A 262,594-nucleotide genomic window follows, 5' to 3' on the forward strand; every position below is an offset into this window, starting at 1 on the left:
AGGAGGGGGAGATGCTGGAGGTGGTAGTGTGGCCCTACCTGGCTGGCACAAGGTGACCAGCTCCTGGTGACCAGTGAAGCTTCTTTGCCGTGCTGGATCACTGCAAGGACGCGGTTGTGCTTACACGGCTGCATGTCACCTCACCGAGGTCACGGAGCTGCCTGTCCTTTCTTTTCAGAGGATTGGGCTGGATTGTTTTATTTTTTTTTCCCCAGCATTCCCGGTGTTTGCAAACACACAGCCCTCAGGGCTCCCACTGTGTACCCACCCAGCCAGACTCAGAGTTGCTCAGCCCCCTGCCACCCTGTTGTGCATCCTGCCAGGGCCCAGGGGGGGTGGGGTTCATGTGAGCAACCCAAAATCACTGCCCACAGATAAGATTTGGGGCTGGGATGCAGACGCTGCCTCCACAAACGCCATGGTACCGGCACCCAGGTGTGAGCAGCATCAGCAGGAAATAAGAGGAGGGGGTGAGCCAACGCTGCTGGGTGCTGTGCTGACTCCGCTCGCAGAAAACTACCGATGCAACAAATATTTGGCCTTTGGCCTTGCAGCTGGAGCGCCGGGGAGCGGGGCAGCACCGCGCCTGCACAGTGGGGACCGCGGCAGCCCCTGCTCGCAGCCGGAGGCGGGCTGCTGCAGCTCGCAGCCCCGGCGCTGGGTGCCGAGCACGGGGACACATAAGAGCTCTGGGAAATGTAGTCCTGCTGCGTCACCTGCCCTGGGTGCTGCTGGGCACGGCACGGCTGCATGTGGGCCACCGGGGCTGGGGCATCTCCCACATCCTTCAGGATCCTTGCACCCAGCAGGGTTGTGACAGACCCTGATGTGCTCCCCTATCCTGTTTCCTACGGGGACGGTATTTGTCAGGGGCTGGCCCCCTCGAAAGCAGGGAGCTGGGGAATAGGAAGGGAAGCAGCAGGTTGGGAGATCTGCTGGGCGATGTGCAGAGTGTGGGCAGAGGGCACAGGAGGAGGAGAGGACACCTGGGACCGCGAGGTTGTGCTCACCGGCTGGGAGGAAGCACCCAGGGAGCTGTTTGAATCGGGCGATGCTCCCCTGTCCTGCGCACCCTGGGTCTGCACCTCCAGGCTGGAAAAGCCTCCTGTGCTGCCACAGCCTCCCAGGACCTCTCCCCACAGCAGCCCCAGCACGCAGGGCAGGGGGGAGGCGTTTGCGGAGCCCTGAGCCTTCTCCCCGAGAAGGGCAAAGAGGACACAGTCCCCCAGCCCCGCTCCTCTCCCCTGCAGCTCCACAGGGGAGCTAAAGCACGGCCAGTGAGCCTCTCCTGCTCTTCTAGCCGGGGCTTGAGGGGCTTAATTTGGGCTTTGCAGCAGGCTCAGCCCAGCCAGGCTTTGCACTGGAGGGCACCTGATGGCACCACGGGAGGGCTGGTGGCCCCGGGGACGCGGGCTCACCACCGCTGTGCCAGGCAGGAACAGATCGGGGTGGAAATGGCACAGCGGAGTTACCAGCACTGATGAGAGAAGGGACCATAAATCCTGCAGCAACAATTTCCACAGTCAGGGCTGTCTCCGGGGCTTTCATTTATTCGTTACAGCTTAATTGGATGTGAACTCAGCCACTTGTAAGCAGCAGGAGCCCGGAACAGGCTGCGGTCCTGTGAGCTTCTCTCTGTAAGATGCCTCTCCAGGCCTCCCCATCTCTGCCTTGGCCCTGCTGGGGCTGCTGCTCACATGTGCTGGAGGGAAGGGCAGGGATGGGGAGGCCTGGCTGGCTTTGCTCCTCCGAGCAGCTCCCTCCTCCACCGAGGGGGCTGCTCCCACTGCAAAGAAATCAAAAGCTCGGCTCCCCTGCCCTAGGTTGTCCTCCCCTCCTGGGATAAGGAATAAAACCTTGCGTTTGCTGTACCTGGAGCCAAGCACCGGCCAAAAACACCATGCTGGGGGACACCCCATGGGGCCGCGCTCCCAGCAGGGACGGCAGCAGCGGAGCAGAGCCCAGGGGGGGCTGGGGCAGGCAGCCGGGTGCAGGGCGCGTGGAACAGAGCACGGGCAGCCCGGCTGCATGAAGGACCGTGCAAAGCACCCACGGAGCAGGGAAAAAAGGAGCAGCAAGGAGGAGGAAAACGGGGAGACATCGGGGAGCCCAGGAAAGGGAGAAAAGCAGCGGGGTGCGGGGGGGCACGGGGCGTTTCGGCTGCGCTCCCCGCTGCCGGGCAGGGCTCTGCGCGCAGGGAGAGCCGAGACCCCGGCACCCAGCGCCTCCCCCCGAGCCCATCGGGCTGCCAGAAGGCAGCGGGGCCCCTGGCGGCGGCCGGCAAGGAGTTAAGGGGCTGAACCCGCCCCGTCTCCGCCCCGCCGGTGCCTGCGCTCGGGGCGGCGGAGGCGCAGCGCCGGGCCGCGGCGGGGGTCGGGGCTCCGCCGCCGGGCCATGAGCACCGCGCACCCCGCCGGCACCTCGCCCCCGCCGCTTTCAGCGCCGGGCCGAGCCGTGCCGGGCCGAACCGGGCCGGGCCGAGCCGGGCCGGGCGGCGGCGGAGGAGGAGGAGGAAGAAGAGGCGGTGGAGGAGGCGGCGGAGCCCCCCCAGCGCCGTGCCCCGGGGGGACGTGAATGGCGCTGGGGGTGCTCGGCGGGGCCGAAATGGAGTGGGAGAAGCTGCCGCGGAGGCCCGGGCTGGCACCGAGGGGGGAACGAGCCGAGGAAGGCGAGGGGGAGGCGGCGGGGCCGTGGCCGGGCTGCGGGAGGCTGCGGCCCTCCTCGTACCGGGCGCTGCGCAGCGCCGTCTCCACCCTGGCGCGCATCGACGATTTCTACTGCGAGAAGATCGGGGCCGGATTCTTCTCCGAGGTCTTCAAGGTGGGCGCAGCCGCCCCCCGCCCCCCCCCTCCCCCCCATGGGGATCTGCGGGAAGGGCTCCGGGGGTCCTCGGTACCACCGCGGTGGGGGTTTGGGGGGGGTCCGTGGGGATGCTCGGGGAGCCCCGCGGCCGCCGGTGCTGTTGTTGCTCCGTCGGAGGGAGAAGGGGAGCGGCGGATCTGATCCCCAACGGGGTTACCGGGGGGGGGGGGGGGGGAGCACACAGCCCCCGGGGGGGTGACAGCCCCCGGAGCCCGCTGTGGGGTCCGGGTGTGCCGGTGGCAGGAGGTGCAGCCGCTCCGGGGTGACCCTGGTGGGGTTTACGGGCAGCCCACAGAGGGTGAGCGGGGTGGGGAGAGCGGGGTGGTGCTGCAGAGCCCCCCCCCCGGTGTCACCCCGCGGCTCCCTCCGTGCCCTCCGATGCTCGGGGTGGGTGGGCGAGGGCTGCCGGAGTGGGGATGCTCTGCGTGTGGCCGTGCCCGGGGTTGGGGTCCCGGTGGCGTCACCCACCCGCTGTCACCACCCTGCCGAGGGGCGGTGCGTGCACGTGTTGTTTTTGTCCTCGGCGTCGCTGCAGAACGCAGGGCGAGTGCCGCCCTCACGCTTCCAGCGGCTTCGAGAGCTGCTCTGCCCGGCCGGGACCCCCGCTGCCGTCGCTGAGATCCCGCCTGGGGGAGAAACAGCCCCCGGGACCCCTCCTTCCACGAGGCCGTGGCCTCCCTGCTGGCCGGGCTCCTGCTATCGATCCCTGGCTGGCAGCGCGTGGCGGCACCTGGGAGCAGGGGGGGGAGGCATTTAATAATGCCAGGCGTGGATGCGGCTCTTTAATAATGGATGCTGCCCTGTCTCTGCCAGGCCACGGTGTCTCCTTGCTTGCCGTCCCCGCTCCCCTTGTCCCCCCCCGGGAGCTGCGGTGTGCTCCTCGTGCTCCAGCACCGCTTGCCCTGCTGGTGCCGTGCCCACCGAGGGGCTGGGGGCCAGAGCGGGCAGGGGCAAGAGGAGGCCAGATGGAGCTTTGTGCTGCGCGGTGGGTTGGGGCCAAGATCTCAGCAGGACGGTGGGGCAGGCCCGGCCTCCGAGCTTGGGGTTTGGGGCTGGCGAGGCTCGCGAGGAGGATGCAGCTTGGCAGGGCAGCGCGGGGCCCCTTTTCCTCCCACCTCCCTTGTTCCTGCAGCGCTTTCCATGGCCGTGGGTGCTCGAGGCTCCTTCCTCTGAGCGGCCACGGCGTCCTGCCTCATTCCAGCCGTGGTGGGTGGGTGGGTGAGTGAGGGGGGACGAGGAGGGGACCTGAACCTCAGTCCCCGTGCCCTGGCACACTGCTGGCAGCGGGCGCAGGCACGGCTGTCTAACGGCGTTCCCGGGATCACCCCCGGTGCAGCCAGGGCCCGAGCACATCTCTCGGAGAGGCCGCACAGGGCAGGCGGGAGCACCGGTGATGGAAAGCTGCCCTTGTCCCCAGGGGCTGCTCCCTGACAGGCCGAAGCTGGGCCTGTTTTCTCTCCCCATGTGCCGGTTCCCTTCGCCTTCCCCGTGTGATTTCGGAGGCACCAGGCCCACCCGTTCTCTGGGGTGCGCGGACGTTGCAGCGAGCCGCCTCTCCACCTCTCCAATAGACGGAGCAGACTGAGCCCGGCGTGTTTGTGCCAGACATTTTCTCCAGCCCTTAAACCGCCGTTGCATCTCATCCCCGGATCCCGTGCTCGCTTCTCCACGTGCCGTCCACAGCAGGCGTGGGGGCTGCGGGCAGCATCCGGGCTTCACCCCCCCAGGGCTGTGCCTGGACATCGCCAGGCGCTGGCTGCGGGACGCAGCCCTGTGCCGTGCCTCGACCTCGCACGAGGGCTGCGGCACGGCGCCCGCCTGCCCGTCTCCGCCGGCGTTCCCAGCCAACCTTTGAGATTTGCTGTTTACTCCCGAACCACCGGCGCAGCTAATGACACGCTCGCTCTTATCTGGTGCCCTTCGTCGGCGGACCTTGCCTTGTTTCACAAAGCAGGGTGGAGCGGCATGGCACAGGCGGCACCGATGGGGAAACCGGGGCAGGCGGGGAGGAAGCAAATTCACAAAGGCCAGCCCAGGAGCAGCCGTTTGTTTTTCCTTGAACGATCCTCCTTTCCCGCGTGATGAGCAGCTTTTCCAGTCCCGCCCGGTGAAAGACCTGTTGCGCTGCTGGGATCCCTGCGAACTCAGGCACAGCCGCCCTGGGGTTGCCCGCAGCATCGTGTGTGTGCGCTCCTTCTGCCCTCGGCACCATCCCACACAGCTCCCTGGGGAGCAGGGGTGCAGGATAGTGCCCCTGTGGGACTGTGCTGGGCTGGGACGCGGGGAGGAGCGCTGAGCTGGGGGCGGTGGGTACCGAGCCCCCCCAGGGGCTTCGCCCAGCGTCTAGACAGCAGCGCCAGCTGCGGGGAGGGCCCAGGCCGTCTGCTCGCTCTGATTAGCATGCTCTTTAAATAAGACTCTAATTTCCGCTGTTAAAAGAGCCCGGATCCCTTGTGCCCAGGCTGGGGCCGCAGCCAGCCCCGTCCCTTCCCCCCAGCCACGGCAGCAGATGGGATGGGGATGGGGATGCGGGTCGGGTGGGGTGACCCCCGTCGGGCGCACGATGTGGGGGCTCTGCAAGGTGCTGGGGGGCTTTAACAGGGGGCGAGGGTTGGCTCCCGAGTGGGGGACAGAGGGCTGCTGCCTCCCCCGGCGCCCGGCTGAGCTCAGCTCCGGGGAATGTGCTGGGATTCCTGGGCGCAAGGCCAGAGCGTGGAGAGGCGAGGGGGGACCCGTGCTGCCCGGGGGGGGCTCTGCTGCCCACTCCCTTTGATGCTGGCATTCGGGAGGGTCGGGAAGGGGATGGAAAACCCCTCAGCGTGGGCCTGCGTCGCCTGGGGTCGTGGCTTGCTGCGTCTAGGGGCTGCCACTGCTTCCGGAGGGCATCCGAGGTGCTGGGGTGGTGCCAGCCCCTGGTGGCGATGGGTGAAGGGGCCAGTGCATGTGGGAAGCCACCTGCCTCACCAGGGGACCGTCACCCCTTCCCCTGTGTGACCAGGGGTTGTCCTCCGGCCGTGCAGCGGGCAGGACAGACGTCAGGACAGCTTGTGAGTGTGCTCAGGGTGCTGGGTGGCCCCGTGGCCTCACGGATGGGGCTGTGCCGGGACCCTCCTGCCCCTGGGCGCAGAGCGGCAGGGCTGGTGGACTCCCTGGGAGAGGTCCCACGGCAGAGGGGGGTCCCCAGAGCTTCCCTCCCGCAGGATCCTCCAGGATTACATTAGACACCACCTGGGCCTGACCTCGGTTGTTGCAGTGGCAGGAGGTTTATTAGCAAGGAGCTGGGGGCCGTGGGCACAACCCGGCCACGTGGAGCGAGCCAGCACCCCCCAGGGGATGCTCCCCGCTGCTGCTGGCCTGCACCCGGCCCTTCCCACGGCGCACGGCCACCGAGGAGCGCCACGGAGCATGCCACCAGGCATCCCCATCGCAGCCGTGTGGCACCCCCGTGCCTTGGAGCCCCGTGGGGCCGAGCAGGGTGCCGGCACTGGTGCCAAGCTGTAGCAACCCAGCCGGTCCCCCCAGCCCCGTGCCACGTGGGAGGGCAGCGCCGCCGCCGGGATGTGCCGGGCACCGGTGCCCAGCACCGGGGATCTTGTGGGGCTCCCATCCCCGTCTGTGCAGCACGTGCCTGGGGAGCCCCTGTTGTTTTGCAGTCGCTGCCTGTGTTTTGACATGGTCGGGGGGGGGGCACGTGGGGAAGGCCAGGGGCTGGCACCGGCACAGCGGCTGCAACCAGCATCGACTAAAAAGGAGAAGAGCGGCGAGCTGACGGCAGCGCCGAGGAATGCCTGCACCGCCGTGCGCGGCTCCCCGCGTGCCGGGGGGGGGGGGGCAGCTGGGACCAGCAGGGTGCTCCCCCCTCCCAGCAGCTGCTACCGGGGTCCTGTCTTGACTCCTGTCCCCACCATCCTCCCCAGCCCGGTGCTGCCCTCTGCCCAGGGCTGGGGACCCCGTGCCCGTTTCCTCGCCCCACCACGCAGGGTGGGGGGCCTGGGGGTGTCCGTGCTTGGCCGCCTTCCCGGCTGCTGTTCCTGGCGGGGGGCCAGCCCCCGGCTCGTGTGACAGCATCGGGCTGGGGACGGCTAAATATACGGCCTCGGCCAAGCGTCGTGCCCCGCAGGGCTGATTTGGGCAGGATGCATCCCCTCTGCCCTCACGCCCCCCCCCAACCACCAGCGGATTGGGGTCTGGCTGGGCTTGCGGTGCTGAGCCGAAAAAGCCAGCCTGTGCTGCCCCCCCAGACTGTGCCCCAATCCTGCACCCCTGGGGCTGGGCTCGTGGCTCGCAGGAGCTGCCATCGTATCTCCGGGGGTCTGGCCATGTGTTGGGGGGATCTCAACCAGTGGGGTGTCCCAGGGAGGGTGGGGTTGTGTATCACGGGCTTTGGGGTGCTGCTGGGCTGGGAGAGCACCCCCATATCGCTATCGGTCCCTGGGGTGCTCCGCGTATGGGGTGCTGAGCCCCAACCTTTGGTGCTGAGCCCCCCTCTCGTGCCCCCCTGCAGGTGCGGCACCGCCAGTCCGGGCAGATCATGGTGCTGAAGATGAACAAGCTGACGAGCAACCGGGGCAACATGCTGCGGGAGGTGCAGCTGATGAACCGCCTCTCGCACCCCAACATCCTCAGGTGGGTCCCGCTCCCCGGAGCCTGGGGGGGGGAGGGTTGGGGCTGCTGCTGGGGCTGGGCGAGCTCCTGGGGCTGGCGTCCCGTCCGTCTGTCCCCCCGGTGCCACCCTCAGCCCTTCTTTGTCCTGCAGGTTCATGGGGGTGTGCGTGCACCAGGGGCAGCTGCACGCGCTGACAGAGGTGAGAGCGGGACGGCGGCTGCGAGTGTGGGGGGCATTCCGTGGGGAGGGGGTGAAAGCGTCCGTGGGGACACTTCCTTGGCACATGGCACGTGTCCTGGGGAGGTGGCTGTGCCGTGGGGTGGGAGGAGAGGTGGGACCCCGGTGTACGGGGTGGAGAGGGGGGTGCAGCAAGGCGGCGTCTGTCCCACCAGTACATCAACGGCGGCAACCTGGAGCAGCTGCTGGACAGCCCCGTGCCCCTCTCCTGGTCCACGCGCATCCAGCTGGCCCTCGACATCGCCCGCGGGCTGCGCTACCTGCACTCCAAGGGCATCTTCCACCGTGACCTCACCTCCAAGGTACGGGCCGTCCCGCTGCCCTTGCCTCCCCGTTCCCAGCGAGGTGGTGCCTGGGGCACCCCGGCCACGGGGGCTGGCGAGGTGAGGGCCGGTGGTGTGACGGGGTCCCCCTGTCCCCCCAGAACTGCCTGGTGCGCTGCGAGGCCAGCGGCTACACGGCTGTGGTGGGCGACTTCGGCTTGGCGGAGAAGATCCCCACCTACAGGTGCGCGGACGACGTCCGTCTGTCTGTCCCCATCGTCGGAGCAAGGGGATCCAGCTCGCTGGGAGCAGGAGATGGGGAGGGATGGATTTTGGGGTCCAGCTGGAAGGGCAGGGATGGGGGCGGTGGGGTGACCCCCCCCCCCCGGTGCTGGGGACCCATGGGGCAGGATCTGGGGATGGAGAAGGGTGTGATGGCGAAGTGTGGGCTGCCTGCTGGCGGGATGAGTCAGGGGGTGCGTGGAGGAGGGCTGGTGCAGGAAGGGAGAGGGAGGTTTGGGGGGACGGGCAGGGGGACAGGGCCCCTGACGTCCTGCTGTGTCCCCCAGCGAGGGCAGCGAGAAGGAGCCGCTGGCCGTGGTGGGCTCCCCGTACTGGATGGCGCCCGAGGTGCTGCGAGGGGAGATCTACAACGAGAAGGTGATGCCGCGCGGGGCCGGCTTCGGAGTTTGCAGCCCTGGGGTCAGCTGGGCACGCGGAGGGGCACGGAGGGATGGGAACGGGCGTCCCTGGGGTGCCGAGGTGGCGGGGACCTGGTGCTGCTCCGCAGGAAGGGCTCACGGGAGCAGGGACACATCGCCTCGGGCTGCGGGACCCCCCCGTGACTCCCCTCTCTCTACAGGCTGATGTGTTCGCCTACGGCATCATCCTGTGCGAGACCATCGCTCGCGTCCCCGCGGACCCCGACTACCTGCCCCGCACCGAGGTGACTCGCTGGGATGGGGAGCGAGGGTGACACGTGGTGGGACCGGGGCTGGGGACACGTCACCAAACGAGGGGGGACCAACATGCGCAGAGCAGAGCCCCCTGCCCCTGGCAGGGGCTATGGGGAGCCGCCCCACATCTCGGGGTGGGGGTACCGCATCCCCAATATCTCCTGGCAGCAAGAGGGATGCTCTCTGCCCGTGGCCTGTCCTCGGAGCACAGGGTCAGCCCAGGCAGGAGGGTGGGTGCCTTCGGATAGGGAGCAGGAGGGATTTGTGTCCCAGCACCCTGCAGCCTTCCCCTGGCTTGGGTGACCCCAGGGTCCCCCCTTCTTTTACGCAGCCAGGGCGCGTTGCCCCATAGCACCTGGCCTCACTCTTCCCCATCTCCCCCACACAGGATTTTGGCCTGGACGTCACCGCTTTCCGCACCATGGTGGGAATCGACTGCCCGGCCGCCTTCCTCCAGCTGGCTTTCCACTGCTGCAGCGTGAGTCCCTGCCGCGGGGATGCCCAAATCCCGGCGTCCCATCGGGGATCCCCTTCCCTGCCCTCTGGAGCCGCTTCCAGGCGGTGCACCCCACGGGTATGGGGGGGGGACGGACACAGACCTCACCAGGGACCCATCCTGCCCGCAGATGGAGCCGACCTCCCGCCCCTCGTTCCTGGAAATCACACAGTGCCTGGAAGGCGTCCTGCAGCACCAGCTGGGCGTGGAGGGCGCTGGGGCCACCCTCTTCAGCATCAGGGACAGCCTGCCCGCGCCCAGCACGGCGCCCGCGCTCAACGGTACGTGGGTGTCCCAAGGGGTGGGGGGTGCCCCTTTACCACCCCACCAGCTACTGGGGAGCAGGCTGGGGTAAGAGGAGGTCTGCAGGATGCAGCCCCGCTCCTCACCACCTGGGCTGCTCCCTGTTTTGCCCTACGGTGCCAGGGGGCACCCAGGGCGCCGGTGACCCCCCTGTCCTGCACCCCTGCCCAGGGGTGGCCGGGAGGGCATCCAGCCGTGCCGAGCAGTCGCCCCTGCGCGAGCTGGGGACGCAGCTCCTGCAGCCGGACCAGCGCCTGTCCCGCAGCCAGTCCGACGTGTTCCCCCCCAAATCGCCCACCCCGCCGCGGCCGCCCGAGCCCTGCGTCGGGGCCAGGACCAAGGAGACGCCGCCGCGCGTCAACCCCTTCTCCCAGCGCGAGGACCTGAAGGGGGGCAAGATCAAGCTCTTCGACACGCCCAGCAAGTCGGTCATCTCGCTCACCTTCGACCTGCCCCCCCCGGCCCCGCTGCAGCTCGGCACCCCCGTGACGCCCGAGCCGGCCGTGGAGGTGCAGTGTGACTTCTCGGCGCCCGCCGCGGCCCCACGCAAGTGCCACTCGCTGCCCGCCTCCCCCGAGCTGCCCCGCCGTGGGGGTCTGGAGCTGGGTGTGGGATCCCCAGCACGGCCCCCCAGCCCGAAGCGGGGCCGGGAGGATGCTGAGGAGCCGGGAAATGGGGTCCGTGCCTCCCCCCCCAGCCCCGCAGCGGAGGAGAGGATGGACTGCGGCCCCGACAGCCCCGAGCCGCTGCGGGTCCCCGCTCCGGCACCCGCCACCAGCAACTTCATCCGCACGGCGGCCTCGGGCGCCCGGCCCTGGCACCCGGAGCCGAGGGCGCCCAACGGGCTGCTCTTCAACAACAACCACGTGGTGGTCAGCAAGCCGCTGGCCTGGGGCAGCGGGCTGGAGCGAGGCTTCTCCGAGCTCAGCATCCCCTGCGCCGCCGCGGCGCTGGAGCGGACGGAGCGCGCGGCCATGCTGCCCGGGCACGGCCCCGGCGCCGTGCTGGAGCAGGACGAGGTGCTGCCCTGCCCCGGCTGCTGCTTGGGGCCTTTCAGCTTCAGCTTCGCCTCCGTTTGCCACCGGCCCGCGCCCAGCCCTCCCCGCTACCAGAACCTCAACTGTGAGGCCAAGAGCCTCCTCTGCCACGACCGCGGCCGCCTCCAGAAAGCCCCGGGGCCGATGCTGGCGGAGCCCAGCCTGAAGCTGCCGGAGGCGCAGTCCTAGTGCTGGGGACCGTGGCTGCGGCCAGGGGCCCCTGGGACCCCCCCCCCAACCCCCCCCAGCACATGGGGTGGCTCTGGGAGCCTGGGGTGTTGTGTCCCCCTCCCCGAGTCTGTCCTCGCGCTCGCCCGGTGCCTGGTGGCCGCGACAGCGCTGCCGAGGTGCCCGTCCCGCTGGGATCGGCCTCGGGGAGCTGTGGGGAGCCCCGAGGTGGGCTGGGTCCTTGCGGGGGTCCTGGTGGGGCTGGGCTGAAGTGCAATAACACCGCTGCTCCTGGCAGCAGGGCTGGTTCCCCGCAGGGCTCAAGCCGTGGCTGCGGGAACCCCCTGTCCCCACGGGCTCGCCCCTTGGTGGGCTCTCGCAGCCCCCTGGGATGGGGGGTGAGCAGATTTTGGGGGGGGGGGGGGGGTTGGGAGGGGACAGAGCGGTCGCGTGTGTATGTGTGTGTAGGAGGGACTCTGGGGATTTTTGGGGGTGTTCCTGCTGCTTCCCCACAAGGGTGGGGAGCATTCGTGGTCCCCCACACAGCAGAGGCACCGTGGTGTGCAGAGGGGCGATGCCGGAGGGGTGCAGTGTGCGGGTGGGGGGTGCCAGCGCTTGGCGCTGAGCCCCCTGGCACACGGGGCCCCCTCCTGCCCCGCCACCACACCAGTGTCGGGGGGGGACACATCCGTGTCACGTCCCCCCAGCGGAGGGCAGCCTGCGCCCCCCAGCACCTCCCGGGTGGCCGGGAGGACACGGGGGGGAGAGCCGGCTTTCCTCCCTCCCGCACAATGCACTGGTGAATGCAGAACTCTTGTGTTTTTTTTTTTTTTTATTATTATTAATAATAATAATTGCTAGTAATATATACCCAGCTTATTTAAAGTGTTCAATAAAAACTGAATGTCCCAGCGAGCCGGGCTGCCGCTTGTGTCTCTGGGGTGCGCTGAGCGGGGTGGGGAGCCCGGACCCCGAGGGTGACAGGGACGTGGTCTGGCCGTGTCCCCTGGGGGCTGGCAGGACGAGTCAGCCCTGGCTGAGTGTCCCCAAAGTGGCTGCCTCAGTTGGGGCAGCTTTGGTGAAATTTCGGTTTCTGGTTTGGGATCGTTGGGTTGGTGCCCCGGAGTCTGTTTCGGGGTGGTAAAGGCAGAGGCAATCGGCAGACAAGCTCTTTATTTGCTACAAAGTGGGCTCAGCCAGTGGACAAGACAGAGGAGTGACACGTGCACCTCCAAAACGCCCGCCTGTAACAGCCCTGTGCTCTTCAAACAGAGTGATTTACATACCAATTAATTGGCTATAAATGGCACGCACGGCCCGATAATAAACTGAGAGCATCTTTGCCTGGTTGAACATGACTTCCTCTGCTCTTGCCAGGCTGAGCGTAAATCAGGGCCATGTTGCACGTGTAGCAGCTATTTAAATCCCCGGTGACTTGTCTCGTGTCCATCCACTGCGAGCGCTGGCGCTGCTTTTGCTATCAAAACGGTGCGATCCCAAAGGTCACTGCTCTACTCCCTAATTAGCAGGAAAAATCCTAAATGCCAGTGCTGGTGGTGGCTCCATCCTTGGGCTCCGTGGCTTGCCATGGGCTGCCTGAAAGCTGCGGCCATCCTAAAAGCCTAGAAGTGGGGTGGGCACCGTGGCGGAGGCAGGTGCCGCCGTGCTATCCCCTGCTCCAGCCTCAGGGCTGGGGCTACTGCACGGCGGCGGCGCTGGCCACGGGGGCTCGCTCGTGGGGGCATGGGGCTGGCGTTTGGGGACGCGCTGCCCAGCTCTAGCACCTCGTTTGGGGTCAGTGCAGGGCTCTGCAGCACGGGAGGGGGCTGATGCGCGTGGGGCAGGCTCCGTCGCGGGGTGCAGCAGGGCTGAAGCAGAGGGGTGCGGGTTCTGCGAGGGAAGGCAGAGGGGGATGTGCTCAGCGGCTGGCTCCCAGGGACGGGGTTTCCCCCCGTTTTTCCCCATTTGCCTCCCCTCCTCACAAACCCCAGTGGGGCTGAGCTCACCGTGGCCAGCAGCCACCACCCATCACACAAAAGGGGAGCTCGGCCCCGCCGCCTTCTCACAGATCCAGAGGTGCAGGTCATCCGGAGCCTCGCACGGCGCCGGCTTGATGTTCCCGCGGCTGATTACGGCACAGGACCCGTTCAGCTTCGACTGCCACGGCCTGGATGGACAAACACCACGTCGGGGCTACCGTGGCCCCATCCGGCCCCTGCTGAGCCTGCCGATGGCCAGCAACAGCAGCATTTTGGGGCGGCGGGGAAAGCCCGGTGCTCCCCGAGGATGCAACGGGCAGGGGCCGGGCACCCGGCCAGACGGAGCCGTTCCTCCCCACCGGTTTCAGACACCGCAGGAGGAAGCGGTGGTGAGACGCACGTGGCGGGGAGGAGCCCCGGACCCCCGCGGGCGGGAAGCTCTTGATTTCCCCTCGAGGATGACCGAGGAGGCATGTGGGAGATACGGGTGGTGCTCAAATGCTTTGTCTCGATCCCAAATAAAGCCTGCGGTTCCTTTTGTCCCCTCTCGCTGCCTCCTGCTTGCATGAGACCTCCCCCCCCCCCCCCCCCACCAGGGCTTGGCTTTCGCTCTGCACGGGGTCCCAGCATCTCAGCACACGGCTGGGTATCGGTGTGAATTAGCCTGTTTCCCAAGGCCTCGCTGCAGGAGGAGGGGTCCGGGCAGGGGGTGTTAGCCCGGCCGTGCCGTGGTTACCTGTCGTAAAGCGAGCCGTCCACCCAGAACCAGGCGTCCGTGATCCCGTCGCTGTCTGGCTCCCCTTCCTCCAGCCAGCCGTAGTCGTACCAGGGGAAGCTGGTCTTCTGCAGCCCGATCCAGTACACGGTGTCCGCGTTCTTCAGGAAGCTCTGGGGAAGGAGCAAAGGGGTCTTTTTGTGCCTTTTCCGTGGTGTTTGGAGGCTGCGAGTCCTTCATCTCCCCACCAAAGCTGACCAGCCCTGGTGCCCCGCTCCGACCCCGTGCCGTCCGATGCCCCTGGAGTGCCCCAGCCCTTGGCCCCCGCTCCGTACCGGCACGGTCCAGCGACTCCAGGACTTGGTGATCAGGAGCTGAGAGTATTTATTCTCACACTCCGTTCTGCTGTCCTCCCACGTCTTCTTCTCCGACGAGACGAAGAGGCACTTGCCGCGGTAGAGCAGCCAGCCCGAGGGGCAGCAGTCTGGGGACGGGGGGCTCCGCTCAGGCGCCTGCCAGGCTGCAGATGCTCGGGGGGTGGGGGGCACCACATCCCCCAAAACCCAGCATCCGTGCCTCGATGCTGAGGCCACCCAGAGGTGCTGGGGCTGTTCCATGACCGTACCTATAGCCGTGCAGGAGCGCAGGAGGGTCACGGTGCTCTCGCTGGTGTTGAGCCTCCCCTGCACGTCCTGCAGCTCCCTCTCGGCACCAGCCAGGGCCCCCGAGACGCGCGCCAGCTCGGCCTCCTGCCTGCCCAGCTCCAGCAGGCTGCTGTTGCCCTCTCGCCACGCTCGCTGCAGCTCCGCGCGCGCCTGCGCCAGCTCCCGGCGCGCCTGCTCCAGGCTCTGCTCCCACGCCCGCGTCTCCTGCGAGAAGCGGCCGCGCTCGGCCGCCTGCTCCAGGGACGTGTCCCGCAGCTCACGGGTCGCCTGCCAGTCTGGGGACGATTCAGGGAGAGGTGGGACGCGGGGATGGGACAGCAAGGGTGTGGGGGTGTCAGGGCAGGGAGGTGTCCCCGCTGGGTGGGAAGGGATGGGGGAGGCAGGGAAGCATGGAGCTGGCAGGGGAGGGCAGGGGCAGGAGAGGGAAAGGAGAACAAGAAAATTGTTGAGGGAGATGCCCAGGATGCGAGAGGGACATTGGCCAGCTTGGGGCAGACAGGGCGGGGGGACCCACAGACACATACACGGTCTGATATCTGCCTGGGGCACCCAACCCGTCCCATCTCCCCTGTCCCCATGCCTCAGTACGACCCCATCCCCACTCACAACAGGCCCCCAGGACCACGGCAGCCACCAGCAGCAGCAGGCAGGTGACCAGCAGCCCCGCAGAGACGCAGCACCGCCGGGAGCAGGGCCCTGCAAGACACGAGGAGCCGCGAGCATCACCCACCGCCACCGCCCGCCTCCCCGGGCCAGCCCCGCGGTGGCAGCAGGGTGGCACAGGCGGCACGGCGTGGGCGCCTCATCTCTCCGAGGGGAGATGGAGAGCACCCTGAAGCACCACCCACTGCCCACAGCAGGGCCTCCCTGGGTGCCCTGTCCCCGTTTGGGCTCTCACCTGGGCTTTCCAGGGTCCCTTCCGCAGCCGGCCCCGTGGGCGCCGGCCCCGATGCCATGTTCTCGTAGGGGCTCTCGGCCTCGTCCATGCCAAGGGCTGCGGGAGGAAGGCAGGGGGCATGGAGACGACGGAGCTGGGCACAGCACAGGGCAATGCGGGGGTCCCGCAGCTCTCACCTGCCTCCAGCGCCTGGCTGGCCGTGCCGCGGCCCCCCGGCCCCTTGGCAAAGCGCAGGTCGGCGTAGAGCACGCTCTGTGCCATGCGGGAAGGTGCTGGGCAAGTCCCGATCCCTGCTGGCTCCCACCCGGCTCTGTGGGGTGGCCCCGCTGCCTGGCGGTCGCCCGTCTCGGGGTGCAAAGGAGAAGTGAGGCCGGCGCTCGCAGAAGCAGAAGTTGGCTGCGAGCTGTGGCAGATGGGACCAGCGAGGCACGGCCGCGGGGACCGGCCCCCTCCCCACGGCCCCAGCACCGCCAGCACGTCCCCTCCCACGCCCCGAGAGCTGTCACGGTCCCCTGGGTGCACGGCGGTGTGGGGCTGAGCCCTGGGGCTCGGCGGGCTGAGGGAGACCCAAATACCCTGAGCGGGACCGAGTGAGGCAAGCGCACCCCCAGGCAGGGGGTCTGAGCATCACAGGGGTGGAAGTGTTCGCCCTGATGGCACCTGAAGGGGGCTCCGGGTGGCACCTTGAGCTCCTGCACCTCATCACACCCCAGGGGCTCCTGGGGAGGGCTGGGACCCCAGTGTCCCTCCAGCCACCCCCAGGGCATTTGTGATGGGCATTTGTGCCAGGACATTTGTCCCAGGTCCCTCCAGCACGGCCACTTGCTCTCCTGTTCCCACCAGCCAATTTCTCCATGTCCCAGCCCTGAAGGGTCACGGTACAAGGCACCCGTTGCTGTCCCCATGTCCCCAGCCCCTGGGGGCACTTCTTCCCAGTGCTCCTTGGCAAATCCCACTCGGCCAGCGTTGTGTCCCCCCCGGTCACCACGTGCCCCGCAGGACGTGCTCCATCTCCTTGCTGAAGGCTGGGGGGAAGCTGCTGCAGCTTTGGCTCTGCAGACTCCTCCTTGGCCCCTCTGAAGCTGGCTGTGACTCTCCTCATTCCCTGGAGGAGAGCACTCTGAAGTATGGAGAGGTGGATGTCAGGACAGAGAAGGAGTAAGAGGAGGCTCTCCCCAAGCACCAGGAATTTGGGCCCACCTCTGCTCTGCCCGTGCCCCCAAAAACCACTGCCCGAGAGCCGCTGTGCACCCAGGGGACCGTGACGGCTCTCGGGGCGTGGGAGGGGACGTGCTGGCGGTGCCGGGGCCACGGCAGGGGGCCGGTCCCTGCGGCCGTGCCTCGCTGGTCCCATCTGCCACATCTCGCAGCCAACTTCTGCTTCTGCGAGCGCCGGCCTCACTTCTCCTTTGTGGCAGCAGAGGACCCGAGGTGCCGCGGGTGCCGCATGGCGCACAGCGTGCTCTACGCCGACCTGCGCTTCGCCAAGGGGCCGTGGGGCCGCGGCACGGCCAGCAGGGCGCTGGGGGAAGGTGGGAGCCGCGGGACCCCCACATTGCCCCATGCCGGACCCCTGCCCACTGCCCCCTGCCTTCCTCCCACAGCCCCCAACATGGACGAGGCCGACAGCCCCTACGAGAACGTGGCACCGGGGCCGGCGCCCATGGGGACAGCTGGGGAAGGGACCCGGCACAGCCCAGGTGAGTGCCCGCATGGGGACGGGATGGGGACGGGGGTCTCCGGGGGGCGCCGGGGTCCCCTCCGCGCCTCAGCACCGTGGGTGACACCACGGCCGCTCGTGTCTTGCAGGGCGCTGCTCCCGGCGGCGTTGCATCCCCGCGGGGCTGCTGGCAGCCAGCCTGCTGCTGCTGGTGGCCCTGGTGGCCCTGGGGACCTGCTGTGAGTGGGGACGGGCACGGCAGGGGCGGGGGGCTCCGGGCAGGGGCTGGGGTCTGGGGGGATCCCGGGGCTGGGGGCTGGGGGCAGCGCTGCCCCTCTCTGGGTGCCCTGCGGTGTGCCTGGCTGGAACGGCTTCCCAGTGCCTCCATCTGCTTCCCAGTGCCCTCCCAGCACCTTCCCGGTGTCTTCCCAGTGCCTCCATCTGCTTCCCAGTGCCCTCCCAGCACCTTCCCGGTGTCTTCCCAGTGCCTCCATCTGCTTCCCAGTGCCCTCCCAGCACCTTCCCGGTGTCTTCCCAGTACCTCCATCTGCTTTCCAGTGCCTTCCCAGTGCCTTCCCAGTGCTCTCCCATCTCCCTCCCGTTACCTCCCATCCCTTCCCACTAATTCCGTTCCCTTCCATCACCGCTTCCCAGTGCCTCCCATTTGCTCCCCATTTCTTCCCATCTCTTCCCACTGTTCCCCATTGCCTCCCCATTGCCTCCCACCGATTCCCATTGCCTCCCAATTGAAGTCCCACTCCCTTCCATTGCCTCCCCTTCATTCATAGCACCTCCCATTGCCCCCCAATCGCATTCCCACTCGCCCTCCTTGCCTTCCTATTGCCTCCCATTGATTTTGAATTTACTTCCCAGCAACTCTCACCGCCTTCCCAATGCCTCCCATCGCCTCCCTATTGCCTCCCATTGGCTCTCCACCACCTCCCACTGCTTTCCAAGTGATTTCCCACTTCCTCCCATCACCTCCCATCACCTCCCATCACCTCCCATCACCTCCCAGTGCCTTCCCATTGTCTCCCCACTGCCTCCCTGCCTTGGGGGTGCCCTGACACCCCCACACCCGGCCCTGCCCCGCATCCCACCTCTCCCTGAATCGTCCCCAGACTGGCAGGCGACCCGTGAGCTGCGGGACACGTCCCTGGAGCAGGCGGCCGAGCGCGGCCGCTTCTCGCAGGAGACGCGGGCGTGGGAGCAGAGCCTGGAGCAGGCGCGCCGGGAGCTGGCGCAGGCACGCGCGGAGCTGCAGCGAGCGTGGCGAGAGGGCAACAGCAGCCTGCTGGAGCTGGGCAGGCAGGAGGCCGAGCTGGCGCACATCTCGGGGGCCCTGGCCGGCACCGAGAGGGAGCTGCAGGACGTGCAGGGGCGGCTCGAGGCCGGCGAGCGTGCGGCCAGCAGCCTGCGCGCCTGCCTGGACGCAGGTAGGGCCACGGGGCGGCGGGCACGGGGCGGCGCGGCCGGGGGCTGGTGAGTGCCTGAGCGGTGCCCCCGTCCCCAGACTGCTGCCCCCCCGGCTGGCTGCTCTACCACGGCAAGTGCCTCTTCGTCTCGTCGGAGAAGAAGAGCTGGTGGCAAAGCCGGAGCGACTGCGAGGCGAGATCCTCCCAGCTGCTGGTGCACGGCGAGCGGCAGGCATGGGCGCTGCCGGTACGGGGGGGCTGTGCTGGGGAGGGGGTGTCCCCGCTGCCTGCCGCCCCCAGCCCCGTGCCCGTCCTGCTGCAGCACGGCCCCGGCTCTGCCAGGCGCGGGGCAGGCCCTGACGGCCTCTCTCCCACAGACTTTCCTGCACACAGGCGGCACCAAGTACTGGGTGGAGGAGGAGGTTTCCAGCGCTACCGGGTTGGTCGTGCGGCAGGACAGCGTGCTGTATGACACGTAAATACAGCCATCCCTGGCACGGGCACCAGGCCCTCAGGTTTCCCGGTTAACCATGCCCAGGAGGTGCCGCTCCGCCCCACGAGAGCCTCCTTGGAAGGATGCCCCAAAGCACCTCAGGCACAGCACGTTTGTGGTTTGCCGTGCCTATTCCCCAAGCGGGGATGCGCATCCCGGGGGCACACGAAGCACCAAGTGCCCAGAGCCTGGCAAAACCTCCTCTGCTTGGCTCCCGGAGGGGTTTTGCCAATTCCAGCAGCCATGGGAAGAGATGGTTTTGGTGGGGACACTGCCCCTGCCCCTCTGAACCGCGCCTTCCCTCCTAGGCACGCTTACACTGACAAGTGCTCGCTGTCAGCGGCCAAGGGCATCGAGAGGCTGGCGTGCAGGAGGCTCCACCAGTGGATCTGCGAGCAGCCCCCGAGGCTGAGCAGCATGTCCAAGGCCCTCACATCTCTCCTGGACGAGGAGTGACCGTGCTGCCACCCCCCTCTCCGTCACAGGACGCGGGGACAGGAGCCGGGGGTGCCCCCAGAAACACTCCCCCCACCGTGCACACATTGCCCCCGCCGCATGGCAAAGCGCTGGGAAGACGGGCTGGGAGAGCTGTCTGTATTTTAAAGCAAGGCTTATGGAATATAGACCTTATTCCCCTCTCTCTCACGCATGCACGCACTCGTACCACCCTGCTCCAGCCCCTCAGACTCACGCTTGTGTCCCCATGTGCCCTGGCCAGCCTCCCGTCACAGTCCCTGGGGAAGGTGCAGCGTCATCCTGAGAAACAGCCGGGAAGCCCCGAGATGTCGGGGGAAATGGGGGTGCAGAGGGGGGGCCCTGAGGCCATGAGGGGAAAATGGGGGAGCCCTGAGGCCATGGGAGGAAACGGAGGTGCGGTGAGGATCCTGGGAGGGATGGGGGAGGATTGGGAACATGAGGGAAGAAAGGGGAGAGCTCTGACACTTGGGGGGGAAGATCTCAAAGACCGTGGTGGGACCAGCGAGGGGGGACAGTCTGGGGGACAACGTGGGAGCCGGGAGACAGCGCTGACCCTCCCTGCTCGCTCCGCGGTTTTGGGAAAAGGCAGCTCCAGAGAGGTGGTGGAGGTGAGGACCACTTTGGACCTGGACCTAGGCAGCTCCTGAGAGAGGAGAGGCATGGAAGGATGCTGGTGGAGCCGGGCCACAGCCTGGTGAGGCTGGAAGAGATGAGCTGTGAGGTGCCCCTCGAGCTCAGCTCCATGGGAAATGAGGACTTGCTGTGTCTGTGCGTGTCCGGCTGGTCCTGGGCAGCCCAGGGGCTTCCCCCGAGCTCCAGCCACCACAGCACCACAGTGCCCTTGGGATCTGCCACCGCAAGGAGTCCTGCACAGCCCCCTGCTTGTGGGTCCCCTGGGCCCATCCAGCACGGCCGCCTGCTCTCCTGTTCCCACCAGCCAATTTCTCGGTGCCCCAGCCCTGAAGGGTCATGGTGAAAGGCCCCCGTTGCTGTCCCCGTGTCCCCAGCCCAGTGCTCCCCATGGTGGCAGGCAGGCAGGCTGGGCAGGTGCCACCTCTCCTTGGCAAATCCCAAGTCATCGACAGCCAGCCACGGAGCAGGCGATAAAGCAAAGGGACTCCCCAAGGGGGGATCAGGTTGGGGACACCAATGTCACCATCACAGCCAGGTTCAGAAGGTGCGAGAGGTGCCTGCCATGCAGCAGGTGAGAGCAGGGCTTGCCACGTGCTCATTGAGAGCCAGGAAAGGAGGGGAGGGGGGTTGTGAGCATCAACCAGCAGGAGTGAGACTCAGAAAGCCAGGCTCTTCTCCACAAGTCATCCTTTACATGCCCAACACCTTCGTTCCCAACCAACGTCCCCAGAGAGAGGGGGTGTCAGGGTCACCCCCCAGCCAGGAGAGGAGAGAAGATCTCGGACAGGTTGCTCAGCTTCGGGGGCTGCTCGCAGATCCAGTGCTGAGCCCAGTAGCAGGATGTGCGCTCTACTTTCCCAGAGCCCACCAGTGCGCATTCAAAAGGCCACTTGTACCTAGAAGGGAAGGAGCACGTGAGAGGGGACAGGGTGGCACGTGCCACCGTGTCCCCAGCCCGCTGCCAGCCCCAGGCAGGCCAGGGCAGCCCCTGCCCGAGCATCAGTCCCCAGGCTGGCCCATCAGGGTGAGGTGCAATGGGGCAGCTTGGCCAACTCACTTCCCAAGCTGCTCCTCCACCCACGCAGGATTTTTCGTCCTCGGCTCGACATAGTACTTGGTGCTGCCTTCGAGCAGGAAAGGCTGCGGGAGAGAGGCCGTCAGGGCCTGCCCCACGCCCGGCAGAGCCGGGGCCGTGCTGCAGCACGACAGGCACGGGGCTGGGGGCGGCAGGCAGCGGGGACACCCCCTCCCAAGCGCAGCCCCCCCGTACCGGCAGCGCCCATGCCTGCCGCTCGCCGTGCACCAGCAGCTGGGAGGATCTTGCCTCGCAGTCGCTCCGGCTTTGCCACCAGCTCTTCTTCTCCGACGAGACGAAGAGGCACTTGCCGTTGTAGAGCAGCCAGCCCGGGGGGCAGCAGTCTGGGGACGGAGGCACCGCTCAGGCGCTCACCAGCCCCCGGCCGCGCCGCCCTGTGCACGCCGCCCCGCGGCCCTACCTGCGTCCAGGCAGGCGCGCAGGCTGCTGGCCGCACGCTCGCCGGCCTCGAGCCGCCCCTGCACGTCCTGCAGCTCCCTCTCGGTGCCGGCCAGGGCCCCCGAGACGCGCGCCAGCTCGGCCTCCTGCCTGCCCAGCTCCAGCAGGCTGCTGTTGCCCTCTCGCCACGCTCGCTGCAGCTCCGCGCGCGCCTGCGCCAGCTCCCGGCGCGCCTGCTCCAGGCTCTGCTCCCACGCCCGCGCCTCCTGCGAGAAGCGGCCGCGCTCGGCCGCCTGCTCCAGGGACGTGTCCCGCAGCTCACGGGTCGCCTGCCAGTCTGGGGATGATTCAGGGAGAGGTGGGACGCGGGGCATGGCCGGGTGTGCGGGTGTCAGGGCACCCCCAAGGCAGTGGAGGGGAAGGGAGGCAGTGGGGAGACAATGGGAAGGCACTGGGAGGTGATGGGAGGTGATGGGGAGTGATGGGAGGTGATGGGAGACAATGGGAGACAATGGGAGACAATGGGAGGAAGTGGGAAATCACTTGGAAGGCAGTGGGAGGTGGTGGAGAGCCAATGGGAGGTGATGGGAGGCTGTGGGTGTACAACTGGGAGGCAATGGGAGGTGGCAGGAATGAAGGGGCGGCAATGGGAGGGAGTGGGACTTCAATTGGGAGGCAACGGGAATCAGTGGGAGGCCATGGGGAGGCCGTGAGGGGTGGTGGGAAGGCAATGGGAAAAAATGGGGAACAGTGAGAAGAGATGGGAAGCAACGGGGAGCAAATGGGAGGCACTGGGAAGTGATGGGAAGTGATGGAAGGGAAGGAAATCAGTGGGAAGGGATGAGAGGTACTGGGAAGACACCGGGAAGGCACTGGGAAGGCACTGGAAAGCAGATGGAGGCACTGGGAAGCGCCCCAGCCAGGCACAGCGTGGGGCTCCCAGCAAGGGGCAGCGCCGCCCCCAAACCCCAGCCCCGGGATCCCCCTGGTCCCCAGTCCCTGCCCAGAGCCCCCCGCCCCCGCCGTGCCCGTCCCCACTCACAGCAGGTCCCCAGGGCCACCAGGGCCACCAGCAGCAGCAGGCTGGCTGCCAGCAGCCCCGTGGGGATGCAGCGCCGCCGGGAGCAGCGCCCTGCAAGACACAAGCGGCCGTGGTGTCACCCACGGTGCCGAGGCGCGGAGGGGACCCCGGCGCCCCCCGGAGACCCCCATCCCCATCCTGTCCCCGTGCGGGCGCTCACCTGGGCTGTGCCGGGTCCCTTCCCCAGCCGGCCCCGCGGGTGCCGGCCCCGGTGCCACGTTCTCGTAGGGGCTGTCGGCCTCGTCCATGTTGGGGGCTGTGGGAGGAAGGCAGGGGGCAGTGGGCAGGGGTCCGGCACAGGGCAATGCGGGGGTCCCACGGCTCCCACCTTCCCCCAGCGCCCCGCTGGCCGTGCCGCAGCCCCACGGCCCCTTGGCGAAGCGCAGGTCGGCGTAGAGCACGCTGTGCGCCATGCGGCACCCGCGGCACCTCGGGTCCTCTGCTGCCCGCCGTCAGGTGACGGCTTCTGGCCCGGGGCACGTCAAGTGGAGGAACTTCTTGATTTGTAGGAAAGCAGAAGTAATCACTTCATTTGCAAGATGCGGTTTTTATTTCACGGGCAGGACTGTTCCGGGAGGGGAAAACAGCTCCGCTCCATCCCACGCAGTGCGCTCTGCCCCATGCAGCACCATTTACGCACAGCACTGGGCGCGTTTGGGCCACCCCGGGCCACCCGGAGCCCTGGCCACAGCCAGAGCATTCTCCCCCCAGTGTCCCCTTCCCCATCCCACCACCCGCTCAGTGGTCAGGCAGAAATGAGGAGGGGGCTGCACCTGCCTCCCGTGCTGGGGACACACCCGGGGATGTCCATGTGGAGCTGTCAGCATGGGGCACCTCCCACCCAAGAAAGACAAACCCCGGGCAGCCCGAAGCCCCGAGCAGACACACTGCACCCACGCAGAAGCTGCTCCACGTGCCCACCAGGCCATGGGGACACTCGGGTCGATGCTGGCTCTGCCCCCCAACCCTTAACCCCCACCCCCCCACTCCAAATCCAGCCACAGCGTGAGTGCCAGAGTTTATTGGCAACGCGCAGAGATGCCAGGGGGAGGGACGCAGAGGGGTCAGGAGACAGCACCCCGGGGTGCCCGTGCTTGGGTCAGGCAGGGCTGTAGGAGCACCCAGGCTGTCCCCTCGGTCCTAGGGCCCCACGCAGGTGTAGGTGGTGTTCCCCCAGAGGAAGGCGGGGATGGAGGACCGGAGCCACTGCAGGGTGACCGCGCTCTTCTCGCAGACCCAGCCGTGGGCTTCTCCGCACGAGCCGGCCGAGAGCCCCGAGCCGGACACCCTGCCGCAGGCCACGTAGGAGCTGCTGGAACGCTGGAGGGGGAGGCGCCTGCAGGGGAGAGCGGGGTGAGGGGGGGGCTCAGTGGGGTGCGAGGGGCTGGCCCACCCCCAGCTCCTCCAGAGGGGGAGCAGAGGCCGTGGGGGTGCTGGGGGGCAGAGCTCGCCCTCCCCGTGGAGCATTGCCCCTGGCAGCCTCCTCTTGGTGAGGAAGTGAGCTGTGATCCCTGCGCACCCAGCCCCTGCCTGCTTTGGAAATCCTCTTTTTGGATCCCAGGAACCTCCTGAAGTGGCTCAGCACCAAATGCACCTTGCCGGGAACTCAGTTTTGGGGGACCCCGCCCCCCGGCCCTCACCCAGCCCTTGCTCGTCCCCAAGCAGGGCGCAGGCACTGGGGACGTGTCCCTGTTATCTTCCCTTCCCTAAAACGCCCCCGTGCTGCTTTGGGAAGCGGAGGGATGGCCAAGAGGGCGATCGTGTCCCTGCCTGCAGGCTGGCTGTCCCCCTGTCACCTCCCGGAGCCCTGGTTTTGGGCTTTCAGCCGTGCTGGCTGGAGACAAGCTGCGAGGCTCACCCCTTCAGCAGGGTGCCGTCCAGCCACTTCCACTCAAACCTGGAGCTGTCCCGCTTCAGCCCCACGTGGAAGACGTCCAGATGGGTCACGCGTGCCAGGAAAGCCTAGAGCAGGAGGGAACAAGCGTGAGCTCCCCGGGGACACCCAGCCACGCAGGGGGCTGCACGGTTCGGGCACAGCATCGCCAGCTCCCGGTTGGGTTTTGGGCATGGGGGCTGGAGCTGGGGAGCTGAAATGATGCTGGTGGTGACTGGGGAACCACTGGGGGACCCTGAGGTGGTGATCAGCGTGACACGATGACCACGGGGGTGGGGGGGGGGGGGGTCAGGGTGGCTGGGGAGGGCGGGCGGACTCACCAGGGTGCTGTTGGCTCGGACGGTGACCAGCTGCGCCCCCCTGGAGCAGCAGTCGTCTTTGCTCTGCTCCCAGCTCTTCTTGGCAGAGGAGAAGTAGTAGCAGCGCCCCGCGTCCCCAATCCATCCGGCCGGGCAGAACTGGCAGCTCTCTGCACACCAGAAGCAAGATCCTGCAGGGCTGGCCGGGACGGGGCTGTCCCCAGCCCCCGGCACCGCGGTGACAGGGGGCAGCCGGGGTGCCACCAGGGCAGGGAGCCCAGGAACCTGCCTGGAAGCTCTCCTACCTCGCAAAGACTGCTGCACATAGCGGAGGCTCTCCTCCTCTCTCTGGGCACAGCTCGCCTGCTGGGCTAAATCTACAGAAGAAAGGCACGGGAGCGTCCCCCACCAGGGGCCGGTAGCACCCAGGGGGTGCCATCCCCCTCCCTCGGTGCCGTGCCAGCCCAGCTGGACAAAGCCCTCGCCGTCTGTGCCCAGCACATGGCAGGTTTCTGCCTTTTGGCCGCAGCGTCACGTCCTGTCTGCACGCCATGGCCAGCTGATGGAGCGGGGTGCCCCGGCGCCGTCCTCGAGCCCACGCTTTCCCCTCTCCCTCCTCTTCGGCGCTCCAGCCGGCCAGGCAAGGGGTGTTTTATTTTTACTCACCACTTTTCCCACTCGCCCCACAGCCCAGAAAGCTGCGGCACCGTCAGCCCCAAGCGGGAGGGTCCCCAGCTCGGGGGCTGGATGGATGGGGGCGCACAAGGGGGTACTCACAGTGGAAGCTCAAGCCGACGAGGACGATTTGCACCAGCAGGAGCAGCAGGGACAAGACACCCAGGCTGAGGGCTGCCCAGTGCCAGGGCAGCCTCACGGGCTGCGGAGGAGCTGAGAGAGGGAATTACCCCACGTCCTGGGGGCTTGAGGTCGGGGGCAGAACCCCCAAATCAGCAAAGGTCTGTGAGCCCCAAGCAGGGGGCGTGGGGGTCCCCAGGCTCCCCAGGGACAGCAGAGCAGTGGTGTGAGCCGGAGCAGTGACACTGGGGGGGATGATGGGGGGGGTGCCAATGCAGCTGGGGTGCAGTGCTTGTGTCCCCCCCTGCTCCGAGAGCAGCTGCATGGGCAAGGAGGGAGCAGGGCTGGGGGGCACGGCCCTGCAGAGGGGCTGCTGGATTTTGGGGGGCAGGCAGGGATGGGGGGGGGGGAACAGCGGGGTGCAGCGTGCCGTTACCTGGTACGGGGGGCAAGCGCAGATCTGCATACGTGACCCCCTCTTCCATCCTTCCCTCGGTCTCTGGCCACGTACCCCGCAGGTAGGGGGGAGCAGCAACCCCCTCCCGGCCCCCTCTGGCAGCCGAGTGTAACACGAAATGGAAAGCGTCACTTCCCGGAGGGGTCCCCAGGGACACCAGCTGGGTCACAGCCCTGGGGGGCCCCAGCAGCGGCGCCACACGGGGAGAAGGGGAACCCCAGACAGGCGGGACCCCCGGCACGGGGGCACCCCTTGCCCCCCGGTGCCGGCCGCTGTCTCTGGCGTGTATCGGGGCCGCGTCGAGGCTGATCCCATATCAAGGGGACCCCAGCACTGTCGGGGCACAGGGGACCGTCCCCATGTCCCCAGCCTCCGCATGCTGTCGAGCAGCAGGGCGGCGGGCTGTGCACGCACAGAGGTGGTTCCTGCCACCTCTTTTGCATGGGGCTGCAGCTGCATCGCAGCCCTGGAAAGCCGGGGGGCTGGGGCGCTCCGTCCCCTCCCCGCGCCCTGAGGGCCGCCCTGATGGGCACCCCTGCTGTGCCCTCAGGGCTGGGGGGGGGCAGCATCCTGCAGGCCCCCCCAGGGGATGCTCATCCCATCCCGCCGCCGGGCAGGGCAGGCACGGCCAGGACTACGTTTCCCAGCGGCAACTCCAGCGGCTGCACATGCTCCTTGCGGCTCACGGCTGCTCCCAGCAGCTCCCGGTGCAGCTCCCGGTGCAGCTCCCGGTGGTCCCCGGTGGTCCCCGGTGCAGCTCCCGGTGCAGCTCCTGGTGGTCCCCAGTGCTCCCCAGTGCAGCTCCTGGTGGTCCCCGGTGCTCCCCGGTGCAGCTCCCGGTGCAGCTCCCGGCGTAGCTCCCGGCCATCCCCGCTGCAGCCCCCGGTGCAGCCCCATCGCGGGCGCAGGGGGCTCCCTGGGGAGCGCGCAGCCGACCCCCAGGGCCGAGCCCTGCCCGGCACCCACCCTCCCGGACCCCCCCCCCCACCAGCCGCCCCGCAGCATGCCCCGCGGGCGAGCCTGGACGCAGGCGGAGGTCAGCAGCCTCCTGGCGCTGGTGGGAGGCTCAGGGGAGGCCGCCCTGCTGATGGCCTCCACGTCGCGGCCCAACGAGGCGCTGTGGCAGGAGATCTCCCGGGGGCTGGCGGCGGCCGGCTACGGCCGCAGCGTGGCCCAGTGCCGCTCCAAGTGGAAGGCGCTGAAGCAGGCTTTCCACTCGGAGCGGGAGACGCGCCGCCGTGCCGGGCGGCACTCGCCGCGCCTGCCCCCGCACTACCGCGCCATGAAGAGCATCTGGAAGGCGGCCGGGCGGCCCGTTTTCGGAGAGCGGCGGCTGCCCGGTGGGTGCCAGGGCTGGGCGGGCTCCCCGGCGTCTCACGGGGTCCGTAGCTCCCCGGTTTGAGCTTTTTCCTCCCCTCGCAGAGCTGGTGAAGCCGCCCCCCCGGAGGCGCAGGTCGCTGGCCGCACGCTCGCCGACCTCGCCGGCACCGCCAGGTACCCGCGGGATGGGGCAGCCAGAGAGGGGCTTGTCCTGGGTGAGGGGTGTCCTGCACCCCGCGGGGCCCCCTTGCTGACGCTGTTCTCTGCCCGCTGCACCCCAGCTGCTGCAGAGACCCCCGCTGTGCTGCTGGCACCGCTGCTGCAGCACCCAAAGGACGAGCCGGAGAGCCGTAAGTACTGTCCTGCCCCGCCGCGCCGGGCTGCACGGCCACCGCTACAGCTCAAGCCTGTGCCAGCATGCTGGGATGGGGGGGTCGAAGGGGTCGGGGGGCCCCGCCGTGGTGTGTTCCCCTTGGGATGCTCGCGGATGGGGTTTGGGGAACTTCTCCACCCCCCCCCCCCCAAGTTTGGCTCCAAACCAACCCCGCAGCGTGAGGGTTTGGGGCCGGCTGGGGTGGGGCAGGAGGGGGGGTCCGTGGCTCGGAGCCGGCCTCGGGGCACGGCAGGCCGCAGAGCTTCGGAGGAGCTGGGACTGGGTGTGAGGGCCGGAGCCGGGAGCGTCCCCGTCCTGCAGCGCACCCGGACGGTGCCGAGGCAATGCAGGATACGTCCCCGGGCCCGGCCTGTGCGGGCAGGTGAAGGGAGCGGGTGCTGTTCCCCGAGCCTGCTGGCTCACCGGCAGGGATCGGGGCCGCGGGGCGGAACAGGAGAAACACCTCCCCAAAAACAGGAGCAGAGAAGGGCCCGGCGCCGGGGAAGCCCCGGCTGCTGCTTCATCCCCCCCCCCGGCCCCGCTGGCGCTGGGGAGCGAACCCCGGCGTCCCGGCCAGCGTCCGCACCGGGTAATTACGTTGTCTCCCTAAATTCCCCCTGCAGTTTCAAGTGGATGTGGGATTCTCCTTCACTTCCAGTCCTAATCTGTTGCGTAGCCTGGCCGCGCGCCGCTACGCAGCTGCTGCCTTCCAGCCCGGAGGTGGCTGCATTGCAGTGGTGGGTGAGTGACTCCTGCTTTTGTTCCTAGCTCGTGAGGCGCTTTGAGGCCCCGCAGGGCGCTGGGGAGCTGTGGCTAGGGCACGCCGGGCTGGCCGGGGCAGCGAGGCAGACCCCGGGCTGATGCCGTCCCCCCGGCGGGTGCCGTCAGACCCCGCGTCTCCTCTCTGCTCTCTCCCTGCAGCCCGCGGGGACCGCGTCGCTGGAGCATCGCCTGACCCCGCGGCCGCCCCACGTAAGGCTTTCCTTGACCTGATTTCCCCCTCTCAGCCCCGTGAGCAGGCTCCGACCCGCTTCTCATTGCAGGTACCAGCTGCTGCATCCCTCTCCATCCCCTCCCGGGTGAGTACTGTGCCCCGGCTGCCGAGCTCGTGTCCCCGCGGGGCCGGAGCCACCCCCCGGTGACCGCTGCTCTCCCGCAGGCTGCCACGGCGCCCTGAAAGAGGAGAGCGCCGAGCTGAAGGCAGGTGAGTCTGCGCCCTCTCCCCTGCACAGGGCAGCGGGGACGGGCTGAGCAGGGGGCTCCGGGAGCCCGCTGCGCCCTCCATGCCAACCCCCGGCCGCAGGTTTTCCTGGTGAGACGTCCCCGGGGATGGGAAGAGGAAACCGAGCGCTGCCGGCGGCCACCGCAGCCCCCGGCTCCCCCGGGACGGCCGCTGCGAGCGAGCAGGCGGTGGGCGAAGAGGCAGCAGACACGAGCCTGCAAGGTGGGTCCCCGCCGATCCCCCCCCCCCCCCCCCGCCTTGGGCATGTTGGTGAGGGGGGGGCTGCCCCTGACCCCCGCTGTCGCTGCAGGCGGCGGCGTGGCGGGCTTGCTGCAGAGCGTGCAGCAGCTGCTGGTGCAGATCCTGCAGACGTCGCGGCAGCAGCAGGCGCTGCTGGAGAGCCTGGCCAGCGACACCGTCTCCCACCTCCACCTCCTCTCCCACAGCCTGGTGCAGGTGGGCGAGACCCTGCACCAGCTCCTGCTCCGGCCCCAAGCCCCCCACGGCCACTACACCCCCCACATCCCCCTTTTCGAGGGTGGCCCCCAGGTCCCGCTGCTCCCCGGGCTCCCCTGCGACAAGGAGGAGCCCCGGGTGTCCCCCGACGCCGGCTGCGCCCCGCCGTGAGGGCGCGCACCCCTGCAGCCGAGGATATTTTAGAAGTTTATAGAAGAGACAGATTTTAATAACATTAAAAATAGCTTTTGTACCAGCAGCGCCGATCAACCAGTTCTTTTGCTTGAACGTCCCGGGGGGGGACCTTCCCCTTCTCGCTTTCGAAATGAGCGGAAGGGGAACTGGGCTATTTACAGCCCCCCAGGAACTCCCCGGCCGCCCCCCGCGCCCCCCGCTCAGCCCTCTGCAGCCGGTGGCCGCGCGGGGCGAGTGACACCGGGCAGCCGTGGGTGGCATTGGGCCACCTCTCCCCGGCACCTGCTGGCCCAGCTCCCAGCCCAGCCTCTGTCTGGGAAAGCACCGGCACCGTGCCTCGTCCCACGCCGGCTCCATGGGGGGGGCACAGCTCCCATGGGGGCACAAAGACCCTTCCCGGTGCTGCCCGGTGCCATGGGGGCGGTGGGGGGCAGCGTGGGGTGCTGTAAGAGGGTGGGGGGGGGCAGTGGGAGGCAGCAGCATGGGGTACGGTGAGCTGGGGGTGGGCTGGGAATGCAGGGGGGGGTCACAGGTGAGGCATGCAGGGTGATGCAGAGGGGTACAGGGGGGCAATGGGGGGCAATGGGGCTGCAGAGGGGAGCAATAGGGCCACAGTGTCATTGCAATGGGACCACAGCGGAGCCACAATGGGGTTACGGTGGGGTTGCAATGGGGCCACAGCAGGGCTACAATGGTGTTGCAATGGGGTAGTAATGGGGCCACAATGGGGCTGCAATGGGGTTGCAATGGGGCCACAGTGGGGGTAGCAATGGGGCCGCAGTGGGGTTGCAATGGGGCCTCAATGGGGCTGCAATGGAGCCACAATGGGGTTGCAATGGGGCCGCAATGGGGTTGCAGCGGGTTTGCAGTGGGGCTGCAATGGAACCACAGTGAGGTTTCAACAGGGTTGCAACAGGGCCTCAATGGGGCCGCAGTGGGGTTGCAGTGGGGCCACAGTGGGGCTACAATGGGACTGCAATGGGGCCACAATGGGGTTGCAGGGGGGTTGCAATGGGGCCGCAATGGGGTTGCAATGGGGTTTCAGTAGGGTGGCAATGGGGTTGCAATGGGGCCACAGCAGGGTTGCAATAGGGCTGCAATGGACTTTCAATGGGGCTGCAACGGTCTTTCAATGGGGCCACAATGGGGTTGCAATTGGGTTGCAGTGGGATTGCAATGGGGCCACAATGGGGTTGCTATGGGGTTGCAATGGGGTTTTGATAGGGTTGCAATAGGGCCGCAATGGGGCTGCAAGGGGGCCACAATGGGGTTGCAATGGGTCCGCAATGGGGTTGCAATGGGTCCGCAATGGGGTCTCAATGGGTCTCAATGGGGCCGCAATGGGGCCGCAGGAGCAGCAGCCCAGCACCCATCAGCCAGGCGGGCAGCCGGGGCTGTGCCGGGGCGGAGTGACAGCTCGGCAGCCAATAGGAGATCAGTATGGACTGGGGGGCGTGGTCTCCCTGAGGCCCGTCCCGCCTCCAGGGCGGCGCAGCCAATCAGACAGCGGGAGGGGCGGGGCGAGTGCCGCGCGGAGGGGGTCCCCGCTGACGTCAGCGGAGGGGATTCCCCGCGCGGCGGCGTGGGGGAGGGGGGGCTGCGGGGGGCGTTTTGGTGTCAGAAAGCCCGGATTTGGGTCTGCCGGGGGAGCCGGCACTGCGGGGGGGGGGGGGGCCGGAGGGGGCCCTGTCCGGGGGCTGACGGAGGGACTGGGGCGTCCTCACCCCTCGCTGCCTGCCCTTAATTAATGAGGCGCCTCCATCGGTTATAATTAACTAATAATTAGCCATAATTAGCCCCAGATTTTGGGGTGATAATTTCCGAGCAGGGAAATTATTGTTATTTTTATTGTTGTTGTTCTGTTGTTTTGTTGTTGTTGTTGTTGTCGTTATTATCATCATCATCATTATTATTATTATACCCGTGGCAGGGGATGCAAAGGCTGGCACAGCCCCAGGCACAGCACCGATGCCCATCCCCGTGCCCGTCCCCGGGGGGTCTCGAAGCCCCCCCCCCCCCCCCCCCCCCCCCACCCTGAGCCATTTCGGGTACCGGTTGCCATGGGGATGCCGGAGGCACCTGGCTGCCATGGGGACACCGTTACCACGGCGACGGGGCAGAGGCAGGGATGGAGAGCACCAGAAGGATGCTCCTATGGGGGGAGGGGGGGGTCCCAGTCGTGGGGACCCCAAGTCCGTGATGGGGGGGGAAGGCAGAGTCCAGCCCCTAGAGCATCCCCATGGGAGTGGGGCTGGAGATGCTGGGAAGGGGGCGGGGGGAGTCCCCGGGGGTGCTGGTGGTACCCAGGGGATGCGCAGGGCTGGCTGGGACCCCCTCGGCTGCTGCTTGGCCCCGCGCCCTCCTGCTCGGCCCGTCCTTGAGCCCAGAGAGCGCAGCCGCAGGATTAATTAATTAAACGAGGGAGCGCTGAGCGGCTGCCCTCTGTTATTGTAGGGTCTACACGAACCCCCCCCCCCAGGCAGCAGCACGCGACGACCTCTCCTTGACATCGCGGTGCCCGCTGACACTGCCGGGGAGACGCGGCTGGACGTGGTGAAGTGAGCAACGATTTTAATTAAAAATTAATCCTTAACCAGCCTGGCCAACGCGGGAAGGGCTGGAGGATGATATCCTGGATGGCTGCCGTCAGTCCCCGGGGCCCTTTGAGCAGCCCTCACGGCTCGACAGGGCTCGCTGGCCCCAGCAGGGCTGCAGCCTCGCCATCCTATCCCCATCATCCCCTCCAGATGCCCCCCCCGCCCCGCGCAGCCCCCGGCTGGGGCCTGGCTCCCGGGGAGCAGGTTTAATTAGATCCCAATCCTATTATTAGGGAGCTGCCCGCCCGCCCGCAGCTGGTAATCCCGTTAGGCACCCCGTAAATCCCAGCGCGCCGGGCTCCATCCCCAGGGTACGGCTCACGGTGGTGGGGGGAAGGAGGGGCTGGAGCAGCAGCCCCAGGAGCTGCTCCGCTGCCAGCACCACCCTGGCCGTCACACAGCCCTTGGGGACCCCCAAGCGTCCCCCTCAAGCAGCTGGGAGGGGTGGGGGGTTGTCCCAATGCATGCAGTGCCCCCCTCCCAGTGCCTCGGTGGCACCAGCAGGGATGTCACCGCTCCGGGCTGAGGACAGCCACGTGCGGGGTGCCAGGAGGGGCAGCTCCGGGGTGGCGAAAAGGGGACCGCCGGCAGGCTGCAGCCACACGGAGTCCTGGCGCCCCGGTGCCGCCCCCCCCGCCCCCGGCCCGAGTCCGCTCCGCCGGCGGCATCAGCTGGTGCAGATGCTGTTGATGGAGGCGACGGCGGGGTCGACGAGCCCCAGCTCCTCCTGCTCGTTGACGCAGAGCTGGTACCCGCAGCCCTTGCGGCGGGGCAGCGGCCCCAGGCGCCCGGCGGGCTTGGCGCGGGGCGGCAGCAGGAAGCCGACGCTGCCGGCGATGAGCAGGTGCCAGATGCTGTGGATGTAGAAGTAGTTCTCCTCCGTCTCCACGAAGGCGTAGAGCAGCACGGCGGCCGCCGCGATCAGCGCCCCGGGGCACAGGTAGAAAGCCCAGCGCTTCCAGGTGGGCGGGTAGCAGTGGCGGCGGCGGATGGTGCGAGCCGTCTGCGTGGGGACAGCAAGGCATTGAGGGGGCTGGCGACACCCCGAGGTGGCAGCCGTGTCCCCACCATCCCCTGAGGGACCCTCAGTGGGGACGGGGACGCGCCCCGAGGTCCTCACCCAAGCGATGGCCATGATGCCCAAGGCGAAGAGGCTGGGTCCCAGCAGGTTCCAGAGCCCGTGGCGGTCCATCTGCAGGGCCATGGAGAGCAGCATGGCCCCCAGCAGGTACAGCACCTGTGGGGAGGCCGGGGGGCGTCAGGCTGGTCCCTCACCCACCAGGGGACCCGTCCCCATCCCCGCACTCGCCTGCTTGACCACGGGCTGGAGCCGTGCCATGGCGATGACGGTGACCCAGACGGACATGAGGGAGCCCAGGAAATCGCAGAACTGCAGCACGTCGTAGTCCATGATGCAGAACACCACGATGCCCGGCTGGTCGCAGGCGTGGTAAAACTGGGGCCGGCGGTGAGGCGGGGGGGGGAGATAAAAGGAGGTGAGAGCCACCCCGCACGGCCCCGGCCCCTCGCCCACGCCCCTCTTCGCCCCCCGACTCACGGTGGAGAAGAACATGGTGAAGATGTAGACGGCGGCTTCCAGGAGGTAGTGGCTGCGCACAGCGATGGCCACGGGAGGCACGAACATGACGTTGCTGAGGCAGAGCAGCAGCGTGGAGAGGAGCTGGAAGCCGTAGGAGAACGCCTCGGTGTTGTCCGTGCAGCCCCAGCCGTTCCAGCCTGCGGCCGGGAGAGCGGCCATCACCCTGCAGCACCCACGGGGGCAGCGGGGAAACCCCATCCAGCGCCCACTGGGGGAGCCGGGCAGGGGGACTACGGGGTTATCTCACCGGCTTTGCACTCGCAGGCGGCGTACAGGTAGTTGTTGGTGCGCAGCAGCTTGCACTGCCCGTAGATGCCGCAGTCGTTGATGCAGGGCGAGAGGTAGGCGCGCAGGTAGACCTCGGCCGTCACGTTGGTGCAGGGCTCGAACCTGCCCCGCGGGGGGACGGGGTCAGCAGGCACCCGCCGTGCCCCCGGGGCAGCTCCCCCCTCCGCCGCCTCCACGCCCCCACGCAGCCCAGGCGTGCGCCGCGTGCATGAGGAAGGCGCGCGGCACCGTTTGCTCGCGCAAACGCCAACCCCGGGTGCGCCCACGGCACCGCCGGCGCCCCCCAAGCCCCACGGGGACGCCCGCGTGGCGGGGCTGGGAGCAGAGCCGCAGACCTGGGGGGGGTCCCACGGGGCGCCGAGCAGAGCCGGGGCGTGGTGCGGGCACCCCCAGGCGCGCACGAGCCCTTCCCAAGGCCGTGCAAAGGGGACCCTCACCCAGCTCCATCCCCCTGCGCCCACCCGGCACCCGCGCGGAGGGCTCCTACCCGTGCTCCGTGGCGCAGAGGGAGCGCAGGCTGAGGTACCAGCTGCCCGTCTGCGGGTAGGGGATGCGCAGGCGGCCGAGGCTGGCCGTGGCGTTGACGGAGAGCAGGAAGCCTGCCAGGGACTCTGCCGGCAGGGACAGCACCGGTGAGGGGCGAGTGGGGCGCAGCGGGGTGCGGACCCCCCCACCCGTGGCACGCAGCAGGAGGGAGGGGGGCTGCCCAGCCTACCCGTCTCGCAGGTGACCGAGGCGTTGTCACCGGAGGCCAGCGGCACCTCGTGGTTCAGGCAGCCGAACACCGTCGCGTTCTCACCACGCAGGGAGCTCTGGTGGCAGAGGGGACGCGGCCCTAAGCCAGCTGGGGATGTCCCCTGCTGCGACAGCACCCTACCCCGACACCCACAACACCCGGCCCACCACCACGCACCCTAACCCACCGCTCCCAAACCACGCCCGTGACCCGGGAGCACCCCAAACCCCGTCCCTCGCCCCGCTGCCCCCCTGTCCCCGGCCCCAGCACCTCACCACGTTGAGCCGCAGCTCCAGGTTGAGCACCCCGCCGCTGTCCAGCACCGGCAGCAGGTTGATGACAAAGACGGCGGGGCGGTCGGGCGGCACCGACACGTTGGGCCCGAAGAAGATGTAGAAGTGGACGGAGAAGGTGTCCAGCTCGTTGCGCAGCGTGGGGCGGACGGGCCAGCAGCGCTCGCCGGCGGCGGAGGCGGCGGTGGGGGCGGCGGCCAGCGGGCGCTTGGTGCCGTTGGGGCTCGCGGGAGGGGGGCTGTCCCCCAGCGCCAGCCCGCCCGCAGAGCCGAAGGAGTGGGGCATGTTCATGGAGGCGCTGGAGGGCAGGAAGGGCGGCCGGGACAGGCTGGGGCGGGAGCAGTCTGGGGGGAAGAGACATCAGCCCCGGCACCGCACAGATCCCCTCTGCCTCCCACCGCAACTCCCTGCGTGCGTCCTGGTGCCTGACGGTGTCCCAGCGCATCCCGGTGTCACCGTGCATCCCGGTGTCCCAGCGCATCCCAGAGCATGCCAGCACCTCCCAAAGTGTCCCAGGCATCCCTGCACCTCCCAGCATCCCAGAGCATCCCAGTATCACAGAGCATCTCATCACCTCCCAGAGTATCCAAGCATCTCTGCACTATCCTGCAACTCCCAGCATCTCCCAGTGTCCCAGCATCTCCCAGTATCCCAGAGCATCCCAGTGTCCCAGCACCTCCTAGCATATCTCTGCACCTCCTAGCATATTGCAGCACCTCCCAATGTCCCAGAGCATCCCAGTATCCCAAAGCATCCCAGTGTCCCAAAGCATCCCTGCACCTCCCAGCACTTCCCAGCATCCCAGAGCATCGCAGTCCCCCCAGAGCATCCCAGCATCTGTGCCCCAGCACCTCACAGCATCCCAGAGCATCCCAGTGTCCCAAAGCATCCCAGCACCTCCCTGCATTCCCATGTCCCAGCACCTCCTGGCATCCCAAAGCACTTCCGAACGTCCCAGACCATCCCAGTGTCCTAAAGCATCCCAGCACCTCCTAACGCATCTCTGCACCTCCCAGCACCTCCCAGTATCACAATGTCCCAGCACCTCACAGCATCCCAAAGCAACCCAGTGTCCCAGCGCATCCCTGCACCTCTCAGCACCTCCCAGCACCTCACCGTCCCAGCACATCCCAGCGCCCCAAATCATCCAGCAGAGCTGGCTCTCCCCCTGCACCCAGACCCCGCAAGCATCCTTCACCAGCCCCCCAAATCAACGCCAAGGCCGGGTCCCCTCACCCGTGAGCTGCACGATGACCTGGAAGGAGACGGCACCCGGCGCCCCGGGGTGCCTCTCCACCAGCACGTAGTACCAGTGCTGCCAGAAGGGCAGGTCCAGCGCCAGCTGGCAGGGCGCGTGCTCCCGGCAGTCCAGCGCCGTGGAGTTGTGCAGCGGGGGGGCCTTGGCCCGCACCCGCAGCCACAGGGGGCAGCCCTCGGCCCCCCGGCACCGCAGCACCTCCACCAGCACGCGCGACGTGTAGCTGGGCACGAACACCCTGCGGGGGCGCCCGCCTCAGCCCCTGCCCCTCGGCGCGCGGAGAGGGGCTGGGGGAGGCAAGGCAGAGGGATGGGGGGCCCTCGGGAACCCAACCGCCCCCCAAAGAGGCTGCCCCCTCCTCGGCAGACCCCCGTCGTGCTCACTTGTAGAGGCAGGAGCGGTTGTGGGGGCCCATGCTCTGCTCGGAGGCGTAGCCGGGGTACAGCACGGCGATGTTGACCAGGCGCTGCACGATGAGCTGCGGCTGGAAGAGGTACTGGCACTCCTCGTAGAGACCCTGCGCCAGCCGGGCAGTCAGCACGGGGGCTGGGGGGGGGCCCAGCAGGGAATTGGGGTGCTGCCCGCCCCGGTACCCCCCTTCCAGAGACGCCCAGGACCCCTGCCAGGCGGTGTGGCAGCCCCCCCGTGCCCCACGTGCCGCCAGCCCCAAAGGCCAGCCTGACCCCGTGCCCCTCAATTCCCATCCCGCCCCAAAGCCCCGCACCTTGACGGAGATCTTCCCCTCATCTTTGGGCAGGTGGGCAGCCAAAAACCAGTCCCCGGGCAGGGGGCTGGTGACATTGAACACCCCCGTGGTGCGGTTGGGCAGCGTCCAGGTGAGGGTCAGCGCGAAGGAGCCGGGGACGGCCGTGTCCCTGGGGAAGTGCGTGCGCAGCGGGTTGATGACGGAGGGAGCCCCCGAGCGGAAATACCTGCAGGGGGCACGGCGATTAGCGGGGTCCAGGTTCGGGGTGGTGGCACGGGGACATGCCGAGGGACATGGCGGGGAGGTGCCCGCCAGCAGGGACGTGCTGAGCACTCACACGGTGATGCTACGGTCCGGGCAGTGGTCCCCGAAGGTGCCGCCCTGCTCCTTGAAGGTGATGAGGTTCCAGACGGCGATGACCGTGTCCTCGGGGATGTGGAAGTGGAAGAGCTCGATGCTGGCAAAGGAGCGGAAGGGGCTGAGCTTGCGCGGCGTGCGGGTGAAGTAGTCGGTCACGAAGAGCCCGTCTGCGGGGGAGACCCGAGGGGCTCTCAGTGGGGCTGGGGGGCCCCTCCCAGCCCAGGCCCACCCCACAAACTCCGAACGTGCCCCCAGAGCGTCAGTCCAGAGGCAGGAGCCCGGGGCTGTGCCATCTGACCTGTCCCCGGGGCTGGTGGCAGCTGTGCTCCGTGCCCTCCGTGCAGGGAGGTATCGGAGAGCAGCGCGCTCCCCGCACAGCCCCCCGGCTCTGCCCCGCTCGGCGGGGGAGGAACGGTGCACATATGCGTGCACATATGCACACGGGGGTGCTGCCTGCGCGCACGGCGAGGCGGAGGTGTGCACACCCACGCGTGGCTGCGCACAGCACCGCGGCCGTGCCAGACACTTCCCGCGGTCCTGCCCAAACGTCCGGCGCCCTGGGGATTGCCAGGAGCCTTGGCAGCAGAGGGGAGGCACACCCCTGGTGCGATGGAAACAAGGGAGATCCGAGCTCCAGACAGGAGCTGTAACTTCACCCTGCCGCTGGGACGCCCGCCCAGCGCCCGCCTGGGGACCCCAGGCCTTATTCCCCAGGGATGCACCGAGGACGGGATGCGCGTCGCTGCAAGCTGCCAGCAGAGGGGATGCCAGCAGACAACTGGCTGCGAGCAGCCCAGAGGGCTCGTCCAGCTGGGAACTGGGAGAGCGGAGAAGAAGGGCTGCTTTGTACAGCCTGTGCCTGGCCGGGGGCGCGCGCGTGTGTGTTTGTGCTGCGTGTGTGCAGCCCCAGCAGGCTGAGCCCCGACACGCATCTGCTCCCTCTCCTGGAACAAAGGCAGCTCCCCCTCCCCTTCGCCGGGCACGAAATGCCCGTCTGTGTGCGAGGGCACCCGACCCCAAATCCTCCACCACGAACCCCCGAGCCTCTCCACGGCACCCCCGGGGGACCGGAGCTCCGCGCCGGGGGGGGTCCCCTGGGAGAAGGAGATCTCCAGGAGGGGTCCCCGTGCCCACTCCCCCGGGACGAAGTGTGGGGGGGGAACTGGAGGCCAGGACGGAGCCCCCGTGCTGTGGGAGCCCCGAGGCCGGATGCGCAGCCCCGGGGCTCAGCACCGCGGACAGCGCCCGCGGCCGGGGCTCAGCACCGGGGACAGCGCCCGCGGCCCCAAAGCGCCCCCGCCCCACACCTCGGGACCCCCTTCCCCTAAATCACCGCCCCACAGCCAGGCACCGCCGTGCCCCGCAGCGCGCTCCCTCCCCGCGCAGCCCCGCCGGCGCCCCCGGAGCCCTCCATCCCCGCCGCCCCGCACCGCACGCACGCAGCCCCGCGCCCCCCCCGCTCCTCGCGGACCCCGACCCTACCGACCACCACCCCTCGCGTGTCCCACCCCGCGGCACCCCCCCGCTCCGTGCCGGCCCTACGCGCGTCCCCCTAGGGGGGGTTCTCCCCCCATTCCCCGCCCTGCCCCATTGCGCGGACACCCCGCAGCGCCCCCCCCGCCCCCGTGCGCGCCCCCGAGACCCCCCGCGCGCCCCACGGCAGGCGGGCGCCGTGCCCCACGCCCCCCCCCCTCCGCTCCCCCCGCGGGGCAGCCCCCTGCCCACGCACCTCGCACCCCCCATAGGGCCACCATACCCCCCCACAGGAACACCGTTACCCCCCCATAGGATCGCCGCACACCCCTATAGGGGACGCACCCCCGTTAGAGGGCCGTGCCCCCCATTATAGGGTCGTGCCCCCCCATAGGGGACCCGTGACCCCCCCCGGCCCCGGGGCGCTCACCGGCGGGCGGCGGCAGGAGGAGGACGAGGAGGAGGAGGAGGAAGAGGAGGAGGAGGAGCAGCGGCGGCGGCCGCAGCGGGGGGCGGACGAGGGGGTCCCGGCGCCCCCTTCCCGCGCCGCCCCGCCGCCCCATGCCGCCCCGCCGCCGCCAGACCCGACGCGCGCCCGCGAGAATGACGTCACCCGGCGCGCCACGCCCCGGCCACGCCCCCTCCCCGAGCGGCCATTGGCTGGGCCGCGCGTCGATCGCCGCCCCCCGCGCCTCGGGCGCTGATTGGTGCGGCGGCGGCGGGGGGGGCGGGGAGATCCCGGCGGCGCGCGCGCGCGCGCGCTCGGGCCGCGTGCGGGGCGGGGCGGGGCGGCGGGAACCGGGAGTGGGATCGGGGTCGGGACAGGGACCGGGACCGGGATAGAGTTCGGCACCGGGACCGGGGTCGGGGTTGGGACCGGGACCGGCACCGGGAGCCCCCCGGACGGGGAACCTCTAGGACCGGGCACCCCTCTACCGCCCTCCCCCGGTACCGGGAATCCCCCCCCGGTACCGGGCACCTCCGGTACCGGGCACCCCCCGGACCACCCACCTCGGTACCGCCTTCTCCCCGTACCGGGAACTTCCGGTACCGGCCACCCCCCGGTCCGCCCCCCCCCCTCCCCCGGTACCCGGCACACCCCCCCGGTACCGGGTACCCCCCCGCTGCGGTGCCGCCATGGAGTTCCCCGCCGCGCTCTTCCCCACCTACTTCAGCTGCGGCCCCCCAAGGGACGAGGCCGGCCCCGCGCCGGCTGCCGGCTGGGGGGAGCACGGGCAGGTGCTGGAGGCCGGGACCGGGCAGGTGAGAGGGGACCGGGGACCGGGGGGTGACCGGGGATGGGGGTACCGGTGCCGCCCTCGCCTCCCTGCCTCTGTCCCCGTACAGGTGCAGCCGCCGTTCGTGCCCCGCCGCAGCCGGCAGGGCGAGAGCTGGGAGCCCTGCGAAGCCGCCGCCGTGCCCCTGCTGCCGCCCAACGACAGTGAGGACCTGGGGGGGGGGGGGGTCTGTGGGGCGCCCCCAGCCCCAGGCACTGAGCCGCGTGCTGGCACCTGGGCAGCCGTCGCTGCCGGCGTCCCGTCCCCGCGGTACCAGCCGTGCCCTGCTCTGTGCCCCGCAGGCTGCTGGATGCCGCCTCTGGTCCCCCAGGACATCCTGTACCGCGGTGTCCTGCGCAGGAAGCTGCAGGCAGGGAGGTCTGGAGGCGCGCTGGACTTCACCAAGCAGGTACCGCCGAGGAGCTGGGGCAGAGCCTTGGCGGGGACCGTGGCGTCCCCGCGCGTCCTGACCCTGCCTTTCCCCCCCCGCGCAGCTGGGCCACTTCTTCGTGGATCACCCAGAGGACGCCTTCGGCTCCCTGGGGCAGCTGCTGCACAAGAACTTCCACCTGGGTGACTCCAAGCTGAGGGTCGGTGCCTTTCTTTTTTTGGGGGGAGGGGGGTTGGGGGCTCCATCAGCTGTCCCCCAGCCGCAGTCCTGACTCTCTCATCCCCGCAGAGACACTCTCGGGACACCACCATCCGCATGACGGCCCTGGTGGAGGACCTCAACCGGCTGGAGGCCAGGCGGTGAGTGCTCCCCGGGGACAGGGAATGGCGGGGGGGGGGGGGGGCTCCTGCAGGACCCCCCCCACGATGCCGGCTGTCCCCGCAGCGGCTGCCCGCGGCGTCACTTCGTCCCCCGCCTGCGCTGGTTCTCCCACCTGTGCCGCGACTGGCTCTTTGAGGTGCCGCTGGGGCTGCTGGCCGACTGCGTACACGAGGAGCTGCTGCTGCAGTGGGCCGGCCTGCTCTTCGACGACAGCTCCACCGGGGGGGCGCTGGCCTGGCTGCCCCCCCAGGAGGCGAGCGGGCGCGCGGGACGCCTGGTCTACCCTGGCGGGATGGCCATGAACCACCTCTGTATCCTTACCCGTGGGGGAAAACGGGGGGGTGTCCCCTGGGGAAGTGTGTGTGTGGGGGGGGGGGGTGTGGCAGTGCCCTTAGCCGGCCCCCCCCCCAGATTTCCAGGACGTGGTGCTGGAGGAGCAGCCCCGCGCCCGAGGCGCGCCGGCGCAGTTTGAGCTCAACGGGCGCATCCGGCAAGTGGGTGCCGCACGGGTGGATGGAGAAGGTGAGCGAGCCCCAGAACCCGCACCCTGGGGTGACAGCGTGGGGACCCTGCTCTCTCACCTGCCACCTCCTATGTCTGTCCCCCCCCCCCCCCCCCCCCCAGATTTTGTAGGCGTCCGCTCTGACTACCACTGCGGAGTTTGGAGGGTGCCGGGCAGGGCAGGCGCTGCCCCCAGCCCGCTGCAGGTCATCCGCACCGACGTGCCGGCCTCCTGCCTCACCGTCAGGTGGGTGCCGGGGAAACCGAGCTCCTGGGGGGGGCCCTGCTGCCACCACAGACCCCCCCCCCAGTCCCCACGGTGATGCCGTCCCCCTGCCCCACAGCCCACACCTCCCCGGGGAGCTGTCCGTCTGCACCCAGAGCGGAGCCGTCTACCTCTGGAGCGTCGAGACGGGGTGAGGCGGGGCGCTGCGGGCTGGACCCTCTGGTTTTGGGGTGCTGGGAGGCGGGGTGACCCCACCGCGGGGGACCCCTCTGCCCACCGGTGGTGCCCCTTTCTCCTTGCAGGCTGCAGCGGCTCCGCCACGACCCCCAGACCCTGTTTTTCCGGGACCACTCGCCCTGGCGCTGGAGCGACTTCACCGCCCACCCGCGGGTGCTGAGCTGCGCCGACCGCACCGGCATCCAGTGCCTGGACGCCCGGGTGAGCGCGGGGCGGGGGCGTGGGGTCGGTGAGGGGGGGGGTCCAGCACCCTGGGGTGCTGATGACGCCCCGCTCTGCCGCCGCAGGCCCCCGCCAGCTGCCACTTCGACTTCTTCAAGGTGGGCGAGGAAGCCGGGTGCCAGCAGGGCGAGCGCGTGGTGCTGCCCATGTACCTGGGCAGGGCTCACCCCTGCCAGCACCTCGTCGCCACCCAGGTGAGTGCCCCCACGGCTGGGGGGCACAGCCCTGGACCCCCCCACACCCCTTTAACGCTGCCGATAAGGGGCGTCAAGGCGGGGGAGCCCTGCTGAGCTGTGCCCCCCCCCCCAGTTCGCCGTGTACCTGATGGACGAGCGCCTGCCGCTGGTGCCCGTGCTGAAGTGGGCGCACATGATGAAGGCCCCCCCTCTTTTCTCCCACGTGGCGCCGGGGGGGCCCGGCAGGAGCCACAAGGTGCTGCTGGGCGCCTCCCGCACGCAGGAGCTGCTGCTGCTGCAGTACACGGGTGAGAGAGAGCGGGCACGGGGCTGACCGCGGGCACTGCGCCCACCTCCTGCCCTCCGTGCCACCTCACGGGGGCGATTTTCGGCGCCTCGTTTTGCAGGGGGCGGCCGGTCGGCCTGCCAGCTGGTGGGGCCACCGCAGAGGCTGCACAGCATCGCCGGCTGCCTGCCTCACCTCCCCGCGCAGCTCCCACACCGGCACTACCTGCTGCGGCAGCGCCTCGGCGCCCCCGCCGCCGGTGAGCATCCCCCGGGGAGCGCATGGGTCCTGGGGCGGCAGGGGCGGGATGCGGCCGCCGGGTTGCCGCAGGTGGCGATGCCGTGTCTGTCCCCGCAGGGCTGGCCGCCGTGCAGCACCAGCAGGGCCGGCAGGAGGCCCTGGTGGTCTTCCAGCTCTCCGAGGCCGGGGACGTCTTCTACCAGGCGCTGAGGCGCGAGGCGGCGCCAGCACCCGCTCCCCGCCGGGAGGAAGAGGAGGCGACGGCGGCCCCGGGCTCTTCCCCGCTGTTTGGCAGCGAGGAGGAGGCGCAGCAGGAGGATGAAGGCGAGCAGACCTTCTACCTGTCCAACCTGGAGGTGATAATCAATGACGAGGAGGAGGAGGAAGAGGAGGCGGTGGGCACGCCGGTGGCCACGGAGGAAGCCGAGCACCCCGCGGAGCCCCGCGCCAGCCCCCAGCCCCCCCCAGCCGTGCCCAGCCCGGCCGCTGCCCTGCGGTACCGCCGCTGGCTGCGGGCCCTGCTGCGGGTTTGGGGGGGCTCCCCACGGCACGCCTGCCCCCCGGGGCCCCCCACCATCAGCAAGCGGCGCCTCTTCACCCGCAAGGAGCTGGCGGCGCCGGCGGAGCCCAGCGCCCTGCACCGCCAGCTGCGGCAGCGGCTGCGCCAGGCCATGCGCCTCGGGGAGCGCATCCAGCCCTGGGACGCGGCCCCCGAGCCCCCCGGCCCCCCGCCGCCACCACCCCCCGAGCCCGACGCCCTGAGCGCCCGGCTGACGGCGGCCTGGGGGGGCGAGTGGGGGTCCGGGGGCGCGGGCAGCAGCCTGGCGCAGAGGCGGCAGGCGCTGCGGGAGCGGCGGCGGCGGCAGAAGGCGTCGCGGGCTCACCGCAGCCTCTCGGCCAGCTTCACCTCCTCCATCACCTACCAGTCCGAGCTGTCCGAGCTCAGCGACGTGGGACCCCCGCGCTCACCCCCCCCGGCCACCCCCCAGGAGGTGGCGGGGGGCTCCCCGACGGCCGCCCCCTCCCCGACAGCCCCCGTGGAGCCCATGCTGTCGTCGCAGGAGCTGCGCGCCCGGGGGATCCCCAAGGAGCGGCGGCGCACGCTGCGGGACTACCTGTCGGTGTGGGCGGAGGGGCCCCAGGACCCCCCCGAGCCCCCCAGCACCCCGAGGGCGCCGCTCTGCATCCCCTCCTCCCAGAGCCAGCTCTCCTCCGCCTCGCAGCCCCCCCGCCGCAAGCGCCCGCGCATGGGCTTCTGAGGGGGCGGGATAATAAATAAATAAACCCGGAATGGCGCAGCCCTGGATCTGTGGGGTTTTTTTTTGGGGGGGGGGGGGGGGGGGCACCCACGCGTGACCGTGGATGGGGTGGGGGGGCCGCCCCCAGCGCCCACCCGCGGGTGTGGGGCCGAGTAGGGGAGCAATGCGCGCTGCACGGATCCGGCTGGGTGCCCGCAGCGCGCCCCGCGTGGGCGTCCCCCCCTCCCACCCCGGACACGCGTGGGCGCAGGGGAAGGGGCGCGGGCGCTTTAAGGCGCGGGGGGGGGCGTGGCGGAAGCCGGGGGGAGGGGAGGGGAGGGGCGAGGACGCGGACGCGCGCGCCATGGCGGCGGCGGTGCTCGCGCGTGGGTGGGCGCGCGCCTGGGTGGCGGGGGCGCGCCTGGGGCAGGTGGGCACGCGTGGGGAGGGGGGAGCGTGGGACAAAGGGGGAGGAAAGGGGGGCGGGGGTGGGGTAAGGGGAGGGGGGGAGGGTCCTGCGCCCGCTTCCCCACCCGTGCAAAGTCCACGAGTGGGCGTGCACACACACACACACAGCCCCCTCCCCTGCAGCGTGGGGACCCACGCGTGTCCCCCACCTCGCCAGCTTCCCCCCCTCGACCACCCCCATGCCCGCCCCCTGTTGCCCCCCGCATGTCCCTGTGTCCCCCCCCCCCCCACCATGTGTCCAAGCCCTCGGGTGTCCCCGTGTCCCCCCCCCCCACGCGTGCCCGGTTGTCACGCCGCCCCCCCCCCCCCCCCGTGTGCCCCCAGCGCCCCCGCAGCGGGCAGGACGGGGAGGTGGGCAAGGCGCAGCGGGCGGCCGCCGGGGCGGGCACGGAGCCCACCATCTTCAGCAGGATCATCGCCCGCACCGTGCCGGCCACCATCCTCTACGAGGACGACAAGGTAAGGGGGCAGCGGGGACACGCGGGCCCCCCCCCCCGTGGGCCGGTCCCCACGGGGGAGAGTGGGGTCTCACGGGGCTGCACCCCCTCCCCGCAGTGCCTGGCCTTCCGCGACGTGGCCCCGCAGGCGCCCGTCCACTTCTTGGTGATCCCCAAGCGCCCCATCCCGCGGCTGAGCTGCGTGGAACCCCAGGACGCCCAGGTGAGTGGGGGTTTGGGGACACGTGTGGGGACAAGGGACACGCGGGGCTGAGCCTCCTGCCCCCTCCCTGCAGCTCCTGGGGCACCTGATGGTGGTGGCGGCGCGCACGGCGAAGGCGGAGGGGCTGGAGGACGGATACCGGCTGGGTGAGTCGGGGGGTGTCCCCTCCCCTGTGTCACCTCCCTGCTGCCACCCCACGGGTGACACCACCCCCCCTCTGACCCCCGTCCCTCTCCCGGCAGTGATCAACGACGGGAAGCACGGCGCCCAGTCCGTCTACCACCTGCACCTCCACGTGCTGGGGGGGCGGCAGATGGGCTGGCCCCCCGGCTGAAGCCCCCCCGGGTCACCCCCCCAATAAAGCTGCTCGGGTACCCGCAGTGGCTTGCTTGGCTCTGTTTTTTGGGCACGGCCCCGGTGCGCTCAGGGGGTGGTGAAGGCTGTGCTGCCTCTTATCTCAGCCTCCACACGGGCGGGCCTCCACTGTGAGATCCTCCCCGTGCGCACCGCAGAGCCCCCGTGCACACACCAGTGTGCAAAGAGTTGCACTGCACACCCCAGGCCCCGCTGTGCGTGCACCACTGTGCAAAATGCTGCATTGCACACCCCAGATCCCCTCTGCCAGCACCACTGTGCAAAATGTTGTGTTGCACACCCAAGGCCCCACTGTACGTGCACAATGCACGATGAATTGGACACCCCAGTCCCCCCCATACATGCACCACTGTGCAAACTCTTGCGTTGCACACCCCAGCCCCCCCGGTGCATGCACCACCGTGCAGGACACATTGCCCTGCACACCGCAGGCCTCCCTGCGTGTGCACCGCAAGGCACAACACATCGCGTTGCACACCGTAGAGCCCCCCGTGCATGCACTACTGTGCAAAACACCACGTTGTACACTCTGTACCCCTCTGTGCGTGCACCACTGTGCACAACACGTTGCATTGCATGCCTCAGGGACCCCCCCGTGCATGCACCACCGTGCCGGACACATCACATCGCACGCCCCAGAACCCCTGCATGCGCAACACACGCACGCAGCGCCGTACCCACGCGGTGGCACCAGGCCACACGGCCACGTGCAGGGCAGCAGCGGGGCCACGGCCGGGCGTCCGTCGGCTCCCTGCCCCGTGCCTCCTGCTCCGGCCGCTGCTAAATTTAGTGTGGGGCCGGCGCTGGCGCAGCGCGCAGCCCACCTGGCACCGCGGCGCGGCCGCCTGGGCCCCCGCCAGGCGCGCAGGGACCGCAGCCGCCGGGGATAATGTGGGGTCTGTTCGGCCGGGTGTCGCTGCCGGCTGCTCTTGGGGCCCGGCTGGGGGGCTCACGGGGGTGTGTGTGTGTGGGGGGGTCCCTGCTCTCTGCAGACCCCTGCTCCTGAGCACCCCGTTAGTGGGGGCTCCCCCCCCCCCCCAAGTGACTGGCCAAAAGCTGCACTGGACCGTGCAAAACGGGGGGGGGGGGGGAGGAAGGGGGAATAAGGGGGGTCACCAGCATTGTCCTGGGGGGGCTCCCTAAAAAGTGTGCAGGCTACATTAGCATTGTGTCTCCCCCCACCCCGTGCCGGGGCGGGCGAGGGGCCCAGGGTTGTTTTCGTTCCCTAGCCAAGGACTATCGCAAATGACGCAAGTTCCCCAAAGAGAATGGGGGGGGGGGGGGGAGGAGGGGGGTGGATGTGTCAGCGGCACGCTGCGCCCAGATGTGCTCCAGCTCCCGCTGCCGGGCCCCAAGCACAGGGCTCCCCGCGGGGTGCGAGGGGGCCGCTGCTGGCCCGGAGCAGAGGCACGTCCCCGGGGGGCGGGGGCGGGGGCAGACACCGAGGCTAAGGGCACGGCGCGGGGGCCTCCCTGCTCACCCCCAACCCCAGGCACGTGTGCGTGCCCCCCCCCCGCCGCTCCTCTCCCCGCAGCTGCTCGGCAGATGGGCTCGCAGCAGCCGCAGCCCTGGGCCCCTCCGCAGGGCTGCCGACACGGACGGCCCCGGCTTCCCCGCCCCGACGGCTTGGCCCGGAGCCGAGCTCCCGGGGCGGGGCCGTCCCCGCTGGGCCGCGGGGGTGAGACGCGAGGCCGGCCAGGATAAACAGAGGCCCCAGCGCCGGCAGCGCGGTGGCCCGGCCGGCGCACACCGCAGAGCGCTGCAATAACAGCCCGGGGGCCGCCGCCGTCAAAGGGCCCTTCTTCTGCACGGCGCCCGTCGAGGCTGGCGGGGGGGGCGGAGAGCGGGGCTGGCGTCCTGCAGGCTCGTGGGGGGGGGGGGGGGGCAGAACGGGCCCTGCCCTGCCTATCCCGGGCCGCCACCGCCCGCCCCGAGGCGCGCAGCGGGCGCACGCCGCCCCCCGGCCGCCCCCTGGGGGCTCCGGCACCGCACGTGGACGGAGCGCGCGCGCGCGCCGCTGGCCACGCCCCCTAACCGCGCCCCTTTACCCCTCCGGCCACGCCCCCTTGCCCATCTCCCGCCACCTCGCCCCACTCTGTCCCCGCCCCCCCCAGGCTCTCCGCCAATGGGAGGCCCCCCCGCGCTCGGCTCCGCCAATCAGCTGGCGCGGACGGCGTCTGCCGTCCCCATGGAGACGGAGCGGGGCGCGGGAGAGGAGCCCCCGGGCCCGGCCATGGAGCCCGGAGCGCGGCGGGGGACGGAGACCCCGCGGGGGTGGGCACCGGGGGGGTGCTGGGGAGGGGTCCCCGGGTCACCTGGGGCTGGGGTCACCAAGGGGGCAGGGGTCACCGGGGGGGCACCAGGGGACACGACCCCGCTGCCTGTCCCCAGTGTCTCCGTCTGTCCCCGTGTGCGCAGGGTGGCTCTGACCGGCCGCGTGCCCCCAGGGCATGGGGGGGATACCGGGGACGTGGCCCCCCCGTGCACGGTGAGGATCCGGCGGGATGTGCTGCTGCCCGTGGTGGGCCCGTGCCGTGGGGACACGGCCGAGGAGCCCCCCGGGGTGGTGGTGGATGGGGGCGAGGAGCACCAGGAGATGCTGGACACAGGTGAGGAGCACCAGGAGGAGCTGGTGGCCACGGCCGAGGAGATCCCGAAGGTGTTGGCCATGGCCAAGGAGCCCCCCGAGGCGCCGGCCCCGATGCCCGTGGAGGAGCCAAGGCAGGTCGTGCCCCGCGGGAGCTGCTTGATCCACAACTGGCAGGAGGAGGTAACCCCTCAGACCCGGCCGGGGGGGGGCTCTGAGCCCCCCGGTCTTCAAATAGGTGCGGAACGGGCAGGGGACAGCGTGTGCTTAGGGACTGCTGGTGGGGCTAAATGCACCTGGGGGGCTCGGGGAGGGGTCGGTGCCCACCAGGGGAGGTGCTGGAGCTACGCCGTGTCCCCAGAGAGCCACTAACGACCTGGACCGGGTGCTGGCGCCGGAGACGGGCAGCGAGGGCTTCGTCCACCGGCACGGCCACCGCGGGCTGCTGGCCCGCCAGCCACCAGCCCAGCCGCCCCCCAGCACCACCTCCAAGCACGCCTTCCGCCCGCCCCACAGCATCCCGATGCTGGCAAGAGGTGGGGCCGGGGGTCCCCACCCCAAAAATAATAACGGGGGAGCGAGGTGCCGAGGGGCATGCCGCGGTGCTGAGGGTGCCGCCTCCCCGCAGGGCAGCGGGAGGCCATGCTGGAGCTGATGCTCTACCAGAAGTACAGGTGAGCCTGCCCCTCCCCAACCCCAACCGCGGTCCCTGTGCTTGGGGACCCCAAAATTGGGCAGCAGGGGGGGGGGGTCCCGCAGGCAGGAGCTGCTGGAGGAGACATGCCCACCCCGTGCGCCCATGGAGAGGCTCTCCACCACGCACCGGGATTTCCAGGCGGGGGGCTTACAGCCCACGCCGCTGCCCACCACCCAGGTACCCACCCCACACCTCGCACCCCACGAGGGGTCTCCGAGCACGCCGCCCCCCCTCCCCGGCTGACATCGGGGCTCCCCTTTTCCGCCGCAGCCCCACAACTACCACACGGAGCAGCCCCGCAGCTTCTGGCTGGAGCAAGCCCGCAGCGTGCCCGTGAGTACCCGCAACCCGCCCTGCCCGCGGGGACAGCACCCCCTGCTCACGGGGGTCCCCGCGTCCCTCCCCTCCAGGGCGTCACCTGCATCCGCACCGGGGACAGCCCCTTTCGGAGGAATGCCGCCTTCTCCACCCCCATCACCGAGTACCTGGAGCAGCCCCTGCCCCACGTCGCCGAACGCTACGGGGTGCGGCCGAGCAAGCAATAAAGAGCAGGCGGTGTCCCTGTGCTGCCACCCAAGGGTGTCCCTGCCACGGCTGTCCTCAGGGCAGGCTGTGGGACGGGGGACCCCGATAGCCTACCCACCGCCACCCCCAACTACGGCACGTCCCCAGGGATGTGTCCTCTCCCCGTGCCCGCGGTGGGTGACGCGTGTCCCCGTCCCCGTCCCCGGGTGGGATCTGGGCACAACCAGCACCAAGCTCGGAGCCCCCCAAAGCAGACAGCGGCGCTGGGGGCAGTTTGTATTTCAACAAAATAGTCTGCGCGGACGCCTATATTTACACCTGGGGAGGGGGTATTTACAGGACCCGGGGGGGGGGGAGGGCTATGTACAGGGGGAGAGGGGGAGGCACGGGTGGGAGCAGCAGGGTCTGAGCCTGCCCTGCTCCCTTTGCCCCCCCCCCGGGGAGGGGGTGACACGGGCGCAACGAGGGGCTGAGTACTGAAAAGAGAAGGCAAAGTGCCCTGCGGGGCAGCCAGGCCCCAGGGGGCGGCTCAGAGCCCGCCGAGCCGAGGGGTTTTGGGGGGTGGAGGTGGGGATCGGGACCCCGAGAGGCTTTGGGGAGGGGGGTGTTGGGGGTCGAGGCCGGTCCGCCCGCTCCGTGGGGCAGCGGGAGGCTCGGGAAGGCTTTGCTGGTGCTGATGGGGGGGGTGACAGGCAGTGCCGTGGCCGCTGCGCCCCGCACGCCCCAAACCTGCTCCGGTGCGCCCCGGGGGCACGGGGGGGCTGGGGGCTGCGCCGGGCTCAGACGACTTTGGGGTCTTTCCTCTCGCCCAGCAGCCAGTAGGTCCGCATCTTCCCCTTGCCCTGGGGGTGGAGGGCAGTGGTCAGACCCCCCCCCACAGACCCCAGCCCGGGGGGGCGGGGGGGGGGGTTGTAGGGGTGGCTGGCACCCGGCACCCTCACCTTCATCTCCACGTCTCCGCGCAGCTCCAGCTCGAAGCAGCCGAACTCATCCAGGACTTCTTTGGTAGTGGAGGAGACGTGGATCTTCAGGGCTGGGGGTGCGAGAGCGGGGGGGGAAATAAGGCCGTGGCCGGGGTAGCAGCAGGATGGGACCCACGGTGCTCACCCCCAAGGCCAGGCACTGCCGTCCCCGCGGCTCACCCTGCCCGTTGGACTCCATGCGGGACGCCGTGTTCACCGTGTCCCCGAAGAGGCAGTACCGCGGCATCTTCAGCCCCACCACTCCTGCGCACACGGGGCCTGGGGAGGGGGGGGGACAGGGGACACGCTCAGGCCGGGACGGGGCGGTATGGGGCGGGGGGGGGGGGGGCACGCGGACAGCGTCCGGCAGGCTCACCGGTGTGGATGCCGATGCGTAGGCGCAGCTGGTCGTTGGGCCGGTGGCGGATCTTGAAGGTTTTGACGGCCTCCAGCAGGGCCAGTGCCATGCGGACGATCTCGTGGGCGTGCAGCTTGCCGTTGCGCACCGGCAGCCCCGACACCACCATGTAGGCGTCCCCGATGGTCTCCACCTGCGCGGCACCGGGGACACGGTGAGCTCGGCTCACCCTCGCTGCCCCCGCCGCGCCCCCCACCCCCCCGGCCCCGTGCCCCTCACCTTGTACACGTCGAAGTTGTCGATGATGGCGTCGAAGCAGGTGTAGAGGTCGTTCAGCAGCGTCACAACCTGCAAGGAGCAGGGATTTGGCTCCAGCCCCGGGGATGGCGCTGGTGGTGGTGATGGGACACACACACACACACACACACACACAAACCCCCCGGCCCGCCCCCGCCCCTGCTCCCCACCTGCATGGGGGTGCTCTCGGCCGACAGCGCGGTGAAGCCCACGATGTCGCTGAAGTAGATGGTGACGCTGTCGAAAGCCTCGGCTCGCACCGTCTCGCCGCGCTTCAGCTGCTCCGCCACGGAGCTGCCGGGGGAAGAGGGGACAGTGGGTGCCGGGGGGCCGCCGGCACGATGGGTATCCCCTCCCCAAAATCCCACAGCCTGTCCTCCCCGCTCCCCCTTGCCAACAGCGGCACAGGGAGCCGGCGGGCACCCCCCGGCCCCACGACGAGCGCTCCAGCCCCGCATCAGGCACCCCGGCCCCACGGAGGGCACCCCGGCCCCATCTCGCCCCCGCTCACTGGGGCAGGATCTGGTACAGCAGGTTCTCCGCCTTGCGCTTCTCCTCCAGGTAGGCTTGCGTGCGCTCCTCCACCAGCTTCTCCAGGTTGTTGGCGTACTGCTCCATGCGCGACAGCAGGTTGTCCAGGATGCTGGTGCTGCCCTCCCTGCAGGGACACGGAGGCCGGCGGTGGGGACACGCACGCACACCCCGTGGGACCCCCTGCCCGACCCCAGGCTCTGCCAGCACCCACTTGTTGAATCTGCGGATGAAGATCTTGATCTGCCCGAAGTCGGGGCGCTCGGCCGGCTCCTGCGCCCAGCAGCGCTCCATCAGCACCGCCAGCTCCTCGCTGTGCACCCCGATGTCGATGGAGGGGCGGAAGAAGGGCTTCTGGCTGTTGCGCACCTTCTGCACGATCTCTGCCCGGGGAGCAGGGGCTGATGAGCACGAATCCCCCCAAAAACCCACCCCACCCCATAACCCGCCCCGGCCCCCCAAACCTTTGGGGCTCAGGTCCATGCCCTCGATGTAGAAGGGGCCGTTGCGCAGGGCGATCTCCTGCACGATGATGCCGAAGCTGTAGACGTCAGCTTTCTGCATGCCCTGCGGGGGCAGCCGGCCCTTCTGCAGCAGCTCCGGGGCCGTCCACAGCTTCTCTGGTGGGACACGGCCACGGGATGGTGAGGCAGGGCCACGCCGTGCCCCCGCCACCCGCATCCCCCGTCCCCTGCGGCGGGCGCTCACTGGCGTAGAGGGCGTGCGTGTCCTCGCCGTCGCAGGGCGATCGGAAGCTGGCCAGCCCGTAGTCGGTGATCTTCAGCACGAAGCGGCTGTCCACCACGCAGTTGGAGGACTTGAGGCTGCCGTGGTGCCCGATGATGCTGTTGTGCAGGAAGGCCATTCCCTGGGGGGGACAGAGAGGCGGACGCGGTGAGGTTGGCACCCTCCTCCCTCCCCGGCATCCCCCTCGTCCCAGCCGTGCGCCCGGCTCGGGTACCTTGACGATGTCGTTGATGAGCGAGTAGCGAAACATCCAGTCCAGGTTGATGCTCTCGTTCTCCAGGATGTCCTGGGGGAGGCAACACGCCGAGCGCCGGGACGGTGGCACCGGCACCACCCTCACAGGGTCCCCATGGCCACCCCATCCCCGAAATCGGAGCCCCCCCCCCCCCCTTCCCCAGCTCACCCGACCCCCACCCCGTGTCCTCCCCCCTCGCCCCGCTACCTGCAGGCTGCCCCGCGGGCAGTACTCGGTGACGATGCAGATGTTGGGGGGGTCGATGCACGCCCCGATGAAGCGCGTCAGGTGGTTGAACTGGATGTCCCGCATCTGGGGAGGGGGGAACGGGCAGCGTCTGGATGCAGGGCACCCCCGGACACGGCCCCGCTCCCCTGGGTACCACCCACCGTGGCCACAAAGCCGCAGGGACCCCCATTCATCCCCCAGCTGGGGGTGCCCCCCAGCGGTCCCCCAGCCCCGCCGTCCCCCGGAAGGGGACCCCGCGCCCCCCCATCGGGGTGCCCACCCCACACCTACGTGTTTCAGCTCGAAGAGCACCTGGCGCGTCAGCTCGATGCGCTTCTTGTTGACGTGCTTGATGGCCACCACGTTGCCCTTGGGGGCAAGGGAGAGAGAGCTCAGCGCCCGCCGGGAGGATTTGGGGAGGGGAGCGAGGTGCCAGCGTCACACCAGGGGTGTCACCAAGGGGGGGCTCGGGTGGTGTTGGTGCTCGGACTGACCTTGAAGTGCCCGGTGTTGGCGAAGATCTGGTACTTGCCGTGGGTGGTCATCAGGGAGCCGTAGCTGGAGCCACGCTGCGGGGAGGGAGGGTTAGGGACGGGGGCCCCAAGGAGGGGTGACAGGCACCCACGGAGCTGTGCGGGGACAGCCAGGGGTGTGCAGGGGGTGGCGGGGGACAGGTTGTGGTGCGTAGGGCCAGCACCAGGTCCGCACGCTCCGTAGCAGGGGCTATAGGACGAGGTACGGTGCGCTACGGGGCACGGATAGGGGATGCGTAGGGGACGGATGGCTGCAGATGATGGGTGCAACGTGGCTGTGGTTTTGTAGGGGATGGAGCGCCATGCAGGGGCAGGACGGGGCGGGGGGGGACAGGGACAGGACAGGGCCAGCGTCACGGGGGCTGGTGGCTCTCACCAGGGACAGGGTGAGCCGGCTGCCCGCTCCCTTGTGGTACCGCTCGGCGCTCCCGAAGTGCAGCTCGTCCCAGCGGATCCTCCACAGCATGCTGGCCAGCTCCTTCTCCAGCATCAGCTTCCTGGAAGGGACACACACACACACACGGGGTGGGGGGGGTGTCAGGATCCTGCCCCCCAGCACCCAGGCACGGCCCCCCCAGCCCCGACCCACCTGAAGATGAGGAAGCTGGAGATGCCGAACATGACGAAGGTGAGGCCGGTGCCCAAAGCCACGATGGCCAGCGTGGAGAGGGGGGCTGCAGTGGAATGGGGGGGGGGGACACTGTTAGCACATCTTTTGGGGAGCCCATAGCCCCCCAGGGAAGGACACTGGGCACCCAGGGACCCCCAGGATGCCAGCAGCAGGGGGGGGCATGCACCCACTTTTATCGCAGGAGGGGTCATCCACGTCGAAGACGCAGGGCGGGTTGTCCAAGGGGGGGGCCCCCTTCACCCAGCGGATGGGACGGCCCAGCCAGCGGATCTGCTTCTCCGCGCCCGAGTAGTGTCCCACCACCTGGGCAGAGAGACCTGAGCATGGAAACCCCCTCAGCCGCCCCCTCCCCCAGCCCCCTGCAGGACCCCCGGTGCCGCCCCCCACCTCGTACTGCCCGCTCTCGGGGTCGCTCATGGCCCACAGGTTGAAGTCGGTGTCCCGGTCGTTGTTGCCGTCCATGCTCACCAGCCCCGTCACCCCTGCGGGGACAAGAGAGACCCCGGTGGGCGGGATGGGGACCGCGGGACCCGAGCCCCCAGACCCACTGCCAAACCCCCCCCCCCCCCAGCAGCTACCCTGGAACTTGCGGTCCCGCATCTTCTCGATGAGGTGGGTGGCGTTCTTCTTGGAGCCGCCCTCCCGCAGGGTCTCGTTCAGCACCATGGCGTACAGCAGCACCCCGTCGTAGAAGCACCCCGCCACCAGGTTCATCTGCCAGGAGGGACCTCAGCGCAGCACGCACCCCCCCGCCACCCCACAGCCCTGCACCGGGGCCCTGCATGCCTCCATATACCCACTACCCCACACAGGGGTCATGCAAACCCCCTGCAATCCCATAACCATGCACCAGGGCCATGCAAACCTCCCTAGCCCCAAAACCCCAAACCACAGGGCCATGACCACCTCTGCAAACCCATAACCCCAAACTGGGGCCATGCACACTCCTGCAGCCCCATAACGCAACACCCGGGCCATGCACACCCCTACAGCCCCACAGCCCCACACTGGGGCCATGCAAACCCCTACAGCCCTATAACCCAACGGTGGTGCCACGCACATCTCCATAGCCTCATAACCCCACACCAGGGCCATGCAAATCTCTTTAAACCCATAACCATGTACCGGGGCCACACAAACCCCTACAGCCCCATAACCCCACATCGGGGCCATGCGAACCCCTTCAATCCCATAACCGTGCACCAGGGCCATGCACACCCCTGAAAATCCACAACCCCGCAGCAGGGCCACGCACACACCCTGCCGGGATGGCAGCGCACCGCACGTGGCTGCTCCCACAGCCACCCCACAGCCCCATAGGGACGGTGCCCCCACCCCAGCCCCCGGCAGGCGGCGGGACGCGCTCACCAGGGAGTAGTTGAGCTGCACCCCGAATTTCTGCTTGGCTCGCAGGATGAGCTGCGTTTGGAAGTGCTGGTACTCGGGGTTCTGGGGCTCGTAGTAGGTGATCACCAGCACGGTCTGCAGGACGGCACAGCGCCCCGTGTCACGCACGGGGGCCACGCTGGGCACGTCCCCGTCCCCATCCCCATACGGAGGCGCAGCTCACCTGGAAAGCCTCGCGCAGCCCCGAATCCTGTCCCGGGCCCTGCTGCCAGGGCTTGAAGGCATCGCGGGCAGAGTCCCCCCGCAGGCTCTCCCCGAAAACGTCCACGTAGAAGAAGACGTAGTCGCCGTTGGTCAGGTTCTCGCGCTGCGCCAGCTGCATGATCCGGCGCAGCATCTCCGGCGGCCCGCAGAGGTACACCACTGCGGGGGCACAGGGCGTCAGGGGGGCACCGCTCCCTGCCCCACGCTGACCTCATCACGGGACATCCCTTGCCCGCCCTGACCCGCCTGTGCCACGTCGGGCACCCCGGAGAAAAAGGGGAGCTCCCACAATTACCGGTTGCCCCTGTGCACCCCACCCCGGGGACGCCACCGTCCCGGCTCTGGGGGCTGCACCGGCTGTGGGTAGGGGAAAAACGGGTCCGGGAGAGGCGGCGAGGCTGTGCCCCGGAGGCCGTCAGCCTCTGCCCGGAGGCCGCTGGGGAATCCATGCCGAGGAAAAGGACAAAAACATGTTTGGGTTTGCGGTCGGTCGTGCGGCAGGAATGTGCAGGTTCCCAGATTCCAGCACCTTCGGCGGGCCGCGGCATTAATTGGAAACAGAGCATCTGCTGCCGCGACCCGGGCGGCAAGGGGGTGCCCGGGCCCCGTCCTCACACCCCTCCGACCACAGCCCCGCTGCCAGGGGCTCCGACGGCCCCGCCGGGATGTCCGAGCGGGTGACACGTGGGGCTGGCCGCGGGCATCGTGTCCGTGGGGCTGGCTGACCCACGGGCTGCGCCGGAGAGTGTCCGAAACCCCCCCGAGCGGGGGCCCTCCTCACCCTCATGGAGGGCCAGAGCGGAGGCTCCTGCCACTGCCTCCTCCCTCCCCCCGGAAAACCAGGGCCCCCGCTCCAGCCAGCCTGGCTGGGAACCCGGGATTGAGCAACGGGGGAGGAGGCGGCGGGCGCCGGAGGAATGTCACGCTCAGACGCTGGCCCCGGCGCACGGCCCTCCCGCCCCGGCCCCATCGCGGGCACCAGGGGAGGGCTCGGGGGCAGTGGGGGCAAAATAATAATAATAATAATTAAAAAAAATAAAAACACACACAAAAGAAGAAAAAAACCACGGGGAACGCGGTGGGGTGGGGGAAAACGGAGGTGATGAGCGCGTTGGGATCGGTGCTGGTGGCAGGGGGGCCGCGACAGCTGGTGGCAGATGGTGGCACAGCCCCACGGCGGTGACAGACGCCCGCCCGGTCAAAGGGCAGGGGGGCGAGGGGGGCACACGGCACCCGAGTGGCTCCCGGTGTGGGACGCGGGGCTAACGCAGGGCTGGCGGCGTCAGGGGAAGGTGCCCGGGCCCCCTCCTCCTGCCCGCCCGTTCCCCCAGGCGGAGGACCTGCGCTCCGCGGGCAGATGCTCCGGTAATTCCCTGCGCCGCGGCTCTAATTATATCAGCGCTCTCGCAAGCGGCAGCAGGGACGTGGGCCCCTGCACGTCGCCCAGGCCCCTGCCAGAGGGACGATGGCAAGCACCGGGCGGCCGCACGCAGGCGCGGGGCAGGTGCGTGGCGGCCCCGCTCTCGAAGGACCCCGCTCCTCGGGGCTGTGAGCCTCACGGGTGAGGAGCTCCAGCGGGACGCGTGTGGCTGTCCCCAGGCTCTCCAAAGCCACGCTTGGGAGATGGGAGCTGACACCCTGCGGTGGCACCGAGGTCCTAGGGATGTGGGGTCCCTCGCCAGGGCAGCCCCAGGGGACCCCCATCCTTGCCCACGCCTGGCGTCCTCCACCTCGATGCACACCGGGGCGATCTAGGGCCGCATTCAGCCTTTCTCCCCGCGTGGTGCCTCGTCCCAACCCCACTCAAAGCCCCCCATCCTCAGCCCCGAAGCCCCAGGGCGCTGAGCTCCCCGGGCCGCGTCCCCCGCTGCCCCATCTGGCTCCGCTGGTCCCGGCTCGATGTCCTCCTTAATGACACAGCATCTCAGCATCCATTAAGGAGCCGCGCGGAGCGGCTGCCTCCAGGATCGATACACCCCGCTCATCAATAATGGAAGAGCGAGAGTCAGGCTGCCCTTGCTCTCCAGCTGCCTCCGTAAGCCCCTCCATTTCCTCCCGGCCCGATATAGCCGCTCTCCCGAGGCGACAAATTGATTTATACTCCCCCCCCCACGGCACCACGGTGGGGCCGTCCCCAGCCCCCTCCCCATCCATTCCCCACGGTCACATCCAGGGACCGGCACGGGGCAGGGGGCTGCAACCTCCCCCCTGAGCACGGCACGGCCACCTCGGCGTGCCGGCACCGGAGCCACCGCCAGCGCCGCCCGACAGCCGGCCACGTCCACACCGTCACCCTCCGCCTCCCCGCGGTGCCCGGGTCCAGCCTGCCCCTGGGGACACCCCGACCCCGCTGGCGCCCGGGCTTGCGCCGGAGAGGGCAGCGTGGCCCGAGCCACAGCGCGCCACCAGGGCGCCCCCGTGTCCCTCTGCCCGCTCCCGTGCCACCCATCCCACCGAGGGGCGGGGGTCCTGCATGGGGTGAGGGGGGTGGGGGGCTGCGAGCGGGGGTCCCGCGGCTGGGGGGGGCTTCCACGGGGTCCTGCTGCCCCCTCAGCCCTGCTGTGACCATGTGCGCTCACCCTTCACCGTGCCCTATACCCACGGCGCGCTTTGCCCACGCTGCACCGTGCCCCACAGGGGTCACACTGCGTCCCCTGCCCCTCGCCGTGCCCCACAGAGGTCCCACTGTGGCCCCCCCCCGCTGTGCCCCACATGGTCCTACTGCCTGCTCGTCCCCTTGCTGTGCCCCACACGGGTCCCACTGTGCCCCCAGCCCCATGCCATGCCCCACATGGGTTGCACTTTGCCCACTCCTCACCGCACCCCACATGGGTCCCGCTGCGCCCCCACCCCTTTGCTGTGCCCTGTATGTGTCCCACTGTGACCCTGTCCCCTTGCTGCGCCCCACAAGGGTCCCGCTGCTCCCCTGGTCCCTCGCTGTGCCCCACAGAGGTCACACTGTGTCCCTGCCACCTTGCTGTGCCCCTCACAGTTCCCACCGTGCCCACACATTGCTGTGCCCCCCACAGGTCCCACTGTCCCCCCCACCCCCTTGCTGTGCCCCACAGAGCTCCCGCTGCGCCCCCCTGCCCTTGCAGTGCCGCATACTGGTCCCACTGTGCCCACCCCTCGCTGTGCACCCCACAGGACCCACTGTGTCCCCATCCCCTTGCTGTGCCCCCCGCAGGTCCCACCGTGCCCACCCCTTGCCGTGCCCCCCCCACGGGTCCCGCTGCGCCCCCATCCCCTCGCTGCGCCCCACACACATCCCACCGTGCCCACCCCTCACCGTGCCCCCCCACGGGTCCCGCCGCGCCCCCATCCCCTCCCCACGCCCCACGCTCACCCCACCGCTCCCCCTGCCCCTCTCCGCGCCCCACGGGACGTTTTTACTCCCCCCGCACCCCACGCGCCCCGCCACGCCACGCACCGCGCCCGCTGGCCTTGATGAAGTGGATGGCGGTGTCGGCGCCGCCCTCGTCGGGGGAGTAGATGTGGTGGCGGACGGTGAGGTTGCTGCCGTCCTGCAGCTCCTGGAAGACGCCCTCGATGGTGAAGTAGTAGGGCCGGTCGTCGGTCTTGCGGTCCACGTAGAGCAGGGCGGCGCGGGAGCTCCAGTTGAAGTGGGCGTGCAGGTGGGAGACGAAGGCGCCCAGCTTGGGGGCCGAGGGCCCGGTGCGCACGGTGGTGCGGTAGTGCTCGCGCTTCTCGCTGAAGCCCACCGCCACCGCCCCGGCCGTGATGAGGGGCAGCCGCCAGTGCGAGGCGAAGCGGCCCACCGAGGCGGCGGGGTAGACGCACCCCGGCCCGAAGAGCACGTCGGGGTCGTGGTACAGCTTCAGGTCCACGGCTTTGAGCGGCGCCACGTACTCGGAGCACGCGCCCCCCAGCTCCGAGCTCATGAACTCGACGCGCACCGAGAAGGGCCGCGGCAGCAGCGGCGGCTCCCCACGCTGCAGCGCCTCCAGCGCCAGGCTCAGCGCCGGTTCCACGCGCGGCCAGGCCCACGCGTAGCTCACGTTGCGCTCCGGCAGCACCACGGCCACCGTCAGGTTGGCGACCGCCCCGTCGGGGGACGCCGCCGCCGCCGCCGCTGCTCGCCGCCCCCCGCCGCCGCCGCCGCCGCCGCCGCCGCCGCTGCCCCCCGCCGCCGCCAGCAGCGCCGCCAGCACCAGCGGCAGCCCCGGAGCCATGGGCCCCGCCGGCTCCTCCGCCCGCGGATCCTGCGCCCGCCGCCGCCGCCGCCGCCGCCTGCGCCTCCCCCGGGCGGGGCCGCCCCGGACCGGGCAGCGCCCCCCCGGACCGCCCCGTCCCGCCCCCGGAGCCGCCGCCGCCGCCACCGCCCGCCCCCACGGGGAGAGGGGAGAGGGAGGAGGGGGCGGCCCCGCCGTCGGGGAGGGGGCTGGAGCAGGGGGGGCTGAGGAAAGAGGGGGTGTCCGGGTTGGGGCGGGGGGCTGCGGGGTGGGGGTGTTGGGGAAGGGGTGTGCTGGCTCCGGGGGGCTCCAGCAAGAGGGGATTTGGGGGAGAGGGTGTACAGTGGGAGGGGGTTGGGGAGGGGGTGCCCCGGCTCCGGAGGTCTTCAGCATGAGGGGGTTTTGGGGAAGGGGTGTACAGACTCCGGGGGTCCCCAGTGTGAGGGGGTTGGGGAGGGAGTGCCCCGGCTCCGGAGGTCTTCAGCATGAGGGGATTTGGGGGGAGGGGGGTACAGGCTCCGGGGGTCTCAAGCACGAGGGGATTTGGGGGAGAGGGTGTACAGGCTCCGGGAGTCTCCAACGTGGGGGGATTGGGGAGGGGGTGCCCTGGCTCCGGAGGTCTTCAGCATGAGGGGATTTGGGGGGAGGGGGGTACAGGCTCCGGGGGTCTCAAGCACGAGGGGATTTGGGGGAGAGGGTGTACAGGCTCCGGGAGTCTCCGATGTGGGTGGATTGGGGAGGGGGTGCCCAGGCTCTGGGGGTCTCCAGCGTGGAGGTGCCCAGGTTGCAGGGGTCCCCATAGCAGGGGCGCTGGCAAAGGGGTGTCCAGGTTCCGGGGGTCTCCAGCGTGAGGGGATTTGGGGGAAAGGGTGTCCAGGCTCCGGGCGTCTCCAACATGTGGGGATTGGGGAGGGGCTGTCCAGCATGAGGGGACTGGGGAGGGGATGCCCAAGTTCTGGGGGTCCCCGTCATGGGGGGGATTGAGGACGGGGTGCCTGTGTTCTGGGGGTCTCCAGCACACAGAGATTTTGGGGAAGGGGTGTCCAGGCTCTGAGGCTCTCCAACGTGGGGGGATTGGGGAGGGGGTGTCTAGGCTCTGGGGCTCTCCTGCATGAGGGGATTTTGGGGAAGGGGTGCCCAGGCTGTGGGTGTCCCCAGCACGAGGGGATTTGGGGAGCTGAGGGAAGGAGTGTCCAGGCTCCGGGGGCCCCCAGCATGAAGGGACTGGGGAGGGGATGCCCGAGTTCTGGGGGTCCCCAGAGTGGGGGCGTTGGGGAAGAGGTGCCCCAGCTCCGGGGGTCTCCAGCACGAGGGGATTTTGAGGAAGGGGTGTCCAGGCTCCGGGGGTTTCCAGTATGTGGGTGCCCAGGCTGTGGGGTCCCCAGCTTGGGGGGTCCTGGGGGTGCCCAGATCTCTGTGTCCCCTTGGGGTGGTCCCTGTGGATTCGGGGCGCAGGATCCCACCGGGGCTCTCGGGGGGGTGGGGGGGCGAGCGGTGGCTGCGGGGCAGGGACAGGCGGGGCAGGGGGCGGCCAGGGGGGCGGTGGGGCCCCCGCAGGGGGCAGCGTGCCCGCCCCGCATTCCTCGCATTCCCGGCCCGCCCGCGGTCCCGTGGGGCGGGCGGGCAGCGGGAGCCCCGTCCGCCCCCAACACGCAGCCCCCCCACCCGTGCCTGCCCCACGCGGGGGGACATAGAAGGGGTTGGGACCCGGTGCCGAGCTTCGGGGTCCCAGACCCCTCCAGGATTTGGGGTAAAAAGGGGGGGGGACGAAGCGCGGAGCCGCGGGCGCGGCACCCCCGCTCGTCCCGCCGGTGCCACCCCGCAGGTGTCCCCGCGATGAGTGACACGTCCTCGGCCAGCCGGGGGATTGGGTTGCCGGGTATAAATAGCCGCGGGGCGGCGAAACCCGAGCGGGAGCATCCGAAACCTGGCCAAAAATCCACCCCCCCCCACCCCCGGCACCTTCCCGGAGCGCCCCGTGCTGGCGTCTGTGGGCCGCCAGAGGGGGCCCGGGGACCGGCTCCTGCGCCCAGGGCGCACGGAGCTCCCACGGGTGACACCGCAAAGGGGCAGCAGGGGACGGGTACCCTCGCGTGGAGCCGGTCACCCGTGGGCTCCGTGCCCCGCCAGCCCCCACGGGCACGTGGGGACGGTGCCCAGGCGGATTTTTGGGTGTTTGTGCCTCGCCTTCCCCTCGGAACTTCGCATCCCGGACCCGGAGAGTTTGTGCCAAAATGTTCCCGTGGGGCATGCTGCCAAAACTGTGCCCCAGGTGTCCCAACGGGGAGGGCTTGTCCTTGTCACCCCGCTTCCCCCACCACCCCTGGAGCGCAGAAAATATATTAAAAAAAAAATAAAATAAATGTTTTTTCCGCCTCCTGGAGCTGGCGGGCTGCAGAGCCCTGCCAAGCGCCTTCACCTCTGCACCGAGAGCGGGGCCAGAAACCTGTCAGCCCCGGGAGGTGGCTGTGAAAGGCACGCCAGGCACCGGCAGTGGGTGCCTCCGGGACCGCCGGCTCCACCGGGCTGGGTGGAGGAGCTGCACCGGGAGCCACCACGCCGGGGACACGCGGTGCCGCGGCACGGGGACCTCTGGAGATACAGCGTGATGAGGGTGGAGGGGACGCGGCTTTGGGTTCCCCATCTGCTCCCCATCAGCTCCAAAGGCCACCCGGTCCCTGCTGGGTGAGGAACATCTCCAGAAGTTTGGGGTGGCTTTGGCCAGGAGGTCACGGGCCACGGCGTCAGCGGGGCTGGGCGCCGGCACGCGGGGCGACCTCTGCGTTTATGGGCTTCGTGCGCTGCAGTTGTCAGGGTAACCCGGAGGACTCGTTGTTTGTGTTTGGGTTTGGCGTGCCAACAGCGGAAAAAATGGAGCAGAAGCGAATATTTTAAAGGGAAAAACGTGGGTAATGCGGCAGCTCTGCTGCTCCTCGGGTTCAGGGCAGGTTCAGGGCCACCATGCCCCAGAGCCAAGGAGGGGCCCTACGGGTGTGGGGTTGTGAGGGGGGTTGTGGCTGGAGAAGGGACGTGTGGAGCAGTGGGGCTGTGGTTCTGCTGCTGAAGAAAGGCCAGCAAATGTCTGCGGGAGTCACCCAGGACCTGAAAAGCCCCAGCGTCCCCTGCAGGTGTCCCCTTCCCTGCACCCTGCTGAACTGGTGGTGCCACCAGCCCCGGTGGTGCCACCTCCTGTGGTGGCACCGACAACCTTGTTGGTGCCATCAGCCTCATGGTGGCACCTGAACCAGTGGTGCCACCAGCCTCACTGCTGTCACCGGACTCAGTGTTACTACCAGCTCCATTGGTGCCATCAGCCCCAGTGGTGCCACCACTCTCGACGATGCTACCAGATTCATTAGAGCCACCAGTCCCACTGGTGCCATGTGCTGCGGTGGTGCCGCTAACTGTGAGGCCACCATCCTCATTGGAGCCACCAGCCTCTGTGGTGTCATCAACCTCACTAGTGCCACCAACCCTGTTGGTGCCACCAGCCTTGATGGTGCTATCAGCCTCATTGGTGCCACCAACCCTGGTGGTACTACCAGCCCCATTGGTGTCACCTGCCCTAGTGGTGCCACCAGCCCCAGTGGTGCTACCAGCCTCATTGGTGCCATCAGATTCAGTGGTGTCACTAGATTCAGTGGTCCTACCAACCCCACTGGTGCCACCATACTCAGTGGTGCTTCCAGCATCATTGGTGCCACCAGCCCCATTGATGCCGCCAGCCTTGTTGATGCTGTGTTAGTGCCACCAGCTTCAGTGGGGTGACCAGCTTCATTGGTGCCACCAGCCTCAGTGGTGCCATCAGCCCTGCTGGTGCCACCAGCCTCAGTGGTGCCACCAGCCCAAGTGGTGCCACCCACCCCATTGGTGTCACCAGACTCAGTGATGCTACCAGCTCCACTGGTACCGCTAGTCCCAGTGCGCCACCAGGCTCATTGGTGCCACCAACCTTATTGATGCCATCAGCCCTGTTGGTGCCACCTGCTGTGGCGGCACCACCAGCCTTGTTGGTGCCACCAGCTTCATTGGTGCCATCAGCCCAAGTGGTGTCACCCGTCTCATTGGTGTCACCACAAAATGGTGCCACCAGCTCCATCGGTGCCACCAGCTCCATGGGTGCCACCAGCCCCAGAGGTCCTGCTGTGCTGCCCCTGTCCCAGCACCACTTTCTCTGCCACGTGCGCCCGCCCTCGCCTTGGCCCCAGGCCTGGCAGGCTCGTGGCACTTTCTTGGACAGCGCGGCTCCTGCGGGGCCTGGGACCGATCTCCCAGGGTTATTTCTGACTCACAGGGCAGGAAGCGTTCAGGGGTTTAAGCCGAGATGAATAATGTGCTCATTTCCTTGTGCCGACTACAAAGCACCTGCTCCGGGGGATTTATGGAGTGCCGGTCTCTCGCGCCCGCGGCACCGCTGCCCGCCCGGATGTTTTTATTTTCCCGGGATGGCCGCCGGGTGCCAAGGCCTGTTTTCCTAAACACCCCGCGCCCTCCCGTCACGTTTCCCGTGAGAGGAGGCCGAGGGCAGCGGTGCCAGCGGCGAGGGTGGGGGGGACACCTGGAGTAACCCCCGGTGCCAAAGCCTGGCCCGAGGCAGGGCAGGGAGCAGGGTGCCTGCGGGTGCCGCTGGGAGCACCGCAGGAGCCACGGGAGGTGCTGGAGCCCTGCCGGGAGCGGTGGCACCGGGGTGCAGGAGGCACGGCAGGGCAGTGGGGGGAGGGCTGGGCCCCTCTGCGGGCAGGCAGGTGGTGTGACATGGGGAGGTGGCACGGAGCAGCCACCGGTGGGACAAACAGGCTGGGGAGGGCACGGGAGAGGGTCACAGAGCCATTAGGGTTGGAAAAGACCTCCAGGATCATCTGGTCCAACCACCCCCCTACCCCACTGTCACCCACTAAGCCCTGTCCCTAAGCACCACGTCCAACCTCTCCTTGAACACCCCCAGGGATGGTGACTCCACCACCGCCCAGGGCAACCCGTCCCAACGCCTGACTGCTCTTTCTGAGCAGAAATGTCTCCTCATTTCCAACCTGAACCTCCCCTGGCTCAACCTGAGGCCATTCCCTCTAGTCCTATCGCTAGTTACCTGTGAGAAGAGGCCGACCCCCAGCTCCCCACAGCTTCCTTTCAGGCAGTTGCAGAGAGCCACAAGCTCTGCCCTGAGCCTCCTCTTCTCCAGACCAAACAACCCCAGTGCCCTCAGCCGCTCCTCACAGGACTTGTGCTCCAGGCCCTTCACCAGCTTCACAGCCCTTCTCTGGACACGCTCCAGGGCCTCGATGTCCTTCTTGTAGCGAGGGGCCCAAAACTGAACACAGCACTCGAGGTGCGGCCTCACCAGAGCAGACTATGGGGGCCGATCACCTCATCCAGCTGGGAACCAGAGTGCAGGGGGACAACAGGGTTGTTGTGACCAAAGTGCAGGACGCGACTCTTAGCCATGTTGAGCCTCCTCCCACTGGCCTCTGCCCATCGATCCGACATGCCCAGGTCCCTCTGCAGGGCCTTCCTACCCTCTGGCAGATGAACACTTCCCTCCAACTTGGTGTCATCTGCAAGCTTACTGAGGGTGCACTCAATTCCCTCGTCCAAGTCACCTATAGAAATATTAAAGAGGATGGGTCCCAACACCGACCCCTTGGGAACACCACTGGTGACCGGTCACCAGCTGAATTTCACTCCTTTCACCACTACTCAGGCCTGATCCCCCTGATTGTCCTGCAGATGCTGTGTGATTGCATTCACGATGACCTGTTCCATCACCATTCCCGGCACCGAGGTCAGGCTGACGGGCCTGGTGTTCCCCAGGTCCTCCTTACGACCCTTCTTACAGGTGGGCGCCACATTAGCAAGTCTCCATTCATCTGGGACCTCTCTGGTTGACGATGGCTGCTGGTAGATGACGGAGAGTGGCCCAGCAATCACAAGTGCCAATTCCCTCAGCACCCTAGGGGATGGAGAGGGAGAGGGGTGGAGCATTGTCAGAGAGACGGAGCGTGTTGGAAAAGGGTGGAGCATGATGGATGGGGAAGCATGGAGCATGGTGGAAAAGGATGGACCATCAGGATGAGAAATGGAGCGTGACGGAGAGGGATGGGCCGTGATGGAGGGTGATGGAGCATGTTGGAGAGGAATGGACCACAGTGGGGAAGGATGGAGAGTAATGGAAGGGGATGGACCATGCTGGAGAGGAATAAACCATGAAAGTAAGGAATGGAGCACGGTAGAGAGGAATGGAGCATGTTGGAGAGGGATGGACCACAGTGGGGAAGGATGGAGAGTGATGGGAAGGGAAGGACCATGCTGGAGAGGGATGGACAATGAGGGCAAGGAATGCAGCATGCTGAAGAGAGATGGAGCACGATGGAGAGGGATGGACCATGAAGGCAAGGAACGGAGCATGATAGAGAGGAACGGACCATGATGGAGAGAGATGGGCCATGATATAGAGGGATGGAGCATGATGGAGAGCATTGGAGTATGATGGAGACAGATGGAGCATGAGGGCAAGCAAGGAAGTGTGAGCCCTAAAAGTGCAAGAGGGCCGTGGAGCCCAAGGGAGCACGGGGCAGTGCCAGGGAGCATGGGAGCCCGCCAAGCAGCGTTTACAGAGCCCGGACCCCGCCACCCAGGAGGCTGGGCACAGTGCGGGGTGTCCCGGGCAGCAGAGCCCAGCCCGACGGCTAACAGGACATCCAGTTTTCCATCATGCCCCCTCCGCGTTGTCCTCTTTCTGGAGCACAGCCGCAGCTGCCTTCACCCTGCGGGGTGGCTCCGAGCCGTGTGACAGCAGCTCGGTGGCGCAGAAGCGGGCTCTGCTGATGCCCTGGGGTCCCCTTCAGGTGCCGGGGGCACGGGGACAGGTCATCGGGCACGGCTCAGAGCCGGCATCTCCCCGGCACCCTGCCCTGCGCCCTGGGACTGGGCTGACGCTGACCCAGCTCGGCCCAGCGATTAGTCGTGTTGTTTCTATTTTATTTTATTTTTTTAATTTTTGCTGTTTAGAGAGAAAATAAAGTGCTTGTGGGGAGCAGGAGCCAAGCTCCCCAGTGCCTAAAACAGCAATCGCAGCACTTCCTTGGATTTATGGTGTTTGCTTTCACAATGCCAGCCGGGATCCTGTTTGCTTCCTGCTCTGCAGCTGCAGCCTGAGCTGAAGGCTCAGGAGATTCAGGTTTTATAACACTCCTGGATCCTGCCGATGGCAACTTGTCCATCAGCTCTTATTACCCACGCACCTCCTGCGGGGCCGGGGGGAAGGGGGAGCATCGCCACCCCATCCTGGCACCCCCCTGCCCGTCCGTGGGTCCCGTCCCCAGCACCAGGAGCTGCGGGCAGGGGGACGAGCAGCAGCTCTGCGAGGAGCCCGGAGGCACCGTGCCCTGCTTGGGACGCAGCCAGCTGCCCTTGGGTGATGCTGAGACACGGATGCAGCCTCCTCACGAAGGGTCCTGGGGTGCTGGGGGCTGGTGGCTGCCCACCTGGACACCGGTGCTCCAGGGATGCTCCGGCCGCAGCATCCCCGGCGCCCGCGCTGCAGCCCTCGCGCCCTGAATCCCTCTGCAGGCGATGCTCTCCGAGCTGCAAGCCCCCGGCCGCCCCACAGCCGCCCTCTCCCCGGATTTTCGGCGTCCCTCTGGAAGCCCGGGCAAACCACCGGGGCCTCCAAATTAAAAACACCGCTTTTGTTTAACGTTTTCTCTGCTCGGCGATGAAACGAAGATGGATTAGTTCATTGTGGCTGTGAGCGTGCCAGACTCCTTTTTCCAAACACACAATAGGAATATTCACTCACCGCCCCGGCGACGGGGACTTTTATCCTCCTTATATAGTAACAACTCCGCTCCAGAGGGTGATTTTCATTTGTTACTGATGCGCTTCGTCGTCCCGGCCCACAGCCCACGGCCCGTAGGTTATTCGCGGGTACCCCGAGCCGCTCTGATTTATCACCAGCCTTTCCCAGCCGGTCACACGCGCTGCCCTCTGCCTCCCCGTGTTTTTTCCCCTGCGGTTTTTCCCCACTCTCTTTGGACGCACAAGTTTTTCTGCCTCCTGTTCAGCCAGGGCAGTGCTTTAAGGGAGGCAGCCCCCTCCCAGCTCCCCGCGTCCGCTGAGAAAGCTCTGGGTGACATCTGGGGACGGGGACACGAGGTGACCGCGGGTCTCCGGCTTCCCCGGCCACAAAGGGACGCGCCTGGAAATCCGAAAGTGGTGAATCCGAAGCGGATAAAAGGAAGCATTTTTTTTTATTATTATTATTATTTATTCTTTTCACTCTCTGCTTAATTAGGCTGCCACAGGAAAACGCTCAGGCCAAAATTTAGCGGGATTCAAGGAGGGATTGGACATTTGCACGGATAACAAAAATATCCAGCTATAACAGAGGACGCCAACACAAATTCTGGAAGGGATGTTGAGGCTCACGCGTCAGGGTGTAAACCTATCCCAAACTCTCAGCAACAGGCAGACTAACGGCAGGGCAGATGACCCACGTACGCCGCTGCTACTGCAGCCACCGGCGGGCTGTCCCGTGCCCGTACCCTGCTCTCCTGACTTGTGAAAAACACCGTGAAACGCCTCGGGCACACCAGTGCAGCAGCTCCCCAGGGCCGTGCGGCTCCTGGTGCCCTCACGTTGTTCACCTCTTCCAAACCTCTGTCCTCGGCCACCGGTAAGAGCCGCAGCGCTGCGACCTGGAGGTCGGAGTACAAAGTCAGCACATTTGGGGACATGCCCCCGGCCGAGCCCCTCGCTCCCCTCTCGGGTCACTTGTTGCCCAAACCCACCCGTGCCTCCGGGTTTCATCCCTCTGGTCGCCTGCCTGCTTTTGCTGGAAGGGGCTGCTCAGCCCCGGCGGCCCCGCGCTCGCACCAGAACCACTGAGCCGAGCCCCGGGGATGCCGGGGACTCGTCCAGGGCCCCGTGTCAGTGGGAATCACCGCCCCACATGCCCTCGGCTGAGGGGACCAGCCCTTACCCTCAGCCCACGCGTGGCCACAAGCCCAGGCTGGGGCTCGGAGATGGGGGAAATCTCCCCCTCGAGCCGCCCGTGAGCTGCGTGTGGGCACCTCGGCGCCCACCAAGGACACTGCCGTTTTGCGTCCCACACTGGTGCTTAACGTGGCGCTTGTGCCGCTCCGGTCCCTGCCCGACGGGATGCTCGGAGACCTTGCTGTGACAGCGCGACAGGGGTGGCCGGAGCTCTCCTCCTGGTCGGGGGATTCCTGTCGCCCTGCCGAGGGCAACCCCGCCGGGGTCCCTCGGATCTCCCCTTGCTGCCGAGCCCTGCACCCACAGGGGCTTCCAACTGGAGACATTTCTGGAGGGCATGAATCAGCTTTTCACAGCTTGTTAAAAATCTTGATCCTACCTCTTGTTTTCATGCCTTTCAAATCAGGAAATGAGTTTTACAACTTTTCCAGTGGGGCACAGCTGGTGGCCAGGGTCGTAAAGCTGAACTTTATAAATATCTCTTGTTGGGATCAGGGGAAGAGCATTAAAAAGGCAGAGGGAGAGAGAGAGAGAGAGAGAGAGAGGGAGAAAGGGAGAGAAAAGGGAAAGGAGCAAAGGAGAGAGAGGGAAGAAAGGCAACTCGGCAGGACCGCGGGGAAGCCCAGCTCGACGACGGCCATGGCCATGAGAGCGCAGAAGCCGGCGTGCGCCTGGGGCAGGCTCTGCCTGCTGCTCTCCCTCCTCCTCCAGCTGCCGGGCTCCCAGGCCAAATGCTACTTCCAGGCTAAAGGTAAGCGGGGAGGTGAGCCGGGAGGGCAGCGTCGAGGCTAGGACGAGGCCTCGTCTTCCCCCGGGGCGGCGGGGCCGTGCCCTGCCTGCCCGCGAGGCGCTACACGGGCTGTGCCGAGCTGGGGAGCGCGATCGCGGGCCAGTGATGACTGGAAGGAGCTGTCTATAAACCACGCAACAGCTCCCCAGGGCTCTGGCTGAGAAACAGCTCGCTGGGCCACGAAGAGCTCCTGGCAGGGGCCCGGATGGGGCCGAGCGTGCAGGACCAGCGGCACAGGGAAGAGGGCTGCCCAGCTTTCCTCTGCCGCCTCCTCGCAGGGAAGCCCCGACGGGCCCCGCGTCCTTTCGGGGCGGAGGGACACCGAGGTGGCTCCCACACGCCCCGCTGCTCATCGCCGCCTTTCCATTTGCAGCTCCCTGCGAGTACGAGGGGAAGCAGTTCTCCCTCGGGGAGTCGTGGCTGAGCACCAACTGCCTGCTGTGCACCTGCCTGCACCCCATCGGCGTGGGATGCTGCGAGACGTGAGTGAGGGGCGCTGGGGACGGGCTGCGGCGGGGTCTGGGGGCGGCCTGTGCAGCGGAGACCCCAGGGGCTGCGGGGAGCCTCGGCCCAGCGAGGGGCAGCAGGGCGAGGGGTGCCACGGAGGGGACCACGGGCAACAAACGCGCACCAGCGGGCAACAAATTCACACCAGCTGGCCTGGGAAGCGCATCAGCAGCCCCCCGGCACGCAGCAGGGGGAGCTGACGGCGCCGTGCCCTCTCCCGCAGCACCCAGCACCCCATCGACTTCCCCGACTGGTGCGAGGCCCACTACGACACGCAGACCTGCCAGATCTCGGTGGTGCAGAAGGCCAACCCCAGCCTGCCGTGCGTGAAGAGCGTGGAGCACGAGTGGGGCTCGGCCGGCACCCCCGAGCCGCTGAGCAACAAGGTGCTGGGCGCGGGGCTGAGCGGGTAGAGGCCCCCGCCGCCGGCCCCCCTCCTCCAGAGCGCACCTCCTGCATGCTCCAGACCTGCCCCGTCCCGTAGAGACACCACTGCAGCCACCTTCCAGGGAAACCACTATCCACACGGTATTGTACTGAGCTAACATTTACACCCCAGCGCTGCCACAGTACGGCTTTGCTTCCGCCTTCAGCTCCCCGAAGCGAGCCGGGGCCCCGTCCCAGCGCGAGGACGGCCCCTGAGCCAAGCTGCCCTTGGGAATGCAGGTCCCAGGGGATGTCCTCCCAGGGGTGCGGGGAACCCGCAGCCCCCAGACAAAGAGCCACAGGACCAAATCACCCCGCACCCAGCTGCGAGCCAAGCAGCTCCCCCCACAACCCCTGCCCCCTTGCCAGGCAGCCACTGGGAGCCCACTGAGGAGCACGGCGGCCCTTCGAGCAGGACCCACGTGCCTTGGCCCATCCCTTCTCTGTCCCGGAGCACGAGGGGCACAACCCACCTCTGGAACCACTAGTGCCCCTGCTCCTGCAGCTCCCAGGACAAGAAGGGAGCCCCAGCACCGCTCGCCAGCCCCGGGCAACACTGCAGCAGAGCCAGCCCCGGGCAGGCAGCAGCGTGCCGGGCACGTGGGGACAACCGGTGGAAGATGTCCCCAGGAGGAGCCCGGCCTCCCCGTGCCCGCTGCCCCGTCCCAGCTGCAGGGCGCCGGGTGCCCCGCTCGCGCTCGGGGAGCTGAAGCAACCTGCCTGTGCCCGGGTGGAGCCGGCCGCCCGGCAGCCTGCCCCGGCTGGTGCCATGCCTGTGCTGTGCAGAGCCTTGTGTAGATGTTTCTGTTCTTGCAATAAAAGTATTAAACAAAGAGGTCTCCAGACAGTGACTGTGGTAACCTCGGGCCGCCTCCACCACCGGGGAAGGGCGCAGGAAAATGTTCTGTCTCAGGCCGTTTTGCACGTTCAGGTGTTTATTAGGTTTCCACGCAAAGAGGAAAACTCTTTGGAAGGTTTGGTAGAAACGCGGGGCCGGCCATTGAGCAGGGAGGCCTCCATCCCAGCTCCTGAACACACAGCATGCATTCACTCCAGCTCCCCGAGGATCCCGAGACCGGCAGGATGCCTTCGGGCTCAGGAGCGGAGGGAGAGGACGGCCCAGGCGCTCAGCACCTCTCAGTTCCGTGTCATTGCTGCGGTGCTGCTGCCTGGCTCCACACGGAGCACTCGGCCACATCCAGGAGCCCAGCAGGAGCCAGCGGCACGAGGCTGGCCTGCAAGGACCTTCACGCAAGGTTTCGCTCCCTGGGCTGGGCCCTTTTCTCCCGGAAGCCCCTCAGGGGGCAAGGCACAGGCGGGGCCGCCCCCCGGGGAGGCAGATCCCGTTTCGGTGAGCGCTGCGACCCGTGCCCTCATCCTGCACAAAGGGTTCTGGCCCCCAGCTGAAGGCACAGGGCACGGCAGCGAGCGCAGCGCTCCTTCACCCCGCTGCCCACCCTGTCATCGCAGGAGAACCCCGGGGGAATATTGGGGTGCGCACCCCCAGCATGCTGGTCGTGGCCCTGCCCGCCGTTCCCAGCCGGCACGGCAGGGTCCTACCGTCTCTCCCCACTTCAGATGGTGATGGAGTTGGTGCTGGAGAACTGCGACACGTAGGAGGCCAGGATGGGGTTGGTGGGAAGGACTTTGATGGGCAAGTCCCAGCTGAAAGTGTCCACCTCAATCTGCTCCACCCCGGTCCAGGTGACGGCCTCTGGCTGGCTCCCACGGACGAGGCAGGTCCCCGCTGACTCCCCAGAGGTCACAAACTCGAAGTGCAGCCTCCACTTCAGGGACACTGCGGGCAAGAGGCGGGTCAGCAGCCAGCACCGCAGGGCCAGCAGCTGCCTCGGTGCTGGCAAGGGGACAAGCAAATAATTCCCACTCGCACAGGGCCAGCTCCCTCCCACGCCACACGGCCCCGCGGAGGGTTTGCCAGCAGGAGCAGGGCAGCGAAGGCAGGGCTGGGGACACGGCTGTCCTCCTGCGGGGACGAGCAGGGCACTGACCGATGTTGGTGGTGAATCCCGGGGTCGAGCTCAGCGGGATGGGCAGGCTGAAGCTGCTCTGGGCTGTGTGCAGGCAGGCCTCCTGATGGCGGGCGTGCGTGCTGAAGGAGACGGGCTGCCCCCGCCGGCGCTGGAACTCCTCCTGGATGCTCTCTTCTGTCTGCAGGCTCACCGAGAACTGCGGGGCAGACAGACGGGAGCTCACACTCACACACCCGCGCCGTCCTGGGGCCTCCGTTGTCTAAGGGAGCTGAGAACCAGAGCCCTTGCCCAGGGGGACCTCAGCTGCCTCCCACCGAGACCTCACCAGAAACCCCCCCAGCAGCTCAGTGCCACCCCAACCCTTTCTCCTACTGCCCACCCAAAAGCCCTGCTTCTCCCCACGCTGAACCCAAAGCCAGCGCTGACCTGCAGACACGGGATGTCTCCTTCTGAGAAGTTAAAGGTCCCGATGACATCCTCTCCAATCTTATACACGGTCTTGAAGATGCAGAACGTCCCCACCTTCCCGTGGCTGCTGCTGATATTGTACAGGTCTATGGAGAAAGCAGAGAGGGGGGCCGAGCTGCAGGAGGAGGCGGCTCTGCTCCACACAGCAGCCTGGGTTACCCGAGGAGCCCATCAGACACAACTTGGCTGCTTGGGAATGAAGGGCAGGCCCTGGAAGCAGCATTTCCTTCGGGAAAGGTCAGCAGTGAGCAACAGCAAACCACACTGGCAAGGGGGAGCCTGTGGGAAACCCTGATCCGAGCGGGCCCCGACGGAGCCGCTCCACAGCCGCAGACGGAGCCTTGCTGTGCCAGCAAGGGAATTTTTGCAGCAAGCGCTGCGCGGGGAAGGGGGCAGGCCTGCAGGCACTGCCTGCTTCGTGCACGGGTGGGGGCAGCGGGTTCGCCCAGGGGAAGCGACCTACGCAGGCTGCGTCGGGAGGTGGCTGCCATGAGCAGGTCCGTCGCCAGGTCCGCCAGGCGAGAGTCCTTCTTCAAGCCCTCCTCCTCCTCCAGGAAGGGGTTTGAGGGCGCGACGGCCTCGTCCTGCGGGCACTGGTAATCCTTGAGGCCTGGGGAGAAGGCGAGAGTCAGCGGGGCGGGCTGCAGACCGTGCCCGAGGGCAGGGCAGCGCGTGGCCTTACCGTGCAGCACGAGGACGCGGAAGGGCACGCGGAGGAGCTTGATCGGGGAGTTGACGCGCTGGCAGCCGATGGTCAGCTTGTACACGTACTTCACCGACTGCCCGCGGAAGGAGGGAGGGCCGTCTATGGGCAGCGTCTCACAATACGAGTCTGCAACGAGCACAGAAAGCACTGCCTGGCTAGGAGGCTCCTGATCACCGTCTCGTTGTGCTGACAGTTTTCTTTCCTGAGCGGTCCAAGCGCATCCCCAGCTCCCCCACCCCGGCGCCCCTCACCTCACGCGCATCATCGTCACCCACTGCTTCCAGCACATACAAATTGTGCCTCGAAAGAATGCGAAAGGCGTAAAATCCGGGAACACGAACTGAACTTACTCATCACAAGTTCGACCCGAATTTGCCTCTGCACGCTCCCCTGGCGCACCGCATGAATGCGACACTTTCAAGCAGCAGTCGCGTGGCGCGGTTTCCTCGGGGCTCTGCCTCACTTACGCACAAACAATACTCGAGGCAGAGGGATGCTGATCAATACCTCATTCCTCTTCTGACATTCACTTTACACAAGCGAGCCCCAGACAGCAACAAAAATTAGTTCCTTCCTGTGTTCTCCTCTGGGTCTAAACGGCTAAGGAACAATTAAGAGACCTTCACAGCAACCTGCGGAGTAATCCCCCCTTTGCAGGCTGGTGACTCGGACCACAAACCCTCTGACCCTGAGCCCCCCCGAGATGCCAGGGCCTGGCTCTGCAGCACACTCAGCCCTCTCAAAGCCCCACGTTCGGCACACAACCCCCAGCACTTCCCAGTGCAACGCGAACACCTCTGCAGCCTTCCCAAACTGCAGGCTGCGTAAGGAGAGAGACGCAAGCGGCGGACCGTGGAAAGTCTCCACCTCTGGCTTGCCCACCGTGACGCAGATACACCCTGCCAGAGGAAGGGCAGCATCCTGCTGTTAAACCACAGATCCTTCCCCAAGTCTGGCACATCCTAAACGTTGAGGCTTAGATCAAACGCTAGGGTTACATTTTAAATATAACTTCAGGATTTAAAAAAAAAAAAAAAGAGGAATGGAAAGATAAAAAAGCCCACGCTAGTGACCAGAGCCCACGGGCTCTCACACCCAAAAACAAAAGGCCGTCCCGCTGCACCGAGGTGCTGATAAAGCTGAGAACTGCCCTGACAGAGAGGAAAATCAGGAATTTCCCAGGAGGGCTCAGGAGTGCTGCTGCAGACTGCGGCAACCCCTGCAGCAGGTTTTGCAGAAGCGCTCATGAGGGTCTCCACACCCAGCAAGGACAACCTGAGCAGAGACCACTGCGTTTTGGGGCATCTGGGGAGGAAGACGGGCAACGCGTGGCGCCTGCTGCCTGGCACAGGAATGCAGAGTCTCAGGAAGCCTCCGGAAGGCCAGCCTCCCCGCAGGCCCCGGGAGGAAGCGCATTCCTGGCACTTCAGATGCTTCCCGACCCTCCCGCCGTACCCTCTGGCTTGTGTCGAGGCTGCCTCCATTTCCTCCCCTCCCCACCAAGTGTTTAGAGGTATTGCAACACCAGAGGGGAGGCAGAAACAGCCACAGAAATGGCTTGAGGGCTTGAAAAAATGTTTTATGGTGACAAATTTAAAGAGCTCAGTCTGGGCAGCGTGTCAAGCTGACGGGAGGTGAGTCACCTTCAACGTATAGGTACCATAACACGGGGAAGATAGTGGGGAAGAAGCTCATAAGCAACCGAAAACAAGGCCTTCTATCAAGCAACAGCCTCACACAACCTCAGCTCTAAGTGCCAACTCCTGCCACGGTTTAATAGCACGGTACTTTGCCGAAGCAGAATTCAATCTCTTGATTTCTTTCTGCCTTTCCAAACTGAGCAGCACAACTCAAAACTTCTGAAAAACAGGAAACGAAGAATTAAGATACACACCCACACGGCCTTAACTCTGCCTCCACGGAGCTGGCAGGAGCCCCCAGGAACGGCCCGCAAGCGTGCCAGCTGCAGCCTCGCGTGAGGGGAGCAGCACCACACGGTGGGACTGGTGCGAGCAGCTTGGCACAGCCTGGCGTGCAGCGGGGCTTCTGGAGTCCCACGCTGCGGCACCACACGCGACAAACCTTCCTCCTGCCGTGCCGCCACGTGAGCAAGTCCCCTCGATCTGTTCCCACTACCTGGGTTGGTCAAAACCAGCACGTCGCACAGCCCCCGGCTCCGTGCTCTCACTCACAGCTCCGCCGAACGCTCCAGCAGAGCCCCTTCCATCAGAGGCTTCATCACGCTGTGACTTGAGAGGTGTCCATCGCCCGTTCCGGATGGATCCCTGCTGGGACATCCCGAGGAACGCGCCCACGTGCAGCCGGCAGAGCCTGACGCCAGGCTGCGATGCAGGGATCTGGCACGAGGTGACAGGCTGGGTCAGCAGCCACCAGCCCAGGGGCGACAGCGCATGCTTGTGTTTTCACAGCTGCCTGATCAGGTAGAAGCCCCTGGTACAAAACATTCCCTGGAACTGGGGAAATCAGTTGCTGCAGATTTCCTCTGAAAAGGAAAAAAAGCTCTCCAAAGAGCAAAAGGGAAAGTAGCGATGGAGGAGAGCTGAAAGGGGGCCCACTGGAAGAACACTGTTCGAGAGCTTTGGAGGCACAGAGAGCTCTGGGCCAGGGAAGGTGAGAAGTGCTCACTTTCCTGGCAGAAAGGTCGGGGAAACTAGAGCAGGCAGGCAACAGCAATCCCCAGGACATCCCCGGCCTGAGGAGGAAGCACACACCTGCAGAGGGTGCCAGCCTAAATTCCAGGCACGCTCCAGTGCATCTGAAGAAATAAAGGCAGGGGAACGCAGGTGCGTGCAGCTGTTCCTGCAGCTGCAGCCAGGTATTTCAGAACGTTTCGTGCCTTGCAGCTACACCACAGACAAAGGACACGGGCCTGGGGCAGAGCTGAGGGACACCTTGCAGCGCGTGGAGAACAGATTCTGGCTGTGTTCCTTGGCACTCGCCTCCTGCGAGCAACAGGGCTGGCTGCTGGCAGCACTCAGGTGTGCAGAGCCTGCCCGGGCGCGGGGCTCCCCGGATGTGAACCCCCCCAGCGGGGGAACAGCACACAGGACTCACAGGACTTTGACTCCCCGGGATCCAGCCGCAGGTCACAGAAGAGGATCTTTGGTGGGGTGGACAGGATACACTGACCCCGCTCTCCTGGAAGAGACAAACCACACGTGAGCGCTGCCCCCGGCCAGCCCCAGGGGCGCGGGCTGAGGGGGGCACTCGCTGCGCCCGGGGCCAGCCGTGCCTCACCCTCCCGGGGAGGAATGGGGAAGAGAAGGGGCCGAGGAGGAAATATCTCACGTCCTGGTCAGACCATGAGACATTCCCAGAACAGCTGGACCGACAACCCTCCCGTTTTGCTCCAAGCTAGCACCGCTGTGATCTCAGCATTAATGAGGTGCTGCGGTGGCCACGCAGCAGGGAGTTACCGCAGGAAGCCAGCAGGGGCTCGGGCACACACCTTACAGCCTGCCCGACTCCCGCTCGGCTTACCCTGCCTGAGTAACGGGGAGCGCTCACCTCTGTTGGGGACGAAGACCGTCTCGTTCTCTGCCTGCACGTCGTGCTTGCTGCCGTCGGAGGGGGGCAGCGCCACCCGGTTCTCGCTGGCATGAAACTGGCAGTGGATCTGGGCGCTGGCCCACGCCAGCATCTCGCTGAGGGCAAAGGAAAGCAAAACTCACTCTGTGCTTCCACCTGGGTGGCAGCGAGCACGGGCCGGAGAACAGCAGCTTTTCCTGCCCCTCTCCACGCGCGACTGCTTTTTGGGAACGAAGCGGGCTCTGCTTTACTGCTGCTGAAGCCATCCCCAAAGCCCCCCTCCAAACACGCCTCCAGGGCAAGCCTGAGCTGGGCGCTGACCTGCAGCTCCCTCCAGGACCCCTCTGCGGGTCACCCCGTGGGCACCCCCCACGGCTCTGCAGACGTCTCCCAGGCTCCCGACCCCGTATCTGTTCCTACAGACTTGCAGGAACAATGGCAGACTTGTGAATTTAGCCGGTGCCCGGCTCCCCTGGTGTTATCCAACATCACAATCCGATTAGTAGGCACTGACACCAGAACTTCAGGCGCTACGGGGATCTTTTGTGGCACACGGGAATCCCTCGGTGTGACTAACCAGACCAGTTGAACGTGCAGACGAACCAGGGAAAGACCTTGCTGCACTCGCTGCGGCTAATTACGCACTACTTGATCTCATGTGTGCACCGGCCGCCCTCTGAACACACGCTCGATCCTCTGCCCAAACACCTCCAGCCCTAAAAGTTGCAACTCTGCGCCTCCGAAAGCACCAGAGTGGCTTTTCATGAGGGCTGCCCTCAGGTTTTCTTCCATAAGGTTATCTGCTGCGTGGAAGCAGGGAAGTGCCCTCACACGAGAGACGATGCTTAACAATTCTGCGTCAGCTTACCACAATTACAGCACCTTCAAGCACGGCACTTTGAGTATTTTTCATTTATTTCCAGCATGGCCCGAGGATATGCTGCTGAATTGTTTCAATTCTTTAACCAGACCGACAAACACCGTTTGTGTGTGCCTTCCTACCAGCAGGCCTCACCCAGCTGTCAGGGCACACGAGGATCCCGCACCGGGTCCGAGGCCACCTCTCCCTTCTCCCTACAGCTTCTTCTGAAGCCCACGCCAGCCACACTGCACGATTTGGGGCAGGGCCAGCTTCGCTCCTTGAACACCTGGCACCCCGCAACCCAGCTCACCCTCTGCCATTACTTACTGCCCTTGACTCCCGCTCCTGTGCTTGAAACACACGCTGCAGTTCCTGCATCTGCACAGCCCCACATGCTGGCGCTGGAAGCTTCTCTTTCCTGAGAGGCCTAGCTGTGTCACAGCCGCTCCGCGCCGTCCTGGCCGCTGCCCTTACACGACCTACAGCCTCAGCTTTTAACCGCCAAGCCATTAGCTGTTCCCGTTCCTATGATTTAGCCAACTCTCGGTAGCTTGCTTTTTTTTTTTTTAATTTTGAAAACTTTCCTTTTTTTCAAGAGGCGGTTTTCTAGGCACCACGACAAGGCGCCCAAATAAACCTTCCAAAACCGGGCTGAGAACCTCCGAAACTGCCCTACCACGTACCTGTGCAGTCCCACGTGTTTCAGCAGAACAAGAACAACTCCCCTCTGAGCACAGCCAGCCCCGAGCGAGCGACTCCCTGACACGCCACGCTCCCAGAACTGGGGAGAGTAACACCGCCTCCCCACGAGACAAAGCCCTGGAAAGCTAGCTGCTTATGGCGTGGCTGGATTTGAACGTTTAGCTCAGCAGGCAAGAGGAACAAGGATGAAGCGATGGGAAGTTAAGGAAGACAATTTAAAAGAGTCCTCCGGTGGTAGTGCAACAGGCTGCTCTGCTGAGACTGCGAGCGCTGGAAGCGGTTCCATCAAAGCAGCCACCTCTGAAAGTCATACTGGTGATGCAAAGGTGCTGAACCTGACCGGGCGGGACACTGACACTTCCCGGGAAGGAAGGAAGGACACAGGGCAGGAAAACCACCTCCACCCCCGGAACATCAGACAAGGCCACACACTGCTGACACTGAGGCTTCGGGTGAGTCACTCCCGTGAGCCAAAGGTAGGAAGCTCCTTATCTCGTCACCTTTGCTCAGCGCCTGCTCTGGGCATGGCTGAGTCAAGGAGAGGGGAGTGCCCGAAGGCTGGGCTGTAGAAAAGGCTGCGTGGAAGTCGGCCCCTTCTTCCTTCCGGGCACCGCTCGCCCCTTTGGCTACTGCCAGCTCTGGAAGCGGGGATGACACTGCTACATCAGCTCGCTGCCACACACAGCTCCCTCCACCGACGTAGGAAATAATGACGCTGTTGCTTGTTGCCCTGAGAGACTCACTCCGGTGTAACTAGATACCCTGCCCTGATAGCCAGTTTGGCTTCATTTTCTGCCAGCAATTCTGCTGCCACTTGAGGGGCACTTAAAAGCACCTCTCCCAGCGCCTCTACCTGCATACTTTTTTTCCAGTCTCTTCCTCGGGGGCAGAAAACCAGAATTATTACCTCAGTTTCCGCCCCGAAATGGAGATGGCACGAAGCGCCATTAGGGAGCACCTTGGGCGGGGAAGTCACCGGTGGCTGAGCTGGCACCGCAGCCCCACAGCCCTGCCGGGGCACCCCCTGCCTGCCCCCTTTTGGTGCTGCCTTTGTCGGGGTGTGTGTGGAGCAGGGCCCGGTGCCGCCGTACCTGCTGGCAGAGGTGGAGGCCGCCGACAGAGGGTTGGTGAAAGTGATCACGCACTCCAGCAGCTCCCCGGCCAGGAACACGGGCCCGCGGCCCAGCTTGGCCACCACCTCGATCATGGCTGGGACAGCCCCGCTGCGCACCTGCCAAAGGGAACCGCAGGCACGGGGAGAGGGAGAGAGAGAGAGGAACAGTTGGGATGGTGCCGTGGAGCAGAAGGGCTGAGCGGGGACACTGGGGGGGACACAGGGGTGGCCATGACCGTACCCACGGCAGGCAAACACCCATGGGCGGGGGGGGGGGACACAGGGGTGGCCCCAGCCTTACCCACATGGGGCAGACACCCATGGGGAAGGACAGGGATGGGCCTGGCCGTACCCACAACAGGCAGACCCCCATGGTGGGGGGACAGGGGTGGCCCCAGCCTTACTCACATGGGGCAAACACCCATGGGGGGGGACGACAGGGATGGCCCCAGCTGTGCCCATAGCAGGCAGACACCCCCGGGGGGGACACAGGGATGCCCCTGGCCGTACCCACAGCAGACAGACACCCATGGGGGGGCACAGGGACAGCCCCAGCCTTACCCACAGGGGAGAAACACCCATGGGGGGGGGGGACAAGGACAACCCCAGCCCTACTCACAGAGGACAGACACGCATGGGGGGGGGGGGGGGGGAGGGACAGGGACACCCGCAGCCCTACCCACAGGGTCAGACACCCCCGGGGGGGGGGGCACAGGGATGTCCCCGGTCCCCCCCCGCATAGGCCCAGGCCCAGGCCCGACGCCGTGAGCCAGGCCCAGCGCCCCCACACAGGCCGGGAACAGCCAGAACCCGGGCCCTGCTCCCTCCCCCAACCCCTAGGGGCCGCCCCCCGTCACGGAACGACCCCCCCCGGGATTTGGGGGGGGGGGGGGGGAATCACACACCCCCACCCCCACCCCCGTCCGCAGCGCCCCCGCCGCCCGCACTCACCGCGGCCTCCCCCCCCCCACAAACGGCAGCCCCGGGGGCCGCTCGGCAACTTCCGGCGGCGCCCGGCGAGGCCGCTCGGCAACCCTCGGGCGGCGCTCGGCCACGTTCGGCAACTTCCGTCAACGCCTCGGAGCGCGCTCGGGCTCCGCCGGTGGGCGTGGTCAAAGAGAGAGGGGGGCGTGGCTACGGGACCGGGGGGGCGTGGCCAAGGGGGGGCGTGGCGCGCCGGTGAAGAGGGCGCGCCGGGAGCGCGGCGGGCGGCGGGGCCATGGCGGACGCGGGGCCGCTGATGCGGGGCTACCAGGGGGCGGCGCGGGGCCGCGGCGTGGCGGCGGCCGGCTGGCGGCTCTGCCTGGCGCACCGCTTCCCGCAGCCGCGCCGGCCCTACGGAGCCGGGGACGTGCCGCTCCGCGACGTCCTGCGGCACGTCGGCATGGCGCTGCGGTAACGGCGGCGGCGGGTGGGGGGGGGGGGGGAACCGGGGGTGGGGAGACCCGGGGTGTGGGGGGGGGGGGGGAGGACCCGGGGAGGGGACGGGGTGCGAGTCCCGGAGCCGGGTGGTACATCGGTGTCCTCGCGATGTGGTGCTCGGAGTGCTGGGGGGGAGGTAGGGGGGGGGTGATGCTGCGTGCTGGGGGCACCGGGAGGCGCTGGGAGCACTGGGAGGCACTGGTCTGCCCCCCCCTCCACTCACCCCATCACCCCGGAGCGCCGTGCCCGCCCCGGTACCCGTTCCGCGCCGTTCGGTGTTTTCTTTCCTCGCCGTCACCGTTTGTCTCTTGTTTTTCCACGCTCGGCCTTGCTCCCGGCCTCCCCCGGAGGCTCCGGGCGGAGGCCGCCCCTCGGCTCGCCCGTCCCCTTCCCCAGCTCGGTGGGGACGCGCCGGCGGCGGCTCCTCGGGCAGATCCGGGGGAAAGGGATTGGGGTTCAAAGGGCTCGCTCGGCAGCACGAAGCTCCGCGTCAGCCGCCGGCACCAAGGACGCGGCCAAGGCTGCCTCCACCGGTCCCTTCGTGCCGCCAGCCGGGAGGATGGGGCCGATTAGATCCTGGGTGCTGCTGCACAGACTGGGGGTTCAGGCTGCGGGTTCGAGCTGCTGAAACCTCGCGTGTTGGCACGGCCTCGCCTGGTGTGGGTGTCAAATAAACGGAGACCCCTGCCTCTTGCACAGAGGGGCCGCACTGTGGGGTGCCCTCGAAGGCTGTCGTGGCACCTGGAAAGCTCCTGCACCATCCCAGGGTGGCCGTGGGGTACCGTAAGGGGACACCCCAGGCCTTTGGAGGATGCGAAGTGGGGTGCTGACCCCCCCTGGGGTGGGAGCTGGTGCCCCCAGGCTGCCCCTGCGCAGCCCTGCGGGGCTCGGTGCCCCCGCGCGCACCGGGATGTGCTGGCGGCACAGGGCGCCGGGGCGGGCTGGGCGCTGCCTGGACGGGTTTTAATTCCACAGCCTGCATGGAAAGCAATGCCCTGTGGACCCGGCGTGGCTCGTCGTGCTGCAGAGCAGGACGGATTTCTCCTGCTTGTAAAATCCCTGTCCTCCCCGCTACGTGCTGCTGGGAGATCTGCTGTAGGGGGACCCGGGTTCCCCTGTCACCCCCCTCCTAAGGGTCCGGGTGCCCCTGGGCAGCAGCAGCAGCTCCGGGTGGGCTCCTTCCCTCCCCGAGCCAGAAACCCCCCATGGAGCAGCTGGGTGAAGGCACGTTTCCTCGGGGGAGCGCGCTGCCAAACCGGGGCTGCCGAGAGAGGAGCAGCGGCAGCAGATGCAGCCGCAGATAGCAGCAGCGGGCCGGGCCGGTTCTCCTGGTGCCTCCGACCTCCGCCAGCAAAGCTGGCCTTAGCCTCCCAAACCAGGGAGCAGGCTGCCGTCGTCCCCAGATTTGCTGGAAAGCCTTTCCCCGTTGCGGTCCCTGTTGGACGTTGTGCTGCGTGGCTGTGTAGCTGTCCTGTCTGGTTGCACAGGGCCTGGCGCGTTCAGCTCAGCAGCAAGCACCAGTGTGGGAGCACAGCCCGGTCATCCAGGGCCGGATCTTCAGCAAGGAGATCTCCGGCGGGTACCGCCTGGCTCAGCCGTGCATCACCCTTCCTCCTGGTTTCCTTGCAGGTATTTCAGGTGGTGGTACAAGAAAACCTGCATAGAGAAGAAATCTGCCTTCATCGACCTCATGTGTGCCGTCCCTCTACAGCAGATCTACGGTGAGCTCGGGTTTGGGCGCGGGGTGCTGTGGGAGGCGAGGGCAGCATCCACCCCGCTGGCGAGGGGACCCTGCGGGCACCTCCCTGAGCCTGTAGGGGAAACAGGAGGGGGGCAGCAGGGGCTTGGCAGGGTTAATTTGGGGAGCAGGCACCTGTGTGGGGAGCGAGGTGGGTTCTGCTGGGTGGGAAGGGGGCTGCGTGGGGCAGCCAAGGCATGAAGGGGGTCGAGGGGGTGGTGAGGTGGCCGGTAAGAGGGGAGCACTGATCCCTGTCCCCCCCAGGCTGCCCGCTGGGCGGGATCGGCGGCGGCACCATCACACGTGGCTGGCGGGGCGAGTTCTGCCGCTGGCAGCTGAACCCCGGGAAATACCACTACGGGACGGTCATCGCCGACCAGGTAGGGCTCCGTGGCTCCTGCTCCCCAAAACGCCGAGCTCGGGGAGCAGAGCCAGCACGGGGCTGCACGCTGCGCCCAGCCCGTGCCGCCGAGACCCCCGCAGCGGGGCTCATATCTCGCCCCCCATGTGCTCCTTTCCTCCCCAGTTCACGGTGTGCCTGCGTCGCAAGGGGCAGACGGTTTACCAGCAGGTCCTGTCCGTGGAGAAACCCAGCACGCTGCAGGGCTGGAACTGGGGATACTGCGGGCACTACGCCTTCTACCACGCGCTGTACCCCCGCGCCTGGACGGTCTACGAGCTGCCGGGGCAAAACGTGGTGCTCACGTGCCGACAGGTCTCTCCGGTCATCCCCCATGACTACAAGGTGAGGCAGGCCCCGAGCATCGCTCTGTGCCCTGGCATGCTGCTGTGGTTATGTCCTTGTCCTGGGAGGAGCATGGGGACGAGGTGGTTTCTTCATGGGGATGGTCCCAGTGCTCCCGGAGAGCTGCAGAGATGCTGCCGAGGCACTGCTTGAAGTCAGCCAGGCTTTCCTCCTTGTTAATTCTCTTTCCTAGCCTGGACTTTTCTGTCCCGATATCCCGACCCTGGTGCCAGCTGCTGGCAGGGTTTGTTACATCCTAGGCCGGTGCTGCCAACCCCTGGTTGTCCCTTTCAGCTCCGGCTGCTCCTTTCCCTTCTCTGCGCTTTCACACCGTGTCCTGCTTATTCCCTGCCCTGGCTTTTTCTGGGTGACAATCCCAGCTCCTGCCCACCCCGAGGGGCAGGCCCTGCCGCCCGCAGGCTCCGCAGCAAGGCGTGAGGACACCCGCAGCCCTCACGTGCGGGTCAGCCGGGCTGGGTGCGCTCGCTCAGCTGCTCCTGAGCACGACAGCTGCCTTCTGCCTGACGTCCCCAAGGGAAGGGCTGCTTATTAGCTGGGGTTTCCCAGCTGGGCTTTCCCAATGCTTTTCCCATCTCCACTGCTCATCCCCAGCCCCAGGCGAGGGTGGGAAGCTGCCGACAGCCCTGACCTCGCTCTTACCCCGACGGGGCACAGGAGGCTGGCAGCAGGTGCCAGCCCGCGCTGAGGCACCCGCCTGAGCCTGCAGCACCGCTCTGCGCGCTGCCTGCTGTCTGGATTTGGGCACCAAATGCTCCCCACATCCCCTCACCTCGGCAGTCCTGAGCACTGCGAGCCCTACATGTGTGGCATTGTGTCCCCCCCCCTCCCCAGGACTCCAGCCTGCCGGTGGCCGTGTTCATCTGGGAGGTGGAGAACGGCAACGAGGAGCCCGTGGAGGTCTCCATCATGTTCAGCATGCAGAACGGCATGGGCGCGAAGGAGGACAAGAGCGGGGGGCACTGGAACGAGCCCTTCGCCCTGCAGGAGGGCGGCGAGCGGGTGGCCGGCGTCCTGCTGCACCACTGCACCCCCACGAACCCCTTCACGCTTGCTGTGGCTGCCCGGGAGAAGGTGAGGGCTGGCAGCAGGGCCGGGGCTGTGCCGCGGGCAGGGCTGCTCGTGGCGGCCCTGGGTTAGGGACAGCCCTGCAGCTGGGTGTGCTCTGCGGGGTTTTGCAGTAAGAGAAGCTGTGGGTGAAGCTCACGGGTCTCCAGGAGAGCAGGCTTGGAGGTGGCACAGGTGGGGAGCAAGTTCAGGGCTGTAGGATTGCTGGTGGGTTGTTGCTGCCAAAAGTACAGCTCAGGGGGTGGGGGGGGATCCGATCGCATCGCCTGCTCCTTTGGGGTGGGAGCTGTTCCCTGATGCTCTGCTCATCCCCAGGCTGGCACGGTCGTCACCCACCTCACCGCGTTTGATCCCGCGGGGTCGGGCAGGGACGTGTGGCAAGACCTCCTGCAGGACGGCAAGCTGGAGTCCCCCACCGGTGAGTGCTGCGTCGTGGGGGTCTGGGGGCAGGGGGCTACAGGGTGCCAGCCGTGCCGAGCTCAGCAAGGGTGGGTTTCCCTTCTCCTGGGGCCCTGTCATGGCCATGGGATGCATGGTGTCTGCAGGAAGCGCCCCCAGGAGTGGAGGGAGAATCAGTCCCCGTGGAAGGGTCCTTCCTGTCCCTTTGTAGGGTGCAGGGAAGAGCACAGAGGTGCCTTTGAGGCTGCCAGCTGCCCCGCGGGGCTACTGAGCTGTGGCTCCAGCCCTGCTCTCCGTGATGCTGGGGCCTGTTCCCGGCTCCAGAATTAAGGAACTTAAGTAGGGTTTAGTCCATATCCAAACTCCCTGCTCTCTGTCGTGCTGACCTTGTGGCTCCCCACGAGCTGCTTGCACCGTTTCAGGGCTGTTCTCGGACTGCATTAATTGCGCGTCCCAATGTCCCGTCCACCTGAGGTTTGTGTGCCCGGCCGCCTTCCTCGAGTTCACGCCGCCAGACCCGCCAGCTGAGCCGGTTCCCATTTGCTTAGGGAGCGCTTAGCAGCTCCCGAGTCTCGGAGCCGGCACAGTGTGCTGCCCTCTTGTTGCTGCGAGGGTTTCCTGAAGGTCTCTGGTATTTCCTCGTTGCTTCTGCGTCATCCTCAGCTGCCTGCTCGCTCCCGCAGCAGGCTGATGGAGCGGGGCAGCACCTCGCAGCCCGTGCTGGTAACCTGCTGCCGCCACCAAGGCTGGCCTGCAAACGAGATAACGCTGACGGATCTGCAGTGCTGGCACCGTGCCTCTGCAGGATTTCGTGAAGCTTGAGTTATGTCATCATTTGCATAAATATTTCTGGAAAGCTGTCTGCTACCTGCCGTCTGCAAGGGCACGCGGAGCTACCGGGATGCGGTCTTCCTTCGTGCACGCTCGGTGTTATCGTCGGCAGGATCTGTGCTTCTGTGAAAATTGTTGCCTTAATGAGTTTACCTGCTACACATGTCAGGACCAGCATATAATTACCTGCTCGCCTGAGGGTGCTTCTTAAATAAGGGCACAGTTCAAGCACCCTTCGGAGAGCTGGAGGCGATGGCTGTCACCACAAAGTGCCGGTGCCTGGGCTGGCAGCCACGCGGTCCCGGTGACGGGGTGTGCCAGCCATTCCACGCGTGCCTGCTGGTTTTCCTGCCTCATTTTTTCCTCTGCTTCCATGACTTTTTTTTTTTAACCCCCTCCGCCCACAGCAGGTATTTTTGCCCTGGTTGCAAAAAAGCAGTTACTCACGTGCGCTTAATGCCATCTCCAGAACGCAGTGGATGTACCCTGCGGGGTGCAGGGTGCTGGGGCATGCCCCAAAAGCCTTGTTCCCCTGGGGCTCTGTAGGCTTCCCTAGACACTCGTGGACTTTTTTTTTTTTTTAACCTAATTTTCCTGGCAGGTAGAAGCAGGGCGACAGCAAAGGGGGAGGTGACGGCAGCCGCCGTGTGTGCCACCTGCACGGTGCCCGCACGGGGCCACCAGACGCTGGAGCTGGCCCTGGCGTGGGACATGCCCCGCGTCCACTTTGGCTCGAAGGAGAAGCTGCACCTCAGGTGGGTGGCCTGGGGACAGCTGCTGGGGTGGCCGGGCTCCCTGGGGCGTCCCCTGGGCTGAGCCCTGACCCCAAAGTCCTCTCGGCAGGCGGTACACGCGCTTCTTCGGCAGCGACGGAGACGCGGCTCCCGCCCTGTCGCGCTACGCCCTGGCGCACTACGAGGAGTGGGAGAGGAAGATCGACGCGTGGCAGAAGCCAGTCCTGGAGAACAGGTGGGACGGATGGGGACGGTGACCCCGGAGGGGACAGCAGGGGGCCACAGAGGCTGATTTATTTATTTATTTTTTTTTTCCCCCCTCTCTCTGCCCCCGCAGCCAGCTGCCCTCCTGGTACAAGTCGGCGCTGTTCAACGAGCTGTACTTCATGACGGACGGGGGCACCGTCTGGCTGGAGCTGCCCCACGACTGCCTCCCCCAGGAGCTGCAGGGGCCGGGGGTGGCCAGCCTGTCGCACCTCCTCCCCGTCCTGCGGGAGTACGGAAGGTTTGCTTATTTAGAAGGTAACTCCTAGGGACACGACGGATGGTCCCAACTGCACCCTCCCCATCGCTTTCCCTGGGCGGTTTTAGCAGCCCTCATGGGACGAAGCCCTGCGTGGCACAGGGAGGGGGGACTGCCTTTCCTGATGTCTCCGTGGCACGTCTCCCCTCCCTCACTGCCTCTCCGGTGCTTGCAGGGCAGGAGTACCGCATGTACAACACCTACGACGTCCACTTCTACGCCTCCTTCGCCCTCGTCATGCTGTGGCCCAAGCTGCAGATCAGCCTGCAGTACGACATCGGTGAGTCGCCCGGGAGCAGGCGGAGGGTTTGGGATGGCTTCTGCTGGTGCTGCAGAGCCAGCATCCCCCTGCAGCCCCTGTACTTGAGCCCTTGGATTTGCAAACCCCCCGTGCCGTGCCCTGTTGGTGCCCCTTGGCATCTCCGTCTAGCTCTGGGATGTGTTCTTGCTGTGCTGGGGCAGTCCCTGATCCCAACAGGTCTCCTCGTGCCCCTCCAGGAGAAGCGTGGGGCTGTTTCAGACCCTGATGCTCTAGATGGGCTTGGAGGCTGCTCTCTACCAGCAGGGAGCTGAGCCCTGTGCTGGGGACTGAGCCCCCTGGGTTTCCCTCCCCACCCTGGCTGATGCCACTGCCTTGCTTACAGCCACATGGGGTCCTCAGGCTTGGTTTCGTCGCACGGGGTAGGGACCACGGGGCTCGCTGCAGTGTCTGCTACCTTGCTAACACCCCGTGCCCTTTCCAGCCGTCACGGTGATAAACGAGGACGTGGAGCCCCGGCAGTACCTGATGAGCGGCCAGACAGCCCAGGTGAAGCTGAAAAACGTGGTGCCCCACGACATCGGGGACCCAGGTGAGGGGTGCAGCACGTCCCTTTCTCCGTAAGAGATAGAAGTGATAAGAGGCTTGGGTGATAAGAGGCTTGGGTGGCCCTGGAGGTGCAGGATGGGGATGGCAGCGTGTGCTCTGCATGGAGCCCGTGCAAGGGAGACGTAGGGATGGTGAGCGGCAGCAGGAGGGCCGCAGCGGGTGCGATACCTTGCTTCAGTGCTGCTTGGCGGTGGCTCTTTTGGGACCTGGCTCTGAGCGGGGCCAGCAGCTGCTCGCTGCCCTGCTGCATCCGCTCCGTCCCTGCGCAGACGACGAGCCCTGGCAGCACGTCAACGCCTACCTGATGCACGACACGGCCAACTGGAAGGACCTGAACCTGAAGTTCGTGCTGCAGGTGTATCGCGACTACTACCTGACGCACGACGCGCCGTACCTGCGGGACATGTGGCCGGTCTGCCAGGTACGGGGGGACGCCCTGGCCCTCGAGTGGTAGGGGTGACACGGCACCTCCTGGCTTTCCGCGGGAGATGGGAGACATCCCGAGAGGGGCTGTGCGACCTTCCCCTGCCTCCCGCAGGCCGTGATGGAGTCGGAGCTGAGGTTTGACACGGATAACGACGGGCTGATCGAGAACGGGGGCTTTGCTGACCAGACGTACGACGCGTGGGTGGTGAACGGAGCCAGGTGAGGAGGAGGGCGGGTGATGGAGAGCAGGCCCTGGGGAGCGCAGGCGCTGGGGACGCGCTCCCCATCCCTCCTGGGAGCTCCGTGCGTCGTTGCTAATGCTGCTGTCCTTCTCGCTCCGGCAGCGCCTACTGCGGCGGGCTGTGGCTGGCGGCCGTCCGGATGATGTGCAAGATGGCAGAGGTGCTGGGGGACGAGGAGACCCAGCAGAAGTACAGCGGCATCCTGCAGAAGGGCAAGGAGGCCTTCGAGAGGATGCTGTGGAACGGTGCGCGCTCGCCGGTGGGAAACCACGCCGGGAGGGGTGCTGGGGGTCTGCTACTGATTTACCCATTTTTCTGCTTTGTTCCAGGGAAATACTACAACTACGACAGCAGCGGGAGCGACACGTCCAGCAGCATCATGTCGGACCAGTGTGCGGGGCAGTGGTTCCTGGGGGCTTGTGGCCTGGACCAGGGGGAGCTGGAGGTGAGAGGGGGGACGGGGGAGGCTTTGCTTGCAGCAGGGTGAGCGCCGGCTGTGGGTTTGGGGGGGCTCCCGCACCTCCTGTGCACGGGGCAGCACTGGGGTGGAGGCTGTCTGAGGCAAATCAGTGCGATAATGAGTGCTTAGGAACAGGCTGTGTGACAGGAGCCTGCGGCCTCCTCCAAGCCTGGCACACTGCTAGCCAGGTCCCGCTGGGCTCTGTTCTCAGCAAAATGGTATTTGTTTTTAAAAAAAAAAAAAAAAACGGAGAAAACACGCGTTTCCACATGCTGTGCGCTGCCTGGTATGAAGTCCTAAATGAGTGTCGGAGGAGACGAAGGCTGATTCGGGGCCCGACGGGCCGCAGCTGTTTGGTTGCGAGGGAAGAATTGGCTGAAGACAGCTCACATGCAACAAGGGGCAGTGAGAGCAGCGGCGGTAAGGTAGCGCCGGGGACGCAGCGGGGCGGCAGAGAGCCCTGCTACGGGTTATTTCCGAGCAGCAGAGAAGTGACGGACCCCGCTGCTGGAGAGCAGAGCTGTGCGGTGGTGATGGAAGCAAAGCGCAGCCCTGCGGGTGCCTGAGGGCCCTGGGTCGCTTCTGCTGGTGCTGAGAGGTTGCCCCAAGCGCCCTCCCCTGCGAGCGGCCTGCGCTAAGCGCTGCGGGATTTGGGAAACTGCCCTCCTGCAGTTACTCCAGCCCTGTGCCGCAGTGCTCCAGCAGCACTTTTGGATGCAGAAAACGTGGCACAGTCCAAAATCTCACCTCTTGTTTTTGTTGACGTCGGATTTTGTTGCTTAAGGTGTCGTTCTCTGCTGTCTGGTGAGCTTTGAGCTTGCTGAAGGCTGCACTGGTGAACTTCTCTGTTTACTACGGTCATCCAGTTTTTGTTTTTTTGTGGGGTTTTTTTGTTTTTTTTTTTTTTTTGCACGTGTTTTGATCCCTTGCCCTGCTGGCAGCACTCCTGCTTGTAACGCCTTCCTGCTGTGTGTACAGGTCAGTAATGGAATGCAAAGTAAGAAAAATTGGTGACCTCAGCCCTGAAGAAACTCTGCCCCAAACCATCCCGCAGGAGAAGAGGCTTCCCAAACAATGCTTGTGCTTATCTTCAGATCCAGAGCCACGCCAGAAACATGACTGTATCGGGTGCTTGGCTTTAGCATGGACAAAAGGGACCCGCTGCCTTTCCCTGGATGAGTCCACAGAAGCCACCACGTTGGCCTGCTCCGGGGCAGTGACCACCCCTGCGCCAACGCTCTTTGGTTTTCATCCCCAGCAAACCGTGGAAAAGCATTATTTACTTTCAGCTGCGTGCAGGGGCTCTTTGTCCTCATGCAACTGTCTCTGCTGTTTGGGCAGCTGGCCTCTTCATGCTCGGGTTATTCTCTTTTGGTTTGGTTTTGCAAGAGCTTACTCAGCTCTCCGACCTGTCGTGAGCTTTTGGCTGCAGTTTGTTGAATAACTTGTTTTTCCCCCCATCAGGTGGGGGTGCGGGGCAGGTTCTGCACTTCCTCCCCTGTTCTGCAGAAGCGGCTGTTTGTTTAGCGAGAGCCGCTGACCTTTCACAGGCCTTTAACTTTTACTAGGGGTAAAAGTTTCAAGCCTCTCGTGCCAGACCCAGCGAGCCCCGGGACGTGCCGCGGTCCAACCTCAGCACCATGCTGTCCCAGCTCGTCTCAACCTTTGGCTGGGGCCGTGGTCCTGCATCGCTGCCTGATAGCGCAGCTGAAGGGATTGAAGTCCTCTTGAAATCAGTGAAAAGCGAGCCCTGATTTCTCTTCTTCCACTGAGCTGAATATAAATTTCCATGTCCGTAACTGGGAATTCAAACAGGGCAAGTCAGAGTGTGGCCAGCCTGTCACCAGCTTTGGCCGGTGGCTTTGGGGGTTTGTGGACCATGCATGCTGGAGGTGTCCCCTGCCTCCACCAGGAAGCAGGCATGAAGTTCTGCATCTCCCCTGAGAAGCTGCTTTTCTCGGGGGAAGCAAAAGGCTTTTTGCTGGCGTTCTCCATCCCGTTTCTTACGGAGAAGCTGCTCCCTGGCCACCAAGCCTCTCTCTCCATGCAGGTCTTCCCCAAGAGCCACGTTATCAGCGCCCTGCAGACCATCTTTGAGAAGAACGTCATGGGCTTCGCCGGCGGCACCATGGGGGCGGTGAACGGCATGAGGCCCGACGGCGTGCCCGACACCTCCAGCGTGCAGTCCAGCGAGGTGTGGATCGGCGTCGTCTACGCCTTGGCCGCCACCATGATCCAGGAGGTGAGGGGAGGTGCCGCGGGTGGAGGTGGCTGGGGTCCTCTCCAGGCGGTGCAGATGCTGATGGTTTCCTCTTCCCCCAGGGGATGGTGCAGGAGGGCTTTCACACAGCCGAGGGCTGCTACCGCACGGTGTGGGAGCAGCTGGGCATGGCCTTCCAGACCCCCGAAGCCTACTGTGAGAAGAAAGTCTACCGCTCGCTGGCTTACATGCGGCCCCTCAGCATCTGGAGCATGCAGCTGGCCCTGGAGAGCCGCGTTGGCCGGGCACCCTGTGCCCCCCCGGCCTCCTCCAGCCCTGTGCCTGGTGGCACCGAGCAAAGCATTGGGGATAGCCCGGGCCCGGTGGCCTCGGCTGGAAGGCAGGGACCTTGTCCTGTGCCTCCCTCTCTTTAAGGATGCTCAACTTGCCCTTTCCTTCCCTACCTCCTCAGCCCCTAAGCTACCTGCCTCTCCCCTTGGGGGGGCTCCCGGCCCCTCCTTCTGCACACGAGGGGGCCGGAGGCACGCGTTGCATCCCATCACCCCTGCGGCCGATGGGGAGGTGCTGCTGTGCCCTGTGCTGTCCCCTCCCCGGTGCTCCGGCAGCCTGCAGGACCCCCCCCCTGCACCCCTCGTGGCCAGGAGCAAGCGTGACCTCTCCTGCAGGCTGTGGCTGGTAGGGTACGGGGCCGGGTGCAGGATGCACCACCCGCACGTAGACACACGGATGCTGTAATGCGCGGCTCCCCGGGCTGACCCCCGCAGCTGGGGGGGGTCCGGCTGGAACAATCCCTGGGGGGCCGCTGACAATCCCAGCCCCGACAGCGCCTGGCCTGGTCTGGCACCGTGCCGTGAGCCGGGGCGGGCAGGGGAGCAGGTTTTAGAGGATGATTATTTTAAGTTCTTAATAAACTACTGTCCAGCTGTCTGTCTTGTGCTGCCTGGGGTGGGAGCAGAGGGGGGGGTCTTGCCCTGAAGGTTGGTGATGGGAACTAGAAGTGAACAAGAATGCACCAAAAGGTACCGAAATGCCACCAGGCCGCGTGGGAGGCTGCTGGGGCTGGCCCAGTGACCAACGTGTCACCAGCTCCTGGGTCTGAGGTACCGGGGACAATGTGGCTCCTGCAGTCACGCACTGACGGCACCAGCGACGACTGGAAAGCCACCAGGTGGGGCAGGGCAGGGGCACGGGGCCTGGGCAGCGACCCGCTGGGCACGGTGCTCTGCACCCCTGGCACCAGAGCGGGACACGGAGGCATGTGTGGCCCCCCCCCCCCGCAGGGCCACAATTATGTTTCCCCCTCCGTCCCTGCAGGGTTGGCACCAAATCTTCACCTTCCTGCACCCCTGGGCGTGAGGGTGGCCCCACGGGGTCCCAGGCTGGTGACGATGCACTGGATCCCGTGACCCCTGCCCCGTGGCGTGGCGGCACCAGCAGTGGCACCCACGTCACGGCGTCCCCTGTGCCACCACAGGCGGTGGCCCGTCACCACCGGGTGACCCTTGGCGGGAGGCCCAGAGGCACCGCGCAGCCCCCGCCGCTATAAACGGGGCCGAGCGGGGCCGGAGCTGCGCAGGCAGAGCCCGGCACCGGCAGGCGCGGCCATGGGGAGCCTCCGCTGCTGCCTCCTGCTCGCCCTGGCCCTGCTCGGCCTCCGCCCCGCTGCCGCCGGGAAGGTGAGGGCTGCTGGGGGCCTGCCCGGCCGTGCCGTGCCGTGCTGAGCTGTGCTGAGCCGTGCCGTCATGGGGGGTGAAGCACATCTGGCTCTGGGGTTGTGTGGTTTCGGGGTTGCGTGCTTGTGCCATGCCGTGCCGTGCCACACTGCCCTGTGCTGTCCCCCGGTCCCCAGTGCGACCTGCAGGGCCTCTGGAGGAACGAGCTGGGCTCCAACATGACCCTCTTGGCCCTGGACATGGACGGGACCTTCTCCGGCTCCTACCACACCGCGGTGGCAGCCACCGACAAGCAGATCCTGGTGTCCCCTCTGCAAGGAGTCCTGCAGCCCCCCGGCACCAAGGGGCAGCAGCCCACCTTCGGCTTCACCGTGCAGTGGCAGTTTGCAGGTATGGCAGCGCTGGCATGGTCCTGTGAGAAAAATCTCAAATAATTTTCTTCAGACAGGATCTTCTGTGAGGCTATTTTATTCATGATTGCAATGGCGGGCGTCCTGCCAATCAAGAGCGCATTTTTGTAAACAAATCATAACCTTTTATTCCCTATTACCCAACACCTGATCACCTCCCGTTTCCTCATGCCTGAGTACTACAGGCTCACAAGCTACTCAACACTCCTCTATACCATATATGTACGATTTCTCTTTTTTTCAACCCTTTAATTTCCCCTTTCTTATGTATTGAGAACGTGTGATCTTTGTTTTACTGTTCTCACACTGCTCATCCTGTTTTTCTCAAGCTTCCACCTTATTTTGGAACAGTGAGGCCTTCTACTGTCCGCTTATCTACTTAGCATTTCTCTTTGTTATGACTACACAATTATCTCGGAATACAGAAAATTAGCTCTCTACTGCAAAAACACAACTTTGTTTCTCACAGTCCTGGGGCAGCCAGCGAGCGCTGTTGCCCGTCTGTCTGTCTGTCTGTTGGGGGCTTTTCATAGGACTGTCTGTCTGCCCTGGCAAAGGGGAAGGTGGCCAGGGTGTTCGTCTGTTTGTCTGTGGGAAAGGGCAGGGGTGTCCGTCTGTCTGGGAGCCGCAGTAGCGGTGTCCATCTGTCTGCCCAGGGGAGGGATAAGGGGTGTCTGTCTGTCCATAGGAAAGGGCAGGGCTGGTGCCCGTCTATCTGTCCGGGTGATGGGGAAGACTTGCACCCTGGGCGCATGGCAGGGAGGTCCGTCTGTCTGCCCAGGACATCTCGCAGGGGCGTCTGTCTGTCGGAGGGAGGTGGCCCAGGCTGCCCCGCTCGGAGCCACCAGCGCTGAGCCCCCCTCCGCCCCCCGTTTCACCCAACGCAGACTCCACCACCGTCTTTGTGGGCCAGTGCTTTGTGGACCGCCGCGGGAAGGAGACGCTGGAGACCGCCTGGCTCCTGCGGGAAGGGGTCCCCTCCCGCAGGGACGTCTGGAAGGCCACCAGGTGAGCCCAGCCCTCGCTGCCACCCGGCAGCGCCCACTCCCACCCCACTGACACCGCTTCTCCGCAGGGTTGGCACCTCCGTCTTCACTCGTGTCAAGTGACTGGGACCCAGCCGCCTGCGCCCCGCGGTCCTGGGGCTCTCCGTTGTCCTGCTGCCCACCGGCTCCCTCCCAGCGCCTCCCAGCGCTTCCCAGCGCCTCCCAGCGACCCCGCACCACGAGCCAAATAAACCCTCCTGTGCTCAGCAGAGCTTTGCCCTGTGTGTCTCTGTTACTTCCCTGCAGCCGAGCTCGGTGGAGGAGGCAGGCAGGGGTCCATCCCCTTAACAGGGACAGGATGAGGCTGTGACACAGCCATCGAGGCGTTTATTCCCCTGGCAGCACCCAGGGCACACCTGGCCATGGGACAAGTGCCCTCCGTGCATGCCCGAGCAGTCCCTTCACTGAGTGCTGTCTGCCTCAGAGCACCCTAATGCCAGTGGGGACAAGGTCCCTGGTGCCAGCAGCCAGGGCGCTGCGCCCGCAGCCCGACGGACAGTGGGGACAGCAACTGGGTCAGTGGGCAGTGGGGGACGCACGCTTACAGTGACTGCCGGCTGCTGCAAGTGAAAAATTCACTCCTGCACGCTCCTTCCACTCCTATCCATGCGCAGCATTTGGTCCAAGGATCTGCTTCAAAGGAAGGCGAGAGTTAGGAAAAGGGGCCGCGGGCTGGCCGAGGCAGTTGCCACCCGCACTGCACACTGCAAACTGCTCCAACCCGGGTCCCCCACAGGCAGCAGCTCCTGCCCGGTCACCTGCTCCTGCGTGGGCTCCTCTCCACGGGCTGCAGGTCTGGCCCAGAATCTGCTCCGGCAGGGGTCTTCCACAGGCCTCTGTCTCCGTCGGTGCAGGCCCACCTGCTCCACCGTGGTCTCCTCCACGGGCTGCAGCGTGGAACCCTGCTCCACCGTGGTACTCCATGGGCTGCAGGGGGACTGCCTGCTTCACCATGGGCCTCACCACAGGCCGCAGGGGACTTCTGCTCCAACGCCTGGAGCACCTCTCCCCCTCCTCCATCACTGACCTTGGCGCCTGCAAGGCTGTTCCTCACGCCTCTCACTCTCCCAGCTGCTGTGAGGTGCAGATTTTTTATTTTTTTCCCCCTGTCTTAAATATGCTCTCACAGAGGCACAAACAACATCGCTTATTGGCTCGGCTCCGGTCAGCAGCGGGGCCCTTACCTAACATGGGGCAGCTTCTAGATCCTTCTCACAGAAGCCACCCCTATCGCCCCCTGCTACCAAAACCTTGCCACATAAACCCACTACTCAGAACCCCAAGTCCTCAGCACCCAACTCCTCAGCACCCAGCATTTCAGCACTCAACTCCTCAGAACCCAACTCCTCAGCGCCCACCACTTCGGATGCCAGCGGGGCTCCGTGGGTGGCTGCAGCACCCCAGGGCCGGCCCTTTCCCGTGGCTCCCTATCAGCTGCACACCAAAACCAAGCTTTTCGGAAGGGTCAGCCTTGTCCCCAGGGTGGGGGCCGCTGTCCTCAATGCCATCAGGACGTCACCAACCACAGCGTGCCCGTGGGCTGTGCCAGATGGGTGAGCCAGCAAGGGCAGGCTCCCTTACCTTCTGGCCTCGTCCTCCATGCTGGAGCAGCACACGGGTATCATATTGGACCGGCACCACCCGCACTGCACACAACTACACATCCTTCCTGACCGAAATACGCACATGAAACCCAAAATGAGCACATACCTCCTGATTCCCCAGCCTGTTTCCTAGCCCTGTAGGCACACACCCTCCCTCCTACCCTGGCCCACAGCAGTTGGCCCAGCACCCCCCACCCACGCACCCACACACATCCTTCAAGTCAGCAGATTACATCCTTGCAGCAAAGCAGAAAGGAAATCTACTGACAATGGGCGATGTTTTCATTCAGTCTAGTTGTTTCCTTTTCATGACCTTTCATGCGCTAACTCGTGAAAGGATTCCCTAAAAAAAAAACCAAAAGAATTAGTAGTATTAATCAGTGTCTCAAAACTGAATCCGTCAGTGCCCAGCACCTCAATGCCCAAAATCTCAGCACTCGGCTGCAGGCAGGTGAGGAAACCACTCCGGCCAGATTCCCCGCAGGTTGCTTCCTGCCTCCCGGAGCTGGAGTGCCATCAGGGTAATGTGATAAAGGCAGCCACAGCCTAGTGCTGAGGTGGGAGAGGAGCTTTCGAGCAGCAGGCGAGCCTCCCCTGCTCTCCTTCGCTGGCTTCTCAGGAGGGTCTTGCAAGAGCCTGAGCTGCCCCGTCCCCAGCAGCTGTACGGGTGGCAGGGGTGGTGGGGTTTCAGCTGGCCGACCTCTCCTGCTTCATCCTTGAAAATATCAAATTGCAATCTGGTGGAGGAGGAGGAGGTGTCTTGGTATAGAGCGTGTTCAATACGATTCAAAACATCTCAAGCAAGGTTCCTGTCGCATTGGTGAATGAACCTGATGCCTCTGGCTCTGCAGCAGTGGAGGGAAGGCAGTGGAGAACGTTACCTAAGCCCCTTCCTTGCGCTGACCCCCTTTCACTGCCAACTGCTGCCTGCCCCAACTGAAATCAGAAAACAAATCACGATTACCATGTATCTCCTGGTTTCCAACCTATTCCCCGGGCTTGCAAGCCCTTGCAGCAGCTCTGGTCCCAAGTTTGCTTTGCATGATGGAGCTGGGAAGGAGGAGCGGGCTGGGGCATTGATGCTGACGTCCCCGGGGGGGCTGGTATTGATGTTGCCGGGCACCCCCTGTGCAGCCTGGGCATGGCCCCAAGGCAGCCAAGGGGCAGCAGAAGGACGGGAGCATCCTCCCCAAAAAGAGTTTTCCCTGGCTGAGCCTCTGTGCTGCCAGCCTCCCCGCAAGGCTCTGGTTAAACACCAGCAAGGAGGGACAGTTTCAACATCGGATTTTGGGAATCTCTATCTGCAACCACATCTTGTAGGGGTGGGAATGGCCCATCCATGGTGGAACCACCCCGCTTGCTCAACCAAGCCCTGGGCAGAGCTGACACCCGCAGCCCCACGGCAATAAAAAGGCGAGGGAGCAGGCGGCGGGCAGAGCCCTGCAAGGAGCACAGCCCGGGCACGGCCGCCTGTCCGCCTGCTGCAGAGATGGTGCCGACGACCTCCCTCCTGCTGCTGCTCAGCCTGGCTCTGCTGGCCCCCGGCCTCTCTGTCGATCAGGTAAGGTGATGGGGATGGGGATGGGGATGGGCTGCGGGGCTGCTCCCCTGGGGGCTGCCCTGCCTCCTGCCGAGCGCTGAGCCCGCTCTGCCCCAGTGCAAGCTGACCGGGAACTGGACCAACGACCTGGGCTCCAATATGACCATTGGGAATCTGAGCTCCAAGGGCGAGTTCACCGGCACCTACCACACGGCTGTGACAAGCACGACACAACAGATCAAACTGTCACCTCTGACAGGAATCCAGCACAACAACACCCAGCCCATTTTTGGCTTCACTGTCAACTGGACTTTTACAGGTTCTTCTCCTCTCCTTGTGGTGTCCCCAGTGCTCCCATCCACTCTCTGTGCTTTCTTCTTCTGCTCTGCCCTCCCCTGTGGTGTCCTGATGCTCTGCATCCCTGCCCTGTGCCAGCCTTGAGGCTCTCCTGCCCTTCATGCAGCATCCTCTAGGGCTCCCCACCTTAGATGTCCCCAGAGCTCCCCTATCCCCTCCCATGTCCCCATTGTTCCCCCATGCCTGCCCCACAGCTGCTTGGTTGGTGTCACCTCCTGGTCCCACGATGCAGAGGAGGGGTTGGAGATGAATTATAGAAACATGGAACGCTTTGGGTTGAAAAACATCCTAAAGACCACCTAATTCCACCCCCCTGCCATGGGCAGGGACACCTCCCACCAGCCCAGGCTGCCCACAGCCCCATCCAGCCTGGCCTTGGGCACTGCCAGAGATGGGGCAGCCACAGCTTCTCTGGGCAGCCTGGGCCAGGGCCTCACCACCTCTGAGTGAGGAATTTCCTCCTAACACCTAATCTACATCTCTCCTCTCTTAGCTTAAAGCCATTCCCCCTTGTCCTATCACTCCACCCCCTGACAGAGTCCCTCCCCAGCTGTCCTGTAGGCCCCATTAGGCACTGGTAGGCTGTTGTAAGGTCTCCCCAGCCCCCTCAGCCCATCCCCACAGCAGAGGTGCTCCAGCCCTCTGAGCATCCTCGTGGCCTCTGGATCTGCTCCAACAGCTCCGTGTCCTTCTTGTGCTGGGGGTCCCAGAACTGGGTGCAGGGCTCCAGGTGGGGTCCCACGAGAGCAGAGTACAGGGGGATGATCCCCTCCCTCCCATGCTGCCCACGCTGTGTTGGTGCAGCCCAGGACACGGCTGGCTTGCTGGGCTGCAGGCACACATTGCTGGCTGATGTCCAGCTTCTCCTCAACCACCACCCCCAGGCCCTTCTCCTCAGGGCTGCTCTCAGTGCATTCCCCACCCAGCCTGTATCTGCGCTCGGGACTGCGCGACCCAGCTGCAGCGCCTTGCCCTTGGCCTTGTTGAACTTCATGAGGCGCACAGAGGCCCACCCGTCCAGCCTGAAGCCCACTGCTGTCTGCTCATCTCCATGCAGCCCCTTTCCCCCCATCCCTCCCTGCCCACCTTCCCCAACACCACCGTCCCCAGAGGGCAGGGACAGCCCGAGCGAGCTGTCCCCAAGGAGCCACGGCCCCGGCCACGCTCCCCTCACCTGCCCTTCCCCGCAGATTCCAGCACCGTCTTCACGGGCCAGTGCTTCGTGGACAAGGACGGCAAGGAGGTCCTGAAGACCATGTGGCTCCTGCGGTCAGATGCCAAAAGCATCAAAGACGACTGGAACGCCACCAGGTGAGCCCGGGGCAGAGGCACAGGGCCCGGGCAGCGGCACAGTGGCCCCGTGCTGCCTGCCTGACGTCTCCTGCTCTGTCCCCACAGGGTCGGCACCAACGTCTTCACCCGCCTGCCAAACAAGATGGAGTGAGGGTGGCCCCATGGGGATCCCAAGGCTGGTGAATGGCTTATAGAGGCCTTGTGGTACCTGAAGGCAACCTACAGGACAGCTGGGGAGGGACTCTGTGCCAGGGGGCGGAGTGATAGGACAAGGGGGAATGGCTTAAAGCTAAAAGAGGGTAGGTGTAGATCAGATTTTAGGGAGAAATTCTTCACTCATAGTGTGGTGAGGCCCTGGCACAGGCTGCCCAGAGAAGCTGTGGCTGCCCCATCCCTGGCAGTGCTCAAGGCCAGGCTGGATGGGGCTGTGGGCAGCCTGGGCTGGTGGGAGGTGTCCCTGCCCTTGGCAGGGGGCTGCAACTGGGAGGTCTGTAAGGTCCCTCCCAACCCAAAACACTCTGTGACTCTGTGATTGTATGACAATACCTGGGCACGGACGATGCCCCTGCCTCTCCTCACAATAAAGCTTTACTGCAAACACCTCTGGCTCCTGTCACCTCCTGTCCCTTTGTGCTATGTGTGAGCCCTGGCTCCCATGTCCCCCCCGTGGCATCCCACTGCCGCTCCCATCACCCGTCCCTAGGCCCTGACGCCCACCCCGTGGCGCGGCGGCACCAGCAGTGGCACCCACGTCACGGCGTCCCCTGTGCCACCACAGGCGGTGGCCCGTCACCACCGGGTGACCCTTGGCGGGAGGCCCAGAGGCACCGCGCAGCCCCCGCCGCTATAAACAGGGCCGAGCGGGGCCGGAGCTGCGCAGGCAGAGCCCGGCACCGGCAGGCGCGGCCATGGGGAGCCTCCGCTGCTGCCTCCTGCTCGCCCTGGCCCTGCTCGGCCTCCGCCCCGCTGCCGCCGGGAAGGTGAGGGCTGCTGGGGGCCTGCATGGCCGTGCCGTGCCGTGCTGAGCTGTGCTGAGCCGTGCCGTCATGGGGGGTGAAGCACATCTGGCTCTGGGGTTGTGTGGTTTCGGGGTTGCGTGCTTTCGCTGTGCCTTTCACTTGATCCTACCAAACTGTTCACCTGTGTCTCAGTACCCAGCTTTTCTAGCGCCCAACACCTCAGCGCCCAGCACTTCACCACCCAACACCTCAGCACTGAACACCTCAGCACCCAACCTCTCAGCACCCAACTCCTCAGCACCCAACTCCTCAGCACCCAACTTCTCAGCACCCAACACCTCAGCACCCAACTTCTCAGCGCCCACCACTTCGTATGCCAGCGGGGCTCCGTGGGTGGCTGCAGCACCCCAGGGCCGGCCCTTTCCCGTGGCTCCCTATCAGCTGCACACCAAAACCAAGCTTTCTGGAAGGGTCAGCCTTGTCCCCAGCGTGGGGGCCGCTGTCCTCAATGCCATCAGGACGTCACCAACCACAGCGTGCCCGTGGGCTGTGCCAGATGGGTGAGCCAGCAAGGGCAGGCTCCCTTACCTTCTGGCCTCATCCTCCATGCTGGAGCAGCACACGGGTATCATATTGGACCGGCACCACCCGCACTGCACACAACTACACATCCTTCCTGACCGAAATACGCACATGAAACCCAAAATGAGCACATACCTCCTGGTTCCCCAGCCTGTTTCCTAGCCCTGTAGGCACACCTGATGCCCAGCGTCTGAGCACCCAGGTTCTCAGTACTCAAAGTCTCAGCGCTAAATATCTCAATACCCAACACCTCAACACCCAACATCTCAACATCCAATATCCCAGTACCCAGTATCTCAACGCCCAACAGCCCAGCACACATCTCAGTGCCTTACATCTCAGTACCCAACATCTCAACACCCAAATTCTCAACATGCAACATCCCAATGCCCAGCATCTCGGCACCCGACATCTCAGCACCTCAGGACATGGATATCCAATATCTCAGCACGCAAATTCTCGGCATCCAACAGCTCAGCACTCAGCATCTCAGCACCCAATTTCTCACTGCCCAGCATCTCAGCACCCAACATCTCACTACCCAGTGGCTCTGGGCCCAATGTCTCCACCCAGTGTTAGTTCTCCCAAGTGGATGAAGCCAGGGAGCTCCCATCTCACCAGGCAATTGAAGGCTGCTTGGTCCTGCTCCTCTGCTGCTCCCCTTGGCTCAGCCCTTTCTGCAGCCTTGCCAAGCGCAGACTGTCATCCTGGGAGGACGGAGGAGTCCTTGAGCCAGGTCCCCAGCCCTGCAGAGCACCACTCATCCTTGGTGGGGGCCATACCCCAGGACTGTGACCAGCATCGCTTCCCGCTGGGGTGCACAGACTTTAATATCTTGGTGTCTTCCAGAAGATCCCTTCTGCAAGTACCGGAGGGATTAATTTGGGGTTGTGGCTGCAGCCCCATCTCCCAGCCCCATCTCCCAGCAAAGCCGCACGCTCCAGCGGAGATGGCTCAGGACCAGCGGCAGGAGCTGACGCCACACAGCTGGCGGCGGCAGGGGAAGGCGGTGGGCGGTGCGAGCCCCCGGCACGGGGAGTGCAGCCCCCCCGCAGCCCTGCCCGGGTCACCCCGACCTCGTCTGGCCTGCTCTGGCCCTGGCTCCGGTTACAGCCCTATAAAGGGGCCAGGGGAAACCGTGCCAGGCGCTGGGCAGCCCCGCAGCCATGGGGAGCAGTGCCTTCGCCCTGGCCCTGTTCCTGGCCCTGGTGGTGTGCATCAGCCCCGTGGAGAGGAAGGTAGGGGGCTAGGAGACGGGGCGAGGGGTCTGCACATGGGGACAGTGCATGGCCTGTGTCCCTGTCCCCACAGTGCCAGCTCAGCGGGCTGTGGAGGAACGAGCAGGACTCACTGATGGAGATTTCGGCACTGACGGATGACGGGGGCTTCCAGGGCGAATACCTCACCCGGGTGACCCTCGCCGGCAGCTGTCCCCGTGTCTCCCCGCTGAAGGGAGCCCAGCAGCAGCCCAGCGAGGTGGCATCACCCACTTTTGCCTTCACCGTGCGGTGGGACATGTTCTCCAGTAAGTGCTGGGGCACCAGGGCCGGCACCATGAGTTGCTCCAGCTGGACTTGTTCTCCTCCGGGAAGTCTGCCTGGGGAAAAGGGGGGGCTTTGGGGCACCCCAGCAAAGGGGGGCACTGATCGGGTGCCACCCCCCTCCCACCTCACCGCTTCCCCCCAGATGCCACCACCACCTTCGCTGGGCAGTGCTTCGTGGAGGCGAGCGGGAGGGAGGTGCTGAGCACCACGTGGCTGCTGCGCGAAGCCGTCGGGTCCCTGGAGGAGGACTGGAAAGCCACCAGGTAGCAGGGGGACGTGGTGGGCAGTGGCACTGGGGATGGGTCCTCCCCAGCACCCCTCAGAGCATCCCTTGGTGGGGTGAGCAGGGCGTGGGGGCTGCCCCAGGAGCCCCCCAGTGTGGGGTTTGCAGCCGGGGGTTGTGGGGAATGGGCACGGGGTGTCCAGCAGCTGTGTGGGACAAGCTGGGGAACATTTGGGGACACCCCCATCACCCACGGCACTGAGCGGGCTGCGTATGCGAGTCGTCCCACAGGACCTCTCTGCTTCCCTGCAGGGTGGGCAGAAACATCTTCACGCGCAAACGTGCCCCAGGAGGGAAGATCCTGCACAGCTTGTCCTCGTCCTGCGAGGATGTGGCTTCACCCACCCCGTGAAGGCGTGCTGCGGCTGCAGCCGGCCCACCCAGCTAAGCAGGGGCTCTCGGGGTGACCCCCTCCGCCCCTTGGCCATGGCAAAGCTTGCACCCCACAGGTTCTGCATGCCACAACCTAACCCAGCCTCTAACATTAAAAAAAACATATATGAATCCATATCAGCCGAGGTTGTACTTTTTTTTTTTTTTTTTTAAACCATCCTTGTTCCCCGCCAGGCAGCGGAGCGTTTCCATGCTTTATCAGGCAACACTTTCCATCACCCTCAGCAGATGAACTCCCACGCCTCTCCCCGCGGCCGTGCAGGTTCCCCGGTCACCCCGACCTCGCCTCGCTCTCCCCAGCCGCCCAGCACAGCTCCGGTTACAGCCAGGGCGCTGCACAGCCCGTATTTTGGGTCCCCGTCCGCTGCTCTTTGCGCAACCCCATCAAAACCAGACCACGCGCGTCGCGTGGCCAGAGCAATCTGATTTATTCCTGCGGGCTCCCTCTGCGTTGACAGCTGCCCCTCTTTTGAACGGGCTGCCGGGTTTCCGCGAGTTGTTTCCACCGACATCCAGCAGCTGGTGCTAGCGGATAACCCATACGGCCGGTGCTCGCGCGGGGTTTCCCCTCGGAAGGGCTGCAATACTTCTGCTGCCAGCTGGGGCTCTCCCCTGCCCAGGAAAAGCTCGCCCTGCTGGCGCGCAGTAGCGTTGTGCAGAGCAAAACAGAGAGGGGCTCCAACCTGCGGCACCAGCGTGGGGCTGACTGAGGGCCGGGCAGAGCATTTACCCCTTCCCTTCCCTTTCGCCCACCTTTCTGGTCCGCCGGCGGTACGATTCCCGGCACGTACCCAAACGAGCGTGCCGGTACCCACAGCCCCCCGTGTCCTGCTGCGGGATGTGTCCCTGTGCCACCCCGCAGGCTTTGCCGTGAGCTCCCCGTCGGCAGGATGGCACTGCCAGCATCCCCAGCCCAGCCCAGCCCCGCGGGCACAGCAGCTGAAGCTCGGCGAGGCGGCACGGCCCTGGCCTGGCACCGTGCCGCGAGCCGGGGGAGCAGGTTTCAGCTGATAAATCACTTTGAGTGCCCAGCAAACTATTGTCCGGCTGTCTGTCCCCCCTCTCGTGCTTCCTGGGGACATGCCTTGGGTACAGGCTGGCTCCCATGGGATCCTGCCCGCGGGCCGGTGATGGGAGCGAGAAGTCCTCGCGCTCCCTGCCCCAGGAAGGAACCGAAACTGGCACGGGTACCAGAATGCCACCAGGCTGCGTGGGAGGCGGCCAGGGCTGGCCCTGTGACCAACCTGTCACCAGCTCGTGGTGCCAGGGCTGGGCTCCTCGCATCCTTTTCCTCGTTCTGGCACACATCCTGCCCGGCGGCTGCACCCAGCTAGTTTCGGGGAGGTGCACTCCCCTGCCGCCCCCTGGAAGCCAAGCCCCCTTTGCTCTGCGCCAGGGCTTTGGCTGTCAGCTGGGCCAGGGGCTGGCGACGTGGGGACACCCCCCCAGGGGTGAGCACAAGGAGCTCAGCACTGTGCACGGCCCCCGAGGAACAAACCACTCACCCCCGTTGGATGTCCCCACGTGCGGTTACATCCTGGGCTGGCAGGCAAAGAACAAAAGCAGCTGCCAAAGCTGTCAGGTTTTCTTCAAGGCTTGGCTGAATTGTTGAAACCTGCTGGAATTGCTCATTAACCCTATGGGATGGGCTGCCTACAGGTTTTCTTTCAAAGACCGGGGAGTTCGATGTTACCATATAAATGGATAATGCTACTATTTTCTTTTTAGCACAACAGTTACAATTGCATCTTAGAGGGCCAGCTTTCAGAAAGGTCCGCACGGGCAATTCTCTAGGCTGGGCTGGCGATCTTTGGTTCCAGAGAGGAGTCATTTTCTCCACCATTTGTGGAGAAACATTTCCCAAGGCTGACTCAATCGCAGGGCTCGCCACGTGCTGCCCGGCTCGGGGGATGTCGGAGGATGCTCAGCGCACAGATCCTGCGCACCAGCTCTCGCGCACCACCAGGCTAAGGTTTATTAAATATAGGAAAAGGAATGGTAAATAATCCTGATGGTGGAGCTTCTGTTCTGCCAAACGAAACCTACCCGTGCGTAAATGAGCTGTGCCTGGGCAGCCAAAGTAAACCCAGCGCTTAATGGGAAATCCTACCTTGAGGTGCAGCCGATTCCTAGATAAAAGCAAAGTCAACACAGCAGCAGGAATTTTTCCCAGAAAGGCACGGCTGCTGTCACAGCCGGGGCACGTGTGTGTGCAGCAGAGAGACCAAGGGCTGGAAAATCCTGCGGGAAGCGAGCCACGGGAGCCTAAATCCCCAAAGTGGTCCTGACGGGAAGTGCGATGCTGGGGGAGCAGCAAGGGGTCTGCAGGGCTTCTGCAGAGAGGTGGCACCGAGGCGTCCAGCAGCACGGGCGCTGATCAGTCCTCCTGCCGGAGAGAAACCAGGGCTCAGAAGCGAGGCTAAAAGGAAAGGAGAACGGAGATGTATTTCTGAGCTGCTCCCTTACCAGAAATGGATTTATTTTTTTTCTCTGTGCCTGTGGGTGATGACTGGGGAAGCAATACTTTTTTTTTTTTTTTCTTAAGAGGTCACCTTGGATGTTTTTAAGGAACATATGAGGAAATCTGGCATGAACTGAGTCACGTCAGCCTCCCCGGCCAGCAACAAAAGCGGAAGTATGTAAATACGTGATTTAAGCGACTTGAAAACCCCGGTGTAAAAATAATATTTGTCAGCATTGAAACACGACAACCAAGATATTCGAGGAATGCTTGCTTCTCAGAATCAGTCTTTTTCCTCCAACCTGCCAGCACAGCAGCAAATCTGTTTGCTGGCGCACCCAGGACGTGATGGTTTCATGCTCCTTGCTGGCTTTTTCAGTGCTGGGGGGTTTTCTTTATTAAGAAATAAAGACTTTATTAAAAAGGGGTTTGGGAGAGCGCGAGCCCCTGGGGCTGCACCCGGTGCTTGGCTGCAGTTGGGAGGGAGCTGCACACCTGGAAACCTTGCAGCAGCTCCGGTCCCAAATTTGTTTTGCATGATGGAGATGGGTGAGGAGGAGAAGGCGGGGGCTGTGATGCTGTCATCGCCGGGGGGGGCTGGTGTTGATGCTGCTGGGCACCTTATGTGCTGCCCCGGCACAGCCCCGAGGTGGCCAAGGGGCAGCAGAAGGGAGCATCCTCCCTGAAAGGGGTTTTCCCCGGCTGAGCCCCCGTGCTGCCAGCCTCCCCGGGGGGCTCTTCTTTGTAAACGCCAGCAAGGAGGGACAGTTTCAACACCGGATTTTGGGAATCCGTGCCTGCAGCCGGGAACTGCTGAAGTGGAACCGCCCCGATTGCACAACCAAACCCTGGGCAGAGCTGGCACCCCTGCGGCAATAAAAAGGCGAGGGAGCCCTGCGAGGAGCACGGCCGCCTGTCCACCTGCTGCAGAGATGGTGCCGACGACCTCCCTCCTGCTGCTGCTCAGCCTGGCTCTGCTGGCCCCCGGCCTCTCTGCGGAGAAGGTAAGGGGCTGGGGACGGGTTTGGGGATGGGGACGGGTTTGGGGATGGGGACGGGCAGTGGGGGCTGCACCCCTGGGGGCCCCCCTGCCTGCCTCCTGCCCGGTGCTGAGCCCCCTCTGCCCCAGTGCGTGCTGACCGGGCGCTGGACCAACGACCTGGGCTCCAACATGACCATCGGGGCTGTGAACACCAAGGGCGAGTTCACCGGCACCTACCACACGGCTGTGACGGCCACGACAAACGAGATCAAGTTGTCACCGCTGAAGGGAAACCAGCACAGCACCAACCAGAAGAGCCAGCCCACCTTCGGCTTCACCGTCAACTGGAGCTTTTCAGGTTATTCTCCTTGCCCAGCCTCCCTGCGGTGTCCCCAGTGCTTCCCATCCCTCCTTGTGCTGCCCCTGACCCCATCACTGATGCTTTCCTGCCCTTCCCTGCAGCACCCCGATGATCCCTGCCGTAGGTGTCCCCGATGTTTCCCCCGTCCCCTGCTGTGTCCCCAGTGGCTCCCCATCCCTGCTCCCAGAGCCACTGGGCTCGGTCACCTCCTGGTCGCAGGACACAAAGGAGGGGCTGGGGCTGAAGTCCGCTGCTCTCTGCCCATCTCCATGCAGCCCCCGTCCCTCCCTGCCCGCCTTCCCCAACACCACCGTCCCCAGAGGGCAGGGACAGCCCGAGCGAGCTGTCCCCAAGGAGCCACGGCTCCGGCACTGTCCAGCTCGGGGCTCACGGCCCCGGCCACGCTCCCCTCACCTGCCCTTCCCCGCAGACGCCAACACCGTCTTCACGGGCCAGTGCTTCGTGGACAAGGACGGCAAGGAGGTCCTGAAGACCATGTGGCTCCTGCGGTCACACGTCGACAGCATCAATGACGACTGGAAAGCCACCAGGTGAGCCCGGGGCAGAGGCACAGGGCCCGGGCAGCGGCGCAGTGGCCCCATGCTGCCTGCCTGACGTCTCCTGCTCTGTCCCCACAGGGTCGGCACCAACGTCTTCACCCGCCTGCACAAGCGCTGGGAGTGAGGGCGGCCCCGCGGGGACCCAAGCCGGTGTCGGTGCTGGGCTGCAGACCCAGCTCCTGCCCCTTCCTCTGCTCCCAATAAAGCTTTGCTGCAAAACGTCCTTTGTCTCTTGTCTTCTCACATCCCGTCTGCCAGGACGTCCTCCTGTGGCACCCCAGTGCCTCTCCCAGCACCCGTCCCCCGTCTGTGACCCCCATCCCACGATTGTCCCGAGGTCCCCACCATCTCCAGGGGAGCAGGACCCTGCTCAGCCCCGCACGAGCTGGGGACAGCGTTGTGGCAGCGCCGGCAGCACTCCCTGCACCTCAGCACGCCCCGCGCCACCCGCAGCGTGCGAGGAGAAGAGCTGTCAGGGACAGTCCTCAGCGAGGACGAGGAGTGCGGGGGGGTCACAGAAACAGCAGGCTCCTCCTGTTCCTCTGCCTGACGGGAACAACACGCGTCTGAAGGGCTCGTTCCTAGCATTTTTCTCATCGCTGCCCCTCGCCCCGCGGCGCGAGGCCCGTGCCACGCTTCCTTCCCCTTGCTGGCTCATAGCCGCTCGTGGCAGGGCAGGCACAAGAGCACAGAAAGCGGTGAAAAAACATCATTACTGGGGTGGCACAGGCTGAGGGTGCAGGGCACCGACCCCAAAACGTCTCTGTGGCAGTACCTGGGCCTGATGCGGGCTCTGAGACACCCCAGCTCTCCCCTCCTGACGCTCGGCCGGGTGGCAGGTGCGGGGCGCAGCGCCAGGCGCCGGTGCCGGTGCCCGTCCAGCCCCGGCACTGCCGGCTACACCGCCAGGTTTTGTTTTGCGTGACTCACACGGATATCGATCAGCCCTGGGCCAGCGTCTGGGACTCCCGCTGGCATCGGTGGCGTTACACACCCTGCCCTTGAACTGCAGAAAATGAAACAAAAGCAATTCTGGGCTCCTAGACCGACCTGCCGCCGCAGGAGGCGCCTGGGGAAGGAGCAGCGGCTGCCTCCCCGGGGTCACCTCATCCTCGAAGCAGAAGTGTGCTGCCACCTGTCCCGAGGCACAGCCCGTGGGCGAGCCGCACTCTTCCGCTTCTTCTTCTCGCAAGCGGAGACAAAGCAAACAATTTTACTTCTCGCCCACCCGCACAACGCCTCTTCCAGTGCTTCTCTGCCATAAGCACGCCTGCTTCCCCAGGCTCCTGCACCCCAAGCCCCGTGCTGGGCGCTGCAGCCTGAGCTCAGGAGCCTCTGACGCCTCAGCGACCCTGACAGAGCTCAGCACACAGCCCTCGTTTAGCAACCATCGCCCCCCAGCCGAGGGGACGGGGCTGTTGCACCACTCCAGCTTTGCTCCACTTCCTGCGATTGTGCAGCTTCTCCTTACGAAAGCAGAGGTGGGGGCAGACAGCGGCTCCTTGCACTTCCTCCAGGGGAAGCCGCTCGGTTCTGCCGTGCATCGCCGCACTGCAGGCCCTGCTGCCGCCACTCCTTGCACACGGCCGTCACACACGTGGGTGCCGGCAGCACCCGTTCCTCCCGAACTGTTCGGAGGGTGTCACACGTCCCCGGCCTCTGCTGGGCTGGGAGAGGGGCTCCTGCACTCCGGGTGCTTCTGCGACGCTCCCAGCCCCACGCCCAGCCTCACCTGCTCAGCCCAGCCCCAGACGGAAAGGAGCAGGGAGGGCAGAGCTGCACAGAGAGCAGGTTTTATTTACACTTCGTTAATACTTATTTACACTTCGCTAACGAGGAAACGTCCTCACGGGCTGAGATCCGAAGCAGGGGAAGGAGGTGCTCAGCAGGTACCACTGGGCTGTACTGCAGGGAGGACACCAAGCCCCAGCTCGCAGAGCGGCCAGAGCCAGCTGGCTGCAGAGCCGGGGCGCTCAGCACCGCTCCGGACCTGGCCAAGGGGACAGGAAAGCCCTCGGACGAGCAAGAGGCCCCGCAGCTCTCGGCTCTGCTCCCCCGTGGCAGCCTCATCCCTTCTGCCCGAGGGGCAAAAGCTCAGCTCAGGGGTGTGGGATAGGAAAGGCTGGGCCCCTGCGAGGGGAACTGGCTCACACAGCTTGGGAACGACTCCCCGTCACCTCCTCCAGCCCGGCCAGCAGCGAGCCCATGGCTCAGCGGCTAGCAGAATCAGGGGAAGCCCCAGGGCTGTTTCAAGGGCAGGACCACTCCCTGCAGGGCACTGAAGTCAGCACCCCGCTTGCCATCTCGTGCCCAAACACCAGACAGCGCTGTGGGATCACTGGGGAGGGACAAGAAGAAGTGCTCGTGGCCACCAGACGCGGCACGGAGAGCGGGACCAAGCCTTCACCTTCACCCTCTGCACCACAGCGGAACGAAGCTCCCAGAGCTTCCCACCCCATCTCGGGCAGGCTCCCGTTGGAGATACACAAAGCAGGGTGTAGGAATAGATCATCGGCACAACGCTTCCTCTCTGTTAAACCCTCTGAGATGCCAGCAACCAGGAGATGATTTAAAAAGTGTTTGCTCCGACGGATTCTCCGCTAACGCGGCTCTGCTTGTCCCTCCCCGACGGGGCGTCCGGCCTCACCCCGGCAGGCAGCAAGCAGGAGGTGAGGGTCACATCTCGTCGGCGTGGTGCTGCTGGATGACCACGCTGGCGGTGTGCTCCACCCACTCCTGGCTCTTGGCTTTCCACGGCGCCAGCACCTCCGACTGCAAGGGGTCGCTCCGGGAGCGCTGCTCCTGCGGCTGGGGAGGGCCCAGCTCGGAGCCCGCTGTCGCAGGAGGGTCAGAGGACGAGTTGCCGCTGAAGGCGGATCTCGGATCGGGCTTGGGTGGACTCTGCCCCTCTTCCCGTGACCGATTGAGGCTGCCCAGCAGCGAGGTGTCCTCGGGCTTGGGGCTGAGCCCCTCCAGCGCAGCTTCCTCCTGCCTGCCTCGTGCTGCCTGCCAAGCCTGGTTCGGGAACTCGCGAATCTGCCGCGATAGCACTGCAAAAAGAGGAAGAGCTGCCTCGTCATCCCTGCCTCGAGAGCGGGATGCGTCAACCTCTCGCAGTCCTACAGAGCACAGGCCACCGCCGAGCCCATGAGAGGAGAACACTCCTCCCCGGGGAGGCGGGGAAAGAGGATGCTGCGCAGCCGCCAGGCATGAGCACAGCCCGTGCTCCCCGCGGCGGCGGATTTGAGCAGTTCTGGTGTCACCCCTAACCCTGGGCTGAGAAAGGGAAGGGTCTGGAGCCGGGCTGGGAAAGGGAAGGCAAACCAACGCTCATCCCAGGGGCTCTCGGGTTGGAAGTGCCCAGGAATTTGGGCTCTGTGGGAAGTGCTCTGCCCCGTTTTCCCCAGAACCGTGCTCAGCCCCCTGGGCACTCACCTCTGAGCTCCGGCTGCGGCCCTCTGCTCCCGAACGAGTAGAGGCTGGGCGAGAGGATGAGGCAGAAGGACAGAAGCAGGACCTGGGAACAGAGATCAGCAGAGCTCTCAGCAAAAGGACGTGAACAGGCATTACTGGCCGCAATAAACGCCTGCCGCCCAGATTTACAGGGGCGGCCGAGATCCCTTCCCAAAGCGGGCTGAAGCCACTCACCATGACGCAGGTGCTCGCTGTGGTGGTTTTGGTGGTGGACTGCCTCACCAAGGCCTGCAGTTTGCGCAGCTGCTCCAGCAGAGACCTGCAGGAGAGCAGGCACAACGCGTTGGCGCAGCGGTCGGGCCACGAGCTGTACGTCCCTCCTCCCCTTTCGCAGCCAGCGACGGGCCACAGCCCCAGGCAGGGGAACAACCCTCCCCACCACATCTCCGGCCACGTCCAACCAAGAGAACTCACATGTTCTGCTTCTGCAGGAGCTGCACCTTCTTCTGCAGCTCGTGGTTCTGAGCCGTGCAGGCTGCCACCCTGCCCGGGACAGACGAACACCACAGGGGAAAAACAGAGAGGTTTGTTAGTCAGCTGCAGGGACTTCGCCGGGGTTTTTCCTCAGGGGACAGCCAGAACCTCTGTGTGGCTGGGGCAGACACAAACACTGCGGGGTCTGGCCAGCACCGGGCTCAAACTGAGCAAGCTCCGTGCCTCCCCCAAGCCTAACAGGGCAGGCAGGCCATGCCCCGAGCTTCTGAGCCCCCCGCGGGGTCTGCTCGCTCTCTGCCCGTGGAGGCAAGACCCCAGCAGCAGCAGAGCACAGCTGCTGCGCGCCCGTACCTGTTTTCCAGGCCATCCATATAGATCTTCTTCCTGCGACGGCTGTCTTGGGCTGACTGCCTGTTCCGGATCTTCCGGCGCACTTTCTTCAGGAGCTGCTCCTCAGCCTGCAAGAGCCATTCCTCATCAGCAGCCACCCCAGGCTGATGGCAGCCCAGCCCCCACAAATGCTGCGCTGCACTCAGCCTAGAAAGCAGAAACCTGTGTACTTTTGTCCCCTGCTCCTCCCACGCCACTGAATGAATGCACAAGCTGCCAGGCAAACTCTGGCCTGCTGATAAGACCGGCAGCTTCCTGGTGTACCAGAGCAATAAAATAAACCCAAGGAAGATGAAAAGCACGCAGCGCACGAGCCACCAGGCAAGCGGGAAGAAGGCCGAAAGCACTTGTGGTGTTACTGCCTCCTGCAGTCAGTCGCAAGGGGGGAGACCAAGAGCCAGGGCCCTGAGGGGAGGAGCAGGACCCTGAGCCCTGCCACACGTGGCCCCACCGAGGCACCGTCCTGCGTTTTCAGCGCTGAAGCGCTTGAGGAACCAAAGTCTGTCTGTGAGTGACAGGCAGCAGTGAGGACTCACTTTGGTCAGTGGCAGACAGGTCGGTAACGAAACACCTTCCTTCTCCAGGAGCTGCTTCTCCTCCTCAGTCAGCACCAGCTCTGGGAAGTCAGGCTAGAAAACAGCAGAAATATACCTACTGAAAATCCAGGTAAAGGGACGGAGCCCACCCCAGGGCAGAGAAGGCATGCAGAACCAGGATAAGCTCTCCCAAAGCTTTCCCCAAAGACATTCCTCAGAGCAATTTCTCCCTTCCCCGGAGAAAAGGGAAGATGTGATGAACAGCAAAGGCTGGGCCCACCAACACACGCTTCCTTAGGCACAGCAGTCAGTACCTGCACGGTGGCTCCGGGCACGAGCTGGGGTCCAGCATCCACGTCAACAGCAACTGGGAAACTGGAGCTCGCTTCCAGTGCCTCAGCCATGCTTTCCAAACCCGTCCATGTCTCTGGGGAAGGAAGGGAGAGTCAAGCTGCGGGCCTCAGTGAAGCAGCACAAAAACCTCACCAGCCACATCCGAGTAGCGTGAAATTGCGATTTTATGGCAGCAGAAAGGCGTGATAGAAGTCTCTCCATCACTACTCCGTGCCCCCACAGCAGACCTCTGTGTCAGGGTGCTTTTCCGCACCCTTTTCTTCTTTTTTTCAGGCACAGCACCACCCGCAGCTGGGCCTGAAGGACCCCCCACATCGCTTACCAAGGTCGATGGAAACATCTCCTTCCGCCGTGTCCGCCCTCACGCTTTCCAGCGCCGGCCAGCCTTGGTGGAGGGAATAGTTGTGATCAACCTGCACGATGTCGGAGCTCTGAGGGCTGCCGGCCAGGTCACTGCCGGGGCTGCGGGACAGGCTCTGGTCCTCGGAAATGCCGCTGTCGCTGTCAGCCGGCGAGCAGCCCTGCAGCAACCCCGCTTCGTCCTCGAAGGGGCTCAGCAGGCGGCTGATGAAGTCGTCCATCTCCTCGCTCAGCAGCTGCGGAGAAAAAAGATAATAAAATAAAATAAAATATAAAATAAATAATATAAAGTAATATAAAATAAAAAATGGTATAAGATGGTATAAGATAAGATGGTATAAGATGATTTAAGATGATTTAAGATGATTTAAGATGATTTAAGATGATTTAAGATGATTTAAGATGATTTAAGATGATTTAAGATGATTTAAGATGATTTAAGATGATTTAAGATGATTTAAGATGATTTAAGATGGTATAAAATGGTATAAAATGGTATAAAATGGTATAAAATGGTATAAAATAAAAACCCTCGGTGAGCACGGAGCCAAACCTGACCCCGCCCCCCGTGAGGAGCCCCCCCCCCCCGGTACAGCTCACCTCGGCGCCGGGCAGGCCCCACTCCTCCAGCAGGAGGCCGTCCCCGGGCTCCTCACCGCCGAGGAGGAACCCGAGCAGGTCCTGCTCCGCCGGGGGCTGCGGGCACGCCATGGGCGAGGCGGGCACCGGGCGGCGCCGGGAGCAGGCCTCAGCCACCGGGCGGCGGGCACGGGGCGGGCGGGGGGGGGGCTGTGGGACGGCTCGGGGTGGGGGGGGGGCACCGAGGCTTGGGGGAGCGGTAACGGGACCGGGAGGGGAGCGGTAACGGGACCGGGAGGGGAGCGGCTCCGTGAGGGGAGCGGCTCCGTGACGGGACCGGCACCGATCGCACCCTCCCCCTCAGCGCCTCCTCCCCCGCCCGCCGCTGACGTCAGCGCGCTCCCGGCACCCCCCGCGCGCCCCCCGCCCCGCCCGGTGCGGCCCCGCCCCTCCCGGTGACGCGGGAGCGCGCGCGGCGGCGGCGGCGGCACCGGGGCGGGGATGGGGGGGGGGGGAGGGGATGGGGGGGGGGGGGGGGGCGGGGATGGGGGGGACACGATCGCTACCGAGGCGCCGCGGGGCGATGCCCGGGGACCGGACGGTGGGGGGGGGGGGGGGGCTCGGTCCGGCCCCGCTCCGTGCTGCTCCGCCCCGCTCCGCCCGGTCCCGGCGCATGCGCGGCGGGGAACGGGGTGGGGGGGGGGGGCGGGGGGGCGGGAAGCGGGCGGTGCCGCCCCGCTGCCGCACAGGCTCGGCGGGCCCGGCGCGCTGCTCCAGGTACACGGGGCCGGGGGAGCGGGCACGGCTCGCCGCGGGGCGTCCCGGCACCGGGGGGGGGCCGGGGCACCGGGACATCCCCCCCCGGTTCTCACCGTGGGGAGGGGGGGGGGGGGCAGGCTGCGGGGGTCGGGGGTCGGGGCACCGTGTGGGTGTACCCCCCCCCCCCATCCTCCTCCTCTTCCTCGTCCTCCTCCCGGTGCCCCGGGACCGGCCACCGGCGGCAGCCCCCGCGTTCGGTAGCGGAGCCGCCGCGCCGTGACCCCGCGGGCGGGGAGGAGGAGGAGGAGGAGGAGGAGGAGGAAGGCTTATCCCCGGCTGACAGCTCGCAGACGGGCAAAACGGGGTGAAACCGGGCAAAATCGGGGCGAAAACGGGGCCGGCGCGCACCTCCCCGCCGGCTGGGGTTTCCGTGCCCTCCGGTGACAAGTTAACCCCGAGGGCTGGGCTGCGGCCGGCGGGCGTCGCGGCTGGTTAAAAGGAATAAAAGCAACCCCACCCCACCCCCAACAAAAAAAAGAAAAAAAAGAAAAAGTAATAAATTAAAATCCCGGAGCTCCCCGGATCCTGCCTCGCCACCGAGCCCCCGCGGCGGGGCTGCGACCGCGGGCGGAAGGGCTGGGGGAGCTTCCTGCACCGGGGACGGGCCCCTTCCCGGGGGCACCCGCAGCCCCCTGCGGCTGCCGTGGGGCAAAAATAGGGAAAATTGGGAAACGGGCCCGGAAAACGGGGGAAAATTGGGGAACGGGTCCGTTCGGCGCGGGGCCGCGGCTCCTGGGAGCGTGCCGCCGCCGTGCCTCCCGCACGGCAGAGCCAAAAACTTTTTGCGGTTTTTATCGTTGTCGTTACCGACGTGAAACTTCGTTTTTTTTTTTTTTTATTTTTTTATTTTTTTTTCCCTGCCCAGGGACGCGAAGCCCGGTGCCGGGAGGCGCGCGCGGGGAGGGCAGGCACCCGCTGCGTCACCGGGGCTCGCCGCACAAGTGCCTCCGGCCGCCCCGTCTGCCCTCGCCTGCCAGCGAGCAGCCGCTGGCTTGTTTGCCTCCCCTGGAGCCCAGCCAGAAAATTCGGTGTGCGTTCGCGTAGCCCCCTTTTTTTTTTTTTTTTTCTCCTTTTTATTTAACTTTTTTTTTTCCCCCCATCCCGTCCCGAGGGACGGCGCGAGGCTGGCCGTGCTCTCCCATCGCCGTGCGCGCGTCGCCCGTTCGGGCCGCCCCGTTGCCCACCGTCGCCCTTCGCTCCGTGCGCGCTCCCGGCCCCGGTGTGCCCCCACCCCCCCGGCGGGGCGCTGTGCCTGCGGGGAGGCACCCGCACCGATTCACAAGCCTCACGTGACGAGCCTCCGCCAGATTGCCGTGGGGTTTCGAGGCGCGCTGCTGCAAATAGCAGTAGACCACTTCTGCTTTACAGGCCGCTGGGAGCGCGTCGGCTGCTCGCTCGGGGCGTTAAGCACCTTGCACGTGAGTGTCTGCAGCGCTGCGCCGGGTGTGAAGCTGTAACGCCCACTACGAGCGCCCTTTTCGCCCCCCCCCCCCCCGCCCCGAGCTCTCCGTGCTTTGCTTTTCGCACCCTGCTTTCAGCGTGGCGTTGGCCACGTGCAAGCCGCTGGTGGTCGTGGGGAGCGCGCGCGTGGCACGGAGCGGCCCCTGCCCTGCTGCAAAATGCTGCGTTTCCCCTCTGGTGACGGAAACGCCGCCAAAAAAGCGTTCAGTTCCTCCAAAAACTGAACTCGCCGTTTTGGTCAGAAAGCTCGAGAGCAGGGCTGCCGGGATGGTCAGGGCGGCTGGAAGGGCTCCTGCCCGCTCGCACCGTCCGTTTCGCTCTGGCACCGCGTTCCCTTCGCAGCGTGATCCAGGTTTGGGCCGGGATGGAGTTAATTTTATCACCTGATGCTGTGCTCCTCGTGGTCCCTGACCCTGCCCTGGAGGCAGCACGTCCTCCTTTCCCCAGGGCGGCTCAGGGGGCAGGGATGGAAGGCAGCCCTGCGCTCAGCTCTGGAATATTTTTAGATGTAGGGAAGATGACGAGCGACGGCCCGCTGACCGCAGCAGCCCGCCCTGCCTGCGAAATGCTCGAAAACCCCTTTCCACCGCCGGCTGCTCCTCACCCGCACCCGCCGTGGGGACTCATCCTGCCCGGGGGCTGCGGGGCAGGGTGCGTGCTTGGGGGGGGGGGGGGGGCACCGCTCGCCTTGCATTCCTCGTCGGCGGGGGCCGAGGGCCTCCGCGAGGGCTCCTGCTGCACGCAGCATTGCCGAACGGCTCAGGAATGCGCAGCTGGAGCGGCTCCATGCGCTGGCGGAGGCGGCACCGCGCTCCTCCCGCCCGGCCCCGGGCAGATGCGGTGTGCATCCGCTGGGATTCCTGCCTCCTCCGGCTGTCCGTGGCTCCAGGGAGCCTGGAGCGGGTCAGCCCCGGTGGAGGAGCGAGGTCGCTCCGTCCGGCAGGCTCCGGAGGGCAGGGGACACCCAAGTTGCCCCTTGGCGGTGGGGCAGAGGTTTGCATTGCCCGTGTCCCCCCCCCCCAGTGCAGGGGTCCCTATCTCCTCCCCAAGGGCTCTGCGCCCCCAGGAAGCACGCACGGGTTTTCCAGGCTCGGCACCTTGGGGTGCCCACGTGGGACCTCTGCTCGGCCCTGATAGCGGGGCCGGACACTGGTGGCCTCGGGTCAAAGCAGGGTTTTCCTTCTTGTGGCTTCTGTGTCATGGCGGTTATAATTAACCCCCCTCCGTCACGCTGTCCCAACTTATCTCGCCGCCCTGCTGGCACGCGTTTCCTCCTCGCTGGTGGGTGAGGGCTGCAGAATCCGCTCCCGTGATGCCAGGGTGAAGGATGGGGAAGGCGCCGTCCTGGCCAGAGCTCAAAACCACCCTTGGGTGCAGCGGGGTGACGAGCGAGGAGCTTCATCTGAAGCCCTCGTGTCCATGAAGGACCCCGGGAGCTGCCACCACCAGCCCTTGCTCGGTTGGGGAGCCGAGCCCTGATCTCTGCTCCTCCACCACGGCATCCAGGCAGGTTTGGTGGGGCGAGCACATGCGTCTATTCTCCCACGTGCCTAGGGACAGGACAAGGGGGAATGGGCTAAAGTTGTGCCAGGGGAGGTTTAGGTTGGATGTTAGGAAGAACTTCTTTACCGAAAGGGTTGTTAGGCATTGGAATGGGCTGCCCAGGGAAGTGGTTGAGTCGCCATCCCTGGAGGTCTTTAAAAGACGTTTAGATGTAGAGCTTAGCGATATGGTTTAGTGGAGGACTTGTTAGTGTTAGGGCAGAGGTTGGACTAGATGATCTTGGAGGTCTCTTCCAACCTAGACAATTCTGTGATCCTGTCTCCATCCCAGAAGATCTCGGCCACCATCAGGTCCCCGGGGTGCGCGCGGGGTCCTGGCACCGAGAGCTGACCCGGTTGTGTCCTCCGGCAGGTGACGCAGGAGTGGGGACAGTCCAGCCGCCACCATGGTTGCCCTCTCGCTGAAGATCAGCATCGGCAATGTGGTGAAGACGATGCAGTTCGAGCCCTCCACCATGGTGTACGACGCCTGCCGCATGATCCGGGAGCGGGTGCCCGAGGCACAGATGGGACAGCGTAAGTCCGCGGTGACCCCATCTTCTCCGTGCAGTGCAGGGACGAGGCTCTGCCCTGCTCCTGGGCTCGTCCCCCGTCCCCTCCTGCTGCCCGGCCTCTGCTTTCCCAGCTGCATCTCCTTTTTCTTCTTTTCACGCCCCTGGAGGTGCCCTAAACAGCCTCTCACCTGCCTGGGACAGGCTTGGCATTGGTACTGCCAGGACACAAAGCCCCTCTCCCACTGCTGCAGCTTTGGGCAAAGCCAAATTTAGTCCAGGCTGATCTCCACGACCTTTTGCCGCTCATCATATGGCTGTTCAGTCCCCTAAAAAAAAATGTTTAAAAATTTGACATTTCACATCCTCCCTTTCGTGTTTCATTCCACGCAGGTCTGGGTTTCTGCACCCAAAAGAGAGTAGCAGTGGGGTGCGTGTTGGGTGCTCCCCTTGGCGTGGGGAGAGGAAGGTTTAAGGGAGAGGAGAGCCTGTCCCTGCTAGGCACCTCTGGGGGCGAAAAAACTTGATTCTGAACCTCAGAAGCTTTTGTGCAAAGCGGTGTTTTGTGGGAGACGGTCCTCATCCACGGGGATGCTCTCGTGTTCGTTGAGCACCGCGGCTGCTTTCGGAGGTCTGGAGACCTCCCCTTGGTGCAGCGATGCTGGTATGGGTGCGTTGCAGGTCCTGCTCTGCCAGCACGCTGGGAGAGGTTGCCCTGATATCGCCGCTTGGTGGCCCTTCGCTGGGTGCACAGGCTCCCAAAAATGAAGGCGGTGTCCCTGCTGTGCGGGGTGGCGGCCCCAAAAAGCTCCGGGAGGAGCTGACTTGACCTGCCTGCTCAGGGCGCGGGTCGTCGCCTTGTAAGGTCGCCTGCTTAAAAATAAGTAAAGGAGAATAACCGATAGTTCCTGCAGCCTGACAAGGGCTCCCCTCGCACCTCGATGCTCCCCATCAGCGTGCTTTCAGGGCACGGGACCAGACCTCGGTGCTCTTTGTGCTCCCTTATTTATGCCCGGTGGGGGCTCAGGGCAGTAGGGGAACACATGGGAAGTGAAATAGTGGTCAAGCTCTCCCAGCCAGCTCCCCGCCTGTCTCTTGTCTCCTCTCTCCTGCGTGCATTCATTAATCTGGCCAAGGCTAGGTGGGCTCGAGCAGCCGCAGTGCTCCCAGCGGGTGCTCCTGCACCATATAAGTTAACTTTTCCTTTCTTGGGGAATATACATCCCTCCCCGGCGGCCCTCCGCGAGGCCGTGACGTGCTGGTCTGCTGCTACCTCGCCGAGCTCTTTCAGCTGTAATATCTCCCGGCTGCCGTCAGGCTCAGAATTAAGCCGATGACAAACGACCTCACGATGCGAGTCGTGCCCGGGCGATTGATTCCTGCGGCGCTGCGCCGAGCCCCGTGTTGGGCAGGGAGCGGCCGCGGCGTGGGGACCACGGGAGGAGGAGGAGGAGGAGGAGGAGGAGGAGGAGGAGGAGGAGGAGGAGGAGGAGGAGGAGGGGAAGGCGACGACATCTGGGAGCAGCGGATTCCTGGCGGAGCAGAGGAAATGCCTTCTCGCTCTGTGTGACCGCAGCTTTCGGTTTCGGAGGGGGACGGGGTGTTTATACAGATCCGCAGCCATTGCATTTCCTGCCCCTGGGCCCAAGCCAAGCTGCTCGTAAAGGGCGAGGAGAAAACCTTAAAGGGAGCTGCTCGTGCCCGAGTTCCTGCCCCCTTGCTCACGGCTTTTCCCTAGAACAGCTGGAGCTCGACCCTGCTGGAAACAGGGCTGAGCTCAGCACTGCTGCTCCTCGCTGCCTCCCCTTCCCCACCGCCGTGCCCGCAGCTCTCCAAAAGCCTTTGGGTTGCAATTTTGGGAACCTCGCGTACAGATCTTCCATTTATCTGCTCGGAGCTCTTCTTTCCCTCTGAGATCCTTGCAGCTGTTGTTTCTCCTTGCTGCCCTTACCCGGTGGCCCTCGTGGATCCCTTTTGGAGCTGCTCGTTTATTTTGTCACCTTTAGCAGGGTCCTGCTGCTTAAATCTGGGCGCACCCTGCCCCTGTCCCCCAGCAAACCCATCCTGAGCGTGCTTTCCTGCCCTGCTCCTCGCACTACACCAGGAGAGGGGTCTCAAGCTGCTGGGCCAGGCGTTACCCAATTCCCCTGCTTTTGGCCTGGGTTTTGTGGCCGTAATGTGGCATCCCCGCACCCTCTGCGCACAGCTTCCAGTTCTGCTCTTGCCCTGTTTCGGGAAGCGCCTCTCCCCTCCCGAGCCAAAGATCCAGACAAGCTGCTCAGTTTTCAGAGCTTTAGAATTATCCTCTTAAAATTGGCTTTGAAAATAGTTGTTTTCTTTTATTTAAAAAAAAAAAAAAAAAAAAGCAAAGGCCAGCCTCCCCGGTTCTCTTGTTCCGTTTAGCAGGATCCTCAGCTCAGCGTGAGCCGGGCAGGCGCAGGGCAGCTCAGGAATTTCCCCTTCCCCGCCAGCAACGCCCGCTTACAAAACCAATGGCCGGCCCAGCAGCTGCTGGAGGGGAGGAGAAGGGCTTTTGGAGGGGAGGAGAAGGGCTTTTGGAGGGGAGAAGAAGGGCTTTTCCCGGGCCGGAGCCCGTCGCGCTTCTCGCAACAAGAGCACCGGGGCTGTCCCTGGGCTCTGGCAGCAGCCGACCCACCCAGTCCCCTGGCACAGGCTGGCAGGATTTGCAGAACATCACTTCTGCACTGATTCACCATGTCCGAGACCTTGTAAGCCTCCAGCACGTCCTCCTCCAGCCTGCTCCTCCCCAAAGCAAGGAGTGCCAGCTTCCTTAGTCCCTCGTACCAAGCGGCTGCTCCTCCTGGTCCATCTCGGTGTATTTTCAAGGGGCAGCAGCGCCCAAGGTCTGGGTTTGCTGAGGTTTTACAGTCCGGGGAGGCGATGCCCTCTGCCGCGTTCCCAGCACCCTTCCTGGCGATGCCCAGCATTTTATCATCGTGCTTTGTCTGTTAGGTTTTGCAGCATCTTATCATCGTGCTTCATAATGTTTCGCACCAAAGATTTCAGCTGTCAAGCACAGCTCCAAGCTCTCCCCTCAGCTGTGACTGTCACCATTGCGTAGGCGTGCTTCAGATGAATTTTCCTGTAGATAAGTGGATGTCAAACACCTACCCCGACGCTCGTTTGCCAGCTTTGTGCCCACTCAGGCTTTCCCCCTGCTCGTGGCAGCGGTGGCTGCTCGCTGCAGCGCTCTTTCCTGGCCCCATCCAGCCCGGGGCTGTGCCGACAGAGGCTCTCTGTTTTCCAGCCAATGATTTCGGGCTGTTCCTCTCGGATGAAGACCCAAAGAAAGGGATCTGGCTGGAGGCTGGGAAGGCTCTGGACTACTACATGCTCCGCAACGGGGTAAGCGCCCAGCCCGCATCGTGCGCCCCGCGTCCCCCCCAGGGTCAGTGGGAGCTGCGGGTGCCCGGTGCCCGCGCTGGGAGCTGTGCTCGCTGTGCCTGCAGGACACCATGGAGTACAAGAAGAAGCAGCGGCCCCTGAAGATCCGCATGCTGGACGGGACGGTGAAAACTGTCATGGTCGATGACTCCAAAACCGTCACAGACATGCTGATGACAATATGCGCCCGGATCGGTGAGAGGACGGGCGGTGGTGAGGGACAGGAGGGTCTCAGGGGAGGAGGGGAGCGGCACCAGCTCAGTCCCGTGCGCTCCTGCAGGCATCACCAACTACGACGAGTACTCCCTCGTCCGGGAGATCATGGAAGAGAAGAAGGAGGAGGTCACCGGCACGCTCAAGAAGGACAAGACCCTGCTGCGGGATGAGAAGAAGATGGAGAAGCTCAAGCAGAAACTGCACACGGACGATGAGTGTACGTGCTGGGGAGTGCTTGGGGTGGATCCAGCCCACGCAGGGGGCGGCAGGGATGGGAGCGGGGCCTCCTGCCCGGCTGTCTGTCCCTGCCCGGCCGTCTGTCCGTCCCTGCTCATGCTCTGCCCTCGCCTGCAGTGAACTGGCTGGACCACGGCCGGACCCTGCGCGAGCAGGGCATCGACGACAACGAGACGCTACTGCTGCGGCGCAAGTTCTTCTACTCCGACCAGAACGTGGACTCGAGAGACCCCGTGCAGCTCAACCTGCTCTACGTGCAGGTACGGCGTGCCTCGCTCCGCTGCCCCGTGCCCATCAGGGCTCACGGTTGAGATTTTGGGCCAGGGGCAGCCGCGGGGGTGTTTCAGGGTGCTCAGATCCCGGTGCCTTCTCTTCCCACGCAGGCTCGGGATGACATCCTCAACGGTTCCCACCCCGTCTCCTTCGACAAAGCGTGCGAGTTCGCCGGCTACCAGTGCCAGATCCAGTTCGGGCCGCACAACGAGCAGAAGCACAAGCCAGGATTTCTGGAGTGAGTGTCCCGGGGGTGCCGCTGCCTCTGCCAGCACCCTCCCATAGCGCCGAGCAGCAGCCCCTGGGGCTCCGTCGTCCCGGAGGGCGGAGGGGTGGCTCCGAGGAGGAGAGGTCCTGCGGGTCCTGGAGTTGTCGTTAGCGCAGCGACCTCTCCCACATCCTTCCTGTTCCCAAAAACTCTCCGCGCTGGCAGGGGTTTCTCGAAGGCTGGGTGTCTTCGTAGGCGAAGCGGAATGGCTTCGGGCCGTGCTGTAACAGCTGATTTTGCTGTCTTTTGGCAGGCTCAAGGACTTCCTGCCCAAGGAGTACATCAAGCAGAAAGGGGAGCGCAAGATCTTCATGGTACGTGCAGGGCGGAGCGGGGAGAGCCTGGGAAGGCTGCGATGGGGAGGGACAACACAGCGTCACAGCCAGGGGACCGTGGAGCTGTCCTGATGTCCTCTCATTGTTGCTGCAGGCCCACAAGAGCTGCGGGAACATGAGCGAGATCGAGGCCAAAGTTCGCTACGTGAAACTGGCCCGTTCCCTCAAGACCTACGGCGTCTCCTTCTTCCTGGTCAAGGTAGAGCAGCGGCTCCCCAGCCCCACCTCTCGTGCTAGCTGGCCAAAATTCCCTTTTTCCAGCATCCCTTCATCGTTCCTGTCCCTATCCGCTCCTCACCCCAACCTGCTCCAGCTTTCCTTGTGTCCCTTCTGTGCCTGCTCCTCGTTTTGGCTTTCCCTCCGTGCTGCCTTCTCACTCCTTGGTTCGTGCTTTTCCCCGTGTCCTTTCCAAGACCCACGCTGTTGCTGTCATCACCTGGAAGCGTGGCCTTGGGGGCTTTTGCTGGCCACGTGAGCGAGCTTTGGGGCAGCCCCTCACCCCTTTGTCCCGTCCCGCAGGAGAAGATGAAGGGGAAGAACAAGCTGGTGCCGCGGCTGCTGGGGATCACCAAGGAGTGCGTGATGCGCGTGGACGAGAAAACCAAGGAAGTGATTCAGGAGTGGAGCCTGACCAACATCAAGCGCTGGGCAGCCTCCCCCAAGAGCTTCACCCTGGTAGGGGCCAGCCCCAGCCCTCATCCCTCTGCTCCTCCCTTGGGTTGTTCCCCTCCGTGGGGCTGCCTTGCCCTGCTCCTCCTGCCTCTGCCGGCCCCGCGATGGGTGGATGGAGGGGCTGAGCCCTGCTCCTGGCACAGCAGCTGGCCACGGGTGCTTAGCACATACCAGAGGGGCTCAGGACGGGCGCATGCACCTTGCCCTGGTGCAACCCCGTGCCGTGCTGTTGCAGGATTTCGGAGATTACCAGGATGGCTACTACTCCGTGCAGACAACGGAGGGGGAGCAGATCGCCCAGCTGATCGCCGGCTACATCGACATCATCCTGAAAAAGGCGAGTGCCTGGGTGTGCGGGGAGCCTGCCTACAGCTGGCTCCTCTCCTTGGGGTGCTGCGAGGTGCCCCACGGGCATGCGGTGCTGCTGGGGGGGCTGGGGACGTGCCATGGGGCTGGGGGGTGCCCCAGCCTGGGCAGCGGGGCGGAGGCTGGGAGGTGCACGCAGGCTGACGTGTTTTCCCTTCACCTCCACAGAAAAAGAGCAAAGACCACTTCGGACTGGAGGGGGATGAGGAGTCCACCATGCTGGAAGACTCCGTGTCTCCGAAGAAGTAAGTGTGCCGTGCTGCACGCACGCGGGACAGCTGCAGCCCCCGGCACCCCGTGGGCGTCCTTCACCCTCGGGGGCTCGTACACAGCGGTGGCGCTGGTTCGGGGAGGAGGTTTGTCTGAGGTGAGCGTTCCCGGATCTAGCTGCCGTTTTCCCCCCCCGTTGCAGGTCGACTGTGCTGCAGCAGCAGTTTAACCGCGTCGGCAAGGCGGAGCTGGGCTCGGTGGCCCTGCCGGCCATCATGCGCACCGGGGCTGGGGGCCCCGAGAACTTCCAGGTGGGGACCATGCCCCAGGCCCAGCTGCAGATCACCAGCGGCCAGATGCACCGAGGGCACATGCCGCCCCTGGTAAGCGCTCCCCGTGCCCACCACTGCAGGGAACGGGCACCTGCGGGGCTGTTCCTGGTGCTGTGGTCCGTGGCGCAGCCCTGCTGCTGCTGGGGGTGCTGCCCTCCCCTTCATCCTCCTCTGCAGCCAAGGGAACATTTGAGCAGGGCCACAAGGAGTCTGTTACCTTCGGTGCCTGCCCCCAGGGCTTGCTGTAGAAGCTCTGTGTCCCCCCAGCCTTTGCTCCTGCTCCCAGAGAGATGGTTATGGGCTGGGCTCTCCACTGGGCATCCACTTTGCAGCGGGATGGGGCATTTCCCAGCGGGGGGCGCGGAGTGGAGACCCCCCTTTTTGCTGCCTGCCCCCCTTTTGTGGCTGCGCCTTCCCAGAGTGCTTCCCCCAGCGCACCTCACCCTGCCCTTGCCTTGCAGACTTCAGCCCAGCAGGCGCTGACGGGCACCATCAACTCCAGCATGCAGGCTGTGAACGCAGCCCAGGCCACCCTGGACGACTTCGAGACCTTGCCGCCCCTCGGGCAGGATGCTGTGAGTGCCTGGGGAGAAAAGGGGTGCTGGGCTGTCCGGGCTGAAGGAGCCAAGCTGGGAGGGGTGTTGGTTGCTGGTGGGTTGGATGAGGCTGGCTGCTGTCCCAGGAGAAGTGTCAGCAGCTCCCGGGATGGTCTGCTCCCTGCAGAGGTGGGGTTGTGTCCAGCTCCAGGCACAGGAGTGGAGAGGATGCTTGGGGGGGTTGCTCTTACAGGCTTGCAGCTTTAGGGTGAGCTGAGTTTTGGGTGGTAACTGCGCTTCCTTCCCTTCTCCCTGTCTCCTCGTTCTTGCACCCCACCGGGGCTCCCCACCACCACCTCCACCTCCTGACCCCGTTCTCCCCATTTCAGGCTTCCAAAGCGTGGCGCAAGAACAAGATGGATGAGTCCAAGCATGAGATCCACTCCCAGGTGGATGCTATCACTGCCGGCACAGCCTCGGTGGTCAACCTCACCGCAGGTAGGTGGAGGGCTTGGACAACAGCGATTCTCCACCTCTGGAGAAGGCTTGGTCTCCCTTCTCCAGCTTTTGGATGAAGATCAATGTTCCTGCCCTCCCTTGGAGACTGGAGGGAGGCAGCCAGGCTCAACCAGAGCTAACAGAGCCCAGACCTCTTCCGATGTGCCTGGAGAATCAGTAGCACTCCCTGCCTTTTGACCCCACAACATCCCTGTGGGTGCACGGGCTGCTCCCCATCCTTCCCCTGCTGTGGCTGACCCGTCCTCCCCTAAACCACGGTCACGGCCGCAGTGTGGTCCAGCTCTCCTTTCCCGTGTCGCCCTTCCCAAACAACGTGACCATTTTTTGGACTTGGGAGCCAGGGGGCTTCTCCAAGTGCTCGCAGGAAGAATCACATCAATTCCAGGCGCAGGGGGTGCTTTTGGGGCGTCACTGAACATGTTCTGTCCCCACATCTCCTCTCCTTCCCGCGCAGGGGACCCGGCAGACACGGACTACACAGCCGTGGGCTGTGCCGTCACCACCATATCTTCTAACCTGACCGAGATGTCCAAGGGCGTGAAGCTGCTGGCCGCGCTGATGGAGGATGAGGGAGGGAACGGGCGGCAGCTCCTGCAGGCGGCCAAGAACCTGGCCAGCGCCGTCTCCGACTTGCTGAAAACGGCGCAGCCTGCCAGCGCCGAGGTGCGAGGGGGCGGAGGGACGTGGGGCTACGGGGGGTGGGAGCCGGGGGAACAGCTCGGTTTGGGGCTTGCTCAAAACCCACGGTTGTTTTTATTTTTATTTTTTTTTCCTCCTCCCTTGCAGCCCCGCCAGAACCTCCTGCAGGCTGCCGGCCTCGTGGGCCAGACCAGCGGGGAGCTGCTGCAGCAGATCGGGGAGAGCGACACCGACCCTCGGTTCCAGGTGGGTGGGCCTGGCTGCGCACAGGGACGCGTGCTCGAAAAAACCTTCTGCCTTGCACAGGAGCGCCCCGCGGGGACCTTCTGCCGGCAGGAGAGGTCCGTGCTGAAGCTTGGCCCGTGCACGGTGACTTTGCCCAGGGAGGGGACAGGCCGATTCCCATCCCCGCCCTTGGAGCCGCGGTCCCGTAACGCCTCTTGTCTTGTGGATTCTCATGTAGATACCAGAAAGCCGGCGCGCTTGGATCCTGTCTGCCTCTGACCCAAAGACGGTAAAAGGGAGCTGTAGGCATGGCTTGGTGGTGTCTGCCCCTCTCGGATGTGAGGGCTGCTCCTCTGGGGACGATCAGCTGAACTCTTGGGAGAAGGGCTCTGGTGGAAAATCTGCTTTTCTCGTAATCAGCTCTCCGAAGTCCATGCACTCGGGTCGCTGCCCGGGCGAGCTGTGCCCGGGTCTGTGAGGCTGCCCAGAGCAGGGAACCGAGGCGGCTGGAGCCTCGTGGTTGTTTTTTTTTGCTGAGCTGACCTCCAGCCACACTGTTTTTCCATGACTGCTGCTCCCAGCACAAGGGAGGCAGCAGGCGGTGCTGGGAGAGGGAGCCAGCCCTAGCGTGGACCAAAACAGGCTCCCAAAAGGAGAGGTTTCTGTTCACTGGGGCCACGATATGAGTAGAAAACCCTGGAGAGAGAGCCAGGAAAGGCAGCTCCCTCCTGCAGGGCCCCTGCTGCAGACCTGGCAGTCCCAGCTCACGCAGCCGGCGGAGGGCAGCGGGGCCAAGGGGCGGATTTAGGAACCGGAGGGCGACGTGCAGGGCAGCCTGCCCCTCCGCCACCAGACCCAAGTGTATCTGCTTCCTTCCTCTGGGCTCCTCTGCCGGGGGGGGCTGCTTCTCTGCCTCGGGCAGCTGCGGTGCTTTGGGGAAGTGGTGGCTCCCGAGCTCGGTGCATGTGCTCTCGGGCTGCTGTCCTGTCTGGAAGGGTGATGGACGGCAGCAGGAGCAGCCTTTGCTCGCAGGAGGCGAGGGGATGGTGTGATATTTCCGCTTGGTGGCCAGAGGCTTTGCTGTAGTAGCAGGGTGCAGCTTCAGGGCTTGCTCAAGAGCCTGGTGGTGGTTTTGCCTCGTTCACGCTCTGCAAGCACGCCCTCAGAAGGAGGGCTGGGGCTTGGCAGCGGCGTAGCTGCCGTCTGCAGCGGGAGGGTGCCCGTGCTGCAGCCGGGGAGCCGTGCCCTGGGCACAGCACCTCGTCCGAGCTCCTTGCCCCACGCTCAGTGCCCCGGGGCTTGCAGCCTGGCACTGCTGCAGGTGGGTGCCAGCAGCACGCGCGTGAGGGCGAGTCCTGAGGGCTGCAGCGTGCTGCCGGGTCGGGCGTCCTGCGAGGGAAGCTGCCTGCTGGCAGGGCGTCCTGGCATTGTGGTTCTCGCTGCGGTACCACTGAGGGTGTGGCGCAGGTTGTTCCTGTGGCAGCATCACGGGTGATGCTGGAGGTTGTCCGAGCTGCTCCTGGAGGTGTGTTTACCCAGGGCAGTGCCCTGGTGCCGGCTGTGGCACACCGTAGGGATGTGCTCGAGGAGTTGCCAGCCACACAAGCCGCTCCAGGAGTTCGTTGCGAGGCCGTGGTGGCGGAAAGGCCCCCTGAGCTCATGTTTCCCTGCTGAATATTTCACGAGAGAGCCGTGCGGGCGGCCGTGCCTGGCTCCGCGGTGACTCCAGCGCTGACCCCCTCCATCCCCGCAGGACATGCTCATGCAGCTGGCCAAGGCCGTGGCCAGCGCCGCCGCCGCCCTGGTGCTCAAAGCCAAGAACGTGGCTCAGAAAACGGAGGACTCGGCGCTGCAGACGCAGGTGATCGCGGCCGCCACGCAGTGCGCCCTCTCCACCTCCCAGCTGGTGGCCTGCACCAAGGTAAGCGGCACCCACGCTCACCCCACTGGGTTTGGGACCACACGTCCTGATTCCTGTCCTCTTTGGAGGTCGGGGACAGTGGTCGGGGACAGCTCCTGGAGAGCAGGAGCTGCGCGGTGGCAGCTGCAGAGCTTCCTCCTCCCCTGCAGGTCGTGGCTCCCACCATCAGCTCCCCGGTGTGCCAGGAGCAGCTGATCGAGGCCGGCAAGTTGGTGGCCAAGTCGGCAGAGGGCTGCGTGGAGGCCTCCAAGGCGGCCACCAGCGACGACCAGCTGCTGAAGCAGGTGGGGGTGGCAGCCACCGCCGTCACCCAGGCCCTGAATGACCTGCTGCAGCACATCAAGCAGCACGCCACGGGCGGGCAGCCCATCGGGCGCTACGACCAGGCCACCGACACCATCCTCAACGTCACCGAGAACATATTCAGCTCCATGGGCGACGCGGGTGAGAGCGAGCGGCTGGTGGCACCTGGGGAGGAGCAGAGTGGGTAGGGGGCTCGAGGGAGCACGGGTAGATGGAGCAGCCTCTCCGGGGCTGTGCTTCCTTGCCTGTTTGCTGTGCCTTTGCCATGGCCTGGTGCCTGGGGCTTGCACCGAGGACAGGAGGCTGGTGTGGTGGAGCGGGGAGATATCAGGGAGCCCCCGGGACTCGCTGACAGCCACACTTCCTTTCTGTCCCAGGGGAAATGGTGCGGCAGGCTCGTATTCTGGCCCAGGCCACCTCCGACCTCGTCAACGCCATCAAAGCCGACGCAGAGGGAGAGACGGACCTGGAGAACTCGCGCAAGCTGCTGAGCGCAGCCAAGATCCTGGCCGACGCCACCGCCAAGATGGTCGAGGCTGCAAAGGTTCGTGGCGCACGGGAAGAGCTGCTGGAGCAGAGGGGCTGCTCCCCATAAAGTGTGGGATGTAAAGGTGTGATGGCTCTCCTGCTTTGCCCAGGGAGCCGCAGCCCACCCGGACAGCGAGGAGCAGCAGCAGCGGCTGCGGGAGGCGGCGGAGGGGCTCCGCATGGCCACCAACGCCGCGGCGCAGAACGCCATCAAGAAGAAGCTGGTGCACAAGCTGGAGGTGAGCACCGGGCCGGGGAGGCAGAGCAGGAGGAGGGATGGTGTACGAGCTGGTCCTGGCCAGGAGCCTGGATTCCGATGCTTTCTGGAGAGATGACATCCCTTTTGTACAGTTTATATGTTCACGCTGAATCCTTTAGAGACTTCACTGCTCCCTGCTGCCACCACAATATCTGAGCAGCGTCCCCCTTTTCCGTGTTCACGCCACGTTGCCTTACGGTGCTGAACTTGATCTCCAGCACCACAGGTGCTGGCGCTGCTGTGGCAGGCAGAGGCACGGCAGGAGAAGCTTAGAGGGGAGCAGGACCCCGATTCACAGTGGGGGGCCTCCAAGCCACATTGTCCCCATGGCTGACCCCTGCCTTTCCCCTGCAGCACGCAGCCAAGCAAGCGGCCGCCTCCGCCACCCAGACCATCGCCGCCGCGCAGCACGCCGCCGCCTCCAACAAGAACCCCGCCGCGCAGCAGCAGCTGGTGCAGAGCTGCAAGGTAAGGGGCGCGGGGGAGGTCTGGGTGCCTGCGGGTCTCTGAGCAAAATGGTGGGAAAAGATGTTGTGAGAATTGTAGTTACGCGCCCATCTTTTACTGTGTTTGAGCCGAGCAGCCTTATTTTGAGAACAATGATTTCGACAAATACAGCGTGAGAGTTTTTTGATCTTTTTTTAAACTTGACTTGAGTCATGCAGCATCTTGAGCAAAATGTTAGCAGGGTTTGGCATCTTTAAATGGGTTAGGGATGGCTCTGGGAGTTGTTGTAGAGCACTGGGTTCTGGGGGGATGCCTGCAAGGAGGCTCTTGAGGGGCTAGGTTCATGTCTGACTCTCTCTGATTGTTTGATCAATGGTCCTGGGATCATAGAAGCACAGAATGGGTTGGGTTGGGAGGGACCTTAAAGATCATCTAATTCCACCCCCCTGCCATGGGCAGGAACACCTCCCACCAGCCCAGGCTGCCCAAAGCCCCATCCAGCCTGGCCTTGAGCCCTGCCAGGGATGGGGCAGCCACAGCTCCTCTGGGCAGCCTGTGCCAGGGCCTCACCACCCTCTGAGTGAAGAATTTCCTCCTTATATCTTAATCTACACCTACCCTCTTTTACTTTAAAGCCGTTCCCCCTTGTCCTGTTGCTACACTCCCTGACAGAGTCCCTCTCCACAGCCACCAGCAGTCAGATCTGCGGGTGGCCGAGCCGCAGGCGGCAGGGAGGGCAGGTTTGGCTGGAGCCACCGGAGGGACCCGCGCTCTCCGTGTCCCCCGCAGTAACTTTCCTCTCCTCCGGTCCCAGGTGGTGGCCGACCAGATCCCCATGCTGGTGCAGGGCGTGCGGGGAAGCCAGTCGCAGCCGGACAGCCCCAGCGCCCAGCTGGCTCTCATCGCCGCCAGCCAGAACTTCCTGCAGGTACCCCCAAACCTGCTGCCGGCCGCAGGCAGCGAGGAGACGGCTTGCTGCGTGCCACCCCGTCTCACTCCTCCTTCTTTTGGCAGCCCGGTGGGAAGATGGTAGCCGCGGCCAAGGCCACCGTGCCCACCATCACCGACCAGGCCTCCGCCATGCAGCTCAGCCAGTGCGCCAAGAACCTGGCCGCGGCCCTGGCCGAGCTCCGCACGGCCGCACAGAAGGTGAGAGGCTGGTGGAGGAGGGCGGGCAGGCAGGGACAGCCCTCGTGGTGGCCGGGCTCCCGCAAAGCTGCTCGTCTTTCTCCCCACCGCAGGCGCAGGAGGCCTGCGGGCCCCTGGAGATCGACTCGGCGCTGGGCCTGGTGCAGAGCCTGGAGAGGGACCTGCAGGAGGCCAAGGCGGCCGCCAGGGATGGAAAGCTCAAACCTCTGCCCGGAGAGACGGTGAGAGGGCACACGGGGTGTTGGACGCGGGGTTTTGGGGTCTGTACGGGCGAGGTGTAACCCCTGCTCGCCCTGCAGATGGAGAAGTGCGCCCAGGACCTGGGGAACAGCACCAAGGCCGTCACCTCCGCCATCGCCCACCTCCTGGGCGAGGTGGCCCAGGGCAACGAGAACTACACAGGTACAAGCCGTCATGCCCCGGCCGTGCCCCGTGGAGGGGCCGTGCTCTCGCTGACTGACCGCTCTCCCCCCCGGCAGGCATCGCTGCCCGGGAGGTGGCCCAGGCGCTGCGCTCGCTCAGCCAGGCCGCCCGCGGCGTGGCGGCCAACACGTCGGACCCGCAGGCGCAGGGCGCCATGCTGGAGTGCGCCAGCGACGTCATGGATAAGGCCAACAACCTCATCGAGGAGGCCAGGAAGGCGGTGGCCAAGCCTGGAGACCCCGACAGCCAGCAGCGCCTGGTGCAGGTGGGACCGGGGCCAGGGGGAGGCTGCGGGATGGGGGCAGGTTGATGGGGGTGGTCGAGGGACAGCCGCCGCTCTCGTCCTCTGCAGGTGGCCAAGGCGGTGTCGCAGGCGCTGAACCGCTGCGTGAACTGCCTGCCCGGGCAGCGGGACGTGGACGCTGCCATCCGCATGGTGGGAGAGGCCAGCAAGAGGCTGCTGTCGGATTCGGTGAGCTCAGCACGGGGCTGAGGGGGACGGGGAGGTGATGCAGCAGGCACCGGCCGTGCTGGATGCTCTCCGGCACATCCCGAGGCGTGTGAGGGTGCTGGGCCTTCGCCCAGCAGCTCACCATGCTGCTCCTGACCCCCTCCCTGCCTCCAGTTCCCTCCCAGCAACAAGACCTTCCAGGAGGCGCAGAGCCAGCTGAACCGGGCAGCGGCGGGACTCAACCAGTCTGCCAACGAGCTGGTGCAGGCATCGCGGGGCACCCCACAGGACCTGGCCAAGTCCTCGGGCAAATTTGGACAGGACTTCAACGAGTTCCTGCAGGCGGGAGTGGAGATGGCCAGCCTGTCCCCGGTGAGAGCGAACACACTTCTGGCAGTCCTGGCTATGGTGGGAGGCTGCTGAGCGCTGGGGAAGGCATGCAGCCACGAGCAGTGGTTCGGGGACTGCTGTGAGCAGCTGTGGCTAACACCGTCGAGATGGAGCCTGGAGGTGGGCTAAATAGCAAGAACAGGGGAGGAAGTGGCTTGCGTGCAGTGAGTGTTGTCACCAAACACTTGCTGCTGATGGCCAGCGGATGAGCTGAGTGAAGGGAGCTGGCGCAGCCTGGAAAGCATTGCAGAAACCCAGGGGGTGGGCATGGAGCTCGGGAGCCTGCTGTAGGTGACTTGCTTTGGCTCCTTGCAGAACAAGGAAGACCAGGCGCAGGTGGTGTCGAACTTGAAGAGCATCTCCATGTCCTCCAGCAAGCTGCTGCTGGCAGCAAAGGCGCTTTCCGCCGACCCTGCATCCCCCAACCTCAAGAATCAGCTGGCAGCGGCTGCACGGTAGGAGGAACTGCTCGGGCTGCGTGGAGGGAGGTGGGCAAGTGCCAAAGTTTGTGCTGGGCCAGCAGCTTCAGGAGTCCTGGTGTTTGCCTCCATGGGGCTCAGCTTCCTATGGGGCTGTCCTGAGACCGTTTATCTAATGTCATCCTGACCTGGCTGCCCTGTCGCAGTCTATCAGAAGAGACAGGCCCTTGGGCAGGTAGGAATGTCCTCCAGCCAGAACCTCTGCCCGTTTCCTACACCAGGACATGCCCCACGGCCAGGTTAAGGTGTTTGCAATAGTGGTGGCTCTGGGCGGTGACGTTGGCACTGATCCAGGCGTGTCTCTCCTGTGTCCCGGCAGGGCCGTGACGGACAGCATTAACCAGCTGATCACCATGTGCACCCAGCAGGCGCCAGGACAGAAGGAGTGCGACAATGCCCTGAGGGAGCTGGAGGTGAGAACTGGAGAATTCTGCTTGGCTGGGTGCTGGGATGTCTGGGGTGGGGAGAGGAGCAGCTCCTCCGTGCCACAAGAGGCAGGAGAGAGCAAAAAGGAGCGGCGAGAGCAAGGAGATGTGAGATGTGGAGAGCACAGACCCTTCCCCTTGACGTGACTCCCGTGTCCCTGTAGACGGTGAAGGAGCTGTTGGAGAACCCCACGCAGACGGTCAATGACATGTCCTACTTCAACTGCCTGGACAGCGTCATGGAGAACTCCAAGGTGAGCGTCTTCCTCCGGGTTACAGACGCCCGGCTGGCGGAGCACGGTGAGCTCTGAGGCTGCAGCACCGGGCGGGAGGTGGTCTCCAGCTGGTGGCTGTGTGTCCCGCAGGTGCTGGGCGAGTCCATGGCCGGCATCTCCCAGAACGCCAAGAACAGCAAGCTGCCCGAGTTCGGGGAGTCCATCAGCGCCGCCTCCAAAGCTCTCTGCGGGCTCACGGAGGCAGCAGCCCAGGTGAGACGCATTTGGTCCCAGCCCCATCCATTGTGCCTGGTGCTGGGATCCCTCTCCTGCCCCTGCCCCGGTGCATTCCCTCACGGCCTCTCTCGTCTTTGCAGGCTGCCTACCTGGTGGGAGTTTCTGATCCCAACAGTCAGGCGGGACAGCAGGGCCTGGTAGACCCCACTCAGTTTGCCAGAGCTAACCAAGCCATCCAGATGGCCTGCCAGAACCTGGTGGACCCTGCCTGCACGCAGTCGCAGGTGAGTGTGAGGTGGGGCACCGCCGTGGGCGTTTTCCTGCCTAAAAGGGAGTGCTGGAGGGCGGGGAGATGCTGCGGGTCCTGCCTCACTCTGCTCTCCCCCCCAGGTGCTGTCAGCAGCCACCATCGTGGCCAAGCACACCTCGGCCCTGTGCAACACGTGCCGCCTGGCCTCCTCCCGCACCGCCAACCCCGTCGCCAAGCGGCAGTTCGTCCAGTCGGCCAAGGAGGTGGCCAACAGCACGGCCAACCTGGTGAAGACCATCAAGGTGCGTTGGGGTGGCACAGGCAGCCCCGCAGAGGTGGGAGGTGGGGCGTGCTCAGGGCTGGATAACTAACTGCTCGCTCTCTCCTGCACGCCAGGCCCTGGATGGAGCCTTCAACGAGGAGAACCGGGAGCGGTGCCGCGCGGCCACGGCTCCTCTGATAGAGGCCGTGGACAACCTGACGGCCTTCGCCTCCAACCCGGAGTTTGCCACCGTTCCTGCCCAGATCAGCCCCGAGGTGGGGTGCCGCTGGGGCAGGGAGGGGTGGCCTGGCTGTGGTGGGAGCTGCTGCAGGGTGGGGAGGAGCTTGAAATGGGACCCAGGGCAGGGCTGGCGTCTGGAGGTCGCGATGAGGAGGCAGCAGTGAGCGTTGGGCATCAAGGGGCTGCTCCTGGGTGAGGAGAAGGGGTGACTTGCCTCTCCGTCCACGTCACTGGGCCTCCATCTCCCTGCACAGGGACGCAGAGCCATGGAGCCCATCGTCTCGTCCGCCAAGACCATGCTGGAGAGCTCTGCCGGCCTCATCCAGACCGCACGCTCCCTGGCCGTCAACCCCAAGGACCCGCCGCAGTGGTCGGTGCTGGCCGGACACTCTCGCACCGTCTCGGACTCCATCAAGAAGCTGATCACCAACATGAGGTGAGGGCGGGCTGGGACCCTCTCAGCCTGTCTGGTGCGCTTGGTCGGAGCCCCTGCTGGTGGTTTCCCCTGGCTGGGCTCACCCCACGATGATGTTTCGGCTCATCTGGCCTGTCACGGTGCTGATCCATCTGTCACGCAGGGACAAAGCTCCTGGGCAGCGGGAGTGCGACGAGGCCATCGACGTCCTGAACAGGTGCATACGGGAGGTGGACCAGGCCTCCCTCGCGGCCATCAGCCAGCAGCTGGCCCCTCGAGAAGGCATCTCCCAGGAGGTGAGAGGGGGGCAGCGTCCTTTTCTGGAGCCTCTGCTGGCTTCCTCTGCTTTCACACAGGGCTTTGGGAGCCCTCCTTGTGTCTTTAGCATCCTCCCAGCCGAGTGCTGGATAGAGCAGCCTTGTTCCAGGCTTTGTGTCCCTGCTGTGTCTGTCTCAGAGGGACAGAGCAGGGCTGTGCTGCTCCTGGTCACACAGCCCTTAGAGCCAGAGCTTGTTGTTTAGTGATCAAACATCACTTTGGAGCCCTGCTTAACGGGGGCAGGCTAACTCCTCCCCAGCAGAGCTCAGCGAGGCCAGCCTTGCCGCAGCCTCATGCCGTGCGCTCCCTCCTCAACAGGCTTTGCACAACCAGATGATCACGGCCGTGCAGGAGATCAACAACCTGATCGAGCCCGTGGCCGGCGCCGCGCGGGCTGAGGCCTCGCAGCTGGGACACAAGGTAACGGGAGGGGAGGGATGGGGAGGGGGTGTTCAGGCACCAGACGTGTGGAGCAGCCCACATCAGGAGGAGAGGTTCCGACCAGCCTCTAGGAGCTGCTGGCGCTGACGCTGCTCTTCCCTAGGTGTCCCAGATGGCTCAGTACTTTGAGCCGCTCATCTTGGCAGCTATCGGTGCTGCCTCCAAGACACCCAACCACCAGCAGCAGATGAACCTCCTGGACCAGACCAAAACGCTGGCTGAGTCTGCCCTGCAGATGTTGTACACTGCCAAGGAGGCCGGTGGGAACCCCAAGGTGAGCAGGAGGTGCACGTGGTGAGCCTTGGACACGTGCCACGTGTCCTACACGTGTGCTGGGCACCAAAACCCAGAGCTGGTGTCTGGTGTCCCCGCTGGGCGGGCAGCTTCCTTCCCTCACTCTTGTCTCCTCCTTGCAGCAAGCTGCCCACACGCAGGAGGCTCTGGAGGAGGCCGTGCAGATGATGAAGGAGGCTGTGGAGGACCTGACCACCACGCTGAACGAGGCAGCCAGCGCTGCGGGTGTCGTCGGGGGCATGGTGGACTCCATCACCCAGGCCATCAACCAGGTGAGGGGAACACAGAGAGGGCTGTGGGAAAGGAGAAGTCAGAGGCAGGGAGAGATGCAGAAGATGTTCAGATCTCTCTACACTGGAGTTCTGGGGTCCAGGCCGGGGAGGGAGCGCTCGGGGCCGTAGTGGGCAAAACCCCAGGCAGGGCAGCACGAGTCTCCTGCCGTGCCATAGCCGAGGGGGGTTTCTGGGCAGGGCCAAACTCTCCTGATGGTCTCTTGCAGCTGGACGAGGGGCCAATGGGCGAGCCAGAGGGGACCTTTGTGGACTACCAGACCACGATGGTGAAGACGGCCAAGGCTATCGCAGTGACTGTGCAGGAGATGGTGGGTGCAGAAGCAGCGGTGCTGCAGCCTCGCCCAGCAGGGCAGCTGCCCTCCTTGCTCCCCTGTCCCACCGCAGAGCCTGTCTGAGCCCTGCTCTTCTCCCACCGGCAGGTCACCAAGTCCACCACCAACCCGGACGAACTGGGCATACTGGCCAACCAGCTGACCAACGAGTACGGGCAGCTGGCACAGGAGGCCAAGCCGGCCGCGCTCACCGCCGAGAACGAGGAGGTGAGAGCATCGTCAGAGAGGATCCGGGCAGGGTGTCCCTTCAGGCTGTCTCACACACGTATTTTCCTCCAGATCGGCTCCCACATCAAGCGCCGGGTGCAGGAGCTGGGTCATGGCTGCGCCGCCCTGGTGACCAAGGCTGGAGCCCTGCAGTGCAGCCCCAGCGATGCCTACACCAAGAAGGAGCTGATAGAGAGCGCGCGCAAGGTCTCCGAGAAGGTGAGCGGCCCCGAGGGTCCCGGAGCAGGTAACAGGAGAGGAGGAAGGTGGCGGGAGCAATGCTGGACTGAGCCACGTGCCCTTTGAGCCTTGGGTTTTCCTGTCACCTTGCTGGGCTCTGTCTGCTCTCTTGCCCTGGCACAATTCAGCTGGTGGGGCAGGGGATGGGTTCCCCTGCTGGCACTGTAACAACAACTTGGGCTGTGATGGGCAACAGTGACAGCCAGGTGCTGCCTGCTGAAGTGCTGGTTACAGCCTGCCAAAGAATACTGATCCACACCATGCTGGCAGCCCAGGGCTCTCTAAATCAGCCCTTGCAGAGGTGTGTGGAGCATTTGCTGCGTCTCCAGTAAGCCTACAGCTCATTCTAGGTGATCGATATCCCCTGCGCCTTTTGCTAGCATGATGGAAAGCATCCTGCCCATCAGCCAGTCTTAAAAAGCACACTGTTTAATAACAGACAAAAAAAATGGTTTAAAAAATACAGCTGATAAGGGTAGAGCGGCAGTGCTTGCAAGCAAGATTACAAAGGCAAAACAAACACTGGTTCATACTGCCTGGCACATGTCTGCATGCCCAGGGCCTCCTCCAGGTTCTTCCTTTCCAAGCTTTTACTTTCCTTCAGGAACCTTACTATCTTATGAGCACTTGCCAAAGCACAGAAATTGAGTTTAGCACTTACAGAAGGAATGAGCTGTAACCTTCTGATAAGGTGCTAGCCTTGTTCGTTTGGAAAGCAGCAGAGTGCAATGTCTTCTGCACACCCCAAGCATGATAGGTACGAGATAAAAACAAATGGAAGCTAAGAAGGGGTGCTCAGACCACACAGTTCCTGAGTCCCCTCCTTGGATTGAAGCGTGTCTGTCCTGGGGAGGTGTCAGAGGTGTGTGGTGGGGATGTCCTGAGCCTGCTCTGCCTCCCTCAGTCACCCTGCTCGTACCACGCAGGTGTCCCACGTGCTGGCAGCCCTGCAGGCTGGAAACCGCGGGACGCAAGCCTGCATCACTGCTGCCAGCGCCGTCTCTGGCATCATCGCTGACCTCGACACCACCATCATGTTTGCCACGGCAGGGACCCTCAATCGGGAGAACTCGGAGACCTTCGCTGACCACAGGTACCAGGGTGGGGGGTACAACACCTTGGCCAGCCCCTGCTCAGCTGAGGATAGGGGGCAGGCTCTGTCCTGCTATCTCACATCTCTGTAAGCTGTGGACCAGCCCCAAGGAGACCTGCAGGTTCGGGCTGTGCTGGCAGTTTTCCCCTCCAGCTCGTACAGATGGAAGGCATGGAGATGCGTGTCTGTCGTTCCCAAACACCCCTCTCTGACTCCCTCCTTCTCCCCAGGGAGGGCATCTTGAAGACAGCCAAGGCGCTGGTGGAGGACACCAAGGTGCTGGTGCAGAACGCCACGGCCAGCCAGGAGAAGCTAGCCCAGGCTGCCCAGTCCTCCGTGACCACCATCACCCGCCTGGCGGAGGTGGTGAAGCTGGGTGCTGCCAGCCTGGGCTCTGAAGACCCAGAGACTCAGGTAGGACGGGGTGTCTGGGGTGAAGGGAGGCTGCTCATGATGGGGTTGGAGCTGAGGGTGGGAGGTCATCTGGGGCTCTGGACTCTGCGTGTCTTGGAGAGCACTGGCTGAGCTTTGCCTGGTGCTAGCAGAGCTGGCTGATTTGAACTCCGTGTATATGGCATGTTCTGGGGTGCCCGAATTTTCTGCTGCTGGACCACCCCACCCACAGCCTGAGTGTGACCACAGACAAGCCATGACCCTGGTCTTGCTCTCCCCAGGTGGTTCTGATCAATGCTGTGAAGGACGTGGCCAAGGCACTTGGGGATCTGATCGGTGCCACCAAAGCAGCTGCTGGCAAAGCTGGGGATGACCCTGCTGTCTACCAGCTGAAGAACTCTGCCAAGGTCTGCACTGGGGCACAACGGGGAGAAGGGGGTGGGCAGGAGGGCTGGAAAACGAGCAGGAAGGCGCTTCTGTGCCTGTCTGGGGACGGGAGGACAACTGGGAGGCAGTCAGGGCAAGGGGGCACAGAGGGGGCATTGGTGGGAGATCAAAATGAGGAGGTGTGAGTGGAGTATGGAGAAGGGGCAGATCTGTACCAAACCACGAGGGAGGGACAGGTGCTGGCAGCATCCCAGAGCTTTCCGGGGGGCTTTTTCCCAGTTCTGTTCTCCCTCCCACAGGTGATGGTGACCAACGTCACTTCCTTGCTGAAGACGGTGAAGGCTGTGGAGGACGAGGCCACGAAGGGGACGCGGGCGCTGGAGGCCACGATAGAGCACATCCGCCAGGAGCTGGCGGTGAGCGCAGCCGCAGCGCCGCGGGGCTCCCCCTGCCCTCCTGCTGCCCTGCGCCTCACCCCTGGCCTCTCTCTTCTCAGGTCTTCTCCTCCCCGGTGCCTCCTGCCCAGGTCTCGACCCCGGAGGACTTCATCCGAATGACGAAAGGCATCACGATGGCCACGGCCAAAGCTGTGGCCGCTGGCAACTCGTGTCGGCAGGAGGACGTCATCGCCACGGCCAACCTGAGCCGCCGTGCCATCGCGGACATGCTGCGCGCCTGCAAGGTGCTGCAGGGGCGAGCAGGGGACGCGGGGCTGGCACGGGGCTGGGGGGACAAGCAGGTGCCCTGTTTGAGCCCCGATGTGGCAGGGCAGGCGTTCGGATACGAATCTCTGTCCCTGGGTTCCAGGAGGCTGCCTACCACCCGGAGGTGAGCGCCGACGTGCGGCAGCGGGCGCTGCGCTTCGGCAGGGAGTGTGCCGATGGCTACCTGGAGCTGCTGGAGCACGTGCTGGTGGTGAGTGTCCTCAGACCCTTTCGGTGGTTTGCTCAGGCTTCCCTTGAACAACGGGGTGCTCCCCAGATCTCCATCTTCCCGTGGGCTCTGCAGATCTTCCCTCTGAGGTCTTTTAGCGCGCCGCCCCTTATTGCTGACCCTGAGCGCCCGAGGTGAGCCCTGCACGGGGCCGAGCGCAGGGGAGGAGGTGGCACGCGGTCACCACCGGCACACAGGTCGCACTGCCTGTCCTTCAGGTCCTGCCATGAAGGAGAGACCTGCTGGCTGCCTTGAGACTGCACAGCTCTTCATTGCTGCAGTGCTCCGGGCTGGTGCTGCTAAAGTTGCTTTGACCTGAGCTAGACAGTCGATGTCAAAATCAACTTGAAAAAGCCGGTGACAGGTCCCTCTCCCATTCCTCGCCCCTGTACCTGTTGTGTGGCCCACCTCTGTCCCCATGAAAGTCCCAGAGAGGAAAGGAGCACCTCTCTTGCTCCCTGATTGCTTAGGCAGGCAAGGTGAGGAGGGATGGGAGGGCTGCCTGCAATTACTTACGGAAGCAGATGTCGGAGTGATCGGCAAGCTCTAAAGAAAAGTATTTGGCTAACAACAGATGGAGATTAACTGGCCATAAACAGATGGAGGCTGGAAATTCGACAACACAGGAACAGAATCCTGAAGCAGCTTCCATTATGAGTAGTGGGAGTGAGAAACTTAGCCAGTGTGAAAACAGAGCTTGTTAAGCTCACACAAGGGTGTGCGAGACAGGCAGTGCCTGCAGTGGCAGAGGTGTTGACTGCAGAGGCCAGCTGCACCCTTCTGATCCAGTCCTCCCCCAGCTCAGTCCGCCCGAGCCCTTCAGTTGGCTGCTTTAATTAGCTGTCCTGCAAGATCAGTGTGGTTCGTATGAAGCAAATTAAGGCTGGATTAACCAAGTAGATGGGAAGAAAGGATTCGGTGAGGTGCTTCCAGTGGTTTGCATTCTTGGCAAGATGGTAAGAGCTGACCTCGCTGCAAGGATGCACAGAGCGCGTGCCTGCAGAGCTGACGATAGCCTGGACCTGGAGCAAGGGAAAAGAGCAAGCATGTGGGGTCAGTTACGCAGTGTGATTTCACTAGGTTGGTTAAAAAGGGACTGAGAACAAAGAGGGAGGCAGGCAGGACCCGAGGGCTAGATATTGAAGCCAGACATGGGGGAAATCAAAGGATGGTTTTATCTGAAGGACTTCGGGAGACGGTTCCAAGGGAGGCAGTGAGTTTTTCGTGATCTGCATCTAGATCAAATGTCTTTCTGGAAGATGCTTTAGCCACTCGTGAGTCATCGCAGCCAAGACTGAAGTGCTAGGTGAAATTCTCTGGCTGACCTGTTGTTAACAGATGATTGGGCTAATGACATACTGTGGCCGTGCCCAAGGTCAGACTACTTGCAGAAGCATGCTATTCACTGCATTTTGGGTGTAACCTTCCGGCCGTCGTGCGATGTCTCCTGAATACCATACGTGCAGTCCATCCCGTGAACTGTTCACTGGAGGTGCATCTTAGCAAGCTTCTGGCCTCCAGAAAGAGAACCATCCGGCAATTTTAAAAATCTTGTCAGGGCGGATGACGGAGTTAATAATACAGCTTTTTGTCCAGGCGTGCTCACGAGGGCAATGTGGAGGTGCTGGTGGGGGCAGTCAGCAGCGCTTTGTGAGCCCAGCCCCACGCCGAGGGATGTGGAGGGGAGGGTTGTGGACAGGATGCTGCCTTACCCCCAGCAGCAGCGGAGGCTGTTGCTGTGTGTGTGCTGGATCGGTCCCTTTGGGAACCAACGCCTCAGTGTGCGAGCAGGAGTGGTTAGAGTTCAAGAGAGTTATTTGGCTGGGGGTGGAAAACGTGTCTCCCAGCAAAAGAGTAAGACAGCAGCATATTTCACTGGGGAGGGGAAGGAATGCGAACCTCCGTGGGGACTTGGTATTTGGTAACAATAGGTCTCCATCACCAAAAGCAGGGAAATGCAGGCTGAAAAGTGCAGTCAAAGAGCTCAGGGTGGGGAGAAGTGAGGTGCCAAGCGAGCCTCGGGAGCCTGTCCACCAGGAGTCACGCAGGGCTGAAGTTTGAAGTGGTGATGGCAGCAGCAGGGCCCGGGACCTCCGAGCCTTCCTCCCCACCTCTCCTCCTCACCTCCTTCACCCCACCCCGCGCGTGTCCCTGTTGCCTGCCGGGGCGTTCACTGCCTTCTTCTCTCTCCCCTCGGTCCTCCCCGTCAGCCGGTGAGTACGGCGACACTCGGTGTGCCTGCCGGTGCCTAACCTCAGCATGAGCCTTGCTCGCGGCGTGCCCGTGTGCCCAGCCTGCTGCTGGGGTGGCACTGCTGCTCCTGCGTGGTTTTGGGGCAGGACCCCGCCGTCTGTGCCTCTACTCACCCTGCTCGAGCTGACGTGTGGCCTCGGGCGTGCCGTGGTGTGTGCATGCCGGGGGGGACCCGCTGGGAAGGGGCCGTGTGTCCCCGCAGGGACCTGGCTCCAGGGTCCTGCCCTGCCCAGCTTGTGTTTGCAGATGAGTCTCAGAAAGGGGGATGGCAAGGGGGGGGGGATAGGGTTCTGGGGCTTGAAGTGCTTTGAGTGGGGAGAAGGAGATCCTGGGGGGGAGAAGGAGATCCTGGGGGGCAGCCGCTGAGTGCCGGAAGGACCCTGACTTAAATGAGGACCTCGGTGCTGCGAGATGTCCCAGAAACCATGGACTGAACAGGGCCAAGGAAAAGGAAAAGATGATCCTGTTCCCACACAGGAGGAGACCAGCCAGCATCGCTCGAGACTGGATGGCAAACAGTGACCGATACGTGCTCATGGGGCTGGGGGGCTCCTGCTCCCCTTCTCTTGGGGGATTGCCTCTAATGGACCCTCGGGGTCCCCTTGCTTTGCAGCAGCCTGAAACGAGGGTGGCTGGGGTTGTGGTGGCACCTTCTCAGGCAGCCAAATTCTGTGGGCGAGGGCCAAAATGTGGTCAGAAGGGGCTGCCGGGTCGGGTTCTCCCCCTGCTTCGTGGTCTCCCTCGTGTGCTCAGGCCTGATCCTTTCCCCCAGATCCTGCAGAAGCCGACCCACGAGCTGAAGCAGCAGCTGGCCGGGTACTCCAAGCGGGTGGCCAGCTCTGTCACCGAGCTCATCCAGGCAGCCGAGGCCATGAAAGGTGAGTGCCACGGCTCCGTCCACCTCTGGGATTAGCGCCTGGGGCTCGGCAGCTGATGGGAGGAGGTAGGGTGGGTCAGAAATGAGGCCCTGCGTGGCTTTAACCTGTCTTGGTTTCTGTCTCCTCTAGGGACGGAGTGGGTTGACCCAGAAGATCCCACGGTCATCGCCGAGAACGAGCTGCTGGGGGCAGCGGCTGCCATCGAGGCTGCAGCCAAGAAGCTGGAGCAGCTGAAGCCGAGGGCCAAGCCTAAGGTAGCACGGGGTGCTGAGCCCCCCCTGAGCCCCCTCTGGGGCAGCCCCTTCTCTCCTGGGTCCCGCAGCCATCGTTCACGTGTGCCCCCCTCGGCCCCCAGCCACCTTCCTGGTAGTCCCATCTAGGACTCACGCTCCTCTTTTTGTCTACAGCAAGCAGATGAGAGCCTGGACTTTGAGGAGCAGATCCTGGAAGCTGCCAAATCCATCGCGGCAGCTACGAGCGCCCTGGTGAAGGCAGCCTCAGCAGCCCAGCGAGAGTTAGTGGCCCAAGGAAAGGTAAGGCTGGGAGGGGGAAGGACAGGAGCAGCACAAGAGTCGGTGCTGAAGCGCTGCGTGGTGCTGTGCTGGGCTCCCTCCCTTCTCCAGCAGCCCTCACTGCTCCTCTCCTGCCCCGCAGGTGGGAGCCATCCCAGCCAACGCAGTGGATGACGGGCAGTGGTCCCAGGGACTCATTTCAGCCGTGAGTATCAAGGACACGTAGCGCCTGTGGGGCAGGGGATCTCCCTTTTTTCCTGCTCCCAGAAGGAGGATGCGCTGCCCTTGTGCTCTCCTCCGTGGAGGAGGCAGCCCCCTGCTTGCTCCCTCTCCCCCCAGCTGGGGTGTGGCGTGGAAGCCGATGGATTGTCCCCATCCCGTGCCCCTTGTCCTCCTGGGGACCCTCTGCCGCAGGCTCCCGCATCCCCCTGACACCCTTCTCCTGCTGCAGGCACGCATGGTGGCTGCGGCCACCAACAATCTGTGCGAAGCCGCCAACGCGGCGGTGCAGGGCCACGCCAGCGAGGAGAAGCTCATCTCGTCCGCCAAGCAGGTGGCTGCCTCCACGGCGCAGCTCCTGGTGGCCTGCAAGGTGAAGGCTGACCACGACTCGGAGGCCATGAAGAGGCTCCAGGTGAGTCCCAGGCTGCCCTCGAGCCCCGGCCGCCTCCTCCAGGAGGGTGTTTGAGGGGTGCGGGGGGGGCGTGTGGGACCGTGGGATGAGGCCGTGGCACGGAGGAGGCATCTCCACAAGGTTGTGCTCCCTGCCGGCCTGCCCTCGGTGCTGCAGTGGGACGCAGACTCCGTGTATTTTGGACCTCGGTTAGCTGCCTGCGTGCGTAATCCTGGGCTCCTGTCCACCGGGCTGGGGTTGCCGAGCCCGGGGGCATTCAGGGCTGATGGTCTTCTGGCTTGGGAATGCCTGAAATGTGTGCACCGAATCCCTGGCGTTAATGTCTGGGGACATGTTTTGACACGGGAGATTAACCCTGCGTGGCCGTGGCGTGGAGGTTAATGCCCACACGCTGGGGGTTAACGCAAGGATCCTGGCGGGGCAGAGGCTGGGGTAGGTCAGCCAGGCTGCCCCAAAATCCCTGCCCTGCTGCTCAGACGGGAGCAGAGCGAGGGAAGCGCCGCAGGCACCCGACTGGGAGCAGCAGTGCCTGAAATGGTCATGAGCAGCGCTGGTGGCAGCGAGCCATCCTTGGGGAGCTCTGCCTGCAGCTCCCGGCTCGCCTGGCCGCCTCTCCTGCCCGGCCGGGACAGGGGTTCCCCAACCAAGGCAGAAGTTGCGCCCCAGGCTTAGGATGCTGTTCCCTTACCTCTTTTCCTGCTCCAGGCGGCCGGGAACGCGGTGAAGAGAGCGTCGGACAACCTGGTGAAGGCAGCGCAGAAGGCAGCCGCCTTCCAGGACCACGACGAGACGGTGGTGGTGAAGGAGAAGATGGTGGGGGGAATTGCACAGGTGAGGAGCGGGGCTGCTCCGCCGGGGCAGGGGGAGCTCCGGTGGGGCAGGGGGGAGCGCGTTGCGCTCTCCCGTGTCTCCCAGGGAGCGTGGTGTGGGACGCAGGGCCTGCTCTGGGACCACGAGGTGGGAGGGGACGGCAGGGCGTGGAGCCGGGTGCGCCCCATCCGTCCCCGCCGCGGGCGCACGAGAGGCGTCCGTCTCACCTCGTTCCCTCGGCAGATCATCGCCGCCCAGGAGGAGATGCTGCGCAAGGAGCGGGAGCTGGAGGAGGCGCGCAAGAAGCTGGCCATGATCCGGCAGCAGCAGTACAAGTTCCTGCCCTCCGAGCTGCGGGACGAGGAGCAGAACTGAGCCCCGCGCGCCGCCGCTCTGCGCCCGGGCAGAGCCCTGCCGCCACTCACTGCACAGACTGCTGCCGCCGGCTCCTATTTAAGACACCCCACCTCGAGCAACGCCGGGCTGCCTCGGGTAAACCACAGCCCTGCCCGCACCGCCGGCGCGCCGGGACTAACCCAGACACCGCGCAGCACCGCCCCGAGCAGGCGCCGCACCAGCATCTCCGCTTCGCCGCCCAGCACGCCTCCCCACGCACCCGGCCGGGGGGCTGCCGGGAGTGGGAGCCTGTCCTGGACCAGCCCGGGGTGACCCTGCCACTAGCCCCATTTAAGAGGGCCAGCGGGCTTCCTCCCGTGGTGGGTCCAGCCCTCCAAACCCTTCAGGATTTTTTCTCGTGCCTTTGTCGCCCTTCCTCTCGCTCCTTTCTTCTCCTTCCTCCAGGCAGGACGGGGGGAGGCCGGTGTCTCGCCCTGTCCCGTGCGGTGGGGTGCAAGGAGCAGCTCTGCACCTTCCTTTTGCTACGCTCTTGCACTGAGCCGCCTTTCACCTCTGTTGCCTTACCGCTGGCTGAGTCACCCACCCCTCTTCCTCCTCAGCGTCCCCGGGAGGCACCGAGCCTCCCCAGAGCATCCTCGCCACCGCAGTGCCTCTGCTCGGGGCGGGCGCGAGATGGCTTTGCCCCAGAGCTGCTCTCCCCCACCCCTTCGCCTCTCCCCAGGTGCCTTCCTCCCCGCCCTCCCAGCCAGCTCTGCCTTCCTCCTCCTCCTCCTCCTTCCCAAGTGCCTGCGTTGTTTTCTGAGATTTTCAGTATTTTTTATAACTTTTAAATTTCTTTAGTATCGAGCCCGCAGCTTTTCAGAGTTCATTTATCTCCTCGCTCACGTCGTCCCCACTAACCCCCCGCAGCCCAGCGCCTGCCCAGGGGCCCCAGAGACCAGCTCCTCACCCCTCCGTGGCTCCGGGACCCCCCCCCCATCCCTCCCCTTGCACTTGCTGAGGCTTCTCTCACTATTTTGATACTTTAAGCATCGCCTGTTACACATGGAAGGAATCCAGCTCCCCCGAGGCTCCGGGGTGAGGTAGGGGGATACGAATGGCTCTTTGGAAAGACGCCTTCATCAATAAAAATGGATTTCCTGCTTTCTCCATGCACGTGTCCGTGGGGATGTGCAGGGAAAGGGTTTTGGGGGGGGTTGCGACCCTAGGGGGTGCCAACATCTCGAAGTTCGGGGCCGCTGGTTGGACCTGGGGTGCTGGGACGTGGTGGGCAGGGGTGCAGACCCCGCTGCGTGGGGCCACCAGCCCTCCTGGGTGGGGGGGAGCGCGGCGCAGGCGCTTATCCAGCACGGAAAATATTCGAGGCACGTCCAGCAGCGGCACCCGGCCGGCCGGACCCCCGCTGCCAGCCATGTGCGGCCCTCGCAGGTGCCGCCGGGGGCCGGGGGGGGATTTTGTTGCTGGGGGATTTGGGGGCCGGCCGGGCTCCAGCGCAGCACCTGCCCCCGGGGCTCTGCGCTCCTGGCCCCATTCCTGCAGACGGACGAAAATATCCCCGGGCAGGGCAGCGGGAGGGGGTGCAGGTGGGGCGCCCCACACTACGCTCACCCCCCTGAGCCTCCCCGGTTGGGGCTGTGGCCCTCGGCGTGCCATGGGGCTGGGAATGCAGCCGGAGCCCTCCCGGCTGCCGGCGCTGAGCTCAGGCCCCGAAATAGCCCCTTGGGTCCGACCTGCGCGGGCGGCAGCTGCCCCAGCGCGGCCCCTTCCCCACCTGCTCCCACCCCATCACTCAGATGGGTTTCTGGGGGGACCCGAGTGGTGTTAGGGATGCTGCGGGGTGGAGCGGGGACGCTTCTGTCCCTGGGACCTGTCCCTTGCACCCCTGTCCCCAGAAGATAACGCTGGCACCAGCGAACACCCAGGAGGACGAGCTGCCCCGTGAGCTCTGCGTGTCATGAGTCTGCAAGGTCTCAGCTTGCAGGGGTGGCGGTGGCCGTGCTGTGGGCTCGGGGCTGTCCTGGTCCCCCCACAACATCCCGGCTGAACCCGGGGTGTCCGGGGTACGGAGGTGCTGTCCCCCCGCACTGGGGCCGCTCTCCCGCGGTGGCCTGGCTCCAGGGGGGGATTTGTGCGTCCCGCAGGAATCCCAGCCCTCCCAGCTGTCCCCTGACAATCTGCGCTGGCCTGACCCGGCACCAGGCTCCCGACCAGGTACGGCCGGACACGGGGCCCTCTGAGCGGGCGGCAAGGAAGGGAAGAGGGCACAGCCCACCCCGCTGCCCCTCCTGCCCCTGGGCAGGGGGCTGCCAGCAGCGGGGACCCCCAGCGACCTCCTCGGGGCGAGGGGAGGGGGCGCAGATGGGCAGCACTAAATCCACAGGGGAGGGACACGGGGCAGGGGTCAGCCTGGCCAGAGCCCCGGCCCCGTAAATCTCCCCCGCTGGGGTGGGGGGGTTATTTTCCGAGCGGTGCGTGGACCTGGGACACCTCAGCCACAAGGTGACGGCGTCCCAAATTCATCCGGGCTTGGGAAGCCCCAGCCCGGCTCATGGATGGGGTCACCCCAATAGCCCCAGCTGGCAAAGGAACTGTGTCCCTAGTGGGGGGGACACATTTAAAAGCCCCCGTCCCCTTCCTGGCTGCTCACATCGTGCACATCACCAGCTTTGGCCCGAGCTGAAGAATCTCCCCAAAAGCCATCCATCCTCATCTGGGAGCGACGGGAGATGGATCCTCCCCCCCGGCAGCGGCGCGCTGGCGGTTCCTGGCTCTCCTTCTCCAAATATGTGCCTAATTCGTCAGCACTAATACCGCTCGCCAGCGTCCGGCCGCGGCTCTGCTGCTTTGCATGGCCCTGGCAGCCCCTTGGTCCTTGGAAGACGCCACTCACGTCCTCCCTATGACCCCCAAAATCCGGGCTGAGCTCTCAGGGTCGCCCCCAAAAAGCTGTTCCCTCCAGCTCTCCGCGCCCCTCTGCCAAAAAGCCGGGGCAGCTTTCATGCACCCCATTTTGGGGAGCCCTGTGCCGGGCTGGATGCAGCCCGGGGGCAATGGGCTTGGCGAGCCCACACGTCCCAGTAACCCTGCCCCCCTCCCAGCCCCTCATCTCCCGTAGCCCCCCCGGCCCCGAGCCCACCCTGCAGCTGGGAATGCGCCAGAAGCATTTACGAGCGGTGTTAGAGCACGGGGTATTTTTGGAGGAGCCGGGATCTGAAGGGTTTGCATTTTTTTTGCCTGCGAAATATGGTTTATTTAGAGCAGAAGCAGCAGGGCAGCCCGCAGGCCCCGTGTGTCCCCCCAAAAGACCATCCTAGGGGACGGGTAGGTGCCGGCTGTCCCCGCACGCTGGGGTCGATGGCACCTGGGACATCAGCGCTCCCCCAGTGGAACCGGGGCCCCTGCCCTGCTGTGACGCAGGAGCGGGATGGGGAGGTCAGCGCTCGGCTCCCTTCTCTCCCAAAGGATTTTCCCTCTGTGTTTTTCTGCCAGGCCTCGCGCGGAGGACGCCGGGGCGGCACAGAGGGGTGTCCTGGGAGGGCTGTGCTGGGAAGAGCCTGCCCGGTGCGGGGGGGGACGCTGGGGATCCCACCGTGGCCACCCCCACAGAGCATCCCTGTGCCCGTCGCTGGTCCTGGGGGGTGGCAGGGGGACGGGGACAGCCCCGGGCAAGCGATGGGACTGGTGCTGGGAAACAGGAGCGTTATTGCAGCAGGGATCTCCGTAGGGCTGAGCAAAACCTTGTGAGTTTAGGGGCGCCACCAGCTTCGGGGGGGCATGGGACTGCAGCAGGGGGCTGCAGGGGAGGCAGCAGGTCCTGCAGGGGGGACGGGGGCCACAAACAGCCCAGGGGACACTGGGGTACGGCAGCATCACGACAGTCCTCGGGTGTCCCCAGTGCATTCACAGCCCAAGGAGGGTCCCTGCGGCCCCGGGAAAGAGCACCTGTGGGGCGTCACAGTGTGTGGGTGTCCCTGTGTGCCATCCGGAGTGTCCCCAGAGCCCCGGGGTGTCCCCAGCGCAGTGCCACCAGGGTGTCCACTGCACAGTGCCACCAGGGTACCCCCAGTGCTGTCCCCCCGCGGTGTCCCCAGCGCTGTCCCCCAGGGGTGTCCCCAGCGCAGTACCACCAGCCTACCCCCAGCATTGTCCCCCCGGGCTCTCCCCAGCGCTGTCCCCCGGGGGCTGTCCCCAAACCCATCGCCACCGCCGCGTCCCTCTCCCGGTTCCCCCGCGGGTTCCCGGTGCCGGGTGCCGTGGCGGTGCCTCCCGGGTGCCTCCCCCCCGTCACCCCCCGTACCCCCCCCCCGTTCTCCCGTCCCTCTCGGTGCGGCGGCCGGTGGCGAAGCCTGTCCCTAAAAGGTGCTGGCGGGCGGCGGGGGAGGTACCGGGGCGGCCCCGTCCCGGCGCGGCCCCTCCCCGGCTCTTAGGCGGCGCGGCGGGGCGGGGGGCTCAGTGCCGGTGCTGCCGCCGCCCCCGGTGCTCCGTGCCCCGCCGCCACCCCAAGCCCCGCCACCGCCACCGCCACCGCCACCGCCACCATGGAGGCCATCAAGAAGAAGATGCAGATGCTCAAGCTGGACAAGGAGAACGCCATCGACCGAGCCGAGCAGGCGGAGGCTGACAAGAAGCAGGCGGAGGACCGCTGCAAGCAGGTGGGTGTCCCACAGAGCGCCCCTCACACCCCGCGCCCCCCCCCCAAAAAAAAAAATAAAAGTTGATGGGGACCCTAGCCCTAAAGGGGTTTGGCCCCGGGGATCTCGCCCCGATGGGTGTCCAGCTCGTGGATCCCAGCCCTAAGGGTCCCCGGCCCTTGGGACTTTGCCCCGCTGGGTGTCTGACCTTGGGGACCCCCACCCTGGGGACACCCAGCCCTGGGGACCTCACCCCGCTGGGTGTCCAGCCCTGCGGAGCAGTGTCCCAGCCTGCTGTCCGTGGCCTCAGCACCCCCAAAACTCCTTGGGTCTTGGTGGGACACCCTAGTGCCACCTCCTTGTCCCTCTGCCAAGGAGAACCCTGGGGACAGCGTGCTCCCACCTCGACCGCAAGAGGCGGTGACCTTCCTGGTGTCCCCAGGTTGGGAACCCATTGCCCCCCTCTGGGCTCAGAGGTCCTCTGACCCCAGGTATCTGGTGCTCCCCGAGGACGTGTGGCCCCAAAATTGACAGAGCAATGTCAATGGGATGAGGGTGACCGTCCCCTGATGGGTGGGTGCCCCTGGGGTTGCCAACCTTGCGCCAGCCCCCCCCTGACCCCCCGTAACCCGTCCCTTCCACAGCTGGAGGAGGAACAGCAGGGCCTGCAGAAGAAGCTGAAGGGCACGGAGGATGAGGTGGAGAAGTACTCCGAGTCCGTCAAGGAGGCCCAGGAGAAGCTGGAGCAGGCGGAGAAGAAAGCCACGGACGTACGTAGGCAACCCCTCCCCTGCGCGGGCGCCGGACCCCGGGGGGGGCGAAGGAAGAGGGGAGCCTTATATGGCAAAGCATCGGTGGGGAGGGTGGCAGGATCCGGCCCCGCCACGCCGGCACCGAGCCGGGCAGTGGGTGCTGGGCACGTCCCACGGGGGTACCGCCAAGTGTGGGGGCACCGCTCAGCCCCAGCACCCCGAAACGCACCGGGACAAGCAGCCCCGGCATGCGTCGCCCGTATATGTGTAGGGAAAACTTGAACATCGTTGCTCAAATGAGTTAGAAAAGTGGAAAAGAGCGGAGAAATGGGAAAAGTTCTCGCCCGTGGCCAGACGCCGAGCGCTGGTTGCATAGGATGCTTGGGGTGCGTGGGGGGGACCTCCAACGTGCCGCCCTGTACCCTAGGAAGGGAAAGGCCAGGAAGAGTTTTATTTAGGGCCATGACTGATGTTTCTCCTGGGAAATGGATCCCGTCGGGGAGATGTTAGGAAGGTGTTGAAATTGGCTTGTGCCCGGCGGGGATGAAGGGTGGAACAGCTGTGCGCGGCCTCAGAGCCGCTCGGCAGCGGGGTATAACGACCCGCGGTGCCACACCGGGTATTTGACACCCTATAAATAAATCCTCCTTTTGATGGCCAGTCCTTCTCTGATGAAAACCAACCCTGGAAACTGGAGTAGAAGCTAAAGGGGAGCCGTCGGGAGCGCGGCCAGCAGGGGCACGGCCAGGCTTTTCGGGATGGAGAACCAAAAATTCAATCCCAGCTGGTTTGTGGAGCCAAACGGGCGAGATGCGTCAAATCTCCAAGGTGGCCGCCAAGGACAGGGGAGAGGAGGCAGGGACAAGCAGTGACAGCAAAGGCCCCAGGGTGGCCCAGAGCCCCCAGGAGTGACCGGACCCCCCCCCCCCCAGTGCCACCCCACAGGGACCCCCAGCCTCCATGGGCACAGGAGGTGGCAGCATCGGAGAAGTGGGCGCAGGGGGAAAGAGGAGACAGAGCCCGAGAGCCCACCCCGGTGTCCCCAGTCCCACCAGTGCCTGCCTTGCATCACTCCTGGTGCTTCCAAAAGGGACAGAGTGGGTGGCTGTCCCCAGGGAGGATCCTGGGGCGAGGAGGGGGTGTCCCCAGCTTGTGTGCCCCCCCGAGCTCTGGGCAGCGAGGTGCCAGTGTCCCCCAGCGCCAGGCTGCGTCTTGTAGGAGTTTTGAGGAGTTTGTCCTGAGAAAGGCCCTGGGGCTCTTTGCTCACCCCTTGGGCCTGCCCAAAGTTAGAAACAAACCCAAGCTGTTAAAACATTGGAAATCCTCTGGAAGGGCTCGTTTGTCTTGGCAGGAGGCAGGCACCTTGGGCTGGCCTGGGGGGCTGTGCTGCGTGCCGGGGTCTGTGCTGGGCTCTGTACTGCTCTGATGGGATCGGTGTGGGAGCTTGGTGCAGGGCTCAGCAGGACACGGAGGGGACGCAGGGGTGCTTGGTGGCACCGAGAGGGGTACAAAGCAGCAGGGAAAGGTCGCGGGCTTTGGTGAGGAGAGCCCTGTTCCAGCAGGTTTGGGGACGGGGAGCCCCTGGCCCCTCGAGGGAAGGGTCTGGAGCGGGGTTGTGATGAAGGAGCCCTGCTGCAGTGTCGGGAAGGGCCGGTGGCTGTGCCGTGCGCGGGGACAGGCTGTGCCGCGTGCGAGACCTGGAAGTCGCCAGGTGTCCCTGACGGGGACGGGGACGTGCTGACAGCGCTAAGTGCTCCCACTCCAGCGAGGAGCAGCAGGACCAAGCCCCGGGTCGGCAGCTCCACGGAGCTGCAGATCCTTCCCAGCAGCTTTACGAGGCCACCGCGGCCCCATCCCCTCCTCGTCCCCCCGCGAGGGACAGCACGCCAGCCCGGCACAGCGCCTGGAGCAGGGTTTAGCCCCCCGCAGCCCCTCCATCCCCAGTGGCCAGCCCGTCCCCAGCCACCCGCCGGGCGCAGGGAAAGGCAGGCTCCGCCGTTCCCAGGCCGTGATCCCGGAGGCTTCACCCAAGTTCCCGCCCCGGTGCTCTCCCGAGCCGAGACTTTGCTCTTATTTGGCGATTCCCCGAGCCGGTGGGAGGGAACGGGCGCTGCTGGGAAGTGACTGCATCCCTGGGTGGGGCCAGGGCAGGAGGCACCCAGCCTGGCCGCCGCAGGGACGGGGTGCCTGCCCCCACAGCCTGCCCCACAGCCCGCCCTCCGCTGCCGGACCCCACTGCCGCTTGGCCACTGGGACCCCCGTTCGTGCCCCGTGCCCCGTGCGCCCTTCTGTGCCCGAGCGTCGGGCTGGGAGAGGGGCCAAGCCCGACGCCACGTGCCCCCATGCCACCTGGCCAGGGGCATGGGGTTGCAGGACCCCCCCCAAGTGGCATGGCCGGGTGCTGGCCCCCCCCCCAGACACCCCCAGACCCCATGGCAGCCAGGGGGATCAGCCCGGGAGTGGCTCTGAACTGTCCCTGGAGGCAGGTGTGAAGAGCAGCCGAGGCTGCCCAGGAGCTGTCAGGGCTCCTTTAGGCAGACTGAGTGCCACGGCACCGTGCCCTCCTGACGCACCGGGGCATCTGCTGTGACCGGGACACGGAGCTGGGGGACACGGAGCTGGGGGATGCAGAGCTGGGGGACACGGAGCTGGGGGACGCAGAGCTGGGGGACTGACCGCTCCCGTGGGGCACTGGCCCCGGGGGTCTCCATGGGGCTGTCGGCCAGGTCCCAGCTTGGGGAGCAGATGCCAAGGGGTCGAGATGCCAGGGGGCACGCCGTGCCAAGGTACCCTGGGGATGCCCCAAGAGCGGGCTCTGCCCCCCTGTCCCATCCCTCTTGCGTGTGGGGCAGAAATCCTTCTCAGCTCTGCAGCAGGGGCATGGGGAGGCTGGGGACCACCCGTGTGTACACTGCCCATGGGGTCCCACAGGGCACCCCCAGACTCCCCAGACCCCTGTCTGCCCCCGAAAAATCAACTCCGAGCTCCTTTCTGACTGCCTGCTGGAGCTCATCGGGGACATGCACCCCTGCCTGGGGGCACTGCGTGCCCTGCTTCAGGAGGGGGCTGCATCCCCTGTACGGGGGGCACCCCGTTCCCTAGCTGGGGTGCTGAGCCATGCACCCTGCCTGGGGAGGGGGCAATATGCCCTGCTGGGGGGCACCCTGCCCAGGGTGGGGGGCAACATGTCTTGCCCTGAAGGCACCGTGCATCTTGCCTCAAGGGGGGACCCGTCACCCCAGCCTGGGGGGGCATGTGCCATGCCTGGGGGGGGGTCACATATCTCCTCTTCGGGGGGGGCTGGCACCCAGCCTGACGGGGACCCACGTGCCCCATCTGGGGGGCACCGCGCGCTCTGTCCGGGGAGCGCAGCGGGCCTGGGTCTGTCCATGGCAGCAGCGGGAGCAGCAGGAGCAGGAGGAGGAGGAGGAGGAGGAGGAGCAGGAAGGGATGGAGGCAGGGCGGGCGGCGGGAGCGGCCGCCGCCTGAGCGCTTCCTGCCCGAGCCAGGCGGATCCCACAAAGGGCTCGGTGCTGCGGCCTCCCTGTGCTCCCCGCCGGCCGCACGGCCATGGCCGGCATCAGCTCCATCGACGCCGTCAAGAAGAAGATCCAGAGCCTGCAGCAGGTGGCCGACGAGGCGGAGGAGCGCGCCGAGCACCTGCAGCGGGAGGCCGATGCCGAGCGGCAGGCCCGGGAGCGGGTAAGGCTCCTGGGGCTGGGGACCCCCAGGGACCCCCCGCTGCTGGGGCAGCACCGCTGGCCCCATGGGGCTGGACGCTGGGGAGCGGAGCTGCACGGCCCCGTGGGTGCTGGCCACCCCGGTACGGGCACGGATGGCCGCTCCCCAGCTGCCCCATGGCACGCCCTGGGGGCATCCGGCACCGGCATCCTCGCTGCGCCGGGGAGAGGGGGCTTGGGGGGGGGGGGGGGGCACAGGGTGGCCGAGCCGTGCATCCCGGTGCGTGGGAGCCCCCTGGGTGTGGGTACGGGGTGGGGGGCTCCGGGCAGGGTCCCCAGTGCCAGAGGGGCACCGTGGGCCTTGGTAGGGATGCTCCTTTGTGGGCTCGCCGCGGCTTCCCCAGTGAGCGTCCAGCTCACCGCCTCGGCTCGGCTGGGGACAGCAGACCCTGGGAGAGGGTTCCCCCCCCCTCGGAGGCTCGGCACAGAATCCCACGCCCAGGCTCTGTGCCCGGCTCCCCAGCAGAGCCCCCCTGCTCCCCACCGTGTCCCTTGCTGGGGAGAGGCCACCCCATCACACCGCCGCGGGCTGAAATTCCCACCCCGTGGCGGCGGGACGGCGTTTCCAGGCGGCTGCTCATTCCTGCTGCGGCTTTTTTTCTTGTTGTTGTTGGGCTGGTTTGTTGGTTTTTTTTTTTTTTCTTTTTTTTTTTTTTCCTCTGCCCTCCCCGCTCCCGTAACATCCCCGCGCTATCAGGGGCGGCAGAGCTGGGTGCGGTACCCGGGCTGTTGTCACCCGGGCTGCGTGCGGAGGAAACGGCCCCTTCCTGCCGCCGCAGATCGGGTTCCCCGGTCACCAGGCGCTGCCGGTGAGCTCATGTTCCCCAGTGCCCATCCGGGCAGCTCTGACCCACTTTGGGGGGGGTCATCCCCGGGGAAAAAAGCCCCCCCCACCGGGGCGATGCAGAGCGTCAGTGGAGGTGCTGGCATCCCTCTCCTGTAGGGGACGGTGGTGGCGGGTATGGGGACATCCCCGCCTGGCTCCCTGCTCCCTCTGCTCCGTGTCCCCAGGGTGCTGCAGGAGCACGGTGCCGGGCCTGCTCCAGCCCATGAATAAGCAGGAGGCACGATCCCCCGGGCTCTCACCACTGCCCATCCCTTTGCACCCCAGTTTTGTTTTTTTTTTTTTTCCTCCCACCCCCCCCTCCTTCCAGCAGCCCCCCCTGCGGGGCCGGGAGCTGCTGAGGCAGCGTTTCCCGGCGGTGACGGAGCAGGAGGGGCCTTAGCAAATGGAAAGAGCGCGGGGCCAGGCGTCGAGGGGCTGGCGGGGGGCCAGGGCCACCTCTCCCGGATGGCCTCGGCTCCCGGCCCCGCGCGCGAGGAGCCTGGGAACGGGGAGGAGGGCGGCGGAGGTTGGGGAGGGGAAATGGGACCCGGTCCCACCGGCCCCAGAGGCTTCGGTTTGGCCAGGATCCAGCCCGCCGAGGGCGACTCGCTCCATTGCCCCCGGCGCCGGGCTGTAGATCAGTGGGGGGGGGGGGGGCAGTGTGGGGGCCCCAAACGGCCCCACAGCCCGGTGGGGCTCGGTGGTGTGGGGCTGGGGAGGGCGTCCCGGCCGCTTAGCTCCGCCGCCGCCTCCGTAAACAGGAAATCCACAAGTGGCTCCCATCTCCTTTTCGGGAGCGAATCTGCACAGGGCATTCCTCCTCCTTTACTCACGGCTCTGCAAACCCCAAACCCCGTGTTGGCACGGCCCCCGACCCATGGAGCACACCTCTTCCATCTCCGGGGCTACGGGGCACGAGGATGCGGTGCCGGGGCTGCACGTGCCAGGGCTGTGTGGCACCAGATGAGGCGCTCGGGATGGGGAGAGCCCCGCTGTGCTCATGGTGGGGCGACGGGACGTGCGTCCCAGCTGGGTGAGCGCGGTGCGAAGGGGTGCTCCAGCTAGCAAAATGCAAAATTTCCTGCTGAAAACTCGTGGGGACGGGCAGTGACCGAGGGTTTTCCGCTCCGCAGGCCGAAGCTGAGGTGGCCTCTCTGAACCGCCGCATCCAGCTGGTGGAGGAGGAGCTGGACCGGGCCCAGGAGCGCCTGGCCACCGCCCTGCAGAAGCTGGAGGAGGCCGAGAAGGCGGCGGATGAGAGCGAGAGGTGTGACGGGGGGGCACAGCCGGGGTCGCCTCGGGTCGCCCTCGATAGCAGGCAGCCCCCTGGTCTCCACTGAGGGGCTTCCCGCAACGTGCAGCTGGGCAAAGAGCAGCTCGAGCAGCAGCACCTGAGCGATGAGGGATGAGTTCGGGACCTGCCTGGTTGAGAGGCACCGCGGCCACATCTCTTTGCTCCAGGACATGGTCCCAGAATGGCCCTGGGGTATCTCTGCTGCTTTAATTGTGCACAGCAGCATCCCTGGGGTGCCACTGGCATGGGGTGGCCAAGTGGGTGCCAGTGTCCCCAGGCAATGCCCCGTGTCGCTGGAGCTGGAGGATGGCAGGCTCAGGCAGGCGGTGCAGGTGCCGCCCCGACCCACAGCCATAACATCTTAGAATTACAGCCATTTAGGTGGAAAAGACCTTCGTTTTCACCAGTCCAACCATCAGCCTGACCCGCTGAGCCCCGTCACCAAACCATGCCCCTGAGCGCCATGTCCACGCGTCTCTGAAATACCTCCAGGGATGGGGACTTCCGACGCTCGGCCCCTCTCTCCTTGAAGAAACTCTTCCTAATCTTCTTGCTTTGGCTTCCCTCAGAGGCATGAAGGTCATCGAGAACAGGGCCATGAAGGACGAGGAGAAGATGGAGCTCCAGGAAATGCAGCTGAAGGAGGCCAAGCACATAGCAGAAGAGGCCGACCGCAAATACGAGGAGGTGCGTGCCACCACCCTTCCCCAGCCCTGTCCCCCGCTGTCCCCCGGGGCCACCCCCCCCGGCCTTACACCCCGAGCTGGGGCTGACGCCTTCCTTTCGATGCCACCAACAGGTCGCCCGCAAGCTGGTCGTCCTTGAGGGAGAGCTGGAGCGCTCGGAGGAGAGGGCAGAGGTTGCGGAGAGGTGAGCTTGGGGCTCCCGGTGGGCAGCGCGCGAGGGTCCCACGCCACCCCCGCGCCGTGTCCGTGGGGGACAGGGGTGGCCGCGTGTCCCCGTGGGGACGGGGATGTCCCTTCCCAGCCACCTGGAAGGGGGGGTGGGGGGGTAGGCAGAGGGATCACATCCCCCAGCACATCCGTGACCCTGCTCTCTGCTGGCCCCCCCCTCCCCGGGGCGCCCCTTTTCCACCCCAGCCGAGTGAGACAGCTGGAGGAGGAGCTGCGGACCATGGACCAGACCCTCAAATCCCTCATTGCCTCAGAGGAAGAGGTACCGGGGCAGGGGCGCGGGGCGACGTGCGGCAGCCCCCCCTCTCTCTGTCGCTGTCAAGCCACCTCTCTTCCTCTCTGCCTCGGCCGCAAGCCCTCACCTCGCCTTCCCCTACATCGCCGCGGGCTGGGCACCACCCTCCGTGCCCGCTCTCCTCCTCCTCCTCGGAGGGATGCGGTGGCAGCGGTGGCACGCGGTGACACGCGCAGGCACGAGGAAGGGACCCGTGCCCGGCGGCTCTGCTCCTCCTCCCCCCGCGCTGCCTGAGTTTTCTCCTCTCTCAACTTGTTCTCTCTCTTTCTTTCCTCCTTCCCCACGCCCGCTCTTCCTGCTCCCCACTCCTCTCCTCCATCACCCCCCCCCATTTCCCGGCACCGCTTCCCACCCCCCCCCCCCACAACCCCTGCTTGGGATGTAGTAAATGTGGTGACCTAGAGGAGGAGCTGAAAATTGTCACCAACAACTTGAAGTCCCTGGAGGCCCAGGCCGACAAGGTAGGGGCTGCTGGGGCTGGGCACAGAGCTTGGGGCTCAGGGGGGGGGACGGGGTCCCTCGGGGTGGGGGGGGGTGAAGGGTGACGGGAGGTGTCCTACGGGGCTCACGGACGTACCTCTGTGTCCCCGCAGTATTCCACCAAGGAGGACAAGTACGAGGAGGAAATCAAGCTCCTAGGGGAAAAACTGAAGGAGGTAAGGCTCGGTTCGGGTCCCCGTGGGTGCTCCCGGGACGCATACGGGCAGCAAGGAAAATAACCCCTCACCCCCCAGGCGTGGAGGCTAATCCAGGCGCTCGGCGCCTCCAAGGAGCCCAGGCGCAGGAGACGCAGACGGGGCAGTTTCGGGGTGCGGGGCAGTTTCGGGGTGCGGGTTCAGGGGCGTCCCCATCACACTCGGCCTCTCCCGCAGGCGGAGACCCGGGCAGAGTTTGCCGAGCGGTCTGTGGCGAAGCTGGAGAAAACCATCGATGACTTGGAAGGTAAAACGTCCCCGCCGCCTCCTGCCCCTTTTTCACGGGGAGAACGGGACAGGACGTGTCCCTGCGGGGGGGGAGCTTGGCCGGGCTGAGGCCAAAGCACCCCATGGGCGAGCCGGGGTGGGGGTCCCCGTGCAGGGGGTGGGTAGGGGGGGAGGCTGGGATGCCGCGGGGGTTTTGGTGTCCGTGGGAGGGGAATAGGGCCGCATCCACGCCGCCTGTGCCCGGTGCCGTACCCGCACGCCCCCGTGCCCCGCTCACCGCCACTCTCTCTCTCTCTGCCACTCGCCCCCCTCCCCGCTCCACCGCCCGCCCCCCCACCGCTCCCCCCCACCTGCAGACGAAGTGTATGCGCAGAAGATGAAGTACAAAGCCATCAGCGAGGAGCTGGACAATGCGCTTAACGACATCACCTCCCTCTGAGCCCCTCCGACCGGCACCAGCACCGCACTCCCCCCCCCCCCCCATCCTCGCCTGCATCCCCCCCCCAGCTCGGCCGCTTGCCTGCCCGGCCCCCCCCCACCGCTCCCCCTGCCCTCCCTGTCCCCTCTCTGTCCTTCCCGGCCCGCGGCTGGTGGTCACAGGGGCCGGCCCGGGGGGGTCCCCACAGTGTCCCTCTTTTGGGGGAAAGCAAGGCGTAGGCGCTACGGGGTGCTTGGGGGAAAGGGGAGCAGCCCCCACGTACCGGCAGCGTGAGCACCGGGGACCCTGCATCCCCCCAGCAAAGCTGCCCTGGTGCTGCTTGCCAAGCCCAGGGTGGGGGGACACGTCCAGGAGAAGCAGCACCTCCGAGGAGAGGTGGGCTCCAGCCCCAAGGGGACGAGGGGTGTCCGTCCCCAGGCAGGCAGACCCCGGTTCCCCCCTCTCCCCCCCTCCCCTCCCCGCTCCCCTCCTTCCTTTGCACATCGCTCTTCAGTTTGCATTTCATGACTTTTTCTTTTCTGTTCTGTCCCTCCGGGTCACCGAGTTGGTCTCAATAAAGCGTTTTCTCTCCTTGGTTTCTCCCTCGTTTTCTTCATGCTGCTCTGGCTCCCCACGCTCACCCCTCATCGCCTGCTCTCTCACGCCGGCAGCCGGGGGCGCGAGGTGGCCGCGGGGACCCCGCAGCTGAGCCCCTTTGTGCCTCAGCCCGGGGACATCCCCCACCGCCCCCGGCTCTCGGACACAGCTTTCCTCATCTTCTGCCACCTTCCAAGACGTTCTCCATCGCTCCTTCGGCCTGAATTAGTAGGGTTAGACCTGGTCCTGTCTGCTCCCCATCCTCACTCCCGGACACCACGACAACCTCTCACAGCCCCGACGTCTCCTCTGTCTCCCTCTCGCGCCAACAGGGCTGTCCCTACTGTGTGGCAGCAATTCCTGGCCCTAAATGGGTCCCCAATCCTCACCCCTCAGCATCCTGCCCTCTCCCCAAACTCAGAATTGATGGTCCCAGGACCGGCTGCCTCCTCCCGCCGTCCCCACTGGTCCCCAGTGCCCACCAGTGGCTCTCGCAGGCAGCACTGTCTCTTTTCACTAACTCTCTTTTCTCTCTCTCTCCCCCTTTGCTGCGCTGACGTCTCTCCGTTTTCTCTAGAGCGCTCCCGGCAGGAGGCCGAGAAAAACCGCGTTCTCACTAACGAGCTGCGGGTCATCCTTACCGAACTTAACAACTGAGCTAAGGCAGCTCCAGCCCCAGCACAGCCTCCCACCCACGGGGCGCCCCCAGCCCCGACTGCCCCCCTGCCCCGTTTTGGCCAGGCTGGTTTGGGGCTGGGAGCCCCTGCCCGCTCCCCGCTGGGATAACCGCCCTGCTGGGGGGGACAGGGAGCCCCTGGGGAGCTGATGTTTTTTTTGGGGGGGGAGAGGGATGAGGGGTTTTGCCATGTCCTGGGATGCCCGCACGGTGGTGGCTGTCCCCTGGCATCAGCCTGGCCCTGCTGGGGAGGGATGTGGAGACTTGTGTTGCTGCTTCCCCCTCCCTCCGGTCACCCCAAACCACGCAAGGAGGATGTCCTTGGAGTGAGGTCCCCACAGGGCGCGGGGTGGGCACAGCCCCCCCATCCCCATCTCTAATGGGAAGGGGGATGTCAACTGGAAGCCAGCACCGGAGGAGGCTGCCCCGGCAGCGGGCTGCCCGTCGGAGCTCGCCCCTGCAGCCTCGTTATCTCTGCTCCTTCTCTGCTGTCCTCTCTGCCCGCCCTCCTGGGCTGCTGTCTCACTCCTCTTCTTCACGGAGCACCTGGCTCGTGCCGCAGGCGCTGGCTCTCCTCTTTCAAGGGTTCGTGCATGTGCCGGTGGGGACGGCAGGACGGGGAGAGATGGGGCCGCGGTGGCGGTACCCGCACCACGGAGGGGCTGGCCAAGGGTTACGGGGTGCAGCGGGAGGATGGAGAAGCTGAAGAGAGGGGGCTGCCTGACCCCCCGGGGGTCGTGGAGGGGCTGGGCTCATCCCTGCTGGTGCTGGGGCTGCTCATACTGAGCTGTGTCCGTGTGCGTGTGTCTGTGCCTGGCGTGGTGTGCGTGGGTCCGGCTGGGTACGCCTGCGCCGTGTCTGTGTGCGTGGCTGGGTGTCCCTTGTGTTCACAGAGAGTCTGGCCAGTGCCAAAGAGGAGAACGTGGGCATCCACCAGGTCCTGGACCAGACCTTGCTGGAGCTGAACAACCTCTGAGCTGCCTGGGGATCCCCCGCCCCTCTTCCCTACCCCACACGTGCACCCCACTGGCACGCTCAGGATGTCATCAGCTGAACTGCGCCTTGGCCAAATCCACACATCCGTTGAGAAGGGAAGCCCTGCAGCCTTACACCGTGGCTCGGGGGGCGTCTTGTCTGTGCACAGCCCGAACGGCTCTGTCCTGTCTTCATGTCCAAATATTAAAGCAGTTTGACAAGAAGGACGGGTGCGCCTGGTCTTTGTGGGTGGGTGCAGGCACTGGGAGACACGGGATCGTTCTGCAGGGACCTTGCTGTGGGGCAGGTACAGCAGTCACAAGGACGTCCTGGGCCTTGGGATGGGACTGACAGCAATTCCCTAGGATGCACAGGAAACCTTAAAGTCCCAAGCTCAGCCCAAAATGAGCATCCTCCTCAAGCACACAGCGGCAGAGGGATGTCACTAGCGTGTCCCCTTCCATCTGCTGGGCACTTGGGGAAGCCACACGGCCTTTGGCTTATCCATCGCCTCTGCTCCACGGCCCATGCTAATGATGCCACCTGAGCACACGTACAAGTGTGTGACCACACACGTGCACACGCTGTGACTTACCAGGGTCTTCTCCAGGTCCGGAGCTGCTCACCCCACGCACCCGTTGCATTCTCTATTACCGGCTGCCCGAGGGACAGCTGTATAAACTAGCAGACACTAACATGGCAGGCGACCAATTCCCAGCGCGCTCAGGAAGTTTCCTCCTGCTCTGTTGTATTTTCTCCAACACAAAGAGGAGAGTGGCAGGATGTGCCTCACCGCTGTCACCGAGAAGGGGTGGGCTCCCTGGGGATGCCCAGAGCTGCGATCTAGCCCTGCCCTCTGCTCCGGGCCCCTCCACGGCTTGCAGGGAGCCCTGCTGTCCCACACTACTCGGCGGATATCCCCCTGGCAGCACAGCCTCAGGCGGCCAGGAAACATTAATTCACGCTGACCCCTCGCTGGGCCAGGCCATCACCCCAGCGAGTGACAGGGAGAGCTTTCCCTGACTGCTTTCCTTTATTTGCTGCGCCCCTCAGCTCGGGAGAGGATGGAGAGATGGCAGCTCTTTTCCTGCCCAGGTGCTTCTGGCCTCCTGCCCTCCCCCTGGCCCCCCAAGTCACGTTTGGAGCTCTGAAGACTTTTGGTTGTGCAGCAAAGGGCTCCCCTCACCGCTCTGTGCCTCAGGGCTCATTCTCCCTTGGGTCATCACATCCCAGGATGTGCTGGAGGAGAAGGACGGTGCTCTCCCGCCTGGCTGAGCTTGTCCTGTGCAAGGGTTGGGGTTTCTGGTCAGGTCTGTCATTTCCCTTCAGCATGTCACCGTGTTGAGCTGGTGTTTGGTCAAAGCGCCCCCCCGGAGTGGATTCGTCCGGCTGTCAAAGGAACAAGAGGGCAAAGCCACCAGAGCACCCTGCCCTGCAAACAGGCCTGCCCGGCCTCCCTATCAGGGCGCGTCCCCAGTGCCCAGCTCCTGGGCGTCCCTCGCCTTCCTGCCGGGACAAAGAGCCCTTTCACACCCAGTACTTTTCCCCATTCCAGCCTCCTGGATCGCATTGGCCTGTTTAACCATTTACATCCCTCCGCCAGATCCTCCTTCACCTCTGAACTCATTTCTGCGAGGGCCTGGCGGTTGTTGCCGGCGATGGGAACACCAAGGCCACCAGCCGACCCCCCAGGGCCCGGATCCGCGCTGCCTCCCCTCCGCCCTCTGCTGCCCCTTGCTCTACAGGGAGCAGGGAGCCGCAGGAGGCTGGCGATGGAGAGGTGTCGGCTGCGGGCTGTGTCCCGGCCACGTCACCCTGGGTATCTGTCCTGCTGCGTCTCTGGATGTGCTGACCTGGGCCTGACAGCCCAACGGCCATGCAATCACAGAGTGTTTTGGGTTGGAAGGGACCTTAAAGATCATCCAACTCCAATTGTTGTACAATTCCAAACCATGGAGTCCCAGAATGGGTTGGGTTGGGAGGGACCTTACAGACCACCCAGTCCCAGCCCCCTGCCATGGGCAGGGACACCTCCCACCAGCCCAGGCTGCCCAAAGCCCCACCCAGCCTGGCCTTGAGCACTGCCAGGGATGGGGCAGCCACAGCTTCTCTGGGCAGCCCGTGTCAGGGCCTCACCACCCTCTGAGTGAAGAATTTCTTCCAAATATCTAACCTAAATCTCCCCTCTTTTATTTTAAAGCCATTCCCCCTTGTCCTATCGCCACCCCCTGGCACAGAGTCCCTCCCCAGCTCTCCTGCAGCCCCCTTTAGGCACTACACCCAGCTGCAGCGCCTTGCCGAGACCACCCCCGGCCTCCCCCCCGGGGACCCCCGCGGGTCAGCCCCGGCACGGCGAGGAGGCCGCCGCCATGACACCGCCACGGTCGGCTCCGGGTAGACCAGGCGGCCCTGGGAGGGCCACGCCCCTCCGACAAGACCATGCCCCCTCAATGTAGACCACGCCCCCTCCGACCAGACCACTCCCCCTCCGATCAGACCACGCCCCTCAATGTAGACCCCGCCCCCTCCATCAGACCACGCCCCTCCGAACAGACCACGCCCCCCTCCGACCAGACCACTCCCCCTCCGATCAGACCACGCCCCTCAATGTAGACCCCGCCCCCTCCATCAGACCACGCCCCCTCCGAACAGACCACGCCCCCCTCCGACCAGACCACTCCCCCTCCGATCAGACCACGCCCCTCAATGTAGACCCCGCCCCCTCCATCAGACCACGCCCCTCCGAACAGACCACGCCCCCCTCCGATCAGACCACGCCCCCATCACATCAAACCACGCCCCCCTCCGTACAGGCCACGCCCCTCACGCACCCCGCCCCTTAGCAAACCCCGCCTGCAGCGATGCCCCGCCCCCGCCCCCAAGGCCACGCCCCCCACCGCAGGCCACGCCCCTCCCGGTTCCCCGCCCCCGCTCCCCGGTGCGGGCCCCGCCCAGCGCCGCTCTTCCGGCCCCGGCGGCGGCGCGCGCAGGCGGCGGGTGACGTCAGGCGGCCCCGGAAGGGCGGGGGGCGCGGGCAGGGTGCAGCCGGGTGCCCGCGGTCCCGTCCGGTGCCGAGCCGTGCCCGGTGCCCCCGGTGCCCCCCCGCTGCCCCCCGGTACCGCCGCCGGTACCGCCGCCATGACGCTCGCCGTCTTCTTCGGGTGCACCTTCATCGCCTTCGGGCCCGCGCTCAGCCTCTTCCTCTTCACCATCGCCCGCGACCCGCTGCGCATCATCATCCTCATCGCCGGGTCAGTGCCGGTACCGCCGCACCGGGGGGCGGGGGGTGACGGGCACCGGGACCGGCACCGGCACCGCGACGGGCATTGGTGGTGCTGCGGGTGGCGGCACCCAGCCCGGGGGCACGGTGCTGCGGCCGGTACCGGTGTGGGTATGGTGCTGGTGGGGGCTGGGGTGGGCACCGGTACCGGTACCAGTACTGGTGTGGGAAGGGTGGCGGCACCGGTACGGGTGGTCACAGCTGGGTACTGCACCCGCACCGGTGTGGGCACGGGTACGGCCACCGGTACCTGCACTGCTGTGAGTGCTGCAGGGCCACCGGCACCCATACTGGTACCGGTACCCGGCACTGGTACGGGCACCGGTGCTGTCATGGGCATAACACGACCACCGGTACTGATGGTGGCACCGGTACCGGGGCACTGATATACCATCACGGGCACCACTGGTGCTCACAGTGGCACCAGTACCAGGGCACCAGTACCATTATGGGCACCACCAGTGCTTGCAGTGGCACCAGTACCGGGGCACCGGTACCATTATGGGCACCACCAGTGCTCGCAGTGGCACCAGTGCCGGGGCACCAGTACCATTATGGGCACCACCAGTGCTCGCAGTGGCACCAGTACCATTAGGGGCACCACCAGGGCACATCAGTGTCCGGGCCCCGGTACCGGTCCCCGTGACGGGCTCGCCGTGCCCCGCAGGGCGTTCTTCTGGCTGGTGTCGCTGCTGCTGTCCTCCCTCATCTGGTTCATCGCGGTGAAGGCCAGCGACCCGCGCGACGAGGCGCTGCAGAGGGGGCTGCTGATCTTCGGGGTGATGTTCTCGGTGCTGCTGCAGGAGGCCTTCCGCTTCCTCTACTACAAGCTGCTCAGGTGAGAGGGGGCGGGGGTGTCGGGGCGGCACGGTGCCCCGCGCCGGGGCAAAGTCTGGTCCCGGGCCCGCGGTGTCGGCGTGAGGAGGGCGGCAGCACTGCGGCACGCAGGCAGAGGGTGGCAGAGCTCCACGCCGCAGCCGCCAGCCCTGCTCCCGTCCTGCGGAGCCCTGGTGATGCCGGCCTCTCCCCCCGCAGCCCGTTCTTCTAGCTTTTTTGGGCTGCTCTCTGCACCCCCTGTTTTTTATGTTTTTTTGTTGTTGTTGTTGTTGTTGTTGTTGTTGGTTTTTTTGCATTTTCTAAAAAAAAAATAGGTCCGCTCTCCCAGCTGCGTGCACGCCCTAGGGATGTTTTCTGCAGCCGGGGGTGCTGCTGCTGGGTCTGCGACATCCCGACAGCCCCTACAGCTGGTCTGTGGGGTTGGATTAGCATCACAGAGTCATTAGGGTTGGAAAAGGCCTCCAAGATCATCTGGCCCAACCATCCCCCTACCACCAATATCACCCGCTAAGCCCTGTCCCTAAGCACCACGTCCAACCTCTCCTTGAACACCCCCAGGGACGGTGACGCCACCACCTCCCAGGGCAACCCGTCCCAGTGCCTGGCTGCTCTTTCTGAGCAGAAATGTCTCCTCATTTCCAACCTGACCCTCCCCTGGCTCAACCTGAGGCCATTCCCTCTGGTCCTGTCACTGGTTACATGTGAGAAGAGGCCGACCCCCAGCTCCCCGCAGCTTCCTTTCAGGCAGTTGCAGAGAGCCACAAGCTCTGCCCTGAGCCTCCTCTTCTCCAGACCAAACACCCCCAGCTCCCTCAGCCGCTCCTCACAGGACTTGTGCTGCAGGCCCTTCACCAGCTTCACGGCCCTTCTCTGGACACACTGCAGGCCCTCAGCGTCCTTGTGCTGAGGGGCCCAGAGCTGAACAAGTACCCGATGTGGCCTCACTCCCGTGCCGGTGGCTCGGGGAGGTCCCCGCGGTGTGTTTTTGCAGCGGTGGCAGCAGTGCTCCTGCCATGCCCGGTCAGCGCTCCGGGGGCTGTCAGCCGAGTCCTAACCGCTCCCTGCCGTGGTGTAGTGGTGCGCAAAGTGCCCGTAGATCCATTAATCAACGGCAGGATTGTTGAGCAAGAAGCCAGGTGCCTGCCGGAGACCCGGCTGCACCCTTTCGGGGTGGCCCTGAGGAGGGTGGGCTGGTGGGGATCTCCCTGCCCGGTCCGTGCCGTGCCCCACCACACTTTTCCCTGCAGGAAGGCCATCGAGGGGCTGGTGGCCCTCAGCGAGGACGGCTGCTCCCCCATCTCCATCCAGCAAATGGCATACGGTGAGTGCCACGCGGGGCCCAGGGGAGGGGGATACCCGGGGTCTGATGGGGTTTGGGAGGTGCCAGGGGTGGGGGGACCATGGGTTTGGGGTGTCACGGCCTCTCTGTCCCGGCAGTGGCTGGCGTGGGCTTTGGGCTCATGAGCGGCGCCTTCTCCATGATCAACCTCCTGGCGGACGCGCTGGGACCGGGCACCGTGGGCATCCACGGGGACTCGCAGCTCTACTTCCTGACCTCAGGTGAGGGATGGGATCGTGCCCCTCGCCCACGTCCCTGCTGCGTCACGAGGGCTTCTGCTCCCCGTAGCCATCGTAGCCCCTTGCAGCCCCCCTCTGCCATATCTCGTCCACTGTGCCCCTCCCTGCTCCTCTCCAGCCCATCAGTGCCCCCGCACCCTGTCCCTGCTCCTCTTCCTCCTCCCTGAGCCTGCGGGGCCAGTGGCTCCCTGGTGACCCCCCGCTTTTGCTCCCCGCAGCCTTCATGACCATGGTGTTGATCTTCCTGCACACCTTCTGGGGCATCCTCTTTTTCCACGGCTGCGAGAACCGGCGCTGGTGGGAGATCGCGGCCGTCGTCGTCATGCACCTTGCGGTGTCGGGGTCGGTGAGTGGCTGGGAGCAGAGCTCTGTGCTGCCTCCAGGGATGGCTGGGGGTGTGCTGGTCCCCGCGTCCTGTGGAGGAGCAGCCTGGGGCACCACCAGCACTGTTGGTGTTTGGGGAATTGCAACCAGTCCCGCCTTGGGCTGCGCCCTTCATGAACCAGGTCCTGGAGCTGGTTTCCCCCTGCCCCGCTCCACTGAATCCCCGAATGGCCGAGGTGGGGAGGGACTGCTGGTGGTCATCTGCTCAAGCAGGGACTGACTCTTCAGGGCGGAGGGCCGTGACACTGCCACACGTCCCCATCCTGTCCCAGCCCCTCACCAGAGCTGCCGCACCGCTGGAACCAAGAGGAAGGGGGACACGATGGCTGTGTACAGCAGCTGGGCAGTGGGACACCCTGCTCACCGTTTCCCTGTTCTGCTTCTCCCCCCAAGACGTTTTGGAACCCGCTGTACGTGGGCAGCCTGGTGCCCTCCTACCTGCTGATGGCCGCTGCTGCCGTCTGGGCTTACCTGCTCTCGGGGGGCTCTGCCCAGAACCTGCGCCGCTTCCTGCTCTGTAAGTCCTGCTCAGAAACTGGGACGGGGGACCCTTTGGGTCCTGGGGACCCTCTGTGTCCCTTTGGGTGCTGGGTCCTGGGGTGGGGAAAGGGTCTCTTGGGGAATGAGGCAAGGAGGTGACTCCCTCTCCTACGGGACAGGAGGAGACCCTGGGGTTGACTCTTAGGGGGAAGTGGTTGGGGTGTGAAATTTGGTGAAAATCTCCACCCCCTGGCTTGGTTCCTGCAGGTTCACAGAGCGGAGCCAGCCCCCAGCTGGCATCCTGAGGCCCCGCAGGACGCTCCCGTCCCCACCTGCCCCTGCCCTCCCCTCCGTCTCGGCGGTAAGATCGGCACTCGCCTCCTCTGCAATACATTTTCTCCTGGAATGGGGGGACCCCGGCCAGCCCTGGAGGGGCAGGTACCACCACCCAGCCGCAGCACCCAGCGGACAAGTGGCACTGGGGCTGGCCTGCTCCTCTGGGGACAGCTCAGCCTGCGGGACTTGGCTTTGCTGGCCCCGAGTTATCCTGCCTGGGAAGAATCCTTCCTCGGACTGATCCCAAGGAACCCCCTCGCTTCTCCCCCCGGCGCAGAAGATGCCCCCTTGTCCCCTGTGCCGCTGGGGGACACCCGGGGTGGAGGAAGCAGCTTTGCAGGGCGCTGTCTGGGCCAGGGCTGAACGCTGTGGTGCTATTCTCTCCACCTCTTCACTCCCTGCTCACAGCGAGACATGGCCCCAGCGCTGGACTGCAGTGAGCTGGCATCCCGGGGGTGCTGTCGGGGGGCTGGCGTGGGTGGGCAGCTGCTGGGGACGGAGGGTGGTGGGAGGGGATGTGGGCAGGTGGATCCCACCAGCCCTGGTGGGTGGCCGTGGGCCAGCGAGCCTGCAGCTGGTGCCAGCACGGCCTGGGGAGGGGTGCTGCTGGGGGCTGCTCCCGGGGATCATCGCCCTCTCCAGGGGCCAGAGGGGGATTTTCAGGCAGGCACCGGCCCTGATGCTGTGCTACAAGATGGGGATATTGAAACAGCCCACGGGCTCAGTGCTGAGAAGGCGGCTTTGTCTACAGTGGGCTTTTATACCAATAAAAAAAAAAATAAGTACCATATCTGAGTGGGGTGTGTGCCAGCCCTGGGGGCGTGCTTCGTCTGCTCCTCGGTTGCCACCAGGGTGGAGGCTTCCTCGCCTCGCCCCTGCCTAGCCCGTTGCTCTTGGCTGCAGCAGGGCCCCGATGCTCCCCAGGGCTTGGCTCGGGCTGCACGAGAGCCTTCAGGGGCAGCAGCTCGAGAGCAGCAGGGTGGGGGCCGGCGAGGAAGCAGAGGGTCTGCTACCTTCACCTCTGCAGCGCTCCGGCCCTACCCAGCCCCGGCGCTGTTTTTCCAACACTTTGCACAAATAAGAGGAGGAAGAAGTCCCAGAGCGCTGAAGGGCAGGGCCAGGCTGCGCGAGGAGCCCCGCACTGCTTGCTCTGGAGCTCTGCCTGGGGCACGGACGGAGGCTGATGCTCTGCGATGGGAAGGGTCCGGCGTCTCTCCGCCGCTTGGTCCTGGAACAGCACGGGTGGCCGGCAGCGCAGGAAGCTCTTATAGCTTTTTGGCCTTTTTTATTAAAGTTTTTATCGTTTTTTGTAACAAAAATATCTGCTGGGGCTGGGTGTTGCCCCAGATGAACAGTCCGTGCAGCTGGGGGAGGCTGGTGCCCCCCCAGCTCGGGGCGGGAGCGAGGGGACGGGGCTGAGCCGCGGGGCTCACGCTGTGTTCTCGGTGGTGGCCGCCGTGTAGATGACCTTGGATTTGGTGGGCGAGTCCAGCCTGGTGTGGGACGAAGAGCAGGGTGTTAGGGCAGACAGGGGGGCCCCAATAACTCAGCTGCATAATGCTCGTTTCCCATACAGCTGCGTGCAGGGGCACGGGGGGGGGACAGCCGTGCTGTGCCCCCAACCCTGCTCTTCCCACCACTCACCGTGCGTTCTGGCTGCGGTGCTTGTAGACGTAGAACACGAAGGCCAGTGCCGTGATGGCAAAGAGCACCCCGAAGACCACAGCCAGCACGTCCCCTGCAAGCCCAGCACAGGCATGTCATGGGGTGGGTGGTGGTGGTTTAGGGGGCAGTGGGGGACACAGGGCTGGAGGGGACACGAAGCCAGCAGCCTCGGGTGAGCATACTTACCTGCATGAAAGGAGGAGCTGGTCTGTCCCGCTGAGAAAAAAAAAAAAAATGTGAGAGCCCGCTGCAGGGATCCCAGGGTGGGTCCAGAACAGCCCCCCCGTAGCTGCCTACCCCAGGCTCAGCACCGGGCTGCCAGGACCCCCCCATCCCCACTGGGTGTCCCCCAGCACCCTCCCCAGGGCCAGCACTTCCCGTACCTGCTGCCACCACCCCCAGGAGACATGGCACAGCCAGGGGGTGGCCCAGAGGGGAGGAAAAGTGCCAGTACAGTGGGGACAGCCAGCCCTAACACCACCTATCCGTGCCCTAAATCCTGCGCCAGGCACTATTTACCCAGCGCAGCAGCGCTGCTCTCCCGCAGCAGCATTATCACCTGCACGGCTCCAGCATCGCGCGCCGGGTGGCACTATCGGTGCCAGCATCCAGCAGCTCACGGAGCAGCTTCCCTGAGCCCCCAGCTTGGGAAAAATCAACAAGCGTGGGCGAAGGAGGTAGAGCTGAAAGCGAGGTGGGACGGGACCCGGCCCCACCGGTGCACGGGGCAGTGCGGAGCGGGGAAGGCTGCACCACCCCGGTGCATGCAAGGTCTGGGGACCGGCAACCTCATCCGGGAGCACGGGGACACCAGCCCGGCATTCAGACACACGACTCCGGGGCCAAGGGCTTTGTTTGGGGGTGGTTTGATAGAAATAGCAAATAAGGGAAGAAAAGAGGTGAGCTTATTTGCACCTCCGCCCCCTCGCCTCTTGCCAGCGCCTGCAGAGGAATAGCTTCTGCAGAAAGGGGTAAAAGAAAAGGCTCGGCGGTAAATGGAAAGCACGATAATGTTTCTAACAGGTTTACCAAAGATAGAGCATGCCAGCCTAACCCGATATCCTTCTTTGATAAGTGATATTCCAGACAAAGAAAATGCGGTAGATTTTATCTCCCCGGGCTTCAGTGAACCATTCGCCGTGGTGCCGCCCGGGAAGCTGCGAGCGAGGCCGAGGACCACGGTGATTAAATCCTGCAGCCCTCAGCGAGCTGGCCGCAGGTGGGGTGGCGAGGGGGGGGCGGCGGGCCGCTGTGCGGTTAGCCAGGCATTCCCCCGGGGCCTGGGACCCATCCTGTGCGCTATTTCTATTAGTCACCTTGACACAAGGCGACAAACGCCACCGGAAAGGAGAAGGAACAGGATGTTGGACAGGGAAAAAAAACCCCAAGTGAGCTCAGAGAACTGAAAAGGGGCACGGACGCGGTGATGCAGAGCGATAGTCGCACCTGAGGGCTAACAGGAACTTCTGCTCATAGCTGGAAACCACCGGTGACAGAAAGGGCTTCGAGGACGCACCGAGGGAACCAGCCTCTGTTTGTCCTCGAGCAGAGTGGTGAGTACCCAGCCTGACAGCCCCCAGCCCTGCTCCAAAACCCAGGGTAACCCGTGTAAAAAAAATGCATTCCCCTAAGGGAAGCAGAGCCCCGCTCCTCACCCTGCACCCCAGCAGCCCCAGGATGCTCGCCCGCTCCTTACCCGTGGGCACCTGCCTCTCCCGGGAGAAGGTGGGCTCGAAGCTCGCCAGCACCCACCGCTTGTGCAGGCCCTGGGGCGGCCGAAAATTGTTCTGCAGGGGTTTGCCGTAGTCGTACTGCAGGCTTGTCACCAGCACCGAGATCTGGGAGGAGAAGGGCGTGAATAGAGCAGGATGCGCACTGCCAGGAGCCAAAAAGCCCCCGGCGCACGGCATCCACGGGGACCGGCATGGATGCTGCCCCGACAGACCTGGTCATGGGAGAGCATCACGGTCTGGTTGAAGACCGTCCACGTCACCGACTGGAAGCAGGGAGGGGTGGTCAGGGAGCCGTTGTAGCGGAAATAGAGGTGCAGGCTGTCGGGCAGCAAGCCCGCGATGTTGAACCCGGGCACCAGGACTTCCTCATCTGGGAGGAGAAGGCACGGGAGTGAGGGCAGCCCCAAGGAGGGGAACGGGACCGGCACGGGGCTCACGGAGCACACCTGGCCTGGGGCATTGCCCAGCCCAGCCTCGCACCACCCTACTGCATGCACCCGGCGTGCCGGGGAGGGCAGGAGATTTGCCCTTCCTCTCCACTGCACGGGGTTTCCCTGCTGGGGGCCTCACCTTCTCCTTGGATTTTGCGGAGATGCTTGAGTATTTCCTGGTAGAATGGGTTCTCCCTCGGCCCGACCTGCAATACAGCAGCAAAGGGAGGTTTGGCTGCCTGCGAGGGGCACCCTGTCCTGCTGGACCCTCCTTCCCATCAGGGCTGCCTCTCCTCTCCTCCCCAGGGGCACCAGCACCATTGCCTCTCCCCAGAATTACCCCTGACGCCCACCCCAGCCCCACTCCCACCCCTCCTTGCCCAGGGCTGGGCTCTGGGACTCACCTCCAGGAAGGCTCCCAGCACGGCCAGCCCATCCGGCTGGGCCACCGCCGCCTTGAAGCTGTCGTACTTGGTGTTGTAGTGGACCACGTGGAGCTGGAGGGAAACACACAGGATGGGCACACCGAAGAGGTGCACACCCCCACGAGGCTCCCCGGCCATAGCAAGGGCTGGGAGAGGCACACGGCCATGCCGAGCATCCCTGCTAGGGGTAAGTGTGCAGGTGGGATGGAGAGAACACGTGCCAATGGGTAGAAGCAAGCGTGAACAGCTGCCCATGGGAGCTGCCTTGCTTATGGGCAGCAAACCAGCCCTGGACAGCAGGGCTGGAGGACAGCAGCTAGAGAAAAAGGGGGTAAAGCCAGACGGGAGCTGGCAGGGCAGGCTGTGTACAGAGAAAACTCCTGCTCCATCAGCCCAGCGCTGGGAGAGGACGGTCGAGGGGGACGAGGGCTCCTCACCTCCGCAGCAAAGCGCTTCCCATTAACGGTGTGCTCGGAGCCGGCTGTCGTCGGGGATCCCCAGTGCAGGTGCAGCTGCACGGCTCGGTACTGCTGGGCATAGCCGCCCGTGATGGCCAGCGACTCGGGCAGCTCCAGGACAACTGCAGGGCAGGAGGAAGAGGTCGGTCAGTAAAATACAGCGTCCAGTCCGTCCCAGGTTTGCAGAGGAGGCGGCTTAAGGGAAAGAGTCACCCTGGGCTGGTGGAAGCTGGTGACAGCAAACAGACTCGCTTTTGATCTTTAATGAGGCTATAGGTGGGGCAACGGATAGCGCCGTGCAAATGCAGCAGGGTTTGGCTTTCAGCTTCGGGTTGTAGGACACCCCGGTAAGTAAATCACGGCGGCTGTTCCTTTAGCTGGAAGTGCTCAAAGTGAGCAGCCCCTCTGCAGAGACTCCCCGGGCAGCTCCACGCTGGATGCTGTCCAACAACTGATGCACTGGGCGAGGATATTATAAAGAGACCGTGGGCAAAGTTCAAGGATAGGCAGGATATTCAAAATTCAAGGATAGACAAAATTCAAGGATTTGAATTTTTGGCCAAGGCCAAGTCCAAAATACCCACCTAGCAGAGCCAGCCCTCATGCCGTGGTGTGGCAAACCTAAGGGCTGAGCTATTGGGACATGCACCAAAGCCACCAGGAGCATCCCCGGACCCTGGGAAAGGCTGCCCTATCCTTCCCAGCACCTTCTCATTTTTAAAGTCAGCTCTTTTCCTTCCTCATCCCTCTGTAGGTGAAGTGTCAGTCAGATCACCAGCCAGGGCACAGGTTTGGGATCAGGAACACAAGGCAGCCGTGATGAGTCATTTGTCCTCTCCTGTGCCGCCTGCCACCGGGCTCGTAGATACAGAACTCAAATACAGGAAGTGGGACACTGCTCCCTCCCTGGGGATTTATCTGCTTTAACATTTCTTTTGTATATCTAGATCAGGGCATTCCTATTATTTATCTGAGTCATTTTCAGGCCCTTGCAAAAGTTTGTGTAGCGTATGCGTTGTGTAAGGAGGAGTGACAGCAGAAATATCCCGGCTTTTCAGAACGATCACAGAAGGCTGGCAGTCACCAGAATAAAAAAAAAAAAAAGGCATCTTATAAGCAGATGAGAAACTTCTTCACCCCCCTAGCCCTCTCGACAAAAATGTTACGAGCGCTTTCTGAACACCAAGCAACACCAGATGCCAGGGTGTCTAAAATAGCAACCACTGAGCTCGACCCGTTCAGCTATGCAGGCACGCCAGGGCGGGAGGCTGTAAAGTAAAGCTCTGGGCATGCAGCGAGTCCGACTGGTCGAGTTTGCTGCATCAACTCCATCTAGCTACCAGGTCACGGGGCTGTCTTATCACACCTTCGACACGTTGCTGTCCCCAACAGCTTTTCTTGGGAACTGGCAGCCACCGGCGCGCACAGGATGAGCGAGGCGCTCCTGGAAAGACCTGGTGGCAGCCAGGAGCTGCCACCTCCAGCTGCAGGGCAGGAAGGAGAGGTTTTTTGTCCCCCCCAGAAAGTTGGGACAGAATCCATTTACATTACCGCAGTATCAGTCTCACCATGCCAGATGCTGGGAGAAAAAGCCCTTCTAAAACTGGAAAAGGGAAATAAACAACTTCTTAAAGTGCCTTAAGATCCTGAGATAGCATCTCGAAGCACGGGCTTTAAGTTGGCCAAAGCTGTGTCTCCTAGAAGACTGATGGGTAGGTACCTTAAGGGCTAAGTCACACCAGGGACCAACCAGTCCTTTGAAAGTGGAAACAACGGCTGCAAACTTGCATCAGAAGTATTAGGGGCATGTTTTTAGAGGAAACATGGATTATAACAAATTCCCGGAGCCACCACCCAAAGGCAGTGAGTTGTGAGCTCTCCATCTCCTGGTTTCTCCCCTCCAGCCAGGAAAGCCCCTGGGTCCGTACCAGCCTGGCAGCCCGACGTTCCCCTCGCAGCCCCAAAGAGGACACGAGCGAAGCCCTCCCAGAGCCACGGGGAGGGTTTCAGAGAAGCCTGGCCCTGCCAGGAGAGGCTGGTGCCTTTCGCACCCACCTGTGTGCCCGTTGTTCTTCAGCTTGAGCTTCTTGCTGGCGGGCAGGCTGTAGCCGGAGAGCTGGATGGGCCGCAGCTGGGGGCTGAAGATGGTCTTCTCCGTCTCGATGTTGATGGGAGACTGCATGGTGCCCGAGCAGGCCAGGTAGTGCTCGCCCCAGCGCTCTGGTTCTGCAACGGGGAGGCAGCAGCGGTGAGGCCAGCCAGGCGAGGAGACCCCCGGGGCGATTGGGGTGGGTGGGAGGGAAGGGGCAGGCGCGGTTTGGGCAGTGCACCACGCTCACAGGTTTGGTTTCCACCAAGCTAGCTCGGGAGCAGCTCCCCGCTGCCGCGTGACGGCGCGCAGCTGTGCCACGAAAGGGCTCCGAGCACGGTGAGCTGCCAGGAAAGTCTATTTTAGGGGTGTTTGGGAAGAGCGCGAGAAGATCATTTACAAGTGGACTTGGCAGGCGGAGGAGCCTGCAGCTCGTCACACGCTTGCTGCTGCCGGGCGCAGCCTTGTTGCTTCTCCCACTGCTACGTGAGCCCCTCGAGCACGGTGCCACCAGGACCACGCGAGCCCGCAGCCACAGGCGGCAAGGTGCCGGCCCCCAGCTGTGCCCTGCAGCCCCACAAAGGGACGGCTGATGTCCCCAAAACCTCCCCTCGCACTGCAGGGGGCTGCTTCTAGCATTTCTCGGGTCAGCACAAGCCTGGGCTGTCCCCCAGCCCACCCCTCTCAAGGGGACAGAGGACAGGGGTGAGGACACAAGCTAATCCCTGGGCAGGTCAAAGTCCCAGCACAGGCTGCAAGTCCAGCCTTGGGGAGCCCGGCCTGGCACAGGATGCGGCCAGCACCCGTCTGGGGAGGGGGGGGGAGCCTGGCCCCAAGGGCACCCCAACACGAGGGTTTGGGGGATCCCCCAGCAGAGCTGCTGCTGCCCCCCCCCCCAAATGGGGGCACCCCGGGCTCTCCAGCCCACCCGTGCCCGGGTTCGGGCACCGCTGAACCGTCAGGGTCAGGCAGGAGGGAAGGGCGAGCCGCTGAGTGCGCACAGGAGCCCTGTAATCATTAACCACGGCTGGCTCGAGCCCAGCGTGCGCTGGGTGGTGGGGGAAAGCAGGAGTAACTGCAGGGTATTTACCTTCATAGCTCCAGTGGCTGTCACCAGGACCTTGAGAAAGAAAGGGGGAAAAAAAAAAAAAAAAGACAAAACACAAGAGCATGAATGGAAGGGAAAGGTTGGCAGCAAACACAGACAGGCAGTGCTCACAGCCCCGGCAGCAGGTCCCAGGGCTCCCACTGCACCCTCAGCTCCCTCCCAGCCTTCGCTTCCCCACTCCTCCTCCTCCTCCTCCTGCCCCACAGCCGGGGATGCTCCCGGAGGGCACTGCCTTCTCCCAGCAGGGAGGCCTGCGTGCATCACCCCGAGGGGAAACTCCGGGGCTCGACACTTTGTTATCATCATTATAATGGGAAAAAATAAATCACAGATACGGGCTTTTCATCGCTGAGCAGCTCTGCCCATGCTCTTCCAGCTGCACCAAGACAAAGGTAATTCACCTCCTCGGACTTGTTCTCACCGGGGTGCTCCTGGTGGCATGGTGCTGCTACCCCCGGCTGGCACATCCCGGCACGCGAAGGTGGGAGAGGCTTGGGGCGAGCACCCACCCTGCTCCCTCAGCTCCCCAGGGCACAGGCCGCTCCCCAAACATCTCCATCCCTCGCTAGGGCAAGTGCCCATTAGCCTGGATGGGGTGCTGCAGGGGCCAACAAGTGCCGCGCTGGTCCCCGGCCCTGCCACTGACAACGGCCACCGACAGCCGCTTGCTATTAATAGGAGCGGATTCCAGCTCACGGGTGAGAAAGGAAGAGGCACGCTTTCCCAGGCCCAGGCAGCTGATGCGGGGCCCCGAGCCCAGCAGGATCCTGCCCTCCTCCCAGCCAGGAGCCAGGCACGGCCGCAGCCCTGGTGGCCGCGGATGCTTGGGGACGCCGGAGCCGTGGATATGGGAACGGCCCTCGGGGCTGCCTCCAGCACGGTGGTGATGTCTCTGCAGCTTGTCAGAGGCTCGGGAGTCACTCGCCCAAGGTGTGGGGTGCTCCCGGAGGTGTACGCAGAGGGCTGGGCACGATGCAGCTGCCTGCACGGGGCAGGAACGCGTGTGCACTTTGTGCCGGGGGTGCAGTGGTCACAGATGGGACCCCCAAGAGGTGCTTCAGCAGCTTTCCCAGGCAGGATTCCCCTCCCGCAGCACGAGGGTGGCGGGCCTGGAGCAGGTAACAGGCGGCAGCCCGGGGCTGGCACACGATGCCTGGGTGCGCTGCACATGCCTCAACCGGCACAGCCTGCCCCGGCACCCTGCTTTTCTGCTCACCTCCAGGAACTCTGCCTTGACACCTGAAGTTTGAGCAACAGCACGGTGCTGGCACCTGCCCTGCTGCATCAGCACCGTGCCACCCACCCCGGCTTCCCAGGTCCCCGTGCTTGCTCCTGCGGCTGGTGGGGCTCCGCAGGGGCTCGCGGCCCCAGACCACTCGGTGCCCCTATAGGGAGAGGGGGATCAAACAGCCTGAAGGCTGCAGCTGCACACAGATTCCCCCGGGGGTCCCTTGGTACCCGAGCACCCACCCACGCACCAAGGCCACCTGAGAGCATTTCCCCACCCATGGAGCTGGGCGCAGCACCGGGGACGGGTCCCTTGGTGCACACCCCGAGCGATGAAGGTGAGCACCGAGGCCAGCCCAGCCCGGCGGTGGGATCAAGCCCTCAGCACCCACCCTGGCGTAGCCCTGCAACTCTCCAGACCCTTCGTCACGAACATTACCCTACCGCCCTGCGCAAACCCTGATTTGCATAATTTCAGCCTCCCTCCCACGCTCCCCGCCGGAGCACGTCTTCTCCTTCCGAGCACCGCGCGGGGCCAGCTCCCCTCACCGCTGAACCGCTGCCGCGCACCACAACAGAGGTGCTGCAGCTCTCTGCACGCCCTGCCCTACCCCGAGCATGCACAGGGGCTGCAAAGCACTCCCAAAAATGTGTGTGTGTGTGTGGGGAGCAGAAACACAGCTGCTGCCCAGCACTTTGATGAGTGCACTGGGAGAGTGCGTGCAAGGAGAGGACTGCTCGGTGGGGTCCCAGCAGGGAACAAACACGGGGCACCAGCAGGAGCTGGCTGCTGCTGCTGCAGGCACTAAAAGCCTTTGTGCTCAGCCACGTGGAGCCCTTCTGCTCCCACCTAGCACCAAACCCACCCCCTTCCCTGAGCTGGGGGGAACACAACATCAGCACAGTTTCCCCATTTCGGTGCTCCCCCCCCCCCCCCCCACGCACACACATGTACTTTGCTCACTCCCTCCCGCTCTGGGATCCTGGCGCTCGCTCCTTGACATCCAACACCATCCAACAACACTTTCCTGCCGAGCCCGGGCAGGCGCTGCCATTAGCAGCGTGCTGCTCCGCATGTCCTGCAGCCTGGGGCTGAGGGCAGGAGCAGCTTCGGGCACGGTGAGGGGCCAGCAGGAGCAGGGGCTGCTGCTAGCAGCAGGGGAAGGGCACCGAAGCAGCAGGCTGCTCCCAGGAAACGCTGCGGGGACGTGGGCACAGACCACGCACCCATGGCTGATTGTGCAGGGCAAGAGGCACCCTCAGCAGAGCCGGGCAATGGGGGGAAAACAGGGGGATGCCCCTTCTGCCCTCAGCTGTTTGCAATCCAGGGGACGCACAGCCTGCAGGGCACCTGAGGATGCCCAAATGCGGGGTGGCAGCCAGGTGCCGATGCCATCCGATGGCAGCAGGGCTGTCTGGTGCCTCCACGCCTTGAGCTCCGACAGGAGGAGAAGTTTACAGCTTCGGACATCCTGCTCCCTTATCGGCCGGGCACACGATGCCCTGTGCTCAGCCACAGGCAGCCCTGGGATCCTGCCACAGCCTTTGCTCACACCCAGCCCTGAACCAAACCCTGGCCAAAGGCTGTGGGGTGATGGCAGGACCACCTTGCTGAGGACCAGTCCCAGGCTGGGGGACCACGGAGCAGAGGACAGGGGGGTGTTCGTGGTGCTCAGGGAGCCAGGGGGCACCAGGACGTGCAGAGATGCACAGAGGGAAAGTCTCAAAGCAGCAACCAGCCCCTGCAGACAAGTCCCAGCCTAGCAGACACATCCAGGCACCTTTCCCCTCGCAAGCAATAACCCGATCAAGGTACATGGGCTGTGCCGCCGTGCTCACGCTACCCACGGCCAGCTCCCTGAGCCTATCTGCAGTGAGCACAGAGCTGGCACGGGGTTTGGGGCTGGCACGGCGTCTGGGCAGCATCCTCCTGCCAAATCCCACAGGGAACCTCTGCGCCCCACAGGACGGGACAGCAGCAAGCCCCCAGCCCTGCCCCACAAGCACAGCCCCAGTTTTTCCCCCCCAGACAGCCCCACGCAGCACCCATGCCCTTCCAACCACTGCGTGCACTGATCTCGCCCGAGCCCGTCTGCGTTAAATTCCTTTTTGTGTTTATAAACCCTGGCCAACCGCAAGCCTTGGGGATCAGCCTTTAATCTGCCACCGGCAGCTCAGGTTGCCACAGGGATTGTTCTTTGTGCTCCTGGGGGGCTGCGGGGCCCCGAGATGCAGCCAGCATCCCACAGAGGAACAAGTTATTTGTATGGGGGAGGCACAGGGCAGGAATCACCACGGCTTGTTCCTGCTCCCTGCGAACCCAAGTGGCCTTGGTGAGTGTTGGGGAAAAAGGAAACAGCTGGAGGGCCCTGGGCAAAAAGGGCCGTGCCAGCAGGAGGGAGAAAAATGGGGAATCCCAGGGGGCAGAGTGGGGCTTGAGGCCGGGGAATGAGGTAACTGAAAGTGGGTTAAGCTAAAGAAATGGGCTCCACCGGAGGAAGGAGGCATCGGGGATGAGCAAGAAGGGGACAGAGAGCTGGACAGCCTCGAGGACAACCCGCAGCTTGTGCCAGGTGCCACCGGCCATACCCAGTGCCCATGCTGGGAGGAGGAAAGGAGCCAGCCTTGCTGCGGCACACAGCTCCAGCACCATGCTGGGGCATTCCTGGGTCCCAACCAAACCCCACACCCCCACGGGGCTCCAGCCAGACCTTCAGGGGAGCCGGGGTGCCTGTTTGCCACCCGCCCCCCTTTTCCCAGTTCCATCCCCGTGCAGTCGGCTCCTGGCACCCTCCTGCCCTGCAGCCGGAGTTACTTCATCTCTGCGGCGAGGAGCATCCGCGTCCCCGTCCCCACGCGCAGCCCGGCGAGGCTGTGGTGAGAAATGTGATTCATCGCAGCAACAAAAGCAGCTCCTGGCACCAAACAATCGCCGATCCGTGCCGCATGGCAGCCGTCCCCGTACAGGTCAGGGCAACTCTTACCAGAGGCAAAACCAAGGACACGCTACGAGGCTGAGCCTGGGAAACACAAACCCACGGGCCAGGCTGGGACAGGAACGTCCCCGCGCCGTGCTCTGCCCCGGGCGAGCTAAGGCATGGCACTGCCCCAAAATCCCTGCTGAACGCTGGCAGCGCCACAACCTCCGGGTCAGAAAAGGGACTGAGACCAAAGGGATCGAGCATTCCCCTCGCTAAAAGAGAGACCCCAAAAATTGGAAGCAACCTCTACCACCCAGGACACAGCTCCCTAAGGGCGGGGGGAGGCACCCAGCAGCGCCCAGCCCCGTGCTCCATCCCCGGCTATGGGGCAGCCCCACACCTGCCCCATAGCACCGGCCCCTCCGGGAGGCTGAAACCCAGTGCTGGGAGCCCTGAGCCCCCCAGGCGGGTGGGAACGGGATCTGGGGGGGAACAGGGCTGCTCCTGCCGGGGGTCGTGGCCGCACCGGAGTTGGCGGGAGCGGGGACAAAGGCAGGGACGTGCGGCTGCGGGGCTGCGCGATGCCGGAGGGGCACGGCCCCACCGGGGGCCCCTAACGGGGGAGGCACGGCAGCCCCTACAGCCAGCAATGGGGACCCCCGCTCCAAACACCGGGGACCCTAAATCCGGCATAGGGGTGCTCCGTGCATCGGGGCACACGTGCGTCGGGGACCCTAAATCCAGCATAGGGGTGCTCTGTGCATTGGGGTGCCCGTGCATTGGGGACCCTAAATCCAGCACAGGGGTGCTCCGTGCATTGGGGTGCCCGTGCATTGGGGACCCTAAATCCAGCACAGGGGTGCTCCGTGCATTGGGGTGCCCGTGCATTGGGGACCCTAAATCCAGCACAGGGGTGCTCCGTGCATTGGGGTGCCCGTGCATTGGGGACCCTAAATCCGGCACAGGGGTGCTCCGTGCATTGGGGTGCCCGTGCATTGGGGACCCTAAATCCGGCACAAAGGCGCACCATGTATAAGGGGTGCCCCTCTGTCGGGGACCCTAAATCTGGCAGAGGGGTGCTCCACGCCCTGAGGAGCCTGTGCGTCGGGGACCCTAAATTCAGCACAGGGGTGCCCCGTCTATCGGGGACCCTAAATCCCGTGCGAGGGTGCCCCGTGCAGCCGGGGACCCCCACCTCGCAGCCCCGCACCCCCGGCTCACCTCTCTCCTCGGAGTGCAGGGACTCGTCGTCGTCGTCGTGCCCGTGCCCGGCGGCGGCACGGCCCGTGGCGGCCAGGATCAGGACCAGCACCGGGATCGGGACCGGGAGGGAGACCCGCAGCCTCATCTTGGGCGGGGAGCGCGGTGCGGGGCGCTGCGGGACGGGACGGGACGGGACGGCGGCTCCGTGCGCTGCCCGGGCGGCCGCGCGTACGTGAGAGCGGGCGGGGGAAGAGGCGGCCCTGACTCACGCCGCCGTTACCTTTTATAGAGGCTGGAGGCAAAGTCTGCCGCCGCCCGGCACGGCCAGGTGAGCCGCCGCCGCCGCCCCCCGCGCCGGGACTCGAACCCGCGGCGCCCCCGGGAGGCCGGCGGCGGGGGGCAGCTCCCGGCAAGGGGCCGCCGGCACCTGCGGGGGGCCCTGCGCGGCCGGGGCGGGAGGCCCCGTGCGCCCCTCTCGGGTCCCTGTGGTGGGGGCGCGAGGGGAGCCCTCAGCGAGGGGCTGCGGGAGATTTTCAGCTACAGGGTGGGGGATTCCCTCAGTAACGGGGTGGGACTCCCTCAGTAATGGGGTGGGGGATGTCGTCAGTGAGGGATATCTTCAGTGAGGGGCCGAGGGACATTTTTAGCTTCGGGGTGAGGGATTCCCTCAATAATGGGGTGAGGGACGTGTTCAGCGAGGGACATCTTCAGCGAGGGGGTGAGAGACCCCCCCCTCAGTAACGGGCTGAGGGACGTGCTCAGTGAGGATGTAAGGGACACCAGCAATGGGGTGAGGGACCCCCTCAGCAATGGGGTGAGGGACATCCTCAGTGCTGGGTGTCTTCCCCCTGTGCTGGGCTGAGGGACGCCCTCATCCCCCGTTGTCAGTGAGGGTTGTCTTAATCTACGGGGTGAGAGACCCCCTCAGCAATAGGGTGAGGGAATTCTTGAGCTCTAGGTGTCCCCCTTCAGCAGGGGCTTGAGGGACCGCGTCCACACTGGGTGTCCCACCCCTCAGTATCAGGCTGAGAGACCCCCCCCAGCAGTGAGGTGAGAGACCCCTCAGCAAAGGCATCTTCACAGCCGCCCCTCAGTGGTGGGCATCCCCCAGCAGAGGGGTGGCAGAGTGCTCGCTGGGGTTTGGGGTGGCATCTCCCTGAGGTCGGGAGCTGAGGACGAGCCTAATTGAGGTGCCTAAACTCAGCCTGGGACCTGAGGAGTGGAAGAGGTGGATGAGATGAGGTGGGATGCCCTTCTGGGGGGGCTGCAGGTTTGTAAGCCTTTGGAGATGGGCAGAGTTAAGGAGAGTATTTCTCTGTATCACGTCCAGGGGAGCACTCAGCCCTGCTCCTGGAGGAAGCCATGCCCCGCTGCTGATCTTTAGTGGAGGTGGGAAGCATAGGGCTGTGACCAAGGCCCTGCCTGCAGTGTGCCCCATGCCCCAGCCCTCTAGCCTGCACCGAATGTCCTCAACCAGCCTCATGCTGGTCTCCATCTCTCCATGGATGAGGAGCAGGAGATCAGGCAGGTGATGGGGGGCAGCAGGGCAGGCCAGCTCTCAGGGTGCAGAGAGGTGCCAGCGATGGCTCCCTGGGCACTGTGCTACAACTCAGGCTTTCAGTGTTTTTCATCAATGGTCTGGAAAAGTGCCCGGGCAGTGACAGGACAGAATTAGCTGCGATGCTAATTTAGGGCAGGAAAAGACTGAAGCTGCCCCGAAGAGTTCAAGGAGGCCATGGCAGTGCCAGGCACTGCAGCAGGTTGCAGTCTGCCTTGGTATCCGCAAAGGAACACACAGGCGGTGTAAGCAAGGGCACACTGCACGAGGGTGGATTTAAATCAGATGTTGCCATTCGCAGAAAGAGATCAGAGAGTCGTGGAGATGACAGCTGACTGCTTGCCAAGACAAAGCGAAGTAAACATCAGGGATTATCAAGAAGGAAACAAAGAACAAAACAGCAGAAAAACACATACTGCTGTTGTATAAATCTTTGGTGAAACCTCCTCTCGGTTGTTACCCACGGTTTTGTTTCTCCCATCACAAAAGGGACAGAAGCAGAAACAGCACGCACAGGGCCCCAGGGCTGTTTGGAGGCAGGAGTGGCTTCCACACAAGGAAGGAGCAAAGCAAGCATGGCTTCCCAGCCTGGAGAGGTGAAGTCTGTGGCTTTGTCCCCCCAGCTTGTACAGGAACAGGGAGTGGGGAACCTGTATTTACTCCTGGGGTGGCGGATTTACGGCACAATCAACCCAAATCAACTAGCAGGAAGTTTGAGGCCAACCAGAAAAATATCTTTACACATACTGCAGAAGAGAATGGGGGAAATCCTTTCCTCAAATGTATGGGCAGCATTGTGCCCATGCAAGAAGATACAAGTTAATGGGTTCATTTCTCCTCCACGCTGCCAGCGTCCCAGCTCTGTGCCATGTCCCCATGGGCCCCACACCTCTGCTAAACCAGTTTGCCCAGCTGTTTCCCAGCCCAAATCCTCGGTCATCCCGGCACCTTTCTATATGAACATGCTCAGCATCTGCTGAGCGCAGACATTGCTGTCACTGCGATGGGGCACAAGACCTGCCATGGGGTAGAGGAGCTCTTGCAGGGCCTGGGTTTTGTGCTGAGCAGGAGAAAGCTCTCCCAAAAAGCTGACAGCTAGGAAAGCAAGCTGCTGTGCCAATCCTTTGCAACCTGGCATGGTGGGCTCCTGCTCTCCGCTTTGCCAGGTGCCTTGCCTTGCACCTGGGGGCTCTGGTGAGCCCTGCCACCGGCGATGACCTGCAGGTGGGATGAATGCACTCCCAACCTGCAGATTTTATCCTGATCCACCTTATTCCTCCCAACACCAGATAAGCTGAACCATCAGATAGGAAGACATTCATTTATCAAAGCTCAAGTAAACAGGACTGCAGGGGGGAAACAAACCATAAAATGCAATTCCAACACCTTTCCTTCTCACATTCCTGTAGTCTGTCTTATTAATGGTCCTCATAATGTGTGTTAGCCTGAATGAAGAGGAAGGAGTCTGGTTAGGCAAGGAGAGGATCAGTCTACCCCTTTTCAGGCCAAGCCCCATGCAATTCCCACCACACACCCGGGCATAGCCCTTATGTTCGCTCCCGCAGACAGCTCACCCTGCGTTCCCTGCTCACACTCTGTGCAGGTGGCAAAGCCATGGATCCGTCACCTCTGCTGCCCTGTCTTAAGTTTCACCGTCTTCCTTCTTTGTTACTCTTCGAGGCTGCATGTATCATATCACAGAAGCCATAATTGCATGTGTCTCCTTTCCACCTATCATCTCTTACACTTCGTCAGCTTTTTGTTGAGACAATGATACTCAGCAGCTGGAGACACCGTTAGCGTGAAAGGTGACCCCGTGATCTGGGCACTTTGTCTGGATGTGTCTACAGGGAGCGCTGGGGGCTGAAGATCACGGCCCCATCCCACCAGCCTTGCAGAAGAGCATCGTGTTCCTGCACAAGGTCCTCAAAAAAAGGACTGTCAGACTCTGTCAGACTTCTGTCAGAGGCGACCTGGCCAGCTGGATTCAGGCCCCAGCTCTGTGCCTTTCCTTGCCGTGGGGTCTCCTGAAATGCACAGCATCAGTCCTCTGCTCCGCTCAGCGTGGATCCAGTCTGAGGCACAGAGTAACGATGTACCAGGGAGCTTCTCCGACCCTCAGCTGCATAAGATGGATGGGGCTGTGCTAGAGTGGATGTGCTTTTGGAAATGCTGCCTGGTCTTGTTTTAGCTGCAGTGCCATGGGGAGGGATAACCTCTAAATGCTTGTAAAAGGATTAATTCTTAGGAAAAAGACGTCACTCCTAGGAAAATTAACTCTTGCTAAGGAAAGACTTGGATCCCTAGGAGAACTTTGTGACTCTGTGCCTGACTCAAATTTATAGCAGTAATTCTTTCCCATGGGACATATAAATGAATTCCTGAGCTCTTGTGCAGGCTGATTGTCTGTTACTTTTAATGTAACGGCAGCAGGCACCGGTTCGTCAGTGCTATTGTGCCTTTTCATGATTTAGGGGTTCACTGTATGACTTCCAGATTAAACCTGGCTGATCTATGCCACTCACTGGGGTGAATCCTGGACACTGGCACCTGCAGTTTGCATTCTGATGCTGAGATTTGGTTAAAATAGTTGAAAAAACAACCTTTCTTTCAATGTGATATTAAACTCCGCTTTGCAGTCGCAAAAGTTGCACAAAATGTTTCCCTCCAATTGTTTCACTTCCATCCCTATACCTTTCCTTTTGTTGGCATCTGAAGGACAAGCAGGCCCAAAAGACTTTGCTCAGACTTCACAAGCTGCTCGCTTTTATGCCGAAATCCCTTTTGGGAAAGTGAGCACAAGGGTCAGCCTGCTGAAAACGGGAACGCACAGACCCACCTTCCTAACAGGAATGGCCTGGTGACCACTCTTGTTGTGTGTGTTGTTAAAACAAGGTCTGACAGTGGCTAGGCTACACGGAGAGATACTTCCAAGGACCAGCGATCAACAACTGCTCTAGCAGGTATGTTTTCCATCACAGAGGCACGATAGTTAGCGCGAGCTGCAAAAGTGTGCACCTTGCTGACGTTCACCGAAAGAGTGGGACCACCCTGACATGTGTTACACGGGAAACCCAGCGCATCCCCATAGGAAATGCTCTGTCACGCTGTACATCCATTTTTCTTCGCCATCACCCCGCAAACCCTCCACCACTGCTCCATCTCCAACAAATAACCAGCCTGCAGTGCCGAGGGTAGGATGGCGAGGAACATTTTGAGGCGAGAGTGCTAATTAGCTTGCTGACATCTCCTCATTTTCTAGGATAAAATTTCCTAATTCCAGAGTAACCTCAGCGCCTTCAGATTATGCTGGACCCCGTCTGGAGTAAGTCCCTGGAGTGCTCTGCTGGTCACTGCCACCAGGCTGTAGGAAGCAGGTAGCCAGAGGAGCCGCTTGCCCTGGGATTTCCTGGGCCAGGGCCACCCCTCTGGTGTGGCAGCTGCTTTGGAGCTATGAATTCCAGCAGCTCTACTAGGGATTGGTTAAAAATATACGCTTTTGTTTCTATATAAAATTATAATATTTATACCTCTGTTATTACTTATTGGTAAAACCTAAAAAATCTGGAGTGATGAGAAACTGGATTTGGCTTTAATTTTACGAGATTTTCTCCCAAATCTGAGCTTCAAAATAGCAAAACTTCCAGCAACTAGAAAGCCTGGCTTCAGGCAAGGTGTACACAGGAGCCTCTGACCCCCTGTGTCCGGGCTGGCCAGCAACCCCAGCAGCTGCTGGCAAACACCAGCTGCAGCAGGATCAAAACGTGGAGACTCCATCTGGAAAACGCTTCCAACAGCAATCAGCTGCACCGGGATCTCTCTCAAGCAGTGACGAAGCCAAACTCTTTAATTACAGCAATCAGAAAAAGATTTTACCTATAGCTGTGTGCAAATTACGACTGACAGCACTTGCCCGGGCGCTGAGTCCAATCTCCCTTTGTGAAAAAGCAGCTCCGTGGCCTCCCCCACGGCTTGGTGCAGGCGTACGTGGTCCGCCTCCTGCCTTGTACTTCTCTGAGTTTATTGTATAGCCTCAGTGTTTGTGTTTCTTTGATTTTTCCATTAAACTGTACTTATTTGTTCCTATGTAGGGCTGCCCTTTTGGTAACATTTATTCTCTGATGTATTTATAGACAGCAATTCTATCCCTCCTCAAACCCTGTTTTGAAAGGTTAAACTGAAGTCCAAACAAGCTTAGCTTATCAGAAAATAGATGCCTCTTCTTCTCCCAATCACTTTAACCCTTTGCACCTCTTCAAGTTTTAATTGACCTTCTCTGAAAACACACATCCCAAATTACACATGCACTTTATATGGATAATGCTTATCCTGCCAAATGTGGAACTGCTCATAATAAGCATGTGAACAAGTGGTTTGCCTGCTCTTCTTTCTCTTTTTCTTACGCTAGTTTATACCAGGAGTCCTCATTAGCAGCTCATCAGCACTCAGAAGTATGAGGTTTTGTGCAGCCTTCACAACCCTGCTGCAATAGTTTGATTTTCAGCTGCAGTGGCAGAGTTTCCCAGCTTTATTCTTGCACTTTGTGAAGGTCCTTAATGATGTTATTTATAAAAGTGGGTCCAAAAGGAACTTCAGTAATATGTTTTTCACTGATGGATGCCTCTTTTCTTGAGATAACCTCTGGTTTTCCTGTTTTATGAAATGCTTACAGTAAAGATTATCCTCTTCACTTTCATTAATGCTCACACCTGAAATTATATCAAATAACTTGTTGAAATCCTGGTAAAGTAACCCAGAAAGCTTCCTTCAGCCAGAAAAAAAAAATGCTAATTTGGTACAAAATTATTTTAGCAAATCTGTATTGCATTTTATCTTTCTTCCCGCTTATTCTGTAACCTCCCCTCATCTGATCTGATCTGATCCCTTTTCCCCACTGAAAGTGAGGTACATCTGTTATTCTCTCCTCCTGTGGCACAGCTTCCAGCTGGACACCAGACTTGCAAGCTGATTGCTGGTTCTTTCAGCTCCCGGGTTGTGAACTCTGACCCATCTGAACGCCCATTTGACCCATCTGAGCTTTATTCTGGGTGGGTTGGTCTGCTCTTACACTTGATTTTTGATGGGACCTCTCCTTCTGTCCCTGTGCCTAGCAACATGGAGGCAAACACCTTCTGTTCTGGAGTCACAGCTGACATTTAATTTTTAATCTTTACAGAGTAGCCATGTCCACTCTGTTTTCCCCCAGTCCCCTTCAAATACTACCAAAGACCTTTCTGTGGTGCGTTAGAGTCTCCTCTGCAGGGTCTTGACTGGGAACGGTTCCGAGGTTTTCCGTGCACATCCTCACCACCAAGCCAGTACCTCCTTTGCTGATCCACCGCTTTTACTACTGCTAGCTGATCCTTTGTTCATTCTCAGTGCCATTCACTGTAGTTACACAGCCACTGGGGGCTGCAGTCACCCCCTAAAATATTTACACATTTTTCAGGATACAAGTTTCAGACATCTTCTGTACTAAGTGAACAAATAAACTCCATGCCAGTCTTTATTCTGTGCCAAGTCCTCCTCACGCATCTCAATCCAGGTGGCTTCATACATAGTTTTCATATTTTCTTCCTCTAGCTGCTGTCCTTGAAATTAAGAATCTTGATTGTAAACATTTTTAACCTTCTGCTTTATTTATTTATTTATTTTTTATCACTCAATATAAGGTTATTTACAGTCAGCACCTTTTACACAATAACTTCCCATTACAACCCAACTAAGAAACAAAGACCATCAACTCTGGCTGGTGTCTTGGATGTTTAAACTGAGCGAGCAGTGCCTGATGCAAGCAGCTTTTTTTTGTGTTTGAAGCAACTAGCAAACTCTGGAGTGCCTTAGAGGAGCGTCACAGGAAACTACCATGTTTCTCCCACTTCTGCTGCCCCACTGTGAACTGGCATTAGGGAAAGAGAAATGATGTCTCAATGAATAAGAAATGAGCAGAGTTCAGGATCTTGCCTGTAATTCACAGAAAGTTGCGAAATGCTTCCTGGTAAACATTTCCCCAGATCTGCAAAGTACCCTAAAAACCAAACATGATTCACTACTTGGGGGATGATTGGTGATGGTTAGAGCTACTCAGATCACTGGCATTGTCCTGCATGATGAATTATTCTTCCTAAAACGCTTCTCCAAAAAGGGAGATGAACTAACAAAACCTCCCCTCGGACCATGCGGCCACAAGCCAGACATCTAAAAGAAGGGAAATTCGTGGGGCAGCAAGTTAAAAATACCAACTTTGATTTCCTCTGAAAGAGTCTTATTGACCTAAATCAGTTTAAACACAATACAAAGCACCTGGGATGAGGGGCAGGATGTTCTCCTGTTGCAGAACAAGCAGGGGAGTTTACAGCTATGGGTTTGCAGCTGCAAGGAGACTCGCTGGAGTATTCTGCCTGGCTGTGCATCGCCACACGCAGTCACCCCTGGTACGGAGCCCAGTAGTTTGGTGTGTGACTAAGACACGGCCTGCGGGAAATAGCCAGTTTCATCAGAAGCCTTCAGATGACAGAGCTCCAAAATCTCAGGGAGGCGTTCACTTAGGAATTCCTTAGAAATCTCCTCCAATGCGCAGCCTCCCTCGGTGTTGAAGTGACGTGCTTCGGGTCTGTTTTTCTTTAATCCAATTGTAACACCGAGCCGTTGGTTCTTGTTCTGCCTTGGTGTTAGTTCAGGATCCTGAACGGCCCCGGTGTATTTTCCCATATCTTAACCAAAGAACCTCTCAGTAGCCACCTTAATAAATTCATTGCCTGAAGCCCCTTAAATTTCTCTCTAGAGGGCACTTTCCTGGCCGTAGAGCAGTCTGTAATTTTTTTTCCTGTGCTCTCTCCAATTTTCCAGTAAAGTTACTTCACAAATGTGGACACCAGAAGAGAACCTTTACGTCAGCCTCAGCCTCACCAAAACTGCACGCCAAGGCAGAATCTCTGCCCTGTTGCCACTTACTGGTGCAGGATCGTTGTCTGGAAAAACATCAGCTCCTGGCACATCCTGGTAGTAATTAATGCCATCCTGCCTTCAGAACCCCAAATCATTTTCCAGCACATGGATTTCCAGGAAAAACTCCCTCATTCCCTAAGCCTGCCCCATACCCTCATGCTTGGCTTTCACCGGCCGTGCTTTCAAAGACAACCAGGTCACTCAGGCTTCATAGTTAATCATCACTTAGCCAGCTTTCGAGCACAGCTGGGGGTTCGCCAGAGGCCTCGTTTACTAACCTCCGAAATGGAGATTGCCCCCAGCCAGAAGCGGTCTCTGCGGAAGAGCCAGCAGCAGCTCCTGACTGGCAGCCGGGCAGCAGGTTTCACAAGGGGAGGTAAACGTTCAGCCCTCCCATCACCAAAAGTCAGCACAGGTTGAGCCGGGCTCAGCCGCTGCCTGTGTGGAAGCCAGCAGACAGAAAACAGGAGGCTTCTCTAGCACGTAGCCAGGCAGTGTTACGGCGGGGTCAGGGGAGGTTTGGTGCTGCTTCATCCCCATTCTTAATCATCATCTTCGGAGATGAGCTGGCAAAACGGGCTGGGGAAAAGGAAGTCAAATTCATAAATGACGCGTGTCGTGTTCTGACACAGGAGAGGAAAGCCAAGAGCGCAGCCAGCAAGCAGCACAGAGGTCATGAGGCTTTGCCACGTGCCGAGCCAGCACAGCACCACGCTCACGCCCTGGGGTGCACGGCTCCAGCCGCCCGCCCAGCGCCCACCCTGCAGCCATGGGGCCAGCTGCAGACACGCGGCTGCAACAGGGCGCTGGGCAGGTGCACAGAGATGCGGCGCTCAAACTAAAGAGCCTTCACTCGTTGCCACCTGGCTTAGTTGCTTATAAAAACATAGCAAGGTAGCAGGTCTCAAGTCCCATCAGTGCGTGCTGGCCTTGATCTGCACATCAAGGGGGCCAGGCCCTCCTGCACACAGCAGCAAGCAGCGAGAGCGGACGGGCAGGGATGTCAGGAGGGATTTGCAGGCAAAGCCCCCCCCGGCAAGGCTTGCTGCAACACTGTTGCAGGGTGAAGCCCGGACCCATGACGGCTGCACAATAGCGCAAAGAGAAAGAAAAGAGCTGTAGGTCAAGCAGCTCTGCCCAGCACAGGGAGGTGGCTGGGACAGGGCATGGTCCCCTCCACAGTGGGATTAAGTTTTTCTCAATTTGCTACATTCAGAAGAGAAGAGGATTTGAGGCTTCTTATCATGGCCATGAAGTGTTACCCATCCCCAAGCGAGGGCACCACGGATCTACTCCACACAACATCTGTGGCCAGCGCCCATGCACAGATCAGCTGGAACCAAAATGCCCTGGAGAAGGGCTGGCAGGGGGCACAAATGCTGCTGGAGCGGCCATCATCGCTCAAATTTCTTACAACACAAGCATGACAACCAAAAAAATGGTCTCTTGGGCCAAAGGTACCCTGCTTTGCAAATGTTGTCCCCTTGCTCCCCTCCTCTTCAGACCATTAGAGTCTTTATAAAGGGTTGGCCAAGGCTCTATGACAGCCTTATACCACAACAGAAGGATCCCAAGCATTTCTATCCTCTCTGTTTTCTATCCGCTGCTAATTTCTGGCACATGGCAATGCTTCGCCTCCCACCCCAAGCGATGCAGCTCTTTCGGAGAGCCCAGAGGCTTTGGACCGGGGGGTCCTGCACCAACCAGCCCCCTGTTGTCTGCAGGCTGTGGCTGCTGTCCGCCGGGAGCAGAGGGGGCCCCTCTGGGGTGAGCCCCTCGGGTCACACGCAGGAGTCAGCAGCCAGACTGTGTTTGCATCCGTTGCATGACACTGGGGCGCTGTTTTAATTTAAAATGGATTAGGCTTTGTTTTCTTTTTAGCACAATAACATTGCACGCATTGTTGGGCGATAAAACCCACAGATAACCATGCCAGCGGGGTGCTGGGGTGGACGTGATCAGCGGCACAGCATGAGCTGAGACGGTGAGGAGCTGGGGGAGGAAAGCCTTATAGAAGCGTGCTGCTGGTAGCAAAGACAGCAGTAAGGGCTGCAGTTCCTGGAGAGGCCCTTGCACAACCTCTGCAGAGCATCTTCCTGAAAGCAAGGGGTGGAGGGGCTGGCACGGGATCTGGGTGATAACAGGAGCAGGACACAGGGTGCGGGGCAGCCTCGGATCCAGTTGCTCCTTGTCTCCCTCCTACTCACAGCCAAGCAACACTGATGGCACTGATGACTCCTGGGAGGGAGAGGAGCTCCTCCCAAGGGAGCGAGGATGTCTCAGTTCACCCAAGCACCTGTTTGCAAGTTGCTTTTTTTCCCGAGCTGATTCTGCCCCTTCCTGCCTTCCTCCTGCTTTTTCCTGGGCTTAAGATCTGCAATTAGTGCTGGCATACAAGCACTGCCCAGCCAAGGTGCTCTGGCAAAATCGTTTTGTTTCCCAGGTTTCTTGGCAGGGCCCTGACATCACATGCACCAGGTTCCTTCGCTACCCTAATCCATGCCTTTTGGCCGGCAGCAGCGCAAGGCAGAAGGGATGTTGTTTGGCAGCGCTGACCCGGAGCTGCAGGAAACAGCCCCTGAGAGCAAGGCCTTGGGGTGCCCCAGGGCTGCAGAGCTCAGCTGGGACTCAACTGGAGGCACAGGGCCACAGAGCAAAGTCCTGGGGCACCTACCTGTACCCTGACATGGTGCTAGAGACCAGCCAGTATTTCTCCCTCCTGCAGAACTGGAGACTCCCTAACAAACCCTCCTACAACCCTATTAAGCTCACCAAACTCTCAGTGAAGCAAGCTGGCCCTTGCATGTCTCTGACCCAGTCCTACCTGGATCTCCTCTCCAGTCACGTTGACTCCCAGCACATGTGATGCCCAAGGAAGCTGATGCTGCTGGCAGAATGCACTAGGAGAGCTCTCATGTAGTACCAGGGGACGTGACCCAGTGCAGCTCTCAGTGCAGTGTTTTCTCAGAACTTTCTTACCTAAAACCTTTCATAACCTCTGGTGACTTTTTTTTTAGCATCAGTTTATCTGCCGACGTGCTCCAGACCAGACATCCCTTGCTTTGAATGCCAACAGCAGGCACCAGCCTCCTCTGGGATGCTTTGTCACTGCATCTCCACGTGTGCAAGGACAACAGCAGCTCACGTGGACGAGGTGTGCGTTGGGGCTCGGAGCACGCTGCAGCATACTGTGGCAAACATAACCAACGCTGCTGCCCCGGGCAGGGAGACGAGATGGAGGGAATCAGGGGCAGCAAGAGAAAGCACACGGCTCTGCATGACACTAGCGTCCACCTGCCCTGACCTGCCAGGCAAGTGGAAAAGCTGCAAACATCGAGACTGGAAATCTCTGCAGGTGTTGTAGCAACGTGCTCGCAGGAGAGGCATGTGGGTGGTAGGCACACGGCTGCCCAGGGCAGCAGAAGTAGGGCAGATGCTCTGCACAGTGCTCATAGGAGCAGCCAGGTCCTACTGCCGCTCAAGTGATGCCAGGACAGCCCGGAGCCACCGAGGCAGGAGGCTGTCCCTGAGCAAGGAGGTGTCCCAGGGCACCTGGCGTAGGCTGCGGCACCGCCAAAACAGCCCAGAAGAGCTGGAAGGTGCTGCATGGAGAATGGCAGCAGGAGCACAGGACCCCCAGCCCTACGGCTGAACACCTTGACCTCAGTGCCTTGGTGTTAAACCCCTGCAGAACTTGTGTTACAATGACAATTTTAAACGTTGAAAGCAAACCAGCCTCCAAACTCTTGGCAGCGGTAAGTCTTCAGCATCTGCCTGCCACAGAGGGCTCTGCTCGTGGCCTTGAGTCTGAGGGGCAGAAGATTGAGATGCCACAAGCCACCAGATAGCAGCAGAGCCAACAAGCATGGCCTGGCCACAAGGACACAGTCCAGCCCCGGAGGAAGCCGTGCTCGTTGTCGTGAGGGCTGCATGTAAGCCTTCCCCTGGGCCATCTGAGGGCTAGCTGATAACACCGTGGACTGATAACTCCTTTCCTGCTGGCAATGTAGAGCTTCTTGTTACACAGAGACTCCTCTCTATTAGGTGTAATTACGGCAGGAATGCGGAGAACATGGATTTGCTTACACGAGGTGCCGGTAATTCCCTCCTCCCACAATCAGTTTTCCAGCATTTTGTTTGTCTGACACATCAGATCCCATTTTCTTAGATCCCATTTTCTCTGCAATAACAAATTAAGTGTCATTAAGTCAGGCAATCATAGAACCTCATTTATCCAGTGCTTCCTGCAGAAGAGCTCCTCGGTGCTATTTCCAACCGCCACCCGTGCTGGACATTATATGCACTCAAGAGAAATGGACACCCTTTTTTTATTTGATCCAACCTGACACTGTTCCTTGCAAGGAGCTCCAGACCTTTCAGCTCCTACCAGGCAGACAGAGATAGGCTCTGGGGAAGGATGCTGCAAGCCAAAACCTAAAGGCAGACCCCAACTAGCTATGAAAAGCCCTCTGCTAGCAGCACACGCTCCTCTCCTACTCAAATCCAACTAGATCAGCCATCTCCTTGGGCAGAAGTCCCTGCAGAAAGGGATACGTTTCAAATGTCGGGAGCAAAGGAGGAGCAACTCAACTGGTTTGTGCTGGGGAGAGGCAGGGGAGGGACTCATCCAAGTGGGAATTGCTCTAGCACAGCGTAAAACAAACCTGCGTGAACACAGGGAGGAGACAAACCTGAACAAAGATGTTCATCACTGAAACTCAGAAAGAACGAAGAACAACATCACTGTTTCACGTACATGTGCAAATATACGGGAAGAGCAAGTAGAAAAGGTCTGCAAAACTTATCACACTGAGTTTGGCCAATGTGGGCAGAATGCACCAGGTGCTGTGTGCCAAACCCGCATAACTGCTGTTTTTCAGCAGGACTGCAGAGAAACCTCGGCCATTCATTATTAAACTGCAGAACAGCTTCCTTCTCAAAATGTATCCTCCACGGAGGATAGAAATCTGTCAGAGAATACCTGAAGGTAGCAAACACCAGCCAAAAAAAAAATGAGGAAAAAGAACAGCAAAGCCAGGACTGCTGGGTCCCATAGGAGCTGCCTGCTGGTGGGGAATCTTTGGTGGCACCGCATCCTTGTCCGGCTGATGGCAGGGGACAGCTGGGGTCCTGCTGAGCCCCGCACAGAGCTGATGACCCGGCCTCTCTCTTTGCTACAGCAGAACCACGAGGGAACAGCAGGATCAAAAGAGCGGTAACGAGCTCTGGGAACCTGTCAGACATCCGTGCTTTTAACAGAATCCCAAGTGAGCCGCTGAAGGGGGCATTAGCGCTGTCACGTGGAGCACATGATTCTGGAATTCACTAAGCCTTTGATGCAGTGTGAGTGCTGCCGTCCCAGCCGCTAGCCACCGGGCTGAGAGGCGGCCAACTTTCCTCCGCCCCGGTGGAGGGACGGCAGGCGCTCGCAGCACATCGCAGGAGCTGCAGAGCTGGAGGATGCGCGTGCGAGATGGGCTGATCGCACCCGCCTTGGTGCTCCCAGAGAGGCTTCCTCTATTCTTCCTCCAAAATAGGTTACAGAGGAATGGAAAATTTAGTTATGGAGAAGTGGGGCTCGAGCCTGAAGTCCTTCGCTTAGTTCCTGGGAACGAGAACGGAAGCACCTTAATTTGGACAAAAACGAAATTGAAAGCTAAAGGCACATGTTAGCGAATGGCCACGACACAGGGTCACATTTGAAAGAACGATCTCAATTACAAAGTCCCCTCTAAACCTTCAGCTCTGCCTTGTTTGAGGGTGGTTTGTAGATTAACCATGTGGCGGATGCGGAGATGCAGAGGTGACTCTACCCACACCCAAGGCACATAAACATCTTTACAGTTTCCAGGACAGAAGAAGCCCAGCTGCTTTTTTCACAAGAGCCTACTTGAGCAAGATAAGTAAGTTAAAAACCTGCTTGAGCAAACCTGCAAGCTGAAGCAATTCCATGCAATTCCATCTCAAATCCCCATCAGCAGGGGGATTGTGCACCAAGATGCCCCCTGCGCGGAGGCCACGTGCTGCCCCTTGCTCCCAGCCGATGCGAGCGGTGAGGCAGAGCCGGCTCAGAGCTGGAGCAGCGCCCACGCTCACACCTGCCCTGTGCAACTTCAGCATTAGGGATTTTATCTCCCCTGCTCTCATCCTCCTCCTCCTTGCAGCACAGTCATGCTGCTGGGTGAGGCTGGCGCACCCTCAGCCCGGCCAGCCCTTGCCGTGCGGTTGCTGTCATTCCAGCCGGACAATGTTTGGGTGAGACGATGCCTTTGGCAGAGGTTCAGCAGCTGTGCTGATGCCCACCACACAGGCCAGGGCTCTGTTGCTGGCAGACACCTCTGAGGCACAAAAGCAGCAGGAGAAACCCTTGGAAACGCTCCCTCAAGTCTCGTGACACTGTGAAGCGGTCTTTCTTCCCGATTTGCCAAAATCCTAATTTGCCAAATGTTTTTCGCTTCACAGGAAGCTAAGTAGCTTTGGGGACAAAATCCATGGTCACCCAGGGTTCCCCAGGCTGTTCACTGCCAGGATCTGTGATGCTCAGAGCCCGCCCTGGACACAGTAAGCTCAATGAACAGACCAAAACCCAGGCTGAAAACCCTCCAGCCCAGCCTGCCCTGGCCCAGAGCAGCTGTGAGCCTCAGAAACATGATGCTTCCTCCAGGGTCCCTGCTGCAGGTCTGTAGTCACTGCATCCCAAAATGCAATGACAGCGAGGTCAGTAAATGCCCAGAGCCTCACTTGGGTCTGAAAGCACTGCAGAAAGGGCTGAGGACTGGCCATAATCTTGTTGCTGGGTGCTGGGCCATGGTGCAAACGTTAATCCTGCACCTCCTTTGGATGCTTCATGTCCCAACCTCTTCCAAAACATCTCTAAAGGAGCTCAAGGTGAAACTGCATTTCAAGGTGAAATGTTAAGTGTTGTGTAACCATGCCACGTAAAGCTGTCTGCAAGAGACTGGAGGGTGGCAAACAGGACGTGATTTCCTCGTGGGTTTCCAGCAAACTCCAGGCTAGTACTAAAGAACCAAATTAGTACGCAAAAGAATAAATGAGACATACTTCAGAAGACAATGTGCCCTTTGTCATATCTCAAAACCTCCTGCGATTCTCTGAAGGAGACTAACCACAACAAACTAAATGGAAATCCATAACAGAGTCCGTTAGAGTGATAAGTTACTAAAGCTGAAAATAATAATAATAATTAAAAAAAGCACACTTCAAAACAACACAAAAATGTTCACACTGGAAGGCTGCCAGTAAGTCAACAGATAACAGAGACATGAAAGAGTCATTCAGAGAAGATAGAGGCACAGCGGAAACACACAGCGAGTTATCCACGCTATCAAAGAGCTGAGGGAAATTCCCACACTGAGACCTCTTCTTATGGGGACGAATGTGACAACTTGCTTCAAGCAAAAGCGTTGGCAGATATGTTTCAAAACAAATTAATAACACAATCAGCGAGTGACACAGATGGCATTTATCCAAGAGCTCTGGAGGAACCCAAACAGATCTCTCAGCTGCTCTGGGTCATGCAACCTATTGCTTAACTCAGCCTGAAACCAGAGGAGTGACGGCAGGCAAACGAGATGCCAGGGTTGGGCTTTTATTTTTTATTTTTTTTAAGTGCTTCAGGTAGGTCTAGGGATCTGTGTCTTCTAAATCTGAGTTCCATGCTGGGAATTAGGAACAGCACTCCTGGGCATGCGGAGAAGTGGGATGAAGGGGGAAGAAACAACCCCGCTCTGGGGAAGAAGTCAAGTCACTCCCTGGGGGAGTCAGGGATCCTGTTCAAGGCTGTGGCTGGGCAGATGGATGTGCTGTACCTGGATGCTCAAAACACTTTCAGAAAGGTCATCCACCCAATGTTTTTAATCCCTCTTCTCCACAGCATGTTCTTTCTCATCATTTATAACGGGCAGAAGATAGCAAGTGGAAAATGGTCAGTGCTTAACACAGAGGAAAGTTACCAGCGCTGCCCCACCAGGAGCTGTGCAGAGAAGACAACCAGAGGAGAGAAACAGATGTGTGTAAGATCATGTGCAGTGAGGGAGGTGTTTTGAAAACATTTGTGGTGTTATATAGCACAGAAACCAGGGCATAATGATTAAATAATTATATAGCCTCTTAAAAACCAAACAGATCTAAGTACTCCTTCACTGTAAGTCATAAATCTGAGGAATTTGACGACACTAAATTAGGAAGAGCTGTTGACTCTATTAAGAGTAGAGAGACCTAGCAGGGAGATCTTGACAAATGAGAGAGCTGGGCAGTGCCCAGCAATACGAAGTTTAACAAGAGCAAGTGCCTGATTCTGTACCTGGGGCAGGACAAGCCTGGCTGTATGTACAGACCTGGGGAGCGAGAGGCTGGAGAGCAGCCCCGCAGAAAGGGACCTGGAGGTCCCTAGAGGGGAGGTAAGAGGTAAGCGTAGAGGTAGGGGTACTTTTTTCAGAGTATGACTAATGCGGATATTGCTGGAAGAGCATACCAGAGGAAGCACTGCTTTATAGCCTCCAATCTGCTCCAGGCGTACCACATTGGCCACTGCTGCAGCCCGGATCGATGTCAGGTTTGACCCCTACGTCCCAGACAGCGGTTTCTATGCTCTTGTGATGCGTGAGAAGCAATTAGCCTGACCTAAATGTTGCTGCCAAGCAATGGCACACCTCACAAGCACCTGGTCTGCACAGTAGCATTGACTAGAAGGTGGGGAAGACCATACATATCTCAGAGGTGCTGTTACAACACTCCACAGGCACTTGACATAACCTAGCATGAGACTGAGGGCACTGTGGAGAGCCATTTCTGGGCGGAGGGCCAAATGGGTCTTTAAAACACATCTGAGGAAGGACACATGTCAACATACACCATAACGTTTTCCAGGAAGAAAGCAAACACCACCAAGGCTGCCGGTTTTGTGAAAACAGATTACAAGCTGTGCTGGTTCTTGAGTCAGAGGTTCACGTTCCCAAACCTCAGAGCTACCTTAAAGTCGATGGCCAGGCCAGTGAGAGGTGAGGAGAAGGCAGAGCTGGGAGAAGAGGGAGCTAGAAGGGTTGAGAATGGAAGGAGAGGAAAGTCTCTGTTTTAGCTAGCCTGATGGTGAGTTGCTGGCCAAAAAAAAACTCAAAGAGATGCCAGAGCCCCAGTTCGGCCAGACCAAGACAGATCTTAGCCTAGAGGAGATGAGCTGAAATGTTTGCAGCCAAGACCATCCAGATGTAAAGCAATGGGGGAGATAAAAACGGGAGACAAAACCCTTCTGCAAAATCAGGGGGGCAGGTTAGGGGAGCTCTCTAAAGGACGCAGGGAGCACACTGAAGCACAGTAACAAGGCTCAGACAGGGACCCCCCAGCTCCTCCGGCCATGGGGAGCTCGCTGCACCAAGGCTCATCCTGCCTCCGTGCAGGGAAACAGCTGCGGGGGTCCTGCCTCCAGGCGGGGGTCTGACAGGGCACAGAGGAGGTGCAGGAGAAGAGCTTTGAGAATGATTTATGGGTTGGAAAGGGCAGGCTCTGACGTGAAAGAGAACTAAATGCTGTGCATAGCTTATTGCAAAGAGGGGTGAACTGCGATACGTAAGCAAACACCTGTTTAGTTACCAGGTGTTTAATGAGATTCGAATATGGCAGAAAAGACGGAAAAAAAATATATCTAATGCAAGCAGGCACTCTTTCTTCCCTTTTGAAGCAAGAACAACCTAAGATTTACCAGGTGGTGCTGTCATGCATTCTCCAGTTGTGCCATTAGTTCTGCAGTGCTGCGTCCTGACAAGGGCTGCAAATTATCCAAGCTGCCGGCTCGGATAACTCAGGTCCTTTTTCCAGTTCAGATGAAGTTTAGCCTCATGGAAATCCAAGCTTGGTGAGGACCTTTGTTGAGGTCAGGACCTGAGAGTCTGAATGCTGCACAGAGTACGAGGCAGCCCCTGCACAAGCCAACTTCTGAATTTAACTCAGACTGAGGACATTAACCCCCTTCCACCAGCCTGTCTCTATTCACCTTCTCTCCTTTTTTCAGATTATGAGATAAAATTCCTCCCCATTCTCCAAGCCCACAGGTCCCTGCAGCACTTCTAGTTCTCGCTCCTGCGGACAGCAGATCTTCTCCCTGCTCTGCCTGCCTTCCCCAGGTGCAGGCTCTGCAGGCTCCCCACCCCTGGGCACCCATTCCAATCCTTCCTCTCTGAGCTCACCTCAAGTCCGGTGGGGCATGAAATGCAGTGCCTGGGGGATCTGGGGGCTGCTCCTAATCACACAGCCTGACACAGCCCTGGTATTTGCTTTTTGTGTGAGTACATCCCACGCAGCCCACCACACATCAGCTGAACTATAACATGACGTGATGTGAACAGCCTTACCACTTTGCCTTACACAATTTGCTCTTTGCTTTTTGTAAGATATAACTTCTCAAGTGATGCAAGGCAAGCTGCTGCAGTAGGAAATGAGATAGGGCTGCTAGTTCAGCTGCTCCTCTTTGATGGAGAAGACCTCCTTCTTGGAGTAGATGAAAGAAATCATCAGGCTAACTCACCCCCTTACACAGAGCTGAAGCTCCAGTGTTTGACTTTGGCCACAAGCTGGAAGCATGCAGGCAAAGACAGTGCTAGAGATGTCAAATTTGTATTTACTGCTTCAGCAACCTGCTGTATTCCCAGCTTTTCCCCATTTCTGGCATACATTTCTCCCCATGAGAGGCCAGCACCTGTCAGACAGCTCCCCACAAGCTTGGCTAGACCTTGCATGTAGGCACATCATCAAGTACATGCTATTGCTCCTGCAAACCAGAGCCTCGTAGCAATCACCCCAATGCCTCCAGTGCTGCATAACCTCCTCAGCCTAGCAGCTTCTCAACTTCCTCTTCCCTTGGTTTCCTCCCACCACGTCACAGAAAGAGCAGATGTAACACAGGTGGAAGAAGGCCATCCCACCAGCCAGGCACGCTGCTCAGGTCCATGCTAGGTCCCTGGCTGCCCATGTTGTGATTCTACTTCCCACCAGTGAAACCAGGGGAAAAAGGAGTCTGATCCATCTGCTCTGTTTTTGGGAAGTGTACCAGGAGATGTCACATGCAGGCAGCAGAGAAGAGTCCTGGCCCTCCCCTTCTGTTTTTTCCCCCAGCATTGCTTGTGAGCTGTGCCTGCAGCAGCTCCTAGGAAGCACTGGAGGCAGCTGCTGTGGGAAAGCTCTTCGTCACCCTCCTTGGATCAGCATTATCCCTGCTGAGCTCCAGGAGTGGTTTGCAGCTGGATCTTAGCCCTGGGTTTACACCACGCTCTGTGGCATGGTAACTAGGAAAGAGTTACACGGCAGCTCAGTTCCTGAAATGCATTTCTCATGTCTCATTTCTGTGCATGAGAGTTCTTAGAAATGTCTGGGCCACGAGGCAGCTCTACGTGCTGCCCAGGAGGAAGGCTTTGCAGCTGCCCAGCGGTGGACGAAGCCAAGGAGAACACTGGCACAGGAGCCAAGGCTGCCCAGAAAACGCCCCTGGGCTTAGTCAGGAAGACTCTGCAAGCAGCAGCCTTGGACTGCCTGGACTAGTTCTGTCCTGAACAGCCTCAAAGCAGCTGCCAAGACCCAGCATGAGGAAGAGAAAAGGCGTGTTAATGCTCCAAGGCATTGCTGGGAAGAGCCAGGACATCAGGCTGAAACAACCACCATTTCCCTGTCTGGTTCCCAGCAACATTCCCTTGTGACCCAGTGCAGCTCGGTGCTAATGCTCAAACCTGCTGGAAGGGAAGAGAAATAGCCCCGAGGTTAAAGGCAGAGACATAAGCACCCTGTACAACATTAACAAGCTTCCCTGGTGGCAGCTGGAGCCTGTGCGACAGGGATGGGGCAGCGCTCACACCTCAGGCAGGCTGCACGGGGGTGTCCTCCTGCCTGGGGAAGCGCCGAGGTGGCTCCGTGCAGGGTGCTCCCACCCGGGGCACATGTGGGGAGATGAATTTTCAGGGGGGTAGAGCACTACTGGTGGCAGTTGTACATCAGGATTACTGGCCCACCACCTTTAGCTTCTCCCACTGCGACACTTTGCATGTTCAGAAGTAATCTGCAGTGGTAACGTGGCCAAGCCTCTAAACCACACTGCCCCTTCCTGAAACCACAGCCCTCTGCAGCGCACAGCGCAAGGGAGGAAGCAAAGGTCTGTGATAGCTGTCCCTGGCTCAGCTCCATGGGGCTGTACGTTTTTCCCAGGTTCCTTCAGGAAACCCAGGCAGCAACCTGCTTGCTTTTTAACACTGCTTGTCCCAACATAAAACCCAACAGTGCGTGACTCCAGTCCCTGGTGAGCTGGAAGCTGCATCGCTGAAGGGTACATCAGCGCAGGACAGCCCCGCGCTGGAAATGCCCAGGCCATGGCAGGCAAGCTGGAGCAAAGCACTGCCTGAGGGGCTGCACACGTGCCACCCGGCATGGACTCAGTTGGCCATGTCATAGCTGTCACCTCTCCTAACGCCCCAGAGGAGGCAAATGGGAACCTTTGGCAGGACCCTGCGATGGCCACACGTGAGGGGCAAGCTCCCTGGTGCTTGCTGGCAGCAGCTGGAAGCAGCCCCGCATCTCAGAGGCCATCAACATGTGGGCGGGTGCTGGCAATTACGCAGGCATGGACAGGTTGGTTTTAAGCTCCTCAGAGGTCAAATCCTGCTGCAGTTACTGGACTTTGGAATAGATCCTGTGTCCTGAGAAGATCCTGTGTCTACTGTTCACAGGAGATGTTAGGTGCTCTCCTCTCTTTGCAGTCCATGGCCAAACTGACTGCAAGTAATAAGCACAAAGAAAACACTGAACTTCTTATAGGAAGAACTTAATTGAAAACGTATTTTTTATTAAAGGTAGAAAATACATAACAAGTAGCATGGTCCTGTATGTTCCCAATCCCTCTCCCCTCAGTGTAAAGAAGCATGTTCTGTAGCCTGGAGTTGCAGTGACTCCCAGACTTGCAGACGAACAAGGAAGTTTCAGCACTGGTGCCCTCACTTGAGCTCTGGCTGAGGGATGGGAAGCAGCATGCCAGGACAACACTGATGCAAGGGCAGAAATTCCTGCAGGGGCAGGAAGATCTTCTCATCCCTTGTCTCAGCTCCTGTTCAAGTATTCCTGCATTCAACAAAAAGAACACAGAAGTTTCATTCCTCACCTCCCAAGCCTGAGCCCAGCTTTCCTTAGCACCCAGAGCAGCAGGTCCAAAGGACCAAAAGAAAGACAGCGGACTTGAGGAGAAACAGGTAGGAAATCAGTAGAGGCAGCTGTGAGTGAACACATTGTTGTGAAATATCCAGCTTGTGACTATTAACAGCGCGAGGTGAGGGGTCTCGAGGCACATTTAGGTATTGACACGCAGGTTATCAGGCACTGAGGATCTGTGCAGAGTGTGACTGTTCCCGTGCTCTCCTCTTTGCCGGGATGATCCAGATGCCAAAGTCTCAGTCACTGAGACCGTCCGAGTGCTGAAGAATATTCATTTCTGCAGGAGTCCAGTCCAAGGGCACAGGGCCAGCTGGGTGCAGCAAAAAATGGTAAAAAAGAAGACTACTGTATGTCTGGATATGTTCACCCAGTTGCGCAAGGCCCAGCAGCATCGGAAGAGGATAGGGCTGAGACACTCTGACCTGCAAAAAGTCATGAAACACAGCTCAGTGCAGGACATGAGAGGAGGGCTCCATTCAGGAGTCCCAACACAACACGTTTATAATCATCTGTGCAGATCCCACAGGTTTCACTTGGCTTCTGCCTAACCTCAAGCACAAGAAGCATCCTCTGGGTACACTGATACCCACAGGCAGGAATGAAGCAAGTGAGTCAAGCCCTTCAGGGAGAGGCCTTTCTCAGCCATCAAGAGGAAGACAAGACAGGCCCCAGTTAAAAAGCTTTGCTCCAACACGAATTCATGGAGCTGAGCCATGCAGGAAACCCTGCTGTCCCTATGAAGGCAGTGAGTCTGTAGCCAACAGCACACTTGTCCGATCCCTCTCACTCCCAGCTGTTACAAACCCAGATTTCTTCAGAGGTGTACAACAGCCCCACAACTGCTTCATCCTGGCTTTAGCAACTGAACGGGGCAGGGACTGAGCCCACTGGCTGCACAGGGGAGCTGTGCACCCACTAGATGCTCCAGACAACTAACACATCGAGCACAGCCAGCTGTGCCAGAAGGCCCTTCCTGGCCCCCTCCATATATTCCTATAATCCACCCAGTACATTACAGCCTCGGTAACCGGCTGTGTCTCTAGCTGCTGAGACCTTGTTTAAAGCACTTACTTAAAGTCCTCATAGAGGTCCTCATAGGTTGCTGCCTTTCCTTATGTTCTCAGCCTTGCCTTTGGCTCATTGCCTCTGCTACCCCCCAGGGCTCTCTGCCCAGCACCTGCTTCTGATGTGTGCCTCTCTCCACAACATTAAGCCATTGCAGCTGACTACTGTAGTGTGCAGATATGCTTTCTGATAGCACTCCTTCCAGCCCCAGGCCCCTGAACTTCAGTCTCTAACAAACTGTGAGCTCCCTCCAGCAGCCTTGTTATTGTACTGCAAGCACACCACGTACCACAGGTGCTAGGAAACCAACCTGATGCTGATTGTTCCCATTTTTCCCAGCCTCCCTCTGCCACTGGTCTCTTTGCAGCCCTGGAATGGAAGCTGGCAGCTGCCCTCCATTTTTCCTGGTCTATTTCTAAGCAGTTGATGTCCAAGACTTGCTCCAGGTGGAGCACGTAGGACAGGAAGGAGCCCCACTGCACCTCAATTTCCTGGGGAAGCTAACCCTAACCCTAACCCTCCTGCGTGTGGTCTCCTCTTACCATGTCACTCGGCTGTACATCCTCAACGCTGAGGGCTGGACTGGAGCTCCTTGCAGGAGCCATTCAAGGGAATGGAAGAGAACTGCAGTGAGAAGCAGACAGACAGCATTAGGGTAGCACCAAATGGGTTTCTGGACACTTCTCAGCCCCACATGTTGTGGATTTCTCTTTAGGCATCTTAGTGAGCCTCTCCCCAGGCTCTCCCCAGCCCAGCACTTTCAATGAACACAGTCTCAAACCCAAGGCCACTGAATAAAACCTGTGACCCAGGAGCACTACTTGTGGAAATAAGCTCCACATGCCCCACGGTGACTGTGTGTGGCATGGCTGTGGCACTGGAAGACCGGAGCTGCCCCTGCTCACCTGCTGGATTTCCTTCATTGCCAGGCGTATGGAAGAGTGAAGGCGAGGGAAGGCCCGCTGGCTGCCTCTCTCCTTGCCCAAGCTTGACTTTATCTTGCTCTTGTCCAGGCTCTGTCGCTCTTGGCAATTCTTGCTCCTCCTGAACCACATGGACTTGAGAACTGCGGCTGCTCCCGCCTTCAGGGTGGTCCTGCCAGCCAGAGACCCACTGGGACAGGGCTGCTCCTCATGGGGCCTCTCCTCTGCCGCCACGGTGGGGGTCAGTGTGAGGGACTCCAGGTCTTCGTAATCCAAACTCTCGCTGCTATTCTGAGGGAGAGGAGAGTGGATTCAGCAGTGGCTTGCAGATGCTCCATACCCCCCAAAGAGCACAGCCCCGAAGAAAACCCAGCTATGATCACTGCTGGCAAACATGGGGCAGGCGGGCAACACCAACCAGCCAGGGCCTCTCCCCACCCCAGGACTCCCCAGTGCCCAGCTATTCACATTCCCTGGTGCATGCAGAAGAGGCCAAGCTGCCTGGCTAGCACAGGATACCCCCAGCAGGAACCCAAACTAGAGTGCCGCAGTGACTCTCAGTGCAGGGCACAGTCCTTGCCCTATATCCTTTTCCTGCTGCAAATCCTCAGTACTCACCTGCCCACAGGGAACAGTCAGTTTCTCCATGAAGGGCTGGATGCCCACAGTCTGGTGATACCGAACCAGTTCGGTGAGCGACGTGTGAGCGCGGTCTTCCCCCAGGATCACATACCGTGCATTGGGCTGCATCTCGATCATGTAGTGTCTGCAGCGGCCTTCGCCCCTGGGGAAATGGACAGACAGAAACAGTCATGGCATGGGGCCACAACGTCTCTCTAGGATCCAGTCATTGCTTTCTGCTCTTAAGAGCCCAGCTGTGATCAGAAGCCAAAGTAGCAAATATTGCAAAGATGCAGGAGATCCTCCATGCTGAAGCGACACACAGTGTGCTAACAGTCGCAGGAGGAGCAGCAATTTCCCCAGAGTCAGTGACAGGAGAACACAGGCAGCTGCATCCAAACCCCAGCAGACTACACTGCTTCCCACACCTGTTATCTACATTACAGCTTTGCCCCGCCCCTTGCCTGATGCTGTACAAAGACCACGGCAAGGGACAGACTGCAAGGGTTCTGTCTGCCACTCCAAACTGAGTCACCCACAACAGGGGAGGCTGAATGTCATACTTAATGGACTCCTCTGTGGAGAAGGCTAACTCCTCCATCCATGCACAGCTCAGTTTAGGACCTTAACTTTTCTTCTCTGCGAGGTTCATTACCTGTACGTCAGGGTGTAGCCTGGTCGGCTCTGGCTGATCCGAACAAGGAAGCAACCCAAAGGCTTATCAATCAGCAGGTTTTCAGCTTCCCTGGAAGCAGGAAAGAATTTTTCAGCAGACAGTGAGCAGCTGCCTCTGTGCAGAGATTCCCAATCTATCTCATCTGCTCCCATGGCAGTGATCCCAGTCCACTGGGAGGCCAACATCTGCCCCATGTGTTCCCAGCTAGAGGTTTCCAGTCTCAGGCTTGCTGGAGCAGGGATACATTAGCATACTCGGGAGGCACAATACGCTCAGACAAAGCCCTTCCAAGCAGCGCTGCTCCAAACCTACTCCAGCAGTCTGCTGACTGCAGCAGCTGCTTTCCAGCACAGATCACATAACAAAGCATCGCTGAGATGAGGAGGTTGGGCACATGCACATTCTCCAAGGCACCAGGGCTGACAGAACTCAGTATGGTGTAGGTTAGTGCTGCTCAGCACAAGGTGGAAAAACACCAAGTGTGCTTACCCCACTGCCTCTCTACTTCCTGCTGGAAGGAGGTCTTCCCCCTCTCTGCCCAAAGGACAAAGCAGTGCTTTGTGCTCGCCATGTGCCTTGCTCTAGGCTAAAGGTGACTGTAAGTCACCAGTGCAATTTGGGATTGCTCTGACTGCTCCGTTAAATGAGATTGAGCTTATGCTACTGCATGGAGACTTAAATTCAGCACCAGAGAGCACCACTTAAAAAATATTTAAAACCCCAGTGTCTTTGGGAAGGATTTGCAGGCAGAGAACCTGCCTTGTCCTTCACTGTGAAGCACTCATAGCTAGCCTACATTTGAACTCCCAGGCAGTAGTTGTTTTGTTTCCCAGGCACTAGCTGTTTTCACGCATTCTTGAATTTGTGGACAAAGCAGTAATGCAGGTGAGGGCTTTGTTAATTATGTTTTAAAAAAAATGCAGCTACCAAAGAGCTGTCAGCTACTGTAGTGCTCTTTACTAAGCTAACATGCTGTGTAATGCCTCTGAATAATGTTTGCCCTGATAAGCCAACAAAATCTAGTAATTTGTAATCTAATAAAACCAAAGGAGACTTGCAGTTTTAACAGAAAAAAAAAGTTACAAATTGGAAAAGATGACAAGGGTGCTCAAATGAAAGGCATATTTGGCACCAGAGCCCCCACACAAGTCCCCCTAAGTAAGGGACACCAGCAGTTAGCAAGCTTGCAACTCTACAGATTAATTTGAACCCAGGGAAAACTGTAGCCAGAAACTCTGACATCTACCTGGCTAACCCCACTGCCTTGCTCCTATCTGATCACTGGTATAATCAGCATTTCCCTGATTGTCACACTGCTTGGAAAGAGTTAGTGCCTGGCTCAGCCAAGAGAGTACAGTGTGAGGCCTACTCAGTAGCAGAATTTAAGACATTAATTTAAAGGCTTTTTTTCTTTTTTTCTCCAAAAAAGCACGAGAGTTCAGTCATCTCTACAAGAAAGTAGGGCTTTGTGGATGTGTCTCCCAGCCTAAAGGGATGTAAATTCCACCTATACTGCACTTAGATGAAGAAAAGTATCAACAAAAAAGCCTTCTTCTATTTCCATACCTGGGGACTTTGGTGAATCTTGTCATTGGGTACCCACTAAACCCTTTCTTAATACTTTCAGGAATAAATGAATACTGAATTCTTTATTCTTCTGCTGTAATTTCACCTGAACTAAGAATGTGAGAATAGTCATAATGAGTCAGACAAAAAGTCCAACTTCATTCAATACCACATCTATGCAAATGGTCCTGAACATGGCAAGCACATATATGTATTTCCTCACGTACGTCCCCAGCCTCCCTTTTGTGCACCGGAGCTGTATTTAGGAACCCACAGGGAATTTATTTGCTACGAACTAGAAAAGTCCACAGTCTTTCCTTGGACCTATGTAAAGCTTCAGCAGTTGCATCCTGTGACACAGCGCTCCGAGCTTCCCCCTAATGGTTTGAAGCTTCCAGCCTAAGAGCGAAAGGTGATGCACGTCACTCCCATTCCTCAAGGAAGCAAATCCAGGGGAATCCAACTTACACATTCTTCCTAAGGACACCGCAGCTCCTGCCTGCCTGCCGCAGCCCAAACTGTGGCCCGTGTGCCCAGCACACTCACCTCCGGCTGATCATTCCATGCAGCCAGCTCGGAAAGGCCCCGTCATCCTGCATGACCTTCTGGGCTTGCGTCTCTCTGAACCAGCGGAGAGTTGCTCCTCTCTTGAGTTGCCTCATTTTTGCCTCTTCTCCAGTCTGTTCCTCTGTCCCCAGAGCAGGGCGAGGCCCAGTAGGATGAAGGAAGTTATCAAAAGGAGTGAACTGAAAATGGGGAGAGGGGGAAAGTGGGAATGAAAGCAAGGTCAGACTTTGAATCACTTTGGCAGATCCCCTTCCTAAATGCTTCAAGACAAGATCAGTCACAAACTATCATGTGCTGCTTTCAGTTCCTCAAAGGTCCTGACACACTTTTTAACTAATGACACTAGGAAAGGACTCTCTCTTCTGATTACTAGAAAGATGATGCTCTCCTGACCACGTGCAGAAGAACATGTGTAAGGAGCAGGAAACCAGCACACCTGGATAAGTGACCCCAAAGCCAAGGTTGCTACCTCTGTTAGTTTGCTGCGTGGCCGTGGCACCGGTGGCTGTGGTGGCATATCAGGGGCAGTCTGAGGATGGGGACAAGGCCTAGGGAGTCTCTTCCGTGGCACAGGGATTGGAAAGGAGATTCTTTCTGCAAGAAGAGGAAAGAAGTAGATGAAATCTAAGACCTAAGATCCATGGGATCCATCCTCCCAGGCATGCTGTCACCCTCGGAGGAGAGGAAAGATTTTGTCTTTCCAGCACACACAATAGCAACAGCAGGAAGAGGGATCATCAAGAACATGTTTGTGGAGCTTAGTCCTTTCCCATCTCTCCTCAGCCAGGCTTCTGAGACTGGGAAGAGGCAAAAGAGGCAAAGAGCACAGCCTCACAATCACTGTCAACTCCCACTCTGCATGCCACAAGGAAAGCTACATACAGGCGCAAAGCTATGATCAAAGTTCTCCTGCACAGAGCAGGTGGGAAGGCCACAGCTTGGCACTCCTCCCAACACAGCCAGGCAAACGACCTTCACCACGCTGCTTCCGCTCCCCACAGAGAAATCCTCACCTTCAAAGGGTGGAAATGTCAGCACCTCTCTGCCCGCCCCATCATCCCCACGAGAGCCTAAGGCAGGCCGTCATCACCCGGAGCTTACAAAGTGGCTGTGCACGGGACAGTGGGAGTGGGAGTGACTCACTCTGGGCCTCTGCTTCCATTGCCTGCTGTCGGCTTCTTTCTCTCTCTGCCTCTTCCTGTTGCCGCTGTGCCTGAGCTCTCAGCTCAGCCACCAGCTTCAGGTAACTCTTCCTGCATCGGAATCCCCTGAAAACTGTTCAGAGAAAAGCTGTGGTTAGGAAAGAAAAATGCTGGTCATGCCTCTCTCATTCCCTGGGGGAAGCCCACTGGATGATATTCCTTCACCCAGTGCAAAACCCTCAACACTTGAACCACATTAACAAAAGCGCGATGCAGACACTCTGCTGTGAGCAGGCAGTCAAAACCATGTGAGAACTGTCTTCTATTCTCTAAGCTGCCAGATCACAGATTTAAAACATCAAATTACAGATCTAAGCCCTCATCTCTAATGCCAAGGCACGGGACGCCTAAAAAACAGTCTCACAGAAGGGCTGCTGTTAGCTATCTATCTACTCAGCACCCTTCAGACACTACTTTAATAAAAGCAAAGCTCTTCTATTTAGGAGATGGGATTTCCTTGCTATCAGTCCATGAGATAACCTTTCCCTTAAGTTCTCATTACAGGGTTCACCCACAGGATTAGAGACATCGCATTATTGTGCCTCCTTTACCAGTACTGAAGTACATGAATTGAAAGCAGCACCCTCTCATTCCCCTCTGGACACTACCCACACATCTTCCCCACAGAAGACAAGGAGCAGCACGTGACTGATGTCTGTCACTGTGCGGTGCACGGCTGGAAGCTGCTCAGATGCCACTGCCGTGCAGCAACCCATGCGGAAGAGAAGCACAACAGGGAGGGACCAGGCAGGGTGACAGCTCCTCCTCACTGCACAGTCCTCCTGGAGCCTGTGCAGGGGGAAGCACCAGACTGCCCACTGTGCTCTGCTCTGAAGAAACAAGAGCAGACACTACCTGGAAGGGAAAGGGAAAACAAACCAAACCAACCAACCAACCCAAGAAACCCCATACCCTTCTGCCTGTCCCTGAAAGTAGGAATGAGATCTGCTTCAGGCTCATCTGCTTTTGCCTCCTCAGCTCACACAACTCACAAACAAGCCCTCACTCCAGAGGGCAGTTAGCCAGTCCTCGGGACACAGCCAAATCATATGCTTGTCCTGCTCAGCTCAGTTCCCCTGCACACATACTTTCCCTTTCCAAGGCTCAGACTGCTTGATGGCTCTTCCCTATTGAGGGTAATCACTGAGGACACAGGCAGTAAACACTCTGACTCCACAAGGCCTTGACATGGAGACGGCCTGCCTGTCACCTGAGAAGGTGCAATAGCGAAGCAGGGACTGGAGAAAAGTTCCTCCTTGCTCTGGTATGTGACCAGAGTTGAGGGATCCTCCTGCCCCAGTGCTCACCTTTCTGTATGACAACTGCTGCTCTCTCCAGTCGCTCCACATACTTTGCCAGCTGTTCCTGGTGCCAATATTTAAAGAAAAGCCGTGACTTTCTGTGAGGTAGGGGAGAAAAGGAAGTATTGAGAAATACTGTTTGTCTAAATTTGTATCCAGTCACCCTTTGGACAGGCATTTCCTACAGCCATAAAGTTCTTCTGAAGGGAACCAGGTAACAGTTCACATGTATAAAGTCTCTGCAGTTCAGGACCTCACTCCCAGCAAGAGTTATCCACACCTACCCACATATCCAGCCTGTCAGGTCTGTACTTTGTAGTATCTCCAAGCAGCTGAAAGACAGGAAGAAAAGTGAAATAAATATTTTTCCACCCAGACTGACCACTCTGTGGCCAGTGCTTTTAGGTGCCGAAAGAGGGAGAAACTGCCTCAGTATTTTTGCACTGCATTCTCTGTCCTGTCACCTGATGACACTCAGCAACCAGCTGTCAATCTATTGCACTCCTTGAGGTACAGCTAGGAGAGGACTGCATTTGTGAACATTGTCAAAGGGGCTCCCAAATACAGACTTCCTTCTGCTTTCTGGGAAGCAATTCCACAGAGCCTTTTTCCTCATTTCATTTCTATGCAATTTTGAAGTACAGAAGTTACAGGCTCACCAAGGCAAGATTTCCTGGAGAAAGTCTATTTTCCAATTCCAGTTTCATTTTGCAAGCTCTGGTGATAAAACTTGGTTTGCTTAGAAAGTTTCTGCAATGCCTGGAATGAAAGCAGTACTCCAGCTGTGTTACACAGCTTCCTCCCTCTGTTTGCAGATCTCTGCTTGCAAAGGCTGGGAAACTATAGTGGCACTTTTTACAAGTAAATTGCATAGCAAAACAGAAATGATTTCCTTTCTATCTCAACCAACTTCTGCTGTGCCAGGAACTACATCCAAGGTGCTTTTTTTTCCCAAACTCATCCTATGATTTTTGTGTGATAACACACTGTGCTGCCTGTCTACCATCATCTCATCCATATGATTCTCTCTGAACGTCATTTAGGTTTGCAGTTCTTATTAATTCAGTATTGTCAATAACTTCAAGGAGGTGGAGAGTTGCTGCCCTACATGTAGGAAGGAAACAGCTAACAGGGTGAGACTGCAGAGCTGGAGGAACATTTACACTTGGAAGGAACAATCAGATTCTGGAAGTGCTATGGGTATGTTGTGCCTGTACACATAAAAAATTCTTGGACCAGAAACATCGTTTCTAGCCTGGAAGACATTCAGTGCTGGCTGCTTAGTCAGCATTGCCTTTATCTTCTTCACCTCATGAGACCATCAGGAAAAAACCTGGGGAGGCAGCTGGCAGCTGTGCCGAGTCTTGTCATACTGAGTTCTGTGGACACCCTTAACCATTACCATGACTCCCCAGATTGAGTCCATTAGCAAGTCCAAATTCCAGAGGGTAGTAAAGTTTTAAAATTGAATTGAATTGCTTACACAGTAATTCAAGAAAGATTTCATTCATCATTGCACCAAATGCCTTCTAAACACTAGCTGTCTTTGTCTAGGAATTTCTGTTCCCCATCACCACAAAAACGCGTCCTCACTTTGTTCTTTCTACTCAGTTTGCTATTCTAGCCTGACAACAAAAGTCTCTGATGAACAAACTGGATTACACACAACAAAGGAAAGGTTCCTACCTTTCTTTGGTGAGGGAAACATCTGGTTTAACTAGAAGAATTCCGTATCTGTGAAAAGCAAACCAATTCAGCAAGATAAAAGCCACATCCTTGACGTGCTGTGCTGATCCATGTCACCTTCACAGCGAACAACGATAAATCAGTCTTTCCCACTAGGTCTCCCACAGCAAACAACACCATGGTTTCAGGCGCATGACCTTTAAAGTAGATTCACTTCCTGCCCCTATCTGGTTACCAGAGTCACTTCTCTAACAATATCTAACAAGGAAAATTCAGAGGTTTTAACATACCTTTCAGCAAATTCCTCAAATGAAGGTCTCCAGGAGAAACCGTCTCTTCGGATCCGGATAGTCTCCAGCAGTCCGTTGTACCGGAGCTAAAGCAGCACCACAAAGACAGGATCAGAGAAACAGACACAGGCCAGAACAGGTCAGTAGGGCATCAGTATGTCCATCTGCAGCCCAAACCTCTCTAGTTCAAAAAATAAAAAGGTTTCTTTCTGATAATGTTTCCTTGGCTAAAGACTGAATTTACCACATCCTGCAACTCTCGTCATTAACCACTCTCAGAAACCATAAAAACCAACAACTGAAATAACTTCACCTTCCAGCCATGGGCACTACTTTGCCCCTGTCCTTCAGAGGATAGTATTCTGCTTCCAAATCTGTACAAAGAAGTACCCTGAGGCACATATCAACTTCACTCTTAATCCCAACCTTTCTTACACATCATATACATATACATACATAAACACACACCAAAGAGGCCACAGAGCTTTCTGAACTCTTCAGATCATTTTCAATATTCTTTAAAGTGGCTGGATCTCAGACCTGACACAATATCCAAAGAAAGTTATATCAGCACACATCAGCTCCTATCAGAGCAATCCCATCTTGGCTCCTGTTCAGAGCTGCCCTGGAGAGGTACTCTCTGTACCAGTCCCCATCCAGAAAATGCAAAGATAAACCCTAGTCCCTGACAAGCAGATCTCATTGCAATCATGAAAATGAAAGGGGAGAGGAGACTGTAAAACCTGAACATAGCAATGTGTCACAAAAACTACCAAATGCCCAGAATCTTTACACACACAAAAAGCAAGCCCATTCTTTCTCCTGCAAGGGGAGAGTCAGACCAGTAAGCTTCTAGTTATCTCTCTTGCTTTTCAGTAGTGTCTGACCTTCCCTTCCTTAAATCCACTCCTTCACTGCCTTAGCTCCACTTCCCATTGAGACTTGGCAGAAGTACCTGCAAAGGAAACTGCTTTTCCTCACCTGCTGTAGCAACATCTGGTTGTCCACAACACCTGGCTCCTTCTGGCTGTTGGGCTTTATACAGCGCACGAAGTGTGGGTTTGCAGAATACATCCTCTCCATGAGAACCATCAGGGAATGCTGGTGAGGGCAGAGAAAGATCAACAGCCTGGCAAGCCAGAGCACTGCCAGTGCTATACCCTGCAGCTGAGAACTGCCTTCCCATGCCACTAATTCAGGCTCTTGTAACAGCAACAGCCCAGGCTCTGACAACAGCCAAGTTACTGCTAACAGCTGGGCCTGGCACCCAGAAAAAAAACTCTGTCTACAAGCTGGATGCTTTAAATACGCTTAGCAGCCTGGAAGCTCTCAAGAAAACATTACAGCACACATCGCAAGGGGCACTGCGGGGCATCAATACTTTACCCGGAACTGAGCTCCAGCAGACTGCTTTCGTGTACTGTTGAACTTGTTGTCTGCTTCTGGTATGATCTGAAATCAGACACAAGCAAAAGGGTCACCGCTGGAAGGAGTGCTTGATTGCTGTCCAAAGATTTCTGCCAGAAAGCAGATGACTAAAAGAAGAGAGAATGGATTTCAGGGGCAGGAAGGTAAATAAAACACTGCAACAGAGGCAACCAGAAAACCCTGTACAAAACAAAGAAGAAATTGTTGCCATCAGATTGTTTGCTCCTATTTTCAGCCAATAATAAACATAAGTTAGCTACATCATCTTTTATCAATTTCCATGTGGATCTCAAATGCAATACCTTGGCTTTCACATGCGGCATCAGTGTCCCTGTCCTGGAGATAGTGGCTGGAAGAACAGAGACGATAGTTAATTTTGTACCTTTGCTCACAATCAACCATTCCTAAACATTCAAAACTTACTTCATACACAAATTTTCCCACACATGCTAAATCACAGGCAGTACTTTAGATTTCACTATCTGGAAATATAAGGAAAGAGCTAAAGAAGGTGAGAAGAAAATGCAAGTATAGCAAGCACACCATCCAGGCAATATTAGTTTCTGTCACTGAGAAGACAAGGCAATGGAGTAATTGAGCAACCATAAACGACCTTCAAAAGAAAGATCATCAATAGTAGGCATCTAACAATGCAGAAAAAAGTACAGATAGCAAATGGAAAGATCACCCACTCATGGTCAACATGCGAGAGGGGAGATCATATATAGTCAGATAACATAAAATTAATTCAGTGACAAGACGAAAAATTCGGGGAAGTTGAATTTTTTGAAGGATCTAATGACACTCTTGCACACCCTTGATGCAATACCGTCATGTGAATCATACAATCATAGAATGACTGAAGTTGGAAGGGACTGCTAGAGGTCATCTGGTCCAACCCCACTGCTCTGCATCGCCACCTAGAGCCGGTTGCCCAGGACCAGACAAGCAATCTCCACTGAGAACAGGTTTTCTCTGGTGCTTATGAACTTTCAGAGTTGGGTCTCTGCATCAGAGGAGGTTCAGGTTGGACAGAAAAGATTCTTCACTGAAGTGGTGGTCGGGCACTGGGACAGGCTCCCCAGGGCAGTGGTCACAGCACTGAGCCTGCGGGAGTTCAAGAAGCATTTGGACAATGCTCTCAGACATATGGTCTGAATTTTTGGTGGTCCTGGGTGGAGCTAGGAGTTGGACTCACTGATCCTTACGGGTCCCTTCCAACTCAGGATATTCCATGATTCTATGAACAGGATCAAAAAAGAAAAAAAAAAAGTTGCAGCAGAAGCACTGTATTCAGCCAAATTACAATGAAGCATCTACCTGACTTTTCTTTAAACCTTTACTTTCTCAGAAGTTGTGGAGACTCTGAGGACTTATTAGTAACTGGAAAAGTGGGAGTACAGTGGTAGGAGAGAAATAATGCACACAACCTCATGTTTTTTTAACAAGTTGTACCTTAATTTTTTTGTAAAAGGATCTTCTTTACCCCCATTGTTTGCACTGTCTCAACACCACTTTATTTACCATGTGAATAGTTAGGAGCTATGGCTTTATCCAGCTTCATTTCTAGACAAGAACAGAGCATCTAAGCAGTGGCTATATCTCTGTGAGAGGATTCAACCTTCCTTGCGTTCCAGCCATGGTCAAAACAAATGGTGCAGGCTAGAAAATCTACCAGGAAGATCTCAGGAGGTATCGCTGACAGGAAGACTAACATCCTGCTTCAGCAAAGACAGCAATCAACCAAAACCTGGATGCCTGGAAAGAGCAGGCTCTGATGTAACTAGTGTTTGTAAAGATGGTCAGGCCTCTGGTCAGAACTATGCATATGCAATGTTCCTTCAATTCCACAGGAGGAACACCTCTGGATATTCCTGCTATCATGCACATGTACCAAGGGGAACAGAACAGCTCAGACAGCTCAGTATATGCCAGCAGCCCTACTCCAGGCTGCAGCCTTCCCAGAATCTCGCTGAGGCTGTCAGCTCTGAAAAACATTTGTAGCACACAAGCCTCATCCCCACGCTTAGCTCTTGCCAAGGAGGACCCGAATTCATGTGGGACACCCTATAATAACAGAGGGACTTGCCTGTGAACAGCACACTGAGCAAGGGGGTGACGCTGTTGATGAAGAGCCCACGGACATTAGCTGGCAAGGTGTCTCTGTTCTTCTCTAGAAAGCCACCAGCAGTGTATTGTACCTAGGGAAAAGGGCAGTGATGCTCACAAACTTGCTGCAAAAGCCACCTCCACAGCTTGCCAGGAGCAACTGTTAATCTGAATGTACAGTGGCTCAAAGGTGAATTCTGTAAATGCACATACATCCCCTTCAGATGCATTAGAACCACAGGACAGTAAAATAACACTGAGACATTTACCTTTTCTTGTTCAATTTTCCTTGATTTTGAAGTTTCATTTGCTTTAGGTTAATGCTTCATTCTTTTCCTTGCTTACTCCCTCTTCCTTTTGAACAGGCTCTCATCCTGCCTGGAATGTTTCTCTTGCTCCCTTCCTTTCTCATCTCCAGTTTGCCACTCCCCTTTCTATGCTAGTGTTAATGTTTGTAATAATGAATGTCACAAGTAATAACATAGTCAACAGCTTAGATTACTAAATTACATATTAGAATGACCTGATTTTCATCTCTGACCCTGCTCCAAAAATTAGGTCAAATCAATTTGATATATTTGGGCCAATGCTTTCAAAGCTGTGGCAGTAAGGCTACATGTAATAGTCCTAAAAACCTAGCTGCTTAATTACCAACTATGTATATTAATAAGTGCCTCCATCAAAATATTGATTACCTGGCTGCTTTCATTGAGTTCCTCAGTGTTTGCAATACTGACTGCTGTAGTCTGGACCCCAATAGGTAAAGGCAAAACCATCAGACTCTCCTCCGGGGCTGTGGATGCAGGGCTTTTACTTTATAAAGGACTATTTTAAGATCATAGCTCCAATAGATTGATGACATGACAGATACTTCTAATGCCCTGTGCTTCCCAGAGGAAGTCCCACTTTCTTCCTATACCTTCTAAAGAGCTTCCAGGGAATCCTAGAAGGCAGCACCCAGGGAATTCAAAGCCTTATTTGTCAAGCATCTCATTTCCCCCCTTCCTACATTACAACAACAGTCTTCCCACAAACATTACCTACCTTCCCAGCATAGTGAATGATGCTGAAGCCCAAAACACGTCCTCGGGCCGGCTGGAAGTGTAAATTCCCTTTAAAACTGCTGTTTAGCTTATCCACAAATGTCTTATCAGTTGCCTGCAAGAAAGCAGATTTCATAATCAAATTATACAGCTGCAACAGAGACATGATCAGGGCACATGGAAGCAAAACAAAGTATTGGAAGTGGCCTTGGCTCTGCAGCAGTTTTGTGCTCTCTCTGACTTCCCATAGCGACGTCAGTATTATTGGACTGTCCCTGATCTGACTGTCCTGTTCCATCAGACACACACAGGGACCCCTCTACTCATCTTGCTATTTCACACACCTACACATAGTTTTCTCTGCATCCTAGAGACTTATTGTTACATTCCCCACATCATTTTTTCTGTCCCATATCCCATGCATACCTGAGGGAATGCACTCTGCTCATCCAAAAGAGATAGCAGCCCAAGTGGCTTGGCCAGGAGCAGATTCTGTAGGGAAAAGAGAGATATTATATACATCTAAAGCAGTACAGGGTATCCACTGTCACCTACATCACCCTTTGAAAAGGTCCTTCCCAGATGCTTCTCCTCCTTCTGAGATGGAAAGAGCAACACTCCTCTCTAGGCTGGATGGAGTGACTCTCTTCTGTCAGTCCTCTCTCACTCACCAGAATAGGCTCATTATTGTTGAATGTGATAGTCTCCCAAGGCAGTTCTTCCTCCCTATAGGCAGCCTGTTCCAGCTGGAAAATGTGCTGAGACAGAGAAAACAGAGGTTGGAGCCCCCAGCAAACTTAGTTAGACAACCCTGAACATCTTCCTTCTGACCGTGAGCAGAGGACAGAGGCATGGCTCTCTTACCCATGGCATCAGAGGCCCAAGATGAAGCCGCTGTTCTGCATACTCATCCGTAAGTTTGTCACTGATGGTGCTGCATAGAGCACAAGCACTTCTCAGAGTCTTAAGCATCCCTGCTCTGCCATCTCTGGTTATTGCTTGAGCCTTCTACTCCTACTCTCCCTGCACCAGTGGCTCTTCTGCCACAGCAGAGAAGGCTGCTGCTTTCAACCCTGCTGTTGCCTTCCAGGCAACAGACCTGTTTTCTAGCAAGTTCTCCTTCATATGCTAGGTAGATCAGTGTTCTGCTTGCCCTGCCATGCAAGGTGAGATCACCCACAGCATACTTACATGGTTGAAGAAGTGCTGTAGCTGCTCATTGGCCAGGTTGATGCAGAGCTGTTCAAAACGATTCACTGCAAAGTTTTCAAACCCAAAAATATCCAAGATACCTAAAAGAGGGGAAATGAGCACACCACGGAGCCTGCAGACCCCGACACACAACCAGATCTCCCATCACACAGCTCTTGTGGCACACGAACTCCTGGCCAAGTAGCTAGTGGCAGCCCTCCCATAACTCCCCTTGGACAACCAGTTTGGAGAAGACCCACTCCAACCCCCAGCTCCTCTGCAAAGCCAGAGTGCCCAGAACTACAGCCTCACAGTTGCTTCAGACCAACCAACCGCTAGAGTGGCTGTTGCCCTGCAGACTTCATGCTGCTCACTAGCACCTCCAGCATCGTGTCTTTGAAACTGGAGCCCTACATGCAATCCCTGTGACAGCTCACATGGCATTTTTCCTTCGTCATGGCTGAGGGATGCATGTTTGAGGACAGAAGGAGCAAGGCAGGCAGAACTCACCTATCTCCCTCAGCTCTACTTCAGGATCCACGTTCTCAGCCAGCAGCTCGTTGATCTTGGAAACAATCCAGCCAAATACTCGTCCATATGCCACCTTTGCAATGGAGTCCCGAGCATCTGCACAGAGAGGAAACACACTGAAGGGTTCTGAGGAGAGTAGGGAATATAGCACACAAGCTGGCTCACTACATTCATCTCTAGTAACAATGTCTTGTGCTTTATGAAGCTATTTTAAAAAACAGCTGTTTTAAAGAACAGGTATCTGCCTGATCATCTCTGCCTTCTGCAAGCTCACAGAGAGCTCTTCCATTCTGAAATCTTCACAACCTTTCTACAAGATCAGACATGGCATACTAGGGCACTTGTGAGACGATACAAAATGGAAAATGTTCATCTCCACTTTTTAGAATATCCAGAGACTTGCTTTCCCTGCTGCCCATCAAGTGGGTAAGGATACTGTCAAGATTAAACAAGCTAGAGGATACAAGTTGTTCTTAGAAAATTGAATGGTTCTGCTGCAAACACTTGAAATTTCTCCTAGCCAATAGCTACTACCAAAAGTGTTGAAACACAGTGGGCAAGAGGAAGATCCAAGTGATGAAAAATTTACTGATATTGTAAGAAGAGGGAGACTAAATCAACAGGCACCTACTGAAAGGAGATGTTTATTTTATTGCCTAGATAGATGTAAGAGAAGAATTTCGGAAACAGAAATAGATAATTCTCTATTTTCACTTTTTTCATCCATTTTTTAAGCAATAATTTAGAAATGCTGGGATTTCATGTTTATTTTTAAAAAAACATATTTTAACTGAACCTATTTGTGAAGATTATCTTGGATTATTATATTTTTCTTATTGAAAGGGAAAATAACACCTTGCACTTGTTACTTTAACACGCTTCCCTTTTATCTAACTCCTTCCCTGATACTGTGCCATCTCACTGATTCTCTCAGTTATTTCTCCAACTACTACCTAAAGCTCTGCACACTGCCAGCACTCTGCAGCAGTAGCCTTCCTCTCTCTTGCACAGACCATTACAGTTTTCTTCTAGGCTGAATCACAGAGAAAGCAAGGATAATTCTTTCATCTCTCACTTAATCTCTTCAGTCTTCTGGAGGTCAAACAAAAGCAGCATTCATGGTCCTAGGCGTCAGTAAGAAACTAAGCAGATAAGCTTCGATATACTTGCCTCTGTGCAAATGGAACAAGCAAGCGTCACAGACAGACATCCTTGTTCCTAAGACGTTGCACATGTGCAGGGACACTCTTCCATCAAATATGAGTCAGTCTTTAAAGCCAGCGCATCTGTAATTAATTGTGTTTCTTACCTTCTGCCTGCTGCTGGGTGTGAAAACGCTGAATCTGCTCTCCTCGGGTTACCGACATTGTGCAAATGAGGCATTTCAACAGTTCTTCCTCCTGGACTCCAAACTGACCCTGGGAGAGAAGAAATAGATGAGTAAGGAGTTGATACTGTACCCATATTCTATACTGAACCCATATGGGGATTGTATCTATGTCTGTAGAACATCCAGTGTAATGGGGCCATGACTTCAGTTTCCAGCGTCTTCAGATGCCTTTGAGCTAAACTGTAAAATAAGTGTTACTGTTAACATCTTACAGCCCTGTCAAATGCATGCTCTGAGATGTGCGTTATCCCATGCAGTGAATAAGATCACTCTTGCACTCCCTCTACTTTCCATTTTGATCTCCTAGTGCTGCCACCTGTCACCTTCTTTGGGAGCCACACCAGTCCCTGCTGAATGGTTTAATGACTTATTGAGTAGCACCACACCAAGGTGACTGTGCACGGTGCTGAGGTGTCTGAGCTTCAGCAGACATCAGTCACGTGAACCCAAAAGAAATAGGAAACAAACAGATGTAACTGAACTCAGTAATTACTCTGACAGGAATTCCCCTCCTGTGGGCAAAAAAACCAAGGAGCAGATTTTAAAAAGACAGACAGAAAGAAGTTGGCTGCTGAACAGATGTATGTGGTTGTTTCAGGTATGGTGTAGGAGGGATACAGGCAAGGAGATGAGAGTGAAACACAAAACCAAGGTTGCTGGGCTTTCAAAGAGACAAAATCAAAAGACAGAGAAAAAGCACAAATATACTACATTTTTCTGTTCCAAGTTGTTAACAAAGTGAGATAATGTATCCATGCCATACCATAGAAATGGGACAGTCCTGGGGAATATATACTTTTAAATCTGATGACAATTTCACTCAAAGTAGTAGAAAGTTTAATTCAGGATTATCAACAAAAATTATAGCAGTTAAAGTGGCCAGGATTTGTGTAAAAGCACAAAGCTAGTGTTCAGGAACTGCACACCTGAATTTCTCCAATGCATCACACTTAGTAACATACAGCTTTTGATTTTTAAAAACTTTACATTATGTGAAGTCAACAAGGCACGTGTAATATCACCAGATGCAAAACACTGGTCCTAGATAAACAAGAACGAGAAGCTGTAAATTGTCTCTTTGGGCATCACATAGCAGTGAACACAAAGGCAGGCATGGGGCCATACTTGAAAACAACTTGTTTCTTGTTCTTCACAACTTGTTCTTCAGGAGTCCTCATACTAACAGGCAGAAACATCCTCTGCCATCTCTGGCAGGAGCAGCTCCTGCAGTTACACTGCCAGTGGGGACCAGCATCATATCTTTGAGGTGTCTGTCAGCTCTTCTTGTGACTCACCGCTGCAGCCTTCAGCCATCCCCGGGAGGCTTCACTCATTTTTAGAGACCCATTGCTCTCCGGAGGCTCAAAGGTCACATTGCCCAGAGACAATACGCCAGCCAAGATTGCCTGCATGTCCACTTGTTCCTAAAACACACAAGAGGGGTGACTGAAAACCTACTACTATATAACATACAACATATGGAGAGGCCAGATGGTGAAGAGGTGAAGGAAAGACACGGGCAGCCTGTGCGAAAAGGATCTAAACAAAGTCTGACAGATTCAGGTGGCTTGGAAACACCATGGAAAACTCAGAAACACAGCGATCCCCAAACTGACCTGTTCTTGGAAGCCCACCATGTCAAGGGCATTGCACACCTCTTGGTATTTCTGCTTCCAGCGCTGAGCTACGTCTTCTGTACCAAACCGTCCACTTATGTACCTGAGAAAGTGCATACCCCATACAAAATCATCATGCAATCAGCATAGCAAGTCAGTCCTACCCCAAATAAACGAAGCAGATCAGCAGCACTGAAGATGTGAAAGGCAAGGAAACTTTTCCAAGGAAATGCAACAAAGAAGAGACTACAGACCTACCAGCTTTCATCATGATCCATAAGATCTCTTCGTGTAGCTCCATTCAGACCCCACTCTAGCTTTCATTCAACTGTTTACCTGTACCAGGCTCTACCCCCACTGGCAGAATAATAAGCTCTGTTTTGCTGCTTCCCTCTCTACCCCCCATCATGAAGACTAAATCAGGGTCTGCCCTGGAAGTACCTGTAGAGTGAAGGATCCAACAGCCCATACATCTCCTTTTCCTCTGAAGACAGTCCAGCAAACATGTAGTAGAAGATATGAAAATTCCTCTCGCCAGTATCTTGTTGCACTACCCGTGACTTCTCTAACAGATATTCACTCAGTTTTGCACCTCGCACTGCACACAAGAAGGCGACAGGGTAAACTTTGCACTTGGAGACATGAAGCTGACTGAGCTGCCCCACATCTCTACTTTAGTGACAGGAGCACGGAGTTGTCTAAAACAACTGTCTTGTGTACAACGCACTCTAGGCTGCCCATCACTCTGAAAGTGGGCTTCTAGATGCTTCCCATATTGTATCTGCTCACCTCCTTTAAAAGCAACCAAGACTTCAGGCACCACTGAGCATTACTGATACCTCCCCTGCACCATCACTCTCATATCCTTCCCATACTCCCATACCATCCAAACCCAGGCCTTATCTTAAAGCCATGATTGCTGTTGTTATTTTCCTTACTTGCACACAATTCCCACGGAGAATCAAGTAACAAAATTTCACCCTCCTTAAGTTCTGGCTACTCAGTCCATTCCCACCAGTGCCTAACCATCCCCCAAAGCAGTAATTTCAAATATTGCCCTTGACTTTACCTGTATTGTTCTGGAAACGCAGCTGTATGTATTTTCCAAAGCGGCTACTGTTGTCATTCATCACAGTCTGGGCATTGCCAAAAGCTTCAAGCAACGGATTTACCTGTAAGAGGTATACAGATAGAACAAGCACTCTTCAAATTAAGTGACCCAATCCAGCTTGTTTGGAAAAGCTTAACTTCAGCATTTGCTATTTACTGTTCCAATGGAATAAGAACCACTCTGCCCATATGCACCTGTTTTCCCATATCTTGGAAAAAAGAACTGCAAGACCAAATATGACAAAGCCTAAGCAGCATGAAATTACTGAAAATAAGCACGATTGAAGTGAATTATGGTCTTACTTGATCTCAGTAAGACCATCCATTTATTCGTTAAAAGACACTGTTGGTATAACAAACTTCTCCGTACATCTAATGTGACATCACTAGATAATTTACTGCTAAACTACAACAATAAGCAAAGTAAAAGTGGCACTTAATAAATGCAATCATGATAAATTACCTAATGACATTTGTAGACAGCATAATGATCAGGACAGTGAATTATAAAGAAACTAAGAGAACAGTAAGACCAGCCTGGCAAACCATATGCAAACAAGTTCAAATGACAATTTTTCCATAATTGAGCAAAGAATGCCTGCTGACAGGAACAATGATGACTTGGGGCACCTGCTGGGTAACCTGCTGGGTAACCTGCAGAACACAGCTTTACAGCATGACACAGACAGAGCTAACCTAGTCTTTGAATATATCTACAGGAACCAAGTAAGATTACTACAGTGAAAATGACTCTTCACAGTCACCTCTAGATGCTCCAAGGGCACTTCACCTGGATGGATGTGAACTTTGTTGTTAATAGAGCAAATACAGGCTGGTTACAAGCATTGCCAATCAAGCCCATCAGGGCTCATTAGGCCAGGCACAATGTTGAGCAAACACAGCTATCCTGCTTCCTAAGCCTGCTAAAGTCAGAAACAGCTCAGCAGTACAGCCCGTGCCACCCCTAAGCAGAGCCAGCAGGCATACAAATGCCCTGTTCCAACAAGAGAGAATACAACCCAGGCATTGACCTCAGATCCACCATGGATGTCACTAAACTGAAATAATATGCAATAATACAGAACATTTCATTTGAGTCTGCAAGAAACCTGAAACATAGGCTTTAAAATGAAACAGTCCAAGAACTTATTCCACTTAATCTATCACATGGAAAGCTAGGATATGATTTGCTCAAAATAAAAACTCCTCGGGGAGCAAGTCAAGTGGAAATACTTAAGACCAAAGAGACAAATATGTTTCAAAATCAGCTAGCAAAAGTATATGAAAATAGAAAAGATTAAGTCAGACAGTTAGCATGTATGTGCCTGACAGTAAGTGTAACAAGCCAATGAAAGGTTACTGAAGGCTGTGTGGATTCTCCATCCCTGTGTTTCATTAAATCAAGACTTCATTCTTCCAATAAAACTCCCTATTCTACCTCAAACAGGAAATGATTCAGAGAAAAAGCCCCTAATCCCTTGTAACAGCAAACATGCTAAACGATCACAATAGTTTTCTGCCATTTAAGAATCAAACCACTACATTCCCAGCAAACAGAATTACTGACCCTACCAACTCTGCTAACTTGTGGTCAGCTATTTCATCATCCTTACCCACTATTTTCTTATAACTTATCTTATGATTTGCTCCCTTGTTTCCAGTGGTGATTCATCAAGAGGCTCCCGGTGCCTCGTGCAAGCTGCCCTGCAGCAGTGTTGCTTCTGCATCTGCAAGCACCACCCTGCAATGACCTACCTGAAGGATCTGCTGCTCCAGCTGCGAGTTGCCTTTGCATAGATTCATTATGTGCTGCAACAGTAGCTTCGTACTCTCTGTTTTCCCTGCACCGCTTTCTCCACTGCCAAGAAAAAATAAAGGAAATTCCAGCAGCCATAAAGTATAGTTGCTCTGACCCTCATGTCTCGGTGCCCCATCACTTGGGAGAGTGCTCTGCAATCCAAAAGCTTAACAACTTTTTCAGTTATGCTGTGTATGAATAAAAACAGTGGGTTCCAGAAGGTTCTGATACCCCCCCCAGAGGAATTTTTCTCCATCTACCAGGGAGTACAGACGTACTCCATGCTGTCATTTCTGGATGGAGTGCACAGGACAGTCGATTTGATCTCCTTCTTACTGAAAACATATCTAACCTCTGGAGAACTACCTCCTTCAAAAGTGTTCTGATTCCTCCACATATGCTGGGGTTGACAGCTTTTTCTTTCTACAGAGAGATTTGCCCCATCCATCTTATATCCAGAACTGAGTACTGATCATGCAATACTGCAGCAATCTCAAATCTCGGGCTCTTCACACACACACATGCTGCAGCCCATTGATAATGCTGGTTTACCGCTGCAGAGCTGCCGTCACACCTACAGCAGCAGCGTTGCACGTCATTCTGGCATCACATACACCCAGCACCTCCGCCTCCAAGACAAACAAGTAGCACTTGGGAAGCACAGCTTCCCGACTACTGGGAGGGGGAAATGTACAGACAATGGGACAACGTGTCCTTGACCGATGGCATCATATTGGCAGAAAACACATGCAGCATATGCAGTTAAAAAAAAATGCAGGAAACGCTGCAGGTATTTATGAGGGCAGGTCTCCATTTACACATAAGACCTTTGAGTATCAGGTGTGGCTTCTCTGCTTTGTAGCTCCCAGTGGCTCGATGCTTGTGATCAGCTACCTGTCATAGGCTGCTAAATACCTCAAATTCTATGACAGATACCTGATCACAAGCACAGATCAGGCCATCATGGTCTGAATATGGACAACCAAAGCCACTTGCCAGTTGAGAAATAAGCAATCCAGACAGCATCCCTGCCAAATATATAAGATGATGTTTTGGTTTTCAGTGACTTCCTTCCTCCACAGAAGCACTATCCGTCAGTACTCCCACAATCCAAGCTCACTCTTGCACACTCCAAAAAAAGGTCTGCCAGGGCCTGCAAACACACTCTCCAGCTGTGGGTGTGTAACTGCACCAGGCTGTGAAAACAAGCAAAGTCACCTCCCAGAGACCCACGTGTTGTACCACAGCATACTGAGGCTGTGACTAACATTAGCTGGGAAGGAAAGACAAGCCAGTAGAATTTGCAGCACAGGACAACTTGGTTGCAATGAGCTTTTATCACCTGAGGGCAGCTGTTGTGTTCAACATCACTTGTAGCCTCTGAAACCTGACATCCAGACCTCCCAGAGGAAGTTAGGGAAACCAACAGAGACCAAATAGAGAACACGAAAAGCATGAAGGCAATATTTGTTTCCCAGAGAAAAGCATAAAGGTTCATGCCTGGCTGGAGATGGATATTTCTTACCAGTAGGCACCCAAAGCACAAAGAACAGTGGAACATAGTGCATCTCCGTGCTGTTCTGATAAACTGTGATCTAACAGGAAGAACTTCCACCTCATCACCCAAACTTTGCTCAAAACAGGTAATCTCATTACCGACTGTTTTACCACTTGCAGATTGTAAAACCATGAACTTCCTGTTATAGTAGCACAGACTGGTTAATAGGATTGCAAGATGCATGGCAGTAGCTCAGGCTGTCATCTCTGGCACCACAAACTGCTGTCAGAAAAAAAGTGAGACCACTCTCTTCACGGGAAACGCCTACAGGTCTTTTAGTCTTCCATCTCCCTAGACAATTCTATGACTTTTCTCCATATGTAAGAACACTACCAGCACACCTCTTCCACCTGCTGACTCCGTGGCCACCATGCCCACTAGCGTTTCTGAGATTGCTACATATAAAGCACAGGCATTGACGGCTTGCAGGCTAAAGAAATGAGCAGGGCTGGAACTCAACACTGGCTCCCAGTCCCACCACAATGCTCACCAGTGATTCAGTAAGTTATTTCCATACCACGTTGAATGAAAATGATCTGAAGTCCTGTATAAAGCAGGAAATACTAAATCAAATAGCTAGCAATAGACATTTCAACTCAGATGACATTTAAACTGTCCTGTACCATCACCAGAACTGAGAGTTGCTGGTGTTTTGAGGCTTTCGCTGCTAGATGATGCTGTTTGATGCTTTCTCTGCATTGATGCTGTCTGCTGCCCTCCAGTTTCAGAAAAAACAACAGTGACATCATGGAGTGAAATGCTCATTATATGGGAACACTGTGGGGTTACAAGAGCTCACTTTTTTTCCTTCTAGTGCATATAACTTCCCACGGCCATATGATTTTCCCTGACCAGATTCTTAAAGGTCTTACAGCTAAGAAGCTGCTCTTCTTTCCTCTGTTCTTTAGTTATTTATGGGAAACACTACTTTGTGAAAACAGGTCTACTCCATGATTTACAACCTTTATTACACAAGTTACACTGCGAGTCGTTTCACCAAAGAAAAGCAACCTGTTAGCGCTGGTTAATCTTTCCAACATGCCCAACAGAACCAACCCCTTCAGACCCGACACATTTAGCTTTGTTACCAGCATCGGCAGCCAAGTTGCTCCACAAAACCTACCTTCGTCTGCCACACATCTTTGATTGCAATCTGTTTTCCTGCCTGGAAAGCATCGAGATGGCGAACAAAGACGTGCTGCTAACGGAGCCAGGTTTTGACTCACCCAAAGCTTTCAAGATGAGCTTAGTACCAAACTCTGACAGGATGACTGCTGCTGGAGACCAGTGGCAGCACCCCAGCCTCCATGACGGCCGTGAGCTGCTCCCTGCTTGTGTCTCCCACCTGCGACGGGCTCCTTCGTGCCCTCGAGGGCCGTGCCGGTGCCCGCGCCTCACCTGATGACGATGCACTGGCTCTGTGGACGGGCTCCCCGGCGGCCCAGCATGGCGTGGTAGGCCCGGTCGGCCACGGCAAAGATGTGTGGAGGCAGCGAGCCCTCATCGTGACACCGGTACTGCTCAGAGACCTGCGGGGGGGGAAAAGGGGCCTTGAGGAGGGAAGGGGCGAAGAGCCAGGCACCCCTGGAAGGGGCTCCCAGTCCGGGATGCTCCACTCACCTCTCTGCCGTAGAGCTGCAGGGGCTGGAAGGGGTTCAGGGCGATGAGGATGTCCCCCACGTCGGTCTGGCGGCGAGAGGGGAGAGCCGTGAGCCCAGCGCCCCGCCGCCCCGGCACCCCACCCCGGGCCCCGGCGGCACTCACGTAGACCTGCTGCCTCAGGAACCGCTCCCGCAGCCCGCGCAGCAGCGACGCCTCGTCCAGCTCCGACAGCGCCGCCAGGTTCCCCGCCGACCCGGCCGGCGGCTCCCGCTCCCCGGGCGACACCATGCCGGCCCCCCTCCCGAAGCCGTCCCGGCCCGGCTCGTCCCGCCCCGCCGCCGCCACCGCTCCGCCCCGGGGCCGCCCTGCGAGGCGGGGCCGCCATTTGAACGCGGGGCGGCGGCTGTGGGGCCGCGGTAGGTAACGGGTGGCAGCGCCGCGTGAGGCGAGGGGGGACGGGGGCCGGCATCAGGCGGCCGCGGGGTCTCGCTGAGGGGATGGGGGCGCCGAGGGCCCCCGGGGGTGCTGTGGGGAGAGCCCGAGGGTGTGTGGGGTGAGCCCCCGGGGGTCTGTGGGGCGAGCTGGGGGGACAAAAGTGTCCCCCCCCAGCCAGCCTGAGGGGCTGGGGAGGGCTCTGTCAGCCCTCGGCTGACAGCAGCTCGGCTGTAAGATCGCCCTGCCCTGGTGTCAAAATGGGGGCTTCAGCTCCAAACTGAGAGCAGAAGGAGAGTGGAGATAAGAGTAACCTGTGCTGCCACGCTGGGGGCATGCCCAGGGCTGTTAGTCTGCAGAAAGTGATGAAGGTGCGGGGTGGTGGGGCTGGAGAAGCGCAAGGCTTCTTCAAGAGGGTGCCTTCCCGCAGCCTCTTCCAGTCTTGCGGAGTTGTCCTTCTTGGGGAGCAGAAGGAAGGAGGTGACCACGAGCAGGTCAAAACCTGTGAAAATAGAGAGCTGGAGGAGGGTGAGGAATCCTTGGGTGCCACAAAGGTGTCTGAGGGTGTGGAGCAACGCGCCCTTGGGTGCCCTGAAGGTGTCTGAGATGGACACTGCCCAGTGGTAGTGGGCATGTGGCAGGGCGAAGGCTCGAGCATCTCACCCTGGCGGTGCCCTGGCTGGGCCAGGAAGAGGTTGGTAGCACAGTCCTGCAGCTTCCCACGCCCTTGGAGGGAGGGAGTCCAGATACAAAGGGGCTCTGTAAGAGGTTCCGGAGCGGCCTGAGGAGGGGCTGCATGCAGGCACGAGCTCACTGTGATCTACAGAAGGAGTCTAAATTAAGGGATCCTGTGAGCTGCATGAGGAATGCTCTGCTCTGCAGCTCGTGGGCCTTGCAATTAGTCCTAATTGCAAGATGGTCTGCCAGGACTCCTCAATCTTTTTCAGAGGTTAAAAAACAAAACAGCAACAACAACAAAAAAAAAACCCACAGGTTTCTAGCTGGTGGAGATGCAGCAGTAAGGAAATGGTGCTTGTGGAGCACAAGCACCTGGGAACGTCACTGTCCTTGGAGACAGGATGCAAGGACCTTGTGGCCCATGCATCTGACCCACTAGGCTGCTAACACTTCAGAGAAATATAGAGTGGCTAGTGTGAGATAACAAAGAGAGATTTGTTTTGAGGATGTTATAAATAGTAAAGTTAGAAACGTCACTGATTGTTAGCAGAGCATCATGAAGTAGTTAATTCTATAAAAAAGCTATTCAATAGTTTCTATTCTGAGTTTGAGAAGAAAGAAGCAAGCTGATGTGCTTAGATTACTTGTATGTGAAGTATTTTCTAGTCTACGCGGAGGTTCCAGACAACTCTCACCCAATAGACTTGAAAGAGTCGGAATTTAATATATTAAAGTTGAGAGATGGTCAAGCGTGGTGTGGATTTGTTTCTTTTTTGTTTCTTTTTTTTAAGGAAGTGGGCTGCAAAAGGTAAACACTTCACAGTCGGGACTGCAATTTACACTAGCTAAAAATACTCTTTGAATGGTAGCATCTTAGCCTGTTTTTTTTGTGAGTACTTTGCAGCGGCCTGCTAATGCTAAGCTGTAGCTTAGTGCTATCTCTCCGGCTACTAGCAGTGTCTGGTCTTGACAAAGACCTGGCCACAGATAGGCTTGTGGTTGTTTTCTGAACAAATGTGAGAATAAACCTCTGGAGAAATTCTTGCTACTATAAAATATTGCATGTCCCTCAGCTATCTGGACTTTTGCGAACATATTAAATGAGACTCCATACCGTTTTTGTGCAAAACTTTTGTTTTATTGATTCAGGTATCTGAAGTGTCACTGGAAGACTGTATTTGACAGATTCACTTCTCACAGACAACTTACCTTTCTGTGCTAGTGCAGCTTGAATGTGTGTGAGCCTGAACTCTTGTGAAGGTAGCTCAATACAGGGAGGCAAACTTCCTCAGAAACCACAGACTTCATGCTGTGGTAAGTGTGCAACAGGCTGCTCTGCCTTTTCATCAAAAGAAAGAGGAAGATTTAAGCAATGCTCTGGTAGTGCATGCTTCTTTCTCTGAGAGAGGGTGATAAAAGAAGCTGTTTCTCTGTTTAATGTAGCTGCGATACTCTTGCAGAAGAGAAGAGCAGCAGCGAAGCCAGTTGTGGATGGTGTGATTCACAGCAGATGCTAATCTCTGAAACCACAAACTGCTGTTGGAAAATAACAATGCAAGCCACTCACTTTTTGGGGGATCCTCCAGGGGAAAATGAACAAGAGTGTGCTTTCACTCTACACTCCCCCCTTTCTGTGCTTTCCCTCCATTTCTCCTCCTCCCCCAACAAACATTTTAGGGCTGTTTTCTGCTCCTATGCACAGTACATCTTCCACCCACCAACTTCCGTGGGTTTATTGAGAATTTCACATGAAGAGTTGGATGAAGCACAGGAAGCAGTGGCTTGTGGGTGAGGAAAGCGGGTGGAATTGTACTACTTATCTTGCTTTTGCAGTCTGGTCTGACTGTCACTGTTCCTCTGGTTGATGGGGGCTGCTGTAGCACAAATAGAAATGTACAAGGAAACTGTTAATGGCTGTTACTGGTAACTGGCTTCCCTCCTTCCACAGTAAAGCACAGAGCTCAGAATCCTACCCTATGGCCTAGGTTGCATGTTTGTTGTGTGTCCATCTCTCTTGGCTCTCAGGAGTGGTTATCTTTCTGTTTATCAGCTCTGAGACTACCATGAGTGGCTCACCCCTGCTACTTATGGCTGGAGCAAACACTGTGGAAGAGCAGAGGGCTCGCTGGGAGAGAAAACGCAGCCGGACAGCCAAGGAGCTGCTGGAAACTGAGCACAAATACCTTGAGCAGCTGGATTTGGTGGTCACAGTGAGTATCTGGGCCTTTCTGATATGTGGGTACCTTCAGACAGCACATACGTATTTCTGGTGTCATAGGGAAGGGTCACAGAGCGGGACTTTGATGCATCTCTACAGCAAGGGACAAGTCCCAGCTCTTCACATTTTCACATTGCTGAGGCTGAAAGGTGGTGGTTTTTTTTTTTTTTTCCCTCTGTCTTTTACTTCCTCTGCAACATCAGATAGCTTGTGTTTTCCATCCCCTTGGCTTTGGTCCTTACCCAGTCACACGTTTTTAAGTTTTGATTGTACAGGGGACTTGGCTTAAGATGCCTGCGATGTATGAAACATAGGAGCACAGCGGAGACAAAGATAGATTACAAACCAGGTGGTTAAAAACAGCTGCATCTAGGAATACTGAAATAGACTCAGTCAATGTAGTGCTGCTCCATGTGTTTACAGTTATGGTCAAAGTTAACAAGATGGCTTACATCTGGTGATAGGAATTTTAGGTGGGTGCCCATGATACCTGATATCCTTTGGAGCTCGAGAGGCTAGGCTGCAACTTCTTTCTTCCGCAGTGTGCTAAGAATGACCTTTGAGTGACCTGTGAATCTTAGCTGTTTGAAATTCTCTCTCTTTCCTTCGTAGTTCTTTGTGACAATTTTAAAGGCCAAAGGGACGCTTAAAACTGCTGTAATTGAAACCATATTTGGACCCCTGGAATCCATATATTCGGCCAGCCAGTAAGTGAACAGTCTGATGCAATTACTCTTGTAATGATATGGAGAGAATGAGAAAGTAAGACTTCAGGGAATAAAGCTAGCATCTTGTGAGACAGGCATTCGCTTCTAACACTGCAAGCCTTGCTGGCACTTGCAGAAATACACAGGAAACTGCTGATCTGTATCCACTTATCTGGATACCCCACTGTTCTCTGGGTAGTGGTTTAAACGCAGTAAGACTGCTGTATGGTATTTTTACAGGTTGTTTTCTGTAGCTCACTCTGGCCACTAAGCAGATATTCTGAACAAACTGGATGTGAGGTGGAGACTGACAAATGAAGGCCAGCATAGGAGTGGACCAAAGGGAGCTGGGAAAATTGTATCAATAATGTACCCATGCCTACCTATCTTTCTTCCTTGTGCACAGGGTTCTGTCGCTTCACCTGGAGAGAGGAAATTTAGGGCTGGGATTGGAAAATTTCTGTCAGAAATTGGAGCTTTATGGCCACTATGCTGAGAACTTGGAACAGGCAAATAAAACCTTGAAGGTAAATATCTCCTTTACTCTTCCTGATTTCTCTTCCGTTTCTCAATTCTTTGAAACAACTACATCCTTCCCTTTTACTTAATTATGTGTCCGGAGTGGTCAGTTGTCTTTCTTTTTCCGGGCTGCTGCTGTTCTCTCAGTCTTTTAGCCATAATAGAGTAGTGAGAACCTCTCTCTTTATATAGAGCTTCAAATTTTTGGAGCATGTTTCGTGTGTGAGTGTGCGTTTACACACACTAAGCAGAGCTTTCTCAAAGAGTTCTGTTTAAATTCCCACTCTTCCCTGGCTGGCAAGCCTGGAGAGTTTGCAGTGGTAACACTATGGGACAGTGGTCTCGTTCTGGAGAGTTATCAGGTCTCCCAGTATTTCCCACTACCACCAAGTGTATCATAATGGTGGGATTTCCTTTTTTCTTCCCATTTTTTTTTCTACAGCAGATGAAATTGTTTTCCCTCCCACTTACCTTTCCACATATAGTCTATCTCCCAAGAAATTTCAGAAAGATGTATCTTTATTTCAAAGTCCTGAAAGCTGTATCTGGAGTTTAAACCACCTGACTTGAGGTTCTTGTCAGTGCATGTTTCCAGCTGCAGGGTGTACTAGGATATTTCTGTTCTGTTCTGCTTGTAAGCATACATACTCACATCCCAAGATAAAAGAAGCCATTTTGGATACTTGTCTTTAAGTGATAAGAGTGTGGGACTGTAGTGCTTTGTCTTGAAATGAATGGCAAAAGCCACAAGTGGGCTTGTTTTTCTCCTGAGTAAACCTTTCTTGTTCTTTCTTTCCATATGCTGAGTATACTAGTTTTATACTTCTGTGCATATATGAAGAGGGGATATAATTTAAATTACCCATTGGGAAATGGTTGTTAGAAAAAAGGAAATGGCTTGTCCATGGCCACAAAACCTTGTTGATGCTTGTGCTTAGTACTGAGGTTCTGTTTTCTAAGCTCTAGTGCAAACTAGAATGCATGTTTATTCCTGTACTCTCAAAGCAATATACCTTTTCTGCTGCACACAGGAGCAGTTGAGGAGAAATAAGTCATTTCGACGCTTTAAGAAGCTCCAAGAGACTCGACCTCAGTTTCAAGGAAAGAAGCTAGAGGATTTGCTTCCTTTGCCTCTGCAGAGGTTGCACCAGTAAGCAAGTAATTCAAGGTGTTAGTATGAGAAGGGAAAAAGGCAGATAATAGTATGTTGTTAATAGCATATATCTCCAAATTGGAGCATATAGATTGCAGTGAAACAGTCCTGAAGATGTGCTTGTAAAGTGGAATCAGTGTATGTGGATGGAAAATGATGCAGAGAGGTAGCTGTGTTTAGCTCTGGCTCTTAAGCTCGTAAGATCTTCAACTAGTTCTCAGGTAGAATTCAAGTGAAGGCTGTCTGGCATCTCAATAAGTGACTGAAGTTGGGACCTAAACAAAAGCAGGTTGTCTGAAGCGCTGCAGAAGTGCTGCTTTCAGCTAGAGAAGGTCTTGCTTTGCTTTTGTGCACATTGCTGATGTGGAGCATTGTGACTCTTCTTGTGGATGGTTGATTTTAGAGAGAGATAAGATTAATGAAGTCAGGGGAACTTACCCCCATGTATGGTTATCGGGTCTGACTGCATGCTTTCCTCATATTTGGTGCATGTCACAGCTGTCTGAGCCTGGACAGATCCAGTCTGGATTGCTGCATTCTGCTTGAAGCGTCCTTTGAAGAGGCAGGCTGACTGCATGAGGAGAGTGCTGCATGCACTCAGTGGCTACCTTTTTTGGGGAGGGTATGAGGGTAATACAGAGCCTGGGTAGTTTGTTGGGAACCCGGATGCTGCTGCTGTAAGTCAAGTAACTGCTCTCTAATCATGGCCTTATTCGTGCTAAAGCACCATTAAGAGATTGAGAGCCTTGCTTCTTTGAAAATAACTGGGGATGAGCATAGTGCAGTTTTTCAGATAGCTTTATTCAATGTTTTTAATCAGCTTGGCAGATACAAATGTAAGCTCTCTTTATTACTGTAATTCTTTGGATCATTCCTTTGAATACATAAAACAGCAGTATATTTGTTGCTATCCAACGGTTTGGAAAAATGGTGGCTTTTTAACAGAAGGTTTAATTTTTTTCATTAATTAGCTCTTTCATATTCAAGTTTCATCAGAACTCTGTTACGTATACTGCGGGTCATAAGACTTCTGCCATTTTATGCATCTGTTCCATGTGGTATTTCTTCTGTCATTTCAGACTGAAAATAGTTTTGCTTTATTGGGAGAAAGCATTTGCAGAGATCTGATCCTTTCTGGTAACGACTGGAGAGGAAAAAATAAAAAAGGCGTCTCCCGGTAGTTATTGAAATGCCTTTATTTTCTTGTGTGGGCAGAGAACATATGGTATGAATGCTTCCATTCAGACAAAAAAAAAAAAAAACACACCACACAATAGTTCAAAGAGTTCAATTTGTCTTTTACTGAAGACGTTATGTGAATGTTGAAGTCTTCTAGAGTCTCATGAACTTAAGGAATATGTGAGGTTGTTCTTACCAGCTCCCCAGGAAATGCCAAAGGCTTGCAAATGTATAAAATATGTGGTATAATATAATTGACAAATCTGAAGATAAAATGAATGTGATCAAAGAAATGTTAGCAAAAGCTGCTTGGTTACACTTAAAGGTGTGTACTGGATTTCCTGATGGAGTATTTGTCATTTTGTCACTAATAGGAGATGCTGCTGTTCCTGGTGTGTCTTTGTGAAATGAAACTGCTCTTTCTCTCTCAGGTACAAGCATTTCCTCAGAGACCTGCTGGAGAACACCAGCCCAGACAGTGCTGAGTACCAGAAACTTGCAAGTATGATTTTGTCTGTAAATGCTACTGCTTTAATTTCTCCAGTGAATGCTGGCATTTTGATCAGTGTTAGCTTCCTTGCTGGCACTTCAATTTGCATATTTTTTCTGTTTCTACAGGAAGAAAAATCTTTATCTATCGGGGTTTCTAGTGCATTACTATTTTCCTTCACCATCTTGCTCAAAAGATACCCCTGAGAACACAGAGGGAATAGCAATGTAGAGTGACTGATTCGGAAACTTATTGGATTGGTCATCTATTGCAATCTCTTGCTGAAATTAATGAATAAACTTGTTAATTGATACTTGTTCTAAAAGATTTGCTTCCTATTTTCATCTTATCTTTTCACGGCGAGTTAGATGAGCAGTAGTGCATGCTCATTTGTGATAACCTGCTGTTGTTTCAGAGACTGTGAAATCTGCTTCTGAGGTGTCTCAATGGGTCCAGGACATTGTTCGTAAGAGAGAGAACTCACTGCAGCTACTTCGTGTTCAGAAGCTCCTCAAAGGACAGAAGACCCAGGTGTTGACTCCAGGTGGGTCTTATAGACATCTCTGCTTTCCTTCTGCTCAGCTAAGTTAACTGGAGATAGGCTTGCCTTCATCTCAGCTGAAATAACTGGAGATAGGCTTGCCTTCATCTGGCGGTAGGCTTGCCTTCATCTCAGTTCCTGAGGAATATGTTGTTTTTGGTTTTGTTTTAATTTTGAGTTGCGAATTCCCTAGACTTCTGCTCACACCCTATACATGAAAGGAAACATCTCTTACCAAAAGGGTTAAGCCGTGGCAGAAATCAGAGTATTTGTGCTGATAGTTGAGATATATAAAGTCACAGTCATTGGCATGTCAGTTCATCTGATTGGATAATGAGGTTTCTTTAGGATCTCCTATTTGACTGGGTACTCTCCAAGCCCAGAGCATCCTCAACCTCGTGAATTTTAACAAGGTCAAGTGCACGGTCCCGCACTTGGGTCAGGGCAATCCCAAGCACAAACACAGTCTGGTAGGAGAATGCATTGAGAACAGCTCCAAGGAAAAGGACTTGGGTGTGTTGGTTGTTGAGAAGCTGGACATAAGCTGTCAATGTGCACTTGCAGCCCAGCAAGCCAACCGTGTCCTGGGCTGCACCAAAAGCAGCATGGGCAGCAGGGTGAGGGAGAGGATTGTCCCCCTCTGCTCTGCTCTCGTGGGACCCCACCTGGAGCCCTGCACCCAGTTCTGGGACCCCCAGCACAAGAAGGACACGGAGCTGTTGGAGCAGATCCAGAGGCCACGAGGATGCTCAGAGGGCTGGAGCACCTCTGCTGTGGGGATGGGCTGAGGGAGCTGGGGGTGTTCAGCCTGGAGGAGAGAAGGCTCCGGGGAAACCTTACAGCGGCCTGCCAGTGCCTAAAGGGGGGTGCAGGACAGCTGGGGGGGGACTCTTTGTCAGGGGGTTGGGTGATAGGACAAGGGGGAATGGCTTTAAACTAAAAGACAGTAGGTCTAGATTAGATGTTAGGAGGAAATTCTTTACTCAGAGGGCAGTGAGACACTGGCACAGGCTGCCCAGAGAAGCTGTGGCTGCCCCATCCCTGGCAGTGCTCGAGGCCAGGCTGGGTGGGGCTTTGGGCAACCTGGGCTGGTGGGAGGTGCTCCAAGCTACATACGAACATTATGAGAAATACGTCTGGTCTGGACAGTTACGAAATGGCCACTTTAGGCTTCACCCATGCCTGCACACCCTCAATAAACACAGCTGTTGCAGAGGTCATCTAGAAACAATGCGGCAATTGGAGCACTGAAGTCATGGTGTGTAAAGGTTTCTAAGATGCACCTCCAGGTATCTGTGAATTTGGTTGTACTTTTTACTTTCTACATGTGGATTTTGGGGTGAAAGTAGAAAAAAAGGCTATCACAGATTATCATTCTTCAAGATGTTAAGTCAATACACAAATTGATTTACAATTCTGTTTCTAGTTCTGCTTAGAATCCTTTTGGTGATGCTAGCTGAAAGAGAGCTAACACAGGTGTGCTCTGCTTATACTAAGCATCGTGCGTGTGTGGGGGTGCCTGGACACATCCGGATAGTACATAAGTAAAAACGTAAATCAATTATCTTGGGTAACAGAATTAATAAGATAAGCCCAAGGGAAAAACAAATGCAAAAAACAGTATAGCTAGACCAGAAATGGACATTGCTAGAAAGCTTAAGATCTACTTTTTTTGTCTCCATATATTCTGAGAGATGTACTAAAACTAATACTAAGGGTCTATAGACAACTTACCATTATCTAGGACAGAGAACTGTGATTGTTATGTTTTCCATTAGCTGGAGTAAAATAGGTGCGTTTGGGAATGGGGGAGGAGAGGAGTTGTCAGAGGCAACTGGGTATTGCTAGTTTTGAGCCAGCTCAACAACTTCCCTTTTGCAGAAACAAACTAGCTTTTACAGAACTTTGAAGATTGCATCCTATTACTAGGAGGGAAGAGATGAAAAATCAAAACGCTTGTTTGGAGTTTTGGAGTCAGGTATCACTGAGGTCTGATGCTCCCAATGTAAGGAGACCCTGCTCTTCTTGCTGCCTTCCATACGTAGGGCAAAAACTATCTTAACTAGAATCACCTTTTAACATAGCACACTGTTCTGCCATCCCTAGCTTCCCTAGGGATGCTTCCATGCCCTTCTTTCACAAGAATTTTCTAAACTATGTGTCCCAGGGAATCCTGAAAGTGGATCCATATCCCAAGACTTCCAGGACAGTCCAGCTCAATCTGTATGGTAGCAAATTTGATCACAGTTTACTTAGTCTGAAGGAAACGGTTCCCAGTCCCACACTGCTTACTCCTTCCTTCCATTTGTTTTTTAAATTTGGACTGATCCCTTCACCTCACTTTCCTCTCCCTCAGTTTCTTTTTCAGGTAAGAGACATAGTTCCTGCGGAGTAAGCGAAGCAGCAATTCACTTGCCTCTATATTTTGTAACTGTAGCATACTCAGATATGACAATCCATACTTAAAATTGTGCAGTTCTGTGAAATGTACTTACTAGCTCAGCTAGATGCTATGGCACAAAAAAATGGCTGAAGTTTTCTGGGAAGTGTTTCCCAGACCAGGTGATACCATATTCTGGCTTTGAATTTTTATAGATTATCTTCTTACTAGCAGGTGTCTTTGTGATTCCGGTGAATTGATGGCCATTTGTACAATAATCCTTGGGGTTGGAGGCATTGCTTTAATTACTCCATTTTGTGTAGATGCCATTTTCTTTTATTACCACCTACATCTAGGTTTTTCATTATTTTTTTAAGCATTTTCCTGCTGATTTCTCTACCTTTTAATTCATTGCAGGTCATTTCATGGGTAGGTGACACTGGACCCTATTCTATAAGAGAAGGTTAATAAGGTTGCCTATTCAAGCCTTCCATTTAATACCCTTTTTTGTCTCTGCTTTGCTGTCTGTCGTTACAGCAATCTCCATTCTGTAATTTGTTTACTACAGAACTGTATATAGTTAGATGATCTTTGAAATGATTTTTTTTAATTAGCATGCGCAAGCAAACAAAACTGGGGAAGAATAATAAATGTTCAAAGTTTAGGTTAACTTCTGTTTTGCTGTTAATGACAAGCAATTGGGTGACACCATTTAAGGCTGTTCATGGTATGTTTTCCAACAGTTTATGTTAACTTAAAGGTATGCATACCATTTTGAAAACATGAGTGTTTTTTTGTTTCTCTTTGAACAGATCTGCGTATAATAGTATCCTCTTAATTGACATACTAGCTTTATAAGAACTCTAGTCTGTTCCTTGTATATTAAAAGTTTTGGGTGATCACTGCTTGTCGTGGGTGCTGATGAGCAGGTTCCAGTTGACGCTTAGCGCCTTCTGGTGGCTGGAATGGATATAGAGCCTGGTAGCCTCAGGGTAACTCATTGTATTCTTTTTTTGTAGTATTACATCCTTTTTTTGTGCCAATGATTGTCTGACAACTGTCTTTATTTTCCTTCCATGCTTAGGGCGCTGGTATATCCGAGAAGGCTGGCTTTTGGTGGTGCCTTCCAAGGGAGAAGAACTGAAGCGCAGGATGTTCTTCCTTTTTTCTGATATTTTTGTTGCAACAAAACCCTGCCACCCACTCCACCTGCTAAACTCGAACAAATTTGCGTGCACGGCTGTCTACCCACTTCACCAGTGCGTGGTGGATAAAGTGTTTGGCCACACACAGAGCCAGGGAGGGCTCCTCAGTGTAAGTATTCCTGGCAGCAGCATCAGGGGGTCAGACTTGCAAAGCAAGTCTCTAGCTGTCTCGGCAGCAGCAGGACTGAGACGACAAGTGGTGACAATGGTAAATGCAAAGAGCTAGTCCGAGTTAGGGCAACTCTTCTCTTTTTTGGGTGATGTAGGCTGTCCTTTTCCCTTCGGTGTGGGCCTTCTGAGCACTGTGTATGGGCTGCTGCTTGTTCCACATGGGTCATGCGAGGAGGGTGTGATCAGAACATGTTTTGGGGATAGCCCTACAGCCACATGATGAGCAATACACAGCATTAGTGATCGTGGAATGAGCTTACAGGAAATCCCGAAGAACAGAGAAAACAGAGGTGGTGGTATTATCACAATGGACATTGCTCGTGCATCCGACTCCCTGGGGGCTGCAGGGTCTCTGAGACTAACGCCATTGGTGGGGATTTCAAGTTCAGGTCTTTCCAGGTTGCAGCACGTGGGGGGCTGCGTTGGCTCATTCCTTGCAAGCCATGGAAAAGAACTCGGTTAAACTGTGAATTTGCATTGGTGGTAGTGGAAGGACCTCTAGAGGCAGCTTGGAATAAGGCAGAAAAATGGATGGACAGCATATGCGGAGTGGCATTGCTGACTTCCAAACACCTCATTAAGTCAAAGCACGCTGACATTTGTAGCTGGACATCTGGCACTTGCTCTGTACCATCTGGACCCTGGCTTCCTCCAGTATCAATGCTAAACTTCCCTAACTACTGACAAAAAATGGCAGAAATCAGCATCCAGGCACAAGTCAATTCTGTTTGTCTTTCAGCTTTCCTTCCCACACAAGACACTGTTGTTGATGTCCGGCGACCAGCAAGATATTAATGACTGGTATCAGAGTCTCAAAGCTGCAGTCAGGTAGGCCTTTATCTTCCAGAGGTGGAGAGGAAGTGGGGGTAGAACAGTCCTATGGACAATCATATGGACACGGGTATTTTCATCAGTTCTGTGGTTATAAGGCTGATAGAGGAGACCTGGCTGACAGCCAGGAGGCAAGGGAATAATAACGGACCTCATATATTAACAGTGTACTTTCCCTTCATTTTTCTCAACAGGCGTCTGAAAGCCTGACCCATCTGAGAACAAACTGGCAGGACAACCATCCCTCTTGATAGAAAGCTACATAATTTTAGGACATGGTCAAGGACATAATAGTAGGAGAGTTGCATTTAGAGGGACTACACACCAAGCCTGTGAAATTATGCTTTGTCAGCTGATATGGCAAAAAAACGTGTATATACATTCAGAATTTGTGTATTAAGAATCTGTATTAAGCCTTTCCCCCAATTTAGCTTAGAAGCTTCTAGCTTTCCTGTACTTTTTCTCCTGATGTTTAACTTAAGGACAACTAGAAAAAACCTTGATTTGCCTTCCCTCATTAAATGTTTTTTTTATCTACCTGTCTTTCTAAATCAGCATTTTCACACTTGTATGTTTACTTTCTCTTACTTCTGGCTCATAAGTCCTTTGATCAGAAAGGGTGTTTTGGCTAACAATAACACAGGCATAACACAGTACTTCTCCTAGTGCTACAGGGCCACAGAATCTTCCTCCCCTGACATATTTTTAATCATACCCTTCAGTTTTCAACCAAAATAGTTTGAAAGTTATTGCCCTTCTTTCTCTAAGAAAGTGACAGGTGAGCAGATCAAGGGAAAACAGTTCAGTGCTTAAAATCCTACTTCTGTTTCTCATCAATCCTATGCAAAAGTTAATCTACTGAACTAACTGAAATGAAGTAATAGGTAACATAGTCTGATGCTTACCAACCAGGGTTCACATTTCTAATCTGAATCCAAAGAGACTACACAGGTGAAACGCTATCCTTTGCCTTCAAAGTATGCAGTACCTTTATCACACCAAAACTGCATTGAAATGCCCAGGCAGCACCTCTGCTCCTAAAGCACTCTGGAAATTTGCACAGGGCTACAGTTATCATTTTGGGGCATCAGATTGCAGGTAATGCACTCAAGTTCTTTACTAAGAGGAAAGACCACCTGACAGCAGCACTAGGCTATTATTCTCAAGAATTAAGTATTGAAGCCTCAACATGGACTTCTAATAATGTAGAAGTTATGCAGCAACAGCAGTTGGTTCATATTGTCCATTAAGGATAAAGTACCTGTTTGAACAAGACCGTAGGTCATCAACTGCGAGCAGTGCAATTGCACTCCTTACAGTTGATGACCTGTCTTGTTCAGTCTCTGGAAAAATGTATTTTTTTTTTACACTCATAAGCTGCAGCTACAACTGTCAAGTACGAATCAAAGGTAAAGCCAGCACTTTAAGTTTCATATCTGCATTTGCATTATTCTCTGAAGAAGTTCTGCCACTATCTCTTTTTTGCTCTAAGAGAACAATACAGAGATTTCTTGCAACTCTGTAGCTGAGGTGTCTTACCAAGCTCAAGAGTATCAACTTATTCCTGTCCATGTTGCCAGCCTTATAACCCAAGTCTCATTGGTACTGCTGCTTTTAAAACTTGTTTCAGTGGTACCATCCTAATTTGTGTTCAGCTCTGCTGCAACAGTACAACCAGGCTGATTTTTCACTGTATTTGCAGCCCTGAAGGCCTGCACACTGGCTTCTAGAGAACTTCAGTTCTATCACAGCGGAGACACTATCCCAGTGTGTAGGACCAGAAGATGTAATAAACTCAGTTTTGGGGGAAGATTAATGCATGTGCAGAGGAATATAATTCAAATAAAAGCAAACTCACTTTCTAAATAGTTTATTTACACAGCGAATATCAATCATTAGGGCTCCCAGCTTGATTTCCTTCTCTTGCTGAGTATGCAAGCACAGGAAGGGGCAAGTAAACCTCAAGCTTGTGCTGCTGTTGTGACAATTTAAGGCTAGGAATAAGCCCTGCGACCTCTTGGGACATCTTTTGATCCCGTGCTTCAGAAGAGCACTGAGGCATCTCCTCCCAGAGGGCAAACCCACTGCACAGTGCGCGGGCAGCTTATGGCAAACCCCATCCCCGTAAATCTGTGGGATGCCCCTTGGGGCACAGGGGGCTGCCTACAGCGGCGTGCCCTCGGGCAGCCGCGGGGCTGCCTCCCGCCGGCTGTCCTCCCTGTACCCCTTCAGCAGCTGGTTGAGCAGCGTCTTCTCGCTGTCGCGGCGCGGGCGGATGAGCGGCGGGTAGGGGTTCCCCTTCAGCTCGATGACTGCCATCTTGGCGCGGTCCGTGCCGTCCCGGCTGGGGATCTGCAGCAGGCGGGTGTAGCTGCCGGGGTGAGGCTGGAAGCGGGGCGCCAGCACCTTGAACAGCTTGTGGATGAGGTCCTTCTCCTGCGGGGAGGCACGTTCAGCTCTGGGACTGGGGGGGGACACAGAAGGGACCGGGGGGGACACGAAGAGGATGAGGGGAACGGGGGGGGAAGGGGATGAAGGGGGGTGCCTACCGTCAGCCAGAAATTCGCCATGCGCATGGCTCGCTCGTCAGTGTCCCCCCGCTTGGCGTAGTCGATGAGCTGAGGGGAAGCAGCGCCCGTTATCGCCCGGTAACGCCCGGTGTGTGCCCCCCCAGCCCCGTCCCGTCCCCTCACCCGCTCGGCGTAGCCCCGCATCTCGTCGGCGCGCGCCCAGGGCGCCTCGAGCCGCTCGTGCCGCACCAGCGCCGTCACCAGGTTGCGCAGCAGGTCGACGCGGGACCGGGGGCCCGACCCCAGGCGCCGGTACAGGCGCCCGTGAGAGATCGCCGCCGCCACCGACAGCCGCATCCCGCCCGCCTCGCCGTCGCGCCCCTGTGACGGGTTAGCGGTGCGCGCCTAAAGCGGTAATGGCGCCCCTATGGGGGCGGGGGGGAAGGCCGCGCGAGGCATGCCGGGAGTTGTAGTTCCGCGCCCCCCCGCCGCCATTTTCCGTCGCCGCCTGTGAGGCAACGGGGGCGCCGCCTCCCGTCCCAGCCCGCGGGGGTGGGCTCTGAGGGGAGGAAGGGGAGCGGCCGCGTTGCCTGCTCCGCTTGGCGGCGCCCGCGGCCCTCACAGGACCGAGCTGGGAGGCAGAGGCCGTGCACAGCGCTCACGTTTATCCCCCTTTTCCCCATTTCCACACACACAAACCCACCCTATCCTGCAGTACCTCATGCCCCCTTATCCCTGCTCGTGGCCGGCTCTACAGGCCAGCTCCAAAACAGATCCTAAACTGCAGCTTCATAATTCCTCCCACTCATTTCTTCCACCCAACGTTTTCGTCCGCAAGCGAAAGGATGTGTAACAAAAGCAACTACCAACAGCATAAGAAAAAATAGCTTTGTTGTTACGAATACATCATAAAATCACAATCATTTTATACATATTTTAGTATTTCATATATAAATAAAATGGCCTGTATGGTTATTGGAATGTGTAATAGGAACAAACATACGGATTTTAATGTGAAATTAACAAATTCTTGGACCCCACCTCATCTTTTGTTGCTTCTCTGGGGCTTAACATATTAACTCTGAAATACTTCTCGGAAGAACGTTACTCAAGCTGTGATGCCAACAATAACTCCAGGGATTATTGTAATTCCATTTACAATCACTTTTCCAATCCTTTTCCTGGTTTACCCTGACCATATAGCAATTTCTGTGTGTCAGTATTTCAGCTTTGCAAGAAAGACTAATCCTGTATGTACCTGGCACAGTGTTGAAAGAACATTTTCCAAGCTTTATGATTCTGTTAAACTTATTAACAACCAGTATTTTCCCATCACTACACACTCTTGCAAATGTTTCCATTAAATATATTTCCAATATTAATAAAATAACAAACTCTTTATTATCCTTCTGCTTATAACTTGATGTCTTAACATCAAAATAATATTTCTTTCTAATAAAATTATACATAGTATTTATATGAAAAAAAGTTGTCATGTGCATGAGCCTAGTAAAGACTAGACATGTAGATGTTTCTACATTCTTATTTTGGATTCTTGGGTAGTTATTTTTGGAGCCACAGAGTAATAAATAATTTACAAGGTAATGACTTCCCTCTCTCTGGTAACCAGGCTCAAAATTGGAAACGACTCCTCTGGTCTGGCTTTATAAAACTTTGGGTATGCTGAAGAAATCATCATTTTTTTCTATCTGAATGTCTGTGTGTATTTCTCTAGAAATTGTAGTGAAATGTTTCTGATACAATATGTTATGAAAGCTATCATACAATTAATGAGAAATAAAATTATAAAAGTCTACACAAAGATCTTAGCCGGATGCAGACAGAAGGCTGAACATTCCCAGATAGCTGTGCTCAGAGGGGCTCTCCCTGCTGGAGGAATTCCTGTGTCTTGTGGGGTGGATTTGGCCTTACCATGTTGTCCTCTCACCGCTGCCGGGACTCAGCCAACAGCACTTTGGGGCAAGGAGTCTGTGGAAAGAGGAGTGTGAAGCACAAGGACAAATTCAAGGAGCTCTTTCCTTCACCTTTTTATGGAGGAAACATGTCTGCTGGAAAACAAAAACAGCTCTGGGCTGTGAAAAAACTTGCAGACTCCAGAAAGGGAAGTTATTGAGCTCATCATTCAAACAGGCATGTAAAAATGCACCCTATTTTATGTTTGCAAGTCTGTAGGACAGCTTCCTGCACTCAGAGTGAGGCATGTATTTTATCTACTTTTCTGATCCACTCTAAGAAGTTCCCTAAATACTTATGCAAAGCAGGATATTGTTGCCTTCCCCTGAATTCAATGGTCAAGCTTTCAATGTAGAAACTTCTCATTTGGTACTTGTGGAAAAGCAGAGTTTAGAACGCAAGTAAGTGCCTTTTTTAGAACACATTTTCCCTGTGGGCACAGGGCAATAAAATGCAGTCCGTATGTAGGAAGCGAGTTGTTTAACTTATCATTTAGTGTCTGATGGTCCAAATAACTGCAGCTGCTAGTTCTGTTGTGGAAATCAACCTGATTCAGCAGGTCATGGGTGGTGGTGGTAAACGCAGCCAAGAGTTACATAATTTGCAAGGATTACAAATACATAATTTGACAAATGTACTTATTGCATATTCATGAACTATATTGTTTATACATAGTTGCCTGTTTAAAATTAAGAAAATAACACATACATGCCTCAGATTGCTGCCTTAGAGATTTTTTTTTTTTCCTTTTTGGTCTGCTCTGTATAAAACCATCCTTCCTTTGGCCACAAGTTCCTTCCCCAAGTCTCACTGATTTCCCCTTTACCTCATTCACAAGATTACTTGGATCTGTAGCTGCTCGGTGAGCTCCTTCCAGAGGAGAAGCCCAAAGATCATAGGGTGAGAGCACTATCATTTTTTCTAAGCTTTACCAGTGACTTAGTCATTGCTTTGTAAATACTGATGTATGTGTAACGTGAAGAGGAATAAAGAACATTAGTGTTCTTAAAGCTAATGCCCTTGCTTGTGGCATACTGATAGTGAGGAGTTGGGAAACAATTACAAGAATTAACATATCCCCTTAAGATAATATACAAAAGATATAAAAGGTCTAGACAGCCAGCTGTTTATACAACATGACCTGTTCTGGTGTGGTAGGGATTACACCAACTATCTTTTGGCCCAGAGAATATGGAAAGGGATCCAAACCTTTCCATATTATCCAAAAAGGGCCTGCTTATATTTTTACTAGTATTTATTTTACTAGAACATGCAAGCCATGGAGAACATGGCAAAATAAGGTTTTCTTTGCATTTGTAACATGGATAGAACCCAGTACTAAACATATGGTAGAAACAGCAGCTACACAGATACAACACTGCAGTTTTGTGCTTAATATTCTCCTTTATCTTCTAAGCATGGCAAAGTCCTCACCAGCTGTGGAAATCCAAGAAAAAAAAAAAAGAAAAAAAAAGAAAAAAAAAGAAAAAAAAAGAAGTTAACATACATCATTCATGAGGTATGGTCTAACTTTGTGCATCCAATTTTCCAGTGTAAAAAACAAGGGTACTCCCTTTTATCCCTCTTCAGAAGTACAGGATCCCATGTGCAGTACCTCAACTTAGCTATGCTCGTACCACTTGAAATGTTTCATCATGTGCACTCCTGCACCTACCACTCCTCCTATACCCAGCCAAATACACTGTAACTCCTGCGTTCCAGTTCTGTGAATGCCTTTTAGAAGGTCACTAGATCCCCTCAAATCATTTCTAGATCAACAAGCAGTATCTTTATATCATTGCTTCATCATGTTTTGTGCCAAAGTGGGGCATAAAGAAGGAGACAATTCACATAAAGCTGACCTCTGCTGTGAAACAGAGATCCACTTTTCACACTCTCCTAAACCCGGGGACACTACCTGGAGACTTGAGTTCAGTGGTATAATTCATTTACATGTATAAAGTAACCGTGTACCTAGGTTTCCATTTCTGATGTCTTTCAGGGATGATGTTCAGCTACTCCCCTACCCCTGCAAAATCTAGGTACTGGGTCATTTGGACACAGAACCAAAGGTAGGCAGATGAGATGCTGTGGTCTGCCCCATTAACTAGTGTATGCCTTAATCCTGCTAGCCCAATACACTGAGAAGGTTTTCCTGATAGTCTAGATACAATGCACGGTGCAGGCTTGACGGTATGGAATTACTGCAAGGAGGCCACCATGAACTGGGAAAGTTACAGTACAGGCAGCATGGTTGGGGAAAAGCAAAGAGAAAACTGAGAAATAATATATATATATATTTTACATTGTCAGTGCATTTTTATAGTGAAGAACTCTAAAGGGGGGTCTATTTGTCAGTAGGCATAGCTAAGGATGGGCTGCCTTCTGTATCCTGGAGTCTCTGGGTGATGTCCGCGGTTTGTAGTCTTCTCCAGATCCAAAATCCACTGTGTCATGATAGTTTGTAAATTCCTGAGGTAATGGAAACTCCTCTGTTGATGAATGAGTCCTGTGTCCGAACACTCTCTCTTGCAGCTCAGCGATGTCATTCCTGATGTCTGCCATCATCAGCAGTAAGAAGTCAAATGAACCTGGTGGGCCCTGCAGCCACAAGGCACGGTCATTAATCACATTCCACTTTACTCTTACAGTTTTCAAACACGTCAATATAACTGCCCTTGCAGGGCTAATTCAGTAAAATACTGCTTCATCATAACTATTGCCAGAAATTAAAGGCCTCTTTTCAAATCAACCTGATCAGGAAACACTTCAAAAGGCAAATGCAGACAGAGCCTGTATTTACTAGATTCTCAGCTCTTTGTTATTTAACAATTCTTTGCTATATCTGCCTCCTGAAAGCGTCTCAACACCTCATGGGAACAGAGGAGAGAAATCTTGGTTCCATGTGTTGCTTCATATTAAAATAATAGAAATGACGTTCTTAAAATAATTAATCTATAATTATTAATATTTATTACATTTATCTGGGGAATGCTGATGTCCGGAAGATAATTTTCAATACATTAACCCCACTGCAGTCGATCTCTTACTAAATTTATTGGTAATTACGATGTAGGGAATATACCCTGTGTTTTATCTAATTTCAGAAAATCATCATTTCTTTTTAGCTGTCTTCACACAGTAAAGTACACTATTTAACACTGAGAACACCCACTGGACACCTTCCTAAAATCCATTCCACCAATGAGAAACAACATTTTAATCAATTTCACCTAAAAACAGATTGTAAATACTCATCCTTCTCTTGGTGATTTGCTCAAAGTCCCAGAGAGAGAAGAGAGGTAGGATTTTAAAAGGTTTCAGAGATCATACTCCCATTAGTAGGGAGACTGAACCGCACTAACTAGCACTCGGCATGGGTTCTCATGCTTCTGCCTCCTGAGCGTGTCCCACCACTGCCATAGGGTGGAGGGGCACTTACTGCCTTTGGTGTAGCATCCAGCGAGGGAGGAGGTGTGAAGGAAAGAAGCTTGGATGAAAAAGGGTAATTTCTTTCTTTCCAATAACCTTTTCTGGGCATGTAAAGTGTCATTCACTGTGATTTTGACAAAGGAAAGTTTTTGTTTGTTTCTTTCTTTCTTTCTTTCTTTTGGCTGGCCTGTTAGTAGCCAACATCACTTTGCTGTGGAATTGCTTGCTGAGAGCAATACTTACAGGTATCCCCTTTGGTCCTGGTGCACCTCGCTCCCCCTGTAATCAATACCACCTCAGTTAGTTTGCTGTGACTAAAGGAAACCGAAATAGCAGTTTACCTTTGCAGACTCACTGGCTACGGATCTAGAATCATCAGCGTTTGCTAACTTTGCTTGCTCAGAAAAAGAAAAGAAAATAAAAGAAAATGAAGTAGGAACAAATATATCAGGAAGAACACAGGAAATTTCCACTGGCTCTAGTGGGAGCAGAGTCTGGTGCTTCTGATATTTCTCCTAGACAGTAACAAACAGACCAGTTAAGAGGAGAAATTCACAAAAGAGCAGTCTAATGAAATGGGCTAACACACCAAAGGAAAGAAAGCTGCTTGAGAGCCTGGCAGTGCTATTATTTGCAAGACTTAAGGAATGGGAAGCACAAAATTGGAGAAGAAAGGCAAGAGGTGATAGGACAACGGGACATTTTCAGTTTAGCAAAGGAAATGTGGAGGTAAAAGGGTGTGACTGCAAGTGCATTGACTAGATGTGCCTGCCTTGCGGAAAACAGTACCTCTCCTCACCTTGCTGCCATCTCTCCCCGGTGCTCCTGGTGGGCCCTGTAACAGAAAAGAAAGCGTTCACAAGGACATGACAGGTTGTGGAGCTGAGGCCAACCATGCAGCACATGACAGGAGGTGAGAATACTGACCACAGGGCCCCGTCTGCCCTGCTTAATATGGGATATGTCTGGAGATGGGCCCATGGGTCCCATTGATCCACGGGGGCCTGGCTGTCCGGGAGGTCCAGGTGACCCAGGAACTCCTTGACTCCCTTTCGGTCCTGGAGCCCCTGCAATTGACAGCAAAGGTTACCTGCCAGGGAAAGCCTTCAGGACATTTCATCAGCACAAGCAGTGGTGACTGACTATTTTTTGAACCACCCAATGGGCTTGTTGCCTTAACACACCCAAATCCACAAATCCACAGCAACACAAGCAACACAGCAGTCATTTGAGACATTACTCCTTGTCACAGTGGGTACAAGAGATCTTCACGAAACAATTAAACATTGTGTGTTCAAAGAAACCAAGATCTCCACTGCCAAGCAGTTAGGGACACAGACCAGGGGTGAAAAGAAAAGCAGAAAAGCCTCATTTTCACACAAAGAAAAAAAGGGAGAAAGAACAAATCACATCTGAGAAACATCTCATAAAAAGAAAGCCTCAGAAAACTCATGGAAATGTTGGGTCAAAGCCATCTACATGACTGGCACAGAAGCAAACCCTTTTCAGCAGTGTTTTGCACCTCTCTGTTTCCCAGGACAGCAGCCAACGTATTAGGGCAAGAAAGGCTCTGTTCTTGCATTTCACTTTATACCCTTTTCAGCTTCTGCTGGTTCAGCAAAGAATGTTAGTTTTTACGAGGTACCAGGCAGCAAAGCAGAGGTTTATATCAAGGGAAACACTATGAAAAGCAAAACACAAAATAAGGCACCTGAAACAGAATTTACACAAAATAAAGATCATTAAAGCGTCACTGGCTGAAGTGCTTTTTAATTAGAGGGGGGAGCACTTTTCTTCATACTGAAGGCACGTGAAAGACACAGGAAATGAAAGGCGGATGGCAAAAATGGTTCAGCAGGACAGAATATTTACAGCTAGGGTATTCATAAGGAGTAAAATCAAGTTCAGCGATGAACCTCTCAGACTCCTCCTGAAGACCCGGCCATCCTGTTGCAAACAGTGGGGCAGGGGAAGAGGTCAGCGGGGATGGTTTTCAAGCAGAACAGAGAATTCTACAGTACCTTGGACAGCTCAGTCATGGGGAAACCAGATGGAAGAAATGCAGAGTCAGGCCTATGTTAGAGAGATTGCAAGATGGCACAATGTACATTTCAGAGTCTGACGCAGAATCTCTAACCACATTGTCCTTGCACTTATGTTATACTGAAGACTGAAGATACTCATCCTCCAAGAAAATGAGATAAAGACTCAAAAAACAAAGCAAGACTGCAAAAGTGGGGATAAATGGAGGGCAGTTCAGTAGGTAGCAAATCAAACCTGGTATGAAATACCAGCTAGTCCTCTGTAAGAGTATTCCAGAAACTCAGAACAGTAGTAAAATTCATTACATTTATCACTAACCCCAAATCAGATCTGCAATCAATGGATTTAGCAAAACTTTTACTATCACTGGCTGCAGATTGCAGGGTGTCTGGCTTAAGCTAGAGCCTTAGGAACTCATTGCTTTTCTCATTGTTTCAGTCTATACCTTAACAAAGTGCAGAAGGTGTGAGTGGAGTTTTACTTTTCTTTTCAGATTCCTTTGAATCTAGAACACAACATAAAACCAAGAAATGAATCCTTGCAGAACAAGACAAGGGAAAATAAAACAGTTGGCACAAACCTTCGCAAACTGAAAGCACATTTTCTGCTCTACTAATGACAGTGAGCTAAAGTAATAGGTATTTCTGAAATGAAATGGAGAGTGTTTAAGACACAGTTAAGAAATGGGAAATGACATCTGAAGCAGGTGAGATATCCCTGGGAGAGGGAGAACTTTAACATGTACAGGACAAACACAGCTTGCACGCCAAGAAATACATTGAGACTAAGAAACACAATGGAGTGATGTTAGACAGTTCGCAGAGGCTGACTGAATAATGACTGCAGAGTTTTTCGATTTATTACAAATGCAAATATAATCATAGCAATCAAATTATGTAACACATGAAATCCTATCTTACTGAAAGACTGAGGCTTATTATTTTTACTCATGGCACTATTTCACACTCACATCCCTCTGGTCTGTATCTTACCTGGAGGACCTTGTTGGCCAGGCTGGCCTGGGGGGCCAGGGATATATGCGTTAGATGCAAGCACTTTTTCACCAGTGATGTGTTTGCTAAGATCAGCAGCATTATTTGGTAGCAAAGCAACCTGCCAAAACCAAAAATCACAGTAAGGCCTCCATTATTCATCTGGATAAATTGCATTCTTGATTAAACTTTAATGTGGACAAATTTAAGTGCTTCAGGAAAATGTAAAGTCTTTATCAATATCTGCATTTATACTAACACTGTTCTGGAGCCACTGTTAGGATTGGACTTCACATTATGTCAAACAACTCAATGTGTGGAGAAAAAAAAACAACACAACAACACAACCATTTTTCCCCAATAACAGTAAAAGAACCCAGTATGAGCCCAGCTCATATGTATGGGCACGCTACTGGAGTGTGGCTTCATGCAGATGAATTGCCTCATAAGGTAAAACACAACATGAAACCTGGATGGGGGATCCTAGAAGTGATCCACACTTCATGCATCTTATACCTAGGAAGTAGCCCAGGCTTGGGAGATACTATGTAAAAAACATGGCACCCTTTGATTTTAAGGCATTCATACCTTCTAGTACTTTTTTTCCCCTGGGACACGGAGCTAGTACCATGTTAGAAACCTTGATATTTCCCATGAGGCTGTTCACCTTTCAAGTCATCATGGAAATACTGCAAGTCTACCCAAATGGAGGGCAGGAGAAATTCAGGAGAGATACAGCAACAAGTTACCAAAAACTGAAGGCTAATAACTGCTTGGATCTTCTCAGAAAACCTATTTTTTGTTATGTGAATTTTCCTCTATTCGTTTACTGTTCTTCCTCAGGCCAACATTTTCTCAGATATTAAGTTCCCAATTGCTTGCACAAGTCCCTAACTTTTCATAGGTTTCAATAAGAGACCAAAATGCTTTGTGGATCTGGCCCTGTAACCATACCATTTAACCCAATGGATGTCTGCATCTGCTCTGCATAAAGACACAAGGCACAAGCAAATGAGAATGCAAGGAGAATTGCATACTGTGGTTTAAAATGTCATTGCCCATTAAATATCAGATCCTGCTTGCCCAGATTGAATGTATTTAATAATTAAACACATTTTAAAATATTCTGCAAATACTTAGTCTCTGCAGAGACAGCTGAAGGGAGACAACAAGCCAGAAGACCAGTCTACAGCGAGGAAAGAAGTTTATTAATAGTGAATGGCTGCATGTGCAGTTGGGAATTTTCCTCTGCCAAACAGATAAAGGATATTTCAGCAATACCAGGACAGATCTGGGTCAGCTTTGTTGCTGCCCTGAATAAACTTGGCTCAGTGGATTCTGCAACATGTGCGTAGAAGAGCTGCGTTAACTAAAATACGTGATGACTCCTGTTGTCTGGTAGTGCTTTTAATTAGCTATTTGGAATTCCCTTCATTGGACTGTTCTCAAGGCTCCTACTTGCTTCTGTAATTATTTGATATATGTCCTCCTGCCCTTATTGCAAGCCTAACGTTTGTAAAGCACTGAAAATATAACAAAGCCATGCACTTGCAATACATAGTGTAAATGGGCAAATTTCTTTTGGGAAAGAACTTATTAGTGAAGAACTGCAGTTTAAAGGGCAGCCAGTGTTGCTTGCAGCTTTGGGTTGGATGCACCAGCACAGTTCTGAAGGAAGATAAAGTGAGGAAAGAACATTGGAAACACTAAGACAGTTCCTGGTGGCACTTCTGAAACACTGGCTTGATGTTTCAGACTGGGATACAAAATGTGATGACAGGAATAGAAGGATTTATCATCCATTTGTGACTTGGGCTTTGGAAAGCATTGCAGTTCCAAGGGCAAGATGACTGCACTATATAGAAATTAGGCAATGTGATGCAAGTCTCACAGGAATTTGGTAGATTCACTCTACCTCCCCTGAAATCTGTGGTTGGATGAGCTCAGCACTTCACAGAAGCCCCACTGGGTGAGCTTTATGTGCTTGCTCACAGGAGTGGAACTCCTTACTTTCTGCTCACACAGAAAACTGGGCTCCAGCATATCTACTGCTTTGGGGGTGGGCCCTTTGCGCTGTCATCTTGGGTTTTCCAGGGAAAAAACTCCACTTACCAATGACCCCTCAGCCTGAAGCGTGGGACTGCTGCAGCTAAAGGGCCGCTGCGTGGGTCACAGCACCTTGCACGGAATTCAGCAGCTGGGGGCTATCACAGCTGCATTGGCCAGGGACCAGCATGAGGAGGTCCCATGGCCAGCTTTGGTCAGCACAGCACAAATGTGAGATCCTGAGAACATTATATTTTGGGGGAAAATATATATTTTTTTGTGAGAATATTTTTGGTGTCATCGGTGAGACTCAAACAGGCAAGGATCACTTCATCTCTTCCAGTTTTCCCCAGCAGGAACACTTATTCAAGCTGAAGAACAAATAAGTGTTTCTCCTTGGGGGTGGCAGATTAATTGATCTCCTCTCCAGAGCTTGTATGAAAATTTTGGCCCAGATCCTACTTGGGGGATCTTTTTCTTACTGTATAGCCCCTGCTCTGAACAGCTCCTCAGGTTATATTGCAAATGGCCAGTCTGGATTTAAAAGATGCATTTAGTAGCAAGCATTGTGAAAATGATTTCGGAGTGTATTCTTTTCTGTTTCGTAAATAAGGTACTGACTTGTTCCAGCCAGCAAGGCTGTTTCAACAAATAATTTAGTAAGTCAAAAAAAAATAAAAAGTCACATAGCTGCTGTGAAAGCATCTACACATGTTTCCCCACTGAGTCAGCTGGACTTAAGGCATACACTATGAGTGCCAAAATACCCAGGCTCTGGTCTAGCTCACTGCTCTTTGATATTTTCTGGCCAGAAAATGGCTGTTACATACAGTGGGGCCAAACCATGTGTTTTTGATGTTGACTCACATCCTCTCAGGGATTGGCTATACTCACTAGCCTAATTTCTATTTCACCTTTTAACTGAACCAGGATCGTGATCCAGACTGACCTTGGCTTTCTCCGTCCACAGCTCCAAATCTTAATGGCCCTTGAAAAATAATGTTTTTCCATGTGCGTGCAAATATTAGTGAGACTAAATTTTAAAGAAAGACAATGCTAGAAACAAGATTCCCATAAGTTCGCTGTTGGATGTTGCATCTGGTATTTTGGGTGGTTTCTAGGAGATCTGTGGTTTAGATGACTTTGACAGAGCTTGATAGGAGAGTTGTGGAATTTTACCACAGATTTCTAATTAAGATGTTTAAACACATCTGTGCAATAGGATCTAGCAATGCTCCAACTCCAAGAGCTGAACTGCTTACTTGACTTTTTAAAAAATCATTGGCTGCATGTCAACATGCCAGATATCTTTCCCCTACTTTTCCAGCTTCTGCTTTTCCTCCTTCCTGCAAGGTCTGAGGTCAGTCTAGGGCTGCCCCCAGCCCCCTGTAAATCCAGGGGAGAGTGTGTCCCATGGATAACCAAGCAAGTTGACTTTCTGTTCTTGATCCTTGAAATACCGTACGCTGGATTTGGAATTGATGGTGCAATCACCCCGTGATGGTATTGTTGCCATCACCTCCTTCCTTTAATACGATAGATAGTCTGCTCTCCAGAGGTGGCAGGGACTTGAGTTCAACCCCCTCCTTTCCTAAGGAGACCCAAAACTACACCTCCCACTGCCAGAAGCACACCCTGATTTCCAGTTGTAGGGTTTGCTGGATTGGATCCTTCTCAGGCTCTTCCGCTAAACATAATTTCACATAAAGTTCATAGAATCCCAAAGCCTTAACCACAAGACTAAAGACTTATTCCCATAAAGTGTCTCTCTGGCAGACAGTAATGAATTTTTCTGTACGAAACAGAAAAGCTTCAACCACAGATACTGAGAGGTGTCCTCCGCAGAAGAAATTGGCCACAGGGAGTGGCTGGTGAAACACAAGGGTTTGTGTCTCCTTGGGCTGAGGAGCAGGGTGAGGCCAGATCTCCTCCCTGCATGGGCAAAAGCTCTCCCTGCTGTGGGGTAAAAGATGCTGAATGCATCTGGGAATTCGTCTCTTCCAGCTCTGTCTGCATGAGGCACAACCCAGTGGGCTTCCTCTGAGGATGCCAAATCGATCAAGTCCCACTAGGAAAATACCTGGGGAAAATTTAGACTATGGACCATGACGGGAATTAGCTGAGAGGCAAGGGCAAACTGCTTGGCATGGCCACAGACACCATGCACCAAGTGCACACAGCAACAGGTACCGACAGCGTTAGGCTCCCACGGCTGCATTCTGGATAACAGGCACCTAACGGTGGAAATCAGACACATAAAACTTTCCATTAATCCAGGCCATTAGTCTCCAAAAATTCTTGCAGCCAACTAGTTGGCCAACAGTGTGGTCCCAGATCCCAGAGCGGTGCGAGCCTGCTCAGCCTCACTGCCTGCGGCTGGACAAGCAGCCGCTCAGCAGCACCGCTCCGCTTTAACCCGTCTGCTGTTCACTAGCAGGGGCTGTTCGAAAAGCAGAATTTCTGTCACACGTGGATTTCCGTCCACCTTTGTCCCCGTACTGATACAGAAGGAAAACATGAAGCAGATTCCTTTCTCCTGGTTTTAAATCACATTAATGAACAATATTATATGCAACAGGTGGCGCCAAATCGTGTTTTTATACAATTAAATTAAATGAGCAGCCCAGGGGAAATGATTACAGCCTGTCAACATGAATTGCTTAGAATGTTCATGCAGAGCATTTCCATTTCAGAGAACCTGAGTGTTCAGAGGAGGTGTCACCAGAAAGGGCATTACACCTGCACCTCTGCACTTGGCTCTCGAAACCCTGGGCTGGGTCTCCGGGTTATTTCAATCTTACCAAAGTGCAAAAGGAGGTCACATACAGGGGCAAATAAAGTTCAAGGTCAGGGGAAGTTTTAAGGTGCATTACATACTCTGCTTGTACAGACACAGATAAAAACAAATGAAAAAAAAAAAAGCCTTGTGGCTGAGGGATTTTTCTTTTCTAAAAAACCAAAGCTAATGTGTCTGCTAGTGATGTTTCTGTCTAGCCACACACCTCCTATTTGGCACACATCCTGTATCAACACCCTGGTAGTGCAAAATCATGTTCTCCCACGTTCCCTCATCAGCAGAACGTCTTGCACTTACATATACTAAAGGTGGATGGAGTCCAAAATCCTCTGCATTCAGAATGAATGAAAAGCTGAGGACAACGCAGCTTGCCAAGAAACCTGGGCTCAGGCTGCGAAGGGTGTTTGCCAGACCCTGTTACCGTGAGCTTGGTTAGCAATCTGCTTACAAGCAATGCAGAAGCAAAAGGAAGAGATGACATTCCTACACGATTTTGAATCATGCTGCCATCATCTTTATGGGCAGAAGAGCCACATGGCAGTGACAGCTCCGAACACTAAAACTCAGTTGTCGTAAAACACGGAGGTCTCATAACGACACGACTGATCAATGTTCATACCTTTTGCTTCAGCTGTAAAACCGTCTGCTTTATTTGATGAAACTCCTTACAAGAGGCACAGCATGTCCCTGGTTTCGCCACACTTTCAGATTTCTCAGGAAGCCCAGCTGAAAGAAAGCAGTTTCCAATACAAATATAAAGATCCAAGGGAAAGAAAGTTCATAATGTAATTGCAAAAGCAACTGGAGTCTTGAAGGTTGTTGCATTTCCCCAGACTGTGAAAAGAAGAGGCAGTCTTGCCATTATTAATGCTCTGACTGTGAGTTGCTGTGTAAGGCTGAGCAATTTTGCAGGGACAGCTCTGAGCTCATTTTTAAAGCAGCTGTTTCCAGTTAATAGTTCCTAAAGATTTTTTTATTTTTTTTTTAATACCTGAAAAAGTTAACACCCTTTCTTTTATCTTTGCATTTAGGGTAGGCTATTCCTACAGATCTGAACTGATTTACAGTGCCGTGAAGGGCAAATTTTCATACCCTATAAATTACAGTAAACCCCCTCACAACGTGGTCTTTTCATTTCACTTTGCACAAACTGTTCTTTATCATTGCTGGTTATCCCTCCATGTGATGTAAGCAGCCTGACCAGAGATGGGGAGTGAGGTTAATGATCAGGATTTAAATCCACATGAGAGAACAGGTCACACCAGTTGATAGTCCACAAGAATGGGATCTTTTCAAGAATCCTTGAAATGATTCAAATTGTAAGAGATCTTGCAAAAGGTTTTTTTTGCCCTTTTTTCTAGTCCCATGCACAGGGGATCACGTCTGCACCATAAACAAACAAGCACTGTTTTAACAGATATCAGTTTAAAGAGAAATGTGGTTTCCAAAACACAGGGTGGCGTGTACCCGCAAACTCTAGATAAGCTTTTTTTTTCTTTCACATATAGTTGTTGAGAAGCATAAAGCATACTGAGGCTCTGCATGTGATGCCTGGCCTCGCATGATGTTACCTGTAAGGGTTATTGGACACATTTGAACACGGATCCTTCAGAGTGTGTCCTGTAATGGAAAAACTCTGCAGGTCCTTCTGGTTAAAGCCAATAAATCTTCAAACTCTTCAAAAAGTATTGACTACAATGTACTTAGATATTATGTTGTATTTCTTTCTTGGGTCTACACTTCATCTTTTCCTAAGTGTGTATTGGTTTTCATCTGCATCTACAGGGTCCAGTAAGGAACACTGCAGCCATCAGATGGTCACCAATGCACAAATTTAGGAAAAAAAAAATCAACTACCTGCTCCTAAAACTGCAGTCCAACAGCATTACAGTAATCCACAACCATCCTCCATAGTTTATTTAGCATGTCTGACAGTAAGTTTGCTGCTTTCTGAGCTTCCCAGCCCTTCTTTATAGCACATGGTTTGTTAAATACCTGAACAGCTTTCTGTACCTTGTTTGGATGGCCCAAAGTTTATTGTTAAAAGGTACTCCTGGGGCTTTTCCAATGACTTCTACATAAAATTTAATAGAATCACACCAAATTAAAGCTATGCTGGCTCCAAGATCATTTGTTTGGCTACAGCATCTCCCAGAGGAACTCCAAACTTCATATGGCAATATCTGAACATACAGTACCTGCTCATTTCTTCACTGATGTATTTCTAATGTTAATTATTTTGACTTTTACTTCCTCCAAAGCCTTTTTGACCATCTCTGATAGAACAGAGTCCACAGCATTTAGTTTTTTTTTTTCTTTTTTTTTTCCCCCTTAATGAAGAGCTGTTTGATGCCGTAATTAAGACACTTCTTGATATTTCTACAAGGTAAGTCTTCTCTTGACCACAAATCAGCACTGTGGCTCTCTCATGGAGTTCTTCACCCATCTCCAACTTTTCAGCTTTCTTTTAAAATATTTGTGTTTTGACATGTTCACTTTTGGACTTGAGTAGGGTTTACAGTGACACATATAGAAAGACATTTAAAAAATGTCCTTTTCAAAAAATTCCCCTCCAGATTGTTTTTGGTACTAGTTTAAACCAAAATTTCTTTTAATAGGTGTCTTACCAAACAAGGTCCCTCATAAAACACACGCATTGTGCTAGGAAATGTTGCTGACAGCAACATGCAGTCATAGGGAAAAACTGCCAGAGCCTCTGCTGCTTTAAACGTTAGGAAATCCCACTAGAATCAGTAGAATAACATACAGATTAAGGAGCGGTGAATTTGGCCTCTTGTTTCATTACAAAATCCAGTTTACCTTCCAGAAGGATGTGATACACGGGTCTGTTGATAAAACAGGGCTGTAACAACCCATGGAGGTGAACATGTGTGTGGGGGGGACTCAGCTAGTGTTTGGAAAACATAATTCCAGTGAGATTTCTGCAACCCCAGTTGGACTCATTTATCTGGGGAAGAAGTCCAACGGCATCACATAAGCAAGTGTGAGCTGCGTCCCAGGAGAGAGGTGGAATCCCCCTAACTCGTACCAGACAGAAGTGTTGATTTGCTCAGGGAAGGAGTCATCCATCAAACACTCGCTCTGCCCCCATCCGATCCTGTATCAGGACCAAAATACAAATAAAGCCAGGATAAGGCACAGATAAAGCCAGAAGCCACCTAGGACAGGCCAGAGGGGGCAGGAAGCAATTAGACGAGGGCCTCCCACGCGCGGTGCAGATACTGAGGTCACCTACCAGGCCAGCATTGAGCAAGACACTTACATAACCTGTTTTCATTGCCCTAAACTAAAATTATTTCAGAGAAGGCTGAAACCAGCCTCATTTTAGGAAGGGTTTCCGAAGCATCACGGGTGATGCTCCTGCGCTGATATGAAGCCCCGTGGCGCCTATCGATAAGAGAGGCTCAGGGCAGCGGTGTGCTTTCTTTTCCTCTGCTCAAAGGCTCTGGCTTGCTGGTGCCGGAGGAGAAGGAGATGCTGGCGGGGGAGAGCTCTGCGGGGAGCTGTGCCGCCGGCAGTCTTCGCATGGAGGCTGTTTAGTGGATCATCTGTGTTGTATTATCTGTGCTCAGCCTGCTGAGACGGTTTAATTTGCCTACTTCTGAGCGGGTAGCTGTATTGTCTCTGTCAAATGCAACATGACTGCGGATGCGGGAAGAATGTTCCCTATTCTAGTAGTCCACTAACTAATCCAAAGTACTCACTCGAGCCCACTTCTTGTAGCTCAGAGTCAAAAAAAGCCTGGACTGCAGCCTTCAGGCAGGACAAACACGTGAGTAATAATCCCCCAGGAAACAAGCAGCACGCGTAAACCTGGAGAGAGAGAGAGACCCTGCGTGTCTCTCGCACTAAATCACAAAATAAAACTTAATTGTCCCAGCCGCCACGAGAAGCAAACGATGTGCGGCTTTGGAAGTGGTCAGGCCAGCAGGCGGTGCCACAAAGCCAGCATCAAGCCCTGCGGAACGGCGACGGGCAGGCTTCCCGTCCCTTTTCGTGCTCCTCGTCCCTTCGTGCTCCTCGTCCCTTTGTGCTCCTCATCCTTTTGCACCAGCATGCTGGCAGCCTTGGTATCGTTATGGTTGGAGCCCAGCAGGGTGGCTGAGGGTGCCCTTCTCCGCTCCACACAGCCAATCTGGGAGATGGTTGCAGAGATGGGGGGCATTTTATTCCAGGTTAGCTATTGGGACTGATGTTTTTATGGCCCGTGTAGTGTAAAATGTCTGTTTTTTCAAATACTAGAATGATTTCCACATTCTAAAATGTCCTGAATGGCTGGTTATCTGGAATACTTTGGACATTACCCTGTCAGGAAATTTGAACTAGCAAGAAGAAAAGTTAGCTAAAAAAACTATTTGCAAGACGGTTATTTATGTTATGCCTATTTCCTTAATGACCCCCATATACTTATAAGAGATAAAAAAAATAATAAAAAAAATGAAAACAGCAAGAAACGACTAATGTTAATGGAGTGGCTTGAGATACACATTTTCAGAGGAAAATCAAAATTATAAATTGCTTTGGCCATCCAGTGGGATTTGGAGCACCCAGTGATATATGTGCTCAGGCAATAATATATGAACCTATGGTAAGTTGCCATTCATCAAAAGCGCATTTTTTTGTTTTGTTTTGTTTTTTTCCAGAGCACAAGTTGTTCTCTTCCTCCCTCCTTTTTAAATTACCCTATCAGTATTTAATCTGCAGGACTATAAATGCTGTAATTTAATAACTGGGGTGAGGTCAACAACTTTAAAATCATTTACACACAGAACACATTTATACTCTGAAACCAAGTGGAAAGGAAGAACAAGCCCCCACTCTCACCCCTTTTCCATTGCAAATCACTTTCAGTAGAAAAAAAAAAAATCTGACCGCAGTTATGAGAGACACAAACTAATTGCAGGTCAGCAGAATTCAAGCGTTACTCAACACAATTCAGCTATTGGTTCAAATAATGCTTAAAAATACATGGAATTCCCAGGCACTCCTCTTATGAATGCGTGAGTGCTCAGAGGCACCAACCACCCAACCCATGGCCATTTGCTGATCTCAGATGTGGGCATGCAAATACAAACTAAACTCACAGAAATTAATTTAGTTATCGGATTAAATTAATGAAGGGCCAGCACCAGGCAAATTTTCCTCTTGTGTCTCTGGGCTATCCAGAACTGTGACAGTCCAAACTGATCTGGGAGTGAAATAAGGCTTGTAGCTGTTGTGTGATGCAGGAGAAATGGTCTAACCAAAGCTGTAAAGGCAGTTTTCACTGTTTAGCCACTCTGCCTATTGAGGGCAAGATGCTTTCCACAGCCTTCAGAGTATTTCCACTTTTTCTTTATAGATGTGACTTCTGCCTTACTGTGTGTGTGCAGCTCACGGAAAAAGGAGGTTTCCCAGGTTCCCAGGTTTTTCCAGGTTTCCCAGGACCATGTCCAGGTGGCTTTTGAAGATCTCCAAGGAGGGAGACCCCACAGCTTCTCTGGACAACCTGTGACCCACCACCCACACAGTACAGAAGTGCTTCCTGATGTTCAGATGGAAACTCTTGTGAAAAATGCCCTTTGGCCCAAGACCTTTAATCCCCATTAGCATATACCTTTATCTCCCTTGGTGCATGTCCTGCCGTCCTCCCCACGGGTGTAGCCTTCGTGGCACTCGCACCTGTAGCTGCCCATGGTGTTGATGCAGATCTGAGAGCACAGCGTCCCGTTGCTGGTGGCACACTCGTCGATATCTGGAGAGGAGCAAGAGCTGAAAATGTCCTGAAGCTGGATGTTTCAGACCTCAAGTACAATAAAAGACTTCCTTTAAAGCTCTCAGGAGATTTGGGGTTTAAATAAATGAGTAATTGCAGGACTGCTTCTGCTTCAGGCTGGAGCTCTGTGCAAACAGCACAGTTATTAACTCACCTGGCATTTTATCCATGTGACAGTTTTTTTGCATGAAATAGCTCACAAGCAAAGCTCGATCCCGCAGACCTTGGCTCCCTGGCCCAGCAAACCGTGCAGAGCATGGCTACTGAATCAGGGGATACTAGCCACGCGAGCAGCACAGGTAAATGGACTGTCCTATATCAGATACTTGCCATCCGAATCAAACCCCAAGGATTTATTTTCCTAATCAGGCATGGTTATAGTGCCTTGAGGCACTTTTGGTTAAAATCATGTCCCTGTTCTCAGGCCAAAGCTCCAAATACTGCTCAAAACCCACAGGAGGAATTAATAAAGGGAAA

At 59.6% G+C, this 262,594-nt stretch overlaps 27 protein-coding genes and 1 long non-coding RNA gene across 54 annotated transcripts in view; 16 read left to right on the forward strand and 12 right to left on the reverse strand.

Moving 5' to 3' along the window:
* Window positions 1-2,311: 2,311 nt before the first annotated feature.
* On the forward strand, window positions 2,312-11,843 carry TESK1 (testis associated actin remodelling kinase 1). The gene is made up of 10 exons (XM_080572698.1): window positions 2,312-2,820; window positions 7,367-7,488; window positions 7,619-7,667; window positions 7,861-8,007; window positions 8,130-8,212; window positions 8,538-8,628; window positions 8,831-8,914; window positions 9,313-9,402; window positions 9,551-9,701; window positions 9,895-11,843. The coding sequence occupies exons 1-10, from the start codon at window positions 2,575-2,577 to the stop codon at window positions 10,947-10,949; spliced, it is 2,118 nt and encodes a 705-aa protein (XP_080428824.1). The 5' UTR covers window positions 2,312-2,574; the 3' UTR covers window positions 10,950-11,843.
* Window positions 11,844-12,087: 244 nt separating this feature from the next.
* Window positions 12,088-15,595, reverse strand: LOC308185059 (B-cell differentiation antigen CD72-like). Its single transcript, XM_080572708.1, has 8 exons — window positions 15,362-15,595; window positions 15,186-15,281; window positions 14,894-14,983; window positions 14,248-14,562; window positions 13,958-14,106; window positions 13,644-13,795; window positions 12,935-13,095; window positions 12,088-12,818 (listed from the first exon to the last, which is right to left on the reverse strand). Exons 1-7 carry the CDS (start codon window positions 15,444-15,446, stop codon window positions 12,957-12,959), a joined length of 1,026 nt encoding a protein of 341 aa, XP_080428834.1. The 5' UTR covers window positions 15,447-15,595; the 3' UTR covers window positions 12,088-12,818; window positions 12,935-12,956.
* Window positions 15,596-16,305: 710 nt separating this feature from the next.
* Window positions 16,306-19,578, forward strand: LOC308185057 (B-cell differentiation antigen CD72-like). Of its 3 annotated transcripts, XM_080572704.1 has the most exons (7): window positions 16,306-16,717; window positions 16,790-16,885; window positions 16,995-17,084; window positions 17,967-18,281; window positions 18,359-18,507; window positions 18,638-18,735; window positions 19,062-19,558. In XM_080572704.1, the coding sequence occupies exons 1-7, from the start codon at window positions 16,633-16,635 to the stop codon at window positions 19,207-19,209; spliced, it is 981 nt and encodes a 326-aa protein (XP_080428830.1). In that variant the 5' UTR covers window positions 16,306-16,632; the 3' UTR covers window positions 19,210-19,558. The 3 variants fall into 3 exon arrangements, with proteins under 3 accessions (XP_080428830.1, XP_080428829.1, XP_080428831.1); XM_080572703.1 differs by having other exon boundaries at window positions 16,306-16,885; XM_080572705.1 differs by lacking the exon at window positions 18,638-18,735 and having other exon boundaries at window positions 16,306-16,885; window positions 19,062-19,578.
* A 165-nt stretch (window positions 19,579-19,743) lies between these two features.
* On the reverse strand, window positions 19,744-23,391 carry LOC308185058 (B-cell differentiation antigen CD72-like). Of its 2 annotated transcripts, XM_080572707.1 has the most exons (7): window positions 22,747-23,390; window positions 22,579-22,674; window positions 22,380-22,469; window positions 21,360-21,674; window positions 21,134-21,282; window positions 20,921-21,003; window positions 19,745-20,759 (listed from the first exon to the last, which is right to left on the reverse strand). In XM_080572707.1, the coding sequence occupies exons 1-7, from the start codon at window positions 22,829-22,831 to the stop codon at window positions 20,612-20,614; spliced, it is 966 nt and encodes a 321-aa protein (XP_080428833.1). In that variant the 5' UTR covers window positions 22,832-23,390; the 3' UTR covers window positions 19,745-20,611. The 2 variants fall into 2 exon arrangements, with proteins under 2 accessions (XP_080428832.1, XP_080428833.1); XM_080572706.1 differs by having other exon boundaries at window positions 19,744-20,759; window positions 22,579-23,391.
* A 33-nt stretch (window positions 23,392-23,424) lies between these two features.
* On the reverse strand, window positions 23,425-25,971 carry LOC308185060 (C-type lectin domain family 2 member B-like). Of its 3 annotated transcripts, XM_080572710.1 has the most exons (7): window positions 25,843-25,971; window positions 25,389-25,499; window positions 24,917-24,988; window positions 24,633-24,781; window positions 24,277-24,380; window positions 23,712-23,754; window positions 23,425-23,626 (listed from the first exon to the last, which is right to left on the reverse strand). In XM_080572710.1, exons 1-7 carry the CDS (start codon window positions 25,889-25,891, stop codon window positions 23,483-23,485), a joined length of 672 nt encoding a protein of 223 aa, XP_080428836.1. In that variant the 5' UTR covers window positions 25,892-25,971; the 3' UTR covers window positions 23,425-23,482. The 3 variants fall into 3 exon arrangements, with proteins under 3 accessions (XP_080428836.1, XP_080428835.1, XP_080428837.1); XM_080572709.1 differs by having other exon boundaries at window positions 23,425-23,754; XM_080572711.1 differs by lacking the exon at window positions 25,389-25,499 and having other exon boundaries at window positions 23,425-23,754; window positions 25,843-25,936.
* Window positions 25,972-26,304: 333 nt separating this feature from the next.
* Window positions 26,305-29,490, forward strand: LOC308185056 (uncharacterized protein; the record flags this gene model as incomplete). 5 transcript variants are annotated; one of them, XM_080572701.1, is made up of 8 exons in its annotated part: window positions 26,305-27,203; window positions 27,286-27,357; window positions 27,465-27,533; window positions 28,180-28,297; window positions 28,445-28,528; window positions 28,600-28,635; window positions 28,716-28,760; window positions 28,860-28,996. In XM_080572701.1, the coding sequence occupies 7 exons, from the start codon at window positions 26,305-26,307 to the stop codon at window positions 28,731-28,733; spliced, it is 1,296 nt and encodes a 431-aa protein (XP_080428827.1). In that variant the 3' UTR covers window positions 28,734-28,760; window positions 28,860-28,996. The 5 variants fall into 5 exon arrangements, 4 of the variants coding, with proteins under 4 accessions (XP_080428827.1, XP_080428828.1, XP_080428825.1 ...); XM_080572702.1 differs by having other exon boundaries at window positions 28,478-28,528; XM_080572699.1 differs by lacking the exon at window positions 28,180-28,297 and adding an exon at window positions 29,089-29,490 and having other exon boundaries at window positions 26,446-27,203; window positions 28,860-29,000.
* Window positions 29,491-31,974: 2,484 nt separating this feature from the next.
* TMEM8B (transmembrane protein 8B) lies at window positions 31,975-39,342 on the reverse strand. 2 transcript variants are annotated; one of them, XM_080575160.1, is made up of 13 exons: window positions 39,171-39,342; window positions 37,245-37,434; window positions 36,926-37,133; window positions 36,585-36,718; window positions 36,180-36,439; window positions 34,926-35,287; window positions 34,630-34,726; window positions 34,402-34,525; window positions 33,874-34,016; window positions 33,585-33,707; window positions 33,336-33,482; window positions 33,147-33,263; window positions 31,975-33,029 (listed from the first exon to the last, which is right to left on the reverse strand). In XM_080575160.1, the coding sequence occupies exons 1-13, from the start codon at window positions 39,301-39,303 to the stop codon at window positions 32,536-32,538; spliced, it is 2,532 nt and encodes an 843-aa protein (XP_080431286.1). In that variant the 5' UTR covers window positions 39,304-39,342; the 3' UTR covers window positions 31,975-32,535. The 2 variants fall into 2 exon arrangements, with proteins under 2 accessions (XP_080431286.1, XP_080431287.1); XM_080575161.1 differs by having other exon boundaries at window positions 33,585-33,763.
* Window positions 39,343-39,740: 398 nt separating this feature from the next.
* TAF1C (TATA-box binding protein associated factor, RNA polymerase I subunit C) lies at window positions 39,741-43,975 on the forward strand. The gene is made up of 14 exons (XM_080572712.1): window positions 39,741-40,003; window positions 40,088-40,181; window positions 40,320-40,426; window positions 40,512-40,607; window positions 40,697-40,767; window positions 40,853-41,100; window positions 41,201-41,311; window positions 41,414-41,537; window positions 41,635-41,706; window positions 41,819-41,954; window positions 42,041-42,169; window positions 42,285-42,459; window positions 42,559-42,696; window positions 42,795-43,975. The coding sequence occupies exons 1-14, from the start codon at window positions 39,878-39,880 to the stop codon at window positions 43,934-43,936; spliced, it is 2,769 nt and encodes a 922-aa protein (XP_080428838.1). The 5' UTR covers window positions 39,741-39,877; the 3' UTR covers window positions 43,937-43,975.
* A 265-nt stretch (window positions 43,976-44,240) lies between these two features.
* Window positions 44,241-45,423, forward strand: HINT2 (histidine triad nucleotide binding protein 2). Of its 2 annotated transcripts, none has more exons than XM_080572714.1 (5): window positions 44,241-44,345; window positions 44,708-44,842; window positions 44,939-45,043; window positions 45,117-45,189; window positions 45,286-45,423. In XM_080572714.1, the coding sequence occupies exons 1-5, from the start codon at window positions 44,280-44,282 to the stop codon at window positions 45,375-45,377; spliced, it is 471 nt and encodes a 156-aa protein (XP_080428840.1). In that variant the 5' UTR covers window positions 44,241-44,279; the 3' UTR covers window positions 45,378-45,423. The 2 variants fall into 2 exon arrangements, with proteins under 2 accessions (XP_080428840.1, XP_080428839.1); XM_080572713.1 differs by having other exon boundaries at window positions 45,117-45,187; window positions 45,281-45,423.
* Window positions 45,424-47,514: 2,091 nt separating this feature from the next.
* On the forward strand, window positions 47,515-49,273 carry SPAG8 (sperm associated antigen 8). The gene is made up of 7 exons (XM_080572548.1): window positions 47,515-47,692; window positions 47,837-48,188; window positions 48,367-48,541; window positions 48,634-48,679; window positions 48,765-48,879; window positions 48,973-49,035; window positions 49,113-49,273. Exons 1-7 carry the CDS (start codon window positions 47,544-47,546, stop codon window positions 49,245-49,247), a joined length of 1,035 nt encoding a protein of 344 aa, XP_080428674.1. The 5' UTR covers window positions 47,515-47,543; the 3' UTR covers window positions 49,248-49,273.
* Window positions 49,274-49,676: 403 nt separating this feature from the next.
* Window positions 49,677-59,585, reverse strand: NPR2 (natriuretic peptide receptor 2). 2 transcript variants are annotated; one of them, XM_080572546.1, is made up of 22 exons: window positions 58,791-59,585; window positions 55,320-55,519; window positions 55,118-55,231; window positions 54,328-54,463; window positions 54,137-54,231; window positions 53,920-54,052; window positions 53,708-53,792; window positions 53,495-53,615; window positions 53,080-53,154; window positions 52,877-52,954; window positions 52,565-52,669; window positions 52,337-52,408; window positions 52,084-52,243; window positions 51,840-51,995; window positions 51,590-51,758; window positions 51,356-51,502; window positions 51,015-51,138; window positions 50,827-50,895; window positions 50,566-50,740; window positions 50,370-50,468; window positions 50,169-50,260; window positions 49,677-50,069 (listed from the first exon to the last, which is right to left on the reverse strand). In XM_080572546.1, exons 1-22 carry the CDS (start codon window positions 59,551-59,553, stop codon window positions 50,007-50,009), a joined length of 3,231 nt encoding a protein of 1,076 aa, XP_080428672.1. In that variant the 5' UTR covers window positions 59,554-59,585; the 3' UTR covers window positions 49,677-50,006. The 2 variants fall into 2 exon arrangements, with proteins under 2 accessions (XP_080428672.1, XP_080428673.1); XM_080572547.1 differs by lacking the exon at window positions 58,791-59,585 and adding an exon at window positions 55,656-56,023.
* Window positions 59,586-65,550: 5,965 nt separating this feature from the next.
* MSMP (microseminoprotein, prostate associated) lies at window positions 65,551-71,040 on the forward strand. The gene is made up of 3 exons (XM_080572723.1): window positions 65,551-69,295; window positions 69,708-69,816; window positions 70,065-71,040. The coding sequence occupies exons 1-3, from the start codon at window positions 68,710-68,712 to the stop codon at window positions 70,252-70,254; spliced, it is 885 nt and encodes a 294-aa protein (XP_080428849.1). The 5' UTR covers window positions 65,551-68,709; the 3' UTR covers window positions 70,255-71,040.
* Window positions 71,041-71,184: 144 nt separating this feature from the next.
* On the reverse strand, window positions 71,185-80,764 carry RGP1 (RGP1 homolog, RAB6A GEF complex partner 1). 2 transcript variants are annotated; one of them, XM_080572722.1, is made up of 9 exons: window positions 80,611-80,764; window positions 79,637-79,776; window positions 76,961-77,097; window positions 76,508-76,591; window positions 73,409-73,558; window positions 73,190-73,336; window positions 72,685-72,812; window positions 72,277-72,454; window positions 71,185-72,065 (listed from the first exon to the last, which is right to left on the reverse strand). In XM_080572722.1, the coding sequence occupies exons 2-9, from the start codon at window positions 79,750-79,752 to the stop codon at window positions 71,842-71,844; spliced, it is 1,164 nt and encodes a 387-aa protein (XP_080428848.1). In that variant the 5' UTR covers window positions 79,753-79,776; window positions 80,611-80,764; the 3' UTR covers window positions 71,185-71,841. The 2 variants fall into 2 exon arrangements, with proteins under 2 accessions (XP_080428848.1, XP_080428847.1); XM_080572721.1 differs by having other exon boundaries at window positions 73,190-73,558.
* Window positions 80,765-80,834: 70 nt separating this feature from the next.
* Window positions 80,835-92,281, forward strand: GBA2 (glucosylceramidase beta 2). Its single transcript, XM_080572719.1, has 17 exons — window positions 80,835-81,054; window positions 82,711-82,802; window positions 83,084-83,199; window positions 83,346-83,564; window positions 84,417-84,656; window positions 84,966-85,068; window positions 86,482-86,635; window positions 86,724-86,849; window positions 86,952-87,136; window positions 87,313-87,417; window positions 87,881-87,988; window positions 88,275-88,426; window positions 88,544-88,650; window positions 88,776-88,918; window positions 89,003-89,118; window positions 91,184-91,375; window positions 91,456-92,281. Exons 1-17 carry the CDS (start codon window positions 80,879-80,881, stop codon window positions 91,765-91,767), a joined length of 2,646 nt encoding a protein of 881 aa, XP_080428845.1. The 5' UTR covers window positions 80,835-80,878; the 3' UTR covers window positions 91,768-92,281.
* A 100-nt stretch (window positions 92,282-92,381) lies between these two features.
* LOC308185072 (avidin-like) lies at window positions 92,382-94,692 on the forward strand. Its single transcript, XM_080572733.1, has 4 exons — window positions 92,382-93,030; window positions 93,204-93,417; window positions 94,325-94,445; window positions 94,513-94,692. Exons 1-4 carry the CDS (start codon window positions 92,959-92,961, stop codon window positions 94,544-94,546), a joined length of 441 nt encoding a protein of 146 aa, XP_080428859.1. The 5' UTR covers window positions 92,382-92,958; the 3' UTR covers window positions 94,547-94,692.
* A 139-nt stretch (window positions 94,693-94,831) lies between these two features.
* LOC308185073 lies at window positions 94,832-101,578 on the reverse strand. The gene is made up of 4 exons (XR_013943095.1): window positions 101,437-101,578; window positions 99,159-99,407; window positions 96,356-96,430; window positions 94,832-95,410 (listed from the first exon to the last, which is right to left on the reverse strand). It is a non-coding gene; the product is annotated as an uncharacterized lncRNA (long non-coding RNA).
* Window positions 96,451-99,877, forward strand: LOC308185069 (avidin-like). The gene is made up of 4 exons (XM_080572730.1): window positions 96,451-97,648; window positions 97,745-97,946; window positions 99,175-99,295; window positions 99,383-99,877. Exons 1-4 carry the CDS (start codon window positions 97,427-97,429, stop codon window positions 99,426-99,428), a joined length of 591 nt encoding a protein of 196 aa, XP_080428856.1. The 5' UTR covers window positions 96,451-97,426; the 3' UTR covers window positions 99,429-99,877.
* A 235-nt stretch (window positions 101,579-101,813) lies between the features above and the next one.
* On the forward strand, window positions 101,814-103,153 carry LOC308185070 (avidin-like). The gene is made up of 4 exons (XM_080572731.1): window positions 101,814-102,056; window positions 102,130-102,343; window positions 102,505-102,625; window positions 102,898-103,153. The coding sequence occupies exons 1-4, from the start codon at window positions 101,985-101,987 to the stop codon at window positions 102,995-102,997; spliced, it is 507 nt and encodes a 168-aa protein (XP_080428857.1). The 5' UTR covers window positions 101,814-101,984; the 3' UTR covers window positions 102,998-103,153.
* A 3,189-nt stretch (window positions 103,154-106,342) lies between these two features.
* LOC308185071 (avidin-like) lies at window positions 106,343-107,625 on the forward strand. Its single transcript, XM_080572732.1, has 4 exons — window positions 106,343-106,503; window positions 106,629-106,839; window positions 107,273-107,393; window positions 107,481-107,625. Exons 1-4 carry the CDS (start codon window positions 106,432-106,434, stop codon window positions 107,524-107,526), a joined length of 450 nt encoding a protein of 149 aa, XP_080428858.1. The 5' UTR covers window positions 106,343-106,431; the 3' UTR covers window positions 107,527-107,625.
* A 1,554-nt stretch (window positions 107,626-109,179) lies between these two features.
* CREB3 (cAMP responsive element binding protein 3) lies at window positions 109,180-113,830 on the reverse strand. Its single transcript, XM_080572720.1, has 9 exons — window positions 113,552-113,830; window positions 112,914-113,187; window positions 112,552-112,664; window positions 112,238-112,330; window positions 111,663-111,769; window positions 111,291-111,359; window positions 111,051-111,135; window positions 110,838-110,919; window positions 109,180-110,452 (listed from the first exon to the last, which is right to left on the reverse strand). The coding sequence occupies exons 1-9, from the start codon at window positions 113,660-113,662 to the stop codon at window positions 110,079-110,081; spliced, it is 1,308 nt and encodes a 435-aa protein (XP_080428846.1). The 5' UTR covers window positions 113,663-113,830; the 3' UTR covers window positions 109,180-110,078.
* Window positions 113,831-114,200: 370 nt separating this feature from the next.
* On the forward strand, window positions 114,201-146,016 carry TLN1 (talin 1). 4 transcript variants are annotated; one of them, XM_080572717.1, is made up of 59 exons: window positions 114,283-114,307; window positions 115,718-115,767; window positions 117,725-117,888; window positions 121,132-121,229; window positions 121,334-121,463; window positions 121,549-121,701; window positions 121,839-121,981; window positions 122,105-122,232; window positions 122,516-122,576; window positions 122,692-122,796; window positions 123,117-123,272; window positions 123,505-123,606; window positions 123,804-123,880; window positions 124,048-124,228; window positions 124,639-124,752; window positions 125,103-125,211; window positions 125,687-125,895; window positions 126,019-126,117; window positions 126,335-126,385; window positions 127,850-128,017; window positions 128,167-128,461; window positions 128,698-128,864; window positions 128,959-129,087; window positions 129,462-129,575; window positions 130,369-130,482; window positions 130,569-130,703; window positions 130,796-130,924; window positions 131,003-131,105; window positions 131,183-131,391; window positions 131,479-131,598; window positions 131,752-131,949; window positions 132,283-132,422; window positions 132,766-132,859; window positions 133,036-133,125; window positions 133,237-133,359; window positions 133,464-133,607; window positions 133,714-133,875; window positions 133,970-134,110; window positions 134,330-134,511; window positions 134,654-134,786; window positions 135,127-135,228; window positions 135,353-135,523; window positions 135,666-135,815; window positions 136,043-136,144; window positions 136,256-136,375; window positions 136,448-136,594; window positions 137,542-137,708; window positions 137,939-138,122; window positions 138,383-138,508; window positions 138,788-138,904; window positions 138,985-139,170; window positions 139,296-139,403; window positions 142,447-142,552; window positions 142,682-142,806; window positions 142,960-143,085; window positions 143,207-143,269; window positions 143,516-143,698; window positions 144,404-144,529; window positions 144,752-146,016. In XM_080572717.1, the coding sequence occupies exons 3-59, from the start codon at window positions 117,759-117,761 to the stop codon at window positions 144,881-144,883; spliced, it is 7,677 nt and encodes a 2,558-aa protein (XP_080428843.1). In that variant the 5' UTR covers window positions 114,283-114,307; window positions 115,718-115,767; window positions 117,725-117,758; the 3' UTR covers window positions 144,884-146,016. The 4 variants fall into 4 exon arrangements, with proteins under 4 accessions (XP_080428841.1, XP_080428844.1, XP_080428843.1 ...); XM_080572715.1 differs by lacking the exon at window positions 115,718-115,767 and having other exon boundaries at window positions 114,201-114,307; XM_080572716.1 differs by lacking the exon at window positions 114,283-114,307 and having other exon boundaries at window positions 115,477-115,767.
* Window positions 146,017-149,296: 3,280 nt separating this feature from the next.
* On the forward strand, window positions 149,297-161,130 carry TPM2 (tropomyosin 2). Of its 6 annotated transcripts, none has more exons than XM_080572724.1 (9): window positions 149,297-149,517; window positions 150,141-150,266; window positions 155,948-156,081; window positions 156,678-156,795; window positions 156,908-156,978; window positions 157,209-157,284; window positions 157,911-157,973; window positions 158,190-158,259; window positions 160,825-161,130. In XM_080572724.1, the coding sequence occupies exons 1-9, from the start codon at window positions 149,404-149,406 to the stop codon at window positions 160,905-160,907; spliced, it is 855 nt and encodes a 284-aa protein (XP_080428850.1). In that variant the 5' UTR covers window positions 149,297-149,403; the 3' UTR covers window positions 160,908-161,130. The 6 variants fall into 6 exon arrangements, with proteins under 6 accessions (XP_080428850.1, XP_080428855.1, XP_080428851.1 ...); XM_080572729.1 differs by lacking the exon at window positions 157,209-157,284 and adding an exon at window positions 157,703-157,778 and having other exon boundaries at window positions 149,298-149,517; XM_080572725.1 differs by lacking the exon at window positions 160,825-161,130 and adding an exon at window positions 158,597-159,254 and having other exon boundaries at window positions 149,298-149,517.
* A 2,771-nt stretch (window positions 161,131-163,901) lies between these two features.
* Window positions 163,902-168,587, forward strand: LOC308185075 (gamma-secretase subunit Aph-1b-like). The gene is made up of 7 exons (XM_080572735.1): window positions 163,902-164,157; window positions 164,854-165,024; window positions 166,271-166,344; window positions 166,461-166,583; window positions 166,820-166,947; window positions 167,379-167,502; window positions 167,733-168,587. Exons 1-7 carry the CDS (start codon window positions 164,045-164,047, stop codon window positions 167,768-167,770), a joined length of 771 nt encoding a protein of 256 aa, XP_080428861.1. The 5' UTR covers window positions 163,902-164,044; the 3' UTR covers window positions 167,771-168,587.
* Window positions 168,588-169,069: 482 nt separating this feature from the next.
* Window positions 169,070-181,490, reverse strand: CA9 (carbonic anhydrase 9). Its single transcript, XM_080572734.1, has 11 exons — window positions 181,080-181,490; window positions 175,693-175,722; window positions 174,569-174,739; window positions 172,493-172,635; window positions 172,035-172,127; window positions 171,770-171,836; window positions 171,412-171,569; window positions 171,163-171,304; window positions 169,653-169,682; window positions 169,446-169,539; window positions 169,070-169,294 (listed from the first exon to the last, which is right to left on the reverse strand). The coding sequence occupies exons 1-11, from the start codon at window positions 181,204-181,206 to the stop codon at window positions 169,231-169,233; spliced, it is 1,119 nt and encodes a 372-aa protein (XP_080428860.1). The 5' UTR covers window positions 181,207-181,490; the 3' UTR covers window positions 169,070-169,230.
* Window positions 181,491-202,387: 20,897 nt separating this feature from the next.
* On the reverse strand, window positions 202,388-228,382 carry LOC308185076 (myosin-IIIb-like). The gene is made up of 30 exons (XM_080572736.1): window positions 228,206-228,382; window positions 228,062-228,127; window positions 227,840-227,970; window positions 224,841-224,943; window positions 223,045-223,147; window positions 222,417-222,573; window positions 221,976-222,078; window positions 221,655-221,783; window positions 220,279-220,387; window positions 218,949-219,065; window positions 218,439-218,539; window positions 217,919-218,005; window positions 217,674-217,739; window positions 217,249-217,362; window positions 216,185-216,296; window positions 214,398-214,444; window positions 214,054-214,119; window positions 213,649-213,768; window positions 212,668-212,753; window positions 212,378-212,425; window positions 210,976-211,023; window positions 210,698-210,789; window positions 209,332-209,463; window positions 208,658-208,782; window positions 208,168-208,367; window positions 206,035-206,124; window positions 205,377-205,542; window positions 204,741-205,049; window positions 204,378-204,459; window positions 202,388-203,192 (listed from the first exon to the last, which is right to left on the reverse strand). Exons 1-29 carry the CDS (start codon window positions 228,329-228,331, stop codon window positions 204,400-204,402), a joined length of 3,213 nt encoding a protein of 1,070 aa, XP_080428862.1. The 5' UTR covers window positions 228,332-228,382; the 3' UTR covers window positions 202,388-203,192; window positions 204,378-204,399.
* Window positions 228,383-228,446: 64 nt separating this feature from the next.
* Window positions 228,447-242,316, forward strand: ARHGEF39 (Rho guanine nucleotide exchange factor 39; the record flags this gene model as incomplete). Of its 5 annotated transcripts, none has more annotated exons than XM_080572752.1 (10): window positions 228,447-228,459; window positions 231,204-231,363; window positions 231,984-232,078; window positions 232,485-232,605; window positions 233,629-233,747; window positions 235,361-235,431; window positions 235,835-235,963; window positions 239,425-239,654; window positions 240,456-240,544; window positions 240,742-242,316. In XM_080572752.1, the coding sequence occupies exons 2-10, from the start codon at window positions 231,217-231,219 to the stop codon at window positions 240,755-240,757; spliced, it is 1,017 nt and encodes a 338-aa protein (XP_080428878.1). In that variant the 5' UTR covers window positions 228,447-228,459; window positions 231,204-231,216. The 5 variants fall into 5 exon arrangements, with proteins under 5 accessions (XP_080428878.1, XP_080428877.1, XP_080428875.1 ...); XM_080572751.1 differs by lacking the exon at window positions 228,447-228,459 and adding an exon at window positions 228,509-229,003; XM_080572748.1 differs by lacking the exon at window positions 228,447-228,459 and adding an exon at window positions 229,027-229,169.
* An 85-nt stretch (window positions 242,317-242,401) lies between these two features.
* MRPL17 (mitochondrial ribosomal protein L17) lies at window positions 242,402-243,461 on the reverse strand. Its single transcript, XM_080572753.1, has 3 exons — window positions 243,241-243,461; window positions 243,097-243,165; window positions 242,402-242,983 (listed from the first exon to the last, which is right to left on the reverse strand). Exons 1-3 carry the CDS (start codon window positions 243,412-243,414, stop codon window positions 242,711-242,713), a joined length of 516 nt encoding a protein of 171 aa, XP_080428879.1. The 5' UTR covers window positions 243,415-243,461; the 3' UTR covers window positions 242,402-242,710.
* A 470-nt stretch (window positions 243,462-243,931) lies between these two features.
* CCBE1 (collagen and calcium binding EGF domains 1) overlaps window positions 243,932-262,594 on the reverse strand; it is a 95,795-nt gene continuing 77,132 nt past the window's right edge. The window contains exons 5-11 of one of the 2 annotated variants that reach the window (XM_080572738.1): window positions 261,959-262,096; window positions 256,961-257,067; window positions 251,499-251,619; window positions 249,391-249,530; window positions 249,253-249,298; window positions 248,707-248,742; window positions 243,932-247,632 (exon numbers count right to left, since the gene is read on the reverse strand). In XM_080572738.1, the coding sequence (XP_080428864.1) occupies window positions 247,613-247,632; window positions 248,707-248,742; window positions 249,253-249,298; window positions 249,391-249,530; window positions 251,499-251,619; window positions 256,961-257,067; window positions 261,959-262,096 (608 nt within the window). In that variant the 3' untranslated portion in view covers window positions 243,932-247,612. The remainder of the gene's footprint in view (window positions 247,633-248,706; window positions 248,743-249,252; window positions 249,299-249,390; window positions 249,531-251,498; window positions 251,620-256,960; window positions 257,068-261,958; window positions 262,097-262,594) is intronic. The other variant, XM_080572737.1, reaches the window with a different exon arrangement.

Source organism: Anser brachyrhynchus, assembly GCF_964034855.1.
Source record: "Anser brachyrhynchus genome assembly, chromosome: Z".
Classification (NCBI taxonomy): domain Eukaryota; kingdom Metazoa; phylum Chordata; class Aves; order Anseriformes; family Anatidae; genus Anser; species Anser brachyrhynchus.

Bases quoted from the DNA above. Each gene is read 5' to 3' on its own strand.
- LOC308185072 (XM_080572733.1), top strand. From the start codon at position 92,959: ATGGGGAGCCTCCGCTGCTGCCTCCTGCTCGCCCTGGCCCTGCTCGGC. The intron at 93,031-93,203 runs GTGAGGGCTGCT...CCCGGTCCCCAG, and splicing joins GCCCCGCTGCCGCCGGGAAG to TGCGACCTGCAGGGCCTCTG. The intron at 94,446-94,512 runs GTGAGCCCAGCC...GCTTCTCCGCAG, and splicing joins GACGTCTGGAAGGCCACCAG to GGTTGGCACCTCCGTCTTCA.
- CA9 (XM_080572734.1), bottom strand. From the start codon at position 181,206: ATGAGGCTGCGGGTCTCCCTCCCGGTCCCGATCCCGGTGCTGGTCCTG. The intron at 171,570-171,769 runs GTGAGGCCCCCA...TTCTCCTCCCAG, and splicing joins CCGCAAAATCCAAGGAGAAG to ATGAGGAAGTCCTGGTGCCC. The intron at 171,305-171,411 runs GTCTGTCGGGGC...TTCTCCTCCCAG, and splicing joins TGATGCTCTCCCATGACCAG to ATCTCGGTGCTGGTGACAAG.
- GBA2 (XM_080572719.1), top strand. From the start codon at position 80,879: ATGGCGGACGCGGGGCCGCTGATGCGGGGCTACCAGGGGGCGGCGCGG. The intron at 83,200-83,345 runs GTAGGGCTCCGT...TTTCCTCCCCAG, and splicing joins GGACGGTCATCGCCGACCAG to TTCACGGTGTGCCTGCGTCG. The intron at 86,636-86,723 runs GTGGGTGGCCTG...TCCTCTCGGCAG, and splicing joins AAGGAGAAGCTGCACCTCAG to GCGGTACACGCGCTTCTTCG.
- TLN1 (XM_080572715.1), top strand. From the start codon at position 117,759: ATGGTTGCCCTCTCGCTGAAGATCAGCATCGGCAATGTGGTGAAGACG. The intron at 123,607-123,803 runs GCGAGTGCCTGG...TCACCTCCACAG, and splicing joins TCGACATCATCCTGAAAAAG to AAAAAGAGCAAAGACCACTT. The intron at 130,483-130,568 runs GTACCCCCAAAC...TTCTTTTGGCAG, and splicing joins CCAGCCAGAACTTCCTGCAG to CCCGGTGGGAAGATGGTAGC.
- LOC308185070 (XM_080572731.1), top strand. From the start codon at position 101,985: ATGGGGAGCAGTGCCTTCGCCCTGGCCCTGTTCCTGGCCCTGGTGGTG. The intron at 102,057-102,129 runs GTAGGGGGCTAG...CTGTCCCCACAG, and splicing joins TCAGCCCCGTGGAGAGGAAG to TGCCAGCTCAGCGGGCTGTG. The intron at 102,626-102,897 runs GTAGCAGGGGGA...GCTTCCCTGCAG, and splicing joins GAGGACTGGAAAGCCACCAG to GGTGGGCAGAAACATCTTCA.
- MSMP (XM_080572723.1), top strand. From the start codon at position 68,710: ATGCTCGGAGACCTTGCTGTGACAGCGCGACAGGGGTGGCCGGAGCTC. The intron at 69,296-69,707 runs GTAAGCGGGGAG...TTCCATTTGCAG, and splicing joins ATGCTACTTCCAGGCTAAAG to CTCCCTGCGAGTACGAGGGG. The intron at 69,817-70,064 runs GTGAGTGAGGGG...CCTCTCCCGCAG, and splicing joins GGCGTGGGATGCTGCGAGAC to CACCCAGCACCCCATCGACT.
- HINT2 (XM_080572713.1), top strand. From the start codon at position 44,280: ATGGCGGCGGCGGTGCTCGCGCGTGGGTGGGCGCGCGCCTGGGTGGCG. The intron at 44,843-44,938 runs GTAAGGGGGCAG...CCCTCCCCGCAG, and splicing joins TCCTCTACGAGGACGACAAG to TGCCTGGCCTTCCGCGACGT. The intron at 45,044-45,116 runs GTGAGTGGGGGT...CCCTCCCTGCAG, and splicing joins TGGAACCCCAGGACGCCCAG to CTCCTGGGGCACCTGATGGT.
- NPR2 (XM_080572546.1), bottom strand. From the start codon at position 59,553: ATGGCTCCGGGGCTGCCGCTGGTGCTGGCGGCGCTGCTGGCGGCGGCG. The intron at 54,053-54,136 runs GTGGGGGGCGGC...CTCTCTGCCCAG, and splicing joins CCGAGAGCGGGCAGTACGAG to GTGGTGGGACACTACTCGGG. The intron at 51,503-51,589 runs GTGGGTGCTGGC...GTGTCCCTGCAG, and splicing joins TTCATCCGCAGATTCAACAA to GGAGGGCAGCACCAGCATCC.
- TPM2 (XM_080572724.1), top strand. From the start codon at position 149,404: ATGGAGGCCATCAAGAAGAAGATGCAGATGCTCAAGCTGGACAAGGAG. The intron at 156,979-157,208 runs GTGAGCTTGGGG...TTTCCACCCCAG, and splicing joins AGGGCAGAGGTTGCGGAGAG to CCGAGTGAGACAGCTGGAGG. The intron at 157,285-157,910 runs GTACCGGGGCAG...GTGTCCCCGCAG, and splicing joins TCATTGCCTCAGAGGAAGAG to TATTCCACCAAGGAGGACAA.
- CREB3 (XM_080572720.1), bottom strand. From the start codon at position 113,662: ATGGCGTGCCCGCAGCCCCCGGCGGAGCAGGACCTGCTCGGGTTCCTC. The intron at 111,770-112,237 runs GTGAGTCCTCAC...TGGCTCTTGCAG, and splicing joins CCTGTCTGCCACTGACCAAA to GCTGAGGAGCAGCTCCTGAA. The intron at 110,453-110,837 runs GTGAGTGCCCAG...CTCTTTTTGCAG, and splicing joins GCCGCAGCCGGAGCTCAGAG to TGCTATCGCGGCAGATTCGC.
- TMEM8B (XM_080575160.1), bottom strand. From the start codon at position 39,303: ATGGGGCGGCGGGGCGGCGCGGGAAGGGGGCGCCGGGACCCCCTCGTC. The intron at 37,134-37,244 runs GTGAGTGCTCAG...TGCCCCCTGCAG, and splicing joins CCGGACCGTAGCATCACCGT to GTATTTCCGCTCGGGGGCTC. The intron at 36,440-36,584 runs GTGAGCACGACG...GCGCCCCCGCAG, and splicing joins AACCGCTCCTGCCTCTACAA to GGTGTTCGTGCCCAGCTACA.
- MRPL17 (XM_080572753.1), bottom strand. From the start codon at position 243,414: ATGCGGCTGTCGGTGGCGGCGGCGATCTCTCACGGGCGCCTGTACCGG. The intron at 243,166-243,240 runs GTGAGGGGACGG...GCTTCCCCTCAG, and splicing joins TGCGGGGCTACGCCGAGCGG to CTCATCGACTACGCCAAGCG. The intron at 242,984-243,096 runs GTAGGCACCCCC...GCCTCCCCGCAG, and splicing joins TGGCGAATTTCTGGCTGACG to GAGAAGGACCTCATCCACAA.
- SPAG8 (XM_080572548.1), top strand. From the start codon at position 47,544: ATGGGAGGCCCCCCCGCGCTCGGCTCCGCCAATCAGCTGGCGCGGACG. The intron at 47,693-47,836 runs GTGGGCACCGGG...CCGTGTGCGCAG, and splicing joins GGGACGGAGACCCCGCGGGG to GGTGGCTCTGACCGGCCGCG. The intron at 48,542-48,633 runs GTGGGGCCGGGG...GCCTCCCCGCAG, and splicing joins CATCCCGATGCTGGCAAGAG to GGCAGCGGGAGGCCATGCTG.
- LOC308185058 (XM_080572706.1), bottom strand. From the start codon at position 22,831: ATGGCGCACAGCGTGCTCTACGCCGACCTGCGCTTCGCCAAGGGGCCG. The intron at 22,470-22,578 runs GTGAGCGCCCGC...TGTGTCTTGCAG, and splicing joins AGGGACCCGGCACAGCCCAG to GGCGCTGCTCCCGGCGGCGC. The intron at 21,283-21,359 runs GTAGGGCCGCGG...CTCCGTCCCCAG, and splicing joins GCGCGCCTGCCTGGACGCAG to ACTGCTGCCCCCCGGGCTGG.
- LOC308185075 (XM_080572735.1), top strand. From the start codon at position 164,045: ATGACGCTCGCCGTCTTCTTCGGGTGCACCTTCATCGCCTTCGGGCCC. The intron at 166,345-166,460 runs GTGAGTGCCACG...CTGTCCCGGCAG, and splicing joins CATCCAGCAAATGGCATACG to TGGCTGGCGTGGGCTTTGGG. The intron at 166,948-167,378 runs GTGAGTGGCTGG...TCTCCCCCCAAG, and splicing joins ACCTTGCGGTGTCGGGGTCG to ACGTTTTGGAACCCGCTGTA.
- TAF1C (XM_080572712.1), top strand. From the start codon at position 39,878: ATGGAGTTCCCCGCCGCGCTCTTCCCCACCTACTTCAGCTGCGGCCCC. The intron at 41,538-41,634 runs GTGGGTGCCGGG...CCTGCCCCACAG, and splicing joins GCCTCCTGCCTCACCGTCAG to CCCACACCTCCCCGGGGAGC. The intron at 41,707-41,818 runs GTGAGGCGGGGC...TTCTCCTTGCAG, and splicing joins CTCTGGAGCGTCGAGACGGG to GCTGCAGCGGCTCCGCCACG.
- RGP1 (XM_080572721.1), bottom strand. From the start codon at position 79,752: ATGATCGAGGTGGTGGCCAAGCTGGGCCGCGGGCCCGTGTTCCTGGCC. The intron at 77,098-79,636 runs GTACGGCGGCAC...CTTTGCCCTCAG, and splicing joins GCCTCCACCTCTGCCAGCAG to CGAGATGCTGGCGTGGGCCA. The intron at 73,559-76,507 runs GTGAGTCCTGTG...TGCTCGTTGCAG, and splicing joins TCCCGGGGAGTCAAAGTCCT to ACTCGTATTGTGAGACGCTG.
- LOC308185076 (XM_080572736.1), bottom strand. From the start codon at position 228,331: ATGGTGTCGCCCGGGGAGCGGGAGCCGCCGGCCGGGTCGGCGGGGAAC. The intron at 213,769-214,053 runs GTAAAGTATTGA...TGCCCTCACCAG, and splicing joins CTGCTGGAGCTCAGTTCCGG to CATTCCCTGATGGTTCTCAT. The intron at 209,464-210,697 runs GTGAGCACTGGG...TTCTCTGAACAG, and splicing joins AGCAGTTGTCATACAGAAAG to TTTTCAGGGGATTCCGATGC.
- TESK1 (XM_080572698.1), top strand. From the start codon at position 2,575: ATGGCGCTGGGGGTGCTCGGCGGGGCCGAAATGGAGTGGGAGAAGCTG. The intron at 8,915-9,312 runs GTGACTCGCTGG...TCCCCCACACAG, and splicing joins ACTACCTGCCCCGCACCGAG to GATTTTGGCCTGGACGTCAC. The intron at 9,403-9,550 runs GTGAGTCCCTGC...TCCTGCCCGCAG, and splicing joins TGGCTTTCCACTGCTGCAGC to ATGGAGCCGACCTCCCGCCC.
- LOC308185057 (XM_080572703.1), top strand. From the start codon at position 16,633: ATGGCGCACAGCGTGCTCTACGCCGACCTGCGCTTCGCCAAGGGGCCG. The intron at 18,508-18,637 runs GTACGGGGGGGC...TCTCTCCCACAG, and splicing joins GGCAGGCATGGGCGCTGCCG to ACTTTCCTGCACACAGGCGG. The intron at 18,736-19,061 runs GTAAATACAGCC...CTTCCCTCCTAG, and splicing joins GACAGCGTGCTGTATGACAC to GCACGCTTACACTGACAAGT.
- LOC308185059 (XM_080572708.1), bottom strand. From the start codon at position 15,446: ATGGCACAGAGCGTGCTCTACGCCGACCTGCGCTTTGCCAAGGGGCCG. The intron at 15,282-15,361 runs GTGAGAGCTGCG...TTCCTCCCGCAG, and splicing joins CAGCCAGGCGCTGGAGGCAG to CCCTTGGCATGGACGAGGCC. The intron at 13,096-13,643 runs GTAACCACGGCA...TTGTCCATCCAG, and splicing joins GACGGCTCGCTTTACGACAG to GCCGTGGCAGTCGAAGCTGA.
- LOC308185060 (XM_080572709.1), bottom strand. From the start codon at position 25,891: ATGGAAGAGGGGGTCACGTATGCAGATCTGCGCTTGCCCCCCGTACCA. The intron at 24,989-25,388 runs GTGAGTACCCCC...TTTCTTCTGTAG, and splicing joins CGTCGGCTTGAGCTTCCACT to ATTTAGCCCAGCAGGCGAGC. The intron at 24,381-24,632 runs GTGAGTCCGCCC...CTCCTGCTCTAG, and splicing joins TCCGAGCCAACAGCACCCTG to GCTTTCCTGGCACGCGTGAC.
- LOC308185071 (XM_080572732.1), top strand. From the start codon at position 106,432: ATGGTGCCGACGACCTCCCTCCTGCTGCTGCTCAGCCTGGCTCTGCTG. The intron at 106,504-106,628 runs GTAAGGGGCTGG...CCTCTGCCCCAG, and splicing joins CCGGCCTCTCTGCGGAGAAG to TGCGTGCTGACCGGGCGCTG. The intron at 106,840-107,272 runs GTTATTCTCCTT...CCTTCCCCGCAG, and splicing joins CGTCAACTGGAGCTTTTCAG to ACGCCAACACCGTCTTCACG.
- LOC308185069 (XM_080572730.1), top strand. From the start codon at position 97,427: ATGGTGGAACCACCCCGCTTGCTCAACCAAGCCCTGGGCAGAGCTGAC. The intron at 97,649-97,744 runs GTAAGGTGATGG...GCTCTGCCCCAG, and splicing joins CCGGCCTCTCTGTCGATCAG to TGCAAGCTGACCGGGAACTG. The intron at 97,947-99,174 runs GTTCTTCTCCTC...CCTTCCCCGCAG, and splicing joins TGTCAACTGGACTTTTACAG to ATTCCAGCACCGTCTTCACG.